We start from the raw sequence: 287,148 nt of genomic DNA, 5'->3' as shown, positions 1-287,148 counted from the left end.
AAGCCAAAGGTAGACTCCTGCAACGAAGCAACCACGGTCTGGCCACCTGGAGAAGCATTTTGATGCTCACGTCTGACTTTATGTGCAATTTGCACACAAACCTAGCAGTCTTCTTCTTCTGTGGTTAATGCCAATCGGACTGAAGCTCCATGTCGCCCCCTGCTGTTTTGTTAGGAGTGTTACAAGTTTTACTGAAAAAAAAAGTGGAGATTCAATGTTTGTTTTGTTATTAAGATGGAACATAATTAATAGATCTGTTTAAACATGATGATATAGAAGGAACATATTTATTTATTTAGTTGTTTTGATGTTTTGATGAGCATCCAGTAAATGAAGACCGTTATGTGTGATTGAAGGTTCGGAAAAGCTAGTAAGTGGGCCTTGAGTTATGATTATTTTCTCAAAATATTACTCCCACGATTAAGAATGAACCCTAGTGCTTACGTACATTCTCCATACCCATCTAAAAAAAAATGTAAAAATCACGCTTTCTCTTATAAGAAATACTTAGGGAGCGATATTCATCAATAGCATTACACCAAAATGTAGTTAAGCATAACATCACTGGTCAGTTGAAATGTGTTTTTAAAGCCCATTGATTGTAATTTGTTGTGTGTTTATGATTCATTTTATGCTAAAAAAATAAGACCCTGAGCAGTAGAAGAGAGGTCACTATTCAGATTCATGTTGCCACCGTGTGGATTTTACAAGCACTACACCCCTGAAATCAGTGCATAATTTGTGTGTGTGTATGTGTGTGAGGTGCTCTCCATAATAAAAACACACAAACTCCACAAAAGAAGGTTCAAATAAAATATGCTGTACATATTCTCCACTGATTCCATATGACCTTTATTTAAAGGCAGAGAGAATCCTCTTAGTCATACATTCAGAGCAGAAGGAAAAGCGTAGAAGAAAATTTTATTTTCACTGCACCGTGCTACAGTACCACTGAAACACATGCAGAGAAAAGGCCTTGTCTCGTTCAGAAATGGGAACTAAAGTTGGTTTTAAGTGGGAATCGGAGTTAGCCTAAAAGCAAAATACATCCCTTCTGACCCGAGTGCTTTATCCGAGCCAGAGTACATTTGGTATTGAGTATAGGCTGAAGAGCATTCAAACCAAGAGCTTTTAGTTCATTTAGTTTTAAGAGGCCTTTCTCCTCCAACGCTTCCACCTGCTCTATCAGCATGCATAGAAATGTCCATGACCTCCACTCAAATGGCTGCTCCTGTTTTCTTAGGAAATATACAATCCTCCACTCTCTGTGTGAACTTAAACCCTCTCACTCATCCAGCTCTCTCTACTTTTCCGTGACCCGTGAACCCTTCTCACTGCAGCAGCGGTGAAGTGACAGAATAGATGTAGAGGTATGAAATGCCTCTTAAAAGTTGAAAAAATGAAAAATAATAATAATGATAATAAATGAAATATTTTCGATGACTGGGAGTAGAGTGCAGGGAAGTGGTTGAAAAGCACACTAGGTTTGGATGAAAAAGGAGGAAAGAGAAATTAAAGAGATTTAATTTAAATGAAAACTGCTTCAAAAAGATTCATACATGTTTTAGTTGATTTATACACTGACAAGCTGTCTTTTCTATCCTTTCCCTCAGATGCTCAAGTGTCTCACACACACACACACACACACACACACACACACACACACACACACACACACACACACACACACACACAGACACAGACACACACGCGGGGGCTGATTCCTCCCCTGTCTTTATACAAGCAGAGCTGAAATCTCTCATCCTTTCCTTTTAGAAACGAGATAATGATGCTCGTTTCTCAGCTCAAAGAAGTCATTAATGTGTGACACAGCCTTGAATGTAGGATATCAAAGCGCCGCAGAGTGCGCCCTCCTCCTGCCCACTAACGGGCACAGCCTCGTTATGATGGCAGAGACATGAATTAATCATCAGTCCACCCTGTAATAGGGCAAGAAAATTGTCAGCAGCATCAGTTGTTGTAAGAAATGTCCCTTTGAATCGATCAAAAGTATAAAGCTCCTTACAAATCTGTCATCTCATTACAGGATCACCATCAAATTTACTCCACCAGATAAGCTGACGGACGTGCTCCCTCCTATATACCCTCATCTGATCTCTTTCACAGATGTGACAGAGCTGGCAGGGTGAAAAATGGGAGAAAGAAATTAGTAAGTCAGATATGACAAGGACAGATGTGTGAGAGTTCAAATGCAATTCAATGCCGTAAAAGAGAATACACCTATTTCTGTGACATAATCCCATTAGAAATACACTGGAGTGCAACCTGAATACATAGCATAACCTATCCCTCCACATACCAAAGGAGCAAATCTCTATTCACATGACTTTTTTTCATCCTCTCACACTTTTTTGAGGAATTGGGAGCATTATTTTTATTTCTTTTTGGTGCCAGTAATGTGAATAGGTCGGTGACAAAACCTCCTTTCTAATGCCATGCTATAAAACACCACTCTGAGTTATTTGTCTTGCTTTATAGTTGTTTGCTGCTTCTACAAGTAAGAAAAACTCCTATTGGTGATATGTTATATCATTCTATTTTAGATTGTACATATTTTACATATTTTATATTTTCATTAAATGTTTCCTTTTTTACTACTGTTTTTGTGCCTTAAATGTTGGTTGTCTTGTGGTGGCTGTTTGTTGTCTGTGGGGTGTCTGTCTCTGTACTGCTGCCGTGACAAAGTAATTTCCTGTGAATGATTAATAAAGGAACTATTTTATTCTATTATACTTGGCAGGAGTCATTGAGTTGCCGGCTGTGTGTTTGTGTTCACAGCCAATGTATCATACAACTAAAGGAGTGCAAAACTGTCCCATTATTGGTCAGATGTTATAGCAATTTATCTACGTTCATTATTAAGTGAAAAAACAAAAAACCCAGGCATTTTTCTGAGGTAATTGTCCCCCTTTGTGCAGAATGTACTAAAGATGCACAACAGCATATCCACCGCTGTCTCCTGGGCTTTTGTGTCTGCCATCAAAAGAGTGACCAACGATTTTAAGTTCAGCTGAGGTTTTTTGATCAAGGCACCGTAGCGACCGGAGAAGGAACAATCTTGTTCACCAACCTGCCCATTCCCGCTGTCAGGTTTGAGGTTTTGTTAAAAAAGGAAAAAAAATCTCCTAGCAACCACGGCTGGTACTGTGCCAGGAGAAAGAAGCCTTTACTTTAGTCTAATCTGTCCTTAGGGGTCAACAAAGCTATCATTTTAAATGAGCATTAACTGGTGATGAGTTGAATTGAATGATTTATTATGATTTTGCTGCTGTAATTTGTGGTTTATTTTGATGTTGATTAGCTGGTACTGTTTTTGGTGTTTGGATGACAATTTGCAGACTCTTTGTGTTTTGTGCTATTTGATTGTTGTGTTGTTGTGTTTTGGCACATTTGTAAATTCGGTTTTTCTGTCAGTCAGTCGGTCCACGACTTCTGACTTGTGACTTTGATCATTCCATGACTTTCCTTCTAGTGCCACCATGAGGTCGATTTTTGTGGTTTTTAATGAAATCTTTCTACAGCTATTGGATGGATGTGATGAAATTTGGCTCAGGCTAAATTTGGTGATCCCTTAGCTTCATGTAGAGCACCATCATCGGGAAAAATGGTTTATTCTGTTCAATAGTTTGGGTTATAACAAAATCCCTGCTAAGTTAATAACATTCCCATCAGCCTCAGTGGGTTTGTTTGTGTTAAGTGATAATTCTCAAATGTTGGCATGCTGAAACGCTCAATTTAAGGCAGTATGCATGGTAAAGTTCAGCTTGGTCGTACTGCCAACATGTTAACTTGCTGATGTTAGCATTTATCTCAAAGCACCACTGTCCCCAAACACACCCTCAGAGCCACTAGAGTGGCTGTAGACGCTTGTTCAGTGCTTTAAAATACTCGCTCTGTTGCATCTATAATCCTCTGTAGGTGATTCCAAAGTGCGCTGTCAGTGCTCTAAAAATGAGTGAATTAAGAGCGATTCAGGCAATGCTCTGAAGTTGGTAGAGGGTTGTAATGGTTCTGTAAAGTGACACTTGGCAAACATTATGCCAGGAGACTGTGAGGTCACTAAAACTGTCATGAAGGCTTTTGGAAAGACAACAAATGTTACAGCGGTGATCACTAATATACATACTTTTAACATCCAAGTTTGCACGCACATCATTAAATAAATTAATGCTATTCTTTGATGCTTTGTGAGCCAAATCTGCCTGCAGCGTGATGCAAGCTAAAGCCATCGCGCTATTGTGTGGCCTGTTTGTTTAATCCAACTTCTATGTCTGTCAGGAAAGTGGGCAATTTGCAAGCCACAAGTGCTCTTAATATAAAATGTTGAAGTAGGGTGGCTCATTCCCACATTTCATCCCCACCTTTTCTCCTTCTGTCCCACTTTTGGCTGTTTGAAGTGCTGGTTGGAGAGCTGTAACAGGAGTATCATTCACTGTAATGGCAGAGCGTCCTCCTACACAGCCCTCACTTAGATCACTTAATCCACTTCAACAGTCCAGCGCTGTGCTCGGCGTGAACACAGCACGTTCACAATGGGCGGTTAGACAGAGACTAGCACTGACCTGTCAGCTTGAGCTAAAATGTCCACCTGTTTCTCAGCTCACTTGATGTGGATGTGGACTGCCTGAGTAAAAATCTGAAGCTTTTTTAGGATTTATTGTGATAATTACTGCAATATTAGTGGTATAATATTATACTCCTGGTACTACTTCCTGCATTCAATCACTCTTTGAAAACAGGTCTGGGTCTATCCCAGAGTTGTTTGTAGTGAATATAGACAAAAGTGAGAAAAGCTGAAAAAATGGTCCAGTCAAATCATTGAAATAAACCCAACAGTCTTAGTAGATACTTTATGTGGCCAGTTTATTCAGCCAAATATCCTGCAATCTGCTTAGACGTAGAGAGGATTCAGGGGCACGTTCAAAAGTAGGTTAGGGCAGCTATAGAGAGGAGTGTTTCAGTAGATTTAGCGCCAAGTCAGGAGCTGAAAAGTAAACATATCAAAAGGACAAACTAGTTTTTGTTCTTACAAGACAGTGCTGTTTCTTTCAAGGTCAGCGAGCCAGAGCTCAATAGAGTAATCTTTAATGCAAAATTAATGTCTAATGTGGATGACAGCAGGCTGCAGCCAGTGTGTGAATATGTTAGATTGAGAAGGAAACCATTAGAATATTAATGCTCTGAGCACAGTATAGAAAAAGAGGCAGGTTGGCAACGAGTCCATTGACAAGTTGCCATACACAATGGGCCGCCACTGACCGTAGGCTAAGCACATGTCAAAGGTCCATCACACCCACGCTCCATTTTTCATTTCTACAACGTATGATCAAAAGATACAGAAAATCCTCCTTTCATGCACACTTTAACACCATGGAGGGAAAACAAGGTGATTTTCTTCAGCTGGGCAGGTAGAGAAGGGGCCACAAGACACTTTCAAACAAAATGTTTTCAGTTAAAGATAGGTCACAAGCTGCCTGTCCCACGGCACCGCACATATGAAGAACTGTCACTTTCTTGGACAGCTTCACATTGCAACCACGGTTACAAAAAGTACGTAATGAAAAGCCAGCAAAGGTCTCATAGATTATTAGTTGGAACAGCGAATGAGTCTCAGACACAGTAGTCCACACAATAATTTAATAAAATCAAACACAGACTAGAAAAAAAGAGAGAAAAGGCATTTTGTAGTGAAGAGGGGGAAAAGCTCAACTAGCAACAGGAAGTTTCTTCCACTGTAAGCTTGAATTATTACATGTTAACAGTAATTTAATTCTACCTTCATGAGTTCAGTCAAGCTAAATGATCTAAATGCATTACTGTATGCAACATCATTTCTGTATCAGGTCATGTTATCCAGCTAACTTGTAGCAGTCAGATTAGACGAGTAACACTGAGGTTAAAGTCTCCCCATTAGCGCCAGTATAACCAAGGTGTATTTTATATTCTTCCATTATTAATGGAGATGAAGGGTGCACAGTTGCTAATTAATGTGGAAAGTACAGATTTTGTGGACTCATTAAAGAGCAGAAAACGCAGCAGAGCTGCTTCATGGACAGCAAGGTGATTGAATCGTCATTTTAATGGGAAAGTGAAGCTGACTGCAGCAAACCGGTGAAAGTTTCAGATTTAGAGAGAAAGCACAGAATGAGGTCAACACTGAAAAGCAAAACGATATCATGACCAGTCCCACAGAATGTACAGTGTCGCTGTGTGTGGCCGTCAAAGGGTTACAAGGTAATACTTGAATGAGTGTCCCAGGTTATAGACAAACTGATCCGTCTGTAAACCAGGACACTATTTTGACTGCATTAAGACCTTACAGTAAAATAAGACAGCTAGGAGCATGAGCACTCGTCAAAAGGTAACTTACAGGAAGAACAATGTCAATAACATGATAATCCTTCTTATTATTTACCTCCTTATATTGTTTTAATCCCAGAAACAGTGAAAACGTCTCTCTGGTCATTGTTTACTTCTTGTTTTGCGGGTTGAAAATGTCCTTTTGCACTCAAAGGGTCTAGAACTGTAAATGAAAGCTATTGATATGAGACTTCTGGGATTAAAGTAACAATATTGTCTACATTAATGAGTCTCTTTTTACTGTTCTGTTTGTATATCCCTAAATAAATCACTCTGCAAAATTATGGGTTTTATCAGCAGGAGCTAAACCAGAGGGTTGGGTTTAGGTGAACAATTTAAAATGATTATGTTTAAGAATAAGTCTCCAGCTATAAACTATAGAATGGTTTATTAGGTTAAATCTGCATTGCTCCCAAATCTCTCACTGCCGGGAGAGAATAATGCGTGCTTATGATGTATGCCAGTTTTATAAGATTTATCATTTTCTTTCAATTTGCTGGTTGATGTAAAACGCATCACCACCACTGTGCTACCATAGCAATGTCTGCACTGACCCTAGATATGAACACTCTGGTATATTGTGTAATACAAAGATTTACCTGGTGGCGATAGGCTTAATCAGCATTGTGTGAACGCATTTGGCGATGGCTTGGATATAACTGATGTTACATTTATATGTTAATGTCCTGCGTAAAGATTAGGGAAGGATTGTGTGAAGCAGGGACTTGCATCTCTGCCAATAACTACTGATGTGCTCTGTTTTTGGATGCATGTCTTCCTGTAGATAGGTGTCCTTGGGCCACGGGGTTGTCACTATGCAGCAGCTTGAAAGCAGAAAGAAAAATCACAGTGAAGAATACTTCAGCTCCAAAAACATCAGGTCAATGTCACCATGCTTTAAACAATCAGACTGAAACAGGAGTAGCCATGAATAGTGTATTTCACGTGCGTGTTTTCAGCAAAGCAGGTGAAATAAGACAGAGTTTGGTCCTGATTACTTCAAAGTGGACAACAGACAACTGATACAAACCGTACAGGATAATCTGCGTTACCGTTTGTGTTAATTTGGTGATAACTGGTCTATTTTTTTTTTTCTTTTCTAAAATCCATCCTTAAATGTTGCAAGATGTACACTCAAAAACAGTAATTTTTAAAAACCACTCCAACAGCAGAGTCCATTATGTTTCATCTCTGTGTACTTGAACACTCAGCCGGACGAAATGGAGTCAGAAGCGCAGCAGCATAAAGGCACTGTGTTATTTCTACAAGCCAACAGAGGGAATTCCAAGAGAAATCATGAGCATATCGCTGACCACTTGTTTTTCAGAATAGAGTCCAGAGGAGGTCCAAACAAAGACATCCAGGCAAGAAACGGAGGGCTGGTTGACCTCCAAACACCAATCAAACAGTTTTACTGAAGTCTGTCAGACAGAATCCAGTGAGCATCCAGAAGCGTCTGAACTGAGGGGGCAGAACCAAGTGCAAAGGTCAGACAGTAGTGAGGGCACTGAGGGCAGGTTTGTTTGTTCAATGTCCACAAAGTCAACACACACACACACACACACACACAAACACCCCAAGACCTCAAATTATCAGACAAAGAGAATATAAATAAAAATATTCAATTAACACATACAGTCGATAGAAAATAAATATCAAAAGTAACAGACAATAATTGCAGTTAAAGGAATAGTTAGACATTTTGGGAAATATGACATGCTGCTTTTCTTGCCAAGAGTAAAATGAGAAGATCGATACAACTCTTGTGTCCCAACGGTAAATATGACACAACAGCTGATCAGGTTAGCTTAGCATTAAGTAAGAAAACAAGGGGAAACAACTTAACTAGCTTGTCCAAAGTTAAAAAAAAAAAAAAATCTGCTAACTAGCATCTCTCTTCAGTTTACTAATCAACAAGGATTACCGTGTTTGTTTCATCCATACAAAAAGTATAAAAAAGTAGTGGTTTGATGGAGGGTTTTGTTGCCTGGTAACCATACAGAGACAACAAGGGGACAAGCTGCTAGTTGGCATATTTTGTCTGTGAGCAGAGCCAGGCTATCTGTTTCCTCCTGTTTCCAGTCTTTATGCTGAGCTAAGCTACTGTCTTCAGGCCGTAGCTTCTTATTTCGCATTCAGACATGAGAGTGGCATCAATCTTCTCACCTAACTCTGCCAGAAAGCCAATATGCTTTTAGAGCTATTACTTAAAGGATAAAACCACTGTTTTAATGTGGGGGCTGTTTGTTAGACTGTTTGTTAGCTTTGGTGGGAGTGATCATCCCACTGTCTTTTTTAAGGTGAAATAAAACTAAATAGCACTGAGAGGGTGGTAACTTTCCTCAAAATGTATCTTTATATTCAGCACAAAGTTTTTTTTCTCATGTGGAAGGCTGATTCTACTGAATTGGACAAATAAAACAAACAAAAAATGTGATATTAAAAAAAAAGGCAAATTTGGTATGAGGTATTAACATGTAAAAATAAGACATAACCAAAATCTAAAAATGAAAATACTGCTTTTAAAGCTCACATTAATAAGAGCTATTCAGCTCAATCAAATCATAGAAAACAATCGATTTTATGCAACTATCTTCAGGAAGTTGTTATTGAATAAAGCCTTGGATATACTTGTACTCAACCACATGTTAACGTGTGCACAATGGCGTATCCCGTGTCCCTTACGCAGTGAAGAATAAGGAATAAGGTTAGCAGCAGACTGCACCAACAGATGACAACAATGGCGTAAGTTTTGCGGCATACCCTTGTGAGCCCCTTTTTCTCATTAGATATTTACATTAACCCAATAGCAACCCTCAAGTGTTGACACTTTTAGTTAAGTGTGTTTATGTTGCAAAAAAAAACAAGTATAGCAGAGGTCTAAAAGTGAAAAGGAATGTTATCCGGGCAATGCTGCAGCAACAGCATCCTCTCCAGATTCAGTGCACATGAACATTCACTCCTCGCAACAACAACAACAACAACAAAAAGCCATTCAGTAAAAAAACAAAAATCTCTGTGCTTGGTTCTGCTTGTTCGTTTTGTTCCACGACCAGCTAAAAGTTCAATATGTCACTGTCAGAGAAAGACTCCTTCAGTTTGGATAGATCCATTCAAATCCATTTTATACACCTTAAAAATAGTACATTGGTGAAGGAGACGTTTCAGAGTGCCTGGATGGATGGCCTTGTCGTTTAATGACAACCATCCTAGTAGTTGACCTCGTAGACAGTCGCTTTCTTATCTCCTGACCCCGTCACAATGTACTTATCATCTATGGAGATGTCGCAGCTCAGCACTGAAGACGATTCCTTTGACTGCAAGGGGAAGAAAAATGGATGAAAATGTAAAAAGTACGCTTGTGACTGAAAAAAAAAAAAAAGGCCACGTTTTCACAGACAGGTGTTGAACAGAAAACTTGATGTGATTCATTTCCACAATATCTGGAAAAAGTACAGTGCAGTCACACACTTAGCCTATACTAAGGGGAATGTTTTTTTCTCGTCTTTTTTCGAGACATTCATGAATGCCTCATTCAAATGCTTGCAACCTTGATATATAATAAGCATGTGGCTACATTTTACTGTATTCAGCACCTCCTTTCGCTACCTGTCGTGTCTGCGATCGACAATTTCCAAACAGCCAGTGAGATGAAAGGTTTTTGATCTCTGGTTCGGAGATATTTCCATAAAATCTGTCACCTCCTGGCTATTAGACTTTACTGTATTTGGCCTCTTGGCTGTGTCTATGTTCTTGTGGGACATTTTCCAACACTTACCTGGAATATGCTGGCTCCATACGGGGTTCTCCATGCGTTGAGCAGATTGTCTTTTCCTGTGCTCACAAACCACTTCCCTGCAGAGGATGAAAAACTACATTAGGCCACATTAAGCTATAAACAGGTAGCATTAAACAACTATATCTTATACATATAGTGCCTTAATTATGGCTAAGATGGAGTGGTGACTGTAAAAAGGCGAACCAAGGGGAACACAGTGGAGTTCCTCTAAACCTTCCTTATAAACTGTGGGTGCAAGTAATTGCATGGACATCACGTAGGTGCAAGGCTAACGGTAAACAGCGTCAGTGAACGCCTGCACACTTGCTCCATGCTACAAAAGTTTAATCCTGACAATGTTTTGATCCTACTTGGATCTTCATCTGATCAAAGAATTGCTACCAAACTATGTGGTAAAATCCTTGAACTGTGCTATTGAACACCAGCCTCTCATTCCAACCACTGGAGGGCGAATTGATCTACATTTAGTGGACTAAATACGATTCCAGCACACAGCACTCAAATACCAAACTATGGGATAAACTTTGGCCTTTAAAGTTATAATGATGTAGAGATATTTTAAAATACCTAAAACACTATTATGATCCTGCATTAATTGGCCACAACACCATGATGACATAAAGTGGTGGTTTCAAAACAAAACAATAGTTCATTGTAATCAAAATTTTAACACTGGGTGATGACAATGTATCATCTATTTGTATGATTCATACCGATGCTTCACCTTAACACTTTTACTAAACCTAAGTTGGCTGATTCAGACTCATCCAGAAGTCTTAATCTTCACTGACAAAAGCTCATTATTGGATTGGGCTTTTATGTCTTGTAGATTGGTCGAGCAGGGCTTCTCATTGTGCAATGCCTCTCTCTGAAAATCAAAAAACTGTCCTTAATTTACTTAATTTACATTTTCAATTTGGTCATCATATTTATGCATCTTTAGCAAACAAACCTGCCGCACCTCATTTAATCACATTCCCATTTCCTGTACTTACCCTGCAGCAATATAAAACTGCAAGTCAAAGTCAATTTCCCCAAGACACAGTATATACTGTATTTTTGAAGTACATACTTTCTTTTCCTTCCTCTCCTCGATAATATTAGTAGGTAATCAACAAACACATTTGTTGATTCTTACCACAGTGAGCAAATCTGAGCGAGAGCACGCAGCTTTCATGCAGGTGGAGCTGGTACTTGTCAGGTTTGGTGACATGAAGGACCTCCACGTTATTGTTCTCCATCCCCACTGCCAGCCACTCTCCTGTTGGACAGTATCCCAGAGAGAAGATCTGCAGGGAAACCCAGCAGTTACAGCAGTTATGTCCCTTATAGTTTATATAAATATAATACATAATCACCTCTTATATTCGTCCGCTCCCTTTCTCAGCGCACGAGGACTGTGTTTGTCTGTGGGGGTGGGAATTGATATGTACGGATGCTGGCAAAAGTCTACTGTATAGCTCTTCTACACAATCATAAACATTACAGCCCCTGATACATTAAACTGTCCAAACAGGCGGTTGTTTCCATCGCCAAAATCGTATTACGAATTCAATGCTTCTGCCAGCAGGACTGTTGGAAAAAGTTATTACACTTCATCACGAAATGAGGTGCATGAATGATTCAGTCATTTCCCAATTTTTGGAAATAGATCTCAACAACATTTTTCCACACGACAAAGAGCAAAAAAACATACAGAGATTTCATTTATTTGCCAAATAGGTGATGTTCAATTAGCTAAAGCTGTTTTTTGAGAGGTTGGTGGAGTCACAGCAGATATTATTGGATAGCATAAGCACTCTATTAGCCATGTCTCTCCCTGTCAGCCCTGCCCTCAGTGAGCTCTCTTTAATACACACTCACCTCCTCCTGTGCACACTGAGATTGTGAAATGGGTCTTTTCAGGAAAAATTGCAGTAATGGGCTATTATTGCTGCTCTTCTCTTCCCTTGAAAAAACTGAATTCTGCCCAATAACTGCCAGTGTTATTAGTGTTAAGGGTATTTGAGCACAGGGCAGGAAACCAGAGCTCAGTCCTGCCTTTATTGTGGGTTAATTGTTCTGAACTGGGCTTGTAAATTACAGCAATAAATCGAAGCCCTACAGTGAAATCAGACATGCTACAAATGGCAGTGACTCGTCCTGAGATGGTGCATTTCACTTTAACCACAGAATAATAATATAAAGTTCAGTGTAAAACCAAACCTGTTTGCAACTTAAACCAGCAAAGTGATAGAGGGACTGAAGAAATACCACACTACATCTACGCACTATGAACCGCACAGATATTTAGTGTACAGACAGTGACATTACCAGCTCCTAATGCCCTAACGCTGTTGTAGGAGTAGTTGCACCACTGACACTTGTGTCCTCAGATATCAGCATAACTATAATACCAGGGCCAGTGTGGATTCATGTTAAATGCCTCCAGTGAATAATGTAGACTGAAGTTCCCTTTTTAACACCGGTGCCATGTTATGGAACAGCCTTCCTCTACATATCAAGTCTTAAAATCTGAGAGGAACTTGTAGATGTCAGGTTAGGAGTTTTCTATGGAACAGGGCAACAGATTTGAAATGAAATTTGCAATTGTGATTTTAGTTGTCTTTGTCTTCTAAAAATCTTGGGACCATGTTGGATGTAAGAGTTTTAAACATGTCATCTGGTATTGACCTGCTCTATATGAAAAATGTCCTGAGATAATGTTTGTTATTAATTGACACTATATAAATAAAAATTGATTGATAATCCATACACAAAATCAATCATTAAATCAACCAATAGAAAGGGAATGGCTGTACGTGTGAAGTGTCTTGTGTACCTGGGAGGTGAAGTCGTGCTGCTGCAGCTGCCGTCCCTCTCTCAGGTCCCAGGACCGCACGGTGTTATCCAGGCCCCCAGTCCACAGCTTGGTCCCATCATTAGAGATGTCTATGCAGCTGGCTCCGTCGGTGTGGCCCTGGAACTGCCTGCAGAAAAGCACAAAGCCAGATAAAACCCAAACCCAACAGCAGAGTGATCATCAAATCAAACAGCACATATGAACGTGTGTATGTCTTGGAGAGAGGAGACCCTCTTAGGATAGCGACAGGAAAGAAGGTGTCTTTAGTTTCAGTTTTAGTGTCAGCACCCTGTGCCAGTTTGTAGGTGAACTTGAATTGAATTTTGTGAATTTTGGAGGCACAACAAAGCACAAAATGAACAAACTACAGACCGATTAGAAATGATCAAGTGATTAACATATCTTCTGTTGGCTTCTCACAGTACAACTTATCAGTTGTACTCAAAAGAACCTCACCAATTTAATAGTAAAAGGTAAAGAACACTAATTTGTAATTCTATTAAAGTTAAAGTCAAGATTTGAGGTAGCTATTACTTGTCTTTTCACACACACATATTAAAAATTAAACGGGGGATGTTAAAAATCTTTTTTGGAATAAAATGCACAAGGAGAGTAAAAAAAAAGATTTATACCAATATTCCAACAATATTCCCAGTATTCATAAAGATGTACATAGATTATGTAAGAAAAACAAAAAAAAACGAAATATTACACTTGCAGTAAATGAAAAACAGTATACACAAGTTTTAGTGGGATACATTTTCTTTTGGGTTTAAAAGCTAATGACATATCATACAGGTGACAGTCTTTCAAAGTATGTTAAATTGTGGACTGAGAAGTTGGTGAACTCATGGTTAGATGTCATTAGTTGTTGTAGCTACATTCAGTTTAATTGTATGAGGCTCTGACGACTGGTTTTAAGTCGGTAAGACCTTCAAAATAATGGTAATTTAAGCCATTTGGTTCAGCACTAATCAAAACCCTCACGAATCGCCCTCCCCAGCTCCATACCTAACCAGAGTCTGGTTGTGCAGATCCCAGACGGCAATGTTTCCGTCGGAGCAGCAGGAAAAGCAGACCTTGGAGTCGGGGCTGATGGCCAGAGCATAACACGCGGGTGCTGATGAGGTTAGCTCAGCTTTGATTCTTGGAGTCGGTGTAGCCAAATCCCAGATTGACAAAGTACTCGCCTCGCCCCCAACGATGAGAGTCCGACCATCCGGAAGTAGCCGACAAGAACGGATGTAGTTATCTCTGTTCTGATGTGACAGACGCACAGAAGTACTTTTTTTAAAGGTGTCATTAAACCGGTATCCATGCACAAACTGGTTGCTGTAAGCAGGTATTAAAGGCAAAACAAATGTATTTTTAGCATATGAAGTAAGGGCCACTGCAGTGCACTCACAAGGCAGTCCAGCTGGGATACAGGGGTCTTGTTGCCCGGGTGACTGATGTCCCACACCTTGACGCAGCCCTTGCCGCCAGTGTAGACATGACGCGTCGGGTTACTGATGGTGACAGCACACACCACCTCCCCGTGGCTGAGGGTATTGATCTGTCGTGCGTGGCGTGGAATGCCAGGGCCGATCAGCGAATCCGGAGGAAAAGGCACGGGCTGCATTTGTCCATCAGCGCTCACATGAAAGGAGTAGGCTCTGAAGGAAAGAAAAGAGTCATGTAGAGTGTACAAAAGGGTGGTGAGAGAACAGAGGTGGGGATATAGTGAAAGGTAAATGTATAACATACGGTTTTCCACCAGGAATGCCTGACAGGTTGGGAGGAAGGCCAGGGACACGTATGTGGTGATGAGGATCAAATCCCACCTAATGGATATGAGAAATACAGTTTGGAAACAGGTAAACCGTAAACAGTGCTTCTTTTGCAAAAGCTAATCTGGTTGCAGGAATCATGTTTGAATAAGAATTAATCTTTTAAAACAAGACATGAACTGGCCTTTGCAGTTTGCATATAGTATGTCCTGAATGATCTTTTCTGTGTTAGGTGCACCATAAACTACAGAGCAGCCACACTATTAGGCAGGTCAAAAGATGTCTTGGTATCTAGGATAGCACCTGCTCTTAAAGATTTCTTTTAGAAGGTAGAATTGTTTTTTTTCAAGAGCATTTAAATGACAACATTTCAATGTGAAGTCAAAACTGAAATTAAGTTACTGAAATGCTTTTGAATTACCAATTATATCCAGGCATCTTTTTTAGATATTTGTCAGCTCAGAGCACTTCTTCTCATTGCACATGTCGTGTCATAAAATCACATTTAAATAAATATTAACTGCAATAAGCTGTGGCAGCAGTAGGTACATTATTTGAATGCCTAAACATCACAGGAATTGTATGATTTTGGTTTATTTCGCCAAAGTTGTTTACCAGTCCTTGTCAGCCGAAACTTGAAGTTAAATCCATAAACCAACTGAGTATGTTTGTATGCATGTATACATATGCATATACATTTGTGCGTGTTTTAGTACCACTTGTGTGCGTCCATAAGCTGCCACTGCAGCAGCAGCCACCGCGCTCATCTGTGGTGAAATGTTATGCAGTCCGGTGTAGGCGGCTCCTGCTGCGCTCAGCTCTCCGTTCATACCCGGGTGGGGAACCATTCCAAACGGACTGGGGTACGAGCAGGGCACTGCCAACGGCGTACGGAGACCCGAAGCTACAAGACAACAACACTGATATTAGTTGTGACATTTGAATCTGAGGTTAGATGGCTTATTTTATCTGTGTGCTGATGTTAGTGAGAGGGTAAGTTGTATTTATACATTTCAGGTAGTGTAGCAGTTCAGTTTACACAGCCACCGTATCTGGAATTTGACAGGACAGCTATCACGTATATTCAAGTTTCTTACAGATTCATAAGCACTTAATCACGGATGGAAGCAGAGAAGCTTTGCATTCTGTTTGCAGCACTCACCCAGCGTCTCCACTCCTGACGGTTTACTGGGTACAGTCCTCAGGCCCGGGGTGGAGGTGCTGCTGGGTGTCGGAGCATCAGAGCGGGATGTGGGGGTGCTGGACTTGGACACAGGCGTTGTGGATTTCTCATTCTACAACACAAAAGCAGCAAAGTAGTCTAAATCACACTAGTCCAAACGCTGACCATCTTTCTGCAGATGGATTTTAGAAAAAACACACACATGCTGCCCTAATTTAACAGCAGAGCAGAAACACTTAAATAATAAAGGAACCATTCATGCTTTGACTGAATGTATGACTCATAAAAGTGATTCTGTAAAAATGGATTAAGTGTTGTTAAATGCAGCTGATATAATCCAGCATTTGTCACCTCGGTTTTGTATTTTGCTAATGGTTTGTCATCATCTGACCAACAAGAATTGGGTTTTTTTTAACACAAAACCTTAATTCTCCTCTATACCTTAATTACAATGATTACATTTTTATGAATGCCTAAAAATAGAAAAAATACCCTGAGAAACTATGAAAAAGAAGATCAGAAGGTTAAAATTACCCAAATGACTCACCAAATTAATCTCTTTGGATTTGGATGAAGGTGTGCTGCTGGAGGAGGCGATGGAGGAAGGACTCAGCGGAGCATCCTTCTTCGACAGGCGGCGCTTGTCCAATCCGTTCTCCCGAGGCGAGTGGGCAGGACTTCCTCGAGGAGACGCAGGATCCTGCGGTAGGTGAGCACAGACAAAGATGAGATTTCTTTTTTTCTGATAAGATAACACAAAAGACGCCGTGCTGCTGTACCTCATTCGAGACATCCACGACCAAGTTGTCATCACTCTTTTCCCCATCACTTTCCTGGCATGGACACACAGAAAACACACTTGACGCATACATTTTAGAAAAATGGTTGTGCTACATTTACACAAACTAGTAAATGTATAAAAATTGCATTTCATGTGCTTAGTATTTTGATTTATAGTTGGATAAAGTTGCTGGACTTAAAGGGGTGGAAAATTTCTGCTGTATGTCCACTGAGGTGACCGAGGCCAGAAAAACATGAAACAAACCTAAACAGATAACAATGGCTTTTAATAAAATTTAATGTCCCATCCATTTGATAAATATTCATGAAATAGAAATTACACATTTAGTCATAAAAAGTGTAATCATAAAATCAATGATTTAATTAATGCTCTGAGAGAAGACCATAAACACTACTTTAATCATTCCTCTGGTATCACTCCTTTTGTATTTTTACATGTTTTAATTATCAGATAAAAGTGGCTTGAGTGGTTCCATTATGTCGCATCCAGATGGCTCATTTGGCTCAAGCACAAGCCATAAACTGCAACATAACGAGTTCAAACCCCGATATGACCTTTGCCATGTCAGGTCTCTCTCTCACTGTGTTTCTATTGCCACCTGTTCTAAAACAAAAACAAAAAAATCTGGGTTTGAATACGGCTCATGCGTAATAACTTCACATACTGTCTGTCAGGCCACCTCTGTTTTACTAATTTCCTTTTTTCTCTAAAATGGTGAATTTTATATATTATTTGAGGCCAGACTCAATTCTGAAGTGCTGCTGAGTGGTTATGATGCTATACAAAAGAATCAAATGAGGGAATTCTGCCTTTATGTTCAGAAATAACAAGGTTGAATAAAAAATATACTTGTCAAGTCAGAAAGGTAAGATTTCTGTTCGCTCACATAGCGTGTAGAGGCCAACTCCTTATCATCCGTCTTCTGTTTCTTGCTTTCGGAGGAGTAGTCGCTTGAACTCCGGTGCTTCTCTCCGGTCCGAAAACTGGCCGAGGGAGACACAGAGGAGCTCTGGGGGAAACAACAATTGCATATTTAAAAGGGGATGAAAATACTCTCATTTTAAAAGACATGGGATGTGTCTAAAAATTTCCGCGAAATGAACAGACTCTTTAACTGCACCAATTACCATATTGTACATTCATGCTGTGTGTACATTTAAATACACTGTAACCTTCATCTCTTTATCTGTATGTATTCGAAGCTGTTGTAAAGAAGTTCTTCAAACAGTTTTTCTTGAACTACTTTCCACAAAAGAGACAGTTGAATCTTTCAAATTTAAGCAAGAAGCAAAACCCATGAACAAAAATCCATTCACCTCCTTTTTATAGCTTGAACCAAGCCTTTAATACAAAAATTACGTTGAATTGAGTACTGTCAGTCAAAAGGAAACGGGGCCCACGGGCTCTTAGGCGAAATCATTATTTATTTTTCGATTGGCATTGGCCAACTACTTTATAACTTACAATTTAAAAATATCCAATGAGAACCTGAGAACCTGGGAACAGAAAGACACAATTGAGGAAATGAAACATTAAGGTTTAAGATGGCTCAGACGTGAGCTTCAAAAGTCCCCTGGGTGGATCCCTAAAGTGGCTCTCAAATGAATGCAGTCTGAGAAAAGCCGAGCTAAGACGACCTGGCAAAGAACTGTGGAGGCTGAGCTGAGGGAGATGGGCCTTTCCTGATAGGCTGAGGAAAGTAACTGATATGTTACGCCCCAGACTGGGTGAAAAGCAGCAGTAAGCGACAACTTAAACACTGCAAATCTTTAGAGTGTGTCAAGACTTCTACTTTGAGCTAAATTAGGACACATCTGGCAATAAGCATGCAGCCAGACAGAAATGCAAACAGCGCAAACACAAAATGACTTGCGATCCACTCCACAGCTGGATTTACACGTCTCCTTAAAAACTCCTTTGCCTGTCAAAACCATTTCATTTTCACTGTATCATACAATAGCAAAGCAGTGCTGCATCCTTGGCAGTTTGACTACGCCATCATGGCTTGAGCCGAGCAGCATTATTTTGGAACTGGAAAGAAGGGGAGTCACTCCATTGATGTCTCTCTTTCCTTAATCAAATATGGCATCCTTTAAATACCATCACTGAAGGATTAATCCTCTTTGAGAAGCAAAGATCAAAATAAGGTCAACTAAACATTTCCTCTCTTGCTCTGCCTGTCCCTGCCGATCTCTCCCCACCCGCCCCTCCATCTCTCTCATTGGGAGGCGCTCCTTACCCGGCAGACGACGGACAGAGAGAAGAAAAATAAAGCAGGACCTTTAACTCGACCTTTCCACTAACTCACGCTTGTAACCTTTCCACTGCCCTTTGCCGTGCTGAAAGTGTTGATGACAAAGATTCTGTGGGGGTGGAGTGAGGTTTGGTGCATGCATGTGTGTGTGTGTCTGTGGTTGGGCAGCACTTGTACCTGTTTACATTTTAGTACTGCGTATGTGCAAACAATGTTGAGATGTCAGTGCGCGTAGGTGTGTGTCTCCTCTTAAATGAGACAGAGCAGATTGAGCTCCTCTCTCTCTCGCTCTTTCCAGACTGATTAGGTTAATTAGCCTGCAAATTAGCTCTTTCAAAAACATCAAGGCAAATTAATTTTGCTGCAGAGACAAATGAAGGCTCTGCTGGCAGTACAAGCATTGTGTGTGTGAAGAACGGTGTGGTGTTGTGTGCTGGGTGAAAGTATTCATTTACCAGCACATCATAATTATATTTACGTCCCATTTCAAATTGATTCTGCAAACCTGGAACCTGTTTTTTGCTCAATTTCAGTTTTGCAAACAGTCCAACTCTTCGGTGCCTCTCTAGTAATGAGCAATCCTCAAGGTGAATGTTTGGGACGCATAACAGATTAAAAAGAAATTAGAGGGGCGTAAAAATACAAATTCAATTGGCTGCTTCTAAACCTGTGGCCATTAAAGGGGATTTCAACATCATCGTGATAATATTCTCTACTTTTACGGTGTAGTTTTGTTATAAGCACAAGTATTTTTATCTATATAGGGAAGTATCACTGACAGTAATTTTTTTTTTTTACGAACTTCCTGCTCACACTCACACAGTTCACACCTGGAAGCTGCCTGATCTGAAGGGCTTTGAGCAGCTCCACAGGAGCCACTGGGGGTTACAAACCTTGCACAGCAGCACCTCAGTCCAGGTTCTGAGAGAATTGCTTTCACTTTCAGTTTCACTTTCACCCAGGTTTATCCCAAGTGAGGATTGTCCCGGCATTTCTCTGTTCACAAGCTCACCTTTCTTTATTTCAGCTACCATGAGACCACAAAAATGCTAAAAGAAAACATGGTGAAGGGTTTCTGTATAAATATTGACCAAAAGATCCAGTTGTTTCTGCTGTTTCCAAGGTCAGTACTGCTGTCTAAACCCCAGCTTTGGTACCAACATGGATGACAAAGCTGAGAAATGTGAACATTTCCATTTCCATGTGAACAAGACAAAAATACGGTTAGAACTCTCCACAATAGCGTTGGAATGGGCTTTGTAGTGTGTTGTTTTTTTAGATGCACAATCATTTATGTGCATTCAGGGCAAATTTATACAATACATTCTGTTAAACTGTATTATCAGTCCCTGTTATTGTATATTAAGTCTTTTCTTTGCTTCTCTTCCTTCTTCTCTTCTACCTTCCCTGTTTTCCCTTTATTTCTAAGCACCTTTCTCTCACTACCTCCCAAAAATGACAGCTCTGTTCATACCAAAAAAAAAACCTTTTTACCTCTGGTTTCAAGTCTGTTGGTTTAATCTACCACCTCTGATCCTTCTGTTCGACTCAATTTGCTTCTTATTCTGTAGCCAACACAGCATGGAAGGCCCGACTGTGCACTGTAAACAGACTTTTTAAAAACAGCATCCCAACCTTAACAAAGTGACAGACAGCAGCTGTAAACCTCGTTAACCAGTGAAAAACCCAAGACAATAAAAAAGCACGAAAAAGAAGTCTGATGGCCACTGCAGCGATCGTGCTAATGACAAGCTGCATTTTATTTACTTTCAACAGGTGATTGATTCTAAAGGTCAGTCTTAACCTGAAAGTGGCCTCATTAGGAATCCATTTCCCATCTTACTTCTAAACATACAGCACATAATCAAGGTCGCAGACTTTGATAAGTGTGTTTTTGCTTGTGGGATTATATTTAAGGTCAATCCATTTTCCAAAAAATCTGTTATCTATCTTTTAATTGCTGCTACTCCAAACCCACGCATCTCCTTTCATCACATAGTGGACTGAAAAGGGAACATTACAAATACCCCCCTCAAAAAAAGAAAAAATCAATGTCATGGCACTAAACAAACGATTAGCTCCATTTGACAAGTGCAGCGACTGGCCTGAGGAGGTGCAGTCCTTTAACACAACACGACTACATAATTGACTGCCTGTATTGGCAACAATAAATATGCGGACACACATGTATGTCCTCACCCACATACCTTTATCTGTGTGTGAGGTGCTGATGCCAAGGACATTAAGGCACAGATGTTCAAGCAATTCATACACACTGTACCCTGTGAACTGTTGCCAAGGCAACTGTAGACCACTGAGGGGGCTTATTGGTTTCATGAAGTGACTGTTGGCCGTGTGTGTGTGTGTGCGTGCATGCGTGCGTGCGTGCGTGTGTGTGTGTGTGTGTGTTCTCACAGGGCGCTAATGAAAGGCATTCATCATTCTGGTCTCTCTATCTTTACCACCGATTTCTGACGACCTCACACACACATACACACATAAACACACAGACATGGGTACACATGCAGCACACATACACACATGCACGCTGCTAATCGCTCCCATCATGGTGCTTACAGCTTTGAATTTGTGTGTGTGGAGGAGGATATACTACATGGGGGGCAGGAGATAACATATTAAACATTCCTCCTGTCTCCACCTACTCCAAAACACCAGAGAACACACACAACAAGCTAAAGTCATGTTTGTGTGTCCATACGTGTGTGTGTGTGTGTGTGTGAGTTCGGGCGACTGGAATAAAGAAATGCTAATCTGCTCATTGAGTATTCAACAAACCAAATGTTTGCCTTGGGAAAAAAGCTCCACTTAAGGGACTAATTACTACAAGTGTTGGATGTAATGTTGCTCTGCTGCCTCTGTTTGCTCCCTCCTTCCTTCACTAGTCAGACGTGTGCTTTTCTTCGCTCATCTTGGGGTTTCTTTTTCACTCACTTAGTCTTTCTTTCCTCTTTGTCTCCATTAGTCAGAATGTTTTAAAAAACATAATTTTATTAGAGTGAATGTGGGATACATAAATGACGAGTGGATGCTAAAATCTTCTGATCAATTATGGCAGTAAAGATTCTGATCATTATTACATAATCATAAAGTAATGAGCTACCTTTAAATTTTGCTAAATATGTATCTACATTTTTTATGCGATAACTGGTGTTAAAATATGAATTAGGGAACCTCAAATAAGTTTTAAATCAAAGTACGTGATATTTAACATCTAAAACACCTTTAAAGATAGTGATAGATATCTGCTCTCTGAATGTGCACTTTGACTTTGTAACAAACAAGTTGAAAAAACAATTTGCTAAAATGTGGAAAAGCATATGCCAAGAAATGATTACCTCACCATATATATCATAACGTGCGGACTGATAAATTGACTTTCTGTTCAATTTTTCCTTCATAGTTAACACAGTTTTGGCCTGAGAAGCCTGAGAGTATCATATCAGTCTCACTTCATGTTTTTTTGATGTGATATCATATATTAGTCTTCAGCCATTAGCAGGTGTGTTGTTATTTTTTTCTCCTTTTAACTGTGTTGCAGGTTGTGTCACCTCATAAAAAATTGCAGATATATTGTGGACATAAAAAATCTTTATGAAGCTAAGTCGAGTGAGAAGAAATGAGACTATGCAGCAAACACACCAGTCTGTAATAGAGAGAACAGAAGGAAGGACTTACCTTGACCGAGTCTCTGTCTGAGGAGGCGGAGGGCGAGAGACAGAAAAAAATGACTGATTAAGGCGGTTAATGTCTTAGCAACGAGCACAATAATGACAGACAGACCCAAACCCACACATACACAGAGCAAGAGAGAGAGGAAGAAATACGGCTGGAGATGGATTGACATTGTTATGAATAACATTACCTACCTTAACCTTAACGCCAGCTGAGACTATAAGTAAATTACCAGCTGGCTTTCAGTATGTTAAGTGAAATGTTATGATGGGAAACAAAGCAGACACACATGTTTACACAGGCCTAAATACAGTGTCCCAGCAGCGCCATCATTCACACTACAAACGAAGGCACACTATGGACTGCAGCAGCTGCTGGAGCAACAGCAAACATTTAGAAAAGTTTAAACATGGTTGTCAACCAACTCTGGAATCACTCAAGGAATTTTGCTGAAGGCTGCTCAAAGCCTTCAAAACGTCACAAGATGACATGAGGTCACATTCCCTACAGTACACTCTTCTTAGCAAAGGAAGAAACTGCACAAAGTCACAAAAGAATGCATTTAAAGAGATGAAGAAGACAATTAAAGAAAGCAGTTATTGCCTACATACACACCCATTCACAGGAACTCAGCTAGAGATGGAATTGGATTGTTATTGATTGTGCTCCTAATGTGGGCAAGTATTACCTGAGTTAGCAGCTGTTAGCTTTACTGCAGCTACAGGGCAAGGTTAACTGCTCTACTGCACTGTAAAAACACTCACATGCTGCAACACAGTAATTAAGGGCTGGCACACCCTGTTTCTGTCACACACACACACACAGTCTCTATGTACTGTAATTAAATGCTTGAGCTCAAAGTCAGCTCGGAGAAGAAATAGAGGCGTTCTGCATGTACAAGAGAAAAGAGGCATCATGGTGGTTGTGTATCGCTCCTTATTAGTCCCATTAAAATGGCTTAATGACAAATCAGATTTTAATTGCTTTAACTGCTGTTCATTCACTGTACTAACAATTAAGCATCAGCCAGTGCAAGTGGTGGTATAATTCATAAATTTGACTGAATATTCCAGACATGTAAAATTAGTTTGGGATCATTAGCTGAACAAAAGACAAAAAAGCTTCAGTATTTATGTCTATTAAACACACTGAGCATCTGTTCATTAAACAGCACAAGTTTGTGCAAGTAAACTGAAATTGTAAAGACTTATAGCAATCTAATAAAGATCTAATTTTTTAATATGATGCATAATAGAAAAACATAAGATAAAATGAAGCGTGGCACAACAAGTTAGTAAAGATTTATATATGCCCCTCTCATGTATTTTAATCACTCCTAGATGAAACTGTGAAGTAGAATTACAAGAGATTTTTGTATTAAATAAAAATGAAGGAAGTAACCAAGCAAGAACAAAGCCTGCACACACACAGACATAAGCACACCAATACCGACTGGACTATACACACACATGCAGACCGGCCTTTACCTCTGGGGTGCTCACTGTTGTTGTCGTGGTGTTTCCTCTCGTCTTTGAGCGGCAGCTGGTGGCTCAGGGCGGAGGACAGGGCCAGCAGGCTGGCAGTACCAGCCCCGGGTGGCAGGGGGGGCTGGAGGCCCGTTGGGTGCGGCGTGAGTGGGATGGGGATGGCGTGGCCGTGGGAGAGGTGCTGAGCCTGGAGCTGCTGCTGCTGAACCACACACAGATATAATGATGACTGTGATGCTACATTCTGATCTGAAACATGGTAGAAGACAAATAAGAGGCTGACGTTGAGAAAATGACATGCAGGAGAACAGAGAAGAGGAAGGGACGAAATCAGAGCCAGGAAGGGAAAAACATACCAAACATATAATACCTGCAACATCTAGAGCCTGACCAGAGCCACAGAAAAGTAAAACTTGAATGAAAATTCTCACTTACTGCTGCTATATTTATTTACAATGTTTTAGTGTGCTCCTGATGAAATCAGCACTAAAAATAAATAAATATAAATTTTGCAGTTGAAAAATAAACCGTGTTCTCCGGTGGACACACCAAACTGTGTCTAAATTACCTCAAACGTACAATATCTTTGGCATTCTGTGTTACAATTTCTTGTTACTTATCGGTCTCTCTCTCTCTCTCTCTCTCTCTATATATATATATATATATATATATATATATGTATATATATATATGCACTATGTCGATGTACATCAACGGCTCTAAACCCACTTCAGAAAGCAATCAACAGGTGCTTTATGGAAATACTAAAACACAAGACGCTCTAGTGTGATGAACAAATACTGAAATGTTGATTTTTTTTTTTACATTGTAAGTCTCCATAGTTAAAATCTGACCCCGTATTCTATCAAAAATTTATTGATCTGGAAAATATTGGCCACTCTACTCAACTCTAGTGAATGGAAAAGGTAGAAATAGGTCAAACTCATCTTTCTAGTTGTCGATTCATGTTGTCGTTCTCTTTTACTCTTTTAGCATTAGCTGTTAGTGTTTAGCTGGACTACCTTTTTAAAAACTCTTTTTCTATTACTCTCTCTGACCCACTTTTTCTCATTTCTCTCTATTAGATCTGTCTTACAGTTTGCTCTATTACTGTGTCTGTGTGTCTGTGTTTGTGTGTCTGCGCAATACACCCACTCCTATGATGGCGTTGAGCTCAGCCATGGTGACCTGCTTGGCCCTCTCCACCGCCTGCACCACCTGCTGCTGATGCTGGGAGACAGACAGACAGGCAGACAGACAAGCAGACAGGCAGACAGGCAGACAGACAGACAGACAGACAGGCAGACAGACAGACCAGATCTGTTAAATTCAGATAACTGGATGTTAAAGAAGGATTATGAAGATGATGACCTCTATGGATAAACAGAATGCACTACAACAATCCTCTGGTATACATGATGGCAATACAGTACATCAAACAAGACTCTCTGCACACACGTGAACTACCTCACACCTGTTTGTGATTTTTTTCTCTGACAAAACAGAAAGAAGAGATGCTTTAACAGCTAAATGGCAGCTGTCACTGTAACTGTGCACAGCCTGACATTCACGTCAATATTATTTAGCAAAGCACCGATCATAAAACCTGATTTAAACTCAAATGTCTCATTAAAGCTGTCTTATTAAGTCATAGTCATAGAGTGAGTTACAGTATCTCATTGAACCAGATATTTCTTTCAGGTCAAAAGCATGCACCATGTTACTAAACTGTGACCACATCCAGTTTAAATGCCATCAGACAAGAACCTGAGACATCATCGCTGTTGGCTCTTTATTTGGAAGACAAGTGCTCCTCCTCACAGTCTGACACTCACCACTGTGTTCATTAAAACTCACCCAATAGAAAAAGGGAGCAGCTAACTAGGGTGTGCTATTTGCTCAAGTGTAAACTTGCACAGGTCAGTTAATTCCTTCTTTTGGGAGCAGAATTTGAAAAGCATAAAGGTGGAGGTCCAAGGAGACGGTTAAAGATCCATGTCTGCTAATGGCCCCAAGATATACTGTAGTACAAGTGGCTTAACATCCTGATATGGATGCTGCAATATCTTATGGAGAAGCCCAGTGTGTAAGATCCTAGGGGCTTTAAGAGTAAATCACTGTATGCTTATGATTATGTGCTCAGTGATGGAGATTATTTTTCACTTTTGAGAAAGTGAAACCTTTTCCATCCATCTGCTTTTCAATTAACTTGTTTATGGCTCAAAAAGCTATAACCATAAATTCTATGTAATTCCGTTTGCGCCCACATCCCAAAATGGTGTAGCTGCAAAAACCTCAACCCAGAGAAACAGACGCATTTGTAGAGAGAACGAGAAAGAGACAGATAACCAGAGAGACAGACAGCCAACAGGGCAAAGTCATCCAAAGGGTACAGAGCAAGAAAAACAGATCCAACTGGTGAGAGAGAGCAGCAAGATTCATCCAGGAGCGCAAAAACATCAAAGTAGGGCAGAGATGAAAGAGTTTATCCGGTGTGGAAATGAACCTGACCATCGAGTTCAGCTACACCTCTGCAGACCGAGTCTAACCTGCCTGAACGTGACTCACACACATGAAAAGATTCATCAGTCTGATCCATTTTGGCAAACAGCTTTCATACCATTATTATCAGTATTTCTCATAATTATGCACCTGGGATGGACAAATTAAATAACCAGCAACTGACTTTGACATTTCAGACAAATAAGAAGCTTTTCATTTCATCGCATTGTCATTAGATTTGATTTGTTATGCTGCAACATGATACCTGATGCAGAGACAAACATCTAAACGACTGCTTTTTCATCTGTCCACGTTACTGTTGCAAATTGTGTGTAAAAGCTGAGAGAGATGAGCTTCCATGTAAAGTAGTGATTTCAGTCATTTTAATTTCACACTTTTACACTATTTCAAGGAAGAACAAGACTGTACGTATCAAAAGGTCCCTGCAATCATTACAAAAACTTTTACAAATACACGCAAAGCCATTTATCAATGGATTAGCATTCAAACTAACCATTACTAAAATTAACCATTACTTTAGTCTAGCTAAATTATGCCACAGCTAATAGTGCAGTGTATAGTAGTTGGTGCAGCAGCAAGGTTTGCGAGATTACAACCAAAGGAATGCCCCTAAGCTCATCCTCCCTTTCCAAGCCAGCAGAGGAGCTATGGTGGCTGACAAGGATTCACACTCCCTTGCTTTTTCTTGTGCTTGATAATAAGAAAGATCATCCACTTGTCACAACACAAAATGGTATTCCTCTTCTTTCTCCTTCCTCTTTGTCTGCTGCATTCGCGGCATCAAATTCGAGCTGTCATTGTGAAAGGCCCTTGTTTGTCACTTACAGGCTAATGTAGAAACATTGTGGTGCATTATGGCAGATTCTGTAGAAGAGGACCAGCTCCGTATGTCGATATAAAGGGCTCACTCGTCTTAAGCCAACAAAAATACGATTTGTCGATTTTAGTCTTTGTTTTTCTAATTATGAATATTTCATTCCATTTCTGTCTCCTAAATTCTACAAACTCGAACTTAAACCTAGATTTCTTCAAAAAAACAAACATTACTGTAAATTTGTTTTGGCAATTTTCAATTCCATTACTTGTTGAATTCAAATGCTTGTCTACAAGAAACTCTTTTTTTATTAAATATATAATAGATTTACTTAGGAATGTGATGTGTAAATTTAGCAAAATAACAATTTAATTCAAGAGATAGCTGATCAAAGAATAAGCATTACAAGATTATGACCCAGGAATCACTGCCAACTTCAGGTATTTGGCACATTTTTTGATTCTCTGGTTTGAGGCCACAATTGTGTTACTGCTAATATTTAAGGTGTGAAACCCAACCCCACCTACATATGTGCAGCCATATGTTTTAGGCATAACTCTGGTATTGGTCCTTAAATGTTTCTGAGGAATTGTTGCTCGGCACAGTAGGCTGACTGATACATCATCCTATTTGTGACAACAATGCTACTGCCAAAGAAATTTACAAAATGGCAAAAAGGAACAATATCAGAAAATGAGAAAAATAAAAATAAAGAGCTCTCACAAACTCATGCATACACAGTGGATGTGATTTCCTGCACAAGAATAATATGATTGTGTTACATTTCATATGCACACCCAGTAAACGAGGCTGTGCATCAAAACAAAGCAGTAAAAGCCGTTTACTCTCCCTGCCTCCCCTCTCTGCGGGCCTCAGGGCTGTGTAGCAGCTCCACAGTCTAATTCCATTATTCCTAATCCACTTTAAACCCTCCTAATCCATGGCTAATCTGAAGGAGAGCTTTGGAGTCCACACTCACTCCTTCCTGCTGTTCCCACCCCGCAACACACACACACACACACACACACAAACACACACAGCACACACTTTAACTCCTCCAGAGGAAGGATTTATCAGCTAAACACATTCACACACACCTAAAGATTCCATAATAAAACACACTTCTCACACCCACTACTGTACAGGCACACATTTACAGAGTATTTTATGTGCATGCAGGTGGACAAATAAACACAAACACACAAAATAAACGCAAACACAAAAGAATTTGCTCACACACACAGACACACACACACACACTCAGCCGATGGCTCATGCATATGTTAGTGGGAGACATTTCATAAATTCAGAGCATATCTGCCTATCCTGAGCAGGGAGGATTAGCCCAAGATAATCTGTGTGTGTGTGTGTGTGTGTGTGTGTATATGTGTATGTGTATGTGTGTGTGTGTGTGTGTGTGTGTGTGTGTGTGTGTGTGTGTGTGTCCATATTTGTATGTTTTACCTCTTTGCCTAACAACCCACCACACACTTCTCCTTCTATGGGTTTTCTCTCTGTCTCACTCTCTTTCTCTCTGTCTCTCTCTCACACACACACACACTCACCCACCTCCATCTTAACTCACAGTGACAGGCATTTTTGAGTCTTACCTCTTGAGAGAGGAAGGGGATGACTTGAGCGCAGATTGCGTTCAGCCGTTTGACGATCTCCGCCTGCAAGACAGAGAGGTGGGCATAGAAAACACAATCATCTTCAAATTCACCAACAGACAAGAAGGCGTCATCCTCTTAACACATCCCACGAATGCTCACATCAAGTCAAGTTAATATATGTTAAATAAAATAATAGCCCATATTATTTTCCCATAATAGCCCGTTCATATGAAATAATTGTAATTTAATGTATAATCTGTTGTTGAAAGCTTTTACGTTAGAAACACCAAGTCTGGTGAGGTTTATTTTTGGCTCACAGGAAGTCAGGCGCATACAGTATAAGGCACTTAAAGGTTCCCTGTGGAGTTTTAGACTTCAAGTAGCACTATGGAAATGTTTTTATATGAGTGGGTCCCCATTTTGTTTATTTCGTGCATGCGATAAAAAGTCCTACCAATGCTACCTCACTATTCCACTGATCAACAGGGGGCAATAACACGCCAAGATACACTGCAGTAAAAGCAGGGAAGAAGAAGACTGTAAACATGGACGTAAATACAGCTCGATTTAAAATATTTTGAAAAAATCAGCTTTCCTTATGCTTTAGAAAGATGGAAAAGCACTCAACATGTTTGTTAGATCTCAAGGATAAACACAATGTGTTAACAACGAATGTAAACATAACTTTTGTTTGTTTACAAAAAACTCCACAGGACCCCTTTAAGATAAGCATTTTAATCGAAGGAAGAACAGGAAGAGCAAAACCATCAGAAACGCAAACTTAAATGCAAGAAATAGACCACACTGTGATTTAAAGGAAGTGCAGTGTGCAGGCACCACAGCAATGAGCAATCAGTGCCAAAGTCACCAAAACAGGAAAAATAAATAATTGCAAAGTGATTATTGTATAACAGATTGTATCAGCCAAGATACAACTGACTAAAATGTAGAAATGTTGTTGTTATTATTCTCTTAATAACTTCATGAACTGTTAACACTTGGAAAAAAAATATGTCAACCAGGGAGTGAGTTAGTAAGACTTTATGAAATATATAACTTTTTCACTGGTAGCCAACTGCTAAAATAATGAGATGATGGACAGAACATAAATTGGCAGCAATTTTGACAATACAGAAATTTCACAATTCTGTACAAAATTCACACGTTTTTAAGAGACGTCAGCTAGTAACTTTTTAACAAACTTGAGTTATTCAACATTCATCAAATTGGCCAATATGTTATCAACTTTTTTTTTAACTAACACGTATCAATATCAGCATCAGCCTCAAAAATCCATTATCAGTCAGGCTATACCACTTATCCTTCAGTATCTCTGGAAGGTTATCCTGCCGCTGCACTCTCTGAGCATCAATCAACATCAGCCTAATGGATAATTTGTGAATATAAACCCAGTTTTTGGTCCTCATGAGAATTTGCAGGAGAACAGAGGAAGGCGTCCACTTGAGCAAGACAGCTGAAGGAAAACACAAGCCACATGTGAGATTTTTAGCTGATTAAGTCGACCTTAATCAGCTAAATAGAGAGCCAACTGCTAAAAAAGCCATCACAGAGTGAGATAATTCACAGTCCGACACAGATGCTACATCTCTAACCTTGTCAAGGGCTTGCTTGTTTGTATGTAACCTTGACAGAGGTGAACTTTGCTCTGGTATCAGTGGTAACAGAAGCCCCCAGAGGCCATGAGAGCAAACCTACAGAAACACTTCAGCAGGGTGGCACAAATAAACACAACCGTGTGTGCCCGTACACAAGCAGATACACACCTCCACAACCTTCTCTGTATTCATCACATGTTGTTACTAAACCCAAGGGTTGTCTTTTAAAGATTATACAGCACTCTCTCTCTCTCTACATCAGGTAGGATTTTTTTTTTGAACAGGAAATTGCCTGATCCACCATCCCAAAGGGAGTGCTAGTAGTGCAACTCAAAAACACACACTAAATGACACACAGGGATAAACATTCATTTGTTATTAGTAAGACTAAACACGCACAACTATATACACGTATAACTATATCTCTATATATCAGGAAGTCTTTCCTCAAGAGAGGTCGAGTGAAAGCCCAATGGTTGGAAGAATCTGGGGTCACCCACGGGACCCATGACTTTTCTAAAAGCTTGCAGCAGTGTTTTCCTTGATCATACAAACTATCAAGCAACGAGAAACAGTTTGACAGTTTTAGAAAAATTTCTATCCTGACGTCACAGAGAAATTACTGAGCCTTGCAGATTAAGACTTAATTAGTTGAATTCACACACAGTCAGCAATTAGCTTTAATGACCAGATGGACAACGCAATTTTTTGGAGGTTTCAGAGCTCACAAGTCGTTTTCATAGATTGATTATTTTGTGTTATATTGTGGTCTGGAGGAATATATTAAGACTTTCCCTGCCACCCTGGCTGACCACAACCCATTAGTTTTCAGTTGAGTCAAATTCAATCCAAAAATTGGTTCAAAACTTTAAAAAAAATTTCATATATGGCATTTCAATATTTTGGCATTCTGTGAGCATACTAATGTAATCCTAATCTCAATGTTACAAAAGAAAGTTGAGCACCTAACAAACTACAGACCGGTATCTTTTTTGAAAGCTGATTTAAAGTTATATTCTAAACTGCTGGCAGTGGATAAACTTATTCACTCTGACCTATAAATAAACTAAATTGTAATCCCTTTCCAATTTACAAGACAGGACTGCACACTATTTTTCCAAGTCTGTTCATTTTCCCCCTGAACCACTTCAGCATGTGAGGCAAAATGAAGTCACATCCCCTTTCCAAATCAGACACCTCACAGCATTTGCAGATGACATTCTCATGTACATAACAGACACAGAGACTTCCCTTACTTCACTCTAAGCAGGGTACAGGTTATTCTTACATATTATGTCTAATACTTGAAGCGTTCAGTGTGACAGACCAACAGTCCATTGGGTGGCAGCCATGTTCCCCAAAAATGTGCTTAGCCAGACAACACACAGACAGAAAACCAAACAAAAGGGCAAAAGCAGCTTCAGCCTCGAGTTGAGCCTTCTTCACTCTCAGACATTTGTAGTCATTCCTTCAGTTCTCAAAAGGTTCCACTAAGTGCTTTGATTCATTCAGTGTTCAGGCATGATAATTCACATCACTGACAACTATCTCACTATGTCAGAAAATACAAAAAAAATCTATGACATCCAAGGGCTCTCATTCTTAGTGACAATGTGTTTTTATGCAATAATCCTGAGTGTTGTGCCAGGCTTTTAAGGCAAGATGTCAGATGCCATGAATATAGATCTTAAACATATTTTTTGAAAGGCACAAGATGTCTGAGCACCAAATACCAGGGGAGCGTTAGGGAGCCATTTCGTGTCAAGTAGGTGGAGAAGTCAAGGGGGGGTGCAGTTCAACTTACCTGTGATTAATACAGCACTGCAGCAGCACACACTCCCACAGACAACGTAAAACACTGACATTTTCATTTTATATTTAACGTTTATCCAGGGAAGGCTTGCTGTGCACACATGCCCTTTTTCAGCTCGGTTCTGCTTCGCATTCATACACAACGGGGAGCTGCCCAGGGCTTATTCACCTCTGAAAAACTCCACTGTATTAGTTGGTTGGGGTTTAAGTGCCTTGCTCAGGGGCACTTTTGTGTTAGGTGTTAAAAGCAAAGGAGGCCGTGCTCAGTATTTTAAAGCTGGGAAATGAGTTGGTGACCCTAGCTGCAGCTTAAGAAATGAATGAATAAAAGAATTGCTTCCTCTAGCCTAGCTTAAAGAGTTGAATTGATGGCAGATAGCTACAGTGGTGAAGATCAGGCTTAATGAGATATTGCCACATCCGCCAAGACATAAAAGGACTGCCAGGCACCGACAACGTTGCCTATCGAAACGTAAAATGTGCCGAGGACCATGTGATTGATTTGGACCTATTGTGGGGTCATTTATACTTCTATTGGAGAGTAGACAGTAGAGAGCTAACAGGAAATGAGAAGAGGGAGGGACGGAGAATGACTTGCAGCAAAGGTCTTTGGACCTCAGACTGAGCTGTTGACGTTGTAGTTACATTGTCAGCATCATAAGCATCTCAGCATCAAAAGCCATCAGACCCCAGCTCCAGCTTTACATTTTTAAATGTGTTTTGTACAGTTTCAACTTTCAGCTGTATTTACGCTACCATTCCAGCCATTGGTTTTCATTCATTTTTTACAGCACTGCAAACCAGCGTTGACCGTTCAAATCAATGCGCACTAACACTGTACCATCCAGCCATGATATAACTTTGATTAAAAAAATGAATGCAAACCTAATGGCCACTAGGATGTTTTAAACAACTGTAGTATCTTCTAACGGAGTCTGCTTAAGAGTTTGCTAATTAATTCATACGTCATACAGAGATGAACAGAAACTTATGGCTGTCTGGAACACAACTGCATGGTTTTCTAGATATATGAATTTCTTTAGCTGAAATGGCCAGTCAATTAATTAATTAGTTGTTCAACAGCAGATTAATTGGCAACTATTTTGATAATCAAATTGTTAGTCAATATTTACAGTAAATGTGAATATCTACAGGTTTGTGCTCGGTGATAGTAAACTATTTACCTTTTTTAGTTTTTCTTACATTCTATGGTCAAAATCATTGATTAATTATTTAATTATTAAGATTACTCAATAATGACAATAATCATTAGTTGCAACCCTTATGTGTTTTGTAGCAAATAAGCTTAAACACAAAAAACCATCAATATAGCACTCTGGAATTGCAATGGTTTTATTTTTAGATTATCAGACAAGCACAGTAGTGTCTTATTAAAGATTCTAAAGATACTGGATTAACTGTAAAGACGCAGATCTCCACTAACAACTCCACAACCTGAACCTTCAATCGAGTCATTTTGAAGAGGTGGCCCTGAGATGTTGGAGAAGAAATGGAAACAAAAGCAGTGGAGCAGAAAAGGAAATGGAGATGCTTTTCTACGAGGCAACACAACCAATTTCAGGTGACATTTTACATCAATGGCAGACAATCGTGACTGTCGGCCAGAGTGCAGGGGTGTCAGCCTGTTTGGCCGACACGTCTGTTCACGCTGCTGAGACCAAAGCGAAAAAAGCAGGTCTCCTTTTTTTTCTTGAAAAGTGTCCTGTGGTTTGAGCAAACCTGGAAAATTTGTTTCTGTAGCGAGCAGGCCTCGACCTGCACCTGTCACCGTCTTGACAGTGAATAAATAATAAGAAACGACTGGACAAAAAGTCCTCAAAGGTTAGGACTCACACCGGGTCGATCCATGGAGCTTATTGCAAGATTAGAGGACTCTGTGGTTACATAAAGCCCAGTAACCTCAGAGGAAAGATCATGCGCACTGAATTTATCTTTGACCCTCCATGTGAATCGCTGGAGAAATGTTCCTCCAGTTAAAAAATAGCAAAAATCAGTGAGCAATAGCTGTAAAACATCAACTTCTTATTTTATGTTTTGCCCCTTGTGATCAGATCACCAACATGCAATAAATGATCTGCCTGAGCCATTGACTTTTAAGAACTTCTGACACCTTGAAATATTCTATCTGAAAAAAAAGGCTATAATAGAATTTCCCACTGAATATGCTGTCATTATTTACCGAAGAGCACCTACTTGGATTACAGTACTCTCTTTTTTATCGCTGGATGGTGAGCTGGTGTAGCACAAAAACATCCCAGCAAATACCACTTATCAGGAAATATGTTGCCCAAAAGAATGAAAAAAAGCCCAGCTCGAATACCTGCACGTTTAACTCCTAACAACAAAGAAATTAGATCAGGCAGGAGCCCTGGAGTCAGATTGGGTCAGATAGAAGATCAAATGTCCATCTCCCCTGTGGAGCTTTGTAAGCACCACATCAGCACCACTTTTCACCACCAGCTAATACACCTAATGGACCCCACTATATAAAGGCTGTATTCCCTTATGACTGTAAGAATGTGTGTGAGTGGGTGTGTGGAAGACAGCTAGATAGGTAGGGACGGACAGAGGGGAAAAACAAAGAATGCAATACACAGAAGCTCCAAGAAGCTCAACCTGAAAAAGTAGCTAGTTTGTTGTTCATATGATGCAGCTCTTGGGTAGTTTTTGCACCTTACTAAAGTTACAATACAAATTTTATTCTTTCAGACAGGGTTAATAGTGGTCATTCACTCTCTCGGCTGACGATAGACCAGAGTACATTCAATTTTTCCATATTTACATATATGAAAACACAAGTAAAAAAATGTGGAACAGGCACCTGGCAGTTTATTATAAAAGAGATTTCCCTCCACAGTTTTCTTTATATATTGTTTTTTAGAAATTACGGTAAAATTAAATAATAATTTACAGGAAAAAGTTAAGATTAGGAAAGGCGGCCAGCATGGGCTCCAGGAAGTCACTGCACCTGCCCAAAAAATAGTCCAGCACATTCTTCCTTGTTAAACACAAACTTGTTGTCTTAAGGCCTTTGGTTTTATATGAAACCAGATACAAAGTGTTAACAAGAGATGTTAAGAGGTGCTGATGGGCAGATTTTGTCACCTTTGAAAAGAGCCAGGCAAGCCGTTTCCCCCTGTTTCCAGTCTTTATGCTAAGCTAAGCTAACCTGATGGCTGTAGCCTTATATTTACCAGAAAGATACAGGATTGGTGTGAATCCTCTCATCTAATTCTCAGCAAGAAAGATACTAAGACTGTTTCCCAAAATGTTGCTCCAGACATCTCAGGACTGCTCAGTTTGATCTTGTGACCCCTTGTGGTTGGGACAGGTTGTAAACCACTATGGTCTCTCTCAGTCTGCCACCATTTTCATCCTCCTGTTATATACAGGAGTAAAATTTGATGTAAACCTAAATCTGAAGGTTATTTAAATGCTTTTATGAACGTTTTTTTTCTAAACCAACATAAAATATGAATAAATATTTGCAGTCCTTTAAAGTCTAGTCATTTAAAAACTGATTAACTGTAATTTAAAGGTTCCAATATGCTTTTAATCTTGCTCTACAGTAAATGTATTTTCTAAAATTAGGTGCAAAAATAAAATGTCGGACAAAACAATACATGACCAAAATCCTTGAAATGAAACAAGTGGCTCCCTGTATGCTGCAGTAAAATGAGCTGTCAGACCTTGTTGAAAACACTGCCAGTCGTCAGTATCAAAATATCTTATTACTTCCCTCTTTCACCACTTTCTCCTCCCTCCCTCATCCCTTTTCCCCCCATCCTTCGCTTGCTTTATTTCTCTTTTGGCCCCGCTAATTTGCAATTGATTAGCTGTCCTCTCGCAGCTCAGTCCCATGCTCTACACTGCTTGCACCCTCCTCCGTCCTCCCTCCTCACCCCTCTCCACCTCCTCTCCTCCATCTACGAGTCAATTTCTCTTTAACGAGGGCACCAGAGTCCTTCTGTGTAAATAAAACAGAGAGCAGAGCCAAAAATCAATGGGCTTATTACCCTCAGAAAATGCTAAATAAGCAATATTAGCAATCCGCTCGGTAGCGGAGGCCGACTGCCTTAATGGGAGTGAAGCTCAACACCCCCCTTCCTCCCTCCTCCCAATAAAACACAACCACCACCATCACCCACTCAACGAGCCACACACGTTGTATCGTCATATGAATGCTGCAGATAGAAGACATACATTAATGCCCATGCACAAGTCCACACAGCCTGCACATCAAAAACATTTGATTCCACACCTCACACGCACACACACACACACACATACACACTCTCACATACAAACACACACACACACACATGCACACACAGACTGCTGGCAGAAATTAGGGATTCACTCTCCAAAACAGAAATCATCGGGCACCACACAGAGCCACAGGCCACATTTTACATCTTTCTATTTTTTCTCCCTCTCCAGCAATAAACACACGCTCTCTCTCATACACAGACACACACACATGTACGTGCACACACACGCGCGCGCACACACACACACACACACACACTCAAACACAGACAAACAACAGCACACAGCAGGATTTATAGTAGACACCCCATATTTCATCAGACAAGTCTGATTAGTGTGCCAGTAAAAAGCTGCATGTGACAAACACAAAGACCAACACACACCCTCATGTAAATGTAAATGTCTACAATGTATGAGCACATACGCACTAGAACAACATGCACAAATATGAAAATAAGCAACTGCAGTGCACATACAGACAAATACACACAAATACACACACAAGCTAAGTAAACATGTACAGTATACATACAGGCTGTTATATAGACACCCCACTACACACACAAACAAACACATATACATACACACACACACACACACACACTCATGCCTGCTGAAAAGTAAACACAGCATAGATACACACAAATAGAGAATCACGCACAGAGCAAGACAAAGGCCAAGCATTTATCACTTCCTCTTGCGCTCACACACATTCACTCTTCACACACACACACACACACACACACACACACACTGCACACACCATTTCTCTGCAAATGAACGTGTAGCTGGTTAGCTGTGGCCCATTTAGCCCAGCAGCTGATGTGTGGTTAACACAGACATTTATGCTAATGACCTTCCGTGTTTAAAAAAAGGGAGCAGTAATGTAAAGGCTCGTTAAAGGCCAAATCCTCATTCACTGGAGTCATTTTTCAGCCTATTTTCTCATTCAATTCCACTGATGAAATCATTATTCACATGTGAAATCCCTACTGACCCTCACAAAGCAACTTAACTGCTGCTATTTTACTCTGCAAATACATCACATTCCATTATGAAATATAACGCATTAAATATACACTCTGGGGTATTTAACCAATACATTCAAGTCACAGTTACTGTAAGCATCCAGTTTTCCTAAAAATAATTACCTGGTGATTTTTGAAAAACCCAAAAGGTTGTTTAACAATACTTACCGCTGTGCTGTATTTGAATCTCCTCTAATCATCTGGATAAAAAAAATGTCACTATGTTGGACTTTTGGCCCGTTTCTCAAGTTGCAACTGTATTGTATAACTGATATAGGCAGCCTGAAATAATTATTGTTGTAAAACACCAGCAAAATGTTAACAAATTATTTTGTACTAAAATGTAAAAGATTGGAAAGAAACATCAATAATATTGACAATACAATTGAGGGAGATACTGTCATACTGTCATCTTCGTTTGAATTAGGAAAGACAGTAGTTTGCTGCATGATAAATGTTGTTTAACATACAGCAAACAGTATTTATTCATCCAGTTGTTTTGAAGAGTCTTCAGGGATTCTGGAAATAACTTTTAAAAAGCGATAGTTGTTAAACAACCTTATGGATTTTCAGTGATCAGATGCTTAGCTGTGCTGCTCGAATGTGGTGGTGGCACACCACATGGCAGGCACAAACTGGGGCTAACACCACAACATCGCTGCATCACAGGGAATTTATTGATGAGGTGAAGGTGAAGAGATCACTATACGGGTGGAACAACAATTAGGACTCATGCATTCTTGCAGAATTTGTTGAAACTATCAACTATATAAACATAAGGCCTGGAAAAACACATTTTGAAACTTGAGATATTTCAGTTTTAAGATTAAAAACTGACATCAACTGATAGCAGTTTGGTCTTTCTCGCCATAACCTCATAGCACTGGTGGTGATAAATAAATGGTCTCCAAATTCACAGAATGTCGGCTAGTATGAAAAAAAAAAAATTCAAATTCAAAACCAAAAGTTGATCCTATGTACCATCTGCATTCCTCCTGCAGTGTGGTTTGAATCAGTTCTTCTTTTCGGGTTAAAGAAAAAAAAAAGTTTCCTACCTGCTTGTGCATTTCGATGTTGAGTCCATATGACATTTCGTAGTACTGAAAAAACAAAGATCAAAGCAAGGTTAAAAAAGATCTTCACTGTTCCTCTTTTGGCATGCACCAAAAAAATGCTAATGCATCCATGCACACACACACACACACACACACACACACACAGTCAATGAGACTCACCATGACATAATGTCTCTGCATCTCAGTTTTCTCACTGGCTAGTTTCTCACACTCCAGTTTCAGACTGTGAGGCAGAAGGAAAATGTTAGTGTATGTCATGATCAAACACACATCACCCCCCCCCCCCCCCCACACACACACACACACACACACACGCACACACGCTTACACACAATCACACATACAAAAACTTGAAAAAAGTAAATAAAACACCTCACTTAAAAATATGGTACTCTACAAGTTCCCTAACATGTATGGTTGCATGAAACAAATTACACTAGAATATCGAGCCTGTAACATCCTGTTACTTTAAATTTGCATTTCTAGATTTAAGTGTAACAAAGAGTGGAAAAAAAAAAAAAAAAAAAGAGTTGCACAGATCACATCGGTTTCCTGTGCAGACACTTACTCAGCAGGTACAGAGCAGTAATTAATGGATCAATAAACGACCACACAAACCTCATCATATATTCTTACAGTGTGAGTGGATGCCCAAACTGCACCATCAACAAAAAACCCACCATGCACTGAGGATCCATTTTACAACTGTGGTAACACAAAAGTTTAAGTCTTTCAAATGTTGTCTCGTACTGGAAAGCCTCCACATATTACTACAGCAAGCTTTTCTACATGTAGGTAATGAGAAAACTGGCAGGTATACAGTGTTGCAGGTAAAGCCAAGACACTGAGGTGCCAAATACAAATACAAAATGAAGACATTTTTAACATTTTTGAAATACAAAGTATGGAATCAGTTCTTTTGGCAGATTGAACATAAGACTTAATTTTCAGATTGATGATGATGCATTTCTGACAGTCCCATCAGCCACAAAGGTGAATTTGCTCAGCCAATAGTGGAATTATGCAGTCTTTGAAATGAAGCACAAGGGTGAAAATCAACACAGTTGGAGGTTATTACACAATAACGGGTGTCATAAAGCTCAGCTTTTTCAGATATTTCAAATTATATTACTTGTGACAATTACTTTGACAAATGTTCTAAGCTCAAAGTTTAATTTTACTATTTTCTGAATAAAAACAAAATATCTCCAAAGAAAATGATAATGATGTGTACTCAGCGTGTGTCTGACCAATCCTTATTCCCTTTTTCGGCAAATCAGTGTCTCCCTCCGGGTGGGATTTCACGTGTCTGCAGCAGTTTGATCAAAGTATTACACATGCAGCGGACACTATCCTTGGTACAGCTCTTTCAGATCCACGTTTGGCCAGCAAACTGGACCGCTGGTTCATCTCACCAGGTGATTGGGTAATAATTACCAGGTGGCCAGAGGTGGGCGATTATTATGCATTGGTATCGTGCGTATGGTTCTGCCTCCAAGCAGTGTATTTCACACTTCATCATGTCTGGTAAAAAAGTATTTCACGCCACTTGAGCTCGCAGAGAGAGACGTGCATACCAAGGTTGATGGGCTTCACCTGTGGTTAGTCACCACACACTACGGAAGGTCTGAGGAGAATCATTAGATGGGATCTCCAGATGGACATTTACCTCCAACTAAGAGGGTTTTATTTCCCAATCAGATCCTAAACAAAAATCGACTTTTCTGTCTTGTATTTCATGTCATTGTATCATGAATTTCACAAAAAAATGTTGGTCAGACAGTATGATTCATACATGACTGGCAGGTCAGCATCACAAGAACTGCCCTTTTCTCACATTATCTGAGGGTTTGAGTTTAAGGGTTTGTTTCCCTGATGATCGATCTGATTATTTCCTCATTAATGGTTTGTCCCGCATGTAATGTCAGCAAGCTGTGACTAATCACTGCAGCTCTAATGTGGACACAGAGTGACACACAGATCAAATGCTCAATCATTCTTCAGCCCGAATCAGAAAGTGATGAGCAGATGTTCCCATGCAGCGTTAATGTCTCATCTCCATCCAGACTCTTACCTGTGATACTGCGCCTGCAGGAAGTGGAACTCCTCCTTGATCCGGTCGCAGGACTCGGTGACAGTGAACTTTAACGGCTGTCCTGGCTGGTGGGGGACCTCAAACCCAAACCAAAAAGCGTGTGGGGGAAGAGAGGAAGAACTGAGCCACCAAAGTTCAGTGTCACGACGCGTGCGCACGCGCACACACACACACACACACACACACACAGACACAGACACACACAGACAAGACTGTAAGATGACAATAGGCCTCTGTGATACGGGTGGCCTTTTGGCTTCATCCAGCCTCCTTACACGTTAACCCACGCACGCTCAGAGACTCACACATGCAGCTGCAGCACTTTGACAATGAGCGCAATTGTCCGTGCGAGCGCGCAGTGGCACGGAAACTTGATCTAAACTGATCGGGCGCGCGGCTGTTTAGACATGCTGCCTTGGCAGCCTCTGCTCTCTACTTACCGGATGCCGTGCTGGGGGGTACATCTTGCTCAGATCTCGAATCATTAAAAATGTATTGCAAAGTTCATCCACATAAACACGAAAACAAAATGCGTGCGCACGGATCTTTCCCCGCGCGTAAAAGGTCAGTCAGTGGCCGGTTTGCAGCTCTGTGCAGGTTCCGTGAAGAATGGAAACATCCTCAGATCTTTGACTGGCTTTTTTTTTCTTCTTTTAGACAGTATTTCAAAAGTCCATTCAGTGTGGTAATCAAAGCGGGAGCTGCCTCAGTCTTCTCCAAAATCTCCACCGCGTTATTCTGCGCGCACAGAGCTTAATGTTCTCCCTCTAAACTAACAACGAAGCCTCTGTTTTCTCTGATTTTCCCTACAATGCATCGACTTCTGGCACATCATGACTCCGCTTGTCCGCGACTGAGCTTCTCCGTGGCGTCCCGTCGTCACGCATGTATCGCTTAATTTCCGACAGCCACCGTTTATGTTCACATCCTCACACGGCACCAGCGGAGCAACCACCTCACCGACTGTGGCTGCCTGCGCCTGCGAAGCCAAATTTAGAAGCAACCGGTCGCACGAGCGCAATTACATATTCACAACAACTGTAGGAGCCCGTACCGTGACGTCGGGACGTGTAGTTTAATTCTTATCAGTCGATAATAAGCACTACAGATGTGCGTCTGCCGTAAAGAACTACAACTTCCCGGGTCCTCCGCGAAGCCCCTAAAGCCAATGGTGTGCGGTCTGAGGGAGGAGCGGCCATTAAAGACAGCCAATAGAGTCAGACAAGTGTCTACACTGCGCGTCATCCTGCTGCCAATCATCGACATGTTGTCCAATCACCTCCAACACTATGCGATTTATGCAGACTCCCCACGTGGGGCCGCGCTCTGGTACTAAAAGATGTCACAGGGATTAATCTGGAAACTATCTGTTGATTTATGTAGGTGTTTTTTTGGAGACTTCCAGGCAGAAGCGAACATATGGTCCCTAGGTGTCTCGTGTTTTTCCTGTTTTTTAAATTGAATCGCCTATTAAAACAGTCTGCTGTTATAGCCACAGATTACACTTAAAACCCTGCAATTAAATTCTAATTGAGCCTCCATGTATCTTTGCCTCCTTGTACACGAAGTAAATCATATACAATAGACGAAATATTGTAAATACTTAACAAACTCCAAATTGAATTATTATTAATGCTACAAACATGGGTTATATTGGGCTGCATGTACATTAGCACTTTTTCAATTATATCTTATGTTGGAGCTTCTATTTATTTCACTTTAATGTTTGTTCAGAAGTAGTAGCAATTTGCTTAATGTATCTAAAGTAAAGCTTCTCATGCCCCGTGTTAGTGTTATGTGCCATATCATATATTATCAGATTATTGTCACTAATAGCATATATTCAAATGATAGTTGGTCAAGGTTTTTGCTTATTTTAATGTATTTATATAATTTGGATAGTTATTGGATAGTTAAATTGTTAATGTGTGGCTTTAGAATTCATCATAAAGAAGACAAATATTTCCATCTGAAAAGTATTGAGTAGGATGAATACTCAAGTAAAGTACAAGTACCTCAGAACAGTTTTTTTTTAAGCCGAACACTGGTTGGGACATGCTGATGGATATTTAGCCTATTATGACCCACCTCTTCAGTCACCTTTTGTGATCCCTGCAACCCCGAGACATCTTACTGCTGCTTATATTACAGTGCAGTACACATGGACAATAAGTACATAATTTTTGTCAAAAAGCATAAGCACACTTTATATATTATATACTCCATACAGCCCCTGTGTACAGAGCAGTGGTTCCCAACAAAGTCTTTGCCTTTTGCTATTTGTCCACATAAGGGCCACAATCCAATTAAGACACAGATTGATGAGTGATTCGAAATATCATGTCATGCACTGCACTCACTCAGACCTATTCACAGTGAAGGAATGTGTGAACATGGCATGCCTACATTTGCTGCTGTGTGAGTAGACATTTAGTGTGGGTAGATGAAATACACTGTTGCTGGGTCAGCAGCTCGCTTAACCACTGCATTCAGTCATTTAGCTGCACTAACCGGCTGTGTCAAAAATCTCAATCATCCTCTGCTGCATTGCACTTCATGTCTCTTCTCTCTCTCTGAATGTGTTATCACCTCTTATAGCTACATTTTGGATCAGAACTGTTGTGATATGTGTAGCTAACTGTGTCTTGAAGCTGCTGCGCTGCTTTAACATGATATAAGAGGAGTTCTATCACTGTCAGGAAATTATTTCTGTAAAATAAGAACTGTATTTTTGCTGTTAGTTCGTACCATTAATTTCCCAACACACAAGATAAACTCCCAGAGACAGAGATCTCAGTTCAAAGTTTTACTTGCAACAAGCAAGGAGTACAGGCAAAGATCTACATCTGCACTGAGCAGTCTCAGTGTCTTTCAAGCATATATAACATGTATAAGCAAAGTTCCTCCTCTCAGCAGTCCTCCGCTGCACCCTGCTCCCTCTCCTCCTTGCAGGGGCGGTTGGTGGGAAACGCAGGTACGCTGACTTCTCTCCGTTCAAGGCCTTCTCGAACTCTTCTTTATCTCAAGAATGCAAGCACAGTCTGATACATCCTACGCCAACACACATCTCTTTGATCTGTGTAAAGGTCACAGCAACCATTACACAGTCCAGCATCAGGCTAAAACTTCATGATAATAAAGCATAAATGTACTAACATAAAAATGTATTAGCATAAGCGTGTCTGCACATTTTCTATTTCCTAACAATCACCATTACATATCACTTCTTTTGTTTTTTCCTTTCTCACACACACGCACAGGCGTACCAATAGTTATCCACAATGCGACACCACCTCAATCCTCTCTCCTCTAGTCAGTCCGTCTGTCTCTGTCTTTCCTGTTGTCTCTGCCTCGCCCTCATACATACACAGGATTGTGCACACACAGGGCTACACACAGCCTCAGCCATTCAAATACACATCTCTATCTACCACACATACAAACTAATATCTCAGGTAAGCACAGGGCCTAAAGTGACCTGCTGTCGTGGCGCGTGAATCCACTAAGGCTCAGAAAAGGTAATATCATGCCTTCCCTCTTTCCCCTCCAAGGGTTGAGCCGTGATGTGGGCGAGCACGGGAGGTGCAGAGGTGAGGGAGGGGGGCAGGTGAGGAGGAATAAACAGATTTATTTGCCTGCGCCCCTCTCTGATTATTTTGCCCCTGCCTTTTGTTCCAGACCTTATGAAACCCAAATGTCAAGTGAGGCGAGGGCCTCATATCGAGCCCTGTCAATCACATCCCTCTGTGCACCTGAAGCCCTGACGCCGGATTATTGGCTTCAACACAAGGGCTGCCTTTGCCGCCAGCCACGATGCCTCAGGCGATTCGACAGCCAAGTTTTTTTTTTTCTAAAGAGGAACTTCATTTGGCAGCTGATGCGCGGGAGATTGCACAGGAGCAGATTTTGAGGGTAGATGGGTAGCAAGCTGGATGTTTGTGCCTGTGTGAGTGTGCGCATATGGGGGGGCCAAGTGGCTTATCTATGGAGGGGGGATTAAGATGGGGGGCAGCAGGCTTGACTTGGGTTAAGGGGAGTGGGTGGCGAGAAACCCCGGCCTTAACGTCTTGCTCAGTGCACTGATCCTGACTAGCTATCAGCTCCTACATATGTCTCTTAATCTCGCTGCAGTTTTTCCAGTCCTCCCTCCTGTCACTCTCACTTGCACACACACACATACACACAAACACACACGCATCACTTCCTACAGTATCTGCTATCCTTTAATATTACACTCCCTCACCATTACTAACTCTGACATCCATGCACTCACACACACAGCCCACTGGTCATAGTATTTACCCTCTGTCAGGTTTTAAAAGAGTGCTCCATCAATTTAGCACCGCACTTCCATTACGTTGTCCGACTCACATTGGAAGGACTGAAAATTAATGCAGCAGAACCACAGTTATTGTCTTTTTATATTGTCAGACCCTGGTGACCACATTACCTACAATGCAACTTGACTGCTGACACATGAGTCGGAGAATCTCTATGCTATTAGCACCAACTATAGAGGTGGACTAAACACACTTTGTGTTTCAGCTTTGCCAAATTTACAACAATTATGGTATATGGATGATTATGTACGTCCAATAATGCCAAAAGTGCCATAATGTACCATAATTTGATCATTTTGTGATGCCTACAATTAGTAGTTTATTTTAGGCCAGGAATCCCGGTTAATCGCAGATACACAGCATGCTCACATCAGAGTGTGTGAACACGTGGATGTACCACATTTAAGCCATAAAACACTATGAGGCTCTCCTTGACAGCATCAAACCTCTACCATAAAAGGACTGCCCCGTCAGCATCTGGCACACGGGCAGAAGATTTAGCAGCCACAGACAGCGACTCGGATGTGGAGCTTGAACTTTCTCACTAATGTATGATGTGTTCAAGTCGAGTTGTTTTGAATGCACCAGGAAGCCCACTTATTTATTTATATCAAATTAACTTAGCTTATTGCCTTAACTGTTTTCATGCAGAGCTTGAGCAGGATTCCAGTCATGCTGTCTTGTAATCTAATTATATAACAGTAGGGTATTGTCACACACACACAACCTCGTCCACTCATCATAGCTACGTCAACTTGCTTTTGAAAAAAAACAATGTGTGTAGAATTGTATAGTCTATGATTGATAGGCATGACAAAAAGTTATTCAAGTTCATGTTTTGATGAATGTACACCTATTTGGTCTCATGGTTATGACTTTTCTTCAAAATACGATAATTCTGGTACGATAAATTAACTATTCTCATCTGGCAACGCTGAAGTGTGTCTAAGGTTACCAAGGTTACAGTATACTAGCTGCTATCTTCCACTTATTGTTCCACAAGATAATTGGAAGTCTGTGGATATTCGCGTTGAAAAACGCAGGTTAATAAGCTCTTGTTGAGCCACCAGCAGCATGCTGATTAGCTCCACATTTGAAACAGGATCCTTCTCATAAACAGATAGAGAACACTCTATCACCACAAAAGAACATCAAGACTGGATGATTTGAAGTTATTAAAATTCTAACTTTCTACAATATCTGCTCATGGCAACTACAATATGGTTAAGGATAGGTAAAGATCGTGGTTTTGATTGAAAAATGTTAATCGCAGGTCTGTAACAGTTAGCATAGTTAGCCTACACTACTTCCTGCATTGCCGTTGGATGCTGGCACCGAGTGCAAATCACGAGAGGCAGAATCTTCTAATACAGACTGAGGTCGACTTTCAACAGTTAGATTACTGATTATATTAGCTTGTACTAGCATTTTTCACAAATAAATGACTCAAATGCTGTTCCTACAACACTAAAGAAGTTGAATCAATTATCACGCTCCTCTATTTTGACTTTTGACTGATGATTACAGCAAGGTTCACGTGTGTAAGATAAGATATTCCTTTATTAGTCCCACGACGGGGAAATTTACAAGATCTTCCTTGGCTTGAATTACACCTAAAGCATAAATCACCAACACTACATGATCATAACAAACTGCATACACATCATCTTATCCATTACACTACATCTATACAGTAGTGTAATGGATAAGGTGCAGCCATAGCAGAAGCCATTCATCACCATCAACTGTTTTACATTGATGCACACAAACTGCATGCACACTGCAGTTTTATTGAAATAGTACATACGCCGTCTCCTTCACAAACATAAATGACTTTCTCTTTGCACTTATTATATCACCTGAGATGTTTTTATCACATACTGGCTGATGCAATGCCTCTTTATCTCACAAGTTGTAAATGTCACTTACATCCTAACATGCCAATTGAACTTTGAAACGATTGAAATATCCAGTTCACAGACACACATCAGAATAACACAAGGCAAATTTAATAATATAGCTCATTGTGCTCAAAGTACTCAAAGTCATAGTGTTTTCCATATACCGGAAATGTCACATAAGACTTAAGGCACAAGTTTAAAGGATAGAACATCCCTCTAAAAAAAATGGAAAAGATAAAAACAGGCAAATGTTGACATATTCGTCAATGACCTTGTAGGCCCCAGCTGTTGTCCCATAGGTCAGCAGAGTTACAGAGGTATATTTACTATAAGACAAGCACAATTGTATTGTCCTTTCACCGCCACACCGTCCTCTGGGTGTATAGAATAATAATATGGCACCTGTCTGTCACTGTCAGTGTGTGTGTGTGTGTGTGTGTGTGTGTGTGTGTGGATGTGTGTTGGGGGTACAGTGTCTCACTAATCATACTTCAATGAACACTAACCACTGGTCTGTGTTCTTAAATCTCCGTGTCCTTACACCAAGCTGCATCTAAATCCCCCATGCTCGCCCCTTTAACACGTCATTAATCCCCGGCGGCCGCCCCTTTGAACAGGGAGCTTGTGTGAAGGGATAACCAGGCCTCCTCAGACACAGAGACAAAGCGGCAGAGGCAGCGCAGGATTTACTCCGCTACCAGCAGGTTAATCCTGCCTCCACACTGAGTGAGTGAGGGGTGGTGATGTCTGTGTGTGTGTGTGTGTGTGTGTGTGTGTGTGTGTGTGTGTGTGTGTGTGTGTGTGAGGAAGTGTGCATCTTTATTGGAGACAGTTAAGGATCGGCTCCATCACGGTAATGACTCTAGGGGAACATCAGCATCTGGTGCTCAAAGTCATCCAGTCCCCCAAAAGGAACATACAGATTGCTGCCATTTCTTTATTAGATTACAAATGGATGGATGCAAGTGTTTGTGCTGATAAAAAACCGAAATAGCATGAAGCGGCCAGATGACAAACAGACTAAGACGTTGAAAGCAGAAAAAGGGAGACAGTCTGAGAAGAAGAACAATTAATTACCAGGGAAGTGGTGACATCGAGAACAGCTGAAAAAAAGAAATCCTAAGGGCCTAAATAATGCAGCGAGCTAATCAGAGCTACAACATCCCAAAACGTACATGACACTAGATTAGACAGACATTGTAGAAAATGGTTCCATGGGTGGGTGGAGGAGTAGGGGTGCCTACAGGGGGAGGTATAGTTGATGAATCTGCTTACAAATACATCATAGTGTGTTCTAAACCATTTATTACAGGTTTAAATACTGCTTACAAATGCTAAATGTGGGAGACTTAAGCAGTTGCCTTATCATGCTGCTCATATAACAGTGGATTAGAAAATACCAACAAATACAGTGAAAATGTGAACTTTTATCTTTTATCTGGACTAAAAGGAATAGATCCACCTCAGCTGACAGATTTCCTCCATCATAACAAATCCGATCCTTAAATGCATGCTAAAAACTGTGTGTGCAACACCGTTGACTTTCACTACAGCTCTGTTTAGTGGGTTACATCCACAAGACAATAATGAGGCTGCTAACTTTACTTTTCAATATAAAATAGGCAGTTGGACTTTTAACATTCTGTTTCCTCTTCAGTCTAAAAGACTAATCAGCCACTCGGCGGGACTCTGGCTGCTAACCAGGACTAATTCTGCCTCCTGCTGGCTGGTGACACACACTGGGACAGCCATGATTGGCTGTTTAGCACCAGGGGGTACACCTCTGATTGTCTGCTTAGCATATTTTCTCCCCTCATTCTGATGGCAAGCACTCGTTCTTATCCTTATTGCGTGGAATAATGCAAAGGAAACGGAGGAAGTTATAGATGTCTCGGTGTGTCTGCAAGTATATGTGTGTTTTATATTGCATGCCACAAGAGTGTGGTTGGAAAAACAAAAAGCCAAATTCATCACAAAGCCTCCCGTCTATCCTTTCCTCTCCGCTTTATTGTTCCCCCTCCTTTTTTGTCTTCTTCTTTTCCACCGCGGCTGAGATCAGATAGAATGTCACCTCTACAAACTGCCGCGAGCTAATTAGCTGTTAGCCATGTTTGTGTTCCTGACTGATGACAGGATCATTTACTCTGGTCTCCAGCTGGCACTGTTTGTCGGAGCCATCTCATTAGCATGGCAAATTAGTCCCACTCAGTCAGGGTTCTGCCTCATCCAATGAGAAGTGATTGGAATGCAAATCAATCAAGAGGGCGGGGAAATGGAAATCACTAAATTGTGGTAAGGAGGGGAGGATGATAATATTGTGTGAACTTTTATTTTGGAGGAGGTAAAAAAAATCAAGTCAGCTTGCTTACTTGAAATTAGAGACAAAAGTGTAAAAGGTCAAGATTGAGCCAATTCAGGATGGGTTTGTTAGTAGCAGAAGAGGAGGGTGCAGAGTGTTTTTGGCCAGTATCAGCTGCCTTCACCGGAAAGAAAAAAACATGCAGGGGCGATGCTTTGCACTGCTGCACGTGATTGTTCTTAGTCAAAGGAAATCAACTGTAAATTGTAGATTGATTATTCTGAATTTGTGTGTTTAATTCCCTTAAAAGCTCAGCTTCATAACCAACACCAAAGCCCAGATTAAATCAGCAGCTGCCATTCATCAAATCAGTGCCAGGCCGGCTAGGTACAGTCTGTTTCTGAATTAAATAAAATGAACCAATCCTGGAGAGAAAAAAAAACTATCAATAAATAAGTAAGGTTCAGCATATTAACAAGCAGCATTGCCTGGCAAAGGAACCTTGTTTGTCATCATTGCTTTGTAATTCTGCTAAGTGAACCGTTAATACGCTCACAGTGTAAAACAATCTCTTTAATTTAATATTCTGTCATCAGGTTTTTCTCCTCATCAGCAGGAAGTTATTGATCATGCTCAGGGCTGCTTTCACAAAAAGAAAGCTGCATTTTCCCTGCGCGTCACTCAAATCAGTATGTGCATTTACATTTCCCTGCTCGTATAGCTGTGATTTATTATTTGTCTGAAGTGGAGGAAAGTTTGCGGAAAGCATATAGCAGCACATGTAGGAGCCTGTTTTTTTTTGTCCAGCATAGAACAATAGATGACAGAGCCACCGGGGTTTTCTAGGTACATTTATGTTGTTAGAGGTGCAGGAGGTCTCTGTCTCACTCCCTCTTCTGTGTGTGTTTTACTCCTTCAAGTCAATCTCTGTGAAGCCGCCGCTATCTCCATTTTCATTTGTCGACAGGTCTGGCAGCAGGGAGGGAGGGACACGGGAGAGGGGCGGTGGGGGTGGAGGGGGGCGAGGGGCCAGTGCCGGAGAGAAGGAGGGGGAGTAGTAATGTAAGAAAATTGGAGGATTAGACGGCGAGCCCTCTTCCTGTCTGCTGCAACCTGCCTCCTCCTCCTCCTCGTCCTCCTTCTCATGCCTCCATCCAGCCCTCAGACTATAATAACACAGCCTGACATATTGTCAACCCCCCTCCATCCCCCACCTCCTCCCTTATCCCTAACAGATCTGTCATACCTCTTCTTTCTCCCTGCCTTCGTTTTCCTCCCTCTTTTTTCTTTTGCAGATCTGAAGCCTGGACTTCCTCCCTCTTACTTTGTCTTTTTCAGTTAAAAGCAGTTAAAAGCAGGATTACACTCTTATTTGTGTCTCCCTCAGCATTACTCCATCTTCCTCGTTGTTATTGTCAATTACTTTACTCACCTCCTGCCATCATCAGCTTCTCTCATCCTGGTCCTAAAGACCTGGTCTGTGCTGTAAAGGATATGCAAGATCTCTGTATCTAAGTTAGAGGGAGATTTTCATTGTCACTGTGTTTTTGCATGCGAGCAGCAGAGCGTAGAGATGTGGCGCTGACACGACACAGGGAAAAGAGGTAGTGGTGGCGGTGGTGCTGGTGGAAGGGGGGATGTGAGCAATGAGCGAGAGTTTCAGAGTGTACATGGAGGGGTCTGAAAGGGCCTAAATGGATCTGCGATTGGACTCTCTGAGGTCGTCATCAGCCCAGATTGGAGGCCATTAGGGCCTATTTAAAAGAATTACTTCCAGGATGCAATCAAAAACCCTGATAGGTAATCAATGGCAACTAGATCAGGGCACAAAGGCAGTCCATGTGTCTCAATCAGCCACCATTCAGCAGGACAGAGATATCAGTACTGGCCAGAAACTGCATTCACTCTTTGTAGTGCACGCATGCATACACAAGCTGCATATGATATACAATCACAAATAACTGAGACACACGTACATGTATGCATGCACACGAGTACACACTGTTATAAACGTGTACAATCACTGGAACAGTACTATGCATTGTCAGAAAATCCACACACACACACACACACACACACAACAGTAAGTTGATCTGCAGATGGCCATGTTACTCTGACCTGCTGCCAGACGGTGATTTATCAGGAGGCACGTAATGCCTCCAACACCACCCCCTGAGCTTTAAAAGAAGAATTACAGGACGTAAAGGAGAGGGATGGACAGAACGATGGAGGAGAGAAGAGAGAAAGTAGGGAAAGTGAGTGGGAAAGGGGGAGGGAGGAGTAATGGGGGGACTAGGCAAGAGCGAAGGATGGGAGGAGGTTGTGGACAGACAAGTTGATTTATTAGACCTTCTCGTTAACTGAGTCCTCTACACAGGCACATATTGTACACACACACACACACACATACATATGCACAGACACACCTGCAGCACCCAGTGAGAGCGATGAGTGGGGAGAGGTTGGTAATGCTGCTCAATGATGCGTATGCCGTTTAGTTCAGTCTGAGTGCGCCCGTTTCTCCAGCCATGCAGCCTCACAATATGCCCCGGCAGGTGGACAAAGAGAGAGAGAGACACACAGGGAGAAAAGAGAGAAGAGAGAGACAGCACCAAGGCCACAAATTGGGTCAATATGCCTGGTTCATAAACAGAGCAGAACCCTCAAAGCAGCCCGGCACAGTGAGGGGCAAAATTAGCACCCACAATCTAGCTGGAGGGACTTCAGGGTGCATGCAAACATGCACACATACATATGCAAACAGAAACAGACGCTCAAAAATGTGCAATAACTCGATTTATTAGGTTATATACACCAGCGCATATAAATGCAGAATCACATATACCAATAGGAACAATAATAGCCCTGACATGATAAAACACCATCAAGGAGGGGATATGAAACACACCGCGCTCCCTGCAATAAGATTACAGGCTATCAGCCCTCAGTAGATTTGCCAGCGGGAGTCCCCAGTATAATAAAATCAGATTAAAGGACAATCATATTTATTTCTAGTATATACAATATATCAAGGTTGCTCAGTAGCTCTTATTGTGATAGGCTGTGAAAAGGCGAGCCTCTGTGTACTCTCCTTCTTCTAAGTTGACGTTAGGCTGTGTTTAATGAGCTTCAGGTGTCAAGGAGTCGGGGATGTAACAGGATATGTTGGCGAGGCTTATTGATTTATTGTTTTTCAAAGAAGTTTTTGTACTTTTGTTATTGCCTGGCTGTCACCAGTAATGTCATTTCAGAATCATTTCAGGTGAATAAAAGTTGAGGGACAGTGTGTAAATGTGAGCGTGTGATTGCTCTGCAGCTGGATAAAATATTAGAAAATAAGATGACTTGGAGAGGTTAATATGACTTTTGACACATAAACAGATCTCCTGTTTGAGGAATAGGAAACGGTATATGAATATATGCCAGGATATTATCGTTTTATTCCTTTAATAGGAGGGAAAAGTGAACTTTTTATACATATCCGCGAGGGTCAAAAAAGAACATTTCAGAAAACCCCACATTTCAGAAAACATGTGTCACAAAACATAATACAATTTCAGATTGGAGAAAAGGTGGGACATCACCTCTTGTTTGTGATTGGACAGAAGTAAGTCACTGTAAGTAAGAAGAGGTCCCTGGAGACAGTTCAATGTTATCTCCTGTTTCTATTGTGGAGCACTCTCAGCAGTGTCATCATGACAGAATATTTTAACAAAGGATACTTATATGATGCTCTCGATACACTTTTCTATTTATTCATATTTCTTTTCCTGATACACTTTCAACACATCATGACATTGAATTAGTCCAGTGTAGCTCTGAAAGCACGCTCGAAAGAATTAGGAATGGTGAGACGGGGTGGCCACTCTTCAAAAAGTGACATCAGAAGGGACATCTTAGCTTGTGTTTTCTGAAATGTTGCCGTTCTGAGGTGTCGCTGGGTTTTATGAAATGACGTGTTGAGTGTTTCTTCAAATGTTACTTCAAATCATAACATAAAACAACTTATATAAAGAAGTCACATCTGTCACACAAGAGCTGAAAGTGAGAGACGTAACATGATGTAGTTACCTACACCTGTGTAAGTTGTTTACAGTTACACTGCATATATAAATACATTTACAGTTATATTATTGTTGCTAATTACAGTTGTAGCTCATTCCATACATAAATACTGCTGAGTAAAATGTCCCTTGGCCCAGTAGGTGGTCATAGAGCCTGTGCAGGTGTCCGTCCTCATTAATCAAAGCCCTCAGACGCTATCAAATTAAAGTAAGCTAGACTGGCAAACCAAATCCCTTAAATGTCAGCTCACAACCTGGCAAACCCAAAGACTGACTTTATGTATGTATTATATAAGCTTGTGCTGCTAAAACTTTTATGATACTGACCTTGTTGTAAAAATGTACGACAAAGAAACAGTAGCTTTTCTTAAATTTGCTATAATCAATATTTTTATACGATCAAATCACTACCTGTCACTGTGAAAATGGTCACACAGAGAATTATCACCCAACTCTGCAGTTTCCCTCAGTTCAACAAAGAGTTTCTGTGTCCTCTAGCTTATTGTTTCTCATCTGAAAATCTTTTGTCAAGGCAATTTCTAGTCGCAGAAGGCAGATGTTTTCAAAAGCTTTACAAAGCCACTATACAGTATGCCTGCAAAGCACCAAAACAGCACACAGACAAAGTCTGCGACTAGCCGCTGAACACAGTGGAGCATTTAGCTGCTAAAGAGCCAGATATTTTCATCAGGAGCTGGTGGAAATCAAAACAGAGCTAAAGGAGAGTAAATATTGGACTCACATTCTTCGGGTGGCCAGACACACAACCCTAAATTAATGCCAATGTTGCTCCATATCTGCTGGATGTGTAACTAGGCAACTGTTAAGCTAACAGGATCACCATATGTGCTTAGAAGAGATAATATTTCAGTGTGGTGTTTGCAGCTTGTTTCTTCTGGCCCCAAGTGGTCAAACAATCAGCTTTAAAGGTTACAGGAGATGCAAAGTTGTGTTACAGGATGCTAAAAAATGAGTATTAAGTAATGTTATTAGGCTATGTTGTATGACAACAACAAATGTGAGGTATTTTGCATCACAATGTATACTAATATTATTCATAATGTTTATCTTGTAAATTCAAAAAGACCTTTATTTAAACTGAAGCCATTCTGTCTTGAGTTTGAGAGCTATGTTGTTTGACTTTTACTTGTTTTAACTTTAAATGTCAGAGTCATTGCTCGTGTGGCAAAGAGAGTAAAAAAACAAAAGCAACTGCACCGCACTTAACTGCATCACATTTTCAGAAAAATTAAACCTAAAAACAGCAGGTCTCTTGACCTGCACAGTTTGTATTATAAATTGCATTAATGATTAAATTAAATTACAACAAATGAGATAAATATATTGATTGTCTAAAATCTAACGTGTGCATGTAGCTATGCATAGAATAGCATACTAGAATAGTATGTATGCAGTGTTAGTTCATCCCTCTTGTTCTGCACTGCAGGGCTTGAGGTCACTTTGCACCATAGCATACACTTCATGTGGTATCTGTCTCTTGACCAAGAAGCTCTTTTCCCTCCACACCTTTGCCTCCACTGATTAGAGGCTCTATGCATTCTGCACTCAGCCAGCTTTGTGCTTATGCAACCAGCTGTTTGTCTGCTTTGCTCATCCTGTCCAGGGAAAGCAACTGTCTAAATAGCACATGTATCATTGGATTGTAGCGGTTGTTATCAGAGCCTGATAATACAAAGAAAGTTAAATGCCCAAACAAATTTGACTGATTCCACCAGAGGCATTGCTGCTTCTTGTGCAGTGTTAAAAGAGGTAATCTCTGCTGTCACTGCTGCATCCTTCAACATCTTGGTCACATTTTACCATTTGAATAAAGGACCCCGGCTTGGCTAATAGTGTGCTATCTGTGCAGTTTGTTGAATTGAAATTTTAATTTTCTTTTCAAGCCAAGCACAGACAACAACACCACTAAACAATTTTAGACCTATCTTTCAATGTTCATTTGTATCACTGTCAAACTTAAATCACTCTCATAGAATCCCAAGTGCCAACAATAAAATATATTGATTTTATTGGGGTTTGAGTGTTTAGTTTCCCATTATGTCCATGCATCCATTTATCTTCTGAACAAGTTTTAATTTGCTAATGGACAGAGTTTGTGACAGAAGATAAAGTCTGCATTCATTTATTGCCCTTTTTGGGCCCTTGAGGGCAGCAGAACAAGCTGAAAACGTTATTCATCTGCATATCAGCACCTTATAGAGTTGATTAACAATCACCTAGTCAATCTAAGTCCTATATTTTTAGCTTTGTTTTGGTCTCCACCAACTCTTGAAGGGCATTTCTGGCCCTCTAGCTGCTAAGTGCTTCACTATGTTCCTCAGCTAGTCACCAGCTGCTAAAAACGATGCAGATGAGAGCGGTTAAAGTGAACCAAAACTGTGAAGCAAAATAACACAGAGAGTGTGATAATTATGTGGGTTCAACGCTATGATCGACCCCTTTAACTATGCATGGTCATTTGACCCACTGATTAGAGCAGATTTAAGTGTTTTTTTCCCCAGACAAAAAAACATTTTTAATCTCAAAATATAAAAAGCTCCATCCAAGCTTGCATTGATATTTGTAGACCGCTATTAAGCTCAGCGAAATTGCAACTGTGCCTAATTATTCTCAAATAACAGCCTAAAATTAAGAACTGGGAGGCTCAGACTTTTCAGTGGTCCACTCGCCCACACAAATAGATGTCCCTTTCCTCTGCCTAAATGCCACACAATTATGAGCAGTTCCAGGTTTGGCAGGCCAAGATGGTTGGGGGTTGTTGAGGAGTGAGATTGCATGCGTGAGTGCATAAGCGCGTGTGTGTTTGTGCATGTGTATATTGTGTGAACAGAGAAGTCATCTTATTTACCCACCTTGGTGTTAGGGGTGGCCATCGCCCGCCCAGCTAAATGCCATGCAAATGCTGCTGCTGCCGTCAAGCTGCCAATCATGCCGTTGTTGGCATTCACAGCATGCCGCCGGAGCATTTACAGCGTATGTGATCTTTACTAAATGAGAAATAACCCTAGCCTGTCCAAGCTGGCCGCGACGTTTAAACAACGCTATCCCCAAATTCCCATTGGAAAAATGCTGTGGAGTGAAGACATCGTATTGTGTCAGAGGAATGATAAAGAAAACACAGGGGGTGGAGGGGAGGTGGGTGGATGTGTGGGTGGTAAGGGAGGTGTCTTACTCCCATAGTACAGCCTCATTATGATGATGTGATTTGCTGGAATGGCAGCAGCGGCTCTCGTCACTAATACCAGCTCCCCTGAGCCACGAAACAGCGCTTTATTAAACTTTATGAAAGGCTTAGCTGTCCAATTTATGAGCCTGCCTGCTGAGGACATGAGCGTGCAGAGACAGAGGAAACACTGCAGCACTACATCAGATGAGATTACACAGAACAAAAAGTTTTACCCCTGACAGCACTTTTTCTCTTGCTTTATTCAGAAATGCAAACACAAGACATTCTGTTAGATTGATCTTACAAGAAGCGAAGGAACTGGACCAACTCACTGACTAAAACATATTCATATCATCACGCATTTGTAGAAACACTTGGAATTTAATTTGTAATTAATTCAATTGTAAATAGAAGTAGAATGATATGTCAAAGTCTGTATGATTGGTAGACCTACATTATCATATACACCATGTTTAATCCAGTAATGATGATATGTTGTGTGCTGAAAACAGGTTTTAAAACTAACTTACACAATTTTGTAAATAGGTTGGCAGTGATATTTGTCATTTCCCTGGTGCCATGACACTGTTCCAACGGCCTATTAGTCCGAAAAATGTCCCAATGTACAAAAAGCAGCACAGCCTCACAGAAATTTAACCAGCAACAACAACACAGCAATGTAGCTTTACCTCGCCTACATCTAAGTGCCCATCAACTGGGGTAAAACTATCATGATTTTATTTCAACATTGGAAATTGGAGTGAAACAACTTGAAATGTTGTTTGGTACAGGCCCAGAAAGATAATGGCAAGACCCTAACAACTTATGTTGCTAATATCATAAAAGTTAAGTTGAAATTACTGAAAATTGATTTTGTAAATGTGGATGGTGATAAATCCTTAAATTAGGTTAAAAGCTGAGGTGGTGAAGGCATTTTTCATGTTTGAACTGAAGATGACTGATTTACCATCAGGCTATCAACCAAAATAAGACAATTTAATATTTAAGTATCATAATATGTCAGCAACACAATGCTGCAGAGAATCTAAATAATTTGAATTTCATGGGATAACAAGTACAAACAGTTGGCTGTCATCAGCATAATAACTAAAGAAGACACTGTGATTACAAATAAAATGTTTGTAAATGCAAACAGAAGGGAAACCAATATATTTGCTATGGAACTTCCTGCCCACTTCAATTTAAGTTTCCTAGAATTTAGTCTCCCCATCATATTTTAGAATATTTGAAGCTGTTTGGCAGTGGAGAACAGCAGCATTTTATTTAAAGGTGTCGAACATTTGTTCTAAATAAGGAGATCATAACACTATTATTATCATCAATATCAGTATGATTACTGCCCATTCCTCCTCTACACACCTAAGAAATAAAGATGGTGATGATTGCTTCATCATGATAAGAGGAGGCCGGTCTCATTCTTTCTGCGCTCTGATGAATGATGTATCTCCATTTGCAGAATCTAATATCAATGTTATGTTTGGTGAGTGGACCGGTTGTTTACTGCACTGAGGATAAATCTGAGCACCCGTTCTGATACTCTGCATTATGGCTGTGCAGATTACTCATTACAGTCATGATTATGCACAGAAATAGTGCCCACAGAGCTCTGTGCACCTTGCTCAATCCACTCCTGGTGGCGAAAAAGGGCCTCATTAACTCCTGTGTCTTTGCTGACATTCTGTTATCACACACTGACAGACACACAAAGATAAACACACGCATTAAATATTCACTAAAGTGTTTATGTTGGCAGAAAGACAGCCAGGCAAACACACACGTGCAGGCACATAAACACAGATCCCCAGGCAGCAATTAGTCCTGCCCCATAAGAGTTCCCTCCCTCATCTCATTTAGCTGTAGGTGCAAATTAAATTTCTTTTAATGCACTGACATGGGTCTCTTCTCATGACATGAACATGTCAGGGTCACATGGAGGCAGGTGTGCTCACTCATAGCAGGACTTTTTATTTCCTGCTGTGATAGGTAGAATCTCAAGAATACAGCTGCAGTGGTGTAATTCGGTGTCTGTGTGTGTTAAGAGCTGACAAATAGATTAATCACACAACTGAGTTTACAGTGAAGCTACTTTCTGCAAAGAGGCATTGGATGTTTTAAGATAAATTTTTAAGATAAATTTAGAGCAATATTTTGCACAATTTTGACCAATTCAGACAGCCTGTATATATATGTGTGTGTGTGTGTGTGTGTGTGTGTGTGTGTGTGTGTGTATTAAAATAGCGCAATGTAAATGCCTACTCCAGATAGAAGCAATTCAGAGAAGGATAGAAGTTCTTTGCCAAGTATTATAACTATTGTAAGCTGAGCTCTGCTCGGTTTATGTGCTTACTTTATCTAATCACTTCCATAGCGACAAGGTGAATCTCACTTTTATGCCTGCACTCATTTTTGAAAGTGTTATAGTACATTTGTAAAATGGTAAGTGGGTCTGTCACACAGTATCTTAGATATAATTGCATTTGAGGCACAGAGAGCATTAAAGGTGAATCTCACTTCATCATATCATTTATTTTTCTCTGTTTAGTGGCAAAGTGTCATCCTGTAAATTGTAAGGTAATGATCTCAAGATGAAATATTGGCTGTGTTAAAGAAAGGTGGAACAAATTCAGCGTCTAACTGATCAAGCTTCGTAATGTAAGTAGAATATGTACAAGGAAGTGAAACACTATGATATGCTATTTTAGTTCAGATCAGGCTACAAAGCAACCACCCGTGGAATTGATTTATTGCAATTTTGCTAATATAGAATCCGTTATTATTATTATATCATTAACCAATTATCCTGAAAAAGAAGAAAAAAGAAGCAAAACAGAATTCTTGGGAACACTTTATTTTATGGATCTGTAATTTCATAATAATTTCCTAGAAATTATACAGTGATTATAAGAAAAGCAGGAAGTGAAAGAGACACTTCATTAAACCCAAGTAAATATTCATTAGTTGTTTAGTTATTATTGGTAACTTATGCATAAATGTTTAAATTTATGCTTGCCTTAGCTTTTTCGCATGTGTTAAATTTAACACCGCCCCTACTCCTCCTATAATTAATGCAAAATCAGACTGTTCTTTCCAGGAAATGTAAAGGAAATTATGTTAAAATGGCATACCTATAAAATGAAGTTTAAATACTTAAACAGCATTGAACTGATTCCAAAGTCATAAATGACAAAAATGACAAATGAACTTATTTTTTGTGACTAAACCCACATGACAGCATCTGGCTTCAGTGTTTAAAGAAATCTGGTTATTCAAGGCATTTGGCATTAGACAGACTTTTAAACACACTAAGTACTAAGAAAAGTGGTTTGCTTTTCAACAATGACGGCTGACAACAGCAGAGAAAGGAAATCATTTTTGAAATTTGGCAGCAATGAGATGTTTGGCTCCAAAAGGTTCTGGCACAGTCTGATTGGTGTGAGTTAAAACTGTGAACTCCTTCAGTCAGCTGATTGAGTTGGAGGCACAAAAACTACATAAACGCATGAAGATCCTCTGTCGTTGAGATTCATTTCAATCAGGAGAAGAGATTTATTGAAAGAAGAGCTTCAAGAGTTATTAAGAAATGAATGTATCTGGTATATCGAGCCAAACAGAAAAAGTTACCTCTGTTTCATTTGCACTGAGAACCCCTCGAGCTCCAGCTCTTAAACTCTGGCGGTCAGCTGGCAGACTTTTGCGTGCTGTGGGGCCGTTGCTCCATTTAGTAGCTGACTTAACAATAAAATTATTACTGCTATTCATCTAGAGTTAAGTCAGTTATTAAATCAAACAATAGCCCTAGAGCCAGCAGACAACAAGAGCAAGGAGCGCTCGGCACAGGCAGCATGGAAGAAAGTAAAACATTGCTCATTTGCATGTACTACCCACGCTGTAATGATAAAAAGCAGGTTGAAGATTGGCCAAGTATCCCTATAAAGGATGTAGAGAATCTGGTTACTGTTTCTATTGGAGAAACACGATTATTTGGCCATGCAAACCCACAGATCAGGTGCTTCCTAGACACAATGTCATTGCAGGACTTCTCACATTAACCAGATGTGCATTTGCATGAGCCCAGGAGAAGAAAACTGTCTCTATAACAGCAAGAAAAATGATTTATCACAGTGATCTGTTTTGTAAACATAGACAGTAATTCAGCAAAACCATCAAAAACCAAACGTGCAATGATTCCATGCCACGACTTTACCACATGAATAAGTGAAGCACACTTATACCACAGCAACGCTGAATGAATGAGTGTCAGCGGTGGCAAAATGACAATGTAACACTCAAATCAATGGCACTCTGCTCCTAATGAATGACAAGGCTAATTGCGGGAACGGCTTGTTGCTCTTTGGTTTAGATAAATACTCCGACAAGTGAAGTGCTTTAATTATCCCCAGTGTGTTTGTGCCTGAGCGCCGTCGTCACCGCTTCACTTGAGATGCCTGCCGAATGAGACAAGCTAATTAAGAGTGATTTCCCTGCTCCCCTCTCATTAATAACACAACAGCAATTAAGAGGAGCTAGCGGAACATGGTGCATTTGGTGCTAACAAGATTAGCCTCATGGAGCAATGAGTTTAGAGAGAAAGACAGACACACACACACACACACACACACAAACACACACAGGGGGAATGAGAAATGAAAAAGTAAAGCTATGAAAGATTCAATTGAGAGAGAAAAAGATATCAGAAGGAGAGAGAGAGAGAGTGGGTGTGAGGAAGGTAAGAGAAATGAGACTGAGTGAGAAAAGAGGAGGAGAGGAAAGGGGCAGAGAAAAGAGGTAGTGGTGAGGAAGAGTCAAATTAAGTTAAATGGGGAAGAGATGAATGTGGAAGATGCAGATAAGAAGAGAGAAAGGGACAGAAAACAGGATAATAATAAAAAACGAGACAGAAATTGTGTGCTTCTGATTCAAAGTTTTTTTTTTTTTTTTCTTTTTTTTTTTTCATTTTCCTGCATGAATCACCAGAGTGGCCTTTAAATGGGATGTTGCATAAAGGACATTTAGTTTCATGAGCTCACTAAATAATAGCAGAGGCAGGGAAGAGACTGTGCACCCGACAGAGTGTAATTACCCACAATATTTGAGCCTGTGAGAGAGACATTATAGATGTAATAAATAAATTCAGGATGTAAAAAAGAAATTTACAGACAGGCACCGGTTTATTACATGTAAGTTCAACAATCAGTACATGGACTTAGATCACCCCCATTATGAGTCACATGGATGCGGTTTGCTGTAAAAAAGCAGGCTGTCAGGTTCCTTTCCTACTGAATTAAGTAATAGGATGAGCTAAATTAGAGGCTGAGTTATTTAGTGCAACTGTTGATGTTTTAACAGTTGGACTGAATCTCCTGCGCACAGACAAACAAGACAAAGAGTTTATCGCCATGCTAACATCTGTGTGAGGCATAGCTAAATGCTAACATGTTCCCAGTTACATTAGCAGGTATTGCATGTACCACATTCACTATTGTAATTTAACATGCTAGCAAGATTTCCTACTTGTAATGCTAAACACAAAGTACAGCTGAGTCTGATGGGAATGTCATTAGTCTTGCAGGCTCTTGGTCATAAACGACTAGATAATTTAACATTTTGACCTGATGGTGGCGAATATGAAACATTAGGGCATCACCAAAGTTACTGCATTTCATCCAGAGGGGAATGTAAATGTCAGTAACAAATTTCATGGTAGTTCATCTCATAGTTTATGGGGAAAAAAGAACAATTTGTCAACCTCATGATGGAGGAGAAGTCTAGAGATCACCAAACACCAGAGTCGGAATTAACTTCATTTGCCAAGTATGTAAACAAATACAAAGAAAATGATTCCGGTATTTCCACTGTTCTCATATACTTACACTTAATATGACTAAATATGTATATAGTTCAAGTCTCTGCAACATTTCCTGGTAATCCATTGAATCGTTAATTGAAATACAGCTGGTCTGTACCGACATCCTCAGGCCGCTCTAGTGGCTGAAAAAGAAAAATCCCACTCACGCCGAGTAAACTGGTTCCGTTTACACTGGTTCTGAAACAGACCGAAGCCTTCAGCTTCTCTAAAACTGCAGTTGGAGTCAGAAATCTTGATGCCAGTGGTTCTCTGTGCATGTTGCTTGTGTGACTTTAAACTTTGCACCTTGTGATCAAAGAATGAATCGGTGCTTTGTGCTAATACTGACTTTGCTATGGCGCTGTTGCTTCTTTTTGTTAGTTGCACTGATGCGAGTAATGAGAAACTGAAACAAAGCAGTCTGGTGTGTTCGTGAATAATGAGCAAACAAAAGACCACCACAGGCAGGTTTATTGGGCTGTTGGTTCTGGAGGAACTTGTTTGATCGAGTTAAAGCTGCATTTATTTGTATTTTCTCCATTAAAAATAGTTCAAATCACCAGGGAGCAAAATGGGAGCACTAATCTTTTTTTATTTTGGTTTTGATTCTCCCTCACTGCTCTCATCAGCAGCATTTTCAGCAGCAGGAGGCGCCTGTTTTCAGCCATAAAGCTCTGATAACCCCACTGTACACTACTCTGCTCAGCATCGAACAGCAGACAGACAAAGGTAGTGACTAACTGGTGAACACAGTGGAACGAGACAGATATTTCCCCCAAGAGTTGGTGAACACCTGAAATGAGGTGGCTGGAGAGTGAATATTGGACTTACATTCACATGATGAACCATTCACAATAACACCTTCATACATGACTATGCAGCCAAAAAAAATCAATTAATGCAGGTTTAAGGATGGATCCACCAGGGAGTTAATTAACGTGAATACATGCATTTTGGATGATTAATCTGCACCATGCTATCATGTCAAACCAGGCGCACTTATTCCATATGAAGGCACCGCTTTCTTCTTAAATCTATGAATTGTCCTATTGAGGTCCTGTAGGCAGTTTTGGGAGAGAAACACAATCATCCTTTTATTCTTTCTTGGGGAAACGTGCACTACATGTTCTGTAATAGACACTGAGCAGTTCCAGGGGGAAGGAATAAACTAGTTTGGGGATAAGTTCAGAATTTAGTGATCTTCCCTGAGCAGACAGTATATACAGTATCTATAGAGAACAGATTCCAAGGCAATGCAAAGTGTGTGTGTCTGTCTGAAATAGACTGTATAAAGGATGTCAGTCACAGTAACTTTTTATGCAGCAAGCATGGTGCTCTTGACAAGAGACTCAATCAGCAGCACTAAAGCCTGCCTCTGCCTCTTCTGCCTCTGCCACCCTACTTTTGTGTCGACTAATCTCCACTGTAGGATGTAGAGGAGCCATTTGATATTGTCTTCCCCGGTGTTTTTCATTATCACCGTCTTACTGCAGCCTGCCGGTGGCATTACCACGACATTAGTGGGCTTGACAGGACGAAAATCACCACACAATTCTGTCACAACCTCCCATCTCTGCTGTAACCCTACTCGCATTTCAAAGCCCCTCTGCCTCTTCTTATCTTTCACTTCCTTTTTTTTCCTGCTTTGAGGTGGATCTGCAGCAGGGTCATGGACAATATTTTTGGGAAAATTGCTGAGAGGCTAGGCAGTTTGTCAGAATCCATATTGCATTTAAGCAGTTTAAAGAACTTGTCATGGTATGCCTAATAGAGGCACAAGAGAAAAATCTCTAGCTATATGGTATTTCCTCATATTCTTTCCCAAACGTGATCCATATTTAAAAGTCTATTTTCCTTTGTGTTATTTACTGACCACCATAAACTCACACAGCACAGTCCATTTCACTGCCACAAGCACAAACAGCACAGTTTGTTCAACACGGTCATGCACTTGCAAATATGCAGAAATTGTTGACAGGCTTGTTCCAATTAATGCATGACTGGTATCAATTACTGCGCCCTCCAGTGGCTGTTGTAGGTTACAGCAGGTGGCCTACATAAGCTCCACAGCTTTAACATTAAAGGGAGCTTATTTTAGAAGCATTTTTTGTTATATTTGTTGAGGTCCTCATAACAGCCCAACAGCAATCAATAAATGAAGTAGGTTGACAGAAAAAAGAAAAGAAAATATGGCGCCTGCGGCTGTCCCAGGGCCATAATAAGCCCATCCAATCATTTTATTCGGCCCAAATGAAATGATGAAATGATTGGACAGTCAACCAGCCTGTTTACCTACCTACCTGCCTCCCCGTGCGCATGTTGCAAGAGCACCCATTGCACATGACTAGAGACTCCCACAAGGCAAAAGCTGCTGAGCACAAGAATGGCAGAGAAAGTGCAGCCAAAACTTGAGTCACGGCTCAGCGACAGCCTGTCATTTAGTGAGCTAACAGCTAAAGTTTGTGACGGCTCTTTTTCTTGCATTTATATGATTTTGTCATTTAACTGAGTTGTTTATTTGTCAGACTGTAAAGCAGAGAGAGTCAGTCAGTCAGTCAGTCAGTCAGTGGCTGTGTATAGAATGAACAAGAGATCCGGCCTTGCAGCCGTGGTGGTCCAGCAGCACACATTCACCCTCTCCCCTCAGGAAATCCTGAGTGGGCTATTTTCGATCGGCTACTTTCAAAACCCAGCTACTCTGCTAGTATCTCCAACGTTACAGACCCTGTCTTTAACACTTCCAATGAGCAGTCTTAAATCTTTTCCTCCCATTTACATCTCCTGATTTGTTCCGGTTCTTTCTCCACTTGTCGGTCCATGGGCTTCCAGGGTTTAAAGGTGTCTTGGCTTTGCAATAAGGCACCTGTTCAGTTTTTCATTCCTAACACATACCTCATGTTATAGAAACAGAGATATTGAGAAAAAAGATCTCACACGAATCCTTTTGCATCATTTACTGTGCCTCACTTGCCTCAGGCAACAGCAGATCTTACTGTATTTCAGCCTTAACTGGAGGTCTTGACCCAATCACATGGACTTTCAGATTTATTACTGGAGGCTTGCATAACAGTACAGATTCCCAGGTTTCTTTTCCTGACCTAAATCAGCAGGAATGTCTCTGAACGTAACCTCCCTTTTCACATGGCTGCTGAAATCTTGATTCACAACTAGTTTTCATCCTGCTGCGTCTAACACAAGCCCTGTAGCTTTATTGATAATGCCATCGGTATCGGTCTATCAGTCCAATATTTTGGTTCAGGGTAAAATACCAATCAAATGGATTTGCTTGAAACTGTGTGCAGACATTCATGGTATGGTCAGAGGATGACTCGTACTAACTTTGATGATTCTCTGACATTTCCTCTAGCACCATCACGGTGTTTCTGACGTCTGTGGGTTTGAACAACGAAAGCCGTCAAAGTCACAGTTGAAGATGACCGTGAACTAAGACTCGAGTCTTTGACAACTGCAGATGTAAATGTAAAGAAACTGACGAGGCAGTAGCTTATCAAACCGACACAAAGCTCATCTGGCTTAAAGCAATACCTCACTCTGGCAGAACATTTTTACCTTTCAGCACACAAACCTTCGCAGCAGGTCCAACATCTCCTGCCCTGGGGATCCACAGTCAACACCAGCATTCAGACTTTCTCCCCTGCTCTTGGTATTGATATTTGCTAACAGCCAAAATTACTTTTTGGAAAGAATCATCTGGGATGTTATATAAAATAATAACTCCTGGATCAACTTTACCTTGTGTTTCATTACATCTCAAAATGAAAGTAAGAAAAATAGCTACTTGCTTTTTTATGTGGTTTAAAAAGCTTTAAAAAGAGTCAGTTTCAGAGGTTACACTTCATGATCATCCACCATCTAGATGGTTTTCAAGAGGTATATTAAATTCATGTGGAAAGAAAGAACTTAATAGAAATTTCACTTAAACGATCTCGCTTTTACAAAAGTGGGCTGTAGCATAAAACAGATGCTGAGCCTGAAAACACGGAGGGAAGCTACAAGGTTAATAGTACAATTCCCAGTTATGGTACTCATACAACCAGTCATGCACTGATAGAGCTGTATAGCATGAAGGATGAAAGCACTGACAAAACGGTGCATCTCATGCTCTATTAACATCATGGCCACTCCACACTGATGGACTTTTTACACAAGTCCACATCAGGCGGAGAAGAGTTCTTCCTGTTAGTCATCTAAAATGTGCAGCTCCCCAGAAAAGTGAATTAAACCATGTAAACAACACGCTTCTCTGTGTCCATTATGGAAATAGTTTCAGTGTTTTGAATTTCTCTGGAGAGGAATGAATGAAAGGATGGACACACAGTGAAATACGCCCTAAATGTTTAGAGAATGTTTTTCTCTGTCAGGACATTATGAAGCAGAGATGTGTATGTTCTGAGAGGATACGATTTTGTCCTTTAGCTGAGGACCTTCGCCTGTGGTGGTGAGCTGACCTTATCAGTGGAAACCACACAGATCAGTGTGTGTATGTATGTGTGTCATAGTATGTGTGTGTGTGTGTGTGGGTGTGTGTCATAGTGTGTGCATGCAGGTGTGAGCGCGAAAATACAATACAATGAATTTTCCCTCTTTCTTTTCCTTAAGTGAGTAATTGTCTGTAATCCATGTTTTGTTGATTGTTTCTGTGTATTAATCACCATATCATCTATTATTGGACTATTATTATTTCATCATTATTCATCATTTACTGTTCATCTGTTTTATATATTTTGGCAACATGATTAAATCAAACCGTCATGCCCGTGAAGCCTTGTTGAATGCAGTCGGCAACATCAGACATCACTATGAAAGGAGTCAGATCCCATTTGATCCTCTCCCTGTTTCTTGATGAACACTTCCACCTAGAGGTTAACTGCAGCAAAAACATCTTATAGGTTCCTTTTTGTTCAAGCTCCTCACCAGCAACAGCCCACAAGTGGCTGAGACCAGTATTTGGGCATCTTAATCGGTCAGAATCCTCTTTCACCATGCTTGTGTTTGAGAACTCATCTTAATCTTAATCGAGCCTGTATTTTTTTTTCCTTTTTTAATTTAACTTGATTTTACCTCAATTGTGTCTTTATTTATCTTTTGCTGGATTTTTTTCTTGCTTATTTCATTCAGCTCCTGGTTTTTTGACACTTACGGGCACTCCGTTTGATTTGGTTTTGTATTTGATTTCCTAAAACCAGGGTTTTAAAAAGTAACATGATTATTTATTGATTGTTATATTTTTTTTCAGATAAACGCCTGTTCGTGGTTGTAAATGATAATTCAGTTACAACAGTCAATTTCGAAGATGCACGCCTATACAAACATTCTGGCTGGCGGACCCTGCCACCCTGATGTATTATCTCTGAGGGACCAGGACATATGATCCTGATCCTCCTGTCGTCTGTATAAACACAAACTGAAGTACCAGTGGAGGGAGGAGACACAATTCTTACTTTAACACTAGAGTTAAACCATATTACTCTTTCCATTTGAAAAAATAAAATGGTTAGCAGCCTGTAAGGATATGTTATGCAATTGATCCCTGTAATGAAATTCTCATTTTTCTGCCTCCAGCCTCTTTACTCTGTTGCTTCCCTTCCAGGGCGGTCAGGGTCAGATACACTCAGCGCTCCTGGAGCGAGGATGGGTGCAGCATCTGGCAGACGAACAGCAGGGAGGTGGCCTTCGGACTTCCTGATGAAGAACGGTCTCCCTCACCACGAAGCAATCATGCCGCCCTGCTGATGTTATGTGGACCTGTTCCCTCCTACATACTGAGCTGTTTTTGCTGTCAGCAGGCAGTGAAGTAGTAGGAGGTGACTGCTTAACCTCACAGGCAAAACACTAACTGTGCTTGTCGGGTAGCTGTGCTGCACATCATTATTTAAGAGTAACACCAAAATAAAATGCTATTTTTCACAGATTACCGGATCAAATTATAGTTACACCGTTAAGAATTACTTGGTTATGTTTTTGATTGTGTCTTTAAAATATGGCAATTTTAAAGTGATGAAACTTTCTTCATGTTGTTCTTCATGTTTCATGTTGTAGAATACAGACAGCGCGCCTGCAGTTTGTGGCAACACTGTTTTCGTATGAAGGTGGCTCGATCTGAACAACTGCAAACGCTGAATATGCAAAATATATTTTATTTGCATTGAAAATATTTTTAGATGTTTAAAGAGAAAAAGGAATGTTTGCAGAATTAAAATTCAGAGTCATTTTTTAGTAAAAGGGGTAATGTTTCCAGAGACCTTATCCAGACTTCGACTAGTTTTTTTTGTAATCCAATGAATCCAAATCATTTGGAAAGTCACATTTCATCTTCAGCAGACACAATTAGAAGATAATTGTAGCTGGTTAAAGGGTCAGTTCACCCAATTTTTTTTATAGAAAGCATTTTCTCACCACCAGCCATGGGTATCTAGCTGTGCAGATATGTTTGGATTTTAGCTTGCACGTTCACTTTGACCTTGGAAACAGCAGGTTGATAAAAATCCCTCAACACAAGCTTTCAAGCACTTCTCGTGCTCTTCCTCAGACGAGAAATGACACTGCAAAAATGTAAGTATTGCCAAGTTAGATTTACTGGAATGTAAATATATTTTGAACATGTAACAAGAATTACCTACAGTATGTACATCAAAGCACTGTTAGTTAACAAATTCATTAAGAAAGTAATTCTAGGAAACACAGATGTAATACCGACTGGGTACATCGGTGCTTAAAGCATATTAGGAACAGCGAATGATTGTTATAAAATGTGTCTAAAGGTGCATCTTCAATATCCAACATGGATTTCAACTAGAGGTAAACCAGACTTTTTTTTTTTTTTAAGGACTTTAAAGGGGGAATGTAATGCCACGGTGTGACTTTGAGCATGGCCTGTTTTATTGGTGCTCTTTCAGGAACTCTTTCATGTAGGTGGCGAGGGCTTCGGTGTCCTCCAGTGTCACAGCATTGTACAGAGATGCACGAATTCCTCCAACTGACCTGCAGGGGGAGACAAATCATCATGTTTAAGGTCTGTGATAGTCATTCCAACCATTATTCAACTGCTGGTGTTCATATCTCCCTTTATATGACCATAACTTATGACAAAAAAAGCAACTCAGGGTTCTGTATTCTCTCTAGTAGCTAATGACATATGATAATAAAGTAGGAATTAATGCGACAACAGGAGGCATGTGCGCACTCTAACCTGTGTCCTTTCAGCGATATCATTCCGCGTTTTGATGCGCCCTCCAGAAACTTCTTTTCCAAGGCATCATCTCCCCCTTTCTTCCCCACACGAAATGGCACATTCATGCGGCTCCGACAAGACACGTCCACAGGACACCTGGACACGGCGGGGGAGTAGTTCTAATTTTAGTTTTTGACTTCATTACACAGATCAGTTGCTTCAGTGTTGCTAACACTGTAGACTGTACAATGTGCAAGAAAAATGACAGGACAGGACGGGTGAGGTTTATCACCTGAGACAGATAGTATTATCATCATTAATCATTATTATCATTAAGTATTATCATATGTAGAAGACTTTTAGTTTGGCTATTTTTCCCTTTAGTTATATTATGAGGAGCTCTTATTTTGAAGACAACGACAATGTCAGCATGGTAAAAGTATTCTGTTTCATAGTGTTTCACATCGAGTCACATTTCACTGTGCTTTAAGTGTGCGAGTGTTTATAAGCCAACAGAAGCTTCTTGCTTTGCCAGTCTCAAAAAAATGCCTTATGTCCCACGTGCACTATGTAAAGTGTGACTTGCTGTGGTTACAGTAAATGAGGCAAAGCAAAGCCAAGTAACAGAAGCTGTGTATTTTGCATTGTGTGTAATTTGCAGTAGCGGAAAAGTCACTCACACATAGAAATCATTAGACGCGTTGATGATGTCATAAATCATGGAGGACTTCTTCTTGTTGAGCGTCTCCATGGCAGCGCTGCCGCCGTTGTTCTTAATCCACTCCAACACTAGACCCATGATGTAGATACTGAACGGACAAAACAGTCACACACACACACACACACACACACAATGAAAGTGGTAAAAATCACTGTTACTACTGTTTTCTCTTCTCCTTCTTACATCACAAATTATGAATAAACTTTTACATAATGATTGCAGAAGGTTCTTAAATATCCTTAAAGGGGATATTGAATAGGAAATAGGTTTTTACACTTTCTCAGCCAGGCTAACTGTTTGCCCCGTTTACAGTCTTTATGCTAAGCTAAGCTAACCAGCTGCAGGCTGTAGCTTCATATCTAACAGACAGACATGAGAGTGGTATCAATCTTCTCATCTAATGCTACAAACGGTAGACAGCAAACCAGCTGTATTTTTGTGTTTTTGACAGCAGGATGGTAAAATGAGCTCAGGCCAGCAGACATCGGCAACACCAGCAACATTAACAGGAGACAACATTGCCATCCAAGTTAGTTAAAGTTAAAATATTGTATCTTTTTGCCATCCTCCGCAATGGAATGTACAGCCGGATGTTCAGTAGCTCTAGAAAACATGCAATAATGCATAATATACTGTATAATGCTACATTATATTTCAACGAAGCAATGCATACAATGATTTTATGTAAAATATTTTGCTCCATTTCTTGTTAACAGCACAACATCACCATAGCAACATGTCGGACTGTTTGTTTGTTTCTGTCCTGCTGTCCACAACGTGTTGTTTGTCTGGTGTCTGTCTTCCCAAATCCATGTGAATGCAACATTACTCTCGGCAAGAAAACATAAAAGCACATTTGCCAAAATGCTGAAGTATCCTTTTAAAACGTGTCTGATGAAAATACAACCAGTATCCAAGAGGCACATAGAAATCGGTAAAAAGTTAGTTCAGCATGGGGGAGTTATTGTGACACCTGTGCGTTTTACAAATGTATTTTACCTAACTCTTGATTTTACCAAACAATCTGCAGGAGAGAGACGGAGGAGCCTCTGACGTTAAAACAGAGTCTGTACCTGAAGCACGGCGGTGTGTTGTAGAGGGAGTTCATTTCAGCCTGCACCTTGTAGTCCAGGACGATGGGACACTCTTTCAGAGCGTGGCCTAGCAAGTCCTCCCGCACGATGACCACAGTCACCCCGGCACAGCCCACGTTCTTCTGAGCCCCGGCGTAAATCAGCCCAAACTGCACAATGCAAGAGGAGACACTAAAATATGACTTTGCTGTCTGTCTGATGCAGTCTCCCTTATACTTTAGGGACAACAAAAGGTTTTCCAGACTGTTGGTCAAAATGGAAATTTGGGGGGAAAAGGGGGTAAATGTTTTATTCAGTATCATTCTTGTCCTCACCTTCGACACGTCCACAGGTCGTGACAGGAAGTTGGAGGACATGTCGCTGACAAGGACCACCCCGTTGGTTTCAGGTATGAAGTTGTATTCCACGCCGTGAACCGTCTCGTTGCAGCAGTAGTACACGTAGGAGGCTGAGGGGTTCAGGTTCCAGCTGCTGGAGTCGGGGATTTCTGGAGGGAACAGAACACAGTTAGACAGGACTACAGAGTCTGGATTTTGTGTGATTTATCTGCTGTACATGTTTTCAATAAAATTACTTTTCCAGTTAAATGTAATTCTGAAGTGCTGTAAAACTGCCTCCAAACATAAAGAAGAACTCCAGTGTAAACCCAATCAGACGCAACCATGCAGAAAAGGCTGCTCACATACCAGAGTCTTTCACTGGTGCTCAGCCCTATTGTTTATTACGCAACAGCCTGGACACACAGCCAGGCCGCTAATGCAGCGTGAATGACAATGACCAACTCATAAGAGCCCAGAAGATTTTTTTTTTTTTAGATTTTGGCACTTATTGTTGAGTTCTTTTCTCTGTTCTCCTTTTTGTCAGAACAGATGAAAAACACCATTATTTTTCCAACTCTGTATTCACACCAACAGCATTAAGACATTTCTCCGTGCACGCAGACGTACTCGTGTAACTATCCAGCTTCGGGTGGACAATGTTGACTTTGCCGTATTTCTCCGCCTCTTTGGCTGCTTTTGCCGACCACGTTCCGGTCACCAGGTAATCGGCGCACCTGTCCTCTTTCAGGCCGATCAGGTTGAGAGGAACGGCGCTGAACTGTCCAGACCCGCCGCCCTGCAGAAACATCACCTTGTAGTTGTCTGGGATATTTCTGTGAAGACAAAACTCGCCATGTTAAATACTGTGCGGAGAGACCACCATCACGTGCAGCAGCGAGCTCACACAACATCCGATTCTTGCACACATCTATACACTGGTGGGGATGAAATGTTACAATCAGCACATGCAGCTGTGTTGTGTTTGTCCACTGTTAAACTTCCTGGAGCATTCAGTGCAAATGGTAGTGAAAATGTTAGTTTAAGATTACTTACCAAGATTACTGACATTATTTAATGAGTAGATTATAAACTGGATGGTGACACGTGAACATGTGGTTCTACCAGTTTAGATGACACCAATTTCTCTGTAATTACAGAAGCATTTTCTAAAGCTCACTCTGTCCATTTGGACCAACCGGTGTTTTAAATTAGTGAAATTTTAGCATGAAGGAAATGATCTCAATAATATATACAGAATATCTATAATGTAATATTAGTGTGTGCATTTTGTTTTTAGCTTGCTGTTGTCTTTGTAAGTATTTGTGGTATTTGGCATATCTAAATATGTTTAGGTTATTCGACTTTTGTTTAATAGTACATTATATGCTACTCATGTACTTCTAAGATGATTTTATTAGTGTGTCATGTTGAATGGTTGAATGCTGTCCTGTCTGATCTTCACAAAAAGCTCACAAAAGGCAAGTTCCTGACAACATTTGCTGTCAGAGCATTAAGCTATGTGTGCTTCACTCCTACAACAGTCAGTCATCTTTTAAAACAATCCCTACAGCTTGTGTTTGGCTGAAACTGCATTAAATCAAAAATCCTTGACAATGAATAAGTACCTGAATTCATAAAATATGAAAAGTCAAACACATAATTTGTCAAATTGCAAACTGCTTAGGAGGATTACAAAGAGTAAAGTAAGGTTAGACTCCTGATGTATTTTGCATTAACGGCTATGTGGAGGACAACACACCTACTTGACTGCCTTTGCACGGCCTCACCCTGTAATGTTTTAGCATTCAGCCTGACATGTGGGCACAGAGAAAAACCACACAATGCAAACAAAGAGCTACAGGACTTAAAACCCAGGAGAATGTGCAGGTCATTATTGACGTGCTGCTAATATTACTGTTTCCACCTACCTACCTGTACATTAATCATATTTTACTCTGATATTCTTCTGAATATGCAGGTTTTCTGGGTATGTGGTGACGTTCAAACCAAAAAGTACAATACAAGTCGGGTATATCATAAGCTGAAAGAGAATAAGAGAATATGAATCAACGCCCTCCTGTGTTAGTGTCCGAAAAGAGCAGGGATGAAGGATTAGTACAGCAGAAGATGTGTGAAACACTCACAGCAGCTCTCGCAGGAGACTCTCTGTTTTGTCGATGATTTTGTTGAAGTCTGACGACCGGTGACTCATCTCTGGTTTGAACAGAATCAGAGACATTTCAATACATACTTGTTTCGCCATGCATCAGCCAGTAGACAACATTTATACGTACTGACCGTGAGAAATACAGTAGTTTAGTCTCACAGTGACTTAAATCTGCACTTCTACTCACCAAGAACACTAATACCGACGCCACTGTAGTTGATGAGCTCCTTCTGTGCTTGAAGCAGCACCTGAAACATAGAAAGTATTTCTATGTAACACAAGGTGTCATCATCAAAATAATGTGTTTTATGCAAAGGACCAAAAGACAAAAAACTTCAAAGATCTGAATTTACCACAACTGAAAAGGGAGATCATTACTTTTGTCTGTTCATTTTTTTTTTTGCATAAAATGTGTGCATGGCTGCCACCTAGAGGCTGTTTCAGTTCCGCTGCCAGTGAAGCACAAAGGAGCAGTTTTCCACATGAGTGAATGAGGCTGATGCAACTCATGACAGTGTTTTCAGCTGCTGACTGAGCTGCAGACAGCAGCACTGGAAGCAGCAGTCACTAATCCACAGAACTGCATGTCTGTGTCTGACGCTATGAGGAAATATGTGACTGCTCAGGTTTCAATGCCGCTTTAAAACGAACCGCAGTAAATAACGAGACGGGAAATGAGAGAAAAGCCTGAAGCACCTGCAGATTAAACATCTCTGCAGTGTTTTACTCACCACGATTGGCTCGTATTTTGCAGCCTTTAGTCGCTATGTTACACGTGCTAAACTTACGGCATGCGGGAGTTTTGCGGGTCCGGCGCCAAAGTTGATGGTCTGTTTCTGCTCCATGGTGTGAAACGAGGTTCTGGGTTTAGTGGGTGGATGTTTCCTCCGTGTGATTCAGCGGTGTGGATGGTTTCCCCTCTCAGGCTCGGTGGTACCTCTGCCCCTCCTTTTCACTTGCACTTTTCCTAGATCACTATCATCTAGCCGGGGACACGTGGTGGGTTCAGGTGCTCCTCGTAAACTCGCACTCTCCACTAAAAGACCTCGTGTACTGAGCAAAAGCAGGTTATATCAGTTAAATATTTAAGCCTATAAGAAGAGTGAAAATATCAAATGCATGTATAAACACCCTTTAGCTTGTTAGTGTTGATATTTTTCAATATATTGATTGTTGGTTATATAAATCAGCAGATGTTGTGACGTAAGGGATAACAGATTTTTTTGTGATTTTTTTTTTCACGTTATGTATCTGTAAAAAAGAAAATGTAAAAATTTAAGGAAAAGCTATTATTCTGACTGCTCATCAGTCAAACCAATCAAAGACACGCATAGACATCCAGCCAAAATAAGGACCATAGAGCAGAACAAAGACAAGCAAATGTATAAATATAACAATTGAACACTGTATAAATGATGAATGCTTGTGAGTAGAGGTGGCACATGTTTTATATTTTACCTTGTAAGGACCAATGTGAACTGGAGGACTGAGATTTTAGAGGCTTTAGGTTTAAATTTTAGAGCAAGACTCTGCTTCAGTGTATGAATGCTCACCTGACTATTGTTTGTCAGACAGAAATGGACTAAACTCCATTTGTCAATGTGAGAAATGCACAACTCGTCTTCGATATCGTACTTAAATTTACAAATTAAAAAAAACAACAACAAAAAAAAGTTTAATGCAGAAGGAGTTTGGGGCTCTGAGACTTTACTCTGAGATTTTACATTGTGTTTAAACGTTCATCTGAACTCTGTGGAAATACAAATATTTTCTTCATCACCTGCATGCAGCACGAGGACACAAATTCCCAGCCACCCATTGGCTGTTTGGGAAACGGTTATCATTGGTTAATATCGACCTGTGCGAGAAAAAGAAGACACTTTACCTAACCATTCATTCATTTAAACACTGATCAATAAACTGCAACCCTCCTGTCAAAATAACTGAATTGAAGGGATGAAAATCTGCAGCAGAAATCAGCAGAGTAACATATTTTGTCCATGAGTTTGCTTGTTGTGTTCTTTTAAGTAATCTGGGTTATACATAGATTATTTGAACAGGAGATGAAATCCAGTTTAAACTGTGACGAGTCTGAGCACAACACCGAACCAAAAAAAAAACAGACACACTCGTAATATCATTTATTTTCTGATTTTTACAAACATTTTAATTCCATGTGTACTCCAGTGTGTAAATGCAACACTGCATCCTATTGAACACACTAACATCATGCATAAGTGGCCGACTGGCATCTACATTAAATATAGATTACCTGCAGAAATACATCAACTCCAAGACAAAGAAGTTTGTTTTAGGTCTTAGAAGAAAATCCTAACTCTCTCCCTCTGTTGGGCACGTTTTCCCCACATCTCAGCTCTAACTGTAAATACCACTGGGAAGTTTAATCTATAACAAAGCAACATATTTCATGAGATTTTCATTTCTTTTTTTCATATAAAATCAAAATTTGTGAGGTAACTGGTAACTACAGCTGTCAAATAATTATCATGGAGACAAAAGTACAATATTTCCCTTTAAAGATGTATGGAAAGACAACACCTCAAGAAAAGTACAAGTACCTGTAATTTATACTTAAGTGCCTACCTGAGCAAAAGTAGGCCTACATACTGCCTAAATAACTGACTAAGGAAAAGAATGTGACCAAATCTTCACTGTAACATAGTTTAAATAATCTGTATATATCTGTAATTATATTCAACGAGGCTGCTGACCATGAAGGATGTGGTCACTACCAGTTGCAGAGGTTGTCAGTTTTCTTCAGTTACAGTTTTCTTAACCTCTTTGAGAAGTCGTGAGGAAGATAAAACCAGGAGGTCAAACATCTCGACGTTCGGCAAACGGATTGCATCAGTCCAGCTAAGCAGGAAAAATGTGACAAAGATAATTGTGTTTCAGCAGCTCGTGAAGGTCACGAGAGGCACCTGACTGGTTTGTCCTTTTTAAAAGATCACATGGCAGGCTGCGCTCCTCCCTGTGTGTGTGTGTGTGTGTGTGTGTGTGTGTGTTTAAACATGTCACTTACTGGTGTTCCTAGTACTCTCTATATACAGCAGAGGCCTCCTTGTGTCAGGATGGTCTGAGTGTTTGTGTCTGTATACTGATGTGAGCAGATTGCTCTCATCTCCAGAACAAACTATAAATAAACAATGAGTGCACAGTGTCTGAATGCCCAGCACGACCTTTAGGACCCAGATGAAAGAAAGAGCACCTCTGCTTCTCCTTTGGGTGCCTGCCGATCCGTCTCTCGCCCCTCCTCTGCGTCCACGTTGCCCACCCTGACTCTCCCTCTCGTGCGCCACAGAAATATGGCGGGGAAGGCGTGCTTGAAGGCCTTTCTGAAGTTGTTGCCCATGAAGGCGTAAACCAGCGGGTTGATGGAGGAGTTGGAGTAAGACATGCAGTGACCCCAAATCTTCAGCTGTGGAGGCAAAATTGGAGGAATTAAGCTCATACTTTTGGACATTTGTATGTGACTGAAAAGTTCCTTTGGCTATTAATAAGATGAGATAAGATGAACCTTTATTCGTCCCACATTTTGGACATTTTATATATAATATTGAGCTTGTTCACAGATATTCACAGACAGCTGCCATTTTTTCAAGCTAGTTGCCCTTACAACAGAATTAGCCAGCTAGTCTACTTAGTTAGGTGGTATTCTCTTTGTGAGCCATCTGTGTGGAAGGGGTATAAAAGGGGTAGCTAGCTGCAGTGGGTTGAATAAATGTAACAGAATGTCATTGTTAAAATACTTAAATCAAACTACTAGCTTGGTAACTGTTAGTGCTATTAGTTCAAAATTATAATACATGGGATCCCATGATCATGGGAATAAAACCCTCATTTTAAGTGTGCTAAATGTGCATTGTGGTGTTTTCACACACAAGCAAACTGTTTAGTGGTTATCATTTAATACTGTATTTCGTACTCAGGGGCCTCACAGGACCAAAATCCGGCCCTGAATATATTCATATTGGGTTACACCCCACACCCCTCCCCCTCCCTTGCTACCTACAGCACAGCGAAGCTCGTTCAATCACACATCATGGAGAGTAAATCACCTTGTATAGAACGTAGCTGCGGAGGCCAAAAGCTTGCAGGAGGATGCAGACCTGGATGGGGCCCCAGCAGATGAGGAAGAGGGCCACCATCACCACCACCATCCGGGAGACGCGTGCACGCACTGCTGCTGCTCGCTCTGCCTGAGCCTGGAGCTGGAGTGAGGGAGGATTCGTGATGATTAGACACACACTCTGTTTTTCTGTGGATTTATTCACTGAAAAATAAGTGCAAGCGACTCCATGTCTTTCTCTTACTTGGTAGCTACTGTCAATGGGATTCACGCTGGGTTGGCCCATGCGCTTGAGCATGAAGGCGTAACAGGTGGTGATGGTGAGCAGGGGCAGCAGGTACACTGCCAGGAAGTTGTAGATGATGAAGGCTCGCTGGAGGCGGGCCGAGGGGAAGACCTCAGTGCAGTATGTCTGAGGACCAAACCAGTATCCTGTCTCCAGACGCTGGTACACAGCCACAGGGATGGACAGAAGCAGGGAGCCTGGGGAAGGCCGGGGACACGACTGTGTGACATAGTGTTCACCAGGAGTTTCACTTACTGCCACTGGATTCTGCCTTCAAACCAAAACACAGACCAAGTGGACTGCAACTCTAGAATTAACAAAGTCAGTATCATGTATATATGTTTACATTTATCCAGGGACTACAGATGTAAATTAGCATTCTTGCTGACATGTTTACATGTGATATTTTTATACTGACAGTATTGATATTGATTAAAAGAAACCACTAAATTGCTAGTTAGTGAAATAACTAATAATCTCTTGGTCTGATGATGATACCAGCTGGTTTGATCTGACTCAATTAATTGGTTTGTGTTTATCACGTCCTGTGTGTTTGTGTGATACCTATCCAGATAGACACGGAGACGGCCAGAGCCATGCGTGGCGTTCGGTGTCGCAGTGACTGTAGAGGATAGACAGTCACATAGCAGCGGTCCACGCTCATAGCTGACAGAGTGATACATGTTGCCTGAGCAGTCACCTAAAACACACACACACACAAGGTATTGTTTCTGTTTGACACTTCATACTTTTACAGTACAAAGTAGTGACAGAGAAGGCACGGTTGCAGTACCATTTCTGATGGCATCATCCTCGTCATTTCTAATTTTTTATTTGTTTGTGTGTATGTTTATGTGTGTGTATCTCACTTGCTGAAGGTAGTTCACCAGCCGGCACATAAACTCTCCAAAGATCCAGCTGGGCAGTGGGTACAGGGTGGCTGTGAAGGGAACACAGCAGACCAGAAACAAGATATCGGTTGTTGCCAGGTTTACTGGAAGAGAGCAAGAGAGAGAAAATGTAATTCCCGAGAAATGGGATTCAAGACATGTGGAGGTGAGATGCATTCAAAGGGGCCAAAGACATAAATAAGTGTATCAGTACCAATACCATTGGCGGATGCCGAGGTTTCTGCTTTTCAAAATTCGCCAACTACCATGTGCTCTGGCTTTTGGACTAATCATCAATTTTTATGTTTGAAATTTTAGTTTAAAATGTCAAGGCTTTTTGTTTTGTGAATTAAATGAGGTAATTCAATGAGCCAATGATGCATATCGACCCGTGTGAGGCACTTCCTAAATGATCAAGTGCAGCTTTAAAGATGCTTCTTTCACTGGACACACTGGCAGGATACTAAATATGAACTGGTCTTACTGCGCTTCAGAAATGTTACCTATATAAAAGTTGGTGACGGTCTTCATCTGCTGGTGCTTGGTGACCACGTGGATGACCAGCGAGTTCCCGACCAGGCCGACCAGCATGATGAGGCTGAAGAAAGTGGGGACCAGCCAGGCGTCGACCAACACCGGTGGCTCTCTGTCCTCCAGAGCGGTGGACTCGTTGCATTCAGACACACAGTCTGGATCGTGATTGGCTGCTGTGTCCACGATCATCTTTACAAATCAAAGCCAGGAATACTTCTGTGGCACGTGTAGAACGTATTTGAATTTGATAATATCTCAGCTAAAGTTACACAATGCAAATGTAACACGATAATATCATATACTATCATCATATAATGAATATCAAATTAAATGTGTGCAGAATTTATGTTTTTTTTTTAGTTATATTAAAGCATATTATATTAGCTTTTTTGTCTATAAGAAGCTTCTCTTACCTGTGGTGTTCCTGTTTTTGCTCTGTAAAGCAAGGGTTAGTCCCGAGTTGGCTGCTCTTCTGTTCTCAGTGGGTCAGAGATGAAAGCACTGTTATAGACCACCATGACTAGGGAGGGGAGGGGGGCGCTTGGAGGAGACAAGAGTCATTTTGCTTTGTGAGCATTTATGTGAGCGCAAGAGAGAGAAAGAAAGAGAGGCTGAGGCAGAGGGATGTTTAAAGCGAAATCTCTTTAATCACAGGTAATTACTCAGGACTTGATGCCCTGTAAAATGGCTGGAGCTGGATTCAAATAAAGTAACTTTAGTTCGTCATCACGTTAACATCCAGAAGTTGTGGCCAGTGTTCACTTCAGCTCAAATGCAGCTGAACCAAAGTACAGCTGGGCCAAGTTGGAAGAATAGAGCTGAGTCTGAAATAATTTTAAATGTTTTCATCAGCTTTGGCTCCAAATTTCAGTCCAGGAACTATATGTTGTTCAGTCTAAGTTTAAAAATGATTTTCATGTGTAACAAGGTCAATGATACAATCAGAGCTTGGTCTGATTTTCAGATTACAGTTGTCACATGCTGAGTTTAAATATGCAAGTCAATCCACTCAGACCACACCCACAGCCTACATAGACTATTCTAGTCTATTAGTACTATGGAATAATAGGTGAGAAAAAAACAACAAGGAAATCATGAAGACTGGTGGTGACTTGAAACCCAAAAGGAAAATGGATTAATCATGGTGACGGCTGGGGGTCATGGTGACAGTGCAGCTTGATCTCCCGCCACTTCCAGCCCAGCAAACCCCTTTTAAAGTGCTCATTACCTCGTCGTGACCTCGGCTGCCAAGTAACGAGTGTCAGACCTTGCTAACTGCACAGTGTGACGCAAGTGGAGAAAAAGTGTTTAAGTGCACAGGTGATGTTCGTGTTGTGCAGTTGTTGTTTCACATTTTATCCAGGCCGTCAAAGATATAAAAATGACTTGTTTTTTATTCTATATTATTATATTATCATAAAAATGGTATTTTTTAGCAGGCCTGTGCTTTTGAGCGCAAATATGCTGAGAGCCATTATGCCCTCACAAAGCTGGCATCTTTTGGAAGTGTTCAGGGGGTCACCTATTGTTGTTGTACCTAAACAGGTTTGAAGCATCAGTGAATGTTTTATACTTTTTAATCCCAAATTAAATGTTTTGTTGTGTTTTCTAAATGCACCATTACAAAAGAGAAGGAACATATTCAGACGCCTTCAGTAAATATAAGTTATAAAGAGTCTCTTGTTTGATCTCTGTAAGAACTGCAGAAATGATCAGTCTGTCACGAACAAATGCTGGTTTCAGGTGGATTTTTATCTTGTCTGACTCTGAGAGTGCTGCAGGACTCCAGCTTTCTTTGATGCACCTAAAAACAGCTTCTTTTGGAGGTCCATCAGGTCCACAAAGAACCATTTATTGGTTGGCCCTTGTCAAAAGACTTCTTCTTTAGGTAGAGGAGATTGGAGCCAGCTTGCAAGTTATAACAAAGTTTAATCTTACATGTAAGAGGAGCGTTTGACAGTGCAACAACATCATGGAGGTTACAGAGTAAAAGGCTCATCTGGTGAGCATATACAGTTAGGTTTTATAATGGGCATTGTGGGTGTAGTTCTCACTCATCGTGTTATCATCTACTTCTTCTTGTCCTTGTAGATATGAGGCTTCACACCATTGCAGAGCACACCCTCGATTACCACTCTGTCTGGCAATTCGTGAGCATGTCCTTGGATGGCAATTCTCATAACATTCCCTCCTGTTTGCACTCACAAGAGTGCAACTTTCCACGTAACATATAAGAACTTTACCTTACATGTATATCAAAAGCCCATGGAGTGTAAGAGCGAAAAACCTGTCTGGCAGAACAATCAATCTTTCTGGACAGGAAAATTCTCTTACGGTCCCGCTGCCCCGGCGACCGCACTATGGCACTCCCAGAGGGTCACAATAATGTCAAAAATTAACAGCACACAAACGGTACACAATGAGAAAAATAGCTGTTGTCTACTCTGGAAACTTTGAGTATGGGAACATCCGTAAAAGAACAGAAACTGTCCACCTCCAGGCTGGTCATCCCATCGTACCTGTGAAGTGGACCTGCCCCTAATAACTAATCATTATTTCCCTGATAGACGAAAACAAAGTAAAACATGGATGTGAATATGGGAACATATCTATTATCACCAAACAGTATCTTTTCCTTCAATTTTTGTTTAGTTCTATGAAATCCATACAGACAAATTGAAAATGGTAGGTTACTTCAGGAAATGTACCTTGTCTTGGAGTAGTTTTGATAACCATAGATTGTAAATGTTTTATTTATCACAGATACCATCCCTCCTGTTGAGACATGTGAAATCCCATGGATCAAAAATAGCTGCAAATCTAAAATGATTCTGCTGACTGATCATTGTCATGTTGCCACTCGTCATCCTCCTCATGATCCTCCTCTGTGTTCTGGCCCTCTGTCCAATGTCCAAATTTGCCACAATTGTAGCATCTGCCGTCCCCTCCGTGTCCTCGTCCCCATCCTCGTCCACCTCCTCCTCTTTGATCATTTCCTCGGTAACAAACATCATAATATTCATCAGTGGGAAATTCATCACAGTCATCAACAATAAAAGTGTCATTACTTTTAGCTTTAAGTTTCTTTTTCTTTACATTCATTTGTTCCTCACCATGTTCTGCGTGATCTTTGATGGTTTGAATCCCTGCACTCCTCCATCCTACGAGGTGCTTTTTAATGTTATTGCAGATTTGTTGATGCATTCCGAGCAGGAATGCATTTTTTAGCTGTAGGTTGTAATTACTCGTGTCTGCACGGTCTACAGGTATACCGCTGTGAGTTGCAAAAATCTGACTCAGCCTATCGAAATAGACTAGCACTGATTCCTCTGGTCCCTGTTTGCACTCCAACACTTTAGAGTAACAAGCCTGTCCTCTGTAGTGTTGGATTATTCTACCATACAATGCCTCTGTCCTCTCATTGTATTGCACATGTCCGAACGAGATGGGTACGTTATTTTCAAAGGGGTCCCACGTCCCCTTCACCAAACACCAATCCTGTTTCACAACACATCGCAGGACTCTCTCAGTCTCCACTGTGTCCAGCCTGAAACTGTCACACAGTCTCTTTATCTCTGTTAGGAATTCTTCCAAATTTAATTTGGGATGGACGATGCCAGCAGCAGCTTCTTTTACATCTGCATCAGTCCATGGTCTATACACGCTGACAGTGGGGGGTTGATTACTCTGTCCTGCTCTGGGATTTGGCATTTCTATCATAGGAAACATTTCTGCATCTTTAAGTCCTAGATTAGGTACTGGTGGTGTTGGACTGAGGTAATGTAAAGGATTGTATACATTACCGCTTCGGGTCCGGTGTGGTGTGTCCACCCCGGACAGAGATGGTTGTGCAGTCATGGATGATTGAGGCAAGTGGTGGGAGGCAGATGAGGAGGAGGACGGTCCTGGAGGTGAGGACTTTGAAGTGACTTTCCCCAGGAGAGGCCTAGACAGCAGCACTCGCTTATCTCGGGCAGAATACAACACAGGATAAGGGTTAGGAATTTTCATGTCCCTTTCTGCTTCCTTCTCCTTTTCTCTCTGTCTCTGCTTTTCCTCCCCCTCTTTTTTCTCCCTCTGGCGCTGAAGGCCAGCTTGTCTGAGTGCTTCGTTTAACCACGCCTTAGCCTCTGTAAGGCCTTCTTTTCTTGCTTTTATCTTACTCCCCCTTTGTATTTGTTTCAATCTTTGCCACTAATTCTCTGCAATCTCCTACTTGCAGTTTTCCCTTAAACTCATATTTATTTTGCCATTTTTTCAAATATTTTACATTATTTTTTTTTCCTGTTTCATGCGCTTCGCATCCCCTTCATACTGGACCTCGTCAGGTCCCTGACTCCGATAACAACTGCTGCAGCAATCTTTAGGTAGAGGAGATTGGAGCCAGCTTGCAAGTTATAACAAAGTTTAATCTTACATGTAAGAGGAGCGTTTGACAGTGCAACAACATCATGGAGGTTACAGAGTAAAAGGCTCATCTGGTGAGCATATACAGTTAGGTTTTATAATGGGCATTGTGGGTGTAGTTCTCACACATCGTGTTATCATCTACTTCTTCTTGTCCTTGTAGATATGAGGCTTCACACCATTGCAGAGCACACCCTCGATTACCACTCTGTCTGGCAATTCGTGAGCATGTCCTTGGATGGCAATTCTCATAACAGCCCTGAATGAAGATCAAGCAAAAGTCATCAGTGAAGGATCCACTGTTATCTGCCTATTTACCAAATCCACTATACGTATATCTTCCTCCTCATGGGTGAGAACAAAAGGTGTTGACAGTATTTTCCTGCGCTCTGCTTATCCAGCTTTGTTTGCCAGGATCATGGAATTAGTATGTGATCACTAGAAAATGGTCTGACATAATACTATTACATCAACATCTCACATATCTCATTCATTTGCACTAGTTTATCGTGATCTCAGGAAAGTCCTCATTTAAGTTAGAAGAAACAAGAAAGGTTAAGATCTCAGCAAAAACACCTGTTTTCACACCCTGGCAATGCAAAAGTTAAATCTCATTATTGATTTATAAAGCATTAATAAATGAGTTATTGATATCAGTTAATTAATGAAGCCATTATAGTTCTAAACCCTGTACAGCCATATAGCCCCTATAAAGACTGACTTTAAGAAAAGTTCTCCAATATCTTGATCTCAGAATAATTACTTTGTCATCACATTTATCTCATTTTCATCATCACAAAGTTCAGTACCTACAGTAACTACAGTATCTTTAGAAAACTGACTGGAAAATGGCTACAGCCCCTCCAGTCTTGTGTTTACAGACCAGTGTGAGGAAGCCGTTTCGGTAGCGTCCGCCATGGCTCACAGGACTCCTGCTTGGCCCAGGCCTGCACCCCCAGGATGTGCGGATGAATCTCGTGCTTTTTAAGTCGTTCTCCAATAGAGGAGACTGAGTCAGAGGGAAACATCTTTTCTACCAGGTGTGCAAGGACGAGAGGACTTGAGGGCGGTAAGCTGGGCTGCAGCCGTCCCTCCTGAGATGGGGCCACTGCAGTGATGGGGGCAGGAACAAGTCGTCCTGAGGCAGGAACGTTTTCACTCAGGAGATCCCGTCTCTTATACTGACACTTGGACAACTGGCTGATGTTTTCAGGGAGGACGGCTCTGGATCTAAAGCTCCTCTGGGTGTTCGAAGAAGGGCTCTTTAGGATGGAGGGGGTGGCGCGGATGTTTCGGGGGTCGATGTGTGTGGTGTCACAAGGTTGTGATTCCTTCTCAGCCAAAGCCTTTAATAACTCTGAAATCTTAGAGAAGCGGCAGAGACAGAAAACTGACACAGGGATGAAATATGTTTGGAGATTCTGCAAAAACACATCATCCTATGTATGTGATTTGAGTCTAGTTTAAGAGGGTGCTTGCTGGTATTTTTTGTTTGTTTAAAACTGAAACTTTCCCGGCGACAGTAAATTTAACGCCACGTTAATTAACATTTTTATGTTATTAATGATGGATAAAAATGATGTCAAATCTAAAAGAGGTCAGTTGTATTGGCAAATCCAGAGATTTATCACCCAACAGCACATCCTCTCAGCTCAACAAAGGTTTTTTGTGTGTCTTTCAGCTCATTGTTTTGGTTTTGGTTCACTCATACCATTTTATGAGCATCATTTCCACATGCTGCAAATGTTTACAATGAAAATGCTCTTGTGGTTAGCAAACAGTCAGACATTTTCCTCAAAAGTTAGTGGAGACCAATAATAGAGGCTCATAACTCTCAAATGAATGCTTAATACTCAGTTGCTGCTGTAAAAAGGCAACTTTGTTGGGTGATGACAGTGTTGTGTTTACCACAGTTCTGCTGCACGATGTTAATTTTCATTCTAGTTAACAGTTTCAAATTATGTTTCCTGGATAACTGTAGTGCCCACCTTATAGACCCATTAAAAAAGCGGTTATTTCTGAGTAGAATTTGACAAAAATCTATTATACATCTAACACTATTCAATTCAATTCAATTTATTTGTATAGCCCAATATCACAACAGAGTGTCTCACAGTGCTTTACAAAGTTCACGGAAATAAACAAGAAGTGTAAGCGAACGAACAATCTAATAAAGAGTCCAGCAGTCGATGAGGCCAATGGATCGGTCAGATGGATCAGTCCGAGGCATCACCTGCCCTTTATGACCCTCCTTCTTCGGGAAGGAAAAACTCAAAAAACCCAGTGGGAAAAGAGAAACCTCCGGGAGCACCACAATGAAGGAGAGATCCAGCTCCCAAGGACGGACAGGCTGTAGCCTTGGACAGACGCACATCCATTGGCACTAACACTGTATGTATTATTTCTCACTACCGTAAGCCCACAAGACTCTCTGCTGTCAGAATCTCCATCCTTGTTTTGGTTGTTCATGACCCCAAAGCACCTAACGAAAGAAAAAAAATAATCATGCCAAGTGTCCACCTGTTGCTTCTGTGATGTAAAAACGTGAATCTTACTGTACCTGCTCCTCCTTGTGCCCGAACACAAACAAGTGAAAAGAAAAGAAGTCGGAAGACGGTTTTAAGCACCAGAACACTGTGATGTAACAGCAATACAGAACACACATGGTTCTAAAAATTCTGCTGTAGCCATGACAACCGGGATGAAGATTCTAAAGACAACTGAGCCGTCTCCACGACAACAAGTCTAAGCCTGTCAGCTCAGTTATGATATAACAATCATCCTGGTGTGGCGACCCACAGCACAGACTGTGTCCTACGGTCAATCACAAAAAAAAAGTGGCCACACAAAGAGTCATATTTCCGTTTTAGCCATTTATTATTTCATATGTATACAGACATATTGCACTGGTTACAAATATTAAGAGCACACAGTCTATACAAAGTCCTGGCTTTGATCAAGCAAGAATAAACCAACATAGACCTCATGTACTCTTATGTGAGGGGTACATTGAGGGGTGCGTTGTTTTTTTGTGCGTTTGTGTGGTTCAAGGGAGATTTACATTCTTTATATTTACACACAGAGATAAATATATATTTTACAAACTAATAAAGCAAGTTTCAAGACACTCAAACTCTTTCACTTTTGCATACTGCTGGTACACGAGCCTGGAAGATAGCACATCATCTTACAGTGTGCTTATCAAACTGCTCAAGTTGGCCTCAGTGTCTAGTTGATTTTGGTGGAAATATTCCAACTTGAAAACAGAATACTTGATGGTATCGTGCTTCATTCTTTTCTATCTTAAACCTGCCCAACTCTGAGCAAGTTCTTGGGCCATGTTGTACCATTTCCTCCTGCATACAAGTCACTGTCAAATGTGCGTATGTGTGTACAATGGCAGCCAGTCACTGAATAAAAAAAACAAAAACAAAAAAACCTTGCTTTAGGAGGTCCTTCTAGGGTTATTTTTTGATGCACAGTCAAGAATTTAAAAAAATGTTGTTGACATCAGAGCTATGTGAACCTAAAATTCAAATATATTCAGATGGTTTCAACTATATACTTTCTATTAAAATGTTCCTCTAAGCGTGAACGTGTATGCTTCAGCTTTGTACGTGTGCGTATGCGAGTGGTCTGCAGGAAGAGTAGTGGTGGGAACACAGGCACGTCCACATCTCAGAGACTTCCCCATGTCTGACCTCTTTGTCAACGTTCAACCGCTCAGTCATTTCGGATGGGACGGGGTGAGAGGGTGCGGGGAGGACGGAGGCTCTGTGATGCTCAGATGTTGAAGCTTTCTCCGCAGCCACACGTACCCTTGATGTTGGGATTGTTGAAGACGAATTCACTGGCCAGCTTTGAATCCACAAAGTCCATCTCGGTTCCCAGAAGGGTCAGCTGGGCCTTCTTCTCTATGAACACCCTCACACCTACAAGAGAGTTACAGTGGAGCCGTCACTGCTCCCGAATCCTGACCTGAATGTTGTGGGTTTCATTATATGCTGCCCTTAAAACCCTAGAAAACATTATTTATTAAACCACTATGTGTAGAATGAGGAAACATCTGCTGTTAACAGCAAGAAAAGGTAGAGTGGCAGACAGCAATGCATGCTGTAAATCAGCGTTCAATAAACAATAAGACAATAGGATAAACAATTAGCTTACCATCCTGCAGCACTTCCTCATCCGATTTGTCTTTCTCCTTGGTGTAGTCCAGTGTGTAGGTGAGACCATTACAGCCACGCGTCCTCACTCCAACCTTTAAACCGATCTACAAAGAGCCAGGCGGACATTACATTTCTGTGTAACTTCCCCTTTAACGTTTATTACTTTATGGTTTCATCAATTTCTCAATTTTGCCATTTAACAAAGTTACAGAGGAGCTGACAGGTACACTAAGCAATGTACTGCTGTGGACGGGGGCAGCAGAAAAACATATTGTAGCCACCTTAAAAAAGATAAATAAATAAATCTTAAAAAAGAATATTTTCACCACTTAATATTGCCATCAGACAGCCCTTTTTATACAGGAAACTGAAACCATTTTCTCTTTCTCTTCATTCATTTCGAGGCACCAGACTCCATTGACAAAAACAGTAATTTTACCTCACTGAAAACGAGAGTTTGCTGTGCTACTGCTGCAATCAGTGAACTAACACCTTGGCTTAGTTTGGCCCTTGGATCCGAACTGATCATTTAAAACATGAATGTCACACATTAGTAGTCAACTAGGTATATTGTTTACATTTCACGTCAGGGAATTAGTTTCCTAAAAAACAGATAGGACTTTAGCAAAGGAAGGCAAAAAACAATTGTATGGCTTATTACATACAGGGTAAAGATAAAAAAATACCTTAAATATTCATTAAAGTTAACTGTAACAACCCAAAGCAGGAGGATCTTTTTTTGATGGCAACTAAGACTCAAAACAACACAGCTCCCTGCTTCCATTACAAGAGATGCAGAGACGCACCGTCTGACTGATGATGTGATGTTTTGGTGAATGTTGGGTGTATTAGTTACTCACATACTCCGGCTTGTCCTGCAACAAAAGTCTGATCTTGTTCACAGCTGCTGGAGTCTAAAGGAAAGACAACAGGAGATAAAAGGTGACTTTACTTGGGTATAATATACATTGGATTCAGGTAGAAGCCGTGCTTTTTGGCAAAACTCTGACCATTTTAGTATACTGAGCAAAATAATGGCAATAGAGAAGCAGATATTAGTGCTGGCTTAGGTTAAGGCTGTTCTATGACTTTTCCCCCCCATTGTGAAAAGTCTCTGTTGCAGGGGCAGACACTTAAGTTTCTCTGAAATTAGCAAATACCTACAGCACAATGAAATGACCTGCACCCCTGTAGCTCCAGTTGTAACTGAGTGGTTGTAGGTGCAAAAAAGAGGGATCCCAGGGTTTGGGCTCTCACGTGGAGGCATTTAGAAGAGGTGAGCTACATTGGCCACATGGAGCTAATCCCTTAAAGCCGACGTGTTCATCTGTATGTGTGCCACTGATGCCAAATGTACAGTACATCCCTACTGTGTCACAGCCTGGAGCTGAACTATACCGTCAACCAAGTATAAATGAAAAGTCCGAAACCCAACATATACAGTATGGCCAACCAATTCTGCTATTTATTACATTAAGGCCTTAGTATCATGTTTAATGCATCATTTGGTGACATTTATATCACTATTGTCCCTGACAGGTAAAGAAAATAACTACAGCAGATTGTAATGACACATGATCTGCAGTAGCCTCAGGGTCCCACTTCTCAACGTTTACCTCACCACACTCCCATTATCAGCTACGCCCACAGCACACACACACACACACACTATCTTGCAACAGCAAGCATCGTGACTCTGCACTAACCACTGCCTACACTGATCACCTCATACTGAGGTATTACTGAAGAACATGCATCAAATCAAAGTGATCATGTCCTAAACAAGAGATGGGTGATAAATTGACAGAAAAACTTATTTTAGTAAAATGTTGGGCCACCACAAGCCTCCATACTGGTATTCATCTGGGTTGAGATTGATAACTATGAAGCCATGGCATATGACTCACCATCAGTTTTATACTCATCCAAAGACACAGTGAGCCCCTGGGCCTTAAAGCATCAATCATTATGTTTCTTCTCTCTTTTATGCTGAATTTCCCTTTAATTTGTCGCCGGTCTGGAAAAGATATACATCCAAGACCTCTGGTCCACCAGGACACCACCCTCCCACTATTTTTACAGTCAAAACAATGTAGGTCAATGCTAAAAAGTATTTTTTTTTACTGTTTACTTTAACTTGAGGTTGGTTTAATGCACTCAGACTCTGGTATGATATTTATAAAAATGAATTGTTGTCATAATTAAACTGTATCTGGCTTATAATATGAGTATATGTTTTACTGTATTACTAATTACAATACAAGCTAGTTAAATACTTTGAATACAGCTATTGCCAGAACTCTTTCATTAGATCATGTATATTAAAGGGGCAATCCACCAGTTTCAAACATACATGATTGTGAACACAAATGTGTGATGTCTATTATCTGGACATTTAAAGTTGTGGTGTTTGGAGCTTTGAACGGACTAAAAAACAGATTATTTCGGTCAGTGCTTTATCGATTTTAACCACTTTTATAAACCCGTCTCTTTATTGCAAATTTGTAATATGTTTACACTCGTCACTCCCGTATATCACAGTTTTTCCTCGTCACGTTATTTAAGACTGTATTGCCTTACATATTATTCCGTACTGACACAGTTTCCTGTCGATGGCACATTACCAAACAGCTTAGCTAAGCAGCTACCTCGCTTAGTTAAGGACAAGGAATTTATAATATTACGATGTAACACATCAAATATGTATAATTAGCTTAGTGTGTACATCAGTAAATATAAATAACTGTGATATTGCAGGAAAGCTCCATAAAACAAGAAACCGAATTGTACTGCGCGGAACGTCCAAGTCACAGATGGTTAACTTAGCTAGCTTAGCTAACTTTGGATCACGTAACGTCAATGCTGCATCACGGCCGCTGATGTTACCGCCACAGTTTCCGTATTTCCACACACTGAACGGACGGAGAAGCATTTAACATGAGTTAATAACCTCACTGTATAACTTACCAGTGTCAGTGCGGCTCTTGTAGGCAGTATCTTTCTTTTGCTGACCGCTCGGACGGTCGCTCGAACCATGGAGGCAGACATGTTGCCAGTTAAAATCACAACATTAAACTGCGCAAGCGCATAAAACGGTAGCCGCCCCCAAATAGGCAAAACCTTCAGTGATTGGCTAATATGTATGACGAACGCGCATGATAGCCAATAGGCTCACGGATAAAAGACGAACATCAGCTTCTATTGTGTAATCTATTGAAATATTACATTTGAAAATTTTTCAGTAAATAATTTATCTGTCTGTGAGAATAATCATGGGAGGATTGTTTTATTTTCATTAGTCTTGTCTAATGTATATTTTTGAAAGAAAAAAAAAAAAGATTCTAACTGACCAGCTTTTTCCAGCACTTTCAAACACACCTGTCAGCTATGTTGGTCAGACCTGTTTCCAGGGTCAATAATGAACTTTCACACTCTATTGTGCCTTATTTTCTGCAGTACTGTGCAGTTGTTAGTAAAAACACAACACCCAATGACCAGGGCATACTAACTTCACCATCTTCAAGTGAATAGTCAAATGATTACTTGTATAATCACAGTTTCTTGAAAAATATTACATTAATAGTGCAATTGTTGGGTGTTATAATAGTTAATATGCTTTAAACAAAAACAAAGAGGGAAAACATTTTACATTTTGTTAACATTTAAGTTTAAATGTAAGTTAACCATCCATCCATAATATCATCTTTGTTCATTTTATCATAGGAGCCACACATCATTGATACCTCCTAAGATGGCAACAATTTCCAGTCTCACCCATGGGTCCTGCAGTATTTAATTTTGTAAAATGTAAATGTAAATTGAGAAACTGCAATATTCCTTGGTAAATGTAGGGGTTTAATAGATGCAATTAGACATCTATAATGTGCATTCTTCTTCTTCTAAAAAAAAAAAAAAAGACATGACACATTGGGATTTGATTAGAGTTTAATGAATTCTTTGAGACACAAAATTGATTGCGGGCCAACCTTTCCTGGCAGGATTGGGGTTTCTTAACAAATTAAACCTTCCATTTGAGTCTAACAAAAGAAATGCAATAAGGCTGGCATTAAAACAAAGCTACTTTAAAATGAGAATTTGATAATGATACCATCAACAACACATATTCTTAATAAAATGCAGCCATATTAGGACAACAATAAAGCCAGACGGTCCATATTCGAAGCTGAATGATTAGCAGGTCTTTGAGACAAAAACTAGCAGCAACATAATAAAAGGGCGTGGACCCTCACAGTGCAGCTACCAATCTGTGGCACCATTACAACAAAAGGAAGCCTTTGTGGCAAATAAATACATTTATTTCTCCACTTAACAAACTGAGATTACCTCTAGTTTAGGAGCAAGTGATCATTGTTTGCTGCTGTATACATAATCAGCTGCACCAGTTGATTGGTTTTTCATAAACTTACCACTGAGTTTAAGCATGAAACTTGCCCAACTTTCTCAACTATATGCTCTTGCACCATAGTTACAGCACTTCCTTGCATGTGTGGAGACGGATACAGGCCAGGGTTAGCAGTGTAAGTGGTTTTACAGTCCTACCGTTGTTGAGGGGCGGTATGTGTCCATGAAATAAGGGTGGATCAGTGGCCTCAAAAAAAATAAGGCCATGATCCTGAAAAAATATCTGGTGGTTTCTCTAACGCAGAGACACACAAACACAGAGACATACTGTAGGTAGAGATGCTTTCAACGCTGAAAGAGATGGACGTCAGTGCAGAGGGCAAATTAAACAGGCTTTAAAAGAAACTTGATTTAAAAAAATAATAATAAAATAAGAAGATCCTGGCCATTACGAGAGGTACACTGCCATTCAAAAGTTTCTGAACAACCTACATTGTATTTTTTGGGGGGTAAAATCTCAAGAAACATAAGTGAAAATTCAGCCTAAAAACCTTGTTATAAAATAAGCAATAATTGAACTGATGAGTGACTTTTTGGTTTAATTTAAAATGGCCTTGATTTGGATGACTTTAACAGACCTCAAGTCACTTTAAGTAGGAGACAACAGAACCACATCACCATGTCAATGTCTTACAGCTGCAGCGGAGTTTGCAAACACTTAGTCTTACATGTCTGTGAGGACAAATGAGCCAAAGTGCCAAATGTGTGGCATCAAGTATAAGACAAATACAGAGTATAGTATGTTGTCAGCAAAAATATACATTATGATGATCAAGATTGAAGTAATTTACTGTTAGTCATGTAACAGACACTCCCAAATTTAAGAGATTTCACACAAAATCTACAACGACATTGCTTGCAATGTAATGAGCTTTTAAAAAAACTTGACTGGCAGTGTAGGTAAACAAAGACATGAGGTACATGCATAATGGCTTGTCTTGTTAAAATGAAAGCTTTAAAAAGCTCCTGAAGAGGAGAGCTTTAGGGGGAGGAAAAAAAAAAAAAAAAAGACAACACCACATATAAAAAGGCCCTATTTGGCTTCAAGTCAAGGCGTCCTGGCTTTGGCTTTTAACGGGCCTCCATCGGCCTAACAGTCCCATTCCGATTTAAGGATCTCTGGACTTTGGGTTGCTGCCTGCCTGGACAAGAGTAGAACCGCATGGTTTGTGTAGCTACAGCTGCTTCTCACTCCACTGGGCTCTTCCTGTGACCAGAGCGACCCATATTTCGGCAGGCTAAACTACCTGAAACAAACCACAATGCAATAGTCACAAATTATTCCAGAACATACTTTTAACCTCATCCTGATAAAGTGACCACTGTAATTTCCTGCTTTATTTGCACAAAATTATTTCATTTTACACTCACAGAATATGTACTTTGACTGTATAGAGAACAGATAAAAACACGAGCAAAATGCTAAGTTTTAGACAAAACATCAGCCTGCCAGAAAAAGATGGATGAACCTCAACCTGCTGCAAACAATCATTGCCCTTATTCTCTCTCCTGACCAGCCCTAAAACAAGACATCATAATAATAATTCTTCTGTAGAAACTGTATCGATCATCTTCTCTCCTTCTCTAAACATATTCTTGGTTCAAATAAGTTGTTTGGTCATATAAAAAAGGAAAAATAATTCATAAATGGGCTAATAATGTACGCTGAAGAGAAACCTACGTTCTCAATGGGAAAAATGTTTTTCATGAGAAGTGTTTTAAATTACTTCATATATATTTCAGGAATTAATCAAATATGAATACATTTTTAACATCAGTTAACGGTTCATTTAAGTATACTTAGTAACTGCCGATCAGGCGATAACGCTTTTATGATGACAGTGCTGAAGGATTTTCATATGAATCAGGAAGTTTTCATACCTGCCTGTGGACTTAATATCACATTTTGTTGTTTTCTCTTCTTCTTCTCCTCTTGTATGGGTGAACTCTGGGGGGAGAAAAAAAAAAAAAAAAAAAAAAAAAAAGGAAGCGAAACAGGGGCAAAGGTGTAACAGTTTTCATGGCTCATTTTAGCAGCAACATTTCATACTGACTGTCACAAAACTGAAATCATACCTGTCTCTCCTTTTCCCTCAAATTCCTCAAGTGGGCTGAGGAGGTTGAAGAAAAGCTTTCCATCTTCACATTACCTGCCGAATGATAAAGAATAAAAATTGAACAACATCAATGCATAATTTTTTTTAATTTTATATTTTGAATGAGATAGAAAGTAAATATGAAAATAAAAATGGCAGTTAAGAATTTATTTTGGAAAGAACAGTAAAAAAAACCTAAACTGTGCGAACCTGCAGGGCTTCTGTACAGCTGGCAGTCCTTCTTGATGTGGGCACTTGATCCACACAGGTAGCAGCAGCGCATCTCCAGTGCATCCCTTTTCCTCCAGTGCTCACTCTTATGTCTGACCTGATCTTTGCCGTCCTCTGCTGTATCCATTTTGTCTCGCAGGTGCTCTGGCCTCTTCTCCGAGTCCCTTTTATGCCTGGACCTTAGGCAAAAGTATTCACAGTATAATCCAAACGTAGCTTGACACATGATGGAGATGGAGATCCATCCGGAGTAAACACTGTGATAAACTAAGGCATGTTCGTGATTATACCTACTTCTTACGCATGGGGCAGTCTTTCATGAAGTGGCCGATCTTGCCACAGATGCGGCAGCAGCGGTCATTAGGAGCCACTTCTCCCTCGGTGAGGACTTCAGGATCAAAGAAATACTCCTGAGACAGATGAAGACACGTCACAATTTCAATGTTTAGATATTTCCACCACAATTGTGCAAATGCAGTGTTGAGACTGAAAATACTGACCATCTGACTGGGATACACAGGAGGAAATGCTTTGACCGGTGTGCCGAACACTGTTCTACCGTTGATGAAAGCCTTCATGATGAAGTTAGTCACTGTTTTGACCGAAAAAAAGATATGAGAAGACAACAAAATATTAGAAAAAAAACAGCAAAATAAGGAGAAAGACAGCAGGACAAAGGCAATGATACAACAGAAGACAGACAGAACCACAGAAATGGTCGTACTTTTCCTGGACAGGCCAGCACCGAGATTATGATTCAGGTCGAACGGATCTGTAATATGAACAGAGGAGAGAACGCAACAGAATTAAAGAGGAAAATATTCCCAAAACAGCAATAAAAAAAAAAAATCATCTTAACTCAGAAAATATCTAATAATGCTGATCAATAGCGATATGGTTTTAATGAAGTTAATGGAGACCAGCATGTCAGAACAATAAGCGCCAAAACAATAATCTCAGCCTGTGTCGGAGGATAGGTGACACAACAAGACACCACTGTGTGTTAATCTACCTTGTGGAATAATACTGTGCTTTATATTATCCATTTATCTTAATATTGCAGAAGTCTGGACCCCGAGTTGGTCGGACAAGCTGACCTTCAATGACAATGTATTTGGACGTCCACTGCTTGTTGAAGGTGGTGAGGCGGCCGTGCTGACGGATGCAGACAACGTGCTCTCTGAAGTCAAAGTCCTCGGTATAAAAGCGGAGCAGGCCGAGCCACAGCTCCCCCACCGTCTCTGTGTTCGTCCCATACTGTGGCCAGCGACTGGGCTGCAGAGGAAGAAGAGGATGTGTGTAATAAGACACGCGGTGACATGCAGAGTCGCCAAGATGTTTACAGGGTCTTTGACACAGAATATGTAAGAATACAATTACTCACTAGTGTTTTTAAATCATCAAAGAAGTACACATTCCAGCCATCGACTAGCACTTCAGGCTTCTTCTTTCCATCATAAATCTGTGAAAAACAGTTCAGAGTTCATGGAAATATTAACATATCATACTCCACATTTGTATACTTGATAATTTAATGTTGTATAAGGGGTTGTTCTTAAATGCCAAATGTGGAAAACTAAAATTTGAATGAAAAGAATAAACATTTGAACCAACTATTATCATCATTATTATGCATTTATTACAAACATGTCATTGTACCTCTTGCAGCACAGGGATAATTGGTGGGTTTCTCTGCTGGAGAAAGAACAGCACCATGAGGGTGTAAGCGTAAGACGAGAGGCTGCCGCGTGAAGCATCCCCAATGTCACACATCTGTAATGGGACAAAAATAATTATACGTTAATACAGTAATGGGATACAACATGTAACACTGGAGACATACAATAACACCTCTGATCCTTACCTTAGCAAAAACCTTCATGACATAACAGAGGATCTTCACTCTCCTGTCAATGGCAGCATATGAAGCTAGCAGGTGTGTGTTGTGCAGGGCCTAAAAAGAAAATAGAAGTTACTCAATAGAGACAAAATGCATCAAGGAAAGAAAAAACACAAGGTGGGGCAGAGAGCTCTACCAGTGTGTTGTAGAGGCTAATGTCTCCCTCCAGGCCAGTGCGAACATGGTAGAACTTCACGATGGGTACTTTTGCTGTGGTGATGGGCAGGATGTTCTTCAGACCTGGTGACAGGTAAAAAGGGGTGCATTGGCATTTTGTGTTGTGCTTTTTCAATATACACCTTACTTTTAAGGGCAATTTATCAAATTATGGGACAAGCTATTGTATGACCATTAGCTTTTCTGAAAATAGCCTCTTACTATTACCTCCAAATGGAAACAAATTGAATGGCTGCAAACTAAGGAGGTTCTTAATGTATATAAAGCAATAATAGTTTGAGTGTTACTGGAAGTACATGAATGCCAAATTTCCAGTTTTTACCATCAGCTAAAATTGGTTATTTAAACCTAAGAGAACAAGTTTTTTGGAGTTTTTCCTTCTCTGAACTGAGAGTCAGAGGGTAGACGGGGCTGAAATGCATCAAAGCACTTTACAACCAGTGCAGCAAATCAGGCTACATAAATAAAACATAGTACTAACCTGGGTGTTTTCTCAGCAGTCTTGCCAAGCTTTCAATTATATTAATGCAGTCGACATCCTGTAGAAGAAATTAATTTACAGTTAGTTATATTTTATGCATTACAGTTTAGAATGAATCACGCTGATAAATACCACAAAATTGTACTTAATCCTGTGATTGGGGCAGAAACGGAGACCGTACCAACAAATAAATCGCCTGTTGCCCTCCATCAATAAATTAAACGACTAGAAATTTCTGAAATAGGAGTTTGAGTCATGTAGCCAGACTTAAAAGCTTACAAAAATGCTCAAGCGTACCTGATCACAATTACAGATAATCAAACAAATAAAACTTGCAGTAAGATAAAGAAATAACCTACATCTATGGTGTCCTGCCCCTCCAGCACCATACAGATGTCTAGGTCACTCTGCCTGAAGCCAAAGCCATTTTTGGATGACCCAAATAGTTGTAGCCGAGCTCCTGTCCACCAAAAAACATGACATGTCAGTTTCATCATAGACATACACCCTTTTCTAGCATCTTAGTGGTTAATGGAATAAAGATGCACTATTATGCTAGTTTGGAAAAACTAAAAGATGGTGAAAATGGTGGTTTACTTCACCAGCAAACTGTCGTCTGACAAAGGTCTCCAGGTCTTGAAGGATGTGCTCTCTTACACCCACTTCCAGGTCATCTGGGGCGAAGTCGGCTGAAAAGGAAATAGACGCCACATGTGAGAAAATAATCTGACCTGGCATGAAAGCAACTGAGTTTAAAACCTACATTAGCTCAAGATATTTAGTTCACAGTGGCCCTCATGCAAGAATTATTATTATTATTTTTTTTTTAACTCAACAGAAACATTTTTAGCCTCATATAGAAAGTTGAGGGTGTAGTTAATGGTACTGATTAAACCTCAGAAATGCACACCTACTCATGACCAGGTGGTATTAATCAAGCTGAAACGAGCAATTGACACCAAGGTTGTGCAATTAAGAGAATTTGCTGAATATAATTTGAAGCACTCAAATGATCAAACCACAAACCACTCACAGGAAAAAAAAAAAAAAAAAAAAAAAAAAAAAAAGATTTAGGATAAGAATATGAAAATGCTGTTGATTGAGCCCCAGGCTTATTTTAATCAAAGCATTCAGTATAAAAAGAAAAAAAGACCAAAAAGTTATTTTACTTGCGCATCCATTTGTGCTTTTCCAACAGCTCTTAATTAAATCATCTTAAATTTGATGCTAGCAGGATAGAGCTATGTGGCATATGACAGTGGGGAATTTTATTATTACTTCTGATCACTACTTATAAAAGGCCAATTATACAATACTGAGCCTCAAATTTGTACTAACTGTGCTAAATATATATGTAACAGAGTAAGTACTAACAACATCATATATAACCAATTACAGAACACTGGATTTGAATTAACACTATTAATGTATTGATTAACGTTACCACAAACTGTATAACCTTTATTTGAACTAACTAAATGACCTGTGAGTGAACTCATAACACTATATAACCAACCATTAGAATCATTTGTGTTGCTGACATTGGAAGCTCAGTTCTTACTGACAATGTATGCTCTATGTTTATCAGCAGGGAGAGACTTATTAATGCAATGCACCGCCACAGGCAGGAAAGCACAAGCACGCTTACATGCACTACAATACACACCTCATAAACTACATCTCGCACCATATACTGGGAGCTCCAAGGGCAAGGTTGGTGGAAGGACGTGATTGTAACGGGAGGATAAGATAGCAGGCAGGGGAGGATGCTCTCAGAAAGACTCCATTGTAAAGAAGCTCCCACATGATAGGGAAAGATCATTAGGGAGGACACTTCGTTTACAGGTTCGGCTACTGGTCAAGGTCGTGATGCCAAGAGGCTGGGACCAGCCTGTGCACCAACGAAGGGAGGGCCAAGTCTAAACCGCGGTTACTCCCCAACTAGACAACCAATCAAAAATAATTGTATTCTTGCTGGAATGTATATACTGTTACTGCACATGTGTTTCGGGGCTCACTCTGTGACCTGTTGGCTGCAGACTAACAGCTTGCTGACTGTGGTTTTCAGAGCTCAGACTGAGTCCTTGATCAAGCTCAATACTTATTCACACAGAAAATAAAACACCTTAAATGAGAGAAGTTGCCTGTCCTTCATCGAAAAAAACGAATGCGCTGACATGACCCAAAACACTGCAGTCACAGAATACTCACTGTAGCACTGTTCACAGACTTTGTTAAGGACACTGAGAAACTCTGGTGTTATTGGGGGCAGAGGATCCAGCTGGACTTTCTTGAAATCTTCCGGACAGTCTTTCTTCAGATGGCCGTCACGCTTGCACAAGCTGCACACAACCATGTGTGACTGAGAAAGAGATTGAAATCAGATGATACACATAAGCTACGTGCCACAATTTCTTGTAAGGTTGAACTTCCAGTTACCCAAAACCCAAATCATAACAACAGAGCTTTAAAATGCTCACTTACATTTGAAATTTGTCATTTGTTTTTGTTTAAAGTTAAGAACTTTGCAGCTTCGTGTGTTTTCACTTAAAGTACACCATTTATGAAAAGCACATACCTTGCCTCTAGTAAAAACCTGCCTGGTGAACTCATAAGACTTTTTCTTCTGTTTTTGGCTTTTATTTTCTGGGCTCTCATTTGCAAGTGTGTCCTCTAAATGTGGAGGTGAGAGAGTGACAGGGGCCAACTCCACCTCCTCATCCTCCTCATCCTCATCCAATGAACCAGGTGTGTCCAAATCCGGGCCTTCCTCGTCGGACAAAAGCTCCTCCCCTGAGATCTCGTCCACTGGGAAAATCTCCTCGTCCTCTGTGGTGAAGCTGTCCAAGTGGGGTCTGTTATGCGTGTCCACATCAATATCCACATCCTCATCCTCCTCGTCCTCAGAGAGACTGCTTTTGCCCAGGTCCACCTTTTCCTTCTCTCTCTCTTCATCCGAGTCACTATATTCTTCAACTTCCTCCTCTTCTTCAATTATGCAGTCTGAGTCGGGACCATTTTCTACAGCTTTAGGTTGGTTCCCACGTCGTGACCGAACACTGAGCTGACTGAAATCTGTTACAATCTCTTCGTTCAGACCCTTGGCATTTGCCCCTTGAATCGGCCCACGCTGTGCCTGTGTCTTGTGACCAGCAGCCTGCGCGTTGAGTGGCAGTGCAAAGTACTTGTATGTGGTTTTGAGGCAGTGGATGATGTACTCGTACATTTGCTGGCTGTTCACCGTGCGGGCCACATTTCTCTTAACAGAAAATGGATCTGAACACAGAAACGGTGACATTTGTTAGAGTTAAACCATCTAAGAATGATCTCTTTGCGTATTCAACAGAAATGGGATTATGTTCATCATTTATGCAAACAAATCTAGGGTTGGGATGCATTTGGAGGTTTTCAGCAGCATCAGTAAACTCTCAATACAGCTAATAAAATCATTCGACCTCTCAAATGACATTTCATTTCATTGGTGCTTGTTTGATTCAACCTGGGCATTAGCTTAGGTTCACTAGCTTCCCACTAAAAACAACCCTAATCAAGAATACGTGACAACAGAATTGAACTTTCCCGTGACCCATTTCACATACAAAAGCATCAATACATTAAAGTATCCGTGTGATTTTTCTAGTACACTAAAGCACTTGAACAAAACTTTGAAATTGACACTACAAATGAGAAAGCTTCTGACCCTCCACAGCGATGCGTTTCTTCGGCCAGTCTTTCATCTCTCGGGACAGGACAACGCTGGTCCGCACACAGATCACATTGTCAGACATGTTGAACTCCAGCGAGTAGAAGCGGAGCATTTCAACCCAGAGAAGTCCAACTTCCACAGATGGGTGAGCGCTCTGAAACACCAGCGGAACCTGCAAGTAAACACATCAGGCAGCACAAATGGAGGTACTGGTTACCATAGTGGACTAAAGGACAGTATTCTTCATGCCTCATTTCTTTTAAACCATACACACATTTTTTCCTTTCCCCTGATTTAACATCAATACGATCAATCTTTGCTTAAAGAACTATTTTCTGTGTTTTGAGAGATGAAACATGTCAAATCTATGAACTCTGACTAGAATAAACTTTTCATTTATTAAATAATTCCATATGTGTTCCTTCATAGTTTTGATATCTTCAATCTTAATCTACAATCTAGAAAATAATCAAAACAAAGAAAAGATGAAAATAATAGATGAAAAGGTGTGCCCCAGCCTTTGACTGGTACCGCTTATTTACCCGAATGTCAGGTGTTACACAGTGATAACAAACCCGGACCCACTTTAATGAAGCAGGACCTGACCTGGTTGACCGTGGTATAATGTGGACTCAAACCCCTATGGGTCTTGAGTTGGGCCATGGATCCTTTGGGTAGACCTGCAAGAACCTCTAGTTCCGTGCATCTGATCTAGAAACGGCACATTCATTACAAACAAAAAAAGCCCACATTAGCGTCTTCATGATTACCTTTCCCTTTATAGAGGAGCCTTCTGCTGACTGTGTTGATTCTTTGGAGGAAGGGGTGTAAGCCCAGTGTAAATATCCATCTTCTACATGCGTGAGATTGAAGTCTGAAAGCCTGCTGAGTGAAAACACCTTAATCTGAAGACAAAAGGAGATTAAATTAGTTTCAATTGAAAATAACTGTCAATGGCCAGTAATAAAATTAATACTGTACATTTCATTTCAGGCTCAAGATGAGAAGAAACACACACCTCTTGTTTCAGGTACGTAGGCAAGAGAGACTCTTTGCGCTGCTGTAAGAAGTAGATAACCATGAGGGAAAAGACGTACGGTGGCAGCCCACCTTCCTCTGCACAGTCGATGTCGCAGATCTAAGCCAAAAGCAGGAATAACGCATGTTAAAAATAAAACCTGACATTTTACCAAAAAAAAAAAAAGTAGGCTTATTGAGGCCCTTTTCTAGTTGCCTGGTGAATTTGAGCAACAGTTTAGGATCTCTGAACTGGAAACATACCCGGGCCCAGCGTCTGAGGCCCAAAACCAGTGGGAGGAGGAGAGGCTCCCGACTGGACAGAGCAGAAAGATACGAGGTGGTCTGGAATGCGTTTTCATTCCCTGCACTGACTTTACAGATCAGGCCACTGTTGGGAGAAATAACAGTTTAACTTTCTCTAAATCACAGAGTTTGATTCATAACTTATAACTGTAAACAACAGTCGGAGATACTCGCCTCTTTTCCTCTTTGCAGATGACCACAGGCACCCTGGCATGAAAATCAGCTTCCAGATCAATGAAGAGAGCTGAGGACACAACAAGATGCGTTTAAAACCAATTTAAAACTTCTTTGTGGCTGACTTTCCAATGACTTTCCTAACCAGGAAAAAAACAACAACTTGCTGTTAAATGAATAAGAGGTGACTCACGGCTCACAGAGAGGCTGTCCTTGACCAACAACAAGACGTCTGGCTGATGCATCTGTGAATACATTCCATTTCAAAGCCTTTATACAACATAAATACAATACAAAAAGGACATGAATGTCAAGTGTCCTGCAAACATGACATCCACGAAAGAATCGATTTTAGAGTATACAGTATAATGAATGCAGAATAATAGAGATGGAAATATCTTGCCAGCCATAATGTCACAAGTGTCTCCATGAAGTCATACTGGAGCTGATTTATTCTGAATATACAACACAAAAATGAATCATCCTGAACCTCAAAGATGTTATTTTATGCAACATCTCATAAACCTGAACTGCACTGTTACCTGAGTCTTGTAACATTATGATCTGCATGTCTGCATAAATGTTTATGTTGCATCTTTTTTCTGAAAGGTGTGGGAGTGTTTTGTGGTGAGAAAACTTAATTAAAAACACTGTAAAACAAAAAACGAAACACTATTCACACCATCAAACTCACACTGGGCTACTCACATGAGGAGGATACTGAATGTCAATGTTGACATCAGAACCCTTAAATCCAAACTTTGTGCAAGATGATCCATATAGCCTGAGCCTGACCTCTGCAGATGAGATAAGGAGACGGAATAATGTAATTAAAATCCAAATTTTTGAAAACATACCTCACAGAATAGTGGACTGTTGTTAGGTCATGACTCGGTCAACAAACAAATATTTTGCCCACAGGTGACTTACCAGGCAGGACGGACAAGAGGAGGTCTTGCATGATGGAGACAACACTTTGTCTCTTCTCAACATCCTCGTCATTCATCCCATGTTCTTGGACAACAGCCTCTAGTGCAGCGCTCACTGCGCTGATCTGCTCTGGACCAGGAGGCAGGATCTCAGTCAACATCACCTGCTCCTGCCTCTCCTGTGAACAAGAGCAGAGAGGCACGGGTTCATCCCAGGTTTTTAATGCATGAGGTTGAGTACTGCACAATGACAGTATAGCAGCAGCTATCTACATCTGTTAAACATCTACTGTAATCACATAAATGACAATTTGGAGAACAAGCCTTACCCTGGCCTTCTTCTTGTGCCTTTTGTCTCTCATATGTCGATGAGCATCAGACACAGATTCCAGGAGAATATCACACAGAGAGCAGGTGTAAAGTGCAGCCGGGTTGCTGTGGGACTTCTGAACAAATTAAAAAAAAAGGAAGAAAGTAAGAAATCAGACAAAAGTTCCCAAGTCTCACATTTGGGAACCCCAAAACAACTAATTTTTGGCATTTATGCTTGAAAAATGATTATGAGAATTATGAGAATGTGGGATACCACACAGAGTCTGTACCTTTTTCAAGCAGTAGATCTCATCTCTGTTCAGCCGCCTCTCTGCCTGCTGCAGGCTACGCAGGTCTTTGGCTGAGAGTGTGGGCTCCTCAAGGCCCCTGTTCTCTTCAGCAAAACCTTTCTTCTTGTTTCGATTTCTGTTTCTCCGTCTTCTCCCTTTGGAAAGAAGAAGTACGCGCATCAAAAAAATATTCTTATCATGTTTTGTGAAATATAGTTAATCAGTAATGTTTATGTTATAGATAATGGAGTGCAGCCGCTTCTTCCAACCAAACTCCAGCTAGATTTTGATAGAGAGTGCAACACTGTGATCAGGATCTGATCAGCCATATAATCGTAAAAGTCTCATTCCTCAGAGTCTGATTTCAAGTCCTCACCTGATTTATGAGCATCATCAGTGGCCTCTGTCCTCCCCTGCTCCCAGTCCTCTTTTGGACCTTCTCCCTGGGTGCTCCTCCTCCAGTGCTGCTGCTGCTGCTGCTGCTGCTGCGAACGCTCTCTCCAGTTATCTTCTCGACTCCCACCGCTGTTCTCAGGACCCGAGAACCACCGGAGGTCATCATTCTGCGAGGGGCTGTGACCACCTCTGATACCACCAGGAGAGTAGCTCATGGGCCCCAGTCCTGCCTTCTTGGGACTGGCCCGGTAGGGCCCACCCTGGCTCTTGCCATGCTGACCTCCCTCTGATCTGAAGTTCTGTCCTCGGCTCTGGTCCTGGATCCTCCAGTTGTCGGCCTTGTCTGCTGCTGCTGCTGCTGCTGCTGCTGTTGTTCCCCTCTCCCAGCCACCTTGCCTCGCACGGTACGGTCTGCCCGAGTTTTCCATGGTTCACTTGTGCTAAAACTGCAGAGTGAAATGTTTAGCTAATATGGTAATAGTCTATATATAATCAAAACATCCTTGACACAAACTGAATCTCAACAAGATCTTCTGCAGATGTCCTTTCTGGAGCAACAGCAGCAGCATGCCATTTTAGTTGCCTTTGTTTTCCTTTGTGCAGAAACTTTCATTGGCTGCTACTGCTCACAGCTTGTCATGTAATTCAGACCACACAGTTGCAAACCTTTGCAGTTGAATAGAGGACAGCTACAATTTGAGCTCAGCAGATAACTAGCGATAAGTTTGCCTCTTGGGTCTCATGTATCACATCTGTCTGACCTCTGCAAGCTCTGGTTAACCGGTAACCGACTTTATTGGTTATAAACGTTGACATGTGAGCTGAAAGTCTGACCCCCGTTTAAAACCAACCGGTTACATTTGGGTAACCACGCCTGACAATATTTTTTTTTAAATCACCGATAGGTTATTTACGTTGACTGTGTACGCACAAACAACTCAAGTTACCTGGTTAACTGTAACGTTATCCAACTAACCCACCCGAGCTGACTTAGGGAGCTTGTTATGGCATGGTGTTAGCGTAGCCTTAAGCTAGCTTACTAGCTGCTGCAGCCTGATTTGACTCAACCTTACTGCTTCCTCTTCCTCGATTTAACGGCGTAAAACTTTCCCAGGCATGTAGCGAACACACCGTCAACAAATTCGTGTTGTTCACCAAATTAAACGCCAGCTAGCTTGCCAAAAATCGCCAGCTCAGCTAACGTTTCTGTTAGCTACTGCTATTTAGCTTACTAGCTAGGACACCTAACAACTAGCTACCCAGCTAGCAACAGCTAGCGGTACTGTTTATTTTATAGTTTCTGTGAAGCTGTTCAGGCTCCAGTAAAGGTAGACATCAGTAAAATGTCAGCGGTAGTTATCCATGAAGAATATCAAAGTCACGTAAATACCTTTTGTCGGTGCACAGAGGGCATACTTGGAGGCTTGTTCAGGTCTGACTGGGCATGATCGCTTGTCTTGTACCGGAGTTTGAGAGGTGACGTCCGGCCTGTCTGTTTTGTAGTCGTCAGCGTTAAAGTTCCGCCCTCCGTAAACAAACAGGAGAGCCCCCCGATTTATAAAACCATACTAAATCATTTTAACACAATGAAACATCACTCACATATTATTATGTACAATGGTAGAAATTTGAAATCCAAAGGGAAAACTTCTGAAGCTAAAACTGGAGCTCTCTCGTGGATAAACAATGACAAAGTCTTCTCCCATTGACACTGCTGTTTGCCATGCGATAATATTCTGAGGCGTATCTTAACTATGCACAACAACAACAACAACAATTATGATTAGATAAGATCAACTTTATTAATCCCTCATCGTGGAAATTCACTTTGACAATTGACATAAATACACTATAAACATCCTCCATATATACACACATACAGATACACCCATGATCATACACCCAATAATAATACCCTTAAAACAATACATTTTAATTCATCACACGTGGAACTCCATCTCACATTTTTATCACGTTTCACATTGTTTTTGTTAACAAAGATTTATGTCACTGTTTCGTGTCCTGCCATAGGCATGCAGACACCAGAAGGTGTAACATATGGCTCAAGGGGAAACTAATTGGAGTAATTAATACCTGCAAGGGGCGACACGTGATTGTGTGCCCTCGGTTGCCCAGGTGACGGGTGAAAGGTGCGCTGTAGGAGCGGGGAAGACCCCGGGAAACTGACGTCACTAGGCGGAACTCCCCTCCCCTTCTTTGAACCGGCATCCAGGAGGCTGCTGCTGGGTGACACCCGGCCTCAGTCAGATCATACACGGGCTCCACAGAGGGATTCCGGACATGGTGTCATTTGGCTCCGAGACGGTTCACAAACGGAGACGGACGACCGGCGAATCCTCTCCTGGAGAAGCGCTCACACCGGTGCAGCAGCAGCAGCAGCAGCAGCAGCAGCAGCAGCGGCACACCGGCCGGCACAGAAAGCAGACACTCATGTCCAAGCTGAGTGACTCCGGCTTCGAGGAAGACTTGGGAGCTTCCCCGGGTTCATCCCCGGCGCGGATAGATGTGTCCCGGCTCTGCTCGGACGAGCCTCCTGCAGGACAGCTGTGCAGCTGGTACCTCCAGTACGGAGACATCGGCTACAGGATCCAGAGGGACAAAGAGGCGCAGTTTCATCCCTGCAAAAGCTTGGCACGCCAGCCACAAGTAGGCTATAAGACACTTTACACAGTGATGGGTCAGGTAGATTCATGGAAACCACAGTTTTTCTAGGTAGATTAGTCTACATTTAACCCACTTTTCAGATTTTACACCAATTAAGGGAGCAACACCTGCATCTCCATAAAATATTACGTCATCCAAAATAATGGCTCACTTTTATCTCTAATGTTATTGATGAACATTACCTTTTGGTCAATGTTTCAGAATAATTCAATAGTTTCGTAATCTTTTTCGACATAAATTACTCCAATAGATGACATTTTGATAACTAATCCTATAGTTTTCACTACCTACCCCTCACTGTCTCTGCATATGTTGCCCTGAAACTGACACAAAAATCTTGCCATTGTGAAACTAAAGAAGGGTGAATGCATGAGGGATCAGTGACATGAATACTCAGGGATCAGTGACATGAAAATATCCGTTTCCCTGCCATAAAAATGCAATTCAAGAGGTTTATTGTCACTTGTTGTTACAAGTACATTTGTGTGGAATTCTTTAGCTGAGCGCTGTGTTACAGGAAGATCTATAAAGACAAGATATCCATCCATCCATCCATCCATTTTCTATACCGCTTATCCGTCAGGGTCGCGGGGGGAGCTGGAGCCTATCCCAGCTGACCACAGACAGACAGACAGACAGACAGACAACCACTCAGAGTTTAACCAGAGTTAAAGACAAGATATATATATGAAAAATAAACTAAAGATATATAAAGATCAAGGCCTATATAGAGAGAAAATTAACATAAAAATAGGTACAGTAGGTATTACTTTTGCTCTGTTGTTTATATTAATGGTGTTTTATTTGCAGTTGACTTCAGAGGCTCGGTGTAAGCTCGTCAGCTGGCTCATCCCTTTGCACAAACACTTCCGTCTGTCCTTTGAGTGCTGCTGCCTGGCCGTGAACATCATGGACAGGTTCCTGGCATCCACACCAGTGGCTGCTGACTGCTTCCAGCTACTGGGAGTCACCACACTCCTCCTAGCCAGTAAACAGGTGGGTCTTTGAGTGTGATGAACGCTTGAGACAGATATTTCGCTCATCGTAGCTCACTGACTTTGTGTGCGTTACCTCATCCAGGTGGAAGTGGGCTCACCACGGATCAGCCATCTCCTGTCGTTCTGCTGCGATGCCTTCACTAAGGAGCAGCTCTGTAACCTGGAGTGTCTCATCCTCCTCCGTCTCAACTTCTGCCTCGCTGCACCTACCCTGGCCTTCTTCTTGGACTATTACACCAACCGCATTGAGGCTGCCCAGCTTGTGTCTGGGAGCACAGGTGGTGACAGGTTTGCAGGAATGACTCTACATGCAAAGAGAAACAGGCAGCGCAGCAACCTCGCACGAAAGGTGTGCGAGTTGAGTCTAGCAGACTACGCTTTCAACAAATACCCGCCATCTCTGACTGCTGGCTGTGCACTGAAGCTCGCCAGTGAGTTACTGAAAACTGAACTTGTTGAGCATCCAGATGTCCCGTCACAGGAAGACCAGTGGGGCCGCTTTGCTGACGAACTGTGCGTCCATCCAGCCTCTGCCCAATTATCTGAGGGCGACTCTCTGGAGGTGAAGGGTCACGTCCTGTCTGAGAGTCAGGGGAGCTACAGCCACACTCTGGTCCAGGAATGCGAAGAAAACCTGAAGCTGCTGGTGTCATTAAACCAGGAGATGCTGGAAGTGATGTCTACCATGTGATATAAGCCATTCAGATGTTAGCAAAATACCAAATTCACCTTCATACTGCAGGTTATATTCCTGAGGTTATTTTCAGTTGATGATCAGACACCTCTGTGTCTGCTAAACCTCATGTATACCTCATAGACAATCCGTTGATTGCACCTACTGAATGTTTCACAATTAAACATACTTGTTTTCTATTTATTAATAATGGGTTTTTGTTTATCAGTTAAGTATATCGAAATATTCTGTTTATTCTAATTAATTCTAAATCAAAGTCAGTATTTATTGTATATGCACTGACCTGCTGCACGTTTATGTTACTGTTGCAACCTTTTTAATGAAGGACCTGGGAAAAATGTGCTGTAATTAACTGATTTTTGAAATAAACGATCAGTAAATGAACTTGTGTTGGTATCTGAATGGATCATAAAATGTGATGCCACGATTCAAACTTAGCTGATGTTTGATATATAAGACACTGGATGACATGAATAAGAAATCAAATGATTTGACAACCACCTAGACTTAAATAAAACTACATAAATCTTAAATGTGAGGTCCACAGCCATCTTTAGAAATGATGGACGTAGTAAATACTTATCTCTGTGATTTTTGTGGTTTGTATCTGTTTGCCTAAAGGTCAGTTTACCCACATCTTTATTTACCCTTGCATCACAATTTGAAACAGAGCTGTGCCAACACAGCCTGGTCAACTGAGGGGGCTTTCTCTGATAATCCATTACGCGTTTCATCTCGACCTGCTGACACAGTGTCGACCACACAGGTACATTCAGCGTTAAGGACCAACTAGGCTCACTCTTGTTTGTTTACTAATAGAGGCATTTGTCACGAGTGTTTACTGAGCTGTCTGCTGTAATTGCCCTCTTCCTTTTCCGCTTCGCTTCTAATGTGGCAACAGGCCATGACCTAATTTGGGTAGATATTTTACGCATTTGGACAGAAATTACGCACGGAGTGATATGGTCATATGAAATAAAGCATTATTGATAATAATATAGCTTAAATGTATGAATTATGAAGACAAAAGCTAAGGTGTGTTACTTTATAAAACAGACGTAGTTGGAAAAAGCCATGCCAGGCTCTAGCAGGGCGCAAGGGAACATTTGGCTGCAGGCGGAGGGTCTGATACAGAGAGCACCTGCTGTAATGGCGCCGTTATGCGCGGTACCACTTAACACTTCAGGCCAGAAAAACCGTTAGTCTGCACCAATTTGATCTCCGAGGACGCTGTCACTCCCTAGAGACCAAGTAAGTGCATTTGATTGGGCCAAAACTATGAGGCCGCGGCATGGACAGACACAAGCCGGGAGAATTTCGTCTATATCAGCTCTTATTCAAACCAGGGTCCTTTAGTCCTGCAGCCACATCTGACCTGTTGAAGATGCAACGAGGCAGAGCTGTGTTTGGCGATGTGTGCCGTAACCAAATGGATCAACGGGAGAGGATGAGGAGAGCTGCAATAAACAGAAAGGTATGAAAAGATCCTCTTCACAATGACACAAGTGATACAGCTCTGTCAAGTAGCGTTAACAGACTGTCCACCTGCAGGATAAAGTGCTGGTGCCCAGAAGCAGCAGCCCGGTCAACGTGTATGTTGAGCTCCCCTGCATCATCGAACAAGGTATGTGCACCTCTGACTCAATGCGTGTAAAGACAGTATGTGTGAATAAATACACGTCAAGGATTGAGTCACGAGTCACACATTTTTTGCTTTACAGCTTTCTCAACAATCGCATGGGATGATTTGGAGGACTGCGCGTCTGTGGTGCGACGGGAGAGCGACTCCCTCGGCTCTCAGGTGAGGAAACTGTCTTATTTTTATAAAGACGTTTCACGTGTCGTGTCAATCATCAGATTTTTCATGTAAATCCACGCATTCCCCCACTTTCCGAGAGTTATATCATGTTGGCAGACCTTCATCACAGCCAGGCTGTTAATGTTTGACACGATGTGCTGGAATTCTGCACGAATGAGATCGCTGTTTACCCATGACATGCAGGCTACCGCTAATTGGCTGGACCTCACAAGTTTTGTCCACAAGCTGCCTCTTTTGGCACAGCTCACCGTGCGCTCTAAACAGTTTACACGACGGTACTCTCACTGAAATGGCCACCAAGACATGTTCTGCCATAAAGCCACTTCACCCTGCTTGGTCGTGGTGGGATTTTCAGGTCTGGGGCAGGTTGATTTCTTTTGTCGACTAGGTTTTTTTATACGTATATGTCTTTTAATCGGCTGCTTTACTCGTCCACAGGTGAATGAATCTGATGGAGATGACCAAGACTTTGGAGATTATGCGTTGGATTTCATGGCAGGTGAGTAAAGCAAACGTTCTTTTTATTAGTGAGATGCACCATTTACATCTGAGCATTAATTTTGTGTGCTATGTTGTTGTTGTCATCACCATCATCATCATCATCATCATCATCTAGCACTGAATAAATCCTCAAAACTAAAACATGTTGACTGCGTGTTTGCCTCCTCTGTCAGATTCTCCTGCCACTCTGGAGAGCAGTCTGTCTCCAGCTGAACTGGTGCCATTTCAGGGATGCGTCATGCCTCTCCTCACACCTCAGCAGCACTCGTCTTCAGGGTACAGTCAGGTTCAATCCTCCACAGAAGCAGAATACTCACTCGCCCAAGACGGTGCTCTATGGGAGGGCATTGCTCAGTGTCGAGGCAGGATGTTGGGAGACTCATTGGAAGTCAACAGTCAGGTAAATCTTCCATCCATCCATCCATTGTCTATACCGCTTATCCTTCAGAGCCAGGGTTTACAAGGAATCACTAATGAACTCTGATGAATTAATCAACACTTTTGGTCATTTACTCACTCAGTCATAGTCCTTCTGTTGTGTCAATGCTTTATGTCTCTAACACAGCAAAAGAGATCTTTTTATTTAACCCAGTTTTATTTAAAAATGTGCATACTGGAGAGTTTCTGTAAACTAGTAAAACCTAAAATTCTCATGGTTAAATGTATAGAAAAAGTAGGTGTAACACATATTCACACAGCATATGCATACAAAGAGGTAAAGTTAAGGTCTCTCAGTTTGAGCACTGTGTCCTCATGCCGCCATGACTGAACATGTTCATCTCTGTGTGTCGGCAGTACCATGAGACTCTCCACAGAAAACAGGGACAGATCGACTCCCTTCAAGAGAGAAACCATCACCTCAGGCAGCTGGCCAGCCGGGCAAAGCACCTGGCTTCAGTACTTGAAGTGAGTACATGACTGAGACTAACTCTCATGCATGTATTGTCATGAAGTACGTCTAATCTTTATGTCTGTTGATCTTGTAATTCCACCATTTTTCATTCAGAAACTGATGACAGTCACAGACCCAAATGTAGGAGAACCAGTGTTGCCTTGTGGTGAGAAAACCTCACTGAGTCCCTGTAAGCGGCAGCGGCTGGATGAAGGATATGAAACAGAGTCCTCTGACTCAGTGGAGGACATGTTGAGGGACGTCAGCACGCGCTGCAATGCTGTCCTGCACGGCGCTGCTGCTGGAACAAGATCACAGCAGGAATCAGAGACTGTGCGCCTGTACGGTGCATTCTCAGGCCTACAGACCTCTATCTCCAAAGACAGCAGCACTACAATAGACGGAGCCGAGCCTGAAGAGAGTGTCTCATCATTCAGAACTTCTATCAGAGAACACTGCACCATAAAGACTCAGGTGTTTCCTCATGGACGTGCCTTCACCTCAAGGACTCAGCAAGGAGGATATCGCTTTCGCTGGGTTCCGAACCACAGCTGAAACCAGGGCTAATAAATGTGCTTCCAGTTAGTGATTTGAAAGTGCCATACGTCTAGTCTACACGAGAGTGGAAGGAAGTGTGGGTGGGCAGTGACTTTTAATGCTTAACTGATAATCTATAGTGATATCTGTAAATGATTGAATAATGTCTTCCTCAGGTAGCTTGTAAGCTAATCAGTCAGAGGTGGTGCCTAACAAAGGAAATAATACTGCCCAAGCTTTTGTTTTCATTGTGTTTCTGTTTACATGCCGCAAAATGTAAGGATCTAGCCAAACAATGGAGCAATGTCATGTTTATTTTTACACCTCACAGCATGTTTTGTCAAATTTGTGAAATTTAAATGACTTTAAGTTTGGAAATTAAAAATGCATGTTTTATAAAGCTGATTTGGTGAGATTTCTATAATGCAAGAAGGGGATATTTAAACAAATGGAAAGAAACTGTGTTCAATGTGAACTTTCCTTGTTTGAGCAGTGAAACAAATGTGACCCCATGACCTTCTTAAAGACGCAAGGACTTCCGTCCCCTTTGTCTCTGTCTGAGTGACTGTGTGGTCTGAGAAAAGGGGCGCAGACTCATGATGCATTGCAGCCAACATCCTTGTTTATATCCTTATTTTTGGAAATTGAAACACATTGTTTTGAACGATTTGTTGGTCTTCTAAGCCATGCTGTCAAATGCTTTAGCTGTACAAACAGTCTTCCCTAATGGAAAAAGATTATAAGCATCACATTGTTCTAAAAAAATTCTTATAGATTATTCTTTTAAAACCTAGATAAGAAAAGCCTGAGGAGTTGAATTTAGGAGGATGTGACCCTCTGACCTTTGAGTATCTGTGATGTAATCTTCCTTCAGCTTCAGCTTTGACGGCTTTTAGCTGTAGAAAGTGGCACAATGTTGCATCTCAGGTCAGACACCTGTTTAAACCTCCCAAACCTGTGCCTGTTTACTTAAGAGCAGTGAAGGCAGCGCTGCAGCCAAGGGGCTGGGGACAGTTTACAGTACTGCTGCTGCTGTCATGAACACTAACAACACAAATGAAGATAAGTAGACCCTGATAGAGAGATGGATGTCTGATTAACACAGGCCTGACATTTCATCTGGGGTCGATTTGTATAACTAATAAACAACTGATGATACATTTGGATTATAAATTTAAGACTTTGGAGAAAACTCCACAGGTAGACTCATATTATCTTCATCATATTGCATAAAAGTTTATCATTACAACAATACTAATTAATCATATGCATATGTTATTGTTCGTATGTTTCTGAAATAAAAGATTGACACTGTTTTATGTGCCTCAACAAGCAAAATTCAAGCAAGATATTTTATTTCCATGCCGTCTGTTCTGTATTTAAGTCAGAACAAGGCCTATGTGTCTTTTCTTTGTTCCAGTTTAAATCCAGCAGCTGCATTTTGAACAAATTTAAGTTGAAAAAAGGTGGAATTGGTCAACCACATAAATAAAAGCATGGATTAATCTTTCTAGATCCTTGTGAGATAAAGATGACTTTCAGGACAACTGACTTGTTCAAAATTCAAATAAGTCTTAAAGAAAACACAAAGATTTTTTACTACATTGTCGATATTTAGAGACAGGACCCCAAGCATCTAAGAGGGCCAAAAGTGATTACTTAAGTTTCATTTTCATTTAGTTAAAAGAAGTTATACAGTTACAGAGGTCAGAGGAAATACAGAATGTTGTATTTCTTAAAGATAGAGCCACGGGGAAGTGTGTATAATGGGAATAAAAAAGGCCCTAAAATTGAACCTTGGGGGATGCCACATTGAATGGGAGCAGGACTTGAAGAAAAGTTTCTTCTATTAACTGAAAAGATTATTTCTCTCAGGTAGCAGGTTATACATTTTAACACAGGGGATTTTGCTCTGCTTTGCCCAGGTGTTGCTGACCCAAAAAAGAGCCACACTTTAAATTCCTGCTGCCAACGTATATCAAACAGGACGCTTATTGTCAAACCTCAGCCTCTCACACACCCCACAAGCCTTCACGTCAGCTTAGCTCGACATCCAGGCGCGCCTTGAGCCACTTTTACTGCAAATCAATCCGCTTGTCAGTGACCAGCAGCGCTGAGGAGAGTAAACGGGGGGCGAAGCTTTGTTTAAGCTGGTTGTGACACATTTGACCGGTTAAGCTACCGCCAAACTGCGGGGGGCAATGCGGGAGGAGGAAGGAAAATACAGACACAATGAGTTTCTAAGGTGACTAAAGCCAAACCTGGAGGGAGGCTGCAAACCAGACGGAGTCCCGCGGGAAAGAGGGTGGTAAAAATAAATGACTTCTTCCTTTTTTTGCGGAGTGATGCTGATGTGTAAAAGAGTTGTTGAAGAAGTGCGTTGCCAAGGCATATTTTTCATTTTAAAGCAACATAAATCAGGGAGACACCGGAACAACTGAGACAAACGGTGCAAAAACAAAACCCACACAAAATTGTCTTTAGGATTATATCATGAAACTCACACAGACAAACAATAATAAAACAGCCTGCATCAGTTTAAGTACCTGCTTATAATGAACAGCCCACAGAAAACGAGCAGTAATTACAGAAACATATTTATTAACATAGAAGCAAACATGTAGGTTAGTGTTATTTTATGAATAAGAGGCCTGCATTGGCCTTTATAATGGATTTATAGAACTGCCAACTATTCATCAGAAGTTAAATGTGCATGTGGCCTCTCAGATGTGCAACTGATGGGTTTCTATTTGTGTCTGTATATCTGCTGCATGGATTTGAAGATACGTGGCTGCCTGATGGAGGAGCTCTGATGGAGGAGGTCTGGTGGAGGAGGTCTAATGGAAGAGCTCTGATGGAGAAGGTCTGACAGAAGAGCTCTGATGGAGGAGGTCTGACAGAAGAGCTCTGATAGAGGAGGTCTGGTGGAGGAGGTCTGATAGAGGAGGTCTGTTGGAGGAGGTCTGACAGAAGAGCTCTGATGGAGGAGGTCTGTTGGAGGAGGTCTGATAGAGGAGGTCTGGTGGAGGAGCTCCGTCAGCACGTGTCTGCTGCTGCGTCTCTTTGAGAGCACCTGTCACCCAGTTCCGGGCTCGAGCTCGGCGTGTGAGCGCATATGGAAGTGGCAGGTGGCGAGAACGTGCGCAGCTCGCGCCATCCAGCCCACTTAGCGCCAGAGCAGCCCGCGGACACGAGACCTCTTCCTGAAAAACATGGTGACTGTTGAAGGGAGAGAAGTTTCTCCTAAATATCTATTAAATTAAACTATTTGTATTTTATTGGTGTGGGCGTGTTTGTTGATTTTTTTTGCGATAAATTCATGAAAATATGTGAATTATTTCATTTCAGTTAAATGATATTTAATGTATATATATTTTTACGTCTAAAATGAAATTGAAAACATATTTTGCAGAAACACTACACTGTAAAATTTTTCGTTGTAAATTTACAGTAAATTACTGGCTACTAATTGCATTACTTTCACAGTAATTTGCTGTAAATATTTACTGTAAATATTTTACAGTAACTTACTGTAAATATTTCACAACAAATTACAATAATACAACTGTATACTGTAATTTCACAGTTGCTGTGACTTTGACTTTACTGTGATATAGCAGCATTTACCTGTATAATTACTATACTGTAACATATTGTAAATTTTACTTGTTAACTGTGATTTTACAGTTTTTTACTCTTACAAACATGCTTTGGATCTGCTCAGTAAAAATGAAATGAAATAAACAACAAAAACAATGGCCATTTTAAACTTTTAATACTTTTAAACATAAAAAAAACAATAAAAGCACTTGAAAGTGTACTTTTAAAAACATTTTTGAACATTACAGAACAATCAAATTTTTGCATTTCTACTTTGACAGCCATTCAAAGTCCACAAGTTTTTTCAAGAGAGTGCTCACATGTGGGTTGACGCCACTCCGCTTCTTGCCCTTTGAGCCGGTCTCAGGGTTGATTCCCAAGAAGCACCTGTAAACAATAGACAAAGAAAACAACTTTAAGTTTTACACCAATTTATATATTGCATCAAAAGGAAAAAGTTGAAGAGCGTTACAATACCTTTGGATAAACTCCAGAGTGCATGAACCATCCTCAGGATACTGCAGATTGAAGCTGTAGTAGCTCGCAAAAAGTGCAGCTATACTATTGATGAATCTGGCATGTGGTCCCATTACCACTTGTCCTTCGATGCACAGCATCCAAGCCCTTGGCTTCATCATGTCACCTGAAATGAACAGCAAAGAAAATCTAAGTCAATGTACTCCCCTGGAATGATGGAAAAAAGCTATCTGAAATATCTGAAACCACTGACTGGACACCAGCTAATGGCACTACTTTTAAATATCAGTATCAGAAAGATGGAGACATGCTACAATATTAGAAAAAAACATGTCAAAACATTGATCAGCAAGTTATTTAAAAATATCATTTCTAGCTTACAGCTACAAATGTCAATATAAAATCCAGATATACCGTACCTTGGACAATTAAGCAGGGGGTGCTCGGTAATGCCACTGTCCTCTGCACATCAGCAGCAATGTCACATGGCTGTAAAATAAGACATAGCATACATTTATAGTAGCAAAGTTTCAACATGGTACATAAGAGATAGTCCACTGGTCTCACTGATTTAGAAGTTAATCATAGAAAACATTATGTGTCAACATGTGAATGAGTGTGATTAAATGTATGCAAGTGTCAAAGTATCATACAGTACTGTCTAATGCAATCACAACCTGCTTTTTTTAAATCTTTTAAACAACTTAGATCAGTGTTAAGCATAATGGCATTCTCTGGCTCTTTGAAATATGCCATCAGGAGCAGAAGGATACATGCAGCCTTGTCTGAAGCCTCTGGCTCGTAGTTTACCAGGATTTCCTCGATACCTGGCTGACGGTTGAGTTCCTGGCAGAACTGAATGACAGTACTGCCTTTGTTGTTCAGGGCCTCTTGCATCTTAATAAGGATGGAGACATCCGTCAGCAGACCAAAGTGGGAGTAAAGGCCATTCCTCCTTAATCTCTGTTATGGCTGGTGCAGGCACACTGTTAAGGTATCGGCGCTGGATTACGTATGTCTTCTCCATCAGAGGTTCAGCTCTTTCTGCCCCGCTCATCCCTTCCTCGGAGTAGATGTTACACAGTTGCCTTTTGATTTCATCCAAGGTTGCCTCGGTTTCTCCAGCAGGAAGTTCTGCAGGACACCACCTGACACTGGTTCATGTTGTGCTTCAGAAATATCAGAGCTTGAGTCACTAGGCCCAGGCTGGCTCAAAGGCTCTGTGGGACCAGACGTATCTAGAACTGAATCTTCTAGATCTTCTACACGTCTATTTGCATGTTTCCTGGAAACATGTGAGGCAAAACTAGATGCAACTGTAAAGCTGCAGTCACAACCGCTGAATGGGCATTTGATTTTGAATCCTTCTTTTGAGTGTGACTTCAAATGATTTACAAAAGAGGTTACTGTAACACACTTGAATGCACAAGACTGAGCCACACACTTTAAGGATGTGTCAATTGGCTTGGGACTATAAGATCCTTTGTGGTCTCTATACATGTGGCTTTTCAGTACAGTGGCTTTGCGGTACATCTGAGTACAGTAAGGTACACCACATTGATAGTTGTAATGGGGAGTGTTACTGTGAAGCTTTGTGTGCTGAATAAACAGATTAACACTCTCAGACACATACTCACACATACCAAATTTACAGTGGAACATCATTCCTCAAGGTCGCAGCGAAGATTGCCTGGGTGAAAACAAAACAAAAAAATAGCTGTTAACTGATGCTGTAGATTACTTTATTTCACCTGAAATACAAATACGTTCAAATACATACAAATACATACAAATAAGTGCTGCACAACCCCCTAATGTTACTTGCTGCTTTACTTTGAATTTTCCACAACTGATGATACTGCAGGCTAAAATCAAAGTACACAAATATATCCATATAAAGGTGGTTCAGGTCTGTAAAGCAGTATCTCAGCAACCGGCCTCCGTTACCACCGTCGGGACCGGCGGTGCACGCTCGTGTTGTCACTGAAGTCCGTTACAGCGTGCATGCGCCCAGCTAACAGAGGGTCCTGGTGCAGCTAGCGCCCTGCCACTTCACTGACACATATCTCCGACACAACGACTCGAAAATTAAACTCGTTTATTTTTACCGACCAGCTGTTGCAGTCCTAGACTGCGGTCAACCCGTTTAGATCCCCTCCAAAGTTCACAGCAACCCGGAAAATGTAGCTAAACGAGGACGTTAGCATTAGCAAGCTACAAGCAACACGACAGTTGTAATAATCTACTAACTCGTTACTTACATCAAAAAGTAGGTAGCATGTGCAACAAAACCCTCGGATCAGAGAAATAAGACATTTTCATATGACACACACATGCACACGTTTCAAATGTTACAAAAATATATCCTGGACAAATGTGTGTGTTGGTGCAACAGAGCGCACCGATTATTTTCAGACTGTCTGCAGTCACGTTTAACCGTGCTGGAGCAACACTGAATGAAAACAGACTAGCTATCATTAAAGAAAAGAAATTAATGGAGAGTAACTTACCTCATCAGGCTCTGGCGTGGTTCACCTTTCCCGCTTGGTTCCCACTATAGTGAGGATGTGACCGCCAAAAGATTAGGCATCGAGCCAGCTCCCACAATGCAGTGTGGTTCATGTAATTTGTTGTGTTATCACAGTAAATGGACTGAATACAGTATTTTATTGTGAAATAATACAGTAAAATGTTGTAATGTCATGGTAATGCAAAGCTTACTGTGATTACCTGTTCCTACATTGATTTCACAGTAAAATTAAAAATTACAGTATTACATTGTGAACATTACAATTAAAGCCTGTAAAATGACAAAACAGTAACTTATTGTGAAATATTACAGTTAAATATTGTGAAACCCTGGTAATATTTTACAGTGTAGAATCTCATTTTATTTTTTAAGTTTCAGTTACATTAATTAAATATTTTATTTAACAAATGAAGTATATAGCCTATAAACTATTTATTATTATTATTATTATGTGTCTAAAATGACTATGCCCTTTGTGCGCCTATTATCGAGGTCAAAACATTTTTAAAGAGTACATATTCATACTTATTTTTTCTTTTAAATGATTTAACACATGAAGGTGCTACATAGCCTCTCCTATAATTATAAGAATAATACTCGCTAATCATCATCAATTATACTTCCAGAAAAACATTCGCTTGATCCACATGGCAGATAATGGTCCGAGTGTGGTAGTTATATTGTAAACAGTGTAGACTCTAATCTAAAGAAATCAAATCTGTCCATGTCAGGGTCATTAACTGATAACAGATGCCGCCTCCACCTTTAAAACATTACCGCGCTGCTCTTTTTTGTATTTACTCGATTTGCTTCCAGTAGAAACCAGGACGCGGAGGGAATCCCTGAAAAAAAAAAAAAAGCTTATTCGACCTATCCGCCAATAGCAGGACGGAGGATGGTGCTTCCCGCTCGCTCGTCCGCCCGTGGAGGTTATTTATGAGGAGAGTCGGTCCAGGAGCACAGACAGCAGGTGCGCCAGGCATGAGCGCGTCCTGCAGCAGGCTGAGAGGTGGAGAGATGGTGCTTTACTCTACTGATGCAAACTGAAAAGTGGAGATCCAAAAGACTGGGTGAGTTGTTTATACAATTAGGCCTAAATATAAAAACAGTGTAATTGGCAGGCTGTCATTGTTCCTTAGTATCACTTTTGTTGCTGCTGCTGCTGCTGCTGCTGCTGCTACCAGGCAACCAGTGCAAACTCTAAACACATGTCTGTCTCTTTGGTTCAACACTTTTTTTTACTGTTTAAGGCTGATAAAATAACACCCGTTTACTGCTGATCATTAGAACATTAATGAAACTTTTGGACTAACTATTTGAAACAGAGATTCCAGTCTTTTTTGTAGTTTAGCTGACAATGAAGTTGTTTTTGGTGATAAAGAGCACCACCTTGACTGAAGTCTTTGTGTTTTCATATCCAGGACAATTTGAGGAAAATGCTGAGAGATTTTGTAGGAAAGAGGAGACACTGCCCCTTCGAGGTAAGATGAGCAAATCTGGATTGAAACGGTCAAAACTTTAGACTGCGTCCTCCGCTGTGGCTCCTGAGTCGGTGGTGACGGTGTGGCAGTGTACTGCTGTTGGCTGTGCCATCTGATTGACAGCTGTCAGCTGCACTCCTCCCTGCTGCCACCTCCAACATCCTGCTGCCTGTGCCTCACACTCACCTGCGGAATAAAATGGCCAATAAAGTCAAAAGGAGGTGGGATGAAAGCACATTAAAGGCCACATTTAGCACAGCGATAAACAATCAGATCATTATCAGTTAAAGAGTCGAATCCACGCTTTTGTATGTGCAGTCTGTGCTGTGGCTGGTTGGGAGGCAGTGTAATGTTAGCTGATGTTTCTTTTGCCAGCTCACACTGCTCTGCTACCTTAACAGTTACACTTGATCGTATTTGTTTGTAACTCATTCGGGACAAGACAAAAGCATCCTGATTCCCGAGCGACGTCCAGGATGCTGGATTTTGGGATGCACAGAAGAGAAAGAAGTTTATTTATTAAGCGGAGGCCGTCCGGGTTAGGGCGCTGCTCTGGAGCTGAAACAGAACAATTTCGACAGATAATATCGCCTGAATTTTGCAAAGCTGGCGTCGTTTTTCCAGCCGTCTTATCGTGGGTGGCTGGTAGGCAGTGTCTTGTTCGCTGGTTGACTCTGTGTGCCAGCTTACCTGATGCTGCCCTCCAACTGTCCATTCAAATCCACACCAGCAACCCAGAGGACTCCTGCAACTGACGCGTACTTCTATCAATTAACGACAGCAGGCTGAGTCTCAGAGCTGGGGTTGATCAAAGAAGCCATTTTTTGAGGATTTCTTTTTAAACGCCCAGACTGAGAGGTGACCGATACCATGAATTAACTGTTCTATAAACTATGTCAAATAGCAAAATGAACAACAGAATACAGAATATCAGCACTAATATGCAGTTAATGAAGTGTGTCTTGCTTTAAAATACTTTATTTTTTAAGTATTATTAAAATACTTCATTACATAACTTTAAAATACTTTATTTTTTAAGTATTATTAAAATACTTCATTACAAAATACAATTTAAAAAAACCCGCAGCTCAATACTTAAATCAAATAATCATTAAGTCTTTTTATTGCTGGATGGATGTTTTACAGTTTGCAGGGCCAAAATCAGTCAAAATAGGCCAAACTGATATGCTTCACCTTAAGAAAAATCGATTTTAATGTAAACATTAGAGAGAGGTGGTACAAAGTACTGGCTAGGCAGAACTGAACATTTGTAAAATCCAACACTTTGATGGCTGAACAGTTACACTTGATCGTATTTGTTTGTAACTCATTCGGGACAAGACAAAAGCATCCTGATTCCCGAGCGACGTCCAGGATGCTGGATTTTGGGATGCACAGAAGAGAAAGAAGTTTATTTATTAAGCGGAGGCCGTCCGGGTTAGGGCGCTGCTCTGGAGCTGAAACAGAACAATTTCGACAGATAATATCGCCTGAATTTTGCAAAGCTGGCGTCGTTTTTCCAGCTGTCTTATCGTGGGTGGCTGGTAGGCAATGTCTTGTTCGCTGGTTGACTCTGTGTGCCAGCTTACCTGATGCTGCCCTCCAACTGTCCATTCAAATCCACACCAGCAACCCAGAGGACTCCTGCAACTGACACGTACTTCTATCAATTAACGACAGCAGGCTGAGTCTCAGAGCTGGGGTTGATCAAAGAAGCCATTTTTTGAGGATTTCTTTTTAAACGCCCAGACTGAGAGGTGACCGATACCATGAATTAACTGTTCTATAAACTATGTCAAATAGCAAAATGAACAACAGAATACAGAATATCAGCACTAATATGCAGTTAATGAAGTGTGTCTTGCTTTAAAATACTTTATTTTTTAAGTATTATTAAAATACTTCATTACATAACTTTAAAATACTTTATTTTTTAAGTATTATTAAAATACTTCATTACAAAATACAATTTAAAAAAACCCGCAGCTCAATACTTAAATCAAATAATCATTAAGTCTTTTTATTGCTGGATGGATGTTTTACAGTTTGCAGGGCCAAAATCAGTCAAAATAGGCCAAACTGATATGCTTCACCTTAAGAAAAATCGATTTTAATGTAAACATTAGAGAGAGGTGGTACAAAGTACTGGCTAGGCAGAACTGAACATTTGTAAAATCCAACACTTTGATGGCTGAACAGTTACACTTGATCGTATTTGTTTGTAACTCATTCGGGACAAGACAAAAGCATCCTGATTCCCGAGCGACGTCCAGGATGCTGGATTTTGGGATGCACAGAAGAGAAAGAAGTTTATTTATTAAGCGGAGGCCGTCCGGGTTAGGGCGCTGCTCTGGAGCTGAAACAGAACAATTTCGACAGATAATATCGCCTGAATTTTGCAAAGCTGGCGTCGTTTTTCCAGCTGTCTTATCGTGGGTGGCTGGTAGGCAGTGTCTTGTTAGCTGGTTGACTCTGTGTGCCAGCTTACCTGATGCTGCCCTCCAACTGTCCATTCAAATCCACACCAGCAACCCAGAGGACTCCTGCAACTGACACGTACTTCTATCAATTAACGACAGCAGGCTGAGTCTCAGAGCTGGGGTTGATCAAAGAAGCCATTTTTTGAGGATTTCTTTTTAAACGCCCAGACTGAGAGGTGACCGATACCATGAATTAACTGTTCTATAAACTATGTCAAATAGCAAAATGAACAACAGAATAAAGAATATCAGCACTAATATGCAGTTAATGAAGTGTGTCTTGCTTTAAAATACTTTATTTTTTAAGTATTATTAAAATACTTCATTACATAACTTTAAAATACTTTATTTTTTAAGTATTATTAAAATACTTCATTACAAAATACAATTTAAAAAAACCCGCAGCTCAATACTTAAATCAAATAATCATTAAGTCTTTTTATTGCTGGATGGATGTTTTACAGTTTGCAGGGCCAAAATCAGTCAAAATAGGCCAAACTGATATGCTTCACCTTAAGAAAAATCGATTTTAATGTAAACATTAGAGAGAGGTGGTACAAAGTACAGGCTAGGGCGAACTAAACATTTGTAAAATCCAACACTTTGATGGCTGAAAATCCTTCAGCTGCAGCAGTGGTCATTATCAGGAATGTTCATCATGATTGTCATTAACCACAGGATGGTCCACCCACACACACACACACACACAGTCTGACTAGCCTTGAACGACTTCCGTTGCCCTCTGCCACTACAACTAGTGGATGTTTTCATCCTGAATGTCTGTGGAGCGGGACGTCCGGCGGACACACTCGCTGTAGCAGTTCAGAGTCCAAAGCCCAGCAAACGACACGCTCCATCATAGCTCCACCCGCTTCTTCAGGATGATTTCACGCACCAGCATCGTGGCCTCTTGTCGAACGCTCTCCATGGGCTCATCCGCTCGCCAGAAACGGACCACTTTCCCCTCCGGGTTCACCAGAAACTTCCAGAAGTTCCACTTTGGGGTTTTCTGCACAGAATCTGAAGCAAAACACATTCCCAGATGCTAATTAATGCGACATCTAACACAGTCCAAATGTATCCAGAAAACTCTGATTACTGCTCCTTTCTCACTTCTAACGGAGTGATTTATATCAAATAAAATCAAACCTGAACCTCATAGCAGCTAGTGCCCTTTTTACAGGTATGACTTGCAACTTTGCCACTTAAATTATTGGTTTTTCTTTTTTTGCTGCTCTCTGACAGGAGCGAGTCAAAATATAAATCCACATGAATAGAGAAACAGCACATTTCCCTGGGCAGCAATTAGAGAAGCCGTTTGGATAAAATCACCAGATGTGCTTGACTTTTCCAGCTAAAATTGTTATATGGTTAATATTAGGACAAACAAAAGGATTCCTTCTCATATAGATATTGATATTACAGTGACAGCCACCACTATATAGTAGAGCGCTGATATGTTTAATGACAAACTGCTTCATTATCAAAAATGTTATCATTTTAGTAGAGCTGTGAGGTGCTAAACTGAGATCTCACACCATAAACAGAAGCTTAAGAAATGATAACGTGTACAAAACAAACCTGAAACCACTATTTTTGTTTGTTACCTCTGAAAGGCAGCTGTTAGAATAACCCTTTTTATTAACTTTACCATTTAAAACAACAAACATTTGCTTTGCTTTGCTTTTTTTCCATTGTAAACTGAGCACAGTCCTCAGACTTAGTAAGCAAAGACATTATTCATCATCATTTTATAGACTAAAATAAAGATGATTTATAAGTGGACAGATCGGGTGCAGCCCTGTGGGACAGTGTGGTGTGCAGGGACTTTTACCTTAAAGCACATATAAATAAAGGCCTATGGTGAACTGTCTCTTCAGACATGTGTGCAGCCACGTCTTCTTTGAAAACATGACGTAGAATTAGATGATATAGATGCGTTTTCATGTCTTTGTGCCAACCTGTGAGAAACTTGAAGGCAGGGTCAGCCTCCGAGCCCATGATTTTGATCCGGCTGAAGAAGGGGAAGGTGACGCCGTGGGTGGACTTGGCGAAAGCCTCGATCTCCCGGCTGGTCCCGGGCTCGGTGTCCCCGAACTGGCCGCAGGGGAAGGCCAGGACGTTGAAGTGAGAGGTGCCCAGCTCCCGGTGGAGCTCCTGCAGAGACCTGTAGTTCGCCTCCGTCTGCTCGCTGCGACTCGCCACGTTTACAACCAGAGACGCCTGCACAGGAGCGAGGATCAGGGTGAAATTACACCATAACACACACTATAACAGATGCATCTCGTGCTGCGCAGCCCGCCTTCTGATAACTAACAGATAACTTCCACAAAGACTGCGCTCAATCCCTCAGAAACCGGAGGTGGGAGGTGATGATGTGGACTTACTTTCCCTCGGTACTTCTCCAGGGAAACCGTCCTCCCCTTCGCGTCCTTGACCTCGAAAGAGTAAAAATCCTTCGGTTTTCTCGGCTTCACCAGCTGCGTCTGCAGGAGGAACAGACAGCCGACACCGACCGTCATGCTCAGCAGCACCGTCAGCTTCTTCGCTTTGGGGCCGGAGGACTTGGCGGGGTAGCCCCCTAAGGCCTCCATCTTGGAGGGGGAAGAACAGCCTTAGTCCGGAAGGAGGAGGTGGTGGGGTCCTGACAGAAGTTTAGGGGCGGATCGATGAGTTAGGATCAGGAGACAATAGCAGGCTGTACCTCCTTCAAAATAAGAGCACAGTTAAGCTTCTAGTTTGGCACTGAGGCCTTATTGACCTCCTGTTGTGTAGCTTACAGAGGAGGAATGTAACTGAGTTCATTTACTCATGTACTCCATTTAAGTACAATTTTGAGGTACTTGTACTCAACCTGAGTATTTCCTTTATTTACTTTATAAGCTAATGCACTACTAGTTATTTTGCAGATTTTATTTTTTCATTTTTATTTTGAGCACACTGAATAATTTGGTCATATTTCACATTGGAGGAATTCAGTTTCATATACAATTAAATGCAGTTGAATCCTTTATACCTAAAATATAATTTATTAATTTAATTTTGCTCTGTGTTTTGTCCCTCTGTACAGTTTCCCCTGAAATATGAAGTGAGATCAGAATCAGATCAAAATCAGAATTCCTTTAATAATCCCCAGGGGGAAATAGTTTTTTGTTACACACAGCTACAAAAGAATAAGAATAAACTTCAAACACAAAAGTAAAAAATATAAATATATAAAAGTATGTATTAAAAATTATGTATCAAAAATTATTATTACAAATTATTACACGGAGGTAAATTACTATTAAATTAGATTGAATGTTAAAAACAAAAAATACCAAAAACAAAAAATAATAATATATTAGCATCCGTGATCATAAACCAACAGGCTTCTCTGGCTTCATATAGTCAGACAGAATAATTCTTAAATACAAAGAGCGTCTGGAGAAACCAAAGTCAACCATTATCGAGCGCCCTGAACGTCACAGCAACCACTTAGCGCCGTTATGGCAACCTAGCAACCACCTAGCAACAATCACAAACACCATGGCAGCCACTGAATACACACACAATTGACCTTCTTAGCAACAACTTAACAGCATCCTAGTAACCATAGTAACATCTTACCTACTACTTAAAAAATGCTATTATCTGCCTAACAAGTTATCAGCAGTGATAACAAATAGATTTAGTGAGTTTTGATTATCCAGAAAGCACATTTAAGTCATCTACATAAAACATTTGCTTTGTGTAATTGTTTAAAATTGTAGGTTATTGATATCCAAATGAAATGACTGGTACCTCAGAGAGGGGAAATACAATTAAGATGCTTTTGCTTTGAAAGTTAAACCGGAAGTTTTGCTCTTTGTGTGGCTGGCTTGACATCAGTGAATTTGTGTGATTTGAAGTTTGTAGAAGTCTGAAGTTTGAGTCAGTTTTCAGTAACAGAGACTAACAGAATGCTGTTCTTTTTTTAAATCTCTATTTAATGTTCATTATTCTCTCAGGGACAAAATGACGCCCATCACGAATCGTACAAGCGCTTCAGGAGGAGGATCATCCAGAGGAGCAGCAGCGACGCTCCTGCTACCAGTACACCGCTGTCCACTGGGCGGCGGAGGGAGCAAAGCTTTGAGATTGATGCAGTGTGCAAGAGGCTGCAGCTGGGGGAGTCTCCACCTGGACACCATGAACCAGAGCACAGAGTCCTGCAGGGAAACCACCAAGGTAACTTTAAACAAGACACACATACACACACACACACACACACACACACACGCACACACTGTAAACTAACCAAACTCTGCTGTAGTTTAGAAGTACAGGGAAACAAATAAAAATATAGTTTTGATACAGGCTTGCATGCAAACATCATTTTTAAAATGTATCTTAATCAATTGATTTAAATATTGTCAGACAGTCATAAGGTGTAAAGACACAGATTGCCTGCCGCTGGTTTCGTCGTTTTTCCAGCTGTCTTATCGTGGGTGGCTGGTAGGCAATATCTTGTTCGCTGGTTGACTCTGTGTGCCAGCTTACCTGATGCTGCCCTCCAACTGTCCATTCAAATCCACACCAGCAACCCAGAGGACTCCTGCAACTGACACGTACTTCTATCAATTAACGACAGCAGGCTGAGTCTCAGAGCTGGGGTTGATCAAAGAAGCCATTTTTTGAGGATTTCTTTTTAAACGCCCAGACTGAGAGGTGACCGATACCATGAATTAACTGTTCTATAAACTATGTCAAATAGCAAAATGAACAACAGAATACAGAATATCAGCACTAATATGCAGTTAATGAAGTGTGTCTTGCTTTAAAATACTTTATTTTTTAAGTATTATTAAAATACTTCATTACATAACTTTAAAATACTTTATTTTTTAAGTATTATTAAAATACTTCATTACAAAATACAATTTAAAAAAACCCGCAGCTCAATACTTAAATCAAATAATCATTAAGTCTTTTTATTGCTGGATGGATGTTTTACAGTTTGCAGGGCCAAAATCAGTCAAAATAGGCCAAACTGATATGCTTCACCTTAAGAAAAATCGATTTTAATGTAAACATTAGAGAGAGGTGGTACAAAGTACTGGCTAGGCCGAACTGAACATTTGTAAAATCCAACACTTTGATGGCTGAACAGTTACACTTGATCGTATTTGTTTGTAACTCATTCGGGACAAGACAAAAGCATCCTGATTCCCGAGCGACGTCCAGGATGCTGGATTTTGGGATGCACAGAAGAGAAAGAAGTTTATTTATTAAGCGGAGGCCGTCCGGGTTAGGGCGCTGCTCTGGAGCTGAAACAGAACAATTTCGACAGATAATATCGCCTGAATTTTGCAAAGCTGGCGTCGTTTTTCCAGCTGTCTTATCGTGGGTGGCTGGTAGGCAGTGTCTTGTTCGCTGGTTGACTCTGTGTGCCAGCTTACCTGATGCTGCCCTCCAACTGTCCATTCAAATCCACACCAGCAACCCAGAGGACTCCTGCAACTGACACGTACTTCTATCAATTAACGACAAACACCATGGCAGCCACTGAATACACACACAATTGACCTTCTTAGCAACAACTTAACAGCATCCTAGTAACCATAGTAACATCTTACCTACTACTTAAAAAATGCTATTATCTGCCTAACAAGTTATCAGCAGTGATAACAAATAGATTTAGTGAGTTTTGATTATCCAGAAAGCACATTTAAGTCATCTACATAAAACATTTGCTTTGTGTAATTGTTTAAAATTGTAGGTTATTGATATCCAAATGAAATGACTGGTACCTCAGAGAGGGGAAATACAATTAAGATGCTTTTGCTTTGAAAGTTAAACCGGAAGTTTTGCTCTTTGTGTGGCTGGCTTGACATCAGTGAATTTGTGTGATTTGAAGTTTGTAGAAGTCTGAAGTTTGAGTCAGTTTTCAGTAACAGAGACTAACAGAATGCTGTTCTTTTTTTAAATCTCTATTTAATGTTCATTATTCTCTCAGGGACAAAATGACGCCCATCACGAATCGTACAAGCGCTTCAGGAGGAGGATCATCCAGAGGAGCAGCAGCGACGCTCCTGCTACCAGTACACCGCTGTCCACTGGGCGGCGGAGGGAGCAAAGCTTTGAGATTGATGCAGTGTGTCAGAGGCTGCAGCTGGAGGAGTCTCCACCTGGACACCATGAACCAGAGCACAGAGTCCTGCAGGGAAACCACCAAGGTAACTTTAAACAAGACACACATACACACACACACACACACACACGCACACACTGTAAACTAACCAAACTCTGCTGTAGTTTAGAAGTACAGGGAAACAAATAAAAATATAGTTTTGATACAGGCTTGCATGCAAACATCATTTTTAAAATGTATTTTAATCAATTGATTTAAATATTGTCAGACAGGCATAAGGTGTAAAGACACAGATTGCCTGCCGCTGGTTTCCTCATGAGTGTTTAGACATATTTCATTCACCTACATTATTATTTTAGGTGGTATAAATAAATACGGAACTGAACATTTATGTAGGAGGCCTGATAATAGCATAGTATACTGTATATGTATCTTTTCTGGTAAAAAAACAAGTTAAATGATTCAACAAAAATGCTTGTGTACTTTAGGTAACTTATGCTTTAAATGTTCACCCACTGTTATCAGTGTTGCAAATCACAGCAAAGTAACATATTTATGCTTCTGCTGTAAAAATACTTGCCTCCAAGGTATATACACACACACACACATATCTATAATTGCTGTAACTCCCATACTATCATATCTTAGGACTGATTGCTAAAAATCTGTAGCAATTTTTATAGGAATAGATCAACATTGGCTGATAAGTCACCACCACTAGTTTAAATTTCCTGTAAAGGTTCAGTAACAGCCAAAATGTGAGGAGATTCTAAGAGTTTATGTTTAGTCTGTTGTGAGAAGACACAGAATTATAACATCAGTGCTATTAATAAACAGATTCATTGCAACATGCTTTTTTTTCTGTGATATCATCTGTCCCAATCAGAGACAGCGTTGGCGGGTGGCGTGTTGCACTGTCGAGATGTCACAACACCAAAACCACCACTCACTGTTGCTGCCAGGGGACGACCTGCTGCAGACAATGCCCCAGAACAGGTTCGTTTAAGGAACTTGTACCTTTAGTGCTGTAGTTTGAGGGGGGGGGGGGGGGGGGGGGGGGGGGGGGGGGTGCAGAGAGATGGAGAAACTTCCTGCAGGTTTTAGATTTCCTTCTGCAGGCTTCCTCTCCGTAGATCACATGATGATCACATCAGTAACAACACTGAACGGTGAGGGACATGACAGAGAATGACAAACTCAGCAAAGGGTCTGGTTTCTTCAGGTCCTTTGGACGTCTCAGTAACAAGTCATCCCGCATGGTCCAAACAGAGTGTGCACAATCATTTCTAATGGAAACTTTTAATGAGATCTCAATATTAGATGTGTGTGAAGCATGAGTATAAGAATCATGTAAAAAAAAAACTAAATCTAAAAAGACTATATTTTTGTGCAGCGGTGGGTGTGGAGAGCTACAGTTCAAGAACAAGGAAATGCTCAACAGGCTGGTATGGCATGAATTTTTTTTTTTTTTAAAGCACATCCAGACAGACAGACAGACACACACACACACACACACACACACACACACACACAAACAACATGTTGTGGACTTATGTCATATTAGGGAACAAGGCAAAATGTTTTAAAGACTGTGGGAAGTCTGTGTTTCTATAAATTGTATTGTTTAGTTAACTCTAGTGGGATAATGAGAACGTTTATGAGATCTGGAGAAATTTAGTGTAAAGAAGTTGATTTTTAATCAGCACAAGATATTAAAGTTTGACAGGAATCATTGCTTAAGTTTCTGTTACCAAGTCATCATATGGTACCTCTTCATCTGAGACACATTAACTCACACACCGTGTTGTATTACCACAATGCTGAGGGTATCGGTTTCCACATGAACACAACACACAGCCTGATTCAGCCTTAGTGTAAGTACTTTAATGTGTGTGTGTGTGTGTGTGTCTATTAGCACATACAATATACTTCATCCACAGAGAGATGTACAATTTTGTGAAACTGTGTTTTTATGTTGTTTCTTTAAATTGCAGGTTCTGATGAGAGAGAACATGACTTGCAGCCATTTGCTGCTCTGGTCAAAGCTTCTGTGAGTCTGCAGGGAAAGTCTGTGATGAAGTTGGCGGCACCGTCACTGCTGAACGACTACTGTAAGCGAAGATGCAAACTGTTACTGCATTAATCAATGTTCTTTATCTGTTTATGAGAGGTTCCTTGGCAAGACTTTAAGAACTGATACCACTGCAGTTGTCAAGGACATGAATGACTTGTTTTCTGATGCATAACTTACAATACTGCTGCAAAGCAACAAATAAGCAAACAATTACAACACAAATATTTTTATTCAAGAGCATATGGATAAGCAAGGGATGCTGCTTTTGGTTAACTGCAACAAAGAAATAAGTCACAAGTATATTTAAATTTTAATCTGAATAGAATGCTTTTATTGTCATTATGCAATGTATAACAAGATAACATTTGCTCCCTGAGAAGAAAATCCATAAATATATATATATTTAATTTAATTGATATTAAGAATCAATGTAGAATAATATTCTACTTTATTCTAATACATATTATATATATATATATATAATATATAATACATCTGAAGCCAGTTCATCAAGTTGGATGATGCGGTTGGGTGAAAATCACAAGAGGTCTCGCTCTCAGAAAAAAGAAAAAAAGGCTGCAGTACAGAGGGAGTACACCTAAAGCAGGCAAAGAATGAAATACTATACTTTGTGTTCCTAGCTTGTTTCAAGTAAAAGTCGCTTGTTCATGTGTACAAACTAAATGAACAAACAAAGTACAGTTTGCCTGCTGTAACTCGGTTCATTTAGGGGTGGGGGACTCAGAGGAGATTATGCTCTAGGAGACACATTAGAAAACTGTTTGTACGACAGTGAGCAAAAGGTCAATAAAGATTGTCTCAGTACTTTCCGACTCACCTAGCCTGTCCCACTGAAGGTCACAAATGAACAGTTTAATTCTAATAAAACACTCAGTAATTTATTAAAACAGCAGGACTCTGTAGTTTTAAGCAAAGGCTATTCAAACAGGGGGAAATTGCTTATTTTTTGGGGGACTATTTTCATCTGCGGATTGATACATATTTGGTGTTCTAGTGAGTTTTTACAGCAGCAGGATGCCATGCTGTAAGTGAGATTCATACAAAATAAACTGGGGTGCCCATATTTATGGTAATGAAGGAACATTTAGCTTTAGCTAACCGTTTTTGAACGACAGAGAAGGGCCATAGTGCAGAGAAGTAACATATACCAGGTTTTGGCTACACTGACAACACTTTTCTGTGGCATCAATTAGAGTTAAGGTTTGATGCTGTGTCACAAAAATAAATGACACTAGTGATATTCTGTGATATTCAGCCAAAATGTTCAGGCACAATATAGCCTCTGCAGTCCTTCTCTCTTTTCCATCTCTTCCCCTTTCAGACATTAATCTTCTCGACTGCAGTTGCAATGGTGTGGTTGCTTTAGCGCTGGGCTCTTCTGTTTACCTTTGGAATTCAGAAACTCGCGCTCTGGCGGGATGTTTGGACCCGAGCACACAACCAGGACGACCATACAGTCAGATTTGGTCCGTCTCGTCCGTGTGCTGGAGCAGAGACGGCAGAGCTCTCTGCATCGGGACCAGACGAGGAGAGATACAGGTGACTGGTCTAGAGTGAGCACAAAGAGGGTGGAAACTGATTCATACAAGCTGAAGTATTGCTGAGAGGAAACATAGCAGTAGTTGAATCAGCAGGGTGACGGTTTGTGGTGTTGGTGTCTCTCTTTGACTCTTCAGTTGTGGGACGTAGAACAGAAACAGAATATGAGGAGTCTGCCATCACACTTGTCTGTGGTCAGAGCTCTTTCCTGGAAACAGCAGTTACTCAGCAGGTCAGTATATCATTATGTTGTCAGTACATCATACATAAATTGAAGGTACTAAAGAACTGCAGTATCCTTCTTACGTATTTATCTCGTCCTGTCTTGACTGTTGTAACTCCCTCTTCGCCTCCTTTGGCAAACCATCACTTACATGAACCCGATCCAAGGCTCTTATGATGCCATAGAGAGCTCTGGGGATACCTTTAAAAAGCAGCTGAAGACCTGCCTGTTTAGACTTGCCTTTATGCAATTCTCTACTCTCTATTTGCTCTTATTCGTATCTATTTTATTATGTTTCATTCTTCCTGAACCTGTGTCTGTATTAATAATGGGGATTTACTTTTTTCTTTTGTGAAACACGTTGTGACTTTCTGCTGTTGAAAGGTGCAATAAAAGTAAAGTTAGTTATAACTTCTGAACGCTATGAACTTCATTAAAGCAGGGATAACGCAGAGAACCACTTGGTTTTTAGCCTCAAAGTTAGTACTGTATCACTATGAAGTGTGCAGCACTCATGCAGAGGAATGACAGTTTCCGCAATCTCACAGCGGCTGTGGGCTTGGACGGATCCATCACCTTGACCCCCGTGCTCCCTCACCCCTGGTGGGCGCTGCCGTCCAGGAGGACGGGATCTGCAGCCTTCAGTGGTCACCGGGAGACGACTGGCTGGCCAGCGGCTCTACAGAAGGCCGTCTCTGCATATGGGACGGTGACGTCGCAGGGCTCACAGGGTCACGTCAGCCAGTCACTACGGTGAAACAACCCAGTGCCGTTAAGGTCAAGAGTTCAAGATAAAGACTTTACTGGGAAATTAAACCACTGCTAGGTGTATTTTGCATGCACTGTCATCCGCACCGCACCACTACTAAGTACATGACCTGGTGGTGCAGCCTGCTACTGACCTACTTGCTTGACTTGATCGACTGCACCCTACACAGGGGTTTGACGCAACCACAGTCATATACTGTGTGCTCTGCTGTATGACTTGATGATGACTAATCTTGGCTTGTGCAGACTTGAGTGACATATTACATGTTGGTTTGCATACATAAAAGTTAAGCTGTAAAATAAAATAAATAATATTAGTACTGGCTGGTCTGCTTAAACAATGAAACAATCTGCTGACCATTGTGTGCATGCTTGTGTATTCCTTGTGTTTGTGTGTTTAGGCAATGGCGTGGTGTCCATGGCAGAGGAAGATGATCGCTACAGGAGGGGGTTGGAAGGACGGAGAGCTGAGAATCTGGGACACAGAGTCAGGGACTTGTGTGACTTCTGCCAACACAAATTCACAGGTGCCTCAGACTCACAGTGTAGTAGAGGTGTTTTCACTGCGTATGAATATCAGACGGACTATTTCTAATGGCTCCAATTGCAGATCTGTTCTCTACGTTGGGCTGAAAAGATGAGATATCTGGTCACAGGTCACGGCCTTCCTCATCACCAAATCACCCGCTGGACGTGGGAGTTTCCCTCCCTCAGCCCGACCTGCCAGCTCACAGGTTAGAGAGCCAGACACACGGTTAATACACAGCTGCCACCCTCAACTATTTCTGTTTAACACATTCACAACAGCATCATGGGAATAAATGTACTGCATCATTACACATGCTGAGTAATATTAATACAGCCACATCAGTGTGAGGATTCCAGTGAACATAAAACTATGAATTACACATATCAAAAGTCACTGCGTGTGATATAAGATGTCCAAGTTTCCAAAGGTATTATGAAAGGACTTACATAACAAAGACTAAAAAACCTACAGAGTAAAGTAATAGAAATAATTTAAAACACATTTATGACTTTCTAAATGTTCAGCAATTGTTGTTATTAATTTGCTCAGGAATTGCAGTTACTCTAGTGGTGGTTTTTAGCCTGAAAATCAGGATGAATTGCCACTTCACTTGGTTATTGATTCATGGCTGTTGTCTGTTTGGGAAGGGGGTTTGTCTCGTTCTGACCAATCATCAGCAGAGGGACGTATCTGGTGTGCGGTTGCTAGAAGAACGTTTGCATTGAAATTTTCTAATGTTACATGCTGCTAAAACTTTATATTTTGCAAAGCTTTGGCTTCATTTGCATAGTTTGCAAAAGACAATGATAGCAAGCATTATTATGGTCAGGTGTTTATCCCTCCTCAATATGTTTTATCTATTTCTCTATTATGATGGTAAATAATCAAATAAAAGAGGGATTTAAACTTCAGAGTTGTTGTTTTTTTTCAGGCCATTCTCAGCGAGTCCTGCACTTGGCCTTAAACCCTGACAGCACTCAGATTTTCTCAGCGGCAGCAGATCAGCGCTTTCACATCTGGGACGCGTAATTATCGAAATCATGGAGCATGGAGGGTTGAATGTTGTTACCTTCCAGTCGGACCCGTGTAAAACATTTGTCCACATACATGTAGCTCACTTTCTTGGTAATGCCACTGTGAAGAGGATGTACATTTCCTGTCCTATTCTCTGTATCAACCACAGTGCCAAAGCAGCTTGCCACAATCGGACTTATTATCACACTAAGACGGTACATGCACCACAACCTAAGGGTTTTTCTGGGTAAAATAACACATTAAGAAGTTGCACAAATTCCGTGCAATATATTCCTTTTTTCCTCTTTTTCTTTTTTTTTGTTACTACAGAGAAGTTTTACTTTTTGGTGACTGAAATATAGACAACAAACTTTGTGTTTAGTCTCAGGAGAATGTTTCAATGCAATATCTCTGGACTAATATGGCTAATCAGCATTCATTCATATATTTATTCATGTAACTTGTAAAATGATGTGAAGGTTTTTGTTTCATGTACGTAATCCTCTGTTTCTTACCTTAAAGGTAACATCCTGAGATATGTAACTCAATAAACATTGTTATAAGTGGCACTTTGAACAAGTTAAATGACATCTGGGGTCTTTATTCACACCTACAATCTGTCAGCTTAATGTTGATCGTGTTCTGGCTCTTTGCCAGGCTTATGTGTTTTTACTTTCATTTCCCATGGTGAGCAGAGGGTCTCCAAACTGCCACGGCTTGATTTTGTTCAACAGTTAAAGTGAGTGCATATTTCAGGGTTTATTTAACAGTTACTTAGTGACAGCTCTCATGCTAAAGTTACACATCAATAGACTGCAGACTAAAGTCCTCCTGCTTAAAGTCATGAGAGTTAAAAGACGTCTCACTTGCTACTCTGTGACCACACTAGACTTGAGAAGACACTTTGTGGAAAAGTACTTGTGGTGAAGAAACAAGACCCCTGTCGAATGTGTATAAAAAGTTGACATGATGGTGCAACAAGTGAGGTTTAGACTCACCACAGATGTCTGTTTCTCACGTTTACATTTGTCAAAAGACTTCTTCTTTAGGTAGAGGAGATTGGAGCCAGCTTGCAAGTTATAACAAAGTTTAATCTTACATGTAAGAGGAGCGTTTGACAGTGCAACAACATCATGGAGGTTACAGAGTAAAAGGCTCATCTGGTGAGCATATACAGTTAGGTTTTATAATGGGCATTGTGGGTGTAGTTCTCACACATCGTGTTATCATCTACTTCTTCTTGTCCTTGTAGATATGAGGCTTCACACCATTGCAGAGCACACCCTCGATTACCACTCTGTCTGGCAATTCGTGAGCATGTCCTTGGATGGCAATTCTCATAACATTCCCTCCTGTTTGCACTCACAAGAGTGCAACTTTCCACGTAACATATAAGAACTTTACCTTACATGTATATCAAAAGCCCATGGAGTGTAAGAGCGAAAAACCTGTCTGGCAGAACAATCAATCTTTCTGGACAGGAAAATTCTCTTACGGTCCCGCTGCCCCGGCGACCGCACTATGGCACTCCCAGAGGGTCACAATAATGTCAAAAATTAACTGCACACAAACGGTACACAATGAGAATAATAGCTGTTGTCTACTCTGGAAACTTTGAGTATGGGAACATCCATAAAAGAACAGAAACTGTCCACCTCCAGGCTGGTCATCCCATCGTACCTGTGAAGTGGACCTGCCCCTAATAACTAATCATTATTTCCCTGATAGACGAAAACAAAGTAAAACATGGATGTGAATATGGGAACATATCTATTATCACCAAACAGTATCTTTTCCTTCAATTTTTGTTTAGTTCTATGAAATCCATACAGACAAATTGAAAATGGTAGGTTGCTTTAGGAAATGTACCTTGTCTTGGAGTAGTTTTGATAACCATAGATTGTAAATGTTTTATTTATCACAGATACCATCCCTCCTGTTGAGACATGTGAAATCCCATGGATCAAAAATAGCTGCAAATCTAAAATGATTCTGCTGACTGATCATTGTCATGTTGCCACTCGTCATCCTCCTCATGATCCTCCTCTGTGTTCTGGCCCTCTGTCCAATGTCCAAATTTGCCACAATTGTAGCATCTGCCGTCCCCTCCGTGTCCTCGTCCCCATCCTCGTCCACCTCCTCCTCTTTGATCATTTCCTCGGTAACAAACATCATAATATTCATCAGTGGGAAATTCATCACAGTCATCAACAATAAAAGTGTCATTACTTTTAGCTTTAAGTTTCTTTTTCTTTACATTCATTTGTTCCTCACCATGTTCTGCGTGATCTTTGATGGTTTGAATCCCTGCACTCCTCCATCCTACGAGGTGCTTTTTAATGTTATTGCAGATTTGTTGATGCATTCCGAGCAGGAATGCATTTTTTAGCTGTAGGTTGTAATTACTCGTGTCTGCACGGTCTACAGGTATACCGCTGTGAGTTGCAAAAATCTGACTCAGCCTATCGAAATAGACTAGCACTGATTCCTCTGGTCCCTGTTTGCACTCCAACACTTTAGAGTAACAAGCCTGTCCTCTGTAGTGTTGGATTATTCTACCATACAATGCCTCTGTCCTCTCATTGTATTGCACATGTCCGAACGAGATGGGTACGTTATTTTCAAAGGGGTCCCACGTCCCCTTCACCAAACACCAATCCTGTTTCACAACACATCGCAGGACTCTCTCAGTCTCCACTGTGTCCAGCCTGAAACTGTCACACAGTCTCTTTATCTCTGTTAGGAATTCTTCCAAATTTAATTTGGGATGGACGATGCCAGCAGCAGCTTCTTTTACATCTGCATCAGTCCATGGTCTATACACGCTGACAGTGGGGGGTTGATTACTCTGTCCTGCTCTGGGATTTGGCATTTCTATCATAGGAAACATTTCTGCATCTTTAAGTCCTAGATTAGGTACTGGTGGTGTTGGACTGAGGTAATGTAAAGGATTGTATACATTACCGCTTCGGGTCCGGTGAGGTGTGTCCACCCCGGACAGAGATGGTTGTGCAGTCATGGATGATTGAGGCAAGTGGTGGGAGGCAGATGAGGAGGAGGACGGTCCTGGAGGTGAGGACTTTGAAGTGACTTTCCCCAGGAGAGGCCTAGACAGCAGCACTCGCTTATCTCGGGCAGAATACAACACAGGATAAGGGTTAGGAATTTTCATGTCCCTTTCTGCTTCCTTCTCCTTTTCTCTCTGTCTCTGCTTTTCCTCCCCCTCTTTTTTCTCCCTCTGGCGCTGAAGGCCAGCTTGTCTGAGTGCTTCGTTTAACCACACCTGGGCTTCTGTAAGGCCTTCCTTTCTTGCTTTTATCTTACTCCCCCTTTGTATTTGTTTCAATCTTTGCCACTAATTCTCTGCAATCTCCTACTTGCAGTTTTCCCTTAAACTCATATTTATTTTGCCATTTTTTCAAATATTTTACATTATTTTTTTTTCCTGTTTCATGCGCTTCGCATCCCCTTCATACTGGACCTCGTCAGGTCCCTGACTCCGATAACAACTGCTGCAGCAATCTTTAGGTAGAGGAGATTGGAGCCAGCTTGCAAGTTATAACAAAGTTTAATCTTACATGTAAGAGGAGCGTTTGACAGTGCAACAACATCATGGAGGTTACAGAGTAAAAGGCTCATCTGGTGAGCATATACAGTTAGGTTTTATAATGGGCATTGTGGGTGTAGTTCTCACACATCGTGTTATCATCTACTTCTTCTTGTCCTTGTAGATATGAGGCTTCACACCATTGCAGAGCACACCCTCGATTACCACTCTGTCTGGCAATTCGTGAGCATGTCCTTGGATGGCAATTCTCATAACATTCCCTCCTGTTTGCACTCACAAGAGTGCAACTTTCCACGTAACATATAAGAACTTTACCTTACATGTATATCAAAAGCCCATGGAGTGTAAGAGCGAAAAACCTGTCTGGCAGAACAATCAATCTTTCTGGACAGGAAAATTCTCTTACGGTCCCGCTGCCCCGGCGACCGCACTATGGCACTCCCAGAGGGTCACAATAATGTCAAAAATTAACTGCACACAAACGGTACACAATGAGAATAATAGCTGTTGTCTACTCTGGAAACTTTGAGTATGGGAACATCCATAAAAGAACAGAAACTGTCCACCTCCAGGCTGGTCATCCCATCGTACCTGTGAAGTGGACCTGCCCCTAATAACTAATCATTATTTCCCTGATAGACGAAAACAAAGTAAAACATGGATGTGAATATGGGAACATATCTATTATCACCAAACAGTATCTTTTCCTTCAATTTTTGTTTAGTTCTATGAAATCCATACAGACAAATTGAAAATGGTAGGTTGCTTTAGGAAATGTACCTTGTCTTGGAGTAGTTTTGATAACCATAGATTGTAAATGTTTTATTTATCACAGATACCATCCCTCCTGTTGAGACATGTGAAATCCCATGGATCAAAAATAGCTGCAAATCTAAAATGATTCTGCTGACTGATCATTGTCATGTTGCCACTCGTCATCCTCCTCATGATCCTCCTCTGTGTTCTGGCCCTCTGTCCAATGTCCAAATTTGCCACAATTGTAGCATCTGCCGTCCCCTCCGTGTCCTCGTCCCCATCCTCGTCCACCTCCTCCTCTTTGATCATTTCCTCGGTAACAAACATCATAATATTCATCAGTGGGAAATTCATCACAGTCATCAACAATAAAAGTGTCATTACTTTTAGCTTTAAGTTTCTTTTTCTTTACATTCATTTGTTCCTCACCATGTTCTGCGTGATCTTTGATGGTTTGAATCCCTGCACTCCTCCATCCTACGAGGTGCTTTTTAATGTTATTGCAGATTTGTTGATGCATTCCGAGCAGGAATGCATTTTTTAGCTGTAGGTTGTAATTACTCGTGTCTGCACGGTCTACAGGTATACCGCTGTGAGTTGCAAAAATCTGACTCAGCCTATCGAAATAGACTAGCACTGATTCCTCTGGTCCCTGTTTGCACTCCAACACTTTAGAGTAACAAGCCTGTCCTCTGTAGTGTTGGATTATTCTACCATACAATGCCTCTGTCCTCTCATTGTATTGCACATGTCCGAACGAGATGGGTACGTTATTTTCAAAGGGGTCCCACGTCCCCTTCACCAAACACCAATCCTGTTTCACAACACATCGCAGGACTCTCTCAGTCTCCACTGTGTCCAGCCTGAAACTGTCACACAGTCTCTTTATCTCTGTTAGGAATTCTTCCAAATTTAATTTGGGATGGACGATGCCAGCAGCAGCTTCTTTTACATCTGCATCAGTCCATGGTCTATACACGCTGACAGTGGGGGGTTGATTACTCTGTCCTGCTCTGGGATTTGGCATTTCTATCATAGGAAACATTTCTGCATCTTTAAGTCCTAGATTAGGTACTGGTGGTGTTGGACTGAGGTAATGTAAAGGATTGTATACATTACCGCTTCGGGTCCGGTGTGGTGTGTCCACCCCGGACAGAGATGGTTGTGCAGTCATGGATGATTGAGGCAAGTGGTGGGAGGCAGATGAGGAGGAGGACGGTCCTGGAGGTGAGGACTTTGAAGTGACTTTCCCCAGGAGAGGCCTAGACAGCAGCACTCGCTTATCTCGGGCAGAATACAACACAGGATAAGGGTTAGGAATTTTCATGTCCCTTTCTGCTTCCTTCTCCTTTTCTCTCTGTCTCTGCTTTTCCTCCCCCTCTTTTTTCTCCCTCTGGCGCTGAAGGCCAGCTTGTCTGAGTGCTTCGTTTAACCACACCTGGGCTTCTGTAAGGCCTTCCTTTCTTGCTTTTATCTTACTCCCCCTTTGTATTTGTTTCAATCTTTGCCACTAATTCTCTGCAATCTCCTACTTGCAGTTTTCCCTTAAACTCATATTTATTTTGCCATTTTTTCAAATATTTTACATTATTTTTTTTTCCTGTTTCATGCGCTTCGCATCCCCTTCATACTGGACCTCGTCAGGTCCCTGACTCCGATAACAACTGCTGCAGCAATCTTTAGGTAGAGGAGATTGGAGCCAGCTTGCAAGTTATAACAAAGTTTAATCTTACATGTAAGAGGAGCGTTTGACAGTGCAACAACATCATGGAGGTTACAGAGTAAAAGGCTCATCTGGTGAGCATATACAGTTAGGTTTTATAATGGGCATTGTGGGTGTAGTTCTCACACATCGTGTTATCATGTACTTCTTCTTGTCCTTGTAGATATGAGGCTTCACACCATTGCAGAGCACACCCTCGATTACCACTCTGTCTGGCAATTCGTGAGCATGTCCTTGGATGGCAATTCTCATAACATTCCCTCCTGTTTGCACTCACAAGAGTGCAACTTTCCACGTAACATATAAGAACTTTACCTTACATGTATATCAAAAGCCCATGGAGTGTAAGAGCGAAAAACCTGTCTGGCAGAACAATCAATCTTTCTGGACAGGAAAATTCTCTTACGGTCCCGCTGCCCCGGCGACCGCACTATGGCACTCCCAGAGGGTCACAATAATGTCAAAAATTAACTGCACACAAACGGTACACAATGAGAATAATAGCTGTTGTCTACTCTGGAAACTTTGAGTATGGGAACATCCATAAAAGAACAGAAACTGTCCACCTCCAGGCTGGTCATCCCATCGTACCTGTGAAGTGGACCTGCCCCTAATAACTAATCATTATTTCCCTGATAGACGAAAACAAAGTAAAACATGGATGTGAATATGGGAACATATCTATTATCACCAAACAGTATCTTTTCCTTCAATTTTTGTTTAGTTCTATGAAATCCATACAGACAAATTGAAAATGGTAGGTTGCTTTAGGAAATGTACCTTGTCTTGGAGTAGTTTTGATAACCATAGATTGTAAATGTTTTATTTATCACAGATACCATCCCTCCTGTTGAGACATGTGAAATCCCATGGATCAAAAATAGCTGCAAATCTAAAATGATTCTGCTGACTGATCATTGTCATGTTGCCACTCGTCATCCTCCTCATGATCCTCCTCTGTGTTCTGGCCCTCTGTCCAATGTCCAAATTTGCCACAATTGTAGCATCTGCCGTCCCCTCCGTGTCCTCGTCCCCATCCTCGTCCACCTCCTCCTCTTTGATCATTTCCTCGGTAACAAACATCATAATATTCATCAGTGGGAAATTCATCACAGTCATCAACAATAAAAGTGTCATTACTTTTAGCTTTAAGTTTCTTTTTCTTTACATTCATTTGTTCCTCACCATGTTCTGCGTGATCTTTGATGGTTTGAATCCCTGCACTCCTCCATCCTACGAGGTGCTTTTTAATGTTATTGCAGATTTGTTGATGCATTCCGAGCAGGAATGCATTTTTTAGCTGTAGGTTGTAATTACTCGTGTCTGCACGGTCTACAGGTATACCGCTGTGAGTTGCAAAAATCTGACTCAGCCTATCGAAATAGACTAGCACTGATTCCTCTGGTCCCTGTTTGCACTCCAACACTTTAGAGTAACAAGCCTGTCCTCTGTAGTGTTGGATTATTCTACCATACAATGCCTCTGTCCTCTCATTGTATTGCACATGTCCGAACGAGATGGGTACGTTATTTTCAAAGGGGTCCCACGTCCCCTTCACCAAACACCAATCCTGTTTCACAACACATCGCAGGACTCTCTCAGTCTCCACTGTGTCCAGCCTGAAACTGTCACACAGTCTCTTTATCTCTGTTAGGAATTCTTCCAAATTTAATTTGGGATGGACGATGCCAGCAGCAGCTTCTTTTACATCTGCATCAGTCCATGGTCTATACACGCTGACAGTGGGGGGTTGATTACTCTGTCCTGCTCTGGGATTTGGCATTTCTATCATAGGAAACATTTCTGCATCTTTAAGTCCTAGATTAGGTACTGGTGGTGTTGGACTGAGGTAATGTAAAGGATTGTATACATTACCGCTTCGGGTCCGGTGTGGTGTGTCCACCCCGGACAGAGATGGTTGTGCAGTCATGGATGATTGAGGCAAGTGGTGGGAGGCAGATGAGGAGGAGGACGGTCCTGGAGGTGAGGACTTTGAAGTGACTTTCCCCAGGAGAGGCCTAGACAGCAGCACTCGCTTATCTCGGGCAGAATACAACACAGGATAAGGGTTAGGAATTTTCATGTCCCTTTCTGCTTCCTTCTCCTTTTCTCTCTGTCTCTGCTTTTCCTCCCCCTCTTTTTTCTCCCTCTGGCGCTGAAGGCCAGCTTGTCTGAGTGCTTCGTTTAACCACACCTGGGCTTCTGTAAGGCCTTCCTTTCTTGCTTTTATCTTACTCCCCCTTTGTATTTGTTTCAATCTTTGCCACTAATTCTCTGCAATCTCCTACTTGCAGTTTTCCCTTAAACTCATATTTATTTTGCCATTTTTTCAAATATTTTACATTATTTTTTTTTCCTGTTTCATGCGCTTCGCATCCCCTTCATACTGGACCTCGTCAGGTCCCTGACTCCGATAACAACTGCTGCAGCAATCTTTAGGTAGAGGAGATTGGAGCCAGCTTGCAAGTTATAACAAAGTTTAATCTTACATGTAAGAGGAGCGTTTGACAGTGCAACAACATCATGGAGGTTACAGAGTAAAAGGCTCATCTGGTGAGCATATACAGTTAGGTTTTATAATGGGCATTGTGGGTGTAGTTCTCACACATCGTGTTATCATCTACTTCTTCTTGTCCTTGTAGATATGAGGCTTCACACCATTGCAGAGCACACCCTCGATTACCACTCTGTCTGGCAATTCGTGAGCATGTCCTTGGATGGCAATTCTCATAACATTCCCTCCTGTTTGCACTCACAAGAGTGCAACTTTCCACGTAACATATAAGAACTTTACCTTACATGTATATCAAAAGCCCATGGAGTGTAAGAGCGAAAAACCTGTCTGGCAGAACAATCAATCTTTCTGGACAGGAAAATTCTCTTACGGTCCCGCTGCCCCGGCGACCGCACTATGGCACTCCCAGAGGGTCACAATAATGTCAAAAATTAACTGCACACAAACGGTACACAATGAGAATAATAGCTGTTGTCTACTCTGGAAACTTTGAGTATGGGAACATCCATAAAAGAACAGAAACTGTCCACCTCCAGGCTGGTCATCCCATCGTACCTGTGAAGTGGACCTGCCCCTAATAACTAATCATTATTTCCCTGATAGACGAAAACAAAGTAAAACATGGATGTGAATATGGGAACATATCTATTATCACCAAACAGTATCTTTTCCTTCAATTTTTGTTTAGTTCTATGAAATCCATACAGACAAATTGAAAATGGTAGGTTGCTTTAGGAAATGTACCTTGTCTTGGAGTAGTTTTGATAACCATAGATTGTAAATGTTTTATTTATCACAGATACCATCCAAGGATTTTGCCTCCTGTGTGTTTCCGTCTGGCCTCTTCGTGGTCCATGATGCCAGCTGAAGTGGTCAGCACAATGTATCCAAACTGTCTTGAGGGCAGCAGGTTGTTCTGCCACTTCTCCAAATCCTTGAGCTGGAGATCAAAACGTGGACTGATCACACCACACTTGTTCAGCCTGCCTGTGAGATTGACGACAATTTTCCCGGCTCTGTGGTCGTCAATGATCTCAAACTCACCAATGTAACCGTGCTTCATCATGACAGTGAGGAAGCGCACAATAACCTTGGAGCAGGGCCTGATGAGGACCTGGCGTTTCCCACGCTTCTCAGCATTGTTGATGCTTTTCAGAGCATCTGCGAGAACGTTCATGCGCACCATGATGCCGGTTCTGCAATATGGCGGAAAGAGATGGGTACGTCATTTTTCATCCAGATGCAGACTGATAATTGAATACAGAAACCATAAGAAAAAAAAAACAACTTTTTAGAAAATAAATGAATTGATAATGGAAAACAAAAAGTTTATTTTTGGAAAGTAACAATGATTTCTGGTGAAGTGCGTGGTGGTGATCGTAGTGGTTTTTCTCTAGCACCACTGATTTGACCAAATACAATATAATATAATTAATTTCCATTAATTTCAGCTGTACTTTGTGTTTAGTGAAAATTATCAAACATTATTGTGTTAACACACCAAACTCAGTCACACAGATCTGCGAGCATGGCTGCAGACCCTTCTTTTTAACTGTGGTGGAGTATTTATTTTTGAGGGTGTTTTATACCATTAGTAGGGATTACAATAGACAGATGACAGGAAACAAGGGAAGAGAGAACAACAAAGGTTGTTCATTGCTGAGTCCTTAAACCATAAGGTCAACAGGTTTTTGATTCAGAAGCTTTGCATTGTATGTCTCATATAATAATTTTCCATTACTGAAAGCACAAAAAACAAATCAACAAAAGCAAAATCCATCAACATGCCAAGAGCGAATAAACAATGATAATCCAGAAAACTAATGATCAAAACTGAAATCACAACAGAAAAAAAACAACCTGAGACATGAACAGCTGCAGCCCAAAATGAAGCCGACAAACTCCTGATCTGCTTGTGATCGTGATCACAATCGTGACGTTTGGTACCAACAGGATGTAGCGAGACTAATTCATCATCAATGACAAATGGAAACACATTCACTCAGGATAAACTGGTTAAACGGGATCTCTTAAACAAGTGCGTGTCCTTACTGCTGCTGTTTAGACTCTAGATATCACTCAGGATGTGTTAATAAAGACTTTGGAGACCTTCACCCCCTGATCATAACCCTGATCAGATACTAGTTCCTCTGATAAACACTTCTCTATCACAGCCAAACTAATTTTAAGTATTTATTTTATGTAAGACAGAGTAGAGGCTGGGGTCACTGATGCTTCACTGCCCTTGAATTTTTTCTCTTTATTTAAATGTCATGCATGTCTAGAAGCTGCAGATTGATCTAGTAACTCATTCACAGATTTAGATCACAAAGCCAAAACCAACATATCCAGTCTGTTAGACCTTGGGAGGAGCTACATATCTGTATTTTTAGCACCTCATATAAAGGTTCACCACCTTTTTCCTGGTGCTCAGTGTCATCATTCAGCCGGTTCAGGCACTCTGGTTTGCTTTGCCAGACCACACCATCAGTTGTTTTATGTTCACAACCATGATCAGAAAGTAAAGACTCACTTTATTTGAATGGTCCACAAAAGTTTAGTGTGACTCAAGCAACAGAAGTGCAGTATATCAGGAGTAAGGTGTGTTGAAATTAGTTTTTAAATGACATCTGAAATTTCATTGAGAAGTCGCCACTCCCATTTTTCCACGTCATGCATCGGCCCACAGTGTGAGCCGATAATATAAACTCTCCAAGCAGAGGGTGTTTTAGTCAGACAGGGATCTTGCATATTGCAAAACTTCTGCATAATCATCAAAATATGGGAAATACTAGACAGCACATGGTCAGCTGTTGGATGGCAAAGGAGTGAAAAACTATATCATAAACAAAAACACGGATTCTACTACATGTTTGCCTATGAGACGCAGATTCTGCAGCGACTGGCTGTCCTGGGTAACTCTGACTTTGCACTTCATGAGATGCTGGAATTTGTCATATCATACTTCTTAATTTAGAGAAATCCTGTACAATGTAACTGCACTAACTTAGTAAGTAAATCTCTTTGTGGCTGTTTTGTGCATTTATGTGGTTGTCTTGCGTCTCTTTGTAGTTGTTTTCCTACTCTGTGGTGGTGTTTGGTTGAAAAGCTGATGAACTTCAGTGTTTAGTTCACTCTAGAGATGACTGATCAGGATTCTAGGCTAGTTCAGTAATCCATCCATGGGTGCACAGCCAGGGAATCAGGCCAGAAACGCAGCTGGACTATGGTGCACTGAAGCTGTTAATCACTCATCTATTTTCCTCTCTGTTCATATCCCCTGTCCCAGTGGTGTGCCATGACTTAGCAGTGGGCCAGATCATCAACCACTACATCCTGGACCAGCGACCGATGTCCTGGTTCAAAGCCCGGGAGCTATGTCAGAGACACTATGTTGACCTCGCTGTCCTGAGCACAGAGGAGCAATACTTCACTCTCCTCAATGCCACTGCTGCAAGCAAAGCCAGCTTTTGGCTTGGCCTGCAGCGCCAGAGCGTCCGCAGTGGCTGGAAGTGGGTGGATGGAGAAGAGCTGAGGTATGAACACTGGTACAGGTGGAACTATGAGGGCCGCTGTGCAAGTATGGAGACAATGTTGAAGAAAGGCAAGAAGCTGCTGGCTCGCCACTGTGAGGAGTCGCACATGGTTGTCTGTCAGGGTGAGTAATGCCTCTTGGCTGTACAATTTAGATGTGATAACCTCTCTTTGACAATAATATAATAATGACAATAAAATACTACTGATTACAATACTAATACTACAACTAATAATAATAATGACACTGGCTCATTATCACACTGTCATAAATCATAACCGTCATTAATGTTATTAGAAACACCAACGCTTCTTCCTGCTATGAAAAAGGTCTGTTGTTAGCTGTTTGTGGCCACAGCTGCTTTTAAACTTTGTTTCATTTTCTCTTTTGGATGATACCCATGATGCAACATGACAATAACAAAAACTCAGTGAACAAGTTACCTCTTAGTTTATTAGACTTCAGATTTCTATTTCTTGCTTTGTTTTTAATAAGCTAGCGTGAACACAAATCAGACGAAGTGTTATTGTTATTAACCATTATTTTTTTGTCCGCTTTCCCATCAATTTGTATTTCCTCGTGGGGTAACACAACAAGAGCTTCCCCAAGTGAAATGGACTGCAGGTGTAGGATGACCTTAAGCTTTTATCTGACTCGTATATCTCCACTCTCGCTCACAGGTCCAGTTCCTCCGCAGTCAGTAACGGTCGACTCAGTGGGCTCTGATCATGTGACTCTCAGCTGGAACGTCTCTGCATTTATGCAGATGACGCCACACGGTTACAACGTGACGAAATGCATCAAAACTTGCGATACGCTCGTCTACCATTACACCAATGGCTCTGCCTTCATGAACATCAACATCTCCAATTTAACTGCAGCCACAGAGTACTTCATAGAGATTTCTGCCTTTGTTGTTCGGCCTGACAGTGTTACTGGTAGAAAAATCCTTCAGAGTAACCCTTCAGTTTTACAAGTCAAAACAGGTGAGAAGGACTTAAATGTAATTAATGTGCAGTGAATTTTGTGTGGAAGTCAGTCTCGCTTCAAGTTTCTTGCATTGGATGTACAATATTTTTGTCTTTTCTCTTCCTTAGGGGCCTCTGGTGGGCAGCACAAAGTCATTATTCTCATTTTGAAGTTGCTCAAGCTTGTGTCTCTGGTTCCTCCATTGTGGATCCTTTATAGTATCCTGAAAAAATGCAAGTCTCCTTTCTAATAATAATATAGTAAAATACTCCTCATGACGTACATGTATGTCAAATATCTATCTTTGACGTGTTGTTCGTGTTTCTTTTTGTTTTTCTTCTATAGATGATTTCGAGGAGTCAGATCTGGATGCCTCACAAGAGGAGCTTTCAACTGTTAGCCTGATCCTTGAGAAAACCGGATGAATCAGTTAAAAAGGGAGGAAAAAATCTAGACAGAGAATTTTTAATCCTTCAGTAACCTTGTTCTTGACAGCAATACTTATTCACAGATGTAAACAAAAAAATATAGTAAACAAGGTGAATATATAACAAATGAAAAGAGATGAGTAGTCTAAACTCATCAAAATGAAAAATGCAGAATTGATGTTTAAGAGTTAGGGGAGGTAAATAATGAAAACAGATCTAAAAATCATCAATGTTACTCTGAAGATTATCGCTCCATTCTCCTCCATTTGTGCACAAACAATCACAGTATTTCCACTCTCATGGTATAATAAGCTTCAACCGTGCTGATGTGTCCTGAGTTGACCAAAGCATGATGGTGGGTTTCATTAACTAAACTTCGTCAAACCAGTGGGCAGACGACAGGAAGATTTGCTGTGTTCATCTTCCAGTAGTTTTGCAACTATGTCTGTTGCAAGTTGCTGTTGTTTGGATTTTGTCTTACTTTTAATGTCCCAGTTCCTGTATTCATGAAAAAGATTGGAGCCTTGTTTTGAGAAATCCTTACGGCTGCACCTATTAGAACTAACTTGTTGCTCAGTGGCTCTGCTGAAAGTGAAATAAATCAAAATTTGGATATTTTTTAGGGACTTTTTGGTTGAAATCTTTAAATTTTGTTAGCCTGTTAGCCACAAGCATAGTAAAAACCGCAGGCTGTAATAGGAAGAAAACAAATTTCCAAACAACAGCAATGTCATTCATCACTCATTATAGTCTAAGCTAATGTGCTAGCATGGAGCAAAGAAGTGAATTATCTTCAACGGACATCTGGATGATTGTTGTGTCATCATAAAAGGTTTACTTAAAGCTGGGAAAGTGCAATTTGTGTTATGAGGCTTTCTTCCTCTCAAAATTATGTTGTACTGTGGGTTCAACAAAGCTAAATAGAAACATGTTCTCTGAAAGCTTTTATCTTTATTGTTGTTAAGTGGCAAAGTTTGCACCAGTATTTCTGCAGCATCATGTTTCTGGTACTGAGACAGAATGAGTTGTGCATGCAGAAGGAATACCAAAGTATTAGCTACAATTTGTTTGTCTTGATATGGAAAACCTCACATAGGGATTATCCAGTTAGTTCGTCAAAATTTTTTTTATGAATTTATATGTGAAAAAAAACTTAGGTTCAAGTCAAGGCTTAAAGGGCCACATAAAAGTGAATTTAAAAAGTCTGTAATCTGATAGTATTACTGATATAACTGCATGGTATTTGAATTGTTTTTATTTTGTTTATGTATTTGTTTGTTTGTTTTTAGTATTTTACAGTATTTAAAGTTTGGGCCTATAATTGCACACTGAACAACAAGTTGAATTTGACATTGTTTCTTTCAAAATATATTTGCTCCAGCAAATTAGTAGTATATAAACTCAGTTTTTAGGAGATGTGTTGATAATTCATAAGTAAGGAGTCAAATGTAGTCAGGACACTAGTGATATTACACTTCAGCAAAAAGCAACACAAAAAAATGCATTTCAAAGCAGGAAAGTGAGATTTAGAGTATTCTGATTCTGACTGAGTCTAAAATTCACAGTGATGATTTAGGTAATAATCAGTTTTACACCATTTGTGACCACAAATCTTGTCATTCTCATTTCTAAGCTCTGCAGTGTATTCAGGATATTATATAACATTCTGATTTGGGTGTTGAATGCTATTTTTTTCCTACAGTTTAAATGTATACTATAAGCAACTTGTTGCTTTTTTGTCGGCTACTTGTTTAACTTAGAGTCATGTGAATTAATAAAAACTTTTATATTTGATATGACAACAATTTTTTGCTCATTCAAGGAAAATTAATGCAAAAGATCCACAGTTTGGGAAGTAACGCTTCTTCGCTTCTTGGCGGAGTTTGTTGAGAAGATTGTTGCCACTGTCACGTTTGTATGATGAATGTGAAGCTACAGACAGCAGCCAGTTAGCTTAGCATAAAGACTGGAAACGGAGGGAAACAGCTAGCCTGGCTTTGTCCAAACACCAAAAAAACCTGCCTACTAGCACCACAAATGCTAACTAATTACCACATTATAGTTTCACAGGGTGTTATGACTTTACTGAGTTAAATAAACATGATATCATATGTTAATTAGTGAGCTACGTAGGTGGGTTTTGTTAATTTTGGACAGAGCCAGGCTAGCTGTCTCTATTCTTTGTGTTAAGATAAGCTAACCAGTCGTGGTGTTATTAATGTTCTCATCTCACTCTTGACAAGAAAGCGAATAAGCATTCTTCCAAGATGTGAAGCTACTGCTTTAAGACAACATCATATACAGCATCCAATTCTTCCAACAATTAATCCGTCCTCTGAGTTATTTTTCTCACTGCACGATCATTCACTTCCACCAGCCCAGTGTTACATCAGCAAACATGTTTCACCTCCTGAATTATGACGTGGCATTAATAACACAAGTGCCTCCAGTTTGAACCCACCAACCACACTGACATCTCCACACCCTGATGATGTGAACTGCTTCTCATAAAAAAACCCACAACCACACACAGCCTGTGAATAAAATGGTTATGATGACTGGTAAATGGCAAAAGCTGTTGCCTGCATCCATTTTTCTGACTCATGCATTTCCACGGTCAGACCACATCCTTTGAATGTAACATATAAAGACAAGTGTGTGCATCGAGGGGGGTTTCAGTGCATCCATCATCACAACACAGAGACATCAGAGGAAATGATGTTCTGCCAGAGGGATTTCATTATTTGCCTCTGTTGTGTGGTCATCCTTAATGCACAATCAAGTGAGTGATATGTTCTACATTTTGCAGTCATTTATTTTGTGGTGTTGCTCATTCACGTAGACATAATGCTACTTTCAATATCACAGTGCAGCTGGAACAGTGATATTTTTTATTTGGTTGTCTAATTATTGACTGATGTGTCTGCTTTTTTAGCTAAATTAATTGGCTGTGTTCTGTTTTAGGTCATGGCGCTGAGATTATTGGTGGGAAAGAAGTGAAGCCCCACTCGATGCCTTTCATGGCTCTGCTGGAGGGCAATAAAGGGATGTGTGGAGGGATACTGATCAGTCCATCATGGGTCCTGACTGCTGCCCACTGTGCTGAGTAAGAACAAGATACACACATTCCTAAAAGTGTCAATTCTCTGAACCTTGTAACATTTGTATCTGCACCCTGGGCAAACTTCTATGTTTCATTTGCACATCAGAATTTAATGAGAAATGCAGCTCATGATCTAGATGATCATATTTCAGTGAAGTTCAGCTTTGCACATTTAGTTGCTGGTTTCCACCCAACTATTCATAGGACAACAGAAAAAAAGAACCACTGGTGTGCTGTGTGTGACTTTCCAAGCCCGTCCATGTCCACAGCTTTGTATGTTGTGGAAAAAATGCTGCACATGTTTCTCTGTGTCTCGATAAGAGCCATATCCTGACCTTATTATATATAGATCATATGATATGTGATAACGCACATGTAATCAGGCAACTGTGATAAAGCCATAGTTTTATGATAAGTTTATGCACTCCAAGTATATTTAACCTTAATGTGTGACTCTTGCAGAATTAAGACGGTGTTGCTGGGGGTGCACTCCATCAAAGAAAAGGAAAAGGACTCCAGGCAGGTCCTAAAGGTTAAGAGCCACTTTCCTCATCCCTGCTATGATGAAGCAGACAAGGTCAATGACCTCATGTTGCTCAAGGTAAGGTAACATTACAATAACGAGCAGTGAATTACCGCCCAGAGATACAGCAAAAAATGGCTCAAGCTCAAATGGAGAAACTGAGAAAAATAAGCAGAACCTTTTGTTTCAACTCAATATTTGCTTTTTATGTTTGCTTGGGCAGGAGAGAAAGACGTCATGCAAACTGCAAACCAAATTTGATCCACATCAAAAAATTGCCAATCTGCTTAACTACTATTGTTAGCTGCTTATCTGTGTTGTAAGGCATTCAATGGACTATGTCCCTGTTGTGTATGTTCTTTAGTTTTTTTTACTTGTTCTTACACTGGTTTTTAAGTTTGCCTTGACAGTTGTCCAACTATGCACATTATTTCACTTATTACTACAGACCTGCAGGCTATCAGTATCAATAAATAGATCCTGTTCTTTTTTTTTATTTTTTATTCCAGCTTAACAAACGAGTGAAGGAAACCAAAACAGTGAAATCCCTCCAGCTGGGTAACACCGCCAAAGAACCAACAGCCGGCACAAAGTGTCTGGTGGCTGGATGGGGGACAACAAACAACAAAGTCAAGAAAATGTCGAATGTACTGATGTCAGTCAACGTGACTGTGATCGACAGAGTGAAGTGCAACTCTCCTGAATATTACAACTTCACCCCTGTTATCACCAGAAACATGGTATGTGCTGGTTCAGACGGTAAAAACATGGCCGACACCTGTCAGGTAAGTACGCTTTGTGCAGGAAGTAAACAGGCTGTCATCACCAAACTGTATTACCTTCATTACTGATGTGCCTAGAATGACATGTTATGTATTCATTGTCTCTCCAGGGGGACTCCGGAGGGCCACTGTTGTGCAATGGAGCGCTAGTGGGAGTCACTGCTTTTGGAATAAAGTGTGGTCTGATAAAAAAGCCCGGAGTTTACTCTTTCCTCTCAGCAAATCAACTCATCTGGATCAAAAAGATAATGAAGAAGTCTGAAATAGAATGACTCCCCCCCCCTTGTTCCTGTTAATCATTCGGTATTCTCCACCAAGTTAACCACCTTAACCACATCTATCATTGTGCTTCTTTTGTGCTGCCTTCACTTTATCCTCATACGATATACTGTACATGAAAGGAATTTGGATTGTAGATCACTGGTTTAACTCTTGTAAAAACACAGCATTACCATAGCCAAAGAGCTTAAAATACATAAATAAATAAAAAGAAAACTAGCATCAACATGAGTTTTTTGCTTTTATTTTCCTGCTCAGCACAAATATGTGAATGTATTTACAAATTAAATCAGAATTACTATTTTCTCAATATAACTAAAACACTTACCTTTCCATTTCTCCTCCTGGTAAGTGATACAAGGTTGTACGGCTTAAGCCGTCTCTCACTAACAGAATGAATTTTTTACGGCTTAAGTCGTACAACAAAGAGCTATGTCTTTTAAGATAAAAGCAAAACACCAAAGGGACATTTTTCAACCCATCAACCAGACAGACTCACTACTACCTGCAACACAGCTTAAAGTGACATCGAGGCTTCAGAGTTTTAACTCTGGGGCACACCTCGGTATTTTCTCAGTATTGGTCATATTACTGCAGGAAAACCCCAAAACAATGACAAGTTTTGCCGTCTTAAGTGCATAAATATTGTTTTCTTTGTCTTACTGTGTCTCTCACCATGAAGTCTCTTCACAGTAGCCCCTCACAGGTTTGTGTTTCAGTTCTCTTATTTCAGATCGATGTCTCTGCGCGCAAAACATTTTGCTGTTTATCTGAGAACATGAAGATGTAAACCACAAAGAAAAAAAAAGATCTTCATTATTCACTTACTCAAAGCAGACCACAAAAGACAAAGACATTCTCACGGTGTGTCTTAAGACCCCATACAGGAAACATGCTAAAATGTCACAATGTTGCACAAGCGCCTTTATTCAAATGGTGAAGGAGATATCAACAGTGTGCACACATCAAGCTTGTCCACTTCCAGTAAAAGGAAATGTTTGCCGTTGTCATCAAAGTTGACACAGCTATCGGAAGGATTATTCATCAGTACCTTTGTCTCGCTTATCTGAAATACTTTCATTCCTGTGAGCTGAAGGAGCCCTTTTGTCTCTCTGCACTATTTGCTCCACACTTTAAATTCTTGTGGGTTAAGTCAGTTTAGCTTTGTTAGCATCGACTGTATACACACAGTCTTTATGACCTGGGACTCACTGTTATGCGGCACTGACTCTCTGTTTTTATACTCCATCACCAGATGGCGCTCCCTGCTGCACTTAGTCATGCTGTAATTTACAGAGAGGAGATGATGGTGGGCAAGATAATTTCACTCTGCTAAAAGTAAAAAACTAATTGTGTTAATGAGAGATGGATAAATAGAAAAATGCTGTTTTTAGTGATTGTTTATTTTGATCCACATTGGTTACTGAAGGTACAACATCGTAGAGTGACTTCTATTTTTTTCTTTTTTGATGTTTTTTGATGAAATTTTGATGTCTACAGAAGTTACCAAGTATTTCACAAGAAAAAAGCAAAGATGTAAGAAGTTATTTTGTGTAGCAGAGAAATGTTTTTTATGCTTTCTGTTCGTTCTGTTTCCGTTTCTCTCTGTTTGTGTAGGTGGGAGAGGACAGCGGTGCTTTGAGCTAGCATGCTAACATATGCTAAATAGCACTAAGCACATTTTGCAGCTGAGGATGATGGGAATGTCATTTACGTGGTTACAAACCAGCACTGGACAAATGTTGGTCTAATGATGCTGCCATCCAATAGCTGTTGAGATATTTCATTTAAATCACCAATGAGAACCTCATGGTGGTGCTGACGGAAAAGTCAAGGGATCGTTAAATTCAGTGTGATTCATCCTCTGGGAACCATGAATGTCTGCAGAAAATTACACAGTATTTCATCCATTAGTTGCTGAGACAGTAGGTGAGATGGGCCAACTGAGATTTTCATCCAGAGTTACAGCACTAGCATGGCTAAAAATCTGTATCATAATAATCTGTAACAACCTGTATCATTTTCTGAGATAGTGGTCTGCATAGGAAGATAAAATCAGAGGAAAATAAAAGCTTGGCATCAAACCTGCTCTCTTGTTAAGGTGAAGTAAAAAAAAAAAAAAAATGCTACCACACCCAGGAAATTCCAGCATGTCCTTTATTTAAGCTTTAAATGAATTATCACTGACCAGCCTTCTGCCCTTGTGTTTACTCTGTTTCCATGGTCACCCACAAAAGCTCACGGGCCCACCTCAGTGCCACCGAAACTATCCAAGCTCACCACACCCTTATTAACTTATTTTGTCAAATGGATGAATGCTGAAGTGTTTATAAATGTTTTCGGCATGTTTAAATAGCCATTTCTGCCATGGAGATTACTGTCTCACACAGACACTCACACACACCCCCCACACACACATAAACACACAGAGTAAATGTTTACCTGGGCTTGCATCACCTGTGTGTGTTGGATGAACTGCCCACCTCGCCTCACCTTTTCCCTCACTCACGGGTGACGCAAAGCCACACACACACAATCACGCAGTGAAATCTTGTTTTATAGAGGTGACTGGAAACTGTTTAATGCCACTAGGCGAGTCAGAGTCGTCTTTATAATCTAATTTGATTGTTAAGTTATAAACACATTAAGTTATAATCTCAACCTTTGTTTGGATAAAGAGGAAGGGCACAGATTTTTAAAGGAATAGTTTGACATATTTTTGGAAATGCATACAGAGGACTGACACCACTCTTAGGTTTGTCCATTAAACATAAGGCTGCCGAATTGATCTGAGACTGATTTGACTACCTGTGTGTGTAAATGATGAAAATGACCCTGAACATTATTGCTTTTGTGTTTTCTTACAAAGTCAAATGCAAAATTTGTGTTGAAATCTCTTTGAAGTTAAATGTCATCAAAGCTGTCTTTAAGGGATCAGGTGTCGGCATTATAGCCAACTAAAACAACTCTTTGTGGTAAAACATTTCTGTAAAACATTTCCGAGAATCCTAGAGACGAAGTCAGACCTCTTAGAATATAGTCTGTATTGCGAGTTCACAGACTTAAACAATTAGTTTAACTTACAACACTAATATCAACATGTGAAGTCAAAACTCTGACTTTATTTTCAGACATCTGGCTTAAAGTTATTCTGCTGCTCCTCAGGTGTCTCTCTTGTACATTTGACAGTTTTCTTAACCTCTTACTGGAAATCTGACGTCCTGGTGGTGAATCACTTAAACTCATATAGTGAAGCCAACATTCATGCAAAGATTTGTATTTTACTTTGATTCTGGTGAAAATCCAAATTTTTACCATGTCATGTGTTTATGATATCATTGACAGAGTCAAATTACCCATCTCTTTAAATTTCGTTGTTCCCATTTACCATTAAAACTCCCTGACCTACCAAGTCATTTAGATTCAAGCTCTGCTCAAATCCAATTTAATTTGAAATACTAATGGGGATCCAGTGTTTCCCAGATATGTCAGGCCAAGTTTGCACAAGAAATATCTAAAATAATTTCATTTTCTGCAATAATGCAGCCATAAAAAGTGTGACCATCAAACAGCTCAAATGAAGAGTTGAAACAAGCCCATAGAGAATACATAAGATCCTGTCAGACTTTATAGCAACACTATTATGTAACCTTTGATGAGCAGCAGTAATAGCAGCCTCTGCTGCCACAAATGGTAATTACAGGACGCTGTAATTCACATTTAATTGACACATTCGAAGGAGGCCACACGATTCCAGCAAGAGCAAAAAATATTCCAAGGGGAGCAGACGTTGACACAAGACCAGGCCAGAGAGCGAGGAAAACCCAAAACATCTGCACCCACCAAAGTTAGGCCCATTGTTGGTGGTGTGTGGCGTAGTGATGCAGAGAGCACTTCTAGAGGACATCATACGGATTGACCAAAGTTGCACCAAAGTGCAAAAACAGGCGCCATTCTCCCAATGACAAGTCAGTGTACCACGAAAATGATTTTGAAGCTGTTATTTTCAGGTTTAAGGAGAAGTGTGTTGCTTCAAAGCCACTTATGGAGAAATAGAAATGGAAACAGAACTTCAACATGCTATCAAACACATTATATAATCTACTCACTGCCTTTTCCAAAAGCTTTATGCATATGAATCTGTCATTGTGATATATGCATCACTGCTGCCTTCATAAACATTGTATCTAAACCATGAACTGTAGTTTAGTGACACCCGCCGGCTTTCTTTGGGGTTGATTAATTCTGCTAATTACTCCGATTCAGTTCCAGGAATAAAGTCAAGTGAGACTGACTTCATACCTTCAAATGGCAGTGCCATTAAAAGTACAGCCAGATCTTTGTTTGGCCATAACACTCTTCTTTTAAGATCAACATCAGGCTTAAAATCTTATCATCCTTTTCTAGTTATGGCCCTAAAGTTTGTTACGCTACCTAACCCCCGTCTCCCTTTGCTAATGTGAAACTGTGCTGCACTCTTAGTGCTCAGTCTATTGTAGGCTCCTTTGTCCTGAACCATGTAATTACATTCAAGTCTTTGTCGGTTGTATTTGTGTTTGCAGATAACTTGTAGTTACCTGGACATTCCCAAAATAGCTCATACCAGACACACCCCGCCTCTTTTCCCAGTCTGCCTGTACAACAGTGCATCGTCTATCTGTTCTCAAAGCTTTGGACGTCATTCCAGTGCGTATATATCAGGCCGACTCATCCGGGAACTTTGGCTTGAAACACTTGTTGGAAAACAAACAACTTTCACCACAGACTTAAGTGTAAAACAAGAGTACAACACAAAACCAATTGAAAACCATAAAAATTAAACAAGTTTATAAACGACCTAAAGACATTATGCCAGGTAAATATGCATGTACTCCACCTGTCATAGGATGTGCAAGATACATGGAAAAGATTAATTTGATCCATTTGCTCTTTAATCATGTCCGAATGAAATATTTTACTTTTCAGTCCTTCTCTGCAATAGTGCTCTGACATGTGACCCATTATAGCCTATGATTTCATTTTAACTTACATTACTACACGACTTTGTTGAATATTTGATTATGATCAGTCAATTATGGCATTGAACTGTCTGTTATTTCTGTATAGCAGACTGTTTAACAGACCGTTCATAGCAACAGTGGAAGCAATACATGCTGAGGTCCAGCCAGTAACTGTTAGAGTAACTGTTAGTAACCTACAGAGCCCCCATTATAACCTATTCTTTATTTAATGAAGGTTACAGCAGGCTATGAATTTTTATACAATTATTATCTTGATTTTGCAAAGCAGATGAGCACATACAGGCCCACTGCCGCTGTCCTGCCCTGACAGTGTGAGCTGTGGCTGACGAGTGTCTGCTAACATTAGGCCACAGCTAATTATATTGAACTCATGGACAAGTGACCTGTTTCACACACTTGCAGATGAGCGGTGCAGCGGCTAAAACATGAGCATATAGTGAGTAGCTTGGAGCCGTACAGCCCGTCTATCAGGATCTTTTTCAGCAGGGGAAGAAATCAAAGATCAAGTCTTCAGCATAGTGTTATTTATCTAAACTGTTTAGTTCAATATGTTTAAGCTGTTGCCATCTAAGTAGGAAAAGCCATTGTTTTCCCTGAGATAGGGCCGTGGGGATCACGCTACTGCTTTGATGACATATTGCTGTTCTGATGTATTGAAAACAATACAGTGCAACAGCAGCACAGCAATACCTCTTTGGGTTGTTCTTTGGAAATAAGTTAATTAAACTTCCAGGAGTGAAGCGCTAAAAAAAAACAACAATTAATTTGATGGTTCTGCATGTCACACACCTAAAAGGGCTTTCCAGCCCGTCATGCGCTCATGATTCTCTGAATTCCTCTGTGATGTCAGACGGTTTTTGGAGAGCGTCTCTCAGGGTTATTCTCGTCTGCAGAATATGTGTTTGGCTAAAAGGCCTTAGGTGTTTGTGTGAGCTGGCTGCTGAGGTATGGGATGTATCCACAGATGGGAATGTAAACACAAAACTCAAGCGGAGATGCATAAACAAATAACACATTCACATAACACTGAGACACTTTATTGGTGATCAAATTCCATCCCTTTTCCAGAGTGAGATGAAGAGCATTTCTCTGACCTATAAGAACAGCAGTGCAATAAATAAAACCAAACCTACAGAACATCAAAGGACTGAATGCTCAGCATTCGCACACAAAAGACCTCATAACAATAATCCAACATACACACACTCATACAGTCGTAAGCAATAAATAATCACACTAAATAAATTACATTCTAACAAGCTCTGTACAGTGTTTTTAACACGGCGTCTATTGAAGCAGTCTATTCACTCTACTGCTTTCTGAGGGCCTCAGACTCCTCCGGTCCGCCTCGTCTTTGAATCGTGCAGCTGGCTGGAGAAAGACGGAGAGAGATCGAAAGACAGTAAGTGACAGAAAGTGAAACTATTTTTAAATACATGAACCATGCAGCATTTTATTGAAAACGGCGTAAAGGAGGTACACACATAAACTATATTGCTAATCGTTTTAGCACTTTCTGGTTGTCAGTCAAGTAAAATCATGCATGCAGAAAGTGTTTTTAAAACCACTACGTGTAGATATTTTTCTAATAATAGCATTTTAATGGAATAGTTTGTTGTTCACTAAAAACTGGTTGCAAAATTTTGTGCATCTGTGGCATCTGACCACAGTGTCTTTTTATTTAATCTCTCAAAGCGGGATTAAGGAAAAATCTGTTTTTAAAGGATTAATCTGGTGTATTTTACAATTTGGGTTGTCTTTTTTATTTTATTTTATAATTTCATAATTTTTCCTTTGATAAGAAGGCAAACAGTAACATTATTACTCCAGCAGCCCATTGAAAACATCCATCACAGCTCACAAGCCAGCCTCTGGTTCAGCTTTGAGTTGCTTTGAATGAATACTATACTTGCCCTGGTTGGATTGAAGGCAACATTTTGGGTGTGTTCACTTTTGGTTGTACCTTCAATTAAAGTGGTTTACATAATCTAACTAAACTGTTGGCTCATTTACAACCTGCCTAGTCGTCTAACTGCTCCTTTATTCTTCCGTACCCATACCCAGCAGTTTCTTTGGTGAGTACAGTCTTAACTGATATAAATAATTAAAGTTAAGCCGGCAAACTAATAAAGATTTTGAATTCATTATGTGTGAGCTACACTTGCTTTTCTCAGGGCCTGAATGACATACAGGCAATACGGCTGCATTGTCATTTCATGCACCGTCAGTGTGTCAGTACTGTTATTGTTTGGACACACAGGTGAATGTGTATGATCCAGCGCGTGGTTTTCCTTTACGCTGGTATGCATGTGATCTGGGACAGGCCGAGACACCCCTAGCTAATCCAGACTAATTCCTCTAGTGGGGATTCCTCTTTGCATGATGCAACTCACTGTACTCAATAACAACAACAAGCATACGGGCTCTTCTGTCACTCTCTGAGCCCACTCCCTGTTTGGCTTAAGACTCACGTGAGCAGGCGCCAGACACCGCCCTTTGTGGACTTAAGCAAGGCTTTTGGAAGAAATACATCACCAAAATATACGCCACCGGAAATACAGGAGTGCCTGATTACATGTCTTTCTTACAGCATCATGCTGTTTGCACAAATTATTGGTATTAACATAGCAGGGAAGATCTGGGTTTCCATTTTGGGGCCCAGCAGATGACTGCACTCTAAGCCCCGCCTCCCTTAGTTACTGTTGCTACGCCTGTGGAGAATTCCATTCTAGAACTTTACAATCGCAACAGGGGCAGTGTTACCATAGCGACTTGTAATAGTCTCCAAAATAATTCCTTCATTTTCTGGTTAGGCTGAAAATACAACTGTCAGTAGGAGATTATAACAGCTGTAGTTAAACTACTTAGTTAAACTAAGGTCAGTTGGTTGAAATCTCACTGAAATCAAAGACTCTTTAATGTTTTGAGGGGATTCGTTTTTAAATAAGAAGTGTTTTAATATGCACTTGATGGCTGCATACATGTTTTTTCATGCCTGCATGATATGTGCTAAGAGACTTAAGCTAAAGCTATGTGTTCTAGGCAAAAAGTTAATAATTTCACCAGTTGATTGTATAGACGACATATATGATATATTTTTATATTGCAGTGTGGAGCAAAGGTAATGAGTCCCAGAATTAGGAAAAAATATTCTAGTTTGATTTCAGTTTAGTTATTTTATTCCAACATACTGGTAACACTGTTTAGCCGCCTAGCTTACATAGCCTAAATGGAGAAAGAAGACAGCACTTTCATTTATACTTTATTGTTTGTGCTTTCAAAAAGCTTGTTTCACATTTTACTTCACACGAGAAAAAAAAAAAAACAGACAAACTAATGTGTTTCCAAGTGTAAAGCCGTCTCGAATAACGAGTTTGGCTGGAATTGCTACAGAGTAAATTTCCCCAAATCAATAGAGGAGGATGGAGCGGCTAACATTAGCATTGATTTAGCAGTATCCAGGACAGGCTCCAGCACAGCAGGGAAATACTAGATATAGTGGATTTACTAGTAGTGTACAAGGCTTTTTTAGCATAACCTTTAACTCCACAACAATGTAACTAGTATAAATATCCCTGACCTTAAGTAACACATGATTACTAAAGTAGGTGGTTAGCGGGACATGCTAATGTTTGTGTTAGGTAGGACAAACACATTAATTGGTATTTTTGTGTTTTCATTTTATTTTGTTTTGTATTACTGTGGTACTGTAACCACACACTGTGGTTTGTGGTACTGAAATGTTAATGAATGGCGTGACTTCAGAATTTAATTAAATTCATGCAGTATGAACCCAGTAAGAATTACAGTGAGTGTGTGTTTGCGTATATACAAATGGGTCAAAACCACAGCGACACCTACCTCATCGTAAGCTGACGCCCTCACACCACAACGTCCCCGATGGGTTTCTGTAGCTTCTCCTGCTCCGTCCCAGTCCCCAAGTAGGATGCCAGGAAGTTTTTATGTGACCTGTAACTACAAAAGACATTCAACATGAGAATAAAAGCCGAGTGTTGCTCTCGTAATTATCATATGATCATGGTACAGTTATGCAGAGTCAGTTGCATTTCTTTGATCCTGCCAAGCCAAACAGAACTGAAGGTGTGTTTTGGCAGTAATTTCATTATTGAAAACTAACCCTGTTACACTATATTTGATTTCTTGGCTGTTGTGATTTGAAAAAAAACGAGGTCATTTCGATCTTACAGTAATAAGTTCTACTTTCTTTCCAGCTGTAAAGCTTTAATTGCACTACTGCTGCTTATTGGACTATTGACTTTGTCCCACACACAACAATAGCTTTGATTTGGTTACATACATGATAAGTTAATGAATGACTTGTCACAGCAGTTTGATAAGTAATAGACTGCCGTTTAAAAGAAAGTCTGAGTAACACATACACTCACTGATGTGACGCAATTTACGTTGAAATTGAAGATTTCACTACAAGTCTACAGTAAAAGTAAGACATAAAAGCTATAAAAGTCACAGAGCCCATCTTATGAAGGTGGTGAGCAATACTTGCATAGTGTGGGTGTGTTTGGGTGTGTTAATGTGCATTTTGATGTGTCAGTGTGTTTGAATGCCAAGAAATGTTTCTGGGCAGGATGTGTGGATTGCACTGTTAGGTTGAGATTCATCAGATTGCCTGATTGCCAGATTGTCATGCGTATTCACGTAAAGCTTTTATAATTTGCCCTCTAACAGTTAAAGAATAAAAAACAGTAAAAAGCAAACCACTGACTGTCTTATTATAGCTCCAGTTATTGTGAAAACAGACACCAAAGCAGAATAGAGAAGCAGGTCAACCTGATAATAATAATAATAATAGTGACGATGATTGTGGTCTGGTAGACAGTGATGTGAACTTTGTACACGGCATGCTAACGGTACTTCATACTAGAGGGGTGAGACAGCCAAAAGATGCAATGTTTATTAATCCAGCTTTTTCTGAACAAATCTGTCACTGTTGCTCACTTTTGTTTAGAACACAATTAGCATTTCTCTCTAAATTTAAGGACATTCCTCTTCCCTGACATATTGGTTTGATAGATAAATAGAAAGTCTTTCCCGTTACCACCTCTCTTAATTATTTAGGCTGATAAATTTGGAGCATTTCACTCCATGTGTAAAGGACCATGTACAAGAACGGGAAACCTTGCTCAGGAAAACAAAGACATAGATAAATGATCAAATGTATTTTCCCAAATGATTGGAGGCTAAAGGCAAAGAACAAAGCACTATATTTCTTTTTAAACTCTTTTACAGTTTTATTATTGAACTAAGAATATTATTTATTGGTTTATTCAGTTATATTTTTGACTTGTTTGATAACGTTTTACCACTCTTATCAATTTCAAGACTCCATATGATGTTTCTTTCTCATATTATCATCTATATCTCTTATTTTTATGGAATAGTTGAATTCCTCATACAACGCGTATCACTGTCAACTCTGTTAGCTTAAGCAGGGTTTCAACTGCCATTAATGTGCACATCAAGTTGCTACCGGCATCTTTTCATCTGTCACTGAGGAGTTTTTACCAGTTTTACCACAAGATCCCTCACTGGCTTCCCATCCAAAAACACTAATGTTCCTCCTCAAAGCCTTTGAGCATATTTAAAATCAACATGTGTGTGTGTACATGGCTGTGTGCCCCTTGGATACTCACTGAGCACAGGTCATGAGTAGGATGGCGGTGCAGCTGATGACTGACAGGACCACAGCAATGATCACCAGGACCGTCTGCACCAACTCAGTGTTGTTACTCTGGTTGGACCGGGTCTGCAGAGTTTGGATCCCACAGCGCTCCCCGTCATAGCCCTTCATACATCTGCAGAGAGACGAGTTGACAAAACAATCTGATCAACCAGTGAGGAGGTAACACATCAGAGAGTGGATACAAAGTGTAATTTGGATTTTTTAAAGAGTTTAACACTTGGACACACAATATAGTCAATTTCTTTTTGTGTGTGTATCTGAAGATTCTGCAAAAATAACATGAATTATTTACTTTAATGAATCCATTTTAGAACGGAAGATCCTGCTTTCAACTTGCCTTGCACTAACCATGGAGGTCATATTCACACACATGCAAACACGCAAAGAGAAATGATGCTGTACTCACATGCACACTGGCTCCTGCAGGCCCTCGATGTACTTGCAGTACCCATGAATGCAGTAGCCCAGGTGGGTGGAGGTGCAGGGATTCTCTGTGGTGGTGAGAGTCGACGTGTATCTGGTGGTGAAGTTTGCGTGGCCGGGGTTGAGGGGAGTCGTGCTCTTGCTCTTGTGCTTGTTCCTCCTCTTGCCTTTGCCTCTCCTGTCCTTCCTCTCATCTTTTCTGAGATGCGGCTCTGAAATTTCAAGTGACACAAGTGTCATTTTAATTTAAACGCACAGGAGTTTCCAGACTGAAGGTTCAGATGAGTTAACAAGTTTGTCAACCTCCCATGTACTCGCTAAACCATATATAAAGGTTAAAGGGTAGTCTGGATGGGTGTTTTTGGAAAATTATAAAAGGAGATATTTGATATTATCATCTGTCCAATTTCCTACATAGATTCACTGTTTTTACTTTTGTAAAACTAATCAAAATTACACTTCACGTCAGTTACGTGATTATATGATTATCAAAGAATTTAGATTTTTTATTTTTTTGCCAACTGGCAACAGTCTTCTGTGCATTAAAAACACAATCAGCCAGTTTTGTTTTGTTACATTTAAAATGATTTACTGATCACAGATTCTGTTAACAGTAACATATGAGGTTCGCCCCAAATGAATCAGCATTTGCAACAGAATAAAACATCAGTCAAGAAGAGGAGAGCTTGCTTAGGTTGCCGTACCATGAAGGTTGAAATTTTCGTTGTCTCCTCCTGAAAGTTCCCCGTCTGTTTCCAGCTCGTCATTGTCGCTGTGTGAAATCTGGAGGCCCCCCCCGGAGGCCGGACCCCCGGTCGCTCCGGCTAGTCCACTGGAGAATGTGGCCTCGGATCCCTGAGCACCAAGAGCACTGCAGACGACTGTAAAACCAACAGAACAGGACAAGAAGAATGAGTGAAATCTACATGGAGAAATGACCATAATAAGCAGTTAGGAGCAATTAGGGTCAAAGTTTGAGTCACATGATGCAGTTTAATCATGTCTACACTCAGTCTTTGATAACTACAACTAGAAACCAAGCTAAGACCAGAACCTCTGTCCGTGACGAGATTAAATGATTACAGTTATTATTTAGTTTGCCTAAAGAGTAACCAGGAAAAAGACATTTGGTAAATTGTGATTTTTTTTTACTCTGCCTCTCTGGCCTAAATTTGCTTAGATACTTTCTAGTGGCATTGTGTCCAGAAATCTTGGCCCATTGACACCTGACTCATCTATTCATCTTAAAACACTGTGATAAATCTGAGCAGATTTGACACATACTGTATTATCACTGAAACCAGTACAACCAGTCCATATCCAGAACCACGCTGTGCCTGAAGCCTTTTCCACACATACAGGTAGAAAGATGAATAAGACTCAATCAATTAACTATTTGAAATATGTTGACCTTTCGTTGCGTCTGGTGCTGCTATACAACAACATTCTTAGAGCCAGAGGTGCCAAACTTCTGACACAACTTATTTTCTCTAAAACTCCAGAATATTTCTCTTCTTTCTGACAAGTCCACACTTGCAGAAACATTTCTGTCCACCTTCACCACCCCCCTAGTCCTCATACCAGTTTACATTTTTCTTCTTTTCAATTCATTGATTTACACTCTCTGCACACACCCCCCCCCCCCCCACACACACACACACACACACACACACATACAGAATATAAGTACAAGTCCAGACTTACCGAAGCACAAGAGACAGGTGAGGACGAGAGGGTTCATATCCCAGGAAGAGAGTGTGAAGAGAGTGTGCGTATGACAGGCCTGCACTGATCTGTGTGTGTAAGTGTGTGTCAGTGTGTGTGCTGATAGAGATTGTGCTTTGGTCTCTTTACCTCCGCTGGGTGCAGCTTTTATAGACCAACGCCTGCCTCTCAACTCCAAGGAGAAAGAAGGGTGTGTGTGTGTGTGTGTGTGTGTGTGTGTGTGAGAGAGAGAGAGAGAGAGAGAGATCAACAGATGCATTGTGTGAGTGTAAGATATGTCCGAGAAGAAGCAAGAGAGGTTCACGTAAAAAAGGTGTGTGTGTGCTTGCATCTAATGATTAATCTGCCTCGAGCAACACATTTTGCGCCTCATGATCTCACATATAACAAGGCCTCTGTTGGGGAATAACAAGTCTGAATGAGACTCAGACCAGTTTGATGTATTCTGACTTGTTTCTCGTCACCATTAAACCAAACACAGAAACATTAGTTCCTGTTTCTTTAACTGTTACTGCTTTCGCGCGTCTCCCTCTATGGTCATGAATAAGGCCACAATTACATGGTCAGTCCATTAGTGACACACTCACACACACACACATAGAAACACACTCTTAACAATGTGATCAGGTGAAAACCTTGTATCTCCAAAATGTCACCTTTTCAGAAACTGTAAAAAAAAAAAAAACCACATATCTTATTCTATTTTTGGATTTTTCAAGATGATCTTAAGTAGCCGAAAATGTGAAAATCAACCAAAAACATATGGAGATGCGAGGCACTTGGCAACAATGACACACACACACACACATTTGTGTTTGTAATAAACTGCAACCAAGAGTCACGCCTGCACTTTACCCAAGGTACAAAGAAGGATCATGTACAGATAAGGGCAAATGGTAAGAAGTAGGTCTACAAAAGGTAATGTGACGTTATAAATAAAATGATAGCAAATTCACCTCTGAATTTAGCCTTTTTTGTTGAGCAATACGTTTTTTTAAAAGATGAAATTCCTTTGAATTGTGTTTATAGCATTGAACAGCAGGCAGAATAACTGTAGTTGTTGTATACTGTCATTATATTATCATTATTATATTATTGTATATTATAATTTCTATTTCTATTCAGTCACTGGTTAAAACACACCAAATCTGTTGTTCAACAAGGTGTATTTCTGAGTCTGACTTGTTGTGGTTTGGTTTGGTTAAATGATGCCTGGTGTTACTATTTCAGTACACCGTAACCATGAGGAGACCTTAGGGCTTGGGTGGGGATGCTGCATGGAAGGGTGTGTTGGTTATGTTGTTATGTCTGTAGTCAGAGGCTGTCCCATCACTCGTGCTCTGGTGGAATCCATTAAAAATCCGCTAGGAATGCTGGGAACTTCTCCATCTCATTCCTCAGCTTCAACAACGGCCAGAAGCTCCTGACACGTTTTGTTTATAATTGCTGCGGAATGACATTGTTTGGATTATGTGTAATGGCATTGGGGATGTGTGATATGAACATGTGGAAAGTCTGACACAAGCCCGGAGAGAAGCACCTCATAACAGCCGCCCACTGTAAACACATGGAGCTACTAACAGCATGAGGGACAAAAACCTTCTGACACACAAATACAGCCGTATCTATTTGGATAAAACTTTGAATCACGCATGCAGCTGTCACAATTAAACCGCCCTTTCTCCGGAAAAAGGATTATTGCCCACGTGAAGCACAACCTTAGACTTAGATGCAAGCTTTAGGTGTGCTTACGCATTTGCAAATACAGAATAACTGCAAATATGACTAAGAGTCCACAGACACGCGAGCAGCTCTGAGAGGCTGTTGTACTTTCTGGTTTGTACTGATTGATTTCTTGATTATGTTGACTTGTATTTTGTCCCTAAAACTGATTGCTCTGGTTTGTAGCACCGGCCCCTGTTGGTATAAATGCCAGTCAGGTGACTATTGTATTCTATTCTGAAGAAGAAACTTCATGTTGATCTTGTCTAAATGCTCTAAATGGGCAGCTTTCACACTTTTTTGAGCTAAACACTAATGTCAATATGCTAATACGCTGATTTGTAGCAGGTTTATCATCTTAGTTTAGCATGTAAGCATGATAAGATAAGATAAGACAAGATAAGATATTTCCCTCAAAACCATGACCGTCAGGGGGGAATGTCAGGATTTCTCCTCTGGGAACCATGAATGTCTGTACAAAATGTTGTATCAATTCATGCGGTAGATGTTGAGATATTTCCCTGGATAAGTGGAGACTTTGACGAGCTGGTGGCACCACAGACGAAGTCATAGGACCATCAAAACCATGAGGGTTCATCTTCCAAGGATCATGAATATCTGCACAAAATTTCATGGCAACCCTTTAAATAACTGAGATATTTCAGTCTGGATAAAACCTTCCTAAATTACCATCCCTGCAGCTGTGCTGCACAAAAATAACAGTGAAAATATAACATGAATCGACCTTTAGCTGCAAAACAAATGTGGCGCACGTGGAAGTTTTTGTTTTGTCAGAGGACACTCAAGGAAGCAGCTTAATGGGGCTTCCACCAACCACATTACTCACTGCATGAGCAACCCACTGTTACTTATGCAATAATTAGGTAATAACAGTTTAATAGAGTGAACACAGTGTGGAGATTAGAGCAGCATTTCCTGCATTTTGCATATGTTTATCCGCGGGTTCTATATTTAGAGCCAAATGGGTGTGCTTGTGGTTCCTTGTGTGTGTGTAAGTGCATGCTTATGTGTTTTTAAGTATGTCTTCAGCGACGCAGCACCTGCAGGTGAGTTAATGTTTATGTGTGATCAAGGCTGTTCATTAGCGTAGAGAACATGTAAAGATGCTTCGTCGGGTGTTAAAAATGGCCAATTGAGTCTGTTTGAAGCACTAATGAGGGAGCAGAGAATAAAACTGTGCTACTGATTAACTCGACAGCGAACACTGCGCTCAGTGGGTCAGAGGACAACTGCCACATTAGAAACCTATTTCTTTATATTATGTAAATGTCAATTTTAGTTGCAATTTTAAATTAAAAACCTTGTCATGCTTTACAGTGAATGCATAGTAAAAAAAAAAGTAAAAGCTAAACTGTTTCCATAAATCTTAACAATTAATGAGTTAAGAATTTGTTTCATTAGAGGAGTTTCTCTTTTTTGCTCTAGGTTTCCGTAAAGCATTCTCATGTTAAAGTAAAAAGACTACAGACACAAACGAAAGTATAACCATAAGAACACAGATAACTGTATCTGAGGGTCAGTAAAGGCGGCTCTGCTATCTGATAAGCAGCGTCATCATTTTCGCAGCTTCTTCCACCATCATATCAGAGGTGTTTAGGTCTACACAGGTTTGAGTTGTACAGGAATGTGTGTGTTTGCACAAAACATAGATGCAACAGCAAAAACTATCATTATAAAATAGTTTGCTTCCATGGCTTCTTAGCCTCTCATTAACTGCTGCCATCAGGTGTCTTATCCAAAAGGCATTCAATGTAATTAAAGTTTTCCTTCCTGAGAAATGTCCATGTTTGGTAGTTTTTTGGGTCTTTTTCGCTGCACACATTTTGACTTGTCATATCAGGAAAAGCACAGGTGTAACCAACATTACTGATGACTCACGGTGAAAAGCACACAGAGCACCAGGGGACCAGAACATTTCTGATCAGATGATTCACTTTTACTCACTGTCTAATGTTACTCAGCAGACCCACATTTTAGGAAATATTGTGCCAAAGAACCTGTGAACATGCACCTTTGAAAATCAGCACATACTAAAAGTCTGACATCTGAAGTCCAGAAATGATTTACAGAGTTTAAACACAGAATTTAAATGAAAGGAGTACATACTGCAAATTTGAAATTTAGTGTTTTAATTCATGTTTAATAATAATAATAATAATCAACATCATAATAACAAATGTGAAGGTTTTGTTCTGGCAGAGACTTAAGAGAGTGAAGAAAAATGTACCCTGTCATATGGAGTGAGACCAAAGTCAATAAAACAGAAAAACAATCTTCAAGCTGTATTCATTTTTGTTGCAGTAACAGAGCTTCTAAAACAGACAGGATTTAATACATTAATGCTTTATAATAAATTATCAAAATGAGAATACATTTCAAATAATAAAACAGAACTGTTGCACTCAGAGGCCAATTTAATGGCAGAAACAATGGCAATAATGGTTGTTTCTAATATTCATCATAACTGCAAAGAGGAAAAAAAAGCAACAATAAATACAAGCTAAGTCAGGCAGAAATGTAAGATATAAATTAAAAAACAAGGCTTTCAAAACTATAAAACACAGAGGGAAGTAACAGAGGAAGACTTTATCTATAAGTTTTATGTTTTTGATCTCTGAGGCTGATTTAAAAACTGTGATGAGATCTGCAACCTTGCTAAACCTAAAAAATTAGCTCACTGAAATCTCAAAATCAATCTCATATTAATTGGCTTCAAAGAGAGCCTCACGACAGATGAGGTGGAAAATGATGGAAATTATTTTTATGCTTGTGTCAGAAACATTCGATATTTGTCCACTCCGGCCCTTAAAATTTGTTCACACTTTCACATTTCTCCTTGGTTTTGCCATCACTGTGGGCGGCGTCACCCACAGAAACTGTTTTGTGTGTCTCACTTTTCATCTTTTCAGACATGAGGGCAGCAGGAGCTGAAACAGAAGAACCAGTACTGCTGGAAACAACAATCGCGCCGCACACAAATCTGTATCTTTTTGAACACTGTAATCTCTTTGTGCCGATCTGCCTGCTGTGTAAAGGGATCCAAAGCCATGTGACGTGCATTGGAGGGAGTGGGAGTGAGTGGGAACAATCGAGTGAGGCGTCATGTTGAAACTTTTTAGAAAACTGGGAAAATCCACTGTGTGTGTGTGTGTGTGTGTGTGTGTGGCACTCTAAGCGGTCTGGACTCCTTTATAACCCTGTCGCTTCTGCTGACTTGGGAATCTGTTTTTCTTATACCTGTAAAAAAAAAACAACAACAATAAAGAGAACATCATTTACTCAATTCAAAAAGGTACTTTGTATTCAGCCATCCATAAAAACAAAAAAACTCAGCCAACATGAACTGAAAACTGCAGGGTGATGACCAGGTTTATATGTCCAAAGATATGGCTTTGAGATTATAATCAGTGGCTGTGGTTTGTGACATGTCAGTGCATGAAACAGGATGTTGGGGCAGACTTTGCGTCACAATGTAATACAAGGTCCACCTGCACGTTTTACATGATGAAAGGCAGCGTCTGAGTCACCCTCAAAATCTGTGATCACACTTTATTAGGCTGAATTTGCCAAGTCCAAAATTTGTCTTAGTGTAAATGCATCTAGACAAAACATATGTATATGTATTTTACTTACATTTGGCTTGTAATGAAACACAAAGGCTACAATCAGGTTATAGCAGATGAGAAAAAAGGAGGAGCGACAGCAGGAGGAGTCACAAATCAGCAACAAAGCAGTAACATGTGAGCAGCATTTAATTGTGGCTTGTCAAACTGGAGCCAGTTTTAACTCATTTATATGTGATCAGAGATCAGCTTGTTTCGAGAAATTTTCAGAAATGAGTGTGCAAATCTTGAAAGTAGACAGACTGCGGGATCACTGCTTTTGAATAAAGAAAAATCATTTTTGTATAACCTCACTGAATAAAACTCATAAAAAATATGTGACTTCTATTACACCAGATACATTTTTTTTTCACCTGTTTTTCACCTGTTTTAAGCAGATAAGGCTTTTATGACTCAATAATAGAAATACTTGTTAAGATTAATATTTTTGCAGTGAGGGCAGCATGTAAAATGTTAATATACAAAGTAACTCAGCTGTCAGTTAAATGTGGTGCAGTATAAAAGTACTGAACTGGAAAATTTTAAGTATCACATGATGGTACCGAAACTTAAATTGCACTGCAAAATCTGTTCCTTTTTTTGGCCACATGACAATATTTACATATCATTATCTTTAGATTTGATATGCAGCCCGATTAGTGAAAAGCATCCTAAAGAACCAGGGCAGTGCATTTAAACACTTTATTTAGGTTTCCAATGATTTGCTGCCTTCCATACAGCAACAAAGTCAACATTCAGAAAAAGCTACTTCTAAATAAAAAAAATTTAAGGTTTTTATGTCAAAAAAGGATTTTGGAAGTTGACAATCTATCCCTAAAAAATCCCAGCTGCATCCCTAAGATACAGGTGTTGCTAACAGTAAGTCACCTCACTATCATCATTAATAATAACAATGGTTATTGCTCTTCAGAAACTCCTAAAAAAGATTAAAGGTCATCAGCGCTGCAAACACACACAAACACACTCATTGATTGGTGTCTTACCATTTGCAGCAGAAGTACAGAGCTCCGGCCAGACCCATAATCAGCAGAGTCACACAGAAAAGGGTGGCAATTATCTGCTCTTCTCCCACTGGCTGAAAGACGAGCTCCAATTTACTACACCTGGGGCCATAGAAGCCCTCCTCACACCTGCAGCACAGACAGTCGAGTCATACATGATCACACATGGTGATTCACACACACACACACACACACACACACACACACACACACACACACACACACACAGGATCATACTTGCAGTGGTGTTCATTGAAGTCCACCAGGAACATGCACTGGCCGTTGTTCAGGCAGTACTTGTCAAATGTGCTATCACAGGTCTGTGTTGACCGCTTCACCACACGAGGGCGCTCTCCTCTCTGCCCTGAAACACCAACAACAGAGCAGAGTGTCAAACCTCCTAAAAGAGAACTGGATCATTTTCACTGAGCAGCACTCTGATGGCCAACATACAGACCTGTATTTAAAGACCCTCGTGGATCTTGTTTGCTAAACTCTTAATCTTTGTGCAAAACTCCTTCAGCTGTGTTTGCGTGCTCCCATTTTATTTTGCAGCCATAAAGGGGCAACAATGAGGATCTGAGGCTTGCAGAATCAGTGACATCTTTTAAATCGCTAAATCAATTTCAATATGCTTCATTTGTTTCAGAGTGGTCAAAATTAATCTGCAACTATTTTGATAATCGATTATATGGTTTAAGTCAAAACTACCAAACATTTGATAGTTCAAGCTTCTCAAATGTAACAGTTTGCTGCTGTTCTGAGTTTAACCATGACCCTTATTGTACTTTAAGGATAAGTAAGTATAGATAATGAATTCTTTGTGCGTCTATTTGTCTTGTTTTATTTAATTATAGAGCTGAACTGTTTCATCTTTTTCTCGGTTTTAAGGAACTTTGCAACTGTTGCTGCAATAAGTAAAGTTTCAAAAACTTTGGATATTTTGATCTATACAATGACAGAAAATTACAAAGTGGCACCCTCAAGTGTTCAACTATCAGTCCAAAGACCAAAGATATTAAGTTTACCATGATATAAAACAAATCCTCACATTGGAGAAGTAGGAAACAGCAGATTTTTGGCTTGCTTGAAAAGTGGCTAAAACAATTAATCAATTGTCAAAATAGTGGCCTAATAATTGACCTAAACCTGACATGTTGTACAATGCATGTTTTTGTACTTGTGTATTTGTAGATTTGCATTCTAATATTGTCACTTGTCATGGGTCTGTTTTTGTTACCTGCCTTGGGACTCTGGATGTAAATTAGCACTCTTGCTAACTCCGGCGTGTTTACGTCTTGTATTTTTACACTGATGTTCATTAACTTGCTCTCTCCCTATCACACAAACAAATAAGCAAATACAATTTTCAGTCGATCAACCAATCAAAGAATTAACTCATTGTTTCAGCTCTACAGCACTTATTTCCATTGTTGCATTTCAACTCTGTGTGTCGCTGTTCATATCATCAAAACAACAAAAATATGTGGATGCATATTTGTACATGTGCAGGATTCACACACTGAGTCACAAAAGCTCTTTAAATGCATGTATCATAGTTGACACACTGATTTGTTATCAGCTGTCCCGGTGATTACCTGCAGATAGAGAGGAGCTGTCTGCAGCGTGCAGTCTGGATGAGACACTCCTGGTGAAAACGCACGGCCAGAGCAGCATGACACCTGTTGAACAGAGAGCATTAATTATGCTGGATACAAGATCAGCAGGTCAGTTTTACGTAACATCTACCAACTCTGTGTAGGATGCAGATTTACGATGTTTAAAAAATGTGTGTGCTTTGAATGATCATTTGTGGCAGTTTAAGTGAGCGAGTCGATTGTTATTTTGATTATTTAGCCCACAATACAAAATTATTTGTGTTAGTTGAGTGTTTAGGTAAGGCACCACACTAGTATTGAGGAAAAATTCAAAAATCAGAAATATGAGGGAAGAAAAAAACATTTTTGGCAGGGACCATTAGGATTCCCTGCCAGCATTTTGGTGTAAACTGTGCCAAATAATTAATTATGTGGTGCGCCTTGCGTTGCCTAGCCCACATGCCTGTACCAGCCTGCACAACTGTATTATGCACGCCATTTGCAGACGCCCACATTCCTGCAGGCAGGACAGAAAAACACATGAATCTGGATGCAAGATGTGTCTGGTTATGACTGGTTATGAATCTGATTATATGCTTTTAAAACATGGCCTTTGCACCCTCTCTGGGTTTCTGTTCGTGTCTGTTGTTATGGCTGCACAGATATTTTCCTCTGTGTTGTCTGTGAGAGGACTCGCGCTGGTTGTTGGGTGTTTCTGACGTGGCTGATTGGTGGTACGTACACAGTGCTTGAGCTGGAAGAGGTGACGAAGCAACTGTTCTGTATACCTAATTAATCACTGCCAATCACAATCAGCCCTCATACTGCTTCACTGTAATCTATATGCCAATCTGATACCAATATCTATCTTAAATCATTAATTTGGACAAGAATTACATTCTGTTTTTCCAACTGTTTGCAAAATCACAAGAAAATCGGACTCATTGACTTTGTGAAAACCTGAACGTGTGGCTAATAAAAATGTTTAGTCTAGGGCAAAGGTCATTCTTGCTTTATATGGCCGACAGCAAGACAAGGAGAGAAGGTTATCGGGGGGAAACTCTTATCGTGATAGCTGGTTAATAACAAAACCTCAGTACAGTCAACACAGTCAAATTAAACAGGGAGAAGAGTAGTAGTGGCAAAGTGGCTTATTTTAGGTGGTATAAGGATTGCTGATGTATGAGTTGTGAAAAACTAAGTTAATTTAATTTAAGTACTGCACTTAAGTATAATTCTGAGGTACCTTACTTGAGTATTTCCATTCTACTGCACTACACTTCAAAGGGAAATATTCTTTTCACTCCACTCCTTACTGGTCACTTTGCATATTATCATTAAGCGCTTTGGGCTGTGAATGCTTATGAATAAGCAGTGTCTAGTTGGGGCGCTTGTCACATTTCAGATATCTGTGAGTTGTTAGCAGGTGATTTCCCCTCTAAACTTCTCAGTGATTCCTTTGATATCCGCTTCAATCCCAATAAGATGAGATTCTTCATCATTTTACCGAAAAGCAAAGATTAAATTCCAAAACTAGCTAAACCTCAACCATCTACAACAGTAAAATGCTGCTTACTTCCACATGAATGGATCAGTATTAACTATCTATTAATATAATTTTGAATAATGTATCGGTTATAGTTTCTGCAGAACGAGTGCTGATACTTTGAGTACATTTTGCTGATGACTTCTTTTACTAAAGTAGGACTTAAAATGCAGGACTTTTTGCAATCAAGTATCATATTACAGTATCACATAATAGCATTGGTACATATAGATGAATAAAGGATCTGAGTACTTCTCCACTACTGGGTTCTCATCAATTTATACAAGCTGAAATATGTTTCCCTCTTAAGGTTGTTGTATAACGTTTAATAGATAAGAAAAAAACCTGAACAAGTAAATAACAGACCGCATGTGCTTTCAAGTAGTCATCTTCCACTGAACTGGCAGCATCCTTCAGCAGCCCTCAGGCTCTGAGCTCAGTGTTTGCGTCAGCTCATTAAGACATCTGACTCCAAAACTTCCACTCAGGTCGGTTTCCGAAATTACTTATAACTGGAGAAACAGACCTTATCCACGGTGATATCTGATCATTTCGCAAACTTAACAAATGGTACAAGAGGAAATCAGAGCCTTTTTTTTCCATGTAGGATACTCATAGCAAAAATGGACCTGAGGTTCAGCAGTTAAACGACTCGTTTTAAATTTTGGTTCAATTGGCAGAATTTCAATTTGCAGCTGATCCAACTGAGTCTGTAAATTCTGCTGCAACATATTAAAAAAGCAGGCATCTGCATGCTTTCAGATACAGATAAAGGATCTGATGAATAGATTGATAAATTATGACACTTTATTTTCTGCTGATATTAGCTGCATATTACAGTGGTGGAAGAAGAAGCCTTGCATCCATAGTTTTACCTTAGTAGAAGTAGAAAAGTATAAAGTGAATGTTATAGTTACAGTATTTATTATCATTATTATATCTTAGCAGTTTAATATGACTGGTTTAACTATTTCATACACTGTTTAAATATATAAATGTTCCTCAGGTTTTATCAGCTGATCATGTATTTTGTAGGTGTTCCTCTTACAAAATTAGTAGGGGCTGCTGTCAGTAAAATGTAGTTAGAGAAGAACCATATTTATAAGTGTACGTATAAAATAGCATGAAGGAAATACTCAAGCTCCATGTTGAAACTGCACCATTGAAATACGAGGTACCATTAAAGCATCAGTAATAATAATCCAAAGGTATAATATGTAATATGATAATAACGACAGGACCATTGTGCTGCATAATGAGTGGCTCACTTACACTTTTGATACTTCAAGTACACTGAACTGATATTACTTATATACTTAACTCCATTAAGACAGCTGCAAAAATGGCAGCAGTAGAAGAAGCATTCATCTCCTTTACTCAAGTAAAAGTAGAAGTACCTAAATGGAAAACTACTCTTCAGTTATATAAAAGTATCACCATCTTAATACCTGACTTATATACTGGGCTATCAATACTGATGCATTCATGTGTAAGTAGCAGTTTTGCTGTTGTATTTTATTTATTAATATGAAGCTTATTCTAACTGTTTCGTATACTGTATGATCTACAGCAATGCATTGCATTTTAGAGACTGTAAATGCAGTAAAAAAGAAAAAAAAACAGCAGAAAATGTAAACACTCAATTAAAGTAACGTTACTTTCGTACTTGCGTAAAAGTACTTAGTTACTTATAGTTGCTCTGACTGTCAGTGGCTTTAATGCCGTTTCCCGAGTCAAACAAACGTGTGAAGCTGACTTATTATTATTTACCAAGCCTAAAAAAAAAAAAAAAAAACACTCACCGATAAATGAGAGGAGCGCTGAGGGTTTGCTGGTTCCCATTTCGGCTGGAGGCTCGGTGGGCGCGCTGGTATGAGCCGGTCTGGACGACTGAAGGTGCTTCCGACTTGCCAAATAAGTAGTAGGTAAAAGGGGGGCAGGCGATGCCCCTGCTGGTACAGAAGAACTGGAGACCAATGGGCTGGGTGTGGTGACAGAAAATTTCACACTTCAAAGGTTCAAAGAAAAAGACAGTAAGAACCAGGAAGGAACCAGAACACCCCCCAAAAAACACAAGGAGGAGCTGCTTCTATCGCCTCATCCTTTGATTACTAATCACTGATGGACTTCAGATCAAAGTCCAGAATTTATTCATTCTCCATTACAGGTAAAAGTCCTTCATTTAAAATCATAATTAAGTAAAATTACAGATGTATTATCAACAAAAATGAAATATCAGAGGTAAAAGTAGTTATGGATGCATGTGTTATTCTACGTTATATTAAAGGGTTGATATTGCTGATGCAAAAGTGTTACTGTTTCTACCAGTTCCAGTAACTTTACATATTGTGGGGTAGTTTGCTGTAACTAGTAACAATACAGTCTGCTTTACAAGCATATATGTAGTAACTAGTTTACTAGTAACTAGTAAAAATAGATGGAAAATAAATGTAATGCAATAAAAAGGAACAGTATTACAATATAAGCATGAAATGAAAGAAAAATCAAGTAAACTGCTTTAACATGTCATCTGTAACAGAACAGAATATAATAGAATATCAAATATGATATGGATATAGTGTAATATATAATAAAATATACTGAAAGATAAATTAAAGTATGTTAACCAGTCCAACAGAGAGACAATGGGGGAGTACAGTGGTGTGAGTGTGGAGAAATGTGTGTTTGTGCGTGCGTGTGTGTAGTGTTTGTGGTCTCAATCAATCAATCAATCTTTATTTATATAGCCCCAATTGCTCATCCAGGACTTTATGTCCTTAAGGCAGACTTGAAGTTTAGCCAACTGATTGGAATCATCTGGCTTCATTGATAAGTATAATTGTGTATCATCTGCATAATAGTGGAAATGAATGGAGTGCTTACCCAGAGGAAGCATATATAAGGTAAATAGTATTGGTCCAAGCACTGAACCTTGTGGAACTCCATGTCTAACTTGTCTAGCGTGGACAGAGGACTCATTGTTAACATGTACAAACTGAAATCGATCTAATAAATAGGACTTAAACCAGCTTAATGTGGTTCCTTTTATGCCAATAAAGTGTTCCAGCCTCTGTAATAGGATGTGATGGTCAATGGTATCAAAAGCAGCACTCAGGTCTAACAAGACCAGACCACTTTTTGGGGCCTTCTATGTTCAATAGATGGCTTGTCTACAGTTTGTCTGTGGATCAGTGGGCCTTATTCCTTTAATTGAGCGATACATGAGAATTTAACAGGCATATACCAGTTTTTAAATAGTAGTCAGCTACGTATGGCCTCTGTGTGTCACATCAGTGAAGATACTGTTCAATTTTTTAATTTATTTTTACACTTCATATTCCAAAATGGTAACTACAGTATCTCATGAGCAAATAAAAATGCTTCTTCAGCCTCCCAATTACACTAAACTAATGACTAACAAAAACTCAAAGTAATCAGTTGTGTTTGTGTGTTTTTTCACCTTTTACCCACAGAAATTAGAGCAACACATAAATATTGTTTTTATTATAAATTTATTACAAAAAATTAAATAACTCGAACACTTTGAATAAGTTAAGCCTTACATTAAAATAAATAGTCATATTACTTCTCCCTCATTTTCAAAGGACAATGAAGTGATAAATATCTGACCCTGTTTGGCATAAAAGGCAGTGCAGCATGTGCTTGTTTGAGTGATGTCAGGCTAAATTAAATTGGCACACCAGGTGAAAAGTCCAATAAACAAAAAGTATCTCTTAATTGAATTTTGTAAATCATTGTCAGAGCAGTACACAGCATGATGAAATGTTGATTCCTGCTTTTCCAGTGTGTGATGATACTGAAGAATGATGAAGATGATGATGAAAATAATGAGTCAGTGAGTTGAAGGGGTCACACTGATGAATCAAACGGTGCAGATTTTATGAGCTGTGCTGATTTTCTACACCTGCGAAAACAAAGTCATCTAAATTAGAACCATTTAAAAAACGTTTTAACAAACTATTGTTTTTCCACACAGAGAAAAAGGCCATAAATGTAAACTTTTGACTAATTTTGAATGACAACACAACTGTTAATCTTTGTTATTGATTCCAGAATTTTCCTAAAAGTTCGTAGAAACTTATCTCAAATATTTTGAGGCTTTCATTCCGTAATAATATTGTGTCAGTTCCTTTGAACAAGCACAGAATTGCTGCAAAAAAGCTACAGACACTCACCTGTTATAGGCAAAGCAGTAAATAAAGAAGGCAAAGGCAAAGATGAGCATGACTATCCCAAAACTGATGCCAATCAGCTGCTCTATCTCAGGCAGAGTGCGAGTGGGATCACTGAAGAAGTGGCAGCGTTCTCCGCTGTACGAGGACGTGCAGCTGCAGACCACACAGAGAAATATGTGAGTGCATTCCAACAGTGAACATGAACCAACATGTGCATGCAGATATGAGGCAGTGACACCCGGTTACCGGCCTAAAATGTGTGTGTATGTTCTTACATGCAAAAATATTTGTCACTGTCTTGGGGGTACATGCACTCTCCACCGTTTTCACAGTAGTTTTCAAGTTCGCTTCCACATGATCTGTGTGAGCGCAGAACCCGAGGTTCCTCCATACTGCCTGCAGAGAGAGAGAGAGAGAGAGAGAGAGAGAGAGAGAGTGAGACGGTCGCCTTGTGATCACGTATCAGATTTGAATCCTAAAGTATGGGTGCCCATTTGTGCCACTAAATAATCAAATGACTAATTAATAAATTCAGTAATAATCATTGATAAATTGAAAGGTGCGAAAATGATGGATACATGATAAAACAATAGAAAAACAGCAATGAAAACAAAATAAGCAAAAGTAGGAAGATAAATGAAATGTATTGATTTGTTTAATGAATACAAAAATATATTTTTTCTTGATTGAATTTCTAATTTGTCAGTTGCATTTCATTTTTCTTGCAGCAGGAGGTGCGACCAGTGCTGCTGTCAATCATCATTCATATCATTTGACGGATTCATTTATCAATTAATTTGCACAACTGGCGCAAGTGGGCGCACAGACACAAATATTCCACACAAAGATTTCTCAGAAGTCTCAAAAATCCTGAAAAAGGGTTGTTGTTTTTTTAACGGTAACCATTTTCATTTGTATCTTGAATCTTGTGTGCTCAATCTGTGTTCATGACAAATCAAATTTTTGAGAGTTTTGGGGCTCAGTGAGTTTAAGCTAAACCTTTCGACAGTGAGATGTTTTCAAGCTGACACAACCCTACATGGAGGACACTCACCGTTGCTGAGCTGCGTGGGTGAAGATGAGTTTGACAGAGCAGGAGCTGCTGTGGTCTGGAGGTCATCAGTCAGCATCGCAGATTGTCCTGCTGTGGTCAGGAGAAGCATCACTGCAACCACTGACAGCAGGGCTGGAAAACATGGAGGAAAACCACAAAATTATTATTATTACTTTTATTTTGAAAATGCATTTTTTTCCCCTTTGCTTTCTTGTAGGTCTTTGTGCAGCAGAACTTTTACAAATGCTTTGATTTTATTACTCTAAAACCTGCACTGGTGTTATAACAAATCTGAGAAAAAACTGCCTGTAATTTCATATAACCTCATTCTTTTTTTCTACTTTTATGCAAATAGCTTCATCACCACTGGACAATTCAAGAGTATTGCTATAATAACGGACGATTAAAATAATAATAATTCAAACTACAAATATAGATTTCTCTCCTAATTTTACTAAAAGTCAAATGTGACACCACAGAGTAAACTTACCCTTCTCCAGGTATGTCTGTCTTTGGGTAAACATCTTGTCTTCTGTCAGTCTGATGTCTGCTGCTCTCTGCTCAGCTCCCTGTGCTTTCAGCCGGCGGTGTGATCAACAGCCTCTTTGCTGAGCTTATATACTGCGCTGCCAGCTGCTGAAAAGATTTCAACAGCCAATCAATGAAGAGAAGATCTTTTAGAAAATGAGAAGTATTTCCGTTCAAAAATCCATCTGCATCATTTCCTTTATTTGCATCGACTCTCTGCATGCAGAGGCAAAGTCTGAAAGGTTGATGATGGGGGTGGGGGTATGTGAGGCTTAAATGTGGTTTCTTCCTAAAAAGCCTCTGAACCCACGCCAGTCTTTGGCAGATTGATAGTCTCACTCAAACGCTTCGTTTTCAGTTTGAGGAGATTGCTTCATTGACGATTACACGTGTTGTGTAAGCCTCAATTTTTTCAAAGGGGTGCTTAGAGAAGGAAGTCTTTATATGATTATTTTGTGTGTTTGTGTGTGTGTGTGTGTGTGTGTATATGTGTGTAGTTGCCTCCATCTTTACCTATGACAGGTGAAGGGAGGTTGTAGTTAAGACAGAGAGCATGAAAGACACTGTAAAGATGAAGTGAAGCATTCTTTAACACGTGTAACACGTGCCATGGCCTCCATTTAGTGTGCTAGCATGCTAACGCCTGCTATTTAGGAGTGAACACAAGGCACAGCTGAGGCTGAGGCCGACCAAAACACTGGACAAATTGAAATTTTTACCAAATGGCGTCACTAGCGAAAACATAAAAATCATTATTGGTGAACTATAGATATCAAATGACAATCTGTGTTGAGATATTTCGGTCTGAACCAAAATAGTGGACCAATCGACCAACATTGCCGTCCCTAGAGTCACGCCGGTGAAGGAGTGAAGTGAAAAATTACAGCTTTGTGCTGGCTGAACTTTTTGGAATAAGCAGCATGCTGTGTTATCCATGACAATGCATTTGTTAATACCAGTCAGGAGTGTGCCAGTAGTCAAATGGTTAACACCACTTGACCAGAATGACCATGATTCGATTCCAGCAGAGGATCTTTGTTGCATGTTGTAACCTTATCTCTGCAGTGATGCCAAAATACCAAAAGATGTATCTGTAAATCAGAAAAAGACTGAGAAATGGTAGTATTGGCACAGCATTGGTTTTTATTTATTATTCCTTTTCCAAAGAATCTTGATGTTCAAAAATGAACCAAAACAACTTCAGTAGAAAAAATATTAATCTAAATTCTTAAAAAGTGAACTCTGAAATAAATAGCTTAAATGAATAAATTCACAATATAAACAAAGTACATATCAAGTAAGTTTCCCAGCAGGTATGGAGTCTTGAGCTCATGGATTTTTAAATAAAAGTGTGTTAGATGCTTGGTGTGGTGTATGTATGTGTGTAAAACCAAATCAATTGATGTATGTTTGCACACGCTGTTCTGACTGTAATATCATTCAATAAAACAAAGAGCTTTATAGTGTGTGTGTTTAATGCATCAGTGCGTTTCTGGCCGCAGTCACAGTGTTCTTCATCAGCATGGCGACTGTCATCGGACCCACGCCACCGGGAACAGGTGTGATGAAACCTGCCTTCTCCTTCACTCCTACAACAATCAAACAGTTGACGTGGAGTTAAGTTACCAGCGCTAAGACTAGAATGTATTTCCTGTTTTTATACAGTAAATTGAGCCTGTTTCTAATGAGTCCTGTGTTTATCTGACAGTGTTGAGAAATCTGTGAAGTGTGTGTCAAATTTGCAGAGAACTTCAAGATTATTTACCCTCAAAGTCCACGTCACCGATTAGCCGCAGTTTCCCTGTTTTCGGGTCCTTGATGCGGTTTATGCCCACGTCGATGACTGCTGCGCCTTCTTTCACCATATCTGCAGTGACCAGCCGGGGAACACCTTTGCACAGAAACCGGGCTTTACAGTTAGACGATGATCAGTTTAAGCTTCATTAAATGTTCAAAGACAGTTATTTAGAGAGAGCTTCAGACCTGAAACCCATGGCTGGATTAATGTGCTGAGCGAATGGGCCCCCACAAGGCCTTCAATCCTGGGAAACTAGCTGACCCCAGGGTTTGTGGTAATTAGACTAATCAAATATTTATCTAATATGCACCTTTTAAGCAGAATATGATCTGAAATCATTTCGATTTTAAAATTATCTTTGACACAGGGCCCCTCTTTAGAACATTGTCTCAAGATCAGGTAACGGAGCACAACCCAACCTCCAGCCATTATCATGACTGTGGTTGTTGTGTGTTTTTTAGTTCTGCATATGACCAAAGTCAATCAATCAAATCACAAAAAACAGCCAAATCAGTGAACCACGGGGAGTTTTAAGGGAGCTCAAGGCAAGCCGCTTTGCCAAGTTTGTAACTGCAGGATGCTTCACTTTGCAACGTTTTGATTTGATGGTCCCTCTAACTCCTGCTGCTCGCCAAACATGTGGACTCAAGTTTAAAACCAGTTTGCCTGTTTGGCTGGTTGGTTAATGGCATCTGCAGCCACTATGAGGGTGCTATTCCAACCACCATCAAAGTAATGCAGGTTCCATTATGTTCATGTCAAAGTCATGTCAAGCCATCTTTTCCTTTCTGCACTGATGTTTATCATCTCCTTTTAATCACACGTGATGATGATGATCTATGAGCATGATGATCTATGAGATTATTAAGCATTATATTTATGTTGATAACCACTCCACTTTAAAGTAGGCAGCAAAAAATCTGCTACTTTTAACTCCTCAGTTAAGAACCAGATTAAACTTTAGTAAATAGCCTGCTCATATGCAGCACTCAGACATCAGAGGAGCTCAGTGGCACGATAACCCCAAATTACATCCTGACACTAATTACACGTTTCACAACAATTAAGAAATCTAACAATTGAATGAAAAGTCATGAGGAGCCTGATACTTTTAGTTATCAGGAAAAAGCCTGTTTATATCACAGGAACTACAACATGGCACCCCCTTTTTTTTGAGCTTTTCCAGTCACTGAAGAGTCTTTCAAAACATATTCCCACCCTGCATTGACTGTCTCACATTCCAGCGGCCACAGATCACGATTGCTTTTCCAGAAAGCTGCAATCTGTGACCACAGTTGCAGCAAAGTAACAGTTGAACTGAATTACTTTGATACTGAAACAAGATCACTTCAAGTAAGGGCTGGTAAGCACTTTCACAACCTTTCCTGGTGGTTACGTTGGCAGGCCACACAATCCCTTCTATGACATTTCCAACATAATGAAATCCGACAATAGTTTAAGGAGTGTACAACACCATAAAAGGTAAAAGCATTTCCCTTAAAGTAAGATAGGTTTCAAACTGATATCATCTCACCGGACAAGAGCAGGACAGTAAAACTGAGAGAGGCCAGCAGAGAACACTGGCAATGGGAGATCGCCTTTACCTTTTACCTGAATCCATGTGAAAGCAGCATAATGCATGAAAACATACGGTCCTTTACCGGAAAACAACCTGCCCAGTTAAACAGTATAAGCAAACCCAGTTATTTGAAAGTGAAAACAACGATGAATGACAAAGTCATTACACAGATGGTGTGTTGTAAATGTCTATTTGATTTTGCAATGACAACATAATTAGATCTTTGACATGTCATCTTTATTGTAGTTCTATCCAAAATTGGTTAGAAACTGCCGTATTGTAACGGAATTAAGGATTAAACACATGAAAACCCACACAGACGCTTTTCCAAATGACAAATTAATGGTCCAAATTACAACGCAATGTAACATATTGAGTAACGGGCATCATTTTAGTATTAACATAATCGGAAGAAATTCCTGCCCAATACAAATTGCAGAAAAGCGGACTAGAGCTGAAACAATTATGTTATTCATTTATGAGTTGATCCAAAAGATTAATCAGCATGTTTCGGGTCAAATTGATTAGTCATTTAAGAGAGCAAAAACACCTTTATTGGTTCATGGCTCTTGTAAGGATTTTCTGCTCCTCTTTGCCTTATGTGATAGTTAAGTGAATATCTCTCAGTTCTGGCTGTTCATTGGTGGAAAATAAGACATTTGAAGATTATTTTTCACTATTTTCTGACATTTTACAGACCAATTAATTGAGAAACTAACTGTCAGATTAATCAACAATGAAATCAATTCTTAGTTTCAGTCCTAAGGCTGACTAATAAAGTATGTTTTTAAACCCTACGGAGCAGTTTGTATTCTTAATCCATGTGAAAGGCTTATCTCAGTATCAGATATGTCACTTTGCTAATCGGCACTTGGTGTCTGGGGTGAAATTACCTGCAGCTGCAATAATGATGTCAGCCAGGCTTGTCAGCTCCTTCAGCCGTTCCTTCGGGGTACATCTGTGGGCAATGGTCACCGTAGCATCACCTGAGAGGAAACAGGATTTTTTTTGGCTCCATTCACGTCACAAACAAACATTCCTGACAAAGAATGACATTTCTTCCAGGGTTTCCTGAGGCTTGCCCAGCCTAAAATGAAGGCCGCCCCTGCTAACATCACAAAAACGTATTCCACTTTTATGAAATACAACTTCACAGGAAAAGAGCGGGGGCATTTTATCATGCAATAAGACCTCTTGTTTTTAGAAGACCATCATCTGTGTGTGTGAAGTTACAAGGTTACTGATATTTTATATACCTGACTGACTCCAGGTTATAACGTTATTTTGTTATTTCATTTACTGTCATTCATACATGCTTTAAAATATCAGGAGTGAGCAGTTCTTTATTTCAAATTAAATACTGAAATCTGTTAATTTTTATGATTTTTGTAACTATATGCATCTGATTTACTTTAACTTCTTATTTTATAAAAATCTGACTCAGCTCAGGAGGTAACAGTGGCTGATTGATCCCACTATACGTTCACTCCACAGTAAACAGTCAGAGAAGGGTGCCTCAGAGTGAATGCTGCAGGCCGCACAAACAGAACTCTATTCATCTGCATTGAGTTGGTGGTACAAGTTGTAGAAGAGGATGTCTAAAAACCACATAAAATCTAAACTACCTGCATGGCTCAGTAGCACCAGGGATAGGATGTAGAGTCTTTTCAAACTCTACATAAAAAAAACAAACACGTTACCCCTTCCTCACCCTCACACTCACCTACGTGGCAGGTGGGGGTGACTACACTTGATGTAGTTCATAATTACACAATGAGGAAAGGCAACATAATAACGGCAATCCTAATCCTTTATCTAACACAGAACTGAACCGTGACCAGTAGTGCACGTGGGGAGCAGGAAAGAGAAAAGGGTTCCTAGGAAGATAAGAGGAGATGAGAGAGTGGGAGGGAAAGGCAAGTTACAGCATATCGGACCTCCAGGTCACATACCTGATGGGACGAGTGAGTGGGAGAGAAAAAAGAGGAGAAGGGACGCCAAATTGAAAATGAATCCATTCAAACTCCTTAAAAGTTTATTAAAAAGTCTAAGAGGGTATTTGCTGTAGTTATACCCGATGTCTGTTTTTAGCTTTAGTCTTTGTGTGTCGGTGCACATTCAGCTACTGACCTACACAGCAGGTGGGACAGCGTAACAGACCAAGTTTCCAGTATGCACAAAATTCTCCTTCAGGGACACAATCTGATATAAAATGCCAGTAGGGATTACAATCATACTTTGTGTGGGGCTTTGTTAAGAAACAACAGCAGCAGAAACAACTCGGTGTGTTGACAATTGAATTAGCAAATAATAGGAAAATACTCAGACCTGAAGGCATGCACACACTTAAAAGTGATGAACTTTAAATGTTTTTACAGTTACAGTTATTACACAAACTTGTAACTTTGAATGAGCATTTTGTTTGCATACTGTTACTGTGTTGACCTGTAATGCTGCTATACTTTGACAGGTCAAGCATATCTTGTTGCTTCATCTAAACAGCAAATTACCAAATCCCCTGCCGCCTTCCTACAACCTTATAAGGGCAGTTCATCCGTCTGCTAGCAGCACACAATGCCAAAAGTCTCGCCCTGTTCAGCCTTTTCCTTTAAACTCGCTGTTTTTTTTCCCCCTCTTCCAGCAATACATGCATCAGCATTTATCGTTTTATTAAAAAGGTGAGGAGTCACCGGAGCCTTTATTTACTCGCCACATCCTGGCAAAAGCTGTACACATCAAATATCCTTCAGGGGAAGCCAAGATGATGCAATATCACTGGCCAACAAAGAGAAGCCCTTCAATCATATTACAATGCTGACTCACCTGCATAGACACAGGTAAATATACATACGCACACACACGCGCACACACACACGCGCACACACACACGCGCACACACACACACACACACACACACACACACACACACACACACACACACACACACACACACACACACACACACACACACACACACACACACACACACACACACACACACACACACACACTTACCCCCGGGGCGTTCATGATTGCGATCAGTGTGTAGCAACATTGCGATGGGCATTCCAACATTTTTGGAGCGACCAGCGACCAGCACATTCTTCCCCACTGTCTCGATACCTGCACAAACAAATGTTTCAGAAGAAAGTACAGTACATTTAATAAACTATGCCTGATTGACTGAACTGCTCAGCTGAGACAAGATGAAGACTTGAACCTGTAAGGTGCAAAGTCACTTATAAAACACAAAATACTGAAAATTAACACAAATATCTCATAGAGAGCCTCAGGAGGTGTTTCACCTTTGCCTGATCACACAGGCATGTGGAGGGAGGTTATTCTGCCAGCGTCACCACAGCCTTGCTCCATAAGGTTGCATGTCCCGCCTGTGACAATTACTACTTATATTCTTAACTGATGTAAAAGTAACTTTACACAAATATCTAAAATTACTAATTAAATTAGTGTTAAATATATGGATGTCATCCAGTCTCTGAAACTAAACAAAATAATTTCACTTATTTGGATTTTATTCATTCATATTCTTGCTTTGCTTGTGTAAGGACAGTATTACACCTCAGCTTCCCCAATCAACATATTCAATAAATCTAAAATTCAGAAATCCAAGTAAACCTTAACTCTGGTATTTTTAAAATTGGGCCCTATTGTGTGCCCGGAATGACTGGTAGGGATCCTTTCCATAATGTGGTCAGACACTTTGAAAAACAATCTGAGCTTGTCAGTGGCAAAAACAAGTGCTTCTATTGGATGTACTTTGACTAGTGCGGTTGCCCCAAAGGATTAGACTACAGCCATTGTAGCCTGTTAATGGTTGTCTGCCGAAGTTTAAAGGTACCAGAGTTATCCTTTAAGATGATCCTGAAGATAAAAATGCTGGTATTTGAAAACAATCTTGAACAAATCTCATCTTTTAATCTTTTAGACTTAGACTTTAGACTTTATTGTCCCCAGAGGGGAAATTCTTTTTCACAGCACTGTTCCGTTTGACACAACTGACAGTTTAATGGTTAAAATTCAGTTCTAACCATTAATATGTTGAATAAATAATGTTTTTCTGTGCTTTCAACCCTTTTTTCAGATGTGATAGGTTATCTCACTTTGATCAACCTCATATCATTTCATATACTGTAAACTATACATATGCTGCAGGATTTGCTTTGCTGGAGTGAACATCCCAAACTGTCTCGATGAGAGAGAGAAATCCACAAGACATTCTTAAAAGTAAAAACACCCAAAGTTGTTCCAACACTGTCTGGTATGGGAATTGCAAAAATCCCCTGATAGCTGATAGATAGTAGCTGATAGTAAAAACAGTCATCAGGGTCTCTCCTTCATCCATAAAGGGCACTTTTTTGCTAAAACCATCGGGATCACGATGCATTCAAAAAAGTTTCCAACACTGACAAGGACGGTCTCACAGACTCTTTGTCCTCGTTTCTGGATGAAACAAACACGTAAAAACAGCGTAGAAACATTTTCCCTCAGCAGTCAGACTTCTGAGCAACAACAGATGAGGTTTAAATCTGCATCTGCATGAACAGCAGCGCCCTTCACCTGGTTTGATGAGTAAAGCAACAAAGGATTTTCGTCCTGAGGCAACTAATATTCTCATATTATTTGAAGATTTTTTTTCCCTATGTAAGATTTCTTATTTTTAGCATGGCATCTCCAAATACAGCCAGTGCAGTCAGAATCTAAATCCCACATTAAGCCACCAAACAGCATGATCAACTATTGACTTCCTTTGCTTATAATGTGTCTTTTTTTATTCATTTAATGAACCTTGCCTGTTCTTTGAAGAACACGTACATTTGCTTACTTATTCATATTTGGTACACCTTAAGCTTCTAAACTGCCAGAATATTTACACCCCTACTGGTAGTGGAGTGGTCCACTATGTGTATACATACATCCGTGGATGCGCTGGGACACATCATCAGTGATGTATGTATCCTGAGCTCATCGGGTGTTTCGGGTCTTTCAACATCAGACACCCTCCCTCAGGCGACCCAGTCGGGGGTGATCAGACCCCGACTTGTGTCCCAGCAGCGTTGGCCCACTTCTCGGACCTTTTAATCCAGATCCACCTCGAGGCTCTCTCTGCAGCCTCTGTGGTAGACCTGATGGCTCTCTTCTTCGCAGCCCCTGTGATGCCAAGCAGGGTGTAGATCTTGCTGAGGGAGCGGGCAGCAAAGCCTCGACATCCTACCTCATTGTCAGGCGCCATCTAGTGGTCCAGTCATAAAAAGACAGAAGCACTGCCTCCAGCATTGAATTTTAAAAGTGATGCAATTGGAGATTAAACCTGTGCTGAGATTTGATGAGTAGAACATGAACACAGAGTGAGTTGTAGACTAATTACCATAACGGGGTTGACAATACAACTAGCAGCTTTTGGTGGAAAGTAATTTACTGTAAATGTGCGTCTAAGAAGTAATATAAAGTTTGATAGAACTAAACTAATAATACAGCATAATAAAGTGATGATTAGGACAAAAGTAACAGGCTGCACTTAAGACCTTAAGAAACACTTCTATTCAGTTGCATTCAATTAAACTGAATAAGTCTTCAATGTCTCGTAAAGGATCTATTTTTTGGAGCAAAGATTAAAAAATATATACAAAACACAAACACCAAGTAGTGTTGGTGCCTACACCTAACCAAACTGGGACTGTAAACTGATAATAATAATAAAAGAAAACTGCAACATGTAAGTAAGTCTACAAATCCATCATCTATTCTGACAGCTGGGCACACACAAGATGTTCTACACTGTTCTATTGGATTTAAGTCTTGTAGCAAAGCTATTCAGCCACGACACAGACAACTACCATGGAAGTTCTGTGTACTGCGTGGCCGGACCAGGTGTAAATAGCCGAATTTTTTGTCGTTTACCTGCTCTCTTGATGATCTCCCAGACTGCAGCAGGTGTGGCAGGCACCATGGATCTCTGGTCCAGACACAGCTTACCGATATTCACAATATGGAAGCCATCCACATCCTTCTCTGGAGCGATGGCATTACATACGGCTCGCTCATTGATGTGCTCTAAAGAGGGGAGCAAGTAGGACAGATAATCAAAGATATCTCACATAATAATGGATAATTGCTGAGCACTACATTATACTTTGGGACTACAAGCCATTCTAGACATACAGTACAAACATTTTTACTATAGACACTCTGTTGTGATATTGGGCTATACAAATAAATTGAATTGAATTGAATTGAATTGAATTGAATATAATGGATATTTATGTATTTAACTACCACACTTCCACAACGACTTTTCACATGTCAGGAAAGAACTACATAGATGTGATAACGACAAGCTGAACTGCACAAACCAGCTCATTTGTTTAACTTTAATGTCAGTGAGGAAAAGTCATGTGCAGCTGTAGCGTCTGTGTTTACCGGGAAGTGGCAGCTGCACTAACAGGCCGCTGACCCTCCAGTCACGGTTCATCTTGTCAATCAGCTCCAGCAGCTCCTCCTGGGAGACCGAGCTCGGCCGCACCACTGTGTCACTGGAAATACCTGGAGAGCACACACACACACACACACACGCACACACTCAGAAATGCAGCAAAATGCGTGCATTACACACTACAATTACACTAATTCTGCTTCTGAAAAATGTGTTTATCCATGTGTATCTATCCATGCATGGTTAAAAGGATGACGCGCCTTAGTTAGAGTGTTATGTTTGTTGATCTGGATGATACATGTGGTGCATACAGTGTTCAGGAATGCATGCTATGCTCATATCTGACCCAGGATGCTGGCTGCCCGGGTCTTGTTCCTGACATAGGTACGACTGGCTGGGTCGTCCCCCACTAAGACCACTCCTAGGTGGGGTCTCATGTTGCCCTGAGCTACGAGCTCCTCCACATCACGCTGGATTTCTCTGTGGAGCTGACGAGCCAGCTCTGTCCCCGAAATCACCACAGCAGCGTGCCTGGGGAGGGAAATCGTAAACACATGAATGAACACACGTGTACAGCACACACCACATCACAGGCTGCAAGACAGACATAAAACAAAAAAGATATCTGACACATTATTCCAAATAAAGCTCAGACGATTAGTCATTTTAAAGCAAAAATGCCCAAAAATCACTGGTTCCAGCTTCTCAAATGTGAATTTTGCCGGTATTCTTAGTCTACTGCAATAGTGAATTGAATATCTGTGGATTTTTGACTGCTGGTCAGACAAAAAAAAGCTATTTGAGGATGTCAACTTGGCCTCTGAGAAAACGCAATAGGTGCTTTTTACTATTTTCTCACATTTAATAAACAAATCACTAAAACACCAGTAATTAAAATGACCCTTGCTGCAGGCCCAGAACATACACGATTATGTGCACACTATTTTGACAATGTACATTTGGCAGATCAGTATCAGGGTATTTGTACTGTATACAGTAGATTATCGTGTGTGGTTAAAAATACAGACTTGCTCATGAACTTTGGTACAGACTGAAATATCTCAGTAACTATTACATTACCATGAAGTCTGGTACAGATAGCCCAGGTCCTCAGAGGATAAACCCTACTGCCTATGGTGATGTCCTAACTTTTCATCTATTGAGTGGATTGACAGGAATTTTTTAGAGAAATGTTTCCCTCAGGACAAATCACCATCACTTTTGTGATACCTAAATCTTCTAAAACACCAACATCAAATCCCAAATTAAATTTGTCTAGCTAACACATTGGTTTGTGACTCAATACTAATGGCGTGCCCTTCAACCATACTCTATACACTTTTTTGTACATTTAAGTTGTAGCACTCATATGCAGTTTGTTAACTAAGCTACTTGAACATCAGCACTTCAGAGGTGCAGATAGATAGTTAGTGTGCATGTGTGCATGCACACTTTACAAATGTGAGTGACTTTATAGGCTAATTTAGATTTATGTCAGGTGAAATTGTGTGAAAATGGCACCAATGCTGGTTCCCTTCGTTTGACCACAGCTCTCTGGGGGGGGGGGGTTCTCTGGGATCCCAAGAAAAACAGGGAAGAAGTCAGCCCAATAAGTAAATGTATAAGAATGACTATTCTGTTCATCTGTTCACTTCAGTGTTAATCTACAATACAGACAGGCATGGGGTAACTACATCTTATCAAATACGGGTCAATGTGTGTCAATATGGGGCTCCTTAACACCAAAAAGGTTGAGCCATATTTTTTACAGAAAATAACCGCAAATAATCGGTTTTGGACAAACGGTAAATTAACGTTACTAATTGTCTTTTGACTGAAAAAGTTATCCTTTTTTAATTTTATTTTAAAGAATGAGTAAATAATAAGAGACCAGTGTGCTAAGAAGCTTACATCACGGTGGTAAATATAATAACGTTAGTAGTTAGCACCGGTGATTCACGTTAACGGCTCCGCTGTAGCTAAACGGTCGCCTAGCAGCAGCAGCTAACACTGTACCAGAGCACTGTGCTGTTAAACGTTAACACACAAGCGAAACTGTGGCGACTCACACAACAATAACGCGGTTTGGTGACGGTAATGTCGGTTTAATCAGACCGGTAATTGACCTCCCGGCTAGAGGGATGTCCGCTACCCGGCCCCTCTCCACCGTGACCGGTGGAACCTGCTGTCAATCACCGTCCTCCGACACGTGACGGGACGCACGCCTTCGCCGGTGCCGAAGTGTCGCAAAGCGTCCATCCGCAAACTACCATCAAAAGCGGAAAACAGCGGTGTGCTGGCCGCGGTGGCCTTTACCTCGCCGCCGACTGGTGTAGATGTCTCCCTTGACTCTCGCATTTTCTGTGCATCCGCAGTTTGGCCCGACAGCAGTGATGGTGTAACGTTAACGGGCTACAAATCCTGAAGGAGGAGCGAAGCGGTGAAACAGAGGCCGCCATGTTTGTGTGAGTGTGTGTGTGTGTGTCGTAGAGCGTCGCGTGCGTGCACGAGAGGGAGAAAAGGGGGGAGGGCAGCATGGAGACAATGCATGTGATGAATGATAGGCTGCTGCACAATGCACATACCTTTGGTAATGTGGAGGGAAGAATACAGCTGGTTTTTCTTTATGTAAAGTGAATGACATAGAATGCATGCATGAAAAAGAAATGCAGTAAGTACACAGCACACACAGGCCACATATAACCAGTGCTGGAAATTGGCTGAATGCATTATTCACCACTCACAGTTAAAGTCAGAACAAAGGAAAAGAAGTGCTTGGATAATCCTGGTTGTCTGCATCCTATTTAGGTGATGGCTTTTGTAGAAAGGAAGAGGAAACCATGCAATAAGATTATCTGAATGGAGCATCCAATGTGGAATGGCATCATTAAAAGGAGACAGGTTAGCATGACAAAACTGAATGTTAGAATAGTTTGACATTTTTGGGCAATACTTTATTTATATAAAATTAGACAGGTCGATCAATACTACTCTCATGTCTGTGTGGTAAATAGAAAGCTGCTGCCAAGAAACAGTCAGGCAAATGACCCCTTGTAAAACCACAAAGAGTCATTTTTACATTTGATTGCACAGATTAAACAATCACAATATATTATGATAATTTGCGTATATATAATTTAGCTACGATCGTCACATTTGGTGAAATGATATGGCTTGCTATAGAGGATTTGTAGGCATATATCATATTAATTGCAGTATATTGTAAGTGCCACTTTGACTGTGATTTGTTTCTTTATTTGTCTCTTATTACATAGATTCAAATTTAAAAGTAGATCAAAGTTTAGCCATAAAAATATTTCATTAGATGTTGTAACGTCTCACAGCCGTGTGCTGTAATGCCACAAGATGGCAGCAAATATTTGATGCATTCATTGGATTGTGTAAGGTCCATTTCAAATGCTAGAAATTTCAGAAAAAGGAAAATGGGCATCTGGTGTGCACCAAAATGTAATATAAACATCATATGTATGCTAAGTGTCTCACTGCATGTTGGCTTGTGTGCAGGTAGGCCTATAGCGAGGTGGTCATCGAGAGCATTATAGACATTTATAGTCCCTCAAGCTCCAGAGGGGAGCGGGCTGTTACCTGTACAGTAGTTCCCCAGAGAAGATATTTAAAGCAAATGATTCAAAGTACAACTGGAGGAACAAATGACAGGATTATAGCCCGAAGCTCGCTGGTTTAACTGGACCGATTAGGAAAATGATATGGGGACACACTGTAGGAAGACATGTCACTCAGACAAGCCCGTCTCCTACAAATTGCAGTCATATGCAACTAAGAGAGAGTTCCTTGTTGGATGCTTGGACGGGTGCACAAAGCACATGACTTGAACACGTGAGACTGGAATTCATACCCTGTCTCATGCTTCAAGTCAATGTTTACTTTTCAATACCTAATCAAGACCACAATAGCCTAAAGTGTCATTTGTCTAAACATGAAGATAAAAACCATAAAAGTGGATAATGTTGTCAGTGTTTGATATGTTCAATGTGAACATTTTGTCATGATATTGACAATATGGGTGGGTAACCTGGGTGAAAAGCAACTTGGGAAGAAGACAAAAATATCACATTTGAAATTCACTGTAAACTTTCACGGTGATTTCACCTGAAGGAGTACGTGGTTTAGGGACATTTTGTATATGAACTAACATTTTATACATGAGATATAAAATTTCACATGTGAAATGTCTGAAAACCATACATGCTTACACAATGTATAAATCAATCACATATGAAATACTATTGTACAGATAATCCACATTTATTTTTTTGAATTTTTCTGAAATAGCTTCATATGTGATTAAAATGCAACCTTGCCAGTTAGAAAGAAATGCATTAAAGAAAGACAGTGAAGAAAAGAAAACTTTAGTGCATCATAAAAGAAATGATGAAACTTGAAATAAAGATTTGTCCTCATGAATGAAGCTCAGAACAAAGTCCCTTGCAAAAATATGTACATATCACATAATGTTAGCTGCTCACCACGTTGTTCTTTTATAGTACAGATGACACATTTAGAGTAAAGGTTTGTTTGAGTGGTGGGAGCATATTCAGAAAATGGGTTAAATGTGATAAACACCACTCCCAGCCAGGCCTGCCTGGACATGAGACAAAAAGGGACTGTATGTATTATCCTGTGTGACAAAAGCTAGGCTGCAGTTTACTTAATTTATGGCTTTGACATAAAGCCTGTTTGCCAATCCATAGGTTAACGATGTAAAAACACTCCTTTATTTTAGAATGGAAATTAACACTGCAGTTAATGATGCCTTCCAGTTGAGGATTTTGATGTAACGGATAAAAAATAATTATATTGCTACTGAGAACATGGCAACATCATGTGATCCCTTTGCAAAACAATAGGCCTTTTTGATTTTTTTCCCCCGATCCAACAGTTATTGCAACAACAAACGCTGTACGGTAAATAGTACAGCTGCCAACCGGAACTCAGCTTGGTATGAGAAGACTCCAGGAGACCAAGAACAAAAAGGATCAATTTCCCGTAACTGTGATGTAGCTGTGATATTTGTTGTGTGAGTGTTAGAGAGCAGACAGTACATCTGAGGCACAAGATGTTGACCCTTAAGTGTTTAAGTTGATAAGTCACAGTTATAGGCCTCTGAACAGGGGTGCTACGTTTTAGTGAAAACAGTAAGTTCTGCTTTGATATTGCTCTTTTTTATGTACATCTTCTGAAAAAGGGGGGCCAAACTTTGGCAAGAAGATAGAACAGACCTGACGATAAACACACACAACCTCCACATGTGTCAGACTCAGTCGAATTCAATTTAAAGGTCCCACATTATGCAAAATGCACTTTTTGTGTCTTTTTAACATCAAATTGTGTCCGAGGTGTGCCTACAGACTGCTAAACTATGAGAAAAGACCATCCTCTTTCTTTTTCTCCAGCTCCACCTTTCTGTAAATGAGTGTAAAAACACACAGTTTAGACTTGGCTCCTTTTATGATGTCATAAGGGGATCTGATGATCATGTGACCTCCTTTCAGCCCTTCAGTAAGCTGACTGTCCACTCCCACGGAAAACCTCCTTAGTCCACCTCGCCACCCGCTCTTGTTTTTTCTCATTAACACCACATTCTTGTAACGAAGATGCCTAAGGTGAGAAAAAACCTCACAGATTCCTCTGTAAAACCTTTTTTGTCAAGATTATCACGGCTGTCAGACATTGTGTTTACATCGGCAGGATGCGGCCACTTTTGGGGCTTTGAAATTACTTGTTTCAAAACACAGTAATAAGATTTGAATATATAAATTGTTATTTTATCCTCACTGGGGTGAGAATTAAAACAGTTAAATCACTAAATCTGCTCTCAGACTCTTACAAGATTTCACAGGATTATGGTGACAGGAAAAACCCTGTTGGATTTGTTGTTGGGAGAGTATGTGGAGAGAGTCGGCCAACGGGCTAAAACGCTGTTTAGTGTAGTCTGGCGATATGTGGTCTTGTGTAGGTTGGGAACATTTATATGGCTGTTAAGTCCAATGTGGAATAATAAAGTAGGCCCGGCTAGGCGTGGGTGAAACTGTGTACGGAGAGTCAGTTGTTCCACCCTACTCCAGGCTGAATGGAGTCATGTCTCAACAAGACACAGAGCTTATACAGTTCAAAAGGGAAATTATTTCTCAGATCACACACACACACACTGAATTATTATTAAATTGTTAAGGGATATCTGTGTGGTGTTTTTTCTAATAGCTTTGCAGCCACTTAAGGGGGATTTTTAGGTTCCTGATGATATTTTTTTAATTACTCTATGCATTCTTATAAAACTAACAAATCTTTCTGCTTTTGCTCTCTTGTGTACATAGTGTAAATGTACATATTCATCTGTGGAGGGTCTGATTACCCTCCAAACGACCCCTCCCACCCCTCTCCCACCCACCCACTGTTGTTGACTGGCTGGGCTGGTTACGTAACACCTTTATGTCTCTCGCACGTGGCCACAGCCATAATAGATGGTAACATTTCGACGGATTAAACATTACCGTCGACCCAGTGATCACAACCTCCACACGCACCCCACGTCTTACCTCTGAAGGCGCACATTTAAAGGGGAGGTCAAGGGAAAACTAACAACCCCCCACCCCCACCCCCCACCTTCTCATCAAAATGACAGACTCGTCTGGACGGATTCCTCTGCGTCTCAGCCATAAAAATAATCCACAATGAAAGCAGACCGTGGGGAGGGAACAGGACACTGTGTTTGCTCTTAACCACATCTGTCGGTACACTCAGTCACTGTACTCTGTGTTGTGCGTGTGTCATATTTACTCTTGAGGGGCGACAATGCAGTAAGAGACGGTGTCTTATTTGTAAAGGCTGTCTGAGAAAAAAAAAAAAAAGCATTTATTTCAGAGTAGGCTGCAGCACGTGCTATATTAAAAGCAAACTTTAGGCACAATGGGGAATAAATCTTCCTGTGCATATGCGTAAATGCGTTTTTAATCAGTTTGTTCATATGGCGATTATCACTTAATGGTGTTGGGTGCATTTTCTCCGCCCCCCCTCCCCCTTATATGGTGGCAGCATGCCCTCAACAGATTGACCACTACCCCCTCCTCTCTCCCTTTCTCCCTCCCCTCCCCTCCCCTCCCCTCCATCCCATAGCTGTCATCCAGAGCAGTGCCGAGACGACGGCGGCTCAATCCCTAAACGCCCGGATGAGAGCAGCAGGCGACGTTCAGGGCAACATGGTCGCATGAGTCGGCCGAGTCGAGGGCAACCAGTCGGGGGGGACGACAGCCACTGCTGGAATCTCAGACATTTTCGACGCAACCCACGGAGGACGGTTCTGGGAAAATACAGGCAGGGATAGAGGCGTGGAGGCGGAGAGGAACGGCACATTTCCCCCCTTCGCGGTGTCCTATTTCGTCGGTAAGTACATTTTGTCTGACAAGGAAAAAACAAAACAAAACCCGCTGCCCCTTCGACGGGGGTTTCTGTCTTGTTCAGCCACTTTGCTTTTTGCACGTCTTTGTGGTGAGAAGTCTCCGTGTGCGGGCTGTGTTTAAGGAGGAGCGGGCCTGGTAAGTGGACATATAACATGTCTCTTTTTCTTAAACCTCACAGCCACGCCGTCCCCTGACTTGCGTTCGTGCCGAGCATCGCTTCAAAGTGTTGCATTTCACCACAAGTGGCGACATTTGGTTGTGAGCCTGCTCGCAATAATGTTGCCACTGATCGCACGCAACTCAGTGAGTGAATGGAGCTGCTACACGTGTGTGTGTGTGTGACCACATCCGTCAGAGTATCACAATAGCAGCGGCTCAGATATACTTTCTTAAGGTCTGAACCACGGGGGAAGCTGGAAAAGCCGAGCAAAGGCGAGCGCTCGGCTCAAAGCGCCGCTTTGTACTTTGTTGTGAAACACGCGAGTTCATCTCACTGCGTGGAGCTTTCCGTGCGCCGAGCAGACACTGTTTGCCGACATCTGGGCATGCGCACTGTGCGCCGTCACTACCTCGCCATTGCCCAATAACAATAAGAATTTGGGACAAGCCTGTCCTGAACATCTCAGAGGTCTTTCTTCATCACAACCCACTCAGGCTAAAATGTCCCTGCTGGTGTCTCTACCCCAATTGTGGTCGTGAATTGTCTTATTGTTTGAGAGGAGCAGCCAGACACAAGGAAGTAAACCTGATCTGTTCAGCAGCAGATGTGTATCTGTGCTCGCAAGCCAGACAATTGTTGATTGTATTTATTGGGATATTGGGATTTATTGTGTACAGTTTGTCCTAGCTGCAGAGGCACCACCAGCTCTTGTTAAGGCAAGACTCTTGATTTGTCACCACAATAGATAACTATTTATCAACAAGAAACCTCACAGACACTGGAACATGGTTAGAGTCAGTATAGAGAGCTGGAAAAACAGGAACACCCTGCATAATAAGCAATCAAATGTTTTACTCATGTAAAACTAGAAGTATTGAACTGTAAAATGTTTTTTTTTTTTAAATGCTACTTAAAGTTACTTAAAGTTAAAGTGTGTGTGTTCTAAGCAAAAAGCATTCAAGCGATGTTTTTTTTAATCTCATCTTGATGGTAATGATATATAAATAGATAGATAGATAAAATGTGGTGGAGTAGAGGTGTAAAGTAGCTTAAAATAGAAATATTCAAGTAGAGTACAATCAAGTCACATTTTTTACCAAAGTGAATGTATTTTCCTTTCACTGTTGTAATATAGACTTTACAAAAGTCGCTATAGAGTTGAGTTAAATCACCCTGAAAACAACAAAATAAAAGATAGTTTGCTTCAGTGTTTATTGAATGGCTATTGTTAGAGATTGTGTTGTATTTTCACCTGTTCCTGATATTCTGTCCACTTTTATTTTAAGTAGAATATGCCAAATTCAATCTTCATCTCACTGAAGATATCTTATCCTATAGGCAGCGGAGGGCAATAACTTTCAGGCAGCCAGAATGGGGTTTGTGAGTTAATGATTAATCTGCATATTATGATAAGAAGAAGTGAGAGAGGAAGAATGCTGGGGTCTGCACTACCTCACATATTTTCTTTTTACTTGTTTTTCTCTCTTAAAAGCTTTCCCAAGGCAATGTAACATGACTGCACCTACTCTCCTGAACTGGAAAAAACAAATGCATTGATTGCTGTATCTTGTCCGACCATAAAGGTCAGATATGAAATTGTATTTTGATATGATACGGCGGTTAATAACTTCCCTGTTTTTTACACACCTTAAACGCGAGATTATGAGTGCACAGTCTGGGGCTTCTGTTGACCGGTTTCTGTGATAAAAGCCATGACGCCAGCCTCTCCCTGTCCCATCCCTACATAGTTTAAAAGCATATAATACCCACCTGTCTGTGAGGTGTGCTTGAGTAATAATAAAATGGCACCAGAATGTATTTGCAGCTCTGCACACACCCATGTTTATACCTTTTTAGATTCATATTTGCAGAACTCTTGAAAAGGGATTAATAACAATTGCAGGTTCTTGCACCCACATAGGTTTAATCTACTGGTTTGTATTTAAAGCAGTTTAGCAATTTAGCAAAAAAAAAAAGAGCTGTCTGAGAAACATCTGAGTTCAACTTATGTGTTGAGCCTAAACAACTCTCACTGCAGCGACACTGTCTCATCACGGCTTTGCCAGACAGAACAAACAATTGTCACCGTTGTTGGCCTCCTTTTGACTGAGCCGTAATCACATTTTTCTATCACTATTTTGTGGAATTGAGGTGGGCTCACAGAAACATTAGAGAAAGATTCGATTTATATTTTGACTGTACTTTGACCTGCCCTTTGTGAGCATAATCCTTTGGGGGAAAACACAATCGTGGCAGAGTGATTCACACTAAATTGCCGGAGTCCAGCCACAGCTTAGACCACACCGTCTTTTATACTGGCCCATAAATCCAAATGCTTCACAACAGACACATAGCAGTGCATATTTAAACAGCAGTTAACTCCAGGCTGTTTAGGCCTGTGTTTTAGAAGCTCTGTTTTGAAGCTGGCTTTGAGCTGAGGAGGGGAGGGAAGAGCTGTTTATGTGCGCGGAAAAAGTATGCGTACATTGTGTAATGTTTTCACGTTCAACAAGATGCTGAGAGAGCAGAGTCAGACCAGTTCTCGTGGAGGTGAGCTGTTTGAGTACACATGTGCTGGCAGTTTCTAGGAACTTCCTGCCATCTATGACTCCACCTTTAGTTCCAAGTCACTGTTAAATTCACCTTAGGCCTCTCGCTCTGTGACAAGAATGCCGTCCGTGAGCAGGCACGTCACACCACATTACTTAACAGCCTCCTTCTATGCAAGGTGTACCTTCTTCTCAAAGTCTGTATATGTTGTGCTTTTTCTATTAGGCAAAGATTGGTCTACATTGTGGGAGGCATGATTGCAGAGATTTAGTCAACAGCCAGAGTTTCATAATCAGGGTAATTTGCTGAAACTATTAATTTGTTAATAATCGATACAAATTTTTTTGATTTTAGATTAAATGTTTAACGAAAATGGCAAATATTTGCTGGCAGTGTGAGGATTTGCTGCCTCTTTTTGTTTTTTTGTCTCAGATACAGCTTGAAACATACTGGATCCTTTTAGACCAATGCTGATATCCGTATTTAGGTGGACAAACTAGGTTATGAAGACAGTGTTCCTAAATAACCTCAAATTTCTTTTCAGCATTCTTGCATTACAACGTCTTGTTACATATTAGCTGACATATATGCCAATATGATATATCTGCAATGTGATCGGTCTGTTTTGGGACGTCACCCTTAGCCCTGAGAAGTTGTGATGGGAATTTTCACCAGCTTGTTGACATGTTTGCTTGTGGCTTGGCTCCAGGAATGGCAACGCCAATTAGTCAGTCTGTCAGTCCTCCACTTTGGTCTGGACTGAAATATCTCAACAATTATCATATGGATTAAGAAAGTTTTGCTCATGCTTTCGTGGTCCCCAGAGGATGAATCCTAATTACTTTGATAATCCCCGGATTTTTCCTGTAGCGGACTTGTGTTTGGTCTCATTTGGAGTGCAATAACGTTGATCTTTATGCCACCATGAGGTTGACATTTGTTGAAACGTCTCGACAACAGTAGGCTGAATTGCCATGAAATGCGGTACAAACGTTCTTGTTCCCCTTAGGACGGATTAGAATAACTTCCTGATTCTCTAACTTTCCCTGTAGCACCACCATCAGGTCACATTTTTGTCCAGTACCCTCGTATATGACCAAAACTAATGGCATTCCTATTATCCTCGTGTAGTTTGTGTTTAGCATGTTGACATGCCAAATATACTCAACTTAGACAGGTTGTCATCAAGCTCAATGCACCACTGAGCCTAAGCACAGTCTCACAGAGCTGCTTGCATGGCTGTAGGCATATCTTGTTTAGACTAATTAGACAATTTGTTGATTGATCAATAAATAATTGACAGACCAACCGCTAATGAAAATAGTTAAAGACCCCATACAGCTTAAATGCTGCTTGCACAAAAAGCTGGTAGCACTGATGGATGCATTTTATGGATGGATTTATGCTTCTTATCAAAACAGTCGAAGTATAGCCGGGTGCAAAACACAAAAGACATAAAAAATTTAAAAGTGAATTCACATCTCTCAACAGAAAAAAAGACATGACCTTGATCTTGCGGATCGACATGAGAGGGAATAAATGTATGGAAAATGCACTTGAGTCTGTTTTGGTTTCCATGACGGTAGGGCCCCGTGCAGGCCGGCCCTTCTGCCAGTGGGTGTGTCCGTGTCTCTGTGGGCGGAAGGGCAGTTGGCACCGGGGCTGGCAGTGTCACAGTCAGAGAACAGTCTGTCTCTCTGATCGTCCCACCTCGCCCTCAGAGCACAATCACACTGTTATGTCTGAGCCCTCCTTCGCCATGGCAACATCACATGATAGCACTGAATTAGCTGGAATCTTCATGCCACGCGTGTGTGTTTGTGTGTGTGTGTGTGTGTGTGCGCGCGCTGCATGTCTGTGTGCACTAGCATCGCTTAATCCATGTTATTGCTGAGATCCTTGTTAAGCATGTTATTGATCATGTGGAGCTGATAATGCCTCTCTTTTTTTATGCTAAGAAAGGTCAAAACAAGCACACTGGACAGAAGAGGGCAGGAAAGGTTGGCATGCAAGGGTTGTTGTTGTTAAAGGAAACTGAGAAGAGTGCACATTAAGCAAGCTGCTGGCTGTCGCTGATGGAGAAAGACGCTGAAAACAAATGGTACCAACTTCAGCATAGCTGTTTTTCAGACATCACAGCTCAGTGAGTCTCTTGGTGATTTAATTGTAGCTTTGCTTCAGGGTCAGGGCATCATTAAAGCTTGGGAGAATAATCGAAACCATTTCAGCTCTTCATTAGACAACCACTACTTAAGTTTTAAGTTCTCAGTGTTCATCCAGATCTAAGTTATCTGGACACAAAAATACTTGAGGCTGCATTTATACACTTAAATATTTGTGGTTTGTACACATGTGTATGTATGCAGCTGGTTTCAGGGAACTCCTGTCTTCTGGCAAGCTCACAGCCGATAAAATATTGGCATCCCATAATGCTTGTCTGTCCTCCTATTACCACTGTCATGTAGGCCTGCATTCTTCTTTTACCCAAAAGTGAGCCTTAATAGCTCCATAATACTCAGATATTTTTTTACCGACATGTCCTCACAGAATGAATGTGGTATTTTTTTCTTCATCTTCTTGACAAGTATCAGCATTTACAGTTAGCATTGACTCACTCGTTTAATCACACTGGGGGCCGTAGGCTTCCTGGTACTTTTTTTTTTGTCTTGGTTGCTTTGAAGTGAGAGACCCTCACTTAAATGGGGAAGGTTGACGCACACAAGAAAATCTCTATACTTTTAAGTTATGGCCTCCTTAAAGACAAAAACCTCTAGATTCTGCCCACAAAAAGGAAGCTCATACCAACGTACATGTAAACAATTAGGCATTTATTACCCTAGTTAGCGTCTGAGTGCTTATGCCAGTCGAATCGTTTTCTCTGACCTATTGTGTGTTTTTGGCTGTGTTTGTCCTCTCCACTCGGGCCATGAGAGCTGTTTTGTAGTGTTTCTGGTGGCCTTCTGTAAGCGGCAGGGTCTGTATCAAAGCGTTGTCACACAGAGCGTCTCTTGTTTGGGTGCTGGCCTGGTGTTAACTATGCTAATGACAAGCTTAGAGCTGAACTGTGAGGCATTGTGGTTTTATTTATTGGAAGTAGAATGGACATTACTTTCCTGTTCTTTTCACTCAAGTACATTTGTTCAGGAGCACCTCGAGCTTGCTTGACTTTAATGAATATATTTTTGCCACTAAGGCACGGGGGCAGTTTTGCGGTTTTGGAAAATGTTTAATGGCAAAGTGCTCAAGGAAATACTGGAAGAAACGAGGGGAAAGTTATTCTTGGCATTTGGGATGATCAGTCAGGTCATGTAAATGACACATTGTTATTTTGCACTTTGTGGATACAAATCTATGCCTGTCTTGCCTACAAATTACCTCCAAATGTCCTTTTTTGCTCAGGAAAACTGTGGGTGGGCTGCACAATACAGACAAAAAATACTTCACATTATCTTTAATGACTAAATATTACAGTATGGATTACTTCTCTCCCTTTTTGTTATTTTTGTGAAAATAGAAATAATTGCTTGTCTCTTTTTTTCTCTCTTGAATGATTAAATTCAGCAGTGCGAGAAGCTCTTGCGAAGGAGATGATTTGGAAATGGAGATTTCAGTGTGAACATAAAATTATGTGTACTCTTTCCTCAATTACTGTGCAGACAACCTTATAAACAAGGCGTCTGCTTTTCATTTTCTCTCATGAGAAAGAAGTTTCAGGGCTGTCTTTTGTCTGTGTGTGAAAGTTCCTCTGAGTTTGTAGAAATCATGATGTTTGAACTCGTGTGAGCTCACGTGCCCATTTTAACTGGCTCGCATAGTTTTACTGTGGAGAGTGGTGAAGGTGTGACAGGCCTCAGAGATGAATGATCGACATGTCTGCACTGGTCCACACTGTTGTGTTGATAGTGTTACGGCCTGATTGCGTTTAATTGTACGGATGTGGCAGTGCTCCATGTAAGGATGAGCAGCTGGCTGACTGGTCACTGCACACACTCATGTGACACTGCTATTTCTAGCCAAATCATTCCTCCTCCCTACTGCCTTTAGCAACAAGAGCAAGTGGTGGATATGTGACACCTCCTCGCTGGAAGGTGGGCGCAGTTTGTCAGATGCAGTCCTGTGGTATCTATCCAGAGGCCACCTTGCAGGGTGGAGGACGAGCTACATAGGACAATGGCATGCTCAAATGTAAATGATTCTCAAGATAAGAGTAAAACAAAGGTATGTGTTAACTTGACTCTCAGATAGTTGACACAAATCTGTCATTTGTCATGTACAGTTTGCACATTTTTCAGTTGACAAATGTGCTGTTAGCTGATGCAGATCTGTCATGCCAGTGGACAGATGTCAGGATATCAGGTGACAGTGATTCTGTAGAGTTTGTCTGAATTACTGTTACTCATTTTTGACACTTTAAATGGTTAGTATAGCTACTGTGACTTATCATTTGACAGTTTAGTTGGTTCCCTAGTCAAACAACCCTGAGCTCTCCTGCATGTCCATACTGTAATTGAAGATCTTCACTTGTATGCTTGCCACTTTTGCTTTTGCTATTGATATGTTTTTGGGTTTTTTTTTCTCATTGTGCTGACCAGCGACATTACCTAATTTGATAGACAGGATAAGCTTATCAACAAGCTCATGGTTTGTGGTTTCTGGTAAGGTTATTGTGGTGTTTCTGTGTCACCCCATTGTCTGATAGAATCTACATACGGATTGAGTTGATTAGATGTATGGTTACATAATAGAGAAATGAATCAGTTCAGGTAACGTCTCACCATTTGTATGATCTGTGTCACTGACCAAACTGGGCCATAGCATATTTGAACCAATGTTCTTATTCACCATCTTTGTTTTACTCAATAATTTGTCCAATAGTGTGAAAGTTAAAGCATTAATGTGCAGGATTTTTAAGTAGATTATATGTGTGATTTTGCCTATGTGACTTAATTGTGACTACCAATGTGACTTAATTGTGACTACCAGTGTGACATTTAATTATACAGTGTTGAGGAAATAGTATTGTGATCACATACGATGACTGCACTGAGTCACACTGTTACGCTTTAACAAGCGGAGACTGCCTAATATAGTGTGTATATAAGAACAATTAATCAGAGCATCAGAGCATGGAGTGGAGGATATGATTAGTGGTATAATACAGGTTTCCCTCCTTTTTAATAATAGTGAATTGTATAATTGGTCCTCTTTAGATCTATGATAATCCAAACATAGAAACCAAAAGCATTTTGGAACAGAGCCTGGAAAATGCACCAAAAATACTTCTGTACTACAAGAAACCCTGGGGAGAACACTGCAAGCGGAGTGTGTACAGAATGAACAGGTCCTGTCCTTGAGCATAAATGCTCTTCTAGGGTAACGTCAGGACAATAAACTGTGAGAGACGAGGATTAGATATAGCTGAAAATCTTCAGGGTTCCCTGTACTGAACAGGTGATGACATCTTCATAATGCTTCACACATTCCAGCCCTGCTAAGGCTCTACGGTAAGTGACCACCCCCTGCCCCAGAAATGCTGAGAAGGCTTACCCAGCTTCAGCCTGAACTGTAGTCAACAAACCTGTCAACATAATCTTTACACATAAACACTTCTGTTCGTGGCTTACAAAATATATGATAGGATGCTTTTTTTTTTTTCCTGTTGCCTTTTGGCTGAACTATCATTTTTATACGGAAATTGTGTTATTTTCAAATAGTATGCCGTGAATTTAATTATACCTTGCATAATTAACAGTGTCTTTAATAAGCTGAAGGTGAAAGCTTAAGGAGCATAAAGAGCGTGTCACCATTAGGTGTCATGAGTAATCAAATCATTGTTTGTCAGTTTGTAATTATTACTATGTGGACAAATATGCAGCTTCATTATTATTTGAATGTTATTTAGTAATTTACTATTTCAAGTCCTCAGCAACAAATAAGTGCATGATTTTATCTGTTTCAATTAAAGTAGAAACGAGGCTTGTTCTTTTTAAAGCAATTAAAGCAAATTAAAATTAAAAAATTAAAGCAATTTAAATCACATTCAAAATATTTGTTAGAAAAAATGTAGTTTGATAGTTTCCTCAAATCACATCAAAATGTCTTATTTGTTTGCTTGTTTATCTTGTTTGTTTTACTGCAGCTTTATCTTGCTTCTCATTATGCTCTGATGTGTGGCAGCGACGAGACAAATTGAAACTTGGAGTGGAGGGGGATGCATCTAGCTGGAGATAAAGTGATTTCTTCATACTCCATTCTGCTATAATTGAACTATGTTTAATGGAGAAGCAACGAGTGGGTCCTTATAAAGTCATGTCAGGGAAAAAATGAAATGTACAAGTGTATATAAATGGTGGATTACTTCAATAGAGGTGGCTGTATATCCCAGCAAGATTTTCCTGAATGCGACTGCAGCCTACAGCTTGCAGGAGGGTGGAGTAAGATAAACTGAAAGAGACAGCAGTAACCTCTTGCTGTTGCAATTGCAGTACATGAAGTGTTTAGGCTCTAAATGGCATTTATAGCAATAGAAATACGTTTAAAATTGTTGTGGCAGAAATCCGAGGGGATCCGAGCTTCATTGTGCCCCCTCCTGGTGGGGTAAGATGGTGTTCTTAAGCGATGGGTGGAACAGTCACAAGGAAATGATTTATCCCGACAGGATTAGAGGTGACCCAGGCAAACCCACCCTCCTCCCCATCTACCCTCCATCACCGGAACATCAGCAGACCACTTGTCACAATGAGTTTCCTTCAGCATCAGGCATGCTGCGACAGCACTCAGACACAAAGAAAGTAGCACATGCCACACACAGCCTCAAACGACGCTGTCCCCAAAATATCTCTCCTTGGAGTCAGTACAACAGCCGCATTAAAGCATTTTGTTTAATAGTCTGGAGTGGTGGGGTTTTGCAGGCAAGCTTATCAGCTGATGGACAGAACTAGAGTAATACCATAGACATTATTTTCAAAGTTCCTTTGTTTGTTTGATTACATCACAGTTTTTGAGTACGGGAGAACAAAACCCTCCAGATTTAATTTGATATGTATTGTGAACTAGTTGTAACCTGATTTGCAAACTTGCCACACATGCAAAAAAGTACACCATGTGCTGTAAGTGTGCGACACAATGTGTAAACACATGATAGATAACACTGGTCAGAAAGTGTGTGCTATGTAATTTTAAGATTAGCTCATTCATCCTTCAGAAGTAGTAGTAGCAGATGAAGCTGCATGGATCCAACAACAGCAACATTTTTACTCCGACAGTCCTGGATTCAGGATTGTAATTCTGCTGCTGCACAAATTTGTTCACTGTCGGGTACCTGCCTGTGGACTGCTCAGTTTCCCTCCCAGAAGAATGATGAAGATAGAAACTGAGTTTCTGTAGTTCAGAAATCTTACAGCTAGAATGGACACAATATCCCCAGTCTTGAAAAATCTACTTGATGTGGTTCCCTGTGCAAAAAAAAAAAAGTTGTACAAACACTGTATGGACATAGCAGACATATCTACCTCAGTGGGAATACAACATACAGTTAATCTCCCATGGTGAAGACGTGCTGTGCTGAATTCCCAGCACAGTTTATTCTCCACAGTAATGTTTGCAAACCTGACCAGCTTTATTTCCCTCCATTTTGCTTGATATTGTAAGAGTGCAACAGAAATTGTTGTTAATTCTACAGTAACAGATGGCCACGTGTCAAAGTTGCAGGATAGTTACTAAAACACTACCTTTACTGTAGTGAGGATAAACTAGTATGAAATGAACAAAATTAAGATCAAAATCAGGAAATCTGGTCTCAAATTCAGTGCTGACATTTTTTCCTTTCTGATAATTGGTGATAATAAGGATTGACTTTCAATACTAAGCCCTAGTTGTTGTTTTTTTTAGGTTGTTTTTTTTCTATCAATTGCAAAACGTAAAAATAAATGTCTCCCTTGCGAGACCCCTTGATGCGATTAAGGTCAACTGCTGAAGTTGTCATGTGAAATTCCCCTCCCTGTTGTGACCGCTCTAAGTGCCATTCCTGAAACTCATTCTGCGGCCTATCGGCCACAGCTAATGCTAGCAGCACGTTTTTGAGCATTACTCTTAGTTTTCACCTAGAATAACAGCGCCGGGGTAATCCGCTGACTCACTGACTCGCAGGCCTAATCCGTCCGGCCTCGTGTCTTTTCTTCCGCTGTGTACACTGAGGTTAAAGGTGGGGTTGTGTGTGCGTACGTATGTGTCTGTGCCGAGGCCTGGCATTCCTGTAAAGTGGTGGCAGAGCAAAGGACCCCATGTTCCCCCACCGCCGCCACGTCTCCCACTACGTGCGCACAGCAGCAGGTCTAATCAAAGCGCTCCATAATACTGTTAGCTGGGTCATGTGCTGGAAGCCAGGATTAAGAGCAGGAGGGCATAGGCCACTAGATCCAGCTTAGGAGAGCGCGCTCTCCCCCTCCTGCTCTCTCACTCTCTCTCTTTCTCCTTCCATACTCATCTTTTAACCTTACGTGGGGGCACGTAGATACGAGATCACAAATGTTTGTTATATTGTAGTTGCATATAGAGTTGAGGAGTTGAGTGAGAGGAATCTCACTTAATAATGTGACAGTCATATCCACACCAATGCTGATACTTTAAACTCTGTTAATGAGTCTAATTGTGTCCGTCCTCAACCTTTTACCTCCTACTGCTCCACATGCAGGATACTACCAATATATCGAGCTTTCCTCGGCTGATAATCAGTCACCGAAAAACTACATGAATATGAATAATGTCCATCGATGTCCATCAAAGGGGGATAAATAATTTTTTGTAAGCTATTACAAAATCTCCTCTTTGGAGAACAGTTTTGTTTAGATTGCATTGGCCAGTCAGCATCGTGGTGTGTATGAAAGGCCAAAACAGATGACAAGATGCTTTTATCCCCATTACTGTGGATGCAGCCTAAAACAACATTAATCATGTTGGTACCTCACTTTCCTCTGAGTCTCTCGCTCTTTTTTTGTGCTGCGTTTTTCACCAGTCACTAATGCCGGCACCCACTTTGCCCCAGTAACACAATTTTAATACCACAGAGCATGCCAACAGTAGATTATCAGTCTCAGCAGTCGAGAAAGAGGTAGGTAGGTTGGAGGTCCTGGCAGTGCTTTGCGAGTACAGAGCCAGGTCAACATTTCTCCATTTCCACACAGAAGATGAAGAGAGATCGAGAGGGGTAAGCGGAGGAGGAAAGAAGAGGAGGAAGGACACGGTTGAAGGGGACACGCTTTGCTATTGGGCACCTATGCTGATTCGTGGAAGAGAACTGGAACTGTCCGGCTAAAGCTGATTCTGGGAGGGGGTTGAGAGTGGAGAGGAAAACAGAGAGAGGGTCAAGGGTAAGATGACTCCCACACTCAGAAACATGGAGACAGAAGGCAGAAAGGGCAGAAAGCCGGGCTCCAGCCTCAAAAAGCCACAATTGTTGGTAGGTACCAAGCCTAATTGTGTCGGTAGTCCTGTGATGTGAAGGTTAGCCAACAGCACCGGCCCTCTTGCTGTTAGTAATAAAGTAGTTGGCTCTATATTCATCTTTCAGGCACAGTTTGATTGGTCAATTAGGATCCCTGTTGTGAGCTGGTTTATTCTAGGAGATGACTAATAGTTTCTGCCAGCCTAAAAGCTTACATCCTTTGTGTTGCTGCTATTTTAGCCTTAGTGGTTTTAATGCATTGTGTGTGTGTGTGTGTATGCACGCATGCTCTCAGCTGGACATTTCTGGAGAATGATTTCAAATCCCAGATTTATTAACTAAGAATGGAGACTTTTTGTTGAAATCCTAAGGATGAATGTCTTTAAATGTTCAATCAAATAATATCGGCGTATGTTTCAGGATTCATGTTGTATCTCTGTAGATTAGTGTCCTTCTATGACCCTTTTTAGAAACCAACACAAACAAGGACAGTAGACTGTGTCTGTCTCAGTTACTTAAAACAGTTGTACAGACACTCTGATAGGGAGGAGTCGCTTCAGTCACTTTGCCATTTCGGGGTGAGGGAGTCAAACCCGTGCACAGTCTCCACTGAAACCAGAGAGAGCTGACCTTAAAAGAGTATTTAAACATAAGGCTTACCCAACACTGAAAGCCAGAGGGGAGCTCGATTGTTTGCTGTTGTAACGCGGCCTGCTTTAGTGTTGCTACAGGCTCAGATACTTCAGTCTATGGCATTTGAGACTGACATTGGCACTGAAGACGACTGAGTGGCTTTCACGTCATAGACAGTGAACACTAATGTGACAGAGGTCTCATCAGGTAGCGATAAAATATTGTAAGTATTCAGTGGTAAATATTAGCATGCTAGGAATGTAACAATATGTAAAGCGGAAGTGTGTGGATTTTGAACATCAAAGTCTCTTTAAAGATGCAGAAGTACTGCTGCGTATGTGAAAAGTTGTATGAAGCTTGTAGAGGGAGCCACACAAGTCTGACAGTGTTATAGGAGTGTAAAGTACTCTTAAGTAGGAAGGTTCTGCAGTAGAAATCCACCTTATAGAGCCCTGAGAGATTGTCAGTGCTTAAACTGATGCACATAGTTAACTCCGAGTGACAAGTGGCTGCTTAACTTTATTGTTGTTTATTATTGTTTATTTATTTGGATCCCCATTAGCTGCCACTGTGGCTGCAGCTACTCTTTCTGGAAAACAAGCCGAAGGTGGTGAGAGAGTGCCAATGACACAAAATCCATTCATCAGTCTATTTAATCAACAGTGTGTTTCCAGTAGAATCAGATGTTTATTTTTATTGTCCATAAAAGCAGTATCTTTTCATAAATGCTTACGATATTTTAATCCAGTTTTAATCCAAACATATATCCACAAAAAAAAACTTGTGACACCAAAATTACATTTGAAACTAATACAGACACCAAATGCTGTCAGTTCTTGTGTCAAAGCGAAATAAACGGTGAAGGGATAATAAATATGGATAAAGCACGATGTTAAGAGGCGATTGTCTCCAAGGAGGGATTGTGGTCTGAGATGTTTCTCTGCTGCCCTGGGACTTAAGTGATGTTGAGGAGACAGCAGGATGATGATCCCCCATCTCCTCCAGGGCAAATCAGCCAAAGAAGTCTAGTGAAAGCTATTGATTTAGCTGCAGCCCCACATTCATTTTTGACAGACTGCCTGTGTGCCTGTAATGGCCGTCAGAAGCAATCTGAAGGATTACCAGAGTTACTTGCTTCTTGACAACCTGATTTAGTGCTGCAATGCAGACCCACAGCGGTGGAGAGAAAATAGAATGAGTTTGAGGATTTATGGAAATGTGTGAGGGGCCTTTGAAGATGGTGTTGAAAACGACATGCTCTTTGCAGCCATGCGCGCTGTTGTTGTCATTCTTAAGCGACCCCCCTCCTGCCCGTGGAGGCTGACTGATCTCAACACTGCACAGTGTGTGTGTACGTGTGTGTTTTGGTTCTAGGAGACAGCGCCTCCCCGCTGCGAAGCACAGAGTCGGAGGCAGCAGGTGCAGCTGACGCAGATAGGCTTTTTAGCAGGCAGGGCCAGTTGGGGGACAGAAAGGGAGAGTGAGTGAGAGACGATAGAGGAGAAACCACAAGAATTCAAACAAACACAAGATCAGACCACTGAACAGTACTGGACAAATGAATTTCTCGCCCCCACTCTAGTCCTTGCACAGTATGTGAGAACGAAGAGAACAGGACCTGAACTGTCCAGTGGCACCAGACATTGCCTTAGCTTCATGGGTGTACGTGAGTAATGAGCGTTTTGAAGTATGTGCTTAAAACAGTGCAAAGATTGTGGAGGTCAGACAAGAAACAGGATTTGTGTGAGGCAGGTAGTTAGTGGTTGAGCCAGTTTCCAAAGTTTGAAAAACGTAACCATTTAAAAAGCCCAGAGAAATGTGCTGCAATCCTAGTTTAGAACAAAACCTTTCCAGGAAGCTTCAACTCATGCTTTATCTCTCTTAGACTATTTCACTAGAAAGGCCTGTTAATATCTCTCAGGTAGTTTTTGTCATGCCTCTGGTAGGATTATCAGTGAGTGTTGGTGAACTGCTGAAAAGACTCTGGCTTTGCTTTGTATTTTGCCACTGATGAGCCGGCAGTGACTCTGGTCCTCATTGTGTCGACAAGAGCCCCCGTCTCTGCCAGCTGAAACCAAGTCACATAGAGACATACTGTTCAGCATGTCTTTTGAAAGGGACAATTGTGGCCGAGCAAGCGATGGGTGATGGATCGTAGCCAAATAACAGCGTTGAGATAATGTGTGTTCTTGTGTGATGGGCTTCTGTGTTACCAAGTAAAATGGCCCAAACTGGCCGAGCTCATTTCATCACGCTGAATACTTGCAGTATCAAGCATCATAGATGATTGTGTAACCCAGAGCTCATTCCTACAGTCTATCGCACTGTTGCTTTCCCTCCGAACACGTCTTATCAGCGTATAGGAGCCAAAATGCCCATATTTTATTGATCTATCTGCGACATGTATTGTGCTGTGACCAGAGTAACTGAGGGAATGCTAGGGCGCCGAATGCCCTTGATTCGTCTGCATGCTTTTCACCGGCTGCAAAACGCATCCTCACACAGGCTCACCGCCTCTCCCTCGCGTCTCCCCCTAGTTGGTTATCCTCCTCCGCAGTCATTGGCTGCCTCCTCTCCATCTGTCCATCCTTTCTGCACACAGACAGCCAGTCAGCCGTACACCCTGGCTTCTCCGACATTCGTCATTGGCTGGTGTGTGCTGTGAATGCGGATACTTTCCTTTAAGAGGCAGTCTAGACTCAGCTGGCTGTGCGCTGCTCTCTCTCTCTGTCTCTGTCTCTCTCGTTAGCTCGCTACCTCCTGCAACACCACCACAACCTGCTGATTTCTCACTAAGCCTCTCCTGCTCCTTCCTTTCACTCCTCCTCTCCTCCTGTCATCAGTTGTTCTCCACTCTCTTCTTCATAATTTTATTTCCCGTCAATCACATGCTCACCCCCATTTTAATCCTGGTCCTTTTTTTTCCCTCTCGTTTTTTTCAGCCCACCGTTTCTCTGTGCCTGTGTTTCTCCCCAATACAGTCATTCTGTCATTGACATTCATTCATGTCCACCACTTTCTCACCTTCCACTGATTGAGGAGACACAAAGGTGAGTGGAGTTGATTTCCAGGGTTTCAGGTCTGCCTACGTGCCTGCCTGTGTGTCTCTGTGTTTTTCTTTTTGTGTTAACCATATCTCTTGTTGTTTTTTGTTGTAACTTCATAAGCCATCCGGCAGATTTAAGCATCCTGTGTCCTTGGAGGCACTGACTGCAGTTGCGTATGCTTCAGGTGTAACAATTAGCCAGAACTGGTAGGATGCTGCTGTGAGTCATCATGACGCTGCATGTATGTTCTTGCTCTGGTCCTTTCAGCATGTGCCTTGAGAGGAAGGGTTAGTTGATGAGGGATGGGGGGCGGGGGGCGTGAATCAGTGCGTGGATAGTGCAGCCGCGTGTCAATGCAGACTGTAGCTCGTGACACAGTGTTTTGCACCAGCTGTGGCTGTGGTGCAGTGGCATCTCGGGCAGATTAATGAGCATTGCACAGCAACGGCGCCAAACAATTAGAGAAATTATCACAGCAAGTAGTTTGCACACAGGCTTGTCTTCAGTCACAGTACACAGCATATGTTTTCAGAGGTCAGTGCTGTAACAGGTGAAATGCTCAGCTCAGGTTGTGATGTAGCTGAATAGTTGAAATTATCTTCAGTTAGCTGTTAAAAATATTAATATTCTCTGAGTACGTTTTGCTTTTTAAAAGCTTGAAATCGTCCTGTGGACATCTACAATTACATACTTGAGCACAGACAACACAAAGACCTAGTTTTTTTAGTCTTGTTTCCCCATGTTGTGCTTTTGTGTCAGTGTCCTCATTATGCGTACTGTTTGCCAGCCGACAACCACAGGAGGAAAATGTGTCTGCCAGAAATAATCCTCAAGAGCATGTTCCCTCACAGTGTGTCACTTTCAAGTGTTTTTATTTAGCGTAGCTTTTGTAGATAGGATGGCAGTTTGTTTCAAGCCAAGTAACTGGTGATGGTAAATGGACTGCACATACAGTATATTTTGCTTTTCTACCTTAGCAGACAAAGCACCTTAAAATATGCCCTTCTCTCTCTCTCTCACACTCACACACACACACACACACACACCACTGACATGCGAAGCACTGGCCGGGCCATTGGGAGCAATTTGGGGGTCAGTGCTCAAATATACTTCGACATGTGGACGGGAGGAGCTGGGGAATGACTTGTCAACTAACAGTGTACGACCTGCTCTACCTCCTGAGCCACAACAGCCACTCGCAGATAGAAAATCTCACAAAGCTGATTTCCGTAAGAAATGGTGAAAGTAATGGGATATGAATTCAAAAAAGCCACTAAAGGCAGCATCTGCTTCTAAAATGGAAAGCTATAAAGACTAATAGATAATAAAATAATAAATAAGTTACCAATGTCCCATCGTCTGGATTCCCAGTTGATGTAGTAGCATTTCGTCGTGAAGGATGGAGTTTGCAAAAGTGGTAACTAAAGTATTTCTGATGCAACAAATTTAATTGGAGGACATTTTAACAACACCAGAACACTATCATAATAAATTGTCAATATAAACACTGTTAATCCAAGGTATCCACACTAAAATATTTCTATATATACTTCATACATAAAGTAAAATCATGGATGTGTCTTTGTGTCATGAATAATATCAACAGCAATCACCTCGGACAGCTCCCGCATCCCAGGTGGTCTCAGGATCAGCACCTTGGACAGCAGCCGTTTACACATTTCGTGCAGAAATGATGCACCTGAGCAGAATATGGAAGCACTGTGTTGCACAGTGTAGGCCAATCAGTTGCTTGCCTCACACCTTTATCAAAGCTGAACTTTATCTTAGTTTGGTTAAGTTCTTAATGCAATAGTCTCGTTGTGATCCTGAAGCCTCCAGACAGTCAAGTGGGTCCACTGACTTTAGGAATGGGCACAAGGCTCTCCAACAGCTTCAAGCAGACCCATTATCAGTATGTTAAGTCCATAGTGGTCATTTAAGTAAACTATGGTTGTGATAGCAGCTGGCATGTAGTATTTCCATGTATGCATGTATTTCCTATGCATTTCCTAACCAAGACATACTTTGTCCCCCTGTAAGTTGTCTCAACCGTGTCTCCTAAATTGTTTGTTTGAGCAGACCAGTCACATCTTCCCCTTGCCCCATTGCTTCTGGTTTCTCAAATTAAATTCAACCATTTCATCTTCTGCTTTTTTCCCCCGCATCCCGATAACTAGCAAAAAAAGCAGCATTATCATGTAGTGCATTCCTACCCAGGTACCAAGAAGCAGTCGATCACTGCTACCAACTCTGTTTTCCTATACACAACTCTTACTGAGAGGTTTTTTCCAAGTGATTTGTTTTTGGTTGCATCATTCCTGAAAGTTAATGACAGAAAATAAACTTTTTTTTTTTTGTGGGGGCAAAAAAGAGAGAAGTTAACCTTCACACAGGTTGTGTAACATATTATGAAACTCCTTTTGAAATGTATTTTACACTATTTATTCATGAAGCTTTTATAATGTTTTTCTTTCAAATGAAGTTTCAAGGTCCCAATGAGTCATTCGTTGGACCAGTGAAAAGACAGTCTCACAACTTGTAGCCTGAACCGTTGAGGGTTCCTCTAACTTACTGAATATCATACGGCCAGTCTATCTGCAAGAAATCCATTTCATATGAGCTCTGTTTAACTTGCATCACGCGCATGAATCTGAAACAGAATCTCGTGCACATACTGTGTTCCGTGAATGGGTGCTGTGTGTACAGATCAATGTATGTAGCAAGTCATGGCAGGATTGTTGACTTACCATTCAAGGACATAAGGTCCTATACCCCTTCATCTGTGAGAATGTATAAACATTCGCAGGCTGAGGTTTCCATGTTCATGCTGTGCAGTAGACAATTTGATGTGTTTCAAATCTTACAGCTAACACGGCAGATGTTGAGAGTTGCAAACAGGTTTTTGTTTTGGATGTGTGGTGTATTGTTGACCACAGTCTCTAACCTTTCTTCCAGCTTGGATATGATTGCGGTCTGCTTGTGTCTATATTTGGCAGTCTGTGTAATGTCCATAGGTTGGTGGTGGTGACTGGTCTGCACATGACAGGGATGTCCAAGTAAAAGCTAAAGTACTTGCTTTGTCTGTGCAGTCACCACGTTTGTGGGAGGTGCTGCTACTACACGAGAGAGCAGGGTTCAAGTTCATTATTTATGTTCGATGTTGTGATATGAACAAGAAAATGATTTCGTGTAGAATAGAAAGCATTTATTGTCATTGTACTGGGTACAATGAGATTGTATCTAGTGTATTATGTGGTCTGTGCTCTGTACATAAAGTCTGCTAAATAGATTTCAAGGGTAAGAAGTTCTGGGTTTGAACCAAACCAGGATTAACAAGGAGGATTTACATTTATGTTTAGCTGTCAGGGTTTCCTGCCTCCCCAAAGACATGGATATAAAAGGAAAAGTTGGATCTTTGGAAGTGTTTGCCCAGAGTTAGACAAGAGAGTAGATGCCATTCTCATGTCTGTGTGTGGTAAATATGAAGCTACACCCAGCAGCCTGTTTCCTCCTGTTGTTACCACTCTCCTCCTGTGAGAGAAACCTTATAAGATATTTCCCAAAATATTGATCTATTGCTGTTGAATTATTAGGAATATTCCTGCCATTGCTGTTGAACAGGTACTGGAGTTGGCCGGCTGTCTGATTGCTCTGATTTTGGGTTTCGCTGCAAATACTGACTGTATCCTGTAACTCTGACAAAGGCTATTGAAACTGGAGCACATTGTTTGTTTGTTTTTTATATTTCCTTTAGACTGGTTAACTTTTCTTACATTCCTGTGGGACTGAGGAACTGTTTGGATCTCCTTTGTAGCACAGCAGTCAATAAGAAGATGCACGTTACCACTAGACTACACGTTGTAGCACTGGAGAAAATAGTTTTTATGTGCACAAATGGGAGTGGTGCTATGTGAGCTGGTGTTCATGTATTGCAGCAGGACGGGGGCTTCAGAGTGGACCGAGCTCCAGCCGCAGCTGTCATGTTGAGTTTCCCTGTTTAGAAAATTGTGGACCTGATTAAAAAGGCCTGGTACTCGTGTACACGCCCACACTCAAGTCACTCATGCGCATCTTTCCTCTCCTCCATCTCACACTCCACACATTCTCACTTAAGCGGTGTACTCTCTGCTCTCTCCGGTGACGTGTTTGACACAAACCGTTTCCTCTGTGGGGCGGTTCTGCTTGCGGCGGAGTGAGTTTGTCGGATTAAACATTTACACGGTGTCTTGTGTTAGACTTTCAAATGCTGCTACCGACAATGCATGGATTGAAAAACATATTGTTTTATACAGCAATTCTCAGAAGTGTATGACAGGTTTTTAAACAAAAAGAATATTATATGAAATTCTTAAATGATTCAATAATGATTCAAATGAGTAATAGTTGAGGTGATAATAGTATTCAGGGCTACTTAAAAGTCCCTAAAGCCTCTAAATTCCTGCATATTGGTGCAGGCTAAATAAAGTAGCATTTCTTTTTAATGTTTCTGTCAAACCAATCTGCTTTTAGGGCCAACTATACGTGACATAAAGCACTTAAGGAATCAATTGATCTGTAGAGCTTCAGGTAGAGATAAAATCCCATCCAGGAGTGTATTGTTATGTTTGGTCATGAATTATTAACTTGGTTAACCTTTTAGTAGCAATTGTCTTGATGGACATGAGTTCATGACACCCGTTTATTGACTTTCATCTGAAGAGTCTGAAACCTCCATCTGAAAACCTCCTGAATGTTTGAGTCCAGGGGCACTGATCCTTCGTTCTCATCCTGTGATCCGATCTCTCTCCAGAGGGAAGTAAGCGGAAAGAGAATTTCCCTTCAGGGATCAGTGAAGTATCACATAATTTTTACTCAGTCTCTTTGAGATTCGGCAACCTCTGAGCACCTCTTCCCCTCTGTATCAAAAAGAACGGGCCTTGGATCTGGAAATTAACATGTCGAATTCTTTTTTAGATTTCTAACCCTTAAATAATTTTCTATCGCTTAAGGTTGTAGATTTTGAATCAGGGAGGTCTTGCATGGGCCTTATCAAGAGACAAATTATTATCATCTTTTTTATACGCGTGTTGTGGTTCAGCAAAGGATAAAGGAGAGCAGTATGTGACCTCAACTGTTCCAGATGGAGCTCTTGGTCGGGAGGAGGGAGCCATAACTTTCCCCGGGCTATTTAGAAAGGAGCTGCTTGCCCCCACGCGACGAGGAGTACGCAGTCAGTCCGTGCTGAGAGAATGTACTAGTTTGGCCTTCAAGCTGTTTACATTTAATGCTCCCCATAACCAATTGGCTTAACCATAGAAAGAAATGTGCTGCCATTAACCCCTATGAAATGACTCTGATTATGTGGCATAGACAAAAGAAAAATAGGAGAGAGAACCCAGACCAAGCCATTTGTGGTGTAGAGGTTTCTCCAGGACCACCAGAGCTTCAGTGTTGGTGGCCTCATCACCCGTTTCCTAAGCATGTTACCATCGTGCGAAGTAAATAAGTCTTGTGGAACTTTACAGGAACATTAGAGGCTGTTTGCTTGTTGTTCTAGTGGATCTGATGTGATCAGCTTTCTAGCAGATGAACACGTTAAGCGCAGAGCTTAAAGAAATTATTTTAGTAGGGCTTCAGCTAGCTATTCAGCAGAATATGTTGATTATTTTCTCGATTAATCTACAGAAAGTCAAAAAATTATTAAAAAATACCAATTACAATCTCCTAATGTGACATCATCAAATGTCTTTTGTCCAAAACCAAAAGATATTCAGTCTGTAGAATATTTGTAGAATTGTATTACAATAACAAATTGGTTTGGAAAAATGCTCAAAGTGGCCTGTAATATGTTTTTCTTTTTTTTTTTAAACAAAAGACACGAGAGAAGACAGAAGTTTTTTTCTACTATAATAACAGTTTTCTTACCTGACCCCTAAGTACAGTTTTGTGAACTGTTCCCACCTCTAGCAGCAGTAAAGCATCACTGCTGGTGTTCTTACTGCATTGCAGTCTCAACATAAATGCACTGAGTTTGCACTGAGTTTTTTTTTTGTACTGCAGCAAAGCCTTTCGATTTTGTTTCAACTTGCAGTCCTTGTTTGAAGTTTATTACAAAACACACGTGTACCTTGTCACCATGTGAGCACCGTAGCAGTCATGAGGCTGAAAGAGCAAAGATTAGAGGGGTAATGTAATCTGCAATGCAAACATCCATCAGGCTGTCAGTGGAACAGCCTCATAGTTTAATATTTCTATTTCTGTTAAGATCAGCTTGTTCACAGGGCTTCTAGACATTTCAGGAAGTGCCACAATATCATCTGATGTCCTTGATAATTTTGCCTATTATCAGTTTTGGCATCATTGTGCCAGATATGAAAGTGATGAACGACATTTTAGTGATCTAATATGGAAAGTAGGTTATATGTTCCTGTCAAAGCTTATGCGGATGTGTGGCAAAGGGAAAACCCGTGAAACAAAAGCAGTTTGGCAGCTATGTCAGCTGCCCTGTTGTGTGGGGATAAGGTGTTAATAGCCCACTCTAATGTTGGGAGCGCTGCTTAGACCTGACTCTGGATGCTGTGTTCTTTTTATAGTCTCAACGCCGACAGCAGGCTGTCCGAACGGTCTGATTCGATTTCTTTGAAGTGCAGACTGTGATTTCCCATTGTGGTTATCTGAGATGTCCTCAGCTTTCCCCACTGGAGTGCACTGAAGTGCTCTCCCCGTTCCATCCAAGCCAGATCTGCATCATCATCATCAGCCATCCTGAATCCTTTCAAATACAGAAAAGACCAAAAACATGATACTCTTCACCTCCAAAAGTGACCCTGACTATCCTGCCATGAAACTTAAAAGGGCAACCGTTGATGAGTCACACAAATGCTTGAATTTGGAATCGTGTATGGAATTCATATTCAACATTTGACTCAAAATTAAAAATCCAACTAGGCTTCTTGTAGAGGACTAAACCCAACTGGAAGTCAACCATTTTAAATTTAGTGTTGTCTTGGCAGCGAAGCAAGTTTTGGTGTTTTGTGTCAGATTTTGTCACACTGTTAGCATCTAAACTGTGCAAGATGCAGTCACAAATTTTACAGGTGTAGTTGAGATCAAATGAAGGTCGAGGTCAGAGATCGGTGTGGCGTCGGGGCCCCTTGCCCACATTCGTTACATGGGACCACCGCGTCCCAGCTTCAATCGATAATTCCCGTCCATTGATCCAGCGCAATATAGATAACATTCAACCTTCATTACGACAACCAACAGCAACTACAACAACAGCCTGATACACGTTAAGCCAGGAAACACAGAACACGGCAGCACATTCATGTTCACTGATCCGGCACAATCTAGATAACCCTTCATTATAACAACAACGCCATACATGCCTGACGTCCTGTGTGGGACCATGTGGGTTTGTCCAAAAACAGTTTTTTTTTTTTCTCCATTACAAGAGGGGATCTACGATTTCTTGGTGGTGTTTCTGTTTTGCTAAATGTGTGTTTGTGAATGTTCTCTGTTTTCTGGTCTCTAGATAAAAACTAGAAGATAAAATAAATAAAAGATAGATAAAAAAAAATCCTGCAGTAGTCTTTTGTTGCCTACTTTCTTCTGCTCTCAAAAGCTCTCCTCCTCTCTCTCTCTCTCTCTTGGTCCCTCCCCTCTTTTGTTTTAGGTTTTCTGAGGAAGTCAGAGGGAGGTCTTGTCAGACGGTAACTGTTGTTAAAAAAAGAGTAATCATGACTTAAGACACTAATCTGTTTGTGCATTTCTTCTCTCTTGTGTCTCTGACAGGTGAAGGAACGTGCAGGCAGACTGTCTCACACTAAGCTATGGAATGCTCCTTGCACCCATCATCACTAGTCTCCAATCTTTGGACTGAGCTCCAAACGCTTAGTTAGCAGCTGTGCTTCTCCCCTCGAACTCTTTATAACCAGGGGACGAAGAAAAGGAGTGGGCTTACCAAGTCCTCCGCTAAAAGCGCACAGAGCACTTTTTTTTTTCTTTTCTTGTTTTTTTTAGGATATTTAAACTAGTTTTTCCTATTTTTTCCGCTTGGGTTTTTTTATTGAAATCATATCAAGATGGATCTGGAACCATATCTGTGGATGGTCATTATGGGCTTCATCATCGCCTTCATACTGGCCTTTTCGGTGGGTGCAAACGATGTGGCCAATTCCTTCGGCACGGCAGTGGGGTCCGGTGTGGTCACGCTGAGGCAGGCCTGTATCCTGGCGTCAATCTTCGAGACACTGGGCTCGATGCTGCTGGGGGCCAAAGTGGGTGAGACCATTCGAAAGGGCATCATTGACGTCAGCTTGTACAATGAGACGGTGCCCGTGCTCATGGCCGGGGAGGTCAGCGCCATGGTCGGTAAGTTGGACTGAATTTTACATGCAATGTAGAGCTGAAATGGTTAGTCAATTAGTTGATCAACAGAAATTTAACCGGCAACTATTTTATTAATCATTTTAGTCTTTTTTCATAAATGCCAAAAACATTGATTGTCTGATTTCTTAATGCTTCACAATGAGGATTTGCTGCTCTTTTTTGTCATATATGATAAAGTAAAGTGAATATGTTTGGTTAGTTAGTTGGACAATGAAGGAATTTAGAGGATGCCACCTTGGGCTTGAATTTATCACATTTTTACAGTATCTTATAGACAAAATAATTAGTTTGTTAATCGAGCAAGTGCTTATTTGTGCTAAACTATTTCTGCTTCACATTAAGTGAAGTGGACTGGTGATAATGGGTGAGAGAATATTTCAGATGCAATAATAAGTTGGGCTTTGTTTTGTAATTTTATATATAATTGTCAGTTGTACTCATGAAGAAGTGCATTATGTCAGAAGCATAACAGAAACCTAATTTATCCATTTAATGTTAAAGTAATAGTTTTTCTTGGAAACTTGTGCCTGCAGATTCTTTAATGGGAGGATTTGCTGAATTTGAAATCTGTGTTCTGTATTCTGTTTTCTTGGACTGTTGGTCAAACAAAAATCATTTGAATATGTTGACACAGGTTCTTGTGAGAATAATTGATGGACTGATCTGCGAATGAAAATAATTGTTAGTTGCAGCTAAAATAGATTAAGAGAAACCTTTGTGATTACCACTGTATAGATGTGCTAATTAAGGCTGTAGAGTGAAATATCTCTCCTGCTAGGCATGTGTTGTCGATGCTGTTTGAGAAATCGGTTACATGGACAACGAGTGATCCTCAATCTCTGACTAAGAACTGCATGACAGTCATCTAGAGCCATGATTAGGGGGTCATAGATGGATATTAGGACTGCAACAAGCAAATAGTGACAAATCCCACAGCCTAGGGTGACCGCTTCGAATTGCTTCTTTTGTCTGAACAACAGTCCAAAACTCCAAGATATTCAGTTTACACTGATATAAATCAGAGGGAAACAGAAAATGCTGGCATTTTTGTTTAATAAATTATTTATTTCCCCTAATTTTCTATTGATCTACAAATTGATTGGTCAGATGATCATTTTAGATCTAACATGTATTTCTTTGTATAATTTAATGTATTCCAGTTATTGTGGAGCAGGCTCTGTCAGTCCCTCTGCTATTAATGTTTGGTAGTAATGAACATGTGTTCGTTCATGTAAATGGAGACCCTGTTAACAGCTCCTGTGCAACATTGCTTCAATTTAAGTCACATGTTTTCCATATCCTGACCGAGGGAAGACAGAAAATCATGCCAGGCTTTTCTTGTACATGTAATATTCTGTCCACAGACTTCTGATGCTATGGACTGAATCTAGGCACAGATGTTATAAACAGCTCTGAAATCCTCTGAATCACACAAGGCATTACTAATGTTGGAGTTTTAGGCTTTCCCAAAATAAAAAAGCTTCTGCAACTCTTCATCTAACCTGCTCTGTTTGTAGCATTAACTGTTTCTGCATTTGCTCAAAAGCCAAAACTAAACTGTTAAATTACTCGACTCTTGCAAAGTTGTTTTTGCACCCTAGTTGCACCCGCTTGTTTTCTGAACCACTTTTCTGTATTGGATTTATGAGAAATGCTATAAAATGTGTTTTTTCCTTGCAAAGTTTCAGAACAACATCCTGACAAACAAAAAGTGTCATTAAAATGAAATGAATCAATTTTAAGATGAACGATTAGTATGTAAAGATTCGGTAACATTAACTAAGATTACAGAGAAGACGGCCTGTCGTTGTGCTCGCATTAAAACGCATTTACAGTGAAGCACAAGCAGGAACTGTTGATTATTAAGTAGCTTTATGAGCATTAGATTACCTCAGTAAATGAATGCCGCAGAACAGAAAACAATGGGGCCACTGGGACAATCCCATTTAATGGGAGTGACTGCTGGGAAACTGTGATAAATAAGGACATATTATGCACGGGGGAATCCCGTGTCGCTGAAAATTCACGTGTGGCAGGCTGCCACCCGAGGATGTTGGGGAAACACTGAACCGTTTTTCTTAATCTGAAACAGGAAACATTTTTCACTTCTATATTGTTTCTACAGAATTAGAAGAAGTTTTGACTTCTTGATTTGATTTAGATACAAGAGAGAAACTACTTGTACTTAAAACCAGCAGGTTTTAATGTTGCACTGGAGTTCACAGAAACAGCACTTGTCTAATTTAGGGCGTTGGGAAAAAAACTCCAAGCCTGGCAATGAGACTGAAGTCTTATTATTCAAAAATTAGACTCTGTTGCCCAAAAATTACAAAAATAAATTTACCTGTGGGAAAAGAGTGTGATTTAATGGGAACTCTGCCTTGATAAATCAGTGATATCTTGGGAAATCAACCATTATTCTTTATCTTCTTTGTTATGTGCAGCACCCGTCCACAGATTCATTTTTGGAGCAGGCTTTCAGTAAACCTCAAAGTATGCCTTTGGATGGATGATGCCATTTGTTAAAAGCACTGCCATTACTTTACAATCCTAGGTTTTTTTTATGATGAGGATCATACTATACCTGTGAAAGTATTTTTTAAAACTGTTCTGTGGAGATGGAGTCACAGCAGCACAATCTCACTACTCGAGCACAAAAAAACGACACAATGATGAAACAATTATATGGTATAGTTTTTTTTTCTGGGCTACAGAACTACATTTTTTAGCCAATTAAATATGAAAAATTTCTGAGATTCTTTTGTGTGTGTGCTCTGATCACAGGGTCAGCAGTCTGGCAGCTAATCGCCTCCTTCCTCAAACTGCCAGTGTCTGGGACCCACTGCATTGTTGGCGCAACCATCGGCTTCTCCATGGTGGCCATCGGCACAAAGGGCGTTCAGTGGATGCAGCTTGTCAAGATTGGTAATGACTAGGGACTGTATGAGAGCAGTTTGTGTTTCTGTTTATCCTCATGTCTGCTTATTCACATCTACGGTGTTCACATACTATTAATCGTTCTCACATAGATGCCACTTTCCCATTGAAAACTGACAGAATAAAACTAAATATAACCACACTTAGATATTTCCAGTTGTGTTTGATTTAGAACAGTTCTCTTCACTCAGTAGAGCAAACAGATAATCATCAGATTTTGCTGTCAGCGAGGATGACTCCCTCGACCGTTTTACACAGCAGCAAGCTCTTTTAGAGGAGGCAGAGTTTCCAATTTCTGCAACAGACCAGCATGAAATGCTGACACAAGACATAAGTTAAAGTAAAATGAACTCACTTTTTCGCAGCTTGAGAAAGGAACTCTGGCTATTGCTATCCCCTCCTTCACCTGCATGTAGAAAACTTAATTTCAAGTTCATATATGTTGAGGGGTTGTTCTGGCAAGTGTAGGAAAATACTAACTGAGACAGAAGATGAGGCATGCTGACTCAGTCGTCGCTGCCAGATTATACTGTATAAATAGGTGGATTTAGTCCATTAGAAAGCGTGTTGCTGTTGTTTTCTGATTACGTTTTCTCCTCCCCCTACAGTGGCGTCGTGGTTCATCTCCCCCTTACTCTCTGGACTCATGTCTGGACTCCTCTTCATGCTCATCAGACACTTCATCCTCAACAAGGTGGGCTCACATTACCACACTGTTGGATTTAATCACCCACGCAAACACAAATAAACACACACGTCCCTCGTCACTGAAATTACAGATTTTTTATTTGTATTCCTGGTTAAATAACACTTTAATTCATATAAATATTTAAGTTCTAAATCCTTAAAGCCAGACGACTGGAATATGGCCCATGAAAAGTAAGCGGCGTCAGTGTATAATTTTCATGAGTTTATTTTCTATTCAGCTTGAGTCTCCTGTCAAATCCACATCGTCAGCTTGTAGAATGGGTCCAGGAGTTTATACACTAGAATTCAGACACAAACGTAAGCGGGTACACACAAACCCGTCCAAAGAGCTCCAGCACAGATAAAATCCATTTGATTTGGCAACACCCACAGGTTGGTTGTTATGTAACAGGCCATCTCCAGCAGACCAGGAAGAGAGAAGTGTTGTGGATCATCCTAAGGTCACAACAGCAGGATTATGTCGGCATGAGTCATAGGACGATTTATCATTTGGACTGAAGTTACTGTATAGCTGGGTCAAATTCAGGATGTGTTCATCTTTCTCTGCGGGATATTTGCATCAGCTAAGTCAGAATAAATATTCGATTATCTCTAAACTGTCTTGAGATTTATTACTTTTCCAAAATACGCCAACAAGACGAAGGTTTACTTTGTAAATGTGAGACTTTCACCTTTAGTAGGGCGGTCACACTGCATATCAAACTCCTCATAAAACACACATTGTGCAAGAGTGAATTGTTGGATATCTAGTTTTACCTCATCGTCTGTTTTCACTTTTTCCACACCTTTGATTTGACCTGAGCTGAACTTCTGACCTCAACAGGAAGTCATGTGTTTGATTACTAATGTACAGTATGTTAAGCATTGTCATCACAACAAAACCGCATCCAATAGACGCTGCAAAAAGGCTGATCAGAGAGTGAACCTGTGAGTAATTGGCCATGTTTACACCAGAAACTTGTCCGTGACTGTAATGCCAGATCTAACTTGCATTTATGTATTTAAAGTCAGTAACTTTCCTTGCCCAGAGTCATTTACAGTTAGGGGGAAGTGAACTGCTCATAATCTCCCTCAGGGCCACTTTGGCATGATGCAGAGCTGCCAGTGATGGCAGGCTGGTGCTCACATAGGAAATTAAAGAGAAGAGGAACATTTTTCAATGTTCATTTTTTCAATGGGATAGATAAGAATGTTTAAAAGTAGCATAGCATTAGTAAAACTGGCGAAATAGGCAGTCGACATGAACAGCAAGTTATGAATATTGTCGTTATCGGTTAATCTGACAAAAAGCGAGAAGTGCCTTTTTAAATTAAGTTAAATTAGATTCAGCGCACTCACTAGTTATATACATCGAAAAAAGCAAGTCTTCACTTTTGAGTATGTTTGGCATTTTTACATTTAAAAATAATCAACAATTAAAATAGTTGCTGTTAAAGTTTCTCGGCTGATTGATTAACCAACTGTCAATATATGTATGCTATGTATGTTAAAAAGTAGTAAAATGATTACATTGTTGGTCCTCTGTTGTGCATTAAAACAGACAAAGCTCTTCATACATGTGACACCAAAAGAATAACTCAGTATTTTGTTTTTTAATTGTAAATTTGCTGGGATTCATTAATTTGCAGTATTTTGGACCATTTAATTGAACTTAAATTTATACAATAAGACGATAAGGACATTTTACCTCTCAAGCTCTTTTGAACTGAACATCTGCGTGTGTGTGTTTGCTACATAGGATGACTCTGTCCCTAACGGCCTGCGAGCGCTGCCACTCTTCTATGCCTCCACAATTGGGATCAACACATTCTCCATCTTGTACACTGGAGCTCCATGTAAGTGCTGGGTGGCAGTTATTCCTAATCAATATATTGTTTCTGTTGTGTCTGACACCGACGTACGATCAAATTATCATCTCAGTCGTAACGGATGATGGCGCCAATGTCGTTCACTTGCTCAAAATTCCTTTTGAAGGTGTGACAAGAGTATAAGTAGATTATAATACTTCAAGACTACTTGCAAGATGTTATTTTTCATACGTGTGTGTGTGTGTGTTCATTAATTGCAGTGCTTGGATTAGAGTTGCTCCCGATTTGGGCCATCTTTCTCATCACTGTAGCTGAGTCGCTGATCTGTGCAGCTCTGGTCTGGATATTCGTCTGTCCCTGGATGAGGAGGAAAATAGCAAGTAGGTATCTGTGTGTGTGTGTGTGTGTGTGTCGGTTGTGTCCAGTCTTTCTCACGCCATCTGAAAGCCCAGCGCCATGACCCAGGCCTAACAACAGAGCTGCAGCCTCTGCTTGCACATTCTGTGCTCTGACACCAAACAAGGGATGCCAGCGGATGTGTTTTCTCGTTGGCCTCTGCCAGAGCCACTAAAGCCACCAAAAAAAAAAACCCCTGTGAACTCTTTGTAGTACATCAGTTGCTTTGCTTAGACACTTTGTTTTTTAGGCGTATAGCTGCTTGGCCAGATGTAAGGGGATAAGATCATAGCCTGCAGTGTAGAAGGCTTTCAGATCAAGGTTAGGAATTGTTTCCCTAATGGAAAAAATCCCCCTGCAGCAAAGCAGACAGCGCTATAAAACACACAACACTTCAAATGGAAAGAGCAGGAGGTAGAGTATCTGAGAGAGAGAGAGAGGTGGACGTCAGCAAGGCAGCCAGTCTGTTAAATTCAACTTAATGTCATGCAGGATAAATAAATCTGTTTATTGCAACAATCCAAAGACTAAGTTACAAACTCTAATGCCCCAAGAGATGCCTTCCAAATTGATAGACCTGATGAGTGCTTTGCACTGATATGAAGATAAAGATTAAGCTTAATATGAAACAGAATAAAAACTTGCTGTTCTGGATGCGATAATATCCACATTGATTGAGGCTTAAAATAGAGCGAGCATTTTCTCAAGCTTTGCTTTGTCTCTGCACACAAGTGAGGCTAACCTGACCTGTTGCTCAGCGTGTCACGACCCCAGAATGCCTGTGAGGATTACGGCTGATATTATCGCTCCTAATGTAGATGTTACTGTATCAGTCAAAATGAAATGGGCGATGGCGGAGTTTATGTGTTGGTACTGAGGAGTGTTTTGAGGAGTGCAGGGGCATCGAGTCTATCGGCACCAGGATTAGTTCGGATCAGCTGATGGCTATACTTGTTTTTGTGGAATGCTGCTGCATAGTTTTCTCTTTTTCTGACCCTAAACCAGGCTTTTTGTAGTTCATTATTATTGTTATTAGTGCAGAGTAACAAGGTTCAGCAAAAACATGCATGAAAAAAGTATATTGGAAATAAAATATGATCTTCGTGTCAAATTAGTGATTCACTTGTGAAACTCCTGACCTGATTTCATCGGATTGCCCTAATTGGAAATCATCCAGATAACTCTAAAGCCTCAGTTTCTTCTACTTGCATTTGAATTGTTTTATGCATCACTGTTGTGCTGTTATCAGTCATATTATACCATCAGAGTACACATATTGAAATATAAGGATATGAAGTATATACAGTTGTGTTTATTTCTCATAATTAGTATATAAGGCAAGACTGTGTTGCAGTGAGGATTAAAATCTTTTACTTGATATTTTGTCTTTCCAGGATGGTCTCTTAACTAAACCCTCAATCACTTGATTTCCTCCAGGTCGTCTAAAGAAGGAGCAGGCTCTGTCCAGGATCTCTGATGAGAGTCTGGATAAGATACCTGAGGAGGAGGAGGAGAGCCCCGTCTTTAAGGAGCTGCCAGGGGCCAAGGGCACAGATGAGGCTGTGCTGCCGCTCACAGGCGGCAGCAGTGAACGGGGCACCCGCGACTCCAGTGGAGAGCTCACCAACCTGGCTAATGGAGGCACTGTCCTGCCAAATGGCAGGGTGTATGGTACAGCTGGAATATTATTTTTGTTGATGTGACAGTCAATGTATCTGTTTTCAAGTGACAAAACAGTGACTGGACACTGTGATCATTGTGTAATCTTTGTGGATGAGGAAACACAGAGAGAATGGAATTATTAATTCTAAATCATGGGTAAAAAAGATGAATCACTACAAAATAGGGTATTTTTAGGGTAATTTTTTTTCACAAAAAAATTTAATTAAATGAACTCTACAGAAATTGCTTCCTCTTGGCCCAATTTAGAAATCCAGCTTCTTCTGTGTATTTATGGGAAGAAACTCAATGTGCTGTAATGTAAATGTGCTGCTTGTGGCTGCTATCATATTTTGCACCTGTTCTAATGATCAGAAACGTAATCCGTTCACACCCACTCCTTCATCCTCTTTCCTTCAGGCCGAACCCACTCGATGACCAATGGCTGCCTCAAGTCACCTGTCTCTAATGGCAGCTTCAGCTTCGATGGCCACATGCGTAGCGATGGCCAGGTGTATCACACGGTGCACAAGGACTCGGGTCTGTATAAAGACCTGCTTCACAAAATCCACCTGGGCCGCATGGATGACAGCGACCGCTCAGGCTCCAGCGCCGGCCCTCCTGACAACAATTACCGCCTGCTACGCCGCAACAACAGCTACACCTGCTACACGGCAGCTATATGCGGCATGCCCGTCCAGCCGCTCATCCGCACAGAGTCGCGCGAGGACAGTGAAAAGCTGGTCGGAGAGGGAGGCGGCAGGAGCAACAGCGTGTCCTACTCCAAGAAGAGGGTACGCTACGACAGCTACTCATCGTACTGTAATGCTGTGGCAGAGGCTGAGATTGAGGCAGAGGAGGGTGGTGTGGAGATGAAGCTGGCCACAGAGCTGGAGGGTGTGGAGGAAGAAGGGGCTCCAGCTCCAGTACCCCTGGACGACCTGGCCGAGGAGGATCATGAGGAGAAGGACAAGCCCGAGGTGTTCCAGCTTTTCCACTTCCTGCAGATCCTCACCGCCTGCTTCGGCTCCTTCGCCCACGGAGGCAATGATGTCAGGTGCTGCCTCCTGCTGCTGACAAGACATACAACATCCCATATAGCCAATGCACTTGCCAAATTACATTTCCCTGGTACATAATCACATAATTAGTCACTCCTGAAGCTTTTTTCCTATTAAATTACATTTAAGTAATGTTTCTCTAACAGCAACTAGAGAAGACCTCTTCACTCTGCTGCTTTGATATCATTTTTTTCCTTGATGTTCAGTCTAGCATAAATACTAGAGGAGCTGACTGTTGTTATAATATATTTTCTCACCTCTGCAGTAATGCCATCGGGCCCCTCGTAGCGCTGTGGATGATCTATGACCAAGGCGGTGTAATGCAGGACGCTGCCACTCCTGTCTGGCTGCTGTTTTACGGTGGCATAGGCATCTGTGCTGGCCTGTGGGTGTGGGGCCGCCGCGTCATCCAGACCATGGGCAAAGACCTGACTCCCATCACCCCCTCAAGGTGAGAAAACTACCACACGTGAGAGTGGGTGACTGTGACTGTATGTAGGGCAATGGGTGAGAGAGACAAATGTGGACGAGTGAGAAAATGAATTGAACTTTCCAACATGTTTGGTTTCACTCGCTCCAAAAAGCCTCGACATGCTGACACACACTACTCCATCCGGTGCAGCAGCTTCCTCGGTAAGTGTTGACGTGCACACAGCTGTATTAGACTGCACACAGTTTCTTTAATAGAGCTGTTAAATGTTGTCGAACAGACAATCTGCAATTCAACTGACAAATACACAAACCTAAGGCAGCACATTTGTGGCTATAGCGCCTGCTCTGTTGCCTCATGTGCTCCCTATTTACATGTACGGTAAACTTGTCTGGCTACTCAAGAGTGTTTGTCTCCAGAATGCACTGATTAACCACTCTCTACTTTTCAAACAGAGCCTGCTGCAGGCATAATGCAGTTTTTCTACACAGGCAACCTGCAATGCTGTACAATGCTGTATTTTCTATATTGGTTGCATCTGTAAAGGCATAATTGGGACTTTGTATTTCTCAATGAGAGGGCAGGCTGATTTAATCACAAAAAATTGGTATATTTGAATTGATTTTATTTGAGCTTAAGTGCAATACAAACGTAACCGGATGTTTTCTGCAATAAAACGGTTACATCCCAGAGATGTATAAACTATTTGAATGTAAATGTATCATGATCTCAGTGTTGCACAACAAAATTACACATTTTGGCAGTAATCACGTTGTCCTCCGTGAACTTAAAATTTGCCAGACCTAAGGTTTACTGCTTTGGAACATATTCATAGGAAATAAAGTAGGAATGATCCACTCTCTATTTTCCCACTGCCCTTTGACTTATTACATAAAAATTGTGAATAAATAAGAAGTCTTTTGGACCACAACACTTAAAGCCCTAGGGCTGTCTTCGTTCCACAACCTAAGCAGCGGTCATCACGCATCCGTAACCACTGACTGCTGCTCGTCTGTCCTTGAGATCGATCTCTCTCTCTCTCTCTATCTCTCTCTCTCTCTCGCTGCCCTCTCGTCTTCCCACACATAAGCTGAGGAGTGTTCAGTGTGTGGCAGCGTATCTGTGTGTGTGCATTCCTCGAGGATGTTTGTGTGTTGTGTCAGAAGCCAGGCTCACTGCCCGCAGGTTCGTATGTGTGCGTGCGTGCATGCATATTAAGGTCTAATTGTTCCAGCAAGTTTTTTGAGAGTTGTGTGCATGTGTGCTCTGTTGCCTGGCAGGAGCATTGCGCAGGGTTACAGGAAGTTCTGTAAGTTTTGTGGAAGCATTCTGGATGAGGAGAAGTTGAGCAGGAAGGGTGAGGGAGGGGCAAAGCCACAGTGGGAACCATGGCCTCTCCTCTCCAACTACAGGGAGGGATGCCAGCCTTCTCTTTGCACTTTTCTTTTTCCCTCTGTCCTCCTTTTTTTCATATTCCTTCCTACCATCTCACATGAATCCCTATTTTTCCAGTTAACCCTCTTCGTCTTCTCCGTGCCATCACTACTTCACTCCAATTTTTGTCTCTTTTCTCCACCTTGTTTTTTTTTTTTTTATTGGCTTCTCACCCCTAAATCTTCTCTCTCTTCCACAAGTTCCTGCAATTCTTCGCTCACTCCCTCACGTCATTATTTTTCCCTCTTTCTTCATTTCTCCTCTTTGGGCCCCCTCTCTCTCTGTGTGCTTTCTTTCTTTGTTTCTTTCTTTCTTAATCTCCCTCCTTCCATCACCAGCTCAGTCTTTTTGCCAGGCCTCAAAGACAAATTAGCTCTGGTTCACTATTCTAAAGGCTCTCTTTCCTCCAGTGTCTGTTTCCATGAATCAGTCTGACAAAGAAGTTTGTGTGGGGCAAGGGCAGGAAAATGTGTGTGTAAGTGTAGTTGTGTGTGTACATTCTGTGGCTGAGTGTCTATTGGAGCAGGCACAGTGAATAGTGTATCAAAGCAGTAAAAACCTTTTGAAAACTCGCAATATGGATTTTCATCAGCCTTGCCGGCTCTCCTAATGAACCACCACATGGACGGATTGCTGCAGATCTCAGACCCCTGCAGACCTCTTCAGTGGGACAGTAACACAACCAGTCGTGTCTCTTTGTGGTGCACTGATCCTGCGTGGCCCACTTTATATAACTGACCAGCTGTTAGAGGTGGGCTGAATGGTGTCTGCTTCTCTGCACTGGAGCAGCATGGTGACAAAAAGTGACCTTCAAAAATACTCACAGGTGTAATTAAAATTAATGATGGCTGCTTCAGTTTCAGAGTCTTTGTGATTTTGCATGCTGGTTAACTTTTCATCTTTTTTTCATTGTTTTTGCTTACTGGGACCCTTGAATGGAACTGAGTCATTGTTAATGTTAACACTTGTTCTTTTCCCACTATGACCAGTCAAAAAAGGCCTGCTGGAAAATCAAGAGCTGTACTCAAACCAAAATGCATGTATCACAGCACTGTAGGAAATAGACATGAGTGTGTCAGAAGTACTTGATGACACCTATGCAGTCTTTTCTACCACTTTTTGGGCCTTTTTTTTGCCTCTGCTAGAATGAGTACAAAGAGAGATGGGAAAGGTCCCTTCTAGACATTGCTTGCAGTCATGTGGTCAGGCCACCAGGACATCCCACACCTGTGCAGTCTTAAATATTTCGACATACATAGTTACGGTGACTGGCTGTTGACATGTGGGTTTAAGTTAAGTTTAAGATTTTCTCAAGTCCAATCATCAGGGCACCGCTGTGAAAGAGATTGGCCCTCACTGTTCATGAGCACCACCACGGCGACTGGAGTGAAATGTTGCAGATTGTGTGACTTTGACCAATTAAAATGTCGACAGTGTCTCTCCCCGGAGCCTTTCCCCAGTGTCGCTTAGACTTTAATTGACTGCTGTTTTTTATTTGGTAAGTAACTGCAATGAAAGACCAGAAGATTCAGTTTTAAGTTGCTTTCTCAACCATACAGTTTCTCTTTTTTTTTTTTTTTTTCTCTCTGGCTCCATTTTTCTTACATAAGCCACAAGCCCTGGTCTTCCATCCCAAGCGTGGGGAAAAGGGACACTTCCTTTTCCTTTAACTGATGTCAAAGTGTGAATAATGTTCATGAAATGGGATAAATGAAGTCTCCTCACACGGCACCCTGTCAGTGTACCACATGCATACTCTCTATGAATTACCTACCCGTGTTTGACAGAAATGCTGTCTTTAGTGTGTGTGTGTGTGTGTGTTCAGAGAGACATAGGCTGCTATTACTAAATATTTTCGTCCTTTGTGTATGTGTTGAGTGTACTTAAAAGAGGTGTTGAATGCTGCACTGTGGTTAATGTGGTCAGAGCGTGCCATCAGCAGCACGTCCCAGACATGACAATGAAGGATATCTCTTTGCTCCCCCCTCCTCTCCCCTTCCTCCTCCACAGTGGATTCACTATTGAACTGGCTTCTGCACTCACAGTCGTGTTGGCTTCCAATATCGGAATCCCTGTCAGTACCACACACTGCAAGGTATGACTGAGCGGCCCCCAGCTGGCCTCTCAACTCCCCACAGGCATTTCCAGGGGACAGGGAGCTCACACTGCCGCCCAGGGCATTTGGCTGGAAATACACACACCACTTTAGTCCAGATCGATCAGCAATCAAACCATTTCTGTGGATCTTTATGACAATATTCTTCCAGGCAATCTGCGTCCGTCTCTTTCTCCCAATTGTTTTTGCAAAGACGTCCCGATAAAATGTGTTTCATCAGAGGAGTTCAGATTCTTGTAGCAGAAAGGGATAATTCCCGTTTATTACAACTTGGGTCTTATTTATTAGTTTTGCCCATCATATCTGTCAATTATGATGAAACACGGCAACATTTCTACAACAAAGTAAGTTCTGGCAGTCGTACATCATCGATCAGGCAGGTTGTTCAACAAACAAAGGAGAGATTTCAGGTGGGGATGGGAAAAATATGTTGATGTAACTTTTCAATATACTACTTTTGTCCCCTACCTTTGCAGTTAGTTTGATTTCCTCACTAAATTCTCTCTAACCACTGCCCTTTGACCAGCCGCCAAAATGAAGGAGAGGGAGGCACGGTGCTGTTTCAAATATTGATAAACTAATCTGAGCTGACTCAAAGTTTTACTGTGTGCTCACAGGGCTTTACGAGCAGCAGGTATTTATTTGGGGAGATTTTTTTGCCATGTTTTCGCCTCTCAGGTAGCATACATTTTGTCCTGCCCTTATTACTGGCAGTTGTTGGCGATGTATGCAGCCTGTGAGGAAAATCTGTAGACAGTGCTTTGGGTTGTAAATAGCAACTGTTGTGCAAATTTTTTTTTTTAACATCAGTTTAACCAGTGCCAGTGTTTCCCAATCCTGGTCCTGGGGACCCACTGGCATGTTGGAGCAGGGACAGCTAAAAATGATTCACCAGAACAGCTAAAACATGCAGGACAGTGTGCTTTGGGAAACCCTGATCTATGCTTTCATTTAAAATTGTTACACTAAGATTATTATATTCTCTGTCAGTCAAAGATAAGGCAGTAAAGGACAGTGCCCTTAGTAGTTACATTGGAACACATCAATCGATTAGTCTTTGTCATATGTATCCAACATTATTATGTGTTAGGTCCCTATCAAGGAAACTAAAGTAAGCAAGTACTAAATAGGGTTAGTGCATTAATAATGTAGAAATTTATTTGGATGAAGAAACTCTTACATCACTGTGCGATGTCACTTTTTTCTCTAGATCTTGCCAATTAATTTGGTGAATACAATAACATTACTGTTGAGAGCGGTTGCCAGAACTGTGAAAATAAGACCCAATTTGTCACAAACTTGTCACCTCATTAAAAGACAATCAAACAGTTCAAGCGGCGTCCAGCCCGCTGCAGACAGCCCCAGGCAGCAGTGTGCAGCCCCTCTCCCCTGTTCTTTTCAGGAACTCTGGATCCCGGCCCGACGACGTAGTGGATCCCTGCAGCCCCAACCCTCTCCTGCCCCCTCCCAATCAACATTAATTTTATCCTCTGTTTCATTTCCCCCCAACTCCCTTCCATTTTGCCCTTTCAGCACTGGCATGGTTTGGTGTGTCGGTCCTCCACCCTCCTGTGCTTGGCTGCAAGCAGACTCGCCCCCTCACCCCCACCACCAGCCTCCTCCCCCCCCGACCCCACCTGTCACACTTGTCTTTCCACCTTCTTACCTCTCCATCTCTCTCTGTGTCTCTCCACTCATCTGTCTTCACAGCGGATTTTGCATTGAAGTAATGAGTGCGCTAACAGTGCTTGTTGCATCAAATGTGGGCATCCCAATAAGCTCCACCCACTGCAAGGTATTGGAGTCATTGGTAGTGAAGCCGTGCTCGAGAGCCCTCACCGGGTCTCCGCTTCATCGCTTCACCTGTAGCTGTCAATCGGCAAAAGCAATCACAACTCCCGAAGTTGCTGTTTTGACCTCTCCTGCAGTTTTCCTCCAGCAGCAAACCCTCCCAAGTGTGCCTTTAAGGGACATTTGTAGAAAAAAAACAATTATTGAACTTGAGACAAGCTTATCAGATACAGAGCACCATATCACAAGTGTACAGCTGTTGAACTGTGCTTGTTAAAGGCAGAGAGATTTGGATTTAACAAAGAAGATGTAACAAGATTAGTGAGCCTTAGTGGCTCTGGTAGGCAGATTTTGTCAGACAGAGTCAGGTTAGCTGTTTCCCCCTGTTTATAGTCTTTATTCTATGCTAAACTAAGCTAGCCGGCTGCTGGTTGTAGGCCTTTATTTAACAACCAGGATAGACATGAGATTATTATCGATCTTCTCATCTAAACAAACTCACTTCCCAAAATGTTAAACTCTTCCTTTAATTGTGCAGCTTCCACTTTTACCTTTTTGAATTGAGAAATTTCAGCGCAGCCTAACACATGCATCAGTGTCAGACAGTGTTAAATCATGTCAGTGATACAAGTCAACACAACAATAAGAAAAACGATTTTAATGCACTGGAACGGCATCTGTGAAAACATAGAAGTAACTTTAAAAAACAACCATGTGTTTCATGGTTTAGGCAAATACTTCGAAAATGTTTGCTGAAGGGAAACTGCACAAGACTCAAAACTGGTATTTAATTGCTGATGATCAATTTGTCTAAACATCAACATCGCCATCCATACCTTTATTTTCATATCTCACCTCCAAATACCCTTCTCTCCTCCCTAAAACCTCAGATAATCAACTGCTTCGCCAAAATGTTAAATTACTGATGGTTAGAGGTTCTATCACTGTGCTGGTGATTTGATTGATTCAGTGAGTGAGTGTGTCCGGGGGATCCACAGATGTTGTTGGATGACTTCACTATTTTAAAGGTAGTAGCACACTTTTTTTTCATTTTAAGGTATGTTTTCTTAATTTAAGGATCTTTTTAAAAGTGACACAGAAGTTTTGAAAAAGTAGCCAACAACATCTGTAAGCGGATCTCCCAGATGGCTGTGAGAGAGAATGTGAGAGCGTACGAGCGGCGATGGGCATCCATTTGGTTTCATCTCCGTCTTGGTCAGTGACTATTTTCTTTATAAATTTGGTGTCTTAAGTGCAAAGCAAACTGAATTGATGCCCAGCCCTGGTGTGCGGGCCGCTACAGTGTGGTTATGTACAATGACTTGTTGTTTCAAAAGCTCTACAGGCGGTCCGCTGCACAAACACTGAGGTCACAATTAGTTCAGGCTTTACTGAGCCTGAAATACTACAATTGGCTGCAAACAGACATCTCGATCACAAAGTTTAGATGTTGTTCCGCACATGCAAAGACTGCTTTTATTATTAAATTAGCAAAGTATCCAAATGAAGGAGAATCTCAGTTAAAAGCTGAGAAGTAGACAGTCAGCCTACTCGACTAACACCTCCTTCCAGTCTTGCACTAATGTAACTCTGAGTAAGACTGACCTATAGACTACAAACAAATCTGGTCTCTGTTGACCTGACCTTCCACATTTAGTTGTGAGTGTGACACAGAAGGTGTCTCATGTTTCTGTGGCCGTATAAGAGCAGGCACAGTTTAACTCCCGCCCCCCTGCAGCGTCACAAACAGAGCTGAAACCCGTCACTGCACATGCCGCTCCAACACACTGAGGTGTCTGAAAGGTCTTTATGTATCTGCTCCAAAGTTAATTCTTTCTTCAGTTAATTCGCTGCTGATTTGATCTCTTGAATAAAGGTGAGAGTTCATTGGTGTGGTGGACGTCTGACATGAGCAGAAATAATTATATTAGCTGAGGAAAAAAACCAAAAAACAAAACTTTTTTTTGTCTTTTAGGGTTTAAGTGAAATAATGAGGAAAGTATCAGACTTTTGGTCCAGCAGAACTGCTGATTTCAGACTTCCACTCTTAAAAATGAAACTTTTTACATTCGGCTGGCTCTAACTAACAGACATTTTGGACTGAGCTGTTATTGAAGAGCTGAAGGTTGTGTACAAGCTTTTCTGTTGGGAGGCCAACGATGCGTGTTGTCACCATTAGTTCACTTTTCACTATTATCAGTGGTGAAAAAGTACACAAGTACTAAGTACTTCAATATTTAAATTTTTTGCAACTTTATGCTTCTGCTCCATTTTATCTCACATGGAAGTACTGCATTTTTCTCCATTTAATGTACTAGTTACCATGCACAAAAAGATTTTATGCATAAAATCTCATCTCCTTAGAGGAGAGTAGCAAAAAATACATGAAATTGTTATAAAGAGCACTATAAGTATTATGAGTGCTTTAACTGTTAATAGTTTTCAGTACATTTGCTGATAATACTGCTGTACTTCTCCTAAAGTAAAACTTCAAAGTATTTTGATACTCATTACTGCTGTTACAGTACTTTTAGAGTGTCTGAGTGCTTCCTTCACCACTGACTACTATTGTGTTAAAGACCACAAACAAGAAAACTAGCTAACGTTATCTGAACACAAAAACATCAGGCGCTCTTGAAATCCCTCCATCCGAAGGAAAGCCTGAACAACCTGCAGCTCCTCACAGCGCCTTTGACTTTGCCACTTCATGTGTGCTGCCGCTGATTGTCTCCTTTCTTCCCCTCCGGCTGCGGCCTCCAGGTGGGCTCGGTCGTTTCCGTGGGCTGGATCCGCTCCCAGAAAGCGGTGGACTGGCGCCTCTTCAGGAACATCTTCCTGGCGTGGTTCGTCACGGTGCCCGTGGCCGGCCTGTTCAGCGCTGGTGTCATGGCCGTCTTCGTCTACGGCGTCCTGCCCTTCGTCTGAGGGCACGTGGCTGGGAGGGAGAGCAGAGGAGGAAGATAGAGGGAGAGAGGGAAACTTGGGTGAAAATCATAGCTCGAGTCAGTCAGGGGTGCAGATACAGGAAGGAAGTGAAGAGAGGGAAAAGGCAGGGGTGACGGGGAAGAGGAGGAGGAAGCTGCAGGGGTTTACAGACGGACTGTGGAGGTGAGGAGGGTTGGTTCATATGCTGCCTGGCTCCGTAGTCCAGAGATCTTTTTTGGACTCATTTGAGTTTCCGATCGGTTTTTATTTATTCTCGTTTTGGGTGCATAAGAGAGTGTGTAACCAACCATTCAATCTGCTGTACATATCACAGTAATGGGGAGATTTCCAGTAACTTCTAACAACAATTATGGTTGTTGAAGAAACAGTGGCAGTCATTTTCTGTCTCTTCATTTTAAAAAAAATCATGTGTTATAAGGAAAAAAGATAAACAAATGATTATTTCTGCATACCTAAACATGCCTGCAGTAAAACTATATCATTCTGCCTGCAATCCCAGGTAGCATAGTCGGACAAGTGCTTATAATTATTGTTCCAAAATGCCAGGAAAAAAAGACTGTACATATTGTTATATTGGATTGAGTGTGATTTGTTGTATTGCGGCTTGCTTAAAAGTTTAAAAAAAAAAAAAAGAAGAAGAAAAGATGTGCGTGTGGTCAACCAACCCATCCATCATCCCACTTTTAACATGCTAGCCAGGTACAACTAGAGCCAAATGGAACGAACGCCTCAGAGACGGGTGGTGGGACTGTCACTCTGCTTTTTTTTTATTTTTATTTTCCACATGATACCATAGAAACCTGATTTGCTAAAGAGTTGATTTTTGTCCAGAGCTCCTGTATGTTTTTAGAGATGGATCTCATATTTTTTAATGATGTATTATACTGTAATTTGTACTGTAAATACTGTCCTTAAAGAGTTTGGGGGTGGGTGGGATGAGGGGATCGAGGTTTTGTTTTTAACATTTTAAGGGTGGGGGGGTGGCCCTCTTCACCTTTTCATGATGTCATATTATAAAGTGTATTTCATCCTGGAGGCTCATAGTACACACACACACACATACATACTTCATAGCTGCTGTTATTCAGAGGTTGTCAGAAGTATATTGATTGAAAAAAACAAAACAGTATTTACATTTAAAATAATGAATCAAACCTGTTCACAAGAGAGAAAACTCGAGATATTCTTTTCCTTCTCATTTTCTCGCCCCAGTAAACTCAACAGTATTGGCGGAAAGTTCATAAGTCAAAGGTTTCCTTCATATAGTGGTAGTAGAGGGAGGTAGAATGAGGTTTAAATGCAGCAGAAGCCAAAAACAGTAAAACTCAACAGAGACAAAAACATGCTAAGGTCCTATGAAACGTTCACATATCTTTATCCGTATGCCTTTGTTTTCATACATAAAGCTCAGCCACTGGAGTCCTGTCCTCATATTCAAGGCTCCCTGCCCATGAATGACCTCGACACTGTCCATGTTCGGGTCATTTCAGATCTCCCGCCCTGTTCGCCGGTCAGATTACACGTCTTAGCCTGGGGTTTATCTGTCTCCGCAGTCCTGAACCTCTGTCTCATCCCGCTCATGTGACTAATCTGAGGTGTGACTCACAACATGCCTCCAAAAGTTAAAGCCTTGTCATGTCGGACAGCTATTATGTGTCATATCAAACGCTAACTGTTGTATTAGAACTCAGCCAGTTATGCAGAAGTGGCAAGAAAGGGGATTAAACCCCAGCCACACGTGTAGCTCCTCAAAACAGGCTGGCGTTGTCTCAAGTGCAGAAGCATTTAGCGTATCGATCACCTGCGTGTCGATCAAAGTGCTAAAGGTTACGGAGATATCACAGGGTCAAGCTGCATCGAGGGTTTTAAGACCGCTCATGTCACGAAAATATCACAAGACTTTTGTCCAAGGATCATTATGTTCGAATGAGGAGGTATCAGGAGGGAGGGGGGGGGGGTTGTACTGATCATCACCAGCTTTTTAACAGGGTCACCTGACCTGTAGATGAACAAACTCTAAAGCTTTTTTTATTTGAACAAACTCGATGCCAGGTGTTGCAAGTTCTTTTTGTTCTTGTGGTGTGTTTCCTAATTTCATTTTTTTTTTTTCTCTCATGAACAAATCTATGCTTAAGTAGCCACTTGCCTTGTAACATTGTGTTTTATTTTGTGCAGATACAGTAAAATTATTAAGTACTGTGGTGTTTACATCGTAACCATATTGTAGAGTATCAGAAAAAAAAACTGTTGCCTAATGATGCCAATGAAAGACAAACTATTAACCATGAATTTTTAAGTGCAAGTAAAAAATTATAACCTGAAGTGTCTAGAGAGCGAAAGAGAGCGAGAGCAAGCGTGCGCGGTGACTCGTTTCTGGTTTTCGTTGTAGTGGTTGTGCTAATCACAATCCCCCGTCACTTTACACTGCTACTACAATGCGTTAACACTACATGTATGGGTGCAATTCAGTAACGAAGAGAATGACTAGAGAAATTTCATCAAGACTATATATTTTTCTACCATATCTGAGTTTTAACCTGGGCGAGCTTCCAGACACTCTGGAGGACACACTGTGGGGGTTGATGGGAATTTGGAAAAGCGGGGCTAACTGTTCTAAGATCACGGCGACGTTGAGAAACGGTCTCATTACAGCTGGTGCAATGTGCCACACTTTCTCTAAGCCCAGTGTGTTCTTCTAACATGTAGACTGACGTGTCGGTTGCCAATAGATCAGATTTTTAAATTACCATTTTTATTTTTGAATTTTAGATGAAAACACTTTGTAATTTTGTTTCCCTACTGCTTTGATAATGAGCTGTGAGAGCAGGACAGCATCTTGCTAAAACCAGGACGACTGCTCGCTCTGAAGGCGAAATCTAGAAGCAAAAATCTCTGTAGTTGAGAAAGTTAAATCTTAAACTTGGTAACTGATAAACTGGACTGTGAGGACATTTGTTTCCTTGTTTTGGCAGGTAACCACTCTTGAAGCTCAAACCCTTTTCCTCTTCCACAGGCTGTGTGTTACACAGGGGGGGCTGCACAGAGCTGGTGTGTTCAAATCCCCTTTGTGCTCTTTGTACAGTAAAGGCACCGGGAGGAAGTCACATTTAAAACAAATCTCATGATCTGCAGGAGGTCTGGCCTTGTTTCCCCAAAACATCTCAGATTTACTGCTCATAGAAGATCAGATATTTCTCCCCATTGTCTTTGAAGTGTCCACGCTTCTTTTTCTTCAGCAGCAATCGGTGTGAACTTAAAAAGGTGCAAAGTGTCTCACTAACTGGAACCAAACGTCTCAGAAGTATTCACAGCAAAAATGCACATTTTCTCATCATCAGCAGCCAAACTGAACTTCCAGGTCAGCTTCAGTTCCTCTAGCTTTCAGTTTGAGATGTCTTTTGTCATCTATCTTCAGAAAAGCTAAAATAGTTGATGCTATTTTTCTAGTTTTATTTTGATCATATTCTGAAACAAACAGGCATGCACGTCGACACTAGACTAACATTTGAGCTGAAAATTACTTTGTTGGCATGAAACAACAACTACGCCAAATTGCCTGGTGGACGTTTGTCTCTCCTGTGTGTAAACAGTGAAATGAGCCTGAATCCGTCCTGTTGAATTATGAGGTTTGATTTGTAAATGGCCTGAGGTCAGCCAGCACGCCTCGCGCTCTGCAGACCCCCCTTTTGTAGCTCACGCTGTCATTTTTTTTTTTTTTGGTTTTCCACACATTCTCAGTCCTGATAGGCCAAAAGGGATGCACTGCTCAAGATGGGGAGGGAAAGTGATAATCGTCCTCTGGTAACAGCTTTTATAGTCAAATTTTAGTCAAAACAGCTAATGCTGCATGGCATATGTTAAAGAAGCATTGCTATTTACACAGTAAAGCCCCTTGAAATTTTTATCAATTATACATAAAACCAACCTCAACTAAAATCTGTACTGATGCAGTTTTTAGTTCATATTGTATCCTAAAAGCCAATAATCCCAGTGACGGTGTAGGTCAAATTTGCAAATCATCTCTTTAAAGAATTAGTCATGTATGAACGCAGCCTCTAGATGGCGTAGTCTGCCACTTTCCCTCCCCGTAGAGAGGGACAGCATTTTAGAGCAGTCTGAGTCCACTGATCAGTATAAATCAATGAATGGTGTAATTGCCATTGAGGGAGTTTCTGTGCTTCTATCGCATTATAATTGTTTTGTAACCTTTTCTTTGTGGGGAAAAAACTAGACAAACAGAACGTGCCAATTCTTTCTCCCTGAATGTGCAATACAAGCTGTTTTCTTGTGAAGGTGCAACTACATTGCTGTCACTCTGTGGTCGTGTAGCTCCACCTGCCCTGGTGTAATAGCGCCCTCTCCTGTTTGTGCGGAACCAGCACCACCTCACAGAGGTGGAGGGGCATCAGTTCAGACCTTCATCTGGATGTGGCGTGCTGTCTCTAGTTTTCTGGTCTGTTTTGTAATAGAATGTGCTCCTCTGCTGGCCTGCAGGCTTTACAGCTCTGTGTTGTCTTTTTACTGTTAACTGCTATTTAACTGTCCGGTCCTTCAAAAGTAAAAAAAAAAATTTAAATATTTCCCCCAAAAAAGAATTAAAAAAATCAAGGAATAAAAAAAAATCAAAAGAAACTGTAGCGTGCTTCTACAAAATCTTAAAGCTCTTCTGATTTGCCTATATCGTACTGTAATGTTTTATTTAAGATTTTAGTGAAGAAATGTCTGCATTTAAACTAAATTATGGGAATTAAAATTACAAAGAATACCTACATTCCTCTGAGTTATGTCTTTATTTTGGGGAAAATGTGTGTGTGAGTTGAAGACATGATGCTTACTGCAACCTGGAAACTGTTTCTGTCTCCTTTTTTAGGGGAAGAAAATATCCATTTATTGCTTCAGTACAGCCTTTGTAACAGACACATACTGTGCAGATGCTGCAAGATGATTTAACTTAATCAACATATATGTTATATATGGGAGGACAAAGAAATAAGAGTTGAATTATTTGTGTATGTTGTACAACTTACCAGGAACTACTGCTGTTTTCTATGTGTTTTAATCTTTGTCCAAGATAAAGGCTTTTTAAACTTAAGGGGCACCCTGTTCTTGGGGAGCATTTCCATATTTTAAAAGGCCACATTGGAAGTATTAAGGCAGCAAAACTATTCAGAATTCACTATCATGTTAAAGCGCCTGAAAACACTTCAGGAGTATTAAGTATTCGTGACTGAATAAGAAAAATGATACAATTATTTTAACAAGACGTCTAATACGAACTTTATTTTTGGGCTTGTAACTGAGTATCTGCTACACATTATTGTGCCTTGAGATATTTAATGTGGTGGTTGTGTCTCTGCTCATTTCCGACCACTTTGCATGCATTTGGTTTCCCACAGCAACCGCCCTCTTTAAAGACTGAATTAATCTGCCAGATCTTTTCAGGCTGCTGTTATTTAGGGTTTTGAGCTCAGATAATAATTCAGAGACTTGGCACAGATGGCACTTTAAGTTCCCAGCGCCGTGGCGGTTTGTGCTGGGTTTAATTCAAGCCGTCTCTGCAGTAACGCTGAGAAATGCTGCTCTGATGCCGGCACACAGCGAGCGACATCGTTTACATTCAGTGGGATAATGGTTTCCATTTCGTGTTGGTTAAATCAGTAACCAGCAGGAAATGGAAACCATGACCACCTCACAGTTATGGTTGTGTGCAGTCGCTCAGGAATACTGACATTGGTCATGGTTGGTGAAGAGTATTAGTTCATTTCGATGTCTTTATTTGTGGTTCTTGTGTTCATCTTAAATGACAACAGAAAGGCCTTCAGCTGTGATAAAGTGTCTCCTGCACACTTTATAGTGTCTTTAAAAAAACAATATATATTGATTAAAAGGTTTGAACAGGCAGAAGCTCTTATGTTGTCATTTCAACTAATTCATACAGAATGTTCTCTACATTTTTTTTTATAATTAACAACTACAAAGTTGTGGCTATTTTTGCTGTGTTTAGGCATTATACATGCGACGCATAGGTCTACAAACTACAAGTTTGACAATGACAAAAATGTGCAGCTGTGGATTAATTAGACAGAAGCGAATTTACCAGACCTCTTTAAGTCCGGCCCTCATCTCCTCATTAAGACCAGTGGGCCGGACAACATAATTCCCAGGGTTCTCGCTGTTTTATATTTCAACATATCTGCTGACATACAGTGTTTCACATATTCTATACACCCACTAAACCATACTATATTTGACACCGTTGTTTTTGATTTTTTTTAAAACCGTTTGCGTCCAACAATTGTTAGGTGGGCAGCATGGTGGTGCTGTGGTTAGCACTGTTGCCTCACAGCAAGAAGGTCCGGGGTTCTCTCCGGGTACTCTGGCTTCCTCCCACAATCCAAAGACATGCACATTAGGATAATTGGTAACTCTAAATTGCCCATAGGTGTGAGTGTGAGAGTGAGTGGTTGTCTGTCTGTCTGTATGTGGCCCTGCGATTGGCTGGCGACTAGTCCATGGTGTACCCCGCCTCTCGCCTGAAGTCAGCTGGGATAGGCTCCAGCCCCCCCCGCGACCCTGACGGATAAGCGGTATAGAAAATGGATGGATGGATGAATTGTTAGGTGTGCATTGCTAAATCGGTGCAGTAGTCCTTTAAGGCTAAAGTCAGTTATTGTCACCTGTGCTTAATTTAGTCTAGCGTGTTAATCTGATGTAGCGCTGCTGCTGTGAACGAGGACGTGCGTCAGGAGATGACAAGACTAATTGAGATTGAACTTGACCTGTAAGGTTGGTGTTTATTTTTAACCATATGCTGTACATGCTCACCATGAAGTTAGCAACTGAGAAAGACAAAAAAATAAAGTAAAAACACAAACCAGAGAGTGGGATTGGGTTAGTTCATTTCCATCCAAAACATTTTTATTATCCTCCAAACTGAAAGGTTTACCCTGTGATTTGGCTTGTTCGCCAAGCCAAAAACATACATTGCATTTCTTCAGGTAGCAGTGGAGGCATACAAAGATCTTTTTGACTGAGAGAAATTAATGGAAAGAGCAATACAGGATTCTCTCCTTCAAGTCACATGATGAGTAATCTTTGCATTCATGAGTAATGGAGAGATTAATTTCAGATCACGGGAAGCTTGAGAGAGTAGCATCTGGTCTTCCATAAAAGAGAGAGAAAAACAAAACAAAAAAAAAAAACAACCGTATGTGTTGTGTTACTTCCATGTTAGAAAAGGCCTGAAAATGGTCGCACTGAAGAGATTGTTTCATCTCCGTTTGCCTCCGAGTTGTGTAACGCCTCAATGTAGAGCATCTGTAGTGTACACAAATGGACACTGGATATGCAATTCAAAACCAAAGTGCCCACAGTCGATATAAAGCAAGGTCACATGACCCAAAACAGGTGATGTCACACAAAGGGGAGGGGGCTGAGACCGGACATGAATGAAACCAAACGCTGCCATCAGTCCGTCTGTGTCTGTGTGTGTGTGTTTGTGTGTGCAGTGCAGACATGCCAGTGATGTGGCACTCAGCACCGTCAATTTACAGTTACTCAGGTGTCTGAACAAAAGAGAAAGACCTCATCCCCATATAGTGACTGTGCAGTTAAAAATGGGCACATGGTGATTTAAGCTCATGCTTAAGTTGTGGTAAACCATCCAAGCACTTCTTTAATTAATAACTATAAATACACAGCAGCGTTTTTATCGGAGAGGTTTTTTTCTGCCTCCTCTCCCTCGGTGAGTGTGTGACGTGTTTGTCTCTTAAACGGCTAACTACGCTTTGCTCATCTGCTAGAGGAAACACGGGTTATGTGGAATTGATTATCAACTTTCATATAGATTTTTCTATAATATATTTATATAGTTATTTTTCCTTTCTCTCACGCACCCACCACACTTGCTTGCTTTCACATTCTCTCGTCTCACTGTTTTTTTAATTCAATGTACACAACGTAATAAACATGGGGTTGAGTGGGGAGCGACAGAGCTGAAATGACAATCACTGAGAAAAAAAAAAACAAAAAACAAAAAAAAAAAACAAAGCCAAAAAGAACTGCAGTCTTTTTTGTTATCCATTGGCAGTCGGACTGACTCAGCAGTCAGCCAGTTACAATGGTGGATTGAGGGGGGGAGTGGCCATGTCATCAAAGGGGCGGCGCAGGGGGCTCTTTCTTCGTTGGTGCTGTTTTAGTCGTCGTTTTCGTCGTCTTGGTAGCCGGGGCCGTCTCCTTGAGGTTGAGGTTCTCCAGTGCCACGTCCAAGGTCATGACCTCAACACAGCCCATGGCCTCGAAGTCAGCGAAATTCCGCAACGTGCCGTGACAGTCGTCCTCGTCCTCGGAGGAGGAGGCCGAGGCGTCCTCGTCGGGCAGCAGCGTGGACAGCAGCAGCTCCGTCACAAACAGACTCCTGTCGGCCCACTGGGCCTCGCACGCCTGCCGCTCGGCCTCAGACAGCCGCGGTTCGCTCAGCCTGCGGGAGGGAGAATGAACAGTAATGGGACAAAGGTGAGAGGAGCGTCTAATGGTTGAAGAGGAAAACAGGTGGACAAGAACTCAAAGGCCAGAGAATAAACAAGGACATCTTAAGATGTGTTTTAAGACACAAGAGTATACCTCTCAACATAAAACTCTGGTATTTTTCAACCTGGATCCTATTTGTACATATTTTGGCTTGGAAATGACTGGTAGGTACAAAGAGAATAGGTGCCGAACAAGCGGTAATGTAACCCTTCAGGGCAATTACACCAGATCAAAAGTACGTTGGCTAAAGGTGATTATTTTTACCACTGACAATCTGTGCCTAGATTGTGTCTGACAACATTACAGAAAGCATCCCTACGGAGACAGACCTGTAAGATCCTTTCTGATAAACCACAAACAGCCGCTACCTCGCTCAGCTCAAAGCCACCAGACTCATTGTAAACAGTAATTTTACAGAGTTGCTGGTCTCCCACTGTCTCGATTAGTTTGTTTGTGTCATTATGTGACTTTGGTGTTTTAAAAAGTTGGTTCAGATCCAACACAATATTTGTATAACGCACACTAACACAAACTAACCAACCAAGACAACAGTAGGCCGGCAACTGAGGTTAGAGTTTGTTGATGGAGTTTGGTGGGTTTGAGTAACAAAGGCTGTTTCTGGTCTGTACGGCTGCTGGCTGAGGCAATCCACTGGGATACTACACACCAGTTATATACCAGATATGTGATGTCACAAATTGTGTTCGTAGATACACACCACAGATATAAAAAAGTTACCCTGTGGAGATTTTGACAACTAATAGCACTGTGGAGTGATATTTTTCTGAGTGGATATGCCTTTTATTTGTCTTGTGCAAATGGGTGGTTGATGCAACTTTCCAATTGTTTTTGAAACGAATGAAACTGCTGGAGCTATCACATAAAACATGGAATACAGGTTTCAAAACATTAAAATTACAGTTTTGCAGACGTGTTATGGAGGATAGATATGCATTCAGCACATTGTTTGACAAAAATACAAATTTCACAAATGGCATTTTGATGAATAATACTGAAAGAAAAGTTTGTTTACAAGAGAACTCCACAGGTCACCGTTAAAGGTGAACACAGAGAAGCTTTTATTTTTGAAGAAAATGTCTGAGAACAGCTTAATAATGTTTAAAGTCTACACAGAGAAGCCCAAACATCAAAATTATGTATAAATAAGCAAAAAACACTTTTGACTGAAGGAAGACTTCAAAGACATAAAATAGAAAAAAGCAAAAGATAAGAGTGACAGTCCCACCTGCTGAGTAGAAACTGGGAGCTATGTGCAGTATGCTGTGTGTTGGACTCAGGAGGACCCGGGTTGGGACTGGGGTTGGTATTGTGATTGGAGCTGGGGTTGGGGTTTGCAGCGGCTGAGTTGGTATTGAGGATTGCATTGGCTCGGCCGCCGCCCCGGGTGGCGTTTCGGGCCGTCTCCAGCTGCTGACGCGCCGCCTGGGCCTGCTGGCGCTCCAACTGGAGCTGCATCTGAAGCTGTTGAAGCTGGGATGCCGAGGGGCCCGAGCTGAGCTGGCCGCCTGCTGAACGCCGCACCCCCGACAACTGGGACAGAAGCTCTGGAGAAGACGAGGGCCGAATGTCAGAAATGACAACAAAAGAGCTGGTCGATTCAGAGAGACACCAGTTTACCAGACAGTAGGCTCTCATGAAGTTATCTTTACGCCGATCATACACTGGTGAACTGGTGATAATTCAAAATATTAAAGCCTAAATTTTTTTTTACTGATTTAAAGTAATTATGTTGAATTGGTCTCATTGTTTATCCCCACCCCCTAAAAAAACTGGCATTAATGAGCTACGCTGTCATAGAGCTAAAACCAGCCTCTGATCCATGATAACAAATACAGCAATGACTAAAAAGACACACTTAAGTCTCAGCAGTGAGATTTTCAGGCTAAAACTCGAGCAGTCGGGTCAACGGCCCAGCAGGTAGAGATGGTCATTAGAGAGGAGGCTGGCTCTCTGTTTGTGCAGACAGAACAGGGACCCTCATTATGGCACAGCTGGAGCTGACATGGCGAATGCCAAGCACTGAACCGGATTAAAATTGGGAACAGGATAAACAAGGTATTGCCACAGCAGTAACACTGCCCACACGTTACTGTACTATCCACCTGTGAGTGCACGCTGAAACAGACTAGACACGTGAAATATCTGTTCTACTGCAGGTATTTCATCTGCATGTGTGAGGAAAAAAAACTTTGGGAAAGGTGCCTCATGCCTGAATTTGTACTGAGCACCAGTGTTTTGTGTATCAGACACCTCCTCAGCTGCACCTGGGCGAGTTTAACGGTAGCAAGAAAATAATTGTTTTCTGCCTGACTCTACTAAAGAGAATAGTTTTTTTATCTGACCTACGTCAGGCTCGCCAGCACCTGCTACTGTGTGCCTCAGAAGGAGCCTCTCATACATGTCAGCATAGGTTTACCATATAACCATGAAGTCTTATCTGTGTGTTTTGTGTAACTGACCTGCTATAGGGTCCATAGCCTCTCTGCTGTAGTTGGAGCTCTGTGAGGAGCTCTGACTGGTCGAAAGCCCCCCTGTGGTGCTGCTGGTGAAGTGCATGTTAGACCTACGGGCCCGCGGACCCCCCAGCCCACGCCCAGGGTGAAACATCCTCCTCACATGCCGCACCCCACTGGACTCATCGTGAAGCTCGTCGTTAAAGAAGACATCAAGAGCTACAACTCATTACAATGTTTTTTTCGGACATCATCTGGACTAACACTCACATTTGAGAAACTGGAACCAGCAAATATTAGGAATTTTTTCTTGTACAATTATCGTAAAATGTATTAAATTAGATTTTTTATCCATTGGTGGACAAATTTGTCGATCAATTTGCAGTTTCAGCACTAAAACCATCGCTGCCACTCCTCTAAATGCTCACTGCACTCAGGCCTTTTGAACCAGCTGCAATCTGCCAACATATTTGCATGGTGCACAAGACACCGCACGGGTTGCGCCTACAAACAAAAAGCTATTTTGTGGAGCTTTGCTGCACTTGTTCTGTGTGTGTTTCATTTAACTTCATTTTTCCATCTTTTGTTTTCTGGACTTATTCAAAGTGCTCTATAAATAGACCGGCAGACTGCTGTCACCAGCCGTCTGAGTCAATCCCAGAGTGCAACTCACAAAGTATTTCAGTTGGTTCCTGACGGGCAAAAGCAGATGCTGTCATTTCATCCCTTCACACTATTTGATAAATATCTAAATTCAATACTGCCTAACAAACACTTGAAAAGTCCTCCTTTCCACCCAAATACGTAGGTTTATTTAACAGCATTTTCAACCTCAAAAAGGAACGAAGGGGATGAGTGTTAGCGCATTTCTGAAGTATCATATAACTGACTAATACACTTCAGCAGAGCCCTACGTTCTGATGAGATTCCTTAGTAATTAAGTAACAAATAAAACAAGACCATTCATCAATTTCTCATCGACTGCTGTCTTACCAGCCAGTTTGATTCAAACTAAAACACGTTTCAAACGTGTTTCTCTCTAATAAAACACTCATTTTTATTGTTTACATTGTTTGTGGTCTTCACCTTCATTATTTTTTACTTTTTGTGCCCCCCACTGTTACTGCCTTCTGCAGTTAGTAGAAATGTGCGTCACCTCACCGCAGTGCTTGCAACCTGCCAGTATAACAGGATGAGGAAAAAAAAAACAATGCAAACCATTAGCCGCCTCTCATGGCTTTCTATTTCAAAGGAGGTGGATAAGGACAAGGCCAGATAAACAAGTCTGAGGGAAATCATTCTGGTACCCACTGTCCTTCCTCCTCCACCAGTGGCAGATGTGCGAACAACTCATCAATTTTGTTCAAGTCTGTCGCAATGGAGTCCCATAATTTAGTTTAAAGCCATACAGCAGCCGTGAAGTCATTACTGCACATAGTCCAATATTTCATCTCCTTTAAGTTCACCAACTGTGGTGATTTGGAAAAAGACCACAGGAGGTTTTAATGTTATCAGTACGTGTCAACAAACGCATCCCCGGGTGCACTAATCTTTAAAATGACAAAGCAATCTGGATGACAAACTGCTTTCATGGAGCATGAACATAAATATCTGAATATAAAGACACCGTAAAATATTTGCCTCTCTTCATCCAACTGACTGAAACACAAATTCTACTCATTTTCGTTACAGTGAATATTGCAAACAGGTCTGGTGAAAGGATATCAAGTCTCTGGGTGCTCTGTGTTCAAGTGTGAGATGAGCAGCAAAATCATCTGTCACGTGATTCGGGTCACCACCTGGCAACGCTGCACATATGGGGCAGATCTGGAGGAGAGGAAGAGAGAGTGTACACGTTAACATCAGCGCACTTTGCTGCACATTCACCAGTGGGTGCTGGGTCCTCTTGAGCAAACACTGAGATTGGTAAATGTCTACTGTACAAATGCAGTATTTAAACATGACGAGATGCAAGTCTCGGGAAAGCGCCAGCTCTGTGCTGAGTGCGTCAAAGCTGCAACAGATATGAAGTGAAGTTGAATGCTTGGAGTGATTTTAAATGTCTGACACTGAGCTGTACGGTACATCAAGAATGTGAAAAGCACCATGTGTTCCTGTTGCTAGGCTAACTTCCATTGCTGACGTAGTTAAAACAGGTAGGTGAACTATTTGCTGTACCCTTAAGGCTAGCATAATGTGGCAAATCAAAATAATGTTTGATTATGAACTCACAACACTTGCTGCCTGCCTGCTGCAGTGGAGACAGGTCGCTAATTAAGTTATCCACTCTTGGACATTAACTGGCAACCCTGACAGAATAGTCACAACACTTTCTCTACATAGCTTCAGGTCAGCTATTGGGATGTCACGGCTGACAATGACCAAAGCCACAGTGGAAGGCATTTAAACATTTCACCGATGGTAATTTATCCTACAATATTCCAGCAGAAAGTGTGTTTGAGTGCACAAATGAATACATGCAACATGGCCTTGATCTTGAAAGTTACTTTGCTAAACCAAATAAATAATTTTAGTTTCAATAGAACTCCTAGTCAAGCTGTGCTGAATTAATACGCTTTGACTGACCAAAAATTACTTAAAAATTAACTAACTAACTTCAGATATCAGTAAAACAGCATTTCAATGCACCACTCCAGCACACTTGATTATAGTGGTTTAAATCAGGTTCGAAGAATCTGCAGATATATGTATGGTTCCGAATTAAATGGAAATCAGAGGTTATCTGGAAAAAAAAAACAGGAGCACAGCAAAAAACAGCACAGTAGTTATTGTTCTCTGAAATGTTTCTCAGCAGTTTAAACCAGTGCTTTCTTGCTGTCAGAAGAAAAACAGTGAGCATCTATAAATAGAGCTGCACAATCTACCTGACATCACTTGCAGTTCTGTTTTCCCTGCAGAGTCAGAAACTGACATCACAACTAGACTGTGACAATGTGGAGCACGGCAGTGAACGAGATGTGAACATACTACAGCATGTTTTCAAACCCTACGGCTCTCCTAATGTGACGAACATTTCCAAGACCCCGATTCAGTTGAATCAACTGAGAGAAAAAAAATCTGAGGCATGCAGGGTTTAAGATGTGTGAAAAAATCTGGTCAAGATTTTATAGGTGGCTGTGTGTGAGGCTTCAGCACCTACTTACCACTTCTGTGGAGGTCTCTGTGTGCTCTGCAGCCACGTGCTCCTGCAGGGAGATCTCTGTGTAGCCCATCCTGCCACAGTAGGGACAAGTGAAGGCCTGGGGCTGCTCCACTGAGAACGCCTCACCACCGTAGTACAGGTCTGGAGGGGAATCAAGATGGACATGGGATTCAGTGTCAATGAGGGATTTGGCATGTTTTGACTGCAAGTCCGTTCCAGCTCCTTGGATTACAGTGTTTATCCTACATATGGCCAAAGTCTTGTCAGTCCTGCGATCAAACCACGGATAAAAAATAAATTCTGTATAAAAAAAAAAACTATTAAAAAAGTCAAGAGCTGCAGATACTGGTGAAGGGGGGGTTGACAAAGTAAAAGCTTTTTTTTTTGCATTTTATTAAGGTATGACTATACATAAAGTCATGTTAAAGCCCATTTGGATAAGATTGATTAATAAACGGGCTCAATTCACACAGGTTTAATCGATAAGAGACACCTCCTTGTTAACCACAGCATTTTTTTGCCTTGCCACATTCCAGGAAATGGTTCATTTCCTCCTCACCTAAAAACCACCTGTTAGTAGGCCTTTTACAGCCAGAGCTAACCCGCAGCTGACAATACAACAGTCAATTCAATGATGTTACAGCATTTGGCTTTTGTAGCTTTACTTAAAACCTGCATTAAGTTATTTTTTCCTCCTAGCGGCAGTCAAAACAAGCTATTAATGCAACACTGACATATTGTTGTCTTATAAAGTTGTTATGGTGGACGTGTTCGCAAACAGTCCATTTACACATCCAGCAGACACAGAACGCCATTAGCATTCACTTGGGATAGTGTTTCGGGGAATCCACATAGGAAGTGAGACGTGAGCGGTGTGTAAGTATTCTGTCATCCAATCCACACCGACTCCGTCTTCCGTAAACAGCTGCCTGCGTTTGGGCGTCTAACCTGCCTTCACAAGAGTTCCTGAACCAAACCACTTCTCATGTTAGCTCCATCTGAACAAATTAACAGTGTCTGTGTGTAGCCAAATGATTCAGTGATTCTTTTGTTTCCCCACCCACCTTGTGAGTGTGAGGAATCAGTTAATGTAGATGCGGTTAATAACTTCAAACAAATATATGGCTGGACATTTGAGTAATTTAAACAACCGTCTGTGCACTAAATGCAACAAAAATAGATTTAAAACATAAAAATGTGGGGGGTCTCTGTAAAGAATCCATGTGGATTGATTAACTTAATAAAATGAGTCTTGCCTATAAGCCCTGTTTTGTTCTCCACCAATTTCTGAGGGGAATATCTGTTTCTGTAGGTGAAGAATGGCCCACTATATTCACCAGCTAGTTGCTGCCTTTGTCCAGCTACCAATTCAAGTTGCGCAGGTAAAGTGCTGTGGGTTTATCTACTGGAAACAAGGTTGACAACAGCGGTGTAACTTCACTGTTCCGCATCACTGTTACTATCAATATGAGTGAGCCCCTTTTTACATGACATATAGTCAATGTGCAGCTTTACAACAGCTTTGAATTCTACCATAAAACTGAGGTGTGCGTTTGTAACTACTGAGATCCACCAAAAACAGTTGGTTCACTTGACAGAGGACCAACAGGAAGACTGAAAATACACACACACACACACAAAACCACAAAATGACAAATGGTTTGCTCGGAGAGCTTGCACCGTCTGCCACATTTTCAGCAACAGTCTGTATTTTTTTCAACAGATTGTAAAACAGCATTTCCAAAGTGTGAAAGGCTGAACATCAACATATTTCACAGCACCAATGCATGCAATAATAGTAGAGGCGGCCCTGCAAAGAAAGACAAATGATCCATTTCATAAAATACGTGATATCATTACATTTGAGATGATACCACGCCTACTGTAATACCAAGTTAACCAATTATTGACAGTAACCGACAGTGAGTTAACCAAGTACAGTAAATATGATCTAGTTGGGACTGGAGTCTCTCTATCCCCATTGCTGCCAATACAAAATGTTTTTTAAGTACTGATAAATCAAACACAGAAGCCCGATAATACACTCCCATAACCTCCTCCAGTGGTCTAGGTCAAATCAATCATTGCTAAGCAATTTGGGAGCAGCATTCCCGTCTGAAAACAGAAGTCAGTGCCAGCAAAAGACAATACCCACTGCAATAGTTTTCCTTGTGCAGGCTTATTAATGTCACTCAGGGGAGGGCTTATTCCAATTATGATATGCCAAGAAATGCCAGTTCTCGATTATTGTGCAGTGCTGCTTTACATTTTAAAAGAAAAATAAAGTAATTGCCAAACTTGAAAGCATTTGCTTTCATTCAGTTTTTTTGGGCATTTCTGTCATAGCAGTTTCACGACTGGTCTATCAGCCATCACACCATATGCACAAACTTATTTCTGATAGTTCAGTGTTAATACCTCAGTGATAACACACATTATTGATCATAACGACAAATATCATAACACAGAATGACAGCCAGCACATGTGGCTCAAATTCAAACTTTCCCAACCTGTGCTCATAATCAGCCAAAGTGAAGATCAGTTGTACTTACCAAAGTCGACTCGAGTTAATATACACTGCATGGGATGCTCTGTGGTGTGTCTGGTTGTGGTTGCACCGCTCTCATAGCACGACGCACACAGATCGTAGTCGTAGCAAATTAAACATTTGTATCGTCGACCTCTAAAGTTGCCTTTTAAACATGCATCACAGCTTACGCCTGAGGGGAAGAAAGACGAGACATGATAAGAGAAGACAAATACAAAAATATTTAAAAGATAAATGGTGGTGAGAGGTGGAATTTTCACTGGATGAATATGGAGTGTGGTTGGATATCCCACTAATGCTTGAACAAATTAAATAATTGCCTTACATTTCTCTATTTTGAGCTGGTTGCCCCACATTTTAGTGCTGAGACATCTCCAATCACATCAGGATGAAAATTCCCCGAAAAGTACAACACACATGATAGATATAACATGAAAACCTGGAAAACATACGGCACAGTGTGCTTTTATTGGGGATAAATTGCACTGCATCATATATTACAGGTATGTTACTGTGTCCACTCTTACTCAGGAGTGACCAAAGACTTGTGGACTGGTGCCTGCCCCATTAACCTTTAAAGTAATACTACACTCACAACACGCTGTTCATTCATAAATTCTTCCTCATTACTACACCCACTCCAGCTCTATAGGAGGTTTAACCCTGTGTGCCACACGGGGTAAACGGGACCTCCTACGTTAAACTCCAGGCAATTTTTTTGATTGACTAGGACAGTCGTGCAGTCTCGGTGTATTGTATGACACCAGGCTGCCTAAACTCCCCCTTATCTCCATTCATAGCTAGCAGGCTGTGAAGGCTCAGCGCCAGTCTGATCCTGCACTGCAGCGTCTGGCTCTCACATTAACTTATGTGCGAATAACCACGTCTTTTTACATCTCACACATCAATAACTTGATGACAACTGGCAGCAAAGTTGACAACAACACTGGCGTGGAAAATAAAGGCCGCTCAGGCCCGACTAACCTTCGCTGCTGGCTAACCATTTAACGACTAAACCAACTACCGTTAGCTCAACCGTTAGCGGACAGGCTAGACAGCTGTGGTAAACTTCAACTAACTCGACTTTTAACCAGCTGGTGAGCTGAAACATCCACTGACAACACTAACAGACACCGACGATCAACTTCAAGCCCAACAAGGTTGGCCACAAGGACGAGGTGAATGTTGGTTTGCTAAATGTTAGCCTGCAAAACTGGAACCTGCAGGCCAACTGGTACCAGGAAGGAGGCTAAAACTAGCTAACAGTAACGATGTGACAAGCGTCAGCGCCACCTGGGTCTCGCTGCTCCCTTATTTTCTCCACTCCTCGGCACTCCCCCTTGCTCCCCATCTCGTCAACGTTAACCTACATAACCTACTACTAGTTAACTTGCAGGCTAGCTAGCACACTTAGCTAATGTTAACTAGCTTCTTCCGTTTCTATGTCAGCGTTGTTTTGGTCACCAGACATTAACCGCTGTGCATTTTCAGCCACACAGACGTCAACTGTAAAGGTCCGCTGAATCACATATACACATTGTGTGGCCGCCATAATGCGTCCCCCACGAAATTGCAGTGCAACCTTGCTGCTAACACTAGCCAGCGTTAGCTAGGATGGGCTGCAAAACAAGAAATTCTCGGCTAGCTAACGTTAGCTAGCGGTGCCCTGTCAACGTTTATTTCCCAAATCCCGACTCGTTCAAACCCTCCGTGTTCAGGTGTGCTCTTACCTTCATGACGGGACATCCTATGAACACTAACGCAGCCCCCTGCTCGGGCTCCCTGGCTTGCAATACAGAATAATGTTAGTGTAGAGAGGAGAAGCCGGGGTTGGCTGGCTGTCCCTGGCCTCTTCCCTCATGAAGGATCCGGTCTGGCTCGCTGCCCCCCTCCGCCTCCTGCTGTGTCACCGTCCGCCGCGCTGCTCCTCTGTCCGCACGGTGGCGCTGTTGTCTCATTGTCGGTGGGAAGGTCGGCTTGGCTGATGTGCTGTGTCTCTGCCACCTGATGGGGCTCCACGACTGTACATATAAAGAAAATCCTTACTCCAAAACAAGCTAGAATGGGCTTTTATGTGCGTATCCAAAGGCTGAGAACATATTTTACAGATCTTTATGAGGCAATTATACATCAGTGTCATTCACGTCATACTTTGAGTAAGCTACGTAAGTAATAATTAGGCCTGCATATCATAATCTCAACTCTCTTTGCTTGTAAATCTGCAAAAATACAATAGGCCTACTCCCTGATTGTTTGAACTGATGTAAAAATGCCATTTAACAAATAATCAGCTTAAAAAATGACACTTAAATGATAAGAATTAATGCAGAGTGTGATGCACAATCACTTACATGGATGGAGCTTCCAAATGAGCTATTGATACTTAGAATGAAAAAGTGGCTTTAACCCACAGAGTAGGTGTAAATCAGGACGAACAAAAACTAGTAAACTGAAGAAAAACTTGTCGGTTGACTTCAAAAAGACTTAAACTAGTAGAATTAGGGAAAAATGTCACTTTTTTTTTACCTTGATTTGATACATTTTTGCTTTGGCAACATACTTAACTTTGAGCACATGATCACTAAATAACCCCCAGATTGCATTATATCAGAGACAAAAGAAAATCTTGTCTTGTTAAATGGCCTCCAAACAAGATGATTGGAACAGAGTGGTAGGATACTAAAGCTTTTCAAAAGAGGAGAGCAGGGAAAAACACGATGAAGGGTAAACATTTGAGTGGCTTTAAAATGTTCAAAAATGATGGAAGATTTAGCAAGAAACACAAAGCAAGAATGGGCATCCAAAAGCTTTGTGTGACCATACCTTACTGATTTCTGACTGCAACTTCAGCAATGTGTCAGAACAAGGTTACACAAGATAGAGATGTTTAAATGACGCTCGTTCTGTTCTTCCCACAGAGGAGCTTGCGTAGGTCTCCGTGATTGTTTTAGTATTTCACAGTGCTTCATTGTTGGGTCTTGCCAGGCGGACCTTGCAGGGCAAAATCAGGACAGGTCAGCATAACGCAGAATCAAACTGGCCCTCAGACTGGGCAGCTGTATGTGGATGGAAAGAATAACAATATGTCTGCATGAGAAGCAGCTTTAACTTTGAATTGAACTTTGAAGTAAATATATCTGCCAATGTCTGACATCAGGTCGGTCCAGCACTCATTCTGGGAAGTCTTTGAGTTTTACTGTTTTTTTTATTTGAAGAGCTAAACTTTTTTATTCACTCTGACATTCAGATTTAGAACAGAAATAAAGGGAGAATGTGACATAAATTCAAACTACAGTAAGTGGAGTTGAAACAAGCCAGATCGAATCCTTCTAAAATATAAAAGATAAATATGAATTTCAGTTGTAGACAATCCTTAATGTTGTATGGACTTATACATTGTGTGAATTACACTTGACTTAGAGCTGGAGGACTGCTACAGTGCAATCATTTCCTCAAAGATCTTCCAGTGTTTCAAAACTCCGAATTAACACCACATCCTGTGATACAGCAGTGACGACCACCGTCCAGAGAACGCTCGTGTGCACGAAGAAATCAATTCTTTAAGGGTGAGTGAGCAGGGTGGATTTTCTTACGCTCTAAGCTTCATTGCATCATCTCATCATGTGAACTTCAGTAGGCCTGTGAGAAACAGCATCAGGCACCTTCTGCTATGGTCTCACAGGCATACAGGATAGCTATTAATACATGGGTAAAAATAGGAGAAGTTATTTTGGATGCTCCTGTATCACGCTCAGCCTTCGCTCTCCTCCTCTGAAAAATACACCTTTAATATCAAACCTGGTTTTGAAAAATGTCTGATTTAAAGAAAAATACAATGTCTAGTCAAGTCAAAGTGAAGCTGGAAATATGGAAAAGATCTATTTGCATGTGACATTAACCTATTTACACTGTGACCACAAAACATACTTCAATACACTGGTGATTTATTTCTTTTTCCAAGTGGTTTGGATATTATCAGAATTAATCAATAATTAATAATCAATCAATTGAAGTTGTATTGTATATGTACCATCATCTACATCCTGTGTATCCACAATATGACACATTTGGCAAATGGTAGGATAGATAGATAGATAGAGAGGTAACAAGGAAATACAATAAAAACAAAAATAATATAAAATAGCAAACATAATAACGTGAAAAATGAGAAGAAAATAAAAAAAAAACAGGGCCAAGACCTCACACTCCAATATACACTGGACACACAGCTGATCAACGCCAGGGAAAATTCCTATTGGAGACCATGATGAAGACAGTCACCGGATAGTTAGATTCATTTATGGCTTGTGGACCTCGCAGAGCCGCCATGCCCACTGACCTGGTGCACACTGTAACCAGCTGCTTCACTTCAAAGATGCGTAAAAGCTGTTTAGACACCAGGTACCAGGGGCTGCTGGGGTGGCAGGTGACACTTCCTCCAGGGTGGTGGGCGCTGATGTATGTACATAAAACAGTAGTGTTATTGTGGCACAGGCCTTTGCGTGAGTGCGCCCATTCTTCGCCTCATCAATTGAAACTGGTCCGAGAGCTAAGCTGATGGTTTGGCAGCGCGCCAGGCGGAGGGGGCGACTCGCCATCCCCCCCCCCACACACACACACGGCTCGGAGCCTTTTAAACATCCCCAACGACGCGCAGAGGGGATTGTGGGTTCCCCACATATGATAATGAGCAAAGGGCGACATTTGGAGTGTTGACATTACTGTAAAATGGCCATTCCGCGTTGTTTTGAAGCGCCTCATCACGTCTGTACGTCTCACAGGCTTTATTATTATTGTTGCAAGCTGTTTGAATCCGGTTAGACAACAGAGGTGTGCGCTGGATGACCTTCATACCAATACTGAGCCACTTTGATGTGTTTTACGGTAGCTCGCGTCAGTTGTACACACCCACAAGGGTTAAAACACGCGCAACGTGAGAAGCCTACTACGACTTCATTCAGCTTTGCCACGCCTTTCAACGTAAACAAATGGGGGCTTGACCAATAAGATCCACGATAGATCAGCCGATGATCAGATGACTGAAAAGGAGAAACTATTTAAAACTCTAATCACACACTTGATGCTAGTTTATACATTTCTTGAGCGGTGCCTCACACGCGCGCACCAAAACGCACCACCGGCTCTGTTGCTCTTTGTCACCACTGGATCTAAACCCATTCACTCACAAACCTACCAGCCGCGCTGCCAGCGACAATACCAAAAGACATTTTATATTCCCAGGAACCTTTTTCTTAATTCGCCCACACTCGTCTGTGACTGAGAAATGAATCATAAAGCTCTTTTACTGTGGATTTTCCTACAGTGTGCTGCTGCGCTCTTCTCGTCCGCTCGTGGGGAAAACGCTGTTCTTAAAGGTAAGAAATGTCTTTGTGTCCATTGTTCATATCATTTATTTCTTTCACAGCCTCAAAGGGAACTGTCAAAAGCTAACATTACCCACGTAAAGTAGGGCAATTGTGCGCACGGGAAAATCTATTGAAGAAAAACGCACAATGAGCAAACTAAATATAAAATTTCCACACATCTCCGCTTTAATAATCAACATTTTTTTAAAGGCTATATGGCAAAATTACAAATGTGAACAAGTGTGGCGGGCAGAGTGAACCACAAAAACGGGGATGGATTTGAAAGACCGCGACGTGTCCTTTTTGGGAGAGCAGCAGCAGCAGCAGCTCCAAGTGGAGGACACACAACGCCACGTCTATGTGAACTATTTGGAAAGATGTTCCGCTGAATCCGCGTTTTACCACGGACCGCTCACCGCCGTTTTTACTACCCAGCTGAAGTCATTTTGGGTGGCCCACTACCAAAGGGTGTTGAGTTCATCATTTAAATTCAGATCTGACGTTTCTGCTCTGCTCGCCGGGATTAATCCAGGCTGGTTTTTAGATCATTCAGTCCCCCCCAAGAATCAAACACAAAGAGACCAAATAAATGCCTTCATAATTAGCCCTAATCACAATCACGACTGTGCAATCTTAAATGAGCCTTTACAACAAACATTTCCATAATTCTGCATCCTCTGAGTGCTTCAAAAGGCTTCTTGCGTCAGTCAAATACTTAAATTGTACAGTTTTAGCCTCAGGCCTTAAAATCAGATACAAATGAACGAGCTCTAGCTGTTCCTGTGTGAAGGAGGTCATGAAATAAAAGAAGAGAAGAAGGGTGGCGGTGACATTTTGGCTCTGCGCCTGCGTCTCCTGTACAACTTGCACCCAACCCGCATTATTGTGGCAGATGTTGGCTGCAAAAGCAAGGTGATTGGCTGTCTCAGCCGCTCCATGCAAGTGTGAGGGCTGATTGGCTGGATGGTTTGTGGACTGTGTTTGAACTGGAATACATTTTTAGTGAGATTCATGTTTTTTCCTCTTGATTTGATTGCAGCCATCAGAAATACAGGAGGGACACAAAGTTAATATGAGCATTATTCCTCAGTTTTATTTTGACATCTTGTGTACTTTTCCCCAGGTGAAGACGGTGGGTTGGATCAAGTGTCAACAGACAGCAAAGCTCTTGATGGCACCATCAAGTACAACATGAGAAAGACTTTAGATCTGGAGCATGAGGGCTGCTACCTGAAGAATGGCCAGAAGGAGTGTCTGGAGGAGTGTGGCTTCAACGCTACAGCAAAGACCATCTTCATCATCCATGGCTGGACGGTACATATGAGCTGAACTTGTTTAGAATCATCCCTACCTGGTTGCAGTGTGTTTCTTTCTCTATCTCTGTCGCTTCTTGTCTGCAACCTCGCCTCTCACTGAGTGAAGAGGACTTTTCTTGCATGTTTGTTGCATGGATGGAAGTGTTGACCCTCCAACCAGAGAGCTGTGATTGTTGGAATTTATCATGTGAACGTGAGAAAACAGTGCGGACTAGCGAAGAGAGGGGTCACCAGGTTAAAGTAGGCTGGCTGGCTGAATGAATGAATGAACGACTGACTCCTGTTGTCTTTTTTTTCCTCTAGATGAGTGGGATGTTTGAAAGCTGGATGCACAAGCTGGTGTCTGCAGTGATGCAGCGTGAAAGCGAGGCCAACGTGGTTGTCGTTGATTGGATATCAATGGCTCAGCAGCTGTACCCCGATGCAGTGAACCACACCCAGGATGTCGGCCAAGATATTGCAGCAATGCTCAATTGGCTTCAGGTGTGTACTCGGGCATTTATTCTCCATGAACTTTTGTGAAAGTGACTTTGTTTCTGCTTAATGGTCAAATCATGCAAACACACCATTGCGTTTTTATTTACATTTCATTAAAAAAAAAAGGGAAAATTGTTACCTGTATCGACACTGAACATTTTAATTGTAACAGCCCACTGGATACCACAACACACAATACCTTCATGTAAATTTTGTCACTCACCCTTGACGTAGCTTGGTCTTGTGAAGCCAAGGTGTGTTTAGTATGTAGGGCGGATGTATAAATGGCACTCATAAATTCTATTTATGGTGTAGTGCGTGATCTGAGCTTACTTGGCAGTTAAGTCAGTAATGCTAAGTGACAGAAGAGCAGCTGAGTACCTGCAAATCCACAAAAAATGTCCGCCTTTGGCCTTTCCGTTTGAGTGATTTAAGAGATCACAGCCCCTTGAGCATGACAGAAGTGTCAAAACACACTTTAAAGGAGTGAAATGGTATGCTAGATATACATTCATTATCTAATGCTGGATGTTTTTGGAACTCCCAGGTCGCCCTTAGTCAGTAGCTTAATTTTTTTTTTTCAAGAGCATTGCTCATCAGAGAATCTAAAAAGGATCAGTCTGAGGCAAAGACAACAATTCCCATTCAGCAGGACTGTCACAAAATTGGACCGGTGCACAAACGGCAAGTGAGGAGAAACTCCGGCATCCTGCCACGTAGTTGTAAACACGGACAAAGAGTATTTCATGGACACAAACTGAGACAGATGGTGGAGGCGCTGTTGCATGGAAGGGACTGTCAGTAGATTCTGTCCGGGTGAACTGAGCCTGGCTCAGCTGCAGGCACGACTGATCATCACTGGCTGCAATCCAGGATTTGTTCAGTATTGGTTAGTGTGCGTAGTTGCAGCTGGTGATGTGAGTGTTTTTTTCTAACAGGATGAGCAGCAGCTGCCTCTGCAGAACGTGCACCTGATTGGCTACAGTTTAGGTGCTCATGTCGCAGGCTACGCAGGAACATATGTACGAGGGACCATCGGGAGAATCACTGGTAAGTTAAGAGTAACATGAATCGGCAATAGCCGTTTCTCATGGAGAGTGCTGTCTGTTATTACTGACTTTCTGTCTGATCTTTATTTCTAAAAGGTCTAGACCCAGCAGGACCAATGTTTGAGGGTGTAGAGGAGCAGAGGCGCCTCTCTCCAGATGATGCTGACTTTGTGGACGTTCTGCACACGTACACTCGTGAGGCTTTGGGTGTGAGCATTGGGATCCAGCAGCCAATTGGGGACATTGATATCTACCCCAACGGTGGCGACGTGCAGCCTGGCTGTTCACTGAGTGACGTACTGTCAGTGGCTGGAAGTAAGTTCTTGAGAAATGGCTGTTTGTTCTTTGTTTGTAGACTCCAGCTAGTTACCAGGTAAACCACATCTGCCAAAACCAGGAATTTTAAAAGTTTATTAGGTTCATCCCATTTCCATTGGACATTAATTTGTTCAGATGGCATTACACCTGAAAGGTTTATAGACTGTAATAGCGGGTTCTTAGAAAGAACATTCATCCTGGTGCATTTCTCACACTGCATTTAACAGGACCCACTGCACTTTATTAGCTCATGTTGGGGGCACAGCAATGCACGGGGCACCTCTGGTTCATTAAAATGAAAATGAAAGCACAGAGCTGAAATGAATTAAACAAACCATACATTTGTACACTTCTATAGTGCCGCCACCTTCCAAGACACTCTGGACTGCTTATCATTTCTGGACCTTTTTTTACAACACCCAGCCTTTTGTTCCATGTTTGACTTTATGCAGTATAGCTAACCTGCCTCCCTCTTCTTCTCCAGATTTCATGGAGGTGATGAAGTGTGAGCACGAGCGTGCCGTGCACTTGTTCGTGGACTCCTTGATGAACAAGGACCACATGAGCTTTGCCTTCCAGTGCACTGACCCCGGTCGCTTCAAGAAAGGCATCTGCCTCAGCTGCCGCAAAAATCGCTGCAACAACATCGGCTACAACGCCAGAAAGATGCGCAAGAGGCGCAACAGTAAAATGTATCTGAAGACACGTGCTGACACTCCCTTCGGAGGTGAGTCACAGTAAAAACTTGACCTGGAAATGCGTTACAGTCAGTTTTATCTCTTACCACAATGATGTTTACTTCCTTCAGTAAAACTGATAAGCGACTCCACCATAACACTGGTCAAAAGTGTCTTGTCATTAACCTCCATATCTAACAGTTGCCAGTGTAAACTACTACCGAACACAACTGCACATGGATCAAATATTAACTGTTTATACATTTTCTTTTTAAGGCTACCACTACCAGATGAAGATGCACGTGTTCAACAGAAAACAGTTCGACAACGCTGATCCCACCTTCCACGTCAAGCTCTACGGAGCCCATAATGATACAACAGACTTACTGGTTGATGTGTAAGTATGAAATCTGAATCCTTCCTGCAAAACCAGTTGCTTCTCTCAACACTTCAGCATGACAATCCATAAGACCACTCTCTTGGCTACTGTCCTCCAATACTGACACTCGCTACTTAAAAGCATAGTTTTAATTAATGCAGAATGAAAAGTTTTGTCTCAGAAACCCCTGTGCTTGAATTTCTGTGTTCAGTTTTCTAGGCACCTGACCTAACCAGATTTTTCCTCCCTTTGTCCAGCCACGACTACTCTATCGGTCTGAACCTGACTAACACCTTCTTGGTGTTTACTGAGGAGGACATTGGTGACCTGCTGAAGATCCGTTTGAGCTGGGAAGGAGAAGCTGAATCCTGGAACGCCATCTGGAAGAACATCAAGAAGAGGCTCTGGACTTGGAACTCCAAACCTCCCAAACCTGTACTGGAAGTCAGGCGGGTTCGTGTGAAAGCAGGAGAAACTCAGAAGAAGTAAGTTGGGGAGGAAGCTCTCCGGACGGCACAACTTCCGGATTAATTTCTCTAGCCAAACATTTGCTGATTTTTTTTTTTTCTTTTTTCTTTGTCGCCACAGGTTTACGTTCTGTGCTCAAGACCCTTCAAAAACTGAAATTTCACCAGGAGACTCATTAACTTTCGTGAAGTGTCGTGATGGCTGGGAGGTTAAACCAAGAAAACGGTAGGAAACATGATTAAATGTCGTCCATCTTGTCAGAATAATCTTGTGTGAAATTATGTTTTATTCACTATGAATCATGCAGAAGCTATACTGACATGTGCATGTGTTATTATTCTTATTAAATGAAACCTGTTTTTGATTGGCAGGCTGCCCATGTAACAACTTAACATTTTCAACAACCAATGTATCATCACTATCGGGGACCCAACATGGATCAGCGAGAAGCACTGCCTTCTCTTTATTTGAGCACTTTTCGTGGGAGGAAAATTAATCGGCACACAGTGGGAGGGACTTGACTCGATTCCTACCTGCACCTGGAAGGTTTCCAGTGGTCTCTGGAAACAAGGACTCTGGGGTCTGTGTGTACAGCCTACAAGACAGCTGGAAAATGACAGCTGGAAGCGAGGGGCGGTCCTAAATGTGTTAAGATTGCCCGGGAAGATCCAGAACGTTCCTTTTGTGTGGACTAGTGACGTAGAATTCAGATCTGTGCCAGTGGACATACACCAGCAATAGTAGTCACTGTACTGTACATTTTAAAATATTTTTTATTTATGAAAAAAATGGAAGCACTGCAAGACCAACGTTATTTATCAGAGCACATCCCATAATGAAGCAGATGTTGAATGCGTTTCCCCTAGATGCAGTATTTGTGTGTGTGTGTGAGTGTGGGTGAGTGGGTGTGTGTTTTTGTGCTTGTTGTGACCAAGATGTGTGCCTTTCTGCTGAGAGATTACTGATACACTGTATAACTGAAGGAGATACCTTTCTCATTGCACATGATCTTTCTGAGGTTTTGTGCATAGTGTTAATGTTACCACTGTGTGTGGCTTATTTAGGGGGTGTGTTTATGTACATAATGTAAATAACTTTTTTGGAAAAATAAATTCACCTGTTATTTGTAGAAACTGCTGCCTCTGCCCATCATTTTAACCTTCATATCTCTGTTGAAAGACGTCTTTATCGTGATCAGCCTCAGTACGGATGGAATTATAGTTAGCAGACCTGTTTATTGGTAATTGTAGGTTGCCTGTTTGCAACTGTCAACATGCTAGTTATGAATTCCGTCATGAGATCATTTCTGTTTTTAAACAAATTGCACACTTCCAACCCATGCATGAGCATACCACAGTATGTATCTGCAATTTGCAAGTGACATCATTTGTGAAATGTGACACTGCTACTGCAACCAGTACAACCTGCATCTAAGCAGTGGTCACAAATTGTGTGTTTAAACAAACACACAATTTGGGGGGGTTTAAACTGGGGGGGTTTAAACGGGGGTTTAAAGCTGGGACGAGGCTTCATAAGGGAAAATAAAACATGATGTAATTCTTACTTAATCATGACAACTGTGACTGGCCAGCTTCTAGGTCTGCCCCTTTAACTGCAGACTTACATTTTGAATATGACATCGTCAATAATTAAAAAGTCATTAGTTGTTGCATTAATTAACATATTGTTCATGCATGAAATACTGTTAATTCTTGTTCATCCCTGATAGTTCATGAAGTAGTACATGAATGAATTTATGCTTTTTCATACATACGTGACGTTAGCGTATAGTGGGACCAATAAACCAAATTACACCTACACCTAACTAGAAATCTATTGAGCGTTCCAACTGAAATTAATGTTTTCAATCTTGATTTGCTCAGTATCTGTTGCCACACATGTTTGCACATGCACTCACATTGCTAACTAGTAATCCCGTCTTTCAACATAAGATAAAAGCTGTAATACAGCGTTTGGATCATGAGTAGTAAAAAATCAGGAATGCCACCAACATTCCTCAGCATTAACAGCACATCTGCATTTGTTGGTACATGAAGCAGTGAAGTGGCAACATCCTGCTGAGGGTTTTTTTTTTTTCTTTTGCCGTTCCTGTTCCACTTAAAGTTCATGCCAGAAAAACTGGATCACAGAAAGTCAAAGATTTCGTGCCATACCATCCTCTGCCCTGTCATGTTCCACCAAAATGCCTGGAAGGTTAGTAAGAGGAGGGATGTCTTAAAAGTATGCTGCACTTAGCATCACTGTCAGTTCACAGTTGTAGTGGCAGCTGGGGGATCCGCTGCTTTTGACCTCTATTAACTCTGATATTGTTCTCAGCATGTCTCCTGGTTGTAATTATCTTCAGCACTCTGTGCTGCTCTTGTGTGGATCAGAAAACCTCCAGTTACCCCCAAAAGTCTTCTGAGAACACGGAGCTGTCGTGCCTACTCATTAATTAACATACCACCCAGTGTTGGTTTGATGACTCACTTTACACTCATACTCATGGAGTATCTTCACCCCCGTGATGCCATTTGCCTCCCACATATAAACCAAAACCCTTTAGTCACCGTCTGGTTGGCCGGCAAAGCTTCTTTTAAGTCTATAACCGGAACTGTTGTGTGCTGTCTTGCATTAGCCAGACACATTATGGGACCAAACCACCAGAAAACCAAACTAGTCAGCACTGCAATGCAAATTTACAATACAGAGTAGTACATTTTAGTGTTTTGAAAGCTTTAGATGGTTATTTGACAGGAAAATGAAGGTTCAAGCTTATAAGGTGACAACGTTAATTTCTTGGTTTTTCACAGAACATGAACTGCATCTCAGCGTCTACACCATCAGATGGAGTTTGATTCTTTTTTGCGTGACTTAAATGTGGAACTTTAGTCATCGATGGTGGGAAGATCATAACCAGTGTCCCTGTTCAGTTATGATCTTTGGCTTTGGCTGCAAATTGCCTTCTTGGTTTTTCTCTGACACTCACTCCTGGCAGATGACTTTGACCCCTGGGACTGGTTCTTCTTCATGCATTCACAGACAGCTGATGGTCTGTTGTCCAAGGTCCTTTTCTCATTTTACTGACAATCTGTTCTTTAAGATGGCTGTTAAAGGAAAAGTTTGACATTTTGGGGAATACGCTTTCATACCAGGAGTTAGATGAGAAGATTGTTATCGCTCTCATCTATTCATGCATCCACTGTCTATATCGCTTATCCTTAAGGGTCACAGGGGGTCTGGAGCCAATCTTAGCTGACCTTCGGTGAGAGGCAGGGTAAACCGTGGACCGGCTGCCAGTCGATTGTCATCACTCTCAACTCTACACTGAATATGAAGCTACTGCCAGCAACTGGCTAACTTAGCTTCGCATAAACACTGGAAACAGGGGCAACACTTTACAATATGGTACACAAAATTGTGGTAGTTACTAAAGAATGAGTGAGGAACTAAGTAACATGGACTGAAGTAAGCAAATAGAATAATTCATAAAGTAATGAGGTATTACTTAATAGTTATTCAGTATAATGGTCCATTTTACTTGGAAAGTGAGTAACTAATAAGTTGTTATTAGCCTCAGTTTGCCTCAGTCGCTGATTCAGTTAAACAGGAACTACTCATGAAGACAGTGGTCAATATGTCCCTTCATAAATATCTGTGAACCAATCATTAACATAGTCTTTCTCAGTCTGTTGTTTAGTAACTCATCATTATCTACTATCTAGTTCTCAGATCAGAGTCATTTAGAAAATACTCAATAGAATCACTATCAGGGCGCTTTGTGCCATGTTGTAAAGTGTTACCACAGTGACATGGCTCTGTCCAAAGGTGAAACAAATCTACCTAAAGCTCACTGGTGAACCAAATAGAAGTTAATTATGTTGGGTTAATGTGACAAGATCAAAACCAAATATGTTATAGAGAAAAAAGTCTGTTCCAAGACATGGGATTACTCACACAATTTCTTGGAAACTTTGCTATAACCCAGCCCATATTATCCACAAAATGCAGTGAACCTGCCTCTTGGAAACGAGCCCTGCTGGATATTTGGGTTAAAGGTACAATCCAGTATGCAAATATGAGCAAAAGCAAAGTCCCACAACCAAAATTCAAATATTGGATTTGATATTTTAGTACACAGAGACTAAATCTAAGTTGTTAAAGTTTCTGTTGCTGATAGAGGTTTCTTTACATTTGTAACTCAGTTACAATAAAACACGCCTTTAGTTTTCAAATATTTTGCTGACCTATGTGTGTGCTCATTCATAGCACACACATAGGTCTGTGAATGGATCTCAAACTCATGACGTCGCTCTTAAAAGGCTGCTGCTCTACATTGGCTACTTTAACTGATTTTTATTGATAGGATGAATATACAGTATAAATATATACTGTGTGTTACATAGCCTGACTATAAACCATCCCAGCTGTTTAACTGTTGCAGCTGTTGCTGCTACACTTTTTGACTCATTCTGATAAATCCCAAAATTCAGGGGAACTCCACTGACAGAAACTGAAAAGTGAAACCAAGGAGACACAAACCTGCATGGCCTTGCATGCCAGCTACACTCACTATTCATCTATTAGTATAAAACAGAACAAAGAATTCAGAAAAAACTCTTAACATACAGCGCAACTTTTTTTTGGTAATTTTCCAAGGCCTCATTCAGCTGGACTGAAGAGAGGCACCATCACTGTTAGCACAAAGCCTCTGAGGTCAAATCACATGATCGAAAGAGATTTAAGGAAACTTGCAATCCAACAATAAATTCACTTGTGCATGTCCTGTGAAGACGGAAAATGAACTTGAATCAAGTTTCAGATCTAAATGTTTTTGTTTCAAGATCCTTCATACAGTGTCTCTATCATTGATTCCAGATCGTTTGGCGCAGCACGCCATGAGCGGTTCTTTGTTGCTGGTTACACTGGTGCCACGTGCCTCGCAGATTAAAGGGTGGTGGTGGTGCACGCATTGCCACATGTTAGGATGTTGGCTCAGGCACCACATCAGCTGCTGCCCTGCGGATCAACAGCAAAGAGTTGGGGGGGAGTGGGGTAGGTCACTTCACATGATCCCGATCCCGGCAGTCCAGCAGTAACTGCTGTAAATCAGAGAGAGGAACCACTTGAAGGATGTTTTTCAAACATTACACGACATCGCAGCGGTCACAGTGGAAACTCTCTCAGCAGAGCTGGCTGTTGATCACAAAACACCCATTGCATGTATCGTTTTCAGTGTGATGCCAACTGAGTGACTGTGGCATGCCAGTCAGACTCTGGCGAGAGTTGAAAGCATGGGGGTCAAACGGACTCTCCGTACTTCTAAGTAAGACATCCTCCAAATTTTCTAGGAATGTGAGAGGTGAGAGGTGGACCGGACTTTTGTTTTCAGGGAATATATTCTTACATTTGATCATTTAAACAAATAATCCATTGGATATTTGATCTGACAATCATGTTTTTGTTGAAGACATATAATAATAAAAGGTTGGAGCGCTGGAGAGTTACAATGGATGAGCCAGCCCTGACATATTTTTTGCTTTTAACCTGACAAACTTGAAGTATGTTTTTCCTTTTGGCAGCAAAGACGCCAAACTGACAGAGTCATATGTTTGGCCTGATATCAGTGTTTGCCTTGGACGCCAGTTTCATAATTTTGTCTTAATTGAGATTGGCAGAAAGAAAAGCCAACAAATAAGGAGATGAAAAGCACTTTTGAACTTCTCATGTTGATGTATTGTTCCCACCACTGCAAACTGGAAAAACAAGACTAAGACTCTGGGGCCTTGCTAGCGGCTCTGTGAGGCTGTACATAAACTGTCGGCATGGATCTTCAGAAGTGCGTGTCGGATGGCGGTGTAGCTGAAGGGGAGCTGTGTTTGACCACTTCTGTAACTTTCATTTTCTGAAACCGACAAGCTGACATTCACACCCACTTTATGAAATGATTGGTCAGCTTTGTGGAGAGAGTCGTCAGAGAGTTGAACATCTTCTTTTTTCAGTCTTGACAGAAGCCAGGGATCTGTCACTAAGATTCATCCTCTGGGGATGAATTTAATGGCAATTCATCAAATAGTTGTTCAGATATTTCAGGGTAGACCAAAGTATCCTGCCTTCCCTAAAACCATGCTGCTACCAAACGACCGTCTGCATTTAAATGTGAAACCAGCCTGCAGATGATCAACACTAATTATAAACTTTACAGTTGAGGCTACCTGTTCTTCATAGTTTCCAAATATCTCCCTGTCATATTTATTGTCATGCCCTTGTGCACCGCCTCATGTTATATATCTGGAGGATTTCATGACGTCAAAAGGAAAGTAGAGAACAGTGTTCACATGCAAGAGAACAGTGCTGTTCCTAGAAGAGAATGTGCACGGTCACATTGAGTATTATTATTGACCAATCATAAAATAGCGTACCAAAATGAATATCCAATCAGAGATCTCATGCGCTGAGCTCTGTTTATGTTTTGACAGTTCGCTCCATGTTTGTTTACAGGCGGCTATAATTACACTGTCACCTGGTCCCTGTACTGTACGTGAGTGTTTGTGGTTATTTGAGGGTGGGCAATTTTCCACAAGTCCCCTCAGCTCCTATTGGTGCACACGTCAAAACAAGACACAGATGTAACGGTGTCACATGTGTTTCCTTTGTGCTCACCTTGTCTGTGAGGAAGCGTGTGGGATCAGCGCTGTGTTATACGATGTTGTGACCAGCTGAGGTGCGTCATGGTCTCAGCTGTTGTTTAAGTCATCAAGTCGTGTGTCATGGCTTCCAAGGAGGAATTCCTCAGGTCAAGTTCATAATCTGTCTGAGGTCAAACATACATTACCTTTTGGTACAATAGAGGAGAGGGAGGGCGACAGGGAGCTCTGAAGTGACTCTCCTCTATGTATTAGGACCTGCTATGTATCTTGGGATTATCAGATTTTAAGTAAAGATGCATTTGCCAGAATTAAAGCTTGTCTAATCTATGTAGCCGGGTTTTTTTTGCTTGTTATGCTGTTATGACTTGCTGAGATGTGCTTCAAGTTGTCAGCTATTGAAGCATCATCTATTCTTGGATAATAGTTTCAGCTGGCATCACAAAAAAAACTTTCACACAGTAAATCATTATGTCTGTAGACCAAACAGAAGCATAAATGTCAATACTGAAATATTATCATTTTTATATCAATTTATTATGTTGTTGAAATGAATTGCTTGTGGGTAAATATTGTCTTGTCCATAGAAGAATGGTAGTTAGGTTACATTCAACATAATTTTTTGTATACATTTTGATGATTTTTTGACATAGATACAAACAGAAGAAAGCTATTAAAGGCTTAAAGACCTATCATGTTTGGGCAGATCAAAAACCAGTTGCCAGGCAAGAGAAAAGGCAAAAAATGAAATAAATATAAAAATACAAACTCTGAAAATCTAAACTCTGAAACTCGACATGTAAGCCAGCATAGTTGAGAAGCCTTTATAATACTCAGAAACATGGAAGATATCTACATTTTCATGAAACGAGAAAACTCCATTAGACCATTAGATATTAGTATGCTTATTACATATATATGCTATGTTTGTGTATAACCACTAAAAGAAGAATTTTTTTGAAGAATTTTTATTTTACAATGTGCTGTTCTGAGTAAATTCAAAACCTTTAAAAGTAAAGAAATTTCAGATTTCACATGGCATCTCTCTATTCAAATATTTTTCCTTCTATTTTTGGTTCACACAAGATTTATAAGTTTAACTGACCTATGATACAGTGGGAGGTAAAAACTCAGTAGTCATTTACAATAGTCATTTACATCATAGTGCATCATGATAAGGAGATGTATTGTTTGAAGGGGGTGAAAGTGGACAAATCAGGCTCTGGGTCCTGATGTGCAGCTCCTACACAGCTGGACCTCTGCCTGGCTGAACTGCCCACTCCCTGCTGTCCTCAGTGTCCCTTCACCCCCCCAACAGGAGGTCACAGTCTCGCACCATATCCAACCATGACCACACCCCCAACCACTAAATGCCAACAGAAGCACAACTGGAGAGACTGGCGAACCAATGGTGGAGGAGCTGGCCATCTGGTAAACCCAGTTGACCCAGTCATCTGTGAGTAAGACTCAGCATCAGTTCTCATCATTTTCTGTCATGGAATTTCCTAAATTAAAAGGAGAATAACCGTCTGTGTCTGAATGTCACATATTAACAGAGACTTCCATAGAAAAGTCAAATGGCAAAGAATGATCCTGATACAGGAACTGAAACAGTGTTCGCACAAAGAATAATGTAATATACTGTGGGAAAATGCTGATTTGTTACTGAAACAGTAAATGCATCAAATTTCAGCTATTTCAGCTGATGCATGGGTCTCATTTAACTCCAAGAGATCTTGTCCTGTTTTTCGATGTATCACACGTTCATTTGAATGGTGCCCTACTTTTAAAGGAAAAAGGAACCGTTCCACATTTTAGGAGATAAACTTATTCCTCTTATTTTCTGTGAATTAGTTGAGATCAGTACCACCCTCCTGTTAGGCCCATGACATAATACGTCTCAAAAGTTCAAAAACATGCTTATTAACACCTCGAAACCTCACTAATTTGCACATTACATCTTGTTTGTTAAATCTGCACTTGAACAGAAATGTAAGAATAGGTTTTGCGGCTTTAGGGATAGTGACATGCTGTAAGCATTTGCTCAGCACTTCTGTGTAGCGTCTCTGGACATAGAATTGTTTGCCACATATAGCACAAAACTCCTCCTATAGCCACAAATTGTGATTGTTACATTTCTGTTTGTGTACAAATTAAACAAATGAGACACATAATGATAATTATTAAGCCTCTGAGAGGTTTTTTTAGTGTGTTTTTGAACTTTGAAGAGAGTCAGGCTACCTGTTTCTCCTTGTTTCTTGACTTTATGCTAAGCTAAGCTAATCATATTGTGCTCCGGCGTCATGTACAAACATGAGATTGATATTTATTTTCTTAATGAACTCTAAAGGAAGATAGAGGATATATCTGTTTACTAAAATGTGCCTTTCAAGTTGTTTGATCTACCTAAATTCATGTCTCAACACCACAATTTTAAGAGGTGGTTGACAGATAATTGATATAGAGGTGCAAATAAGCTACAACACTGACTCAAGTGACTCAAGTGAACCAGATCACTTTAGTGAGTGACTTAGAGTAACCCGAGTCCATAAAATTAACCGAGTTTACCACCACTAGTCAATAGTGGTCAAAAAGTAAAAGAATACAGCAAGTGACTATGATTAAAACATCTCTAGTAAATGATTCCCCACTTTCACCCTTGTAGCAATCTGTCACGCTGCTGTCAGATTCCCTCACAGGGTCGGAGGTCAAACATGGGCAGATGTGATACAGTTCCTGCATTCATTAAGGTTACTCAGTAGTTCAGGAAACCGTTGTGTAAACACAACTTCCGCATGGTGTCAGATTGAGTCATAGCTCATCCCAACCCAAGATGAAAAGATAAATATGGCTCATGGCAACATGTCAAATGTTTCCACAATAATCATAATCCTATGTGCCTCTACATTTTACTGTGCTCACAAGAAGTACATTAGATGTGTGTGTCTGTTCCATGATATCAATCTAAATTATATTAAACATGATTGATGACTTCTTCTTTATTTCTATATCAGGGAATCACAACTAACATTTTTACAATTTTGTAGATTAATTATTTTCATTTCATTTTTTCCATTTATTTCTGTTTTTACACTTTAAAATTTGATATAATTTGATATAAAATTTAATATAAAACGTAACATTAAATCTGCCTGTATTGAGCCTGAATGGTACCAACTGTTCTATCTTCTCTATAACACAAATTAAAACATCACATTAGTGAAAGATGTAAATGGTCCATAAAGAAAAAAACTATATATTGTGTCAGAGTCTTCACTGACATGATATTGTCAATCTCCTGCGTGTGCTTTAGGCAAAGTGCGTCCATTCACACCTATCTGACAATGACAGCTCGCTTTTCACTTTTCCTTCTAGAGGGGTCGATCAGAGCAGGTATGATCACTTTAGCCTTTAAACTTGGTTGAACCCTCAATCTAAACTTACTTATAAAAATTAATCCAAAATCCAAGTTCTCACTTTCTGAAAACATTTTCACTGAAATGTGTTTCAGTGTTTCAATGTGTTAAAGTTAGTCTTTAAGTCTCTAAGAGTGCACACGCATATATAAACACTGTTTTGCTTCAACCTTGTCACTCATCGTGGCGCTCTCCCACAGTATCGCAGAGAACATCACTGTTAATAGGACAATATTGTATTGAAACCCATGCCCCCTCCCACACACACACACACACACACACACACACACACACACACACACACACACACACCAAGCCTCAATGCTGGTCAGAGTATTGTCATTTCTTCAGTGGCTGTTTTATGGTTTCAGAAGCGTAGGCTGAGACTTTCTCATGGGAACGAGCCAGACGAGAGTGAGGAATGCAAAGAAAAATGTCCTTGTAGCTAAATGAAAGTGAAAAAAACATAATCTGCTGAGAATGGGATTTATGTAATTCTCACATGTTACAAAAGGATACATTTGGGTCTCCATCTGGGGTGAAGTTTTTGAGCAGACTCATTGATTTGGCTTAATTTCTGTACTGCGTGAAATCAGTTTATGCATTTACAGTCACAAACACAGTCTGGGCTCAAGAAAGCAGGTCACTTGTTTTGTTTATGGCAAAATTACAAAGCAAGTGTCCAGGAAGTTTGAAGTGCTTTTGATATGATTTTTTTATGTGCTTAATCATGGATTATGCCCAGATTTTAAGAAGAGTTTTAGGTCTAACTCTTCAGTGACCGAATCACAATACATCTGATACCATTTCTGCACACATACCAGGTGATTTAAGGCCAGTCACCTCTTTGAATGGCTGGTTTGAACCTGACCAGACTGCTGCTGTCATGATTACGACACTTATTTTGCCTGCGTAACGCAGTAAGCAGCTTTATGACAAAGGCATGAACCAAAACACTTACTAATGTTTCTAATTTAGTCTAATCTGCATGTGATTCTTGGATGGTTTTGTAAACATTGACACGTAAATAACACTCACTAAAGAGGTATGAGCCTATTGACACCAGCCTGCAAATGGACATTGGTCTTTTATGGCGGAGATTCAGGTCGGAGACGCATTGTGCTGCTGCCAAGCCAAATCCATGGAGTGTATATGAAGGCTTTGAAGTCACATGGTTTGATTCATATGATTAAAAGATTGTAAGTTACTTGTACAGTAGATCAAACACAGTGGAGTGTCTACATCCCAACAGCAGCAGACAGATCCCACCTCAAAGGGAACTTCACTTTTCATCAGAGCTATAACAGTGTGGAATGAGGATTTACTGCTAATCTTTTAATACCAAAACCATGTTCCAAAGATGCTTTTTTTTCTCAGGCATAACAATGGGGAGGGCCAGTTGTGCAAAGAGGGCATCCAGCCCTTTATTTCATCACAATTTCATAATCATTTCCAAGGAGAGGAAAGAACTATGTACAGCAATTTATATTAATAACAGAAAAAGTAGAGTACTATAGGTGATGTTACCGATCCAGGTTGATTGATGGAAACCTGATGGAGAGGGGACATGAAGTTCAGCTCTCTGTCCACTTCATGGCCTTGGCAGCAGCAGTTGGTGTTTTGTTTGCTGTCCTCTGGTTCTGTTGGTTATTTGTTTTTCTAATCATCTGGTAGTCCTGTTTTCTTTCTCTTACGTTCAGTTCAGCCAGGGGAGACTTGTTTTTATTAAAGGCTAAAGAGCAATCAAGAAGATTTATTAACAACGCATTACCATGAAAATGACAGATATATGGATGAATGAAATTATGGACACCTAGACAGTGTTAGTGGCAATGAGGGGTGAAGAGAAAGCTGAGAACTGAATGACGAAGAGCAGGTCCATGGCACCCGTGGCAGCTGAATGAGGAGGTGACTTGGGAATGTGGTAACTGGAGGTACTCGGGGTGGAGGGGGATCGTATCCATTTGCCTAAAATGACAACTGATAGGGCAAAGAGAGAGAGTTTTAAACTTAGACGGCTATGAGTTGATTGGCTCATGAGGGTTTGAACGAGTGTTTGATTGAGTGAAAGGAGTGAAAAACTGCCTGAAAATGAGGTTGTAATAAGTGAGTTTCCATTCGCCTGTTTTCATGTGCATTTTGATTTTGTGCTTCAAAAAGCACAAATTTCTGGTATTTCCTGAGTGGAAATATCAGAAATTTTTCATGTGTTACTGAGATTTTACTTGTGACTTGTGTGCGTGCGTGCAAAACATGAACATTTCTTCCAGAATAAAAGGCTTTGTGGTTATGTTTTCCAGGATTTTTCATGAATTTGAAACAAAATCCTACTAAACAGACACTGATCTAAAAGTAGTCAGTGCACAGCAAGTCAGATGATCATGCAAAAACGAGAAACTGGGTTTTAGAGGAGCATACAATTCAACATGTATGGAAAAAAAATCTTGGTTCTTGGCGCTCTGTAATGGATGTGTGACATTACAAAGTTCTTTCCAGGAAATGTTCTCGAAAATGATTAGGAAATTACAGATCCTTAAAAGTAAGCATATATATTCGTTTGGTATCAGGTAGTGACTAACTAACTTCACACAGGAGGTGATATCATGTCTTTAGTGATTCTGGCGGCAGTCACAGTTATTTAATAGAATTAAAAAGTAATTTAGTTGTGAATGACTGCAATGACAGGGCAGCAAAAGAAAAGAACATCATCGTACAGTAAATCAAAACAAGAGAAGATCACTTAGAGGACAGCAGTGAGGCAAAAAGGACAACGATTTTCTTTGATCCAAAAGCACATCTACACTCATTTTCCAAGATAAGAAGCACCTAACAAAAAGAAACAATGAGTTGAGCAGAAGCAGATGCGTATCTTTTGTCTTAATTAGAAACAGGAAAACATAGAGAAACTTAAATTATTAAAGCCACCAATGAGCTAACACTGCAGCAGACAGACACACTTTTGTTGATATTCTATTATAGTGCTGCACGTTATGAAGTAATATATTCATTGCATCATTTAATAAAACATGTTTGACATTGTATTAGTATCGATACTCCCTGTCTCCAGATCTAATCACCCTATAGCGGCAACCTCAACCCTCTAATTGTAGTGTTTGCTGTCTGTCTGTTAGAGAGGAGCCTGAACCTACTGCTAATCTGCTGTCAGTATTCAAGTCCTGCCCTATATTGTGGTCTTATTTGCTCATGTAAGGTGTGAAATTCAAACGTGAGGCACGCCCTCCTGGAGGAGCAGGAGGTGGTACGTTTTGGCATGCTGAGCGTGAGAACTCAGCATGTCAAACAGCTGCATGTGTTGGAGCTGTTGCTTTGGCAGATACCAGAGGCTGAAGTTTTAAAAATGCAACAAATGTTTATTTGAGGCTCCAGAGGGCATTATCCCCCTGCAGTGCTATAGGACGGTAAAGCTGCATGACAATGCAGAGCATTTTACCGTCTTTCAGCTCTTCGGCTCATTTGGTTTTTCAGCCCACAATGGTACTGTTTTGTTTACCTCTCTTTTGTCTTACTAGTCTCATCACCCTCCTTTCCAGCTACAGCAGACATCTGGTTTCAGCAAAAATGCTTAAATAAAGACACTCAACACCAAACAGGAGACAAAGTGCTTTTGGGGTCTTTGTGTGCCACATGATGCTGCCATATCATTATCTTACCATATATCAAATTATATCCATCCAAGGCCATAATGTGTTTGTGTATTTTTGCAGTTTGTTGCTTTTGACAACATTAGAAGTAACAGCGACACTTGACAGACTATATTCTGTTTTACACTGTTTTTCAGATTAAAACTCCTCCAAAAGCAGGTTTATGTTACTTTCCACCAAAGATTCCCTCCAAATAAAACAATGGCTTGTTATCAAGAGGGGCTCATCTCTCAACTTTCCCATCCTTTTGATGTATGGGAACGGACCACCTGAGCCTTGCTATATGTTATGGTATGCTGTGGGAGTCTGTGGGAGTAAGAAACAGAAACAGCCGTGTCTTGACTTGACATAGATTATGCAACCCCTGAAGGCAGATGACAGTGTTCCCACCTCGAATTACACTTGCAGTGGGACATCTTCCGCTCATACATAACAAGTAACTCACACTCACACGCAGTCAGGAAAGGATCAAAGGTGACCATAAAGGGGAGACACTCCTGTTCAGTGCAAACACAGACATAGTCATGAGCGAAATGGCCTCTGAGATGAGGGATTTCCCCCAGTATTGTGTATTTTGTGAATGAATGAGTAGCGGACAATGGTGTGGCAGACAAGCACAAGAGATACAAGGACGAGAGCTTTAGGAGAAACAAAAACTGACTGACTGGCACACACCAACAAATGGTAACCACTTCCGCCTCTGGGGGTGGGATGTTACTCATGAAATAGTATTTCAGAAAGAATGAAAGGAAGACGGGGAAACTGAGAGAGAAGAGGGAGGGCGGGGGAGGAAAAAGCACAAATGTGTTGATTGGCTCAGGGCAGGGTGCCTGATTCTAGGCCTTTTGTGATTGGCTGAGAGGTATGGTCTCACCTTAAAAGAGGGTTACTCCAGTTCACTGACATTGAGATTTCCGTGCGTGGCTGCATGTGTTGGCGTGGCTGAAAACCTACACTCACAACAAAGACATGCCTATCAAATCAGCAGCAGACATTAGAGCATGTGTGGACATCGATCTGTGCATTCCTCATCCCTCAGTCACTGTATTGTGCAGCTGCGTTACGTTTTCTCTCTCAATCTCACATATTTGTTCAATTACATTGTCAGAAAATCCTTGAAAGTTTTAGTCAAACAGCAAAAGATCTGCACTCGTATTTGGAACAGGAAACCGTATGAATCCACAGATAAGCTCAATTCAGCTCAAAGACCGGATTAAAAAAGATCTGAAACACTTTGATGCATCACATTAGCAAGGTTCAACAAATAACTTCCTTCTCAGTTGCACCATTCAGGCATTCAAATGTGACAGGCAGTGTGTCGGCGTAATCAGCAATGGCAAGGAAAGTAATCGCTTAGAAAACAACACCACAGACCATAAAATCAGCATTCAAACAAAATTCATTTGTAGGCATGTACACATTCCTGCTCTGTGTAGTGGAGCCATCCCCCCCTGCCAACTAACCTTAACCCTGACCCTTTCCTCAGTCTCTTCCAGCAAACCTTTAAACTGACCCTAATCCCTGGACCGTGACCCTGTGCTCTCTTTGAATGTTCGCCATTGAATGTGTGGCACTTGGCCAAACAAAGGGACTTTGTGTCAAATCCAACCCGAGCGCTTGGTGGGAAAGTGGCTGTGATGAGTTATTTCCCTACCAAACCTACTTTGATCCCAAATTTATGGACCCGCTTGGGAGGCAAATTCATAATGTGACTTTATTATTTGAAAAATGACTTCAGCTATCACTGTATTCTTTATATTTTAATCCCTTGACTGCCACTGCTTTCCAGCTGCGAATGATCAACATGAACTGGGTCAGCTGTGATGAACTTTTATGATTATATGCGATCATGTTAGTGAGCAGCTGCTCTTTTACACATCGAGTAGACACAGAGCAGCATTAGCTTTAATGTGAGGTCACGTTTCTAGACAAATAAACGTCCATGTTCTCCTATTAGCTCTGTCTCCATGAGGGTTGCCCTCTAAACACTGATGATATATATAATTGGATGAAGAGCCTCTGCGCTCTCATTTTATTTTTCAATTCCTTCCTGTATTTGAACTAGAGAGGAGTGATGGGGAAGAAGGGCAATGTGACTCATTTCCCTCTTCCCTCAGTTCCCTGCTCCAGTTCAACAATTCAACAGCATCGTGTCAAGATTCAAGGTTCAAGATTTTTACAGTCTTCATTCTAAAAAAATGTTTTAAAATATTTTTTGTGGTGGTGTCAGAATCTTTACAGGCAGGCATCAAACAGTCTCGGTAAATAAAGTCAAAATCATCTGTATGGCTGGGTTCCATTGATAATAAATGAGAAAATATTGTTTTATGTTTTGCTGAGACAAGAAAAACTAAAATGATCATATTTGGGGGCTGCACTTGATAAGTGTGTATACTCGCTAGGACATGCTGAAAGAATACTGCTTCTACAGCATAATATGAGCCTCTTGTGTCTTTAGAATACAAGAGACCAGCCAATCCAGGAGCACATTCAGTCCTGAAAAATACGTAGCAAAACATTTATTTAAAAGGAGACGGTGGTGCATTGCACAACCTGTTGAGTGCACATGTACACTGCCTTTTTAATACAATGGGGCTGTAATACGTCACTGCTGATTGGGTAACACCTCTCACACACCCACCAAACAAGAGGAAACATACCTCATTTCACAGAAATATATCATTCAACCAGGAAACTTTGGCATAACGGTGTACACTGTTTTCAGATCGAATGCGCTCCAGATGTCCTCCAAAATCCCCTTGTTTTTGCAGCTTTGGAACACTCACAGTGAAAAGATTGATTTACTTGCCCACAGCCATGATCTCAGCTGTTGTTGTTTAATGTCAAGTGAGTATCTAAGATAAGTGGTTGGACCAGAATCTACTGGAGAAAATGTGTTTTTTTTTTATTTATTTACTTATGAACAGAACTTTATCATAAGAGATTTAAGCCACAATTTGGGGTATTTATGTGAAATCTAAGCTTTTGCAAACCAGTTGATGTGGGTTTGTAGCTGGTGGCTCCATTTTGTTTAGTCTGTGCTGTATTTCGCCCTCACTTACCAAAGCGTTGGACTGATATGACAGATACGTCAGTTGTTATTTCATATGGTTTGAAATTACGTCTCATTTTTACGTCTCAATAATTCTTAGGTATTTCACTAATTACACAAGCGACTCAGTTGAGAGAGAGCTGTTGTCCTAAGGGATGCATTTTTACACAGAGTGCAGGCAAGTTAACATGATTGTATATGCATGTGCATACCTAGTAACTCACAAGGGTGAAGATGAGGAGGTTGAAGAGCATGTTACGGTACAGCTGGAGAACACATGAGCCTGCAGCTGTCTACCTCTGTGCTGTGTATGAACGATGCTTGCACTCCATACTCCATCCATGATTCACACATACCTTTCAGGACACACCTCACCCAACGGATGACGCTGAAAAAAGTCTGAACTATTTGCGTGTTTAGTTGGTTCATTCCGTGAGGCTTATGGGCCATGACAATCACCTGCAGAGTCTCCATGTACAGGATGGGGGCTGTATCTAAGCTGCAAGGAGGCTTTCTTGGCCAGACATCAGACTCTGGGGTAGACCTCAAAACATGACTATTATGGTGACGCTTGTTGGTGGTCAGCAATATGCAAGCAATGGGTGAGAGGTGCAATTTAGGGAGGTAAATCTTTTTATTATTGTTTGATGCTTTTGTTTATCATATCAAATATATACCTTATCTATGCTGAACAGTACAAACTTGTGGATTTGGTGTCAGACTTGATACCATTTCTGATGACCCCACAGAGAGCAGGTTGTTCCAACCTTGGTGCATTTAGGTCATTACTTGTTCTTTTTGCTAAAAACAAAGCTTTTAAACATCTAAGATTTTACTGCTAGTAAACAATGTAGTAGTAGTTGTCTACCTTGAATAACAATTCGTTGAATGGAGAAAAGGACACAATACATCGATTGTATTGTAACAGTACCTAAACTAGAAGATGCTTCAAGATAACAAAATGATTAATTGAGAGTAACTCTTCCACAGATTTGAGTCAAATCTGCAGTGCAGAAGGCCATCTCAGGCTGAATTTAAGCATATGAACAAAAACACATTTAACTAGCTGCAAAAGCCCTTTTCAGTGATAGCCTTGTCCTTCTGAAAACAGTGCACTTCCTAGTTCCCTTGTTGTGTTGGGTGCTTGGACCACAGTGTAAAATGCACAGTGCAGGTCTACTTCTCTATTAATTTATTTTCCTCTTCTTTTTTTTCATCTCATTCCTTGGCTGTCAGAAATGTCCTTTTTTTGTTTTGGTTCAAAGGAAAGAGCACTTTGCGAAGCCACTTTAGGGTTACAGGTATACTGAGTCACAGTAAATGCTACTTTGAAGTGCATGAACTTAAACAATGCAATAAACTTCACATTACAGCAGGTAGAACTCTGCTTCCATGCTGAATTTAAGTTGAAACATTCAGACATTGCAGTTGCAGGCTTTTTATTTTCATGTTAGAACTTTTCTTCTAAATCTAATAATTTGGGATATTAAACAATAAGCAAGTAAACCTTTCAAATCTTTTAATACTTTCAAAACATCCAGACTTGCTCTCACCAAGTCACATAGAAACTTGAATGCAAAAGTTCCCTGAGTTAATTGAAACTAATTAAAGGTGCTATATCAGGTATGGAATTCCTGCCTGTTGCTTCATGCACACTTACGTGCAACCAGGTCAAAAGTAAGATGCAAATATGCAAAGATCAGACCTAATTCAGATTTTTGCTTGCACTTTTGAGGTTTGCCTCAGTCCTATAATGAGCAGGAGTGACATTTCACAATAATTACACGGTAAACACAACCTGTCTGTCTGCCTGAAGCAACAACATGACATTTTAAATGCAGGTCCTTTGATTTAAGTCCATTTAATCATCCAGATCAGGATTGCAGATGCAAAGCAGAGCAGCTTTTCTGTGCAACTTCCTCATGTCTTCCTGGGGAGACTTAAGATAAACAATACATAAAAAAGCCAAAGGTGATGTTCAAAGCCAGGTTAAGGTTACCGACTTGAGGCCCATATTTTGTGACTCCAAAATTTAAATTTATTCAAAGGGTTTATGACAGGGACAGGGTGAATGCTGAAGGCAGTGTGGTAAAAAAAAAAATGCAGACTATTTTCATATTTCTCGGCTTGCCCTTTAATATTTTCCATATTGGCAAGAGATAAAAAAAAAAAAAAGAGCATTTTTGGAATAATAGCTGATTGTGATTTTGTCACATTATACCCAGGCAAAATCCCAGATATCCCAGACTCATGGCTCAGGATCAATACCTCTTAAAACTGACTGGTAGCAAGAAAGCTATCACACAGAAATGCCAATGCGGCGACAATCCTGTACTGTTGTGTACGTATATGTATGTATAAGTCTATGATTTAGCCTGTATATGGAATAGAAATTCTCAAATGGTTTGGTTTTGTATAACTTGAGATTAGTTTGTGTTCAAATTAAACTTATATTTAAAATATCTAATCATCACA

At 40.9% G+C, this 287,148-nt stretch overlaps 18 protein-coding genes across 22 annotated transcripts in view; 6 read left to right on the top strand and 12 right to left on the bottom strand.

The window, feature by feature from the left end:
* The window catches only part of mccc2 (methylcrotonyl-CoA carboxylase subunit 2), a 12,912-nt gene extending 12,801 nt beyond the window's left edge, over positions 1-111 (bottom strand). The window contains exon 1 of the mRNA XM_070834317.1: positions 1-111. This exon is cut by the window's left edge and continues 74 nt beyond it. Coding sequence (XP_070690418.1) covers positions 1-58 — 58 coding nt within the window. The 5' untranslated portion in view covers positions 59-111.
* Positions 112-8,895: 8,784 nt separating this feature from the next.
* LOC139204316 (transducin-like enhancer protein 4) lies at positions 8,896-41,686 on the bottom strand. 3 transcript variants are annotated; one of them, XM_070834314.1, is made up of 20 exons: positions 41,518-41,686; positions 41,057-41,154; positions 39,142-39,205; positions 38,962-39,006; positions 29,158-29,220; positions 25,366-25,440; positions 24,211-24,412; positions 22,727-22,743; positions 17,663-17,785; positions 16,754-16,807; positions 16,522-16,674; positions 15,954-16,086; positions 15,508-15,695; positions 14,769-14,845; positions 14,428-14,677; positions 14,034-14,281; positions 13,002-13,149; positions 11,319-11,469; positions 10,160-10,236; positions 8,896-9,698 (listed from the first exon to the last, which is right to left on the bottom strand). In XM_070834314.1, the coding sequence occupies exons 1-20, from the start codon at positions 41,560-41,562 to the stop codon at positions 9,591-9,593; spliced, it is 2,319 nt and encodes a 772-aa protein (XP_070690415.1). In that variant the 5' UTR covers positions 41,563-41,686; the 3' UTR covers positions 8,896-9,590. The 3 variants fall into 3 exon arrangements, with proteins under 3 accessions (XP_070690415.1, XP_070690416.1, XP_070690417.1); XM_070834315.1 differs by having other exon boundaries at positions 24,211-24,409; XM_070834316.1 differs by having other exon boundaries at positions 24,211-24,406.
* A 27,653-nt stretch (positions 41,687-69,339) lies between these two features.
* Positions 69,340-75,159, bottom strand: psat1 (phosphoserine aminotransferase 1). The gene is made up of 9 exons (XM_070833371.1): positions 75,017-75,159; positions 74,416-74,476; positions 74,206-74,275; positions 72,689-72,894; positions 72,056-72,228; positions 71,721-71,890; positions 70,607-70,735; positions 69,945-70,082; positions 69,340-69,736 (listed from the first exon to the last, which is right to left on the bottom strand). Exons 1-9 carry the CDS (start codon positions 75,071-75,073, stop codon positions 69,634-69,636), a joined length of 1,107 nt encoding a protein of 368 aa, XP_070689472.1. The 5' UTR covers positions 75,074-75,159; the 3' UTR covers positions 69,340-69,633.
* A 12,567-nt stretch (positions 75,160-87,726) lies between these two features.
* isca1 (iron-sulfur cluster assembly 1) lies at positions 87,727-91,652 on the bottom strand. Its single transcript, XM_070833896.1, has 4 exons — positions 91,572-91,652; positions 89,465-89,518; positions 88,603-88,708; positions 87,727-88,367 (listed from the first exon to the last, which is right to left on the bottom strand). The coding sequence occupies exons 1-4, from the start codon at positions 91,650-91,652 to the stop codon at positions 88,219-88,221; spliced, it is 390 nt and encodes a 129-aa protein (XP_070689997.1). The 3' UTR covers positions 87,727-88,218.
* Positions 91,653-92,531: 879 nt separating this feature from the next.
* tut7 (terminal uridylyl transferase 7) lies at positions 92,532-106,507 on the bottom strand. Of its 2 annotated transcripts, none has more exons than XM_070833479.1 (29): positions 106,432-106,507; positions 105,022-105,487; positions 104,646-104,800; positions 104,373-104,489; positions 104,045-104,222; positions 103,823-103,911; positions 103,308-103,359; positions 103,115-103,184; positions 102,899-103,025; positions 102,636-102,755; positions 102,388-102,522; positions 101,612-101,789; positions 100,490-101,187; positions 100,123-100,273; positions 98,514-98,600; positions 98,271-98,371; positions 97,912-97,969; positions 97,390-97,493; positions 97,218-97,307; positions 97,013-97,126; positions 96,738-96,815; positions 96,451-96,628; positions 96,078-96,125; positions 95,854-95,945; positions 95,648-95,763; positions 95,318-95,532; positions 95,103-95,176; positions 94,908-94,974; positions 92,532-94,273 (listed from the first exon to the last, which is right to left on the bottom strand). In XM_070833479.1, the coding sequence occupies exons 2-29, from the start codon at positions 105,467-105,469 to the stop codon at positions 94,215-94,217; spliced, it is 3,999 nt and encodes a 1,332-aa protein (XP_070689580.1). In that variant the 5' UTR covers positions 105,470-105,487; positions 106,432-106,507; the 3' UTR covers positions 92,532-94,214. The 2 variants fall into 2 exon arrangements, with proteins under 2 accessions (XP_070689580.1, XP_070689581.1); XM_070833480.1 differs by having other exon boundaries at positions 95,333-95,532.
* Positions 106,508-107,342: 835 nt separating this feature from the next.
* On the top strand, positions 107,343-109,415 carry LOC139203602 (cyclin-O). Its single transcript, XM_070833418.1, has 4 exons — positions 107,343-107,708; positions 108,537-108,722; positions 108,807-109,241; positions 109,311-109,415. The coding sequence occupies exons 1-4, from the start codon at positions 107,343-107,345 to the stop codon at positions 109,413-109,415; spliced, it is 1,092 nt and encodes a 363-aa protein (XP_070689519.1).
* A 1,294-nt stretch (positions 109,416-110,709) lies between these two features.
* LOC139203601 (multicilin-like) lies at positions 110,710-113,185 on the top strand. Its single transcript, XM_070833417.1, has 7 exons — positions 110,710-110,892; positions 110,970-111,042; positions 111,140-111,219; positions 111,676-111,736; positions 111,912-112,138; positions 112,534-112,644; positions 112,745-113,185. The coding sequence occupies exons 1-7, from the start codon at positions 110,710-110,712 to the stop codon at positions 113,183-113,185; spliced, it is 1,176 nt and encodes a 391-aa protein (XP_070689518.1).
* Positions 113,186-120,755: 7,570 nt separating this feature from the next.
* On the top strand, positions 120,756-136,030 carry LOC139203600 (cell division cycle protein 20 homolog B-like). Its single transcript, XM_070833416.1, has 12 exons — positions 120,756-120,794; positions 121,196-121,255; positions 129,713-129,932; positions 130,734-130,843; positions 131,241-131,292; positions 131,842-131,958; positions 133,264-133,481; positions 133,619-133,713; positions 134,253-134,481; positions 134,874-134,999; positions 135,083-135,206; positions 135,933-136,030. Exons 1-12 carry the CDS (start codon positions 120,756-120,758, stop codon positions 136,028-136,030), a joined length of 1,488 nt encoding a protein of 495 aa, XP_070689517.1.
* On the bottom strand, positions 124,249-126,343 carry gpx8 (glutathione peroxidase 8 (putative)). Its single transcript, XM_070834147.1, has 3 exons — positions 126,123-126,343; positions 125,697-125,958; positions 124,249-124,755 (listed from the first exon to the last, which is right to left on the bottom strand). Exons 1-3 carry the CDS (start codon positions 126,327-126,329, stop codon positions 124,592-124,594), a joined length of 633 nt encoding a protein of 210 aa, XP_070690248.1. The 5' UTR covers positions 126,330-126,343; the 3' UTR covers positions 124,249-124,591.
* Positions 136,031-145,368: 9,338 nt separating the features above from the next.
* LOC139203990 (small ribosomal subunit protein uS8-like) lies at positions 145,369-145,787 on the bottom strand. Its single transcript, XM_070833921.1, has one exon. The coding sequence runs from the start codon at positions 145,761-145,763 to the stop codon at positions 145,371-145,373; it is 393 nt and encodes a 130-aa protein (XP_070690022.1). The 5' UTR covers positions 145,764-145,787; the 3' UTR covers positions 145,369-145,370.
* A 6,419-nt stretch (positions 145,788-152,206) lies between these two features.
* Positions 152,207-154,371, top strand: LOC139204118 (granzyme A-like). Its single transcript, XM_070834086.1, has 5 exons — positions 152,207-152,291; positions 152,474-152,615; positions 153,075-153,213; positions 153,645-153,920; positions 154,028-154,371. The coding sequence occupies exons 1-5, from the start codon at positions 152,225-152,227 to the stop codon at positions 154,187-154,189; spliced, it is 786 nt and encodes a 261-aa protein (XP_070690187.1). The 5' UTR covers positions 152,207-152,224; the 3' UTR covers positions 154,190-154,371.
* Positions 154,372-160,247: 5,876 nt separating this feature from the next.
* On the bottom strand, positions 160,248-217,503 carry areg (amphiregulin). Its single transcript, XM_070833629.1, has 7 exons — positions 217,500-217,503; positions 167,067-167,186; positions 166,067-166,243; positions 165,346-165,574; positions 164,890-165,051; positions 163,079-163,192; positions 160,248-160,588 (listed from the first exon to the last, which is right to left on the bottom strand). Exons 2-6 carry the CDS (start codon positions 167,101-167,103, stop codon positions 163,099-163,101), a joined length of 699 nt encoding a protein of 232 aa, XP_070689730.1. The 5' UTR covers positions 167,104-167,186; positions 217,500-217,503; the 3' UTR covers positions 160,248-160,588; positions 163,079-163,098.
* Positions 172,001-178,473, bottom strand: LOC139204507 (proepiregulin-like). Its single transcript, XM_070834542.1, has 5 exons — positions 178,401-178,473; positions 175,053-175,136; positions 173,692-173,818; positions 173,437-173,583; positions 172,001-172,067 (listed from the first exon to the last, which is right to left on the bottom strand). The coding sequence occupies exons 1-5, from the start codon at positions 178,438-178,440 to the stop codon at positions 172,001-172,003; spliced, it is 465 nt and encodes a 154-aa protein (XP_070690643.1). The 5' UTR covers positions 178,441-178,473.
* LOC139204407 (epigen-like) lies at positions 180,106-182,424 on the bottom strand. Its single transcript, XM_070834430.1, has 5 exons — positions 182,339-182,424; positions 181,849-181,980; positions 181,070-181,190; positions 180,795-180,947; positions 180,106-180,523 (listed from the first exon to the last, which is right to left on the bottom strand). The coding sequence occupies exons 1-5, from the start codon at positions 182,370-182,372 to the stop codon at positions 180,469-180,471; spliced, it is 495 nt and encodes a 164-aa protein (XP_070690531.1). The 5' UTR covers positions 182,373-182,424; the 3' UTR covers positions 180,106-180,468.
* LOC139204031 (bifunctional methylenetetrahydrofolate dehydrogenase/cyclohydrolase 2, mitochondrial-like) lies at positions 183,623-194,669 on the bottom strand. Its single transcript, XM_070833975.1, has 8 exons — positions 194,521-194,669; positions 192,551-192,735; positions 192,192-192,314; positions 191,673-191,825; positions 188,769-188,876; positions 186,647-186,739; positions 184,142-184,267; positions 183,623-183,965 (listed from the first exon to the last, which is right to left on the bottom strand). Exons 1-8 carry the CDS (start codon positions 194,661-194,663, stop codon positions 183,850-183,852), a joined length of 1,047 nt encoding a protein of 348 aa, XP_070690076.1. The 5' UTR covers positions 194,664-194,669; the 3' UTR covers positions 183,623-183,849.
* Positions 199,487-241,535, top strand: slc20a2 (solute carrier family 20 member 2). 2 transcript variants are annotated; one of them, XM_070833625.1, is made up of 11 exons: positions 199,487-199,626; positions 223,249-223,827; positions 226,630-226,770; positions 227,391-227,476; positions 229,229-229,325; positions 229,559-229,678; positions 231,132-231,365; positions 231,774-232,410; positions 232,680-232,865; positions 238,105-238,189; positions 240,946-241,535. In XM_070833625.1, the coding sequence occupies exons 2-11, from the start codon at positions 223,539-223,541 to the stop codon at positions 241,108-241,110; spliced, it is 2,040 nt and encodes a 679-aa protein (XP_070689726.1). In that variant the 5' UTR covers positions 199,487-199,626; positions 223,249-223,538; the 3' UTR covers positions 241,111-241,535. The 2 variants fall into 2 exon arrangements, with proteins under 2 accessions (XP_070689726.1, XP_070689725.1); XM_070833624.1 differs by lacking the exon at positions 238,105-238,189 and adding an exon at positions 236,289-236,373.
* A 6,364-nt stretch (positions 241,536-247,899) lies between these two features.
* LOC139203756 (E3 ubiquitin-protein ligase KCMF1-like) lies at positions 247,900-259,696 on the bottom strand. Its single transcript, XM_070833628.1, has 7 exons — positions 259,577-259,696; positions 257,851-258,018; positions 255,299-255,438; positions 253,860-253,961; positions 252,141-252,321; positions 250,907-251,225; positions 247,900-249,610 (listed from the first exon to the last, which is right to left on the bottom strand). Exons 1-7 carry the CDS (start codon positions 259,590-259,592, stop codon positions 249,283-249,285), a joined length of 1,254 nt encoding a protein of 417 aa, XP_070689729.1. The 5' UTR covers positions 259,593-259,696; the 3' UTR covers positions 247,900-249,282.
* Positions 259,697-262,942: 3,246 nt separating this feature from the next.
* On the top strand, positions 262,943-268,999 carry lipg (lipase, endothelial). Its single transcript, XM_070833242.1, has 10 exons — positions 262,943-263,221; positions 264,336-264,526; positions 264,832-265,011; positions 265,944-266,055; positions 266,151-266,369; positions 266,857-267,099; positions 267,326-267,446; positions 267,686-267,913; positions 268,017-268,121; positions 268,268-268,999. Exons 1-10 carry the CDS (start codon positions 263,131-263,133, stop codon positions 268,278-268,280), a joined length of 1,503 nt encoding a protein of 500 aa, XP_070689343.1. The 5' UTR covers positions 262,943-263,130; the 3' UTR covers positions 268,281-268,999.
* The last annotated feature ends 18,149 nt before the right edge of the window (positions 269,000-287,148 follow it).

The sequence above is a fragment of the Pempheris klunzingeri genome, chromosome 7 (assembly GCF_042242105.1).
Source record: "Pempheris klunzingeri isolate RE-2024b chromosome 7, fPemKlu1.hap1, whole genome shotgun sequence".
Lineage (NCBI taxonomy): Eukaryota > Metazoa > Chordata > Actinopteri > Acropomatiformes > Pempheridae > Pempheris > Pempheris klunzingeri.
The sequence above is the reverse complement of the archived record's forward strand: the minus strand, read 5'-3'. Positions and strand labels throughout refer to the sequence as shown.

Excerpts from the sequence above, each read along its gene's own strand:
- LOC139204316 (XM_070834314.1), bottom strand. The coding sequence starts at position 41,562 with ATGATTCGAGATCTGAGCAAGATGTACCCCCCAGCACGGCATCCG. Across the intron at positions 39,007-39,141 it reads TGCAGAGACATTATGTCATG|TACTACGAAATGTCATATGG; the intron begins GTGAGTCTCATT and ends TTGTTTTTTCAG. Across the intron at positions 25,441-29,157 it reads TCCCCTTCCTCTCTCAAGAG|CATCAGCAGCAGGTGGTGCA; the intron begins GTAAGACTCAAA and ends TCTGTCTCCCAG.
- psat1 (XM_070833371.1), bottom strand. The coding sequence starts at position 75,073 with ATGGAGCAGAAACAGACCATCAACTTTGGCGCCGGACCCGCAAAACTC. Across the intron at positions 74,477-75,016 it reads CCGCAAAACTCCCGCATGCC|GTGCTGCTTCAAGCACAGAA; the intron begins GTAAGTTTAGCA and ends TCTATGTTTCAG. Across the intron at positions 71,891-72,055 it reads GACCTGTGGACGTGTCGAAG|TTTGGGCTGATTTACGCCGG; the intron begins GTGAGGACAAGA and ends TGCATTGTGCAG.
- isca1 (XM_070833896.1), bottom strand. The coding sequence starts at position 91,652 with ATGTCTGCCTCCATGGTTCGAGCGACCGTCCGAGCGGTCAGCAAAAGA. Across the intron at positions 88,709-89,464 it reads TGCAGGACAAGCCGGAGTAT|ATCGGTTTAAAGGTTGGAGT; the intron begins GTGAGTAACTAA and ends GGCTCTTTGTAG. Across the intron at positions 88,368-88,602 it reads TGAGGAAGTGCTGCAGGATG|GTGTGAGGGTGTTCATAGAG; the intron begins GTAAGCTAATTG and ends ACTCTCTTGTAG.
- tut7 (XM_070833479.1), bottom strand. The coding sequence starts at position 105,469 with ATGGAAAACTCGGGCAGACCGTACCGTGCGAGGCAAGGTGGCTGGGAG. Across the intron at positions 103,912-104,044 it reads CCTCTTGTCCGTCCTGCCTG|AGGTCAGGCTCAGGCTATAT; the intron begins GTAAGTCACCTG and ends TCTCATCTGCAG. Across the intron at positions 97,494-97,911 it reads ACTGCTGAGAAAACACCCAG|GTCTGAAGAACATCCTGCCC; the intron begins GTTAGTACTATG and ends ACCTGTCACCAG.
- LOC139203602 (XM_070833418.1), top strand. The coding sequence starts at position 107,343 with ATGGTGTCATTTGGCTCCGAGACGGTTCACAAACGGAGACGGACGACC. Across the intron at positions 107,709-108,536 it reads GCTTGGCACGCCAGCCACAA|TTGACTTCAGAGGCTCGGTG; the intron begins GTAGGCTATAAG and ends TTTTATTTGCAG. Across the intron at positions 109,242-109,310 it reads GCTTTGCTGACGAACTGTGC|AGTCAGGGGAGCTACAGCCA; the intron begins GTCCATCCAGCC and ends GTCCTGTCTGAG.
- LOC139203601 (XM_070833417.1), top strand. The coding sequence starts at position 110,710 with ATGGACAGACACAAGCCGGGAGAATTTCGTCTATATCAGCTCTTATTC. Across the intron at positions 110,893-110,969 it reads GAGCTGCAATAAACAGAAAG|GATAAAGTGCTGGTGCCCAG; the intron begins GTATGAAAAGAT and ends GTCCACCTGCAG. Across the intron at positions 111,043-111,139 it reads CCCCTGCATCATCGAACAAG|CTTTCTCAACAATCGCATGG; the intron begins GTATGTGCACCT and ends TTTGCTTTACAG.
- LOC139203600 (XM_070833416.1), top strand. The coding sequence starts at position 120,756 with ATGAGCGCGTCCTGCAGCAGGCTGAGAGGTGGAGAGATG. Across the intron at positions 129,933-130,733 it reads CCTGCAGGGAAACCACCAAG|AGACAGCGTTGGCGGGTGGC; the intron begins GTAACTTTAAAC and ends TGTCCCAATCAG. Across the intron at positions 133,714-134,252 it reads AAACAGCAGTTACTCAGCAG|CGGCTGTGGGCTTGGACGGA; the intron begins GTCAGTATATCA and ends GCAATCTCACAG.
- gpx8 (XM_070834147.1), bottom strand. The coding sequence starts at position 126,329 with ATGGAGGCCTTAGGGGGCTACCCCGCCAAGTCCTCCGGCCCCAAAGCG. Across the intron at positions 125,959-126,122 it reads TGGAGAAGTACCGAGGGAAA|GCGTCTCTGGTTGTAAACGT; the intron begins GTAAGTCCACAT and ends GCTCCTGTGCAG. Across the intron at positions 124,756-125,696 it reads TGCCTTCAAGTTTCTCACAG|ATTCTGTGCAGAAAACCCCA; the intron begins GTTGGCACAAAG and ends GTTTTGCTTCAG.
- LOC139203990 (XM_070833921.1), bottom strand. The coding sequence starts at position 145,763 with ATGGTGCGCATGAACGTTCTCGCAGATGCTCTGAAAAGCATCAACAAT.
- LOC139204118 (XM_070834086.1), top strand. The coding sequence starts at position 152,225 with ATGATGTTCTGCCAGAGGGATTTCATTATTTGCCTCTGTTGTGTGGTC. Across the intron at positions 153,214-153,644 it reads ATGACCTCATGTTGCTCAAG|CTTAACAAACGAGTGAAGGA; the intron begins GTAAGGTAACAT and ends TTTTTATTCCAG. Across the intron at positions 153,921-154,027 it reads ACATGGCCGACACCTGTCAG|GGGGACTCCGGAGGGCCACT; the intron begins GTAAGTACGCTT and ends TTGTCTCTCCAG.
- areg (XM_070833629.1), bottom strand. The coding sequence starts at position 167,103 with ATGAACCCTCTCGTCCTCACCTGTCTCTTGTGCTTCG. Across the intron at positions 165,052-165,345 it reads CTGCAGGAGCCAGTGTGCAT|ATGTATGAAGGGCTATGACG; the intron begins GTGAGTACAGCA and ends GTCTCTCTGCAG. Across the intron at positions 163,193-164,889 it reads CTACTCATGACCTGTGCTCA|TTACAGGTCACATAAAAACT; the intron begins GTGAGTATCCAA and ends TGTCTTTTGTAG.
- LOC139204507 (XM_070834542.1), bottom strand. The coding sequence starts at position 178,440 with ATGGGAACCAGCAAACCCTCAGCGCTCCTCTCATTTATCG. Across the intron at positions 175,137-178,400 it reads AGCGCTCCTCTCATTTATCG|GTGTCATGCTGCTCTGGCCG; the intron begins GTGAGTGTTTTT and ends TCTGTTCAACAG. Across the intron at positions 173,584-173,691 it reads TTCAATGAACACCACTGCAA|GTGTGAGGAGGGCTTCTATG; the intron begins GTATGATCCTGT and ends TCTGTGCTGCAG.
- LOC139204407 (XM_070834430.1), bottom strand. The coding sequence starts at position 182,372 with ATGTTTACCCAAAGACAGACATACCTGGAGAAGG. Across the intron at positions 181,981-182,338 it reads ACAGACATACCTGGAGAAGG|CCCTGCTGTCAGTGGTTGCA; the intron begins GTAAGTTTACTC and ends CATGTTTTCCAG. Across the intron at positions 181,191-181,848 it reads ACCCACGCAGCTCAGCAACG|GCAGTATGGAGGAACCTCGG; the intron begins GTGAGTGTCCTC and ends CTCTCTCTGCAG.
- LOC139204031 (XM_070833975.1), bottom strand. The coding sequence starts at position 194,663 with ATGGCGGCCTCTGTTTCACCGCTTCGCTCCTCCTTCAGGATTTGTAGC. Across the intron at positions 188,877-191,672 it reads GGAGATCATCAAGAGAGCAG|GTATCGAGACAGTGGGGAAG; the intron begins GTAAACGACAAA and ends TTGTTTGTGCAG. Across the intron at positions 183,966-184,141 it reads CGGTGACGTGGACTTTGAGG|GAGTGAAGGAGAAGGCAGGT; the intron begins GTAAATAATCTT and ends TGATTGTTGTAG.
- slc20a2 (XM_070833625.1), top strand. The coding sequence starts at position 223,539 with ATGGATCTGGAACCATATCTGTGGATGGTCATTATGGGCTTCATCATC. Across the intron at positions 223,828-226,629 it reads GGAGGTCAGCGCCATGGTCG|GGTCAGCAGTCTGGCAGCTA; the intron begins GTAAGTTGGACT and ends CTCTGATCACAG. Across the intron at positions 229,326-229,558 it reads CTTGTACACTGGAGCTCCAT|TGCTTGGATTAGAGTTGCTC; the intron begins GTAAGTGCTGGG and ends CATTAATTGCAG.
- LOC139203756 (XM_070833628.1), bottom strand. Across the intron at positions 251,226-252,140 it reads GGCTATGGACCCTATAGCAG|AGCTTCTGTCCCAGTTGTCG; the intron begins GTCAGTTACACA and ends CGTCTTCTCCAG. Across the intron at positions 249,611-250,906 it reads TCCCAGTTTCTACTCAGCAG|GCTGAGCGAACCGCGGCTGT; the intron begins GTGGGACTGTCA and ends TCCCTCCCGCAG.
- lipg (XM_070833242.1), top strand. The coding sequence starts at position 263,131 with ATGAATCATAAAGCTCTTTTACTGTGGATTTTCCTACAGTGTGCTGCT. Across the intron at positions 265,012-265,943 it reads CAATGCTCAATTGGCTTCAG|GATGAGCAGCAGCTGCCTCT; the intron begins GTGTGTACTCGG and ends TTTTTCTAACAG. Across the intron at positions 266,370-266,856 it reads CGTACTGTCAGTGGCTGGAA|ATTTCATGGAGGTGATGAAG; the intron begins GTAAGTTCTTGA and ends CTTCTTCTCCAG.